The sequence below is a fragment of the Cheilinus undulatus genome, linkage group 20 (genome assembly GCF_018320785.1).
Source record: "Cheilinus undulatus linkage group 20, ASM1832078v1, whole genome shotgun sequence".
Lineage (NCBI taxonomy): Eukaryota > Metazoa > Chordata > Actinopteri > Labriformes > Labridae > Cheilinus > Cheilinus undulatus.
In genome coordinates, this window is record NC_054884.1 from 22,118,452 (window position 1) to 22,334,665 (window position 216,214).

General features: G+C 38.6%; 6 protein-coding genes and 1 long non-coding RNA gene across 9 annotated transcripts; all 7 read right to left on the minus strand.

The window, feature by feature from the left end:
* Positions 1 to 5,215: 5,215 nt before the first annotated feature.
* Positions 5,216 to 16,143, minus strand: LOC121528757 (hyaluronan-binding protein 2-like). The gene is made up of 13 exons (XM_041816335.1): positions 15,999 to 16,143; positions 15,865 to 15,877; positions 12,201 to 12,284; positions 11,994 to 12,104; positions 10,563 to 10,682; positions 9,922 to 10,038; positions 9,613 to 9,784; positions 7,482 to 7,573; positions 7,142 to 7,382; positions 6,916 to 7,058; positions 6,451 to 6,591; positions 5,588 to 5,733; positions 5,216 to 5,457 (listed from the first exon to the last, which is right to left on the minus strand). Exons 1-13 carry the CDS (start codon positions 16,062 to 16,064, stop codon positions 5,302 to 5,304), a joined length of 1,602 nt encoding a protein of 533 aa, XP_041672269.1. The 5' UTR covers positions 16,065 to 16,143; the 3' UTR covers positions 5,216 to 5,301.
* Positions 16,144 to 24,379: 8,236 nt separating this feature from the next.
* On the minus strand, positions 24,380 to 26,473 carry LOC121528759. Its single transcript, XR_005993497.1, has 3 exons — positions 26,305 to 26,473; positions 26,089 to 26,154; positions 24,380 to 24,551 (listed from the first exon to the last, which is right to left on the minus strand). It is a non-coding gene; the product is annotated as an uncharacterized LOC121528759 (long non-coding RNA).
* A 4,896-nt stretch (positions 26,474 to 31,369) lies between these two features.
* LOC121528752 (hyaluronan-binding protein 2-like) lies at positions 31,370 to 43,682 on the minus strand. The gene is made up of 13 exons (XM_041816328.1): positions 43,520 to 43,682; positions 43,394 to 43,406; positions 40,404 to 40,496; positions 40,197 to 40,307; positions 38,780 to 38,899; positions 38,129 to 38,245; positions 37,820 to 37,991; positions 34,469 to 34,560; positions 34,129 to 34,369; positions 33,903 to 34,045; positions 32,402 to 32,542; positions 31,742 to 31,899; positions 31,370 to 31,611 (listed from the first exon to the last, which is right to left on the minus strand). Exons 1-13 carry the CDS (start codon positions 43,583 to 43,585, stop codon positions 31,456 to 31,458), a joined length of 1,623 nt encoding a protein of 540 aa, XP_041672262.1. The 5' UTR covers positions 43,586 to 43,682; the 3' UTR covers positions 31,370 to 31,455.
* Positions 43,683 to 61,430: 17,748 nt separating this feature from the next.
* LOC121528753 (hyaluronan-binding protein 2-like) lies at positions 61,431 to 73,322 on the minus strand. Its single transcript, XM_041816330.1, has 13 exons — positions 73,178 to 73,322; positions 73,049 to 73,061; positions 71,162 to 71,248; positions 70,955 to 71,065; positions 70,479 to 70,598; positions 69,133 to 69,249; positions 66,173 to 66,344; positions 64,535 to 64,626; positions 64,158 to 64,407; positions 63,928 to 64,070; positions 63,412 to 63,552; positions 61,801 to 61,946; positions 61,431 to 61,677 (listed from the first exon to the last, which is right to left on the minus strand). The coding sequence occupies exons 1-13, from the start codon at positions 73,241 to 73,243 to the stop codon at positions 61,522 to 61,524; spliced, it is 1,614 nt and encodes a 537-aa protein (XP_041672264.1). The 5' UTR covers positions 73,244 to 73,322; the 3' UTR covers positions 61,431 to 61,521.
* A 6,863-nt stretch (positions 73,323 to 80,185) lies between these two features.
* Positions 80,186 to 94,651, minus strand: LOC121528618 (hyaluronan-binding protein 2-like). The gene is made up of 12 exons (XM_041816132.1): positions 94,567 to 94,651; positions 93,063 to 93,170; positions 92,719 to 92,829; positions 90,841 to 90,957; positions 90,611 to 90,727; positions 88,815 to 88,986; positions 88,095 to 88,186; positions 87,747 to 88,008; positions 86,543 to 86,685; positions 86,310 to 86,447; positions 80,426 to 80,571; positions 80,186 to 80,344 (listed from the first exon to the last, which is right to left on the minus strand). The coding sequence occupies exons 1-12, from the start codon at positions 94,649 to 94,651 to the stop codon at positions 80,186 to 80,188; spliced, it is 1,650 nt and encodes a 549-aa protein (XP_041672066.1).
* Positions 94,652 to 96,924: 2,273 nt separating this feature from the next.
* LOC121528077 (dynamin binding protein) lies at positions 96,925 to 170,920 on the minus strand. 3 transcript variants are annotated; one of them, XM_041815226.1, is made up of 17 exons: positions 170,591 to 170,920; positions 148,599 to 148,753; positions 145,353 to 145,475; positions 139,496 to 141,718; positions 106,572 to 106,786; positions 106,296 to 106,395; positions 104,731 to 104,878; positions 103,576 to 103,593; positions 101,771 to 101,970; positions 101,548 to 101,678; positions 101,352 to 101,456; positions 100,943 to 101,071; positions 100,523 to 100,855; positions 100,244 to 100,429; positions 99,975 to 100,173; positions 99,232 to 99,893; positions 96,925 to 97,989 (listed from the first exon to the last, which is right to left on the minus strand). In XM_041815226.1, exons 2-17 carry the CDS (start codon positions 148,741 to 148,743, stop codon positions 97,804 to 97,806), a joined length of 5,103 nt encoding a protein of 1,700 aa, XP_041671160.1. In that variant the 5' UTR covers positions 148,744 to 148,753; positions 170,591 to 170,920; the 3' UTR covers positions 96,925 to 97,803. The 3 variants fall into 3 exon arrangements, with proteins under 3 accessions (XP_041671160.1, XP_041671161.1, XP_041671162.1); XM_041815227.1 differs by lacking the exon at positions 103,576 to 103,593; XM_041815228.1 differs by lacking the exons at positions 139,496 to 141,718; positions 145,353 to 145,475; positions 148,599 to 148,753; positions 170,591 to 170,920 and adding an exon at positions 125,295 to 127,138.
* Positions 170,921 to 178,947: 8,027 nt separating this feature from the next.
* cpn1 (carboxypeptidase N, polypeptide 1) lies at positions 178,948 to 208,744 on the minus strand. Its single transcript, XM_041815657.1, has 9 exons — positions 208,154 to 208,744; positions 202,005 to 202,201; positions 197,612 to 197,767; positions 188,094 to 188,270; positions 187,860 to 187,971; positions 182,960 to 183,099; positions 181,834 to 181,933; positions 179,565 to 179,683; positions 178,948 to 179,394 (listed from the first exon to the last, which is right to left on the minus strand). Exons 1-9 carry the CDS (start codon positions 208,389 to 208,391, stop codon positions 179,284 to 179,286), a joined length of 1,350 nt encoding a protein of 449 aa, XP_041671591.1. The 5' UTR covers positions 208,392 to 208,744; the 3' UTR covers positions 178,948 to 179,283.
* Between the last annotated feature and the right edge of the window lie 7,470 nt (positions 208,745 to 216,214).

Sequence of the window (216,214 nt, forward strand, 5' to 3'; positions counted from 1 at the left end):
TAAAGCTCAATAATCAGCAGAAAAACAATTTTAGGGTCACAGAGATGTTGTACATTATGATTCTATTTGTTGAGCCATGTTCTGAGTCAAATATACAGTGCTTAACAAATTTATTAGACCACCCTAACCCTAACCAAAGTAAGGTTTATGCCACAGCTGCCCTAAATTAACAGCATTGGTAACTACCAAAATCTTTTTTTTTTTTTTTTTTTTTTGTAGAAGCTCTTTAGCCGAAATGCTATTTTTAATGCTAAAATATAATTATTATTGTTATCCACGAATTTTCAAATTTATTGATTTACAAAAAATTGAAAAAATAGTAAAGCACATTACTATTTCTTGATTAATATGTCAAATTATAGTTATTTACTTGCATTCCTGAACTGGAAAATGAGCTTTAGTGGTTGAATTTTATGCTTGATTCATTTCTGACTTCTCAGAGAAGCCCAGTGAGCCGGCTCAAGTTTGGGTGAATTCAGTTTGAAATCCCTCATTCCTGTTGAAAATGGTAAAATGTGGAGAGCTCACTGAAAATGAAAGAGTCCACATTAAAGCACTTATGATGCTGGATGGTCTCTGAGACAAATATGACAGGTGGTCTAATAAATTTGTTAAGCACTGTAGGTCTAAAATAATTTACTCTGAACAGTCCAGAAAGTCCACACCAGTATCAGATCAGTACTCTGTATTGGCCAATACTCAACACCTTGATATCAGAGCCGGTATCCAGAAGGAAAAAAATAATATCAGAACATCTCCACTGATGAATGACTCAATTTTCTCATCTTGTGTCTGATTCCTTGAATGAAGCCTGTGTCTTTCCATTGTTTTGTTTTTTTGAGGATTGCACATTTCACAGAATTTTCTCCTCAGGGGTTCTGGATCCATCCTCGCTGGGTGTGCTCAAATCAGCTGCACAGACAAAAAAAGCTCCGGTTCAATGGTCTCCGGTTCTGCAAGATTGAGGAGGATATAAGCCTTGGTCCTGTAGGCTTATCAAAGTGCACATGACGATAAAGATGTCGTACTCCCTCTCAAAAATGTGCAAATTCTTGCCGTCTAAAACAACCTGGATCTGGTCTGCGAAAACCCGTCCTCCATTTCAGCCAAGGCTATGTTTGCTCAAAAAGTTCAGGCAGGCTGGCTCTGTGTCGACTAATGGGACACATTATGTGGTGTGTATGGTGCTCTGGGGTAACGGCTGTGGCACGAAGTAAAATTCTGATATCTACACCTATGTGGCTTACCGTTACCTCACTTAAAAGAAGAACATTTGAAAGAAAACTACAGGTGCCTGCAATTAATATAAAGAAGTAATACTTACGTGTAAGGGGATATTTTCATGCTTAAATCATGCAAGTAAAATAAATCCCAAAGACATGATGAGTTAGCATTACTCTGCATTAGAGCTGGCCCTAACCTGCAAACATTTAAGTTTGGTGCATTAAAGTCAGTCTTGCCTTTGATCATTTAATGACAATTAGCTGCTTAGATGTAAGTTTTAGGCACATCATGTCATGGAATGATGAACAATAGCAATATTACCAGAGCACCTTCCTTTACTTTGGTCGACAGACCTGGATTAGAAAACCGTTTCTGCACAAATTTGGTGAAGCCGTGTTGTACTGGGACCAACCACAACTACCGTTTTGTGGAATATTAAGACAGGAACCCTTGTTTATCAAGTCCCCATGTTATGGAAAGAAGTCTGAAAGACTTGTTTGAGACCAGAACAGCAGCCACTTTGAAAATATGTCATTGAGGTCAGTCTACATACTGTATGAGACACACAGAAATGAGAATATGTGTACATAAAAAGAACATGTAATTCCATGTTGAGGAGTCAAGGGACACATAAAAACAAGTGCATTTACAACCCAAACTTACATGTATCGTATAGGGGTGTAATGGTACCAAAAAATTTTGGTTCTGAATGTACTTCAGTTTTGAAGTCATGGTTCGGTACATTTCCAGTAGTGTAATTGAAGCGAAATAAATACAATTTAACTTTCAATTTTTTATAAATTACATCGTATTAAAATTAGGGCTGTCAAAGTTGACGCGTTAAAATTGCGTTAACTCAAATTACTTTTAACGCCACTATTTTTTTTGTCGCACGATTAACGCATGCGCGTTCTGTGTGACCCTTGACCCACCCCGTAGTTTGCCACATCAGGAAGTGATGTCGTTGTGATGCGGTACAAGCGAGCAGAAATGGATAAAGGAGAGACTTTTGAATGACAGGTTCAGCTTTCATATCATGCCAGATAAGACCGAAGTTATTTTCTCTTACTGTTGACATGAACTGAGTTATCAGGAGTTTGTACTAGTAGAGTCTTAAACACCCCGTACCACTTGCTACCTGAGCACACCACTAAAGCACAGAGCCGCCCCCCTCACCGTGCTGGATTGTTTACGCTCAGACAACTGTAAGCAGTGATGGACTCGCTTTCTGGCATACCGGGCATTTCCTGGTGGGTTGACGCACTTTTGGGCCTGTATGATTTATTCATTTATTTATATCTGCTATGAACCGGCACTACAGCTGCGCTGACCCTTTATATTGACTGTTGACTGGTCCGATCACGTCTCATAAAGGTCCGTTTACTCCCGCTCCCATGCCGACTCAGCACCTGCTTGAAAGTGAAAGTATTCGGACAAAACGAAACTTACTGAAATGATCGACTGGAACAGTAAATAAACGCCAAATTAAAAAAAAAAAACAAAAAAACAAGAACAATCAAGATGCTGCAAAAGTGTCAAAGACTACAGTCCCTATAGGAGGGTCTGATGCTGGTGAATATAGGCCTACACCTGCATCATGATGATGAGGAGGAGACAGAGCAGCAGAGGCTGGTGTGTAACAGGGAAGTAGAGGTTACAGGTGAGCCTGAGAGTGAAGAAGCTCTGTAGAGTATCATAATATAAGGTAAAAGACATTATTAGACTGTGGGTCTCCTTTATTTATGAAGAAAAAAAATGCTTGAGTAATCTGTAGTGTAATTCTCTGACTGTATTTAGTCTTTTTGTATCATCCTGTTGAGTGATGATTGTGAGCCTTTATTTCCCCCATGTGAGACCAAAATTCTCTGCTTTAGTGTGAAGGATCCAGGAATGATCTTTAAGTGATTTGAACTTCACTGACCATGCTCTTTATGTCAGTGTGTGATGATTAGATCTGTTATTCTGTGTAAAGCTGCTGAGAACAGAGGAGTTAACTTCTACAAGTCTGTCGTATTATTCAGTAATGTTACATTAAGGTAACAGTTTCTTCATCTATTGTGGCTTGGTGGGCTTGAGTTTACCATGTTATGCTCTCAGAAGATTTTTAGAGCATTCAGTATCTTTGAGATTAGACTAGAAAATTTTCTGGACATTATCTGTTGTGTTTTTTGGGTTGTTGACATGAACAAAGATTTGCATAAAAAAAGTATTGTTGTCCACTCATGTTAATAAGGGTATTTAAATCTTGAGAAATAGTCCTGTAAGGGGCATTTAGAACAGACAAAAAAGTGCGATTAGTTTGCGATTAATCACGAGTCAACTATGGAATTTGTGAGATTAATCGCGATTAAAAATTTGAATCTATTGAAAGCCCTAGTTTTTACATCTGGGGACAAAGAGGAGCTGAGGAGGGTGCAGAGGGAGCTCAGGAAGAAAACCAGGGAAGGGAAGGCAAGGCCGAGACAGAGGAGTAGCTCCTTCTGAACAACATGAGGGGGTCTTGAAAGTTCTGAAGAATATCTCAGACCACAGCAAAGGCTCTTGGAGGGGCTCTGAAGCAGAGATAGGGAGTAGGCAAACAAACTAAATCTGTTCTTTAATAGATTTAATTCTGCCCCCCCCCCCCCCCCCCCAACTCCATAACAGCAGATCAGGTGAGGAGTCAGCGGAGGAAGATGAAGGCTGCAGTTCCTGACAGTATCAGCCCCAGACTGCGCTGACCAGCTCTACCTGGTTCGTCAGGTCATCTTCAGTCTGAGCCTGTGTCTGGAGAAGGTCCTGTCACTGTGAAAGACTTTCTGTGTCGGTCCCCTAGACTCCACACCCCAGAGCTCAACCATTTCAGACCTGTGGCCCTCACCTCTCACCTGATGAAGACTCTTGAGAAGATCATCGTCAGCAACATCCACCCCCTGGTGAGCTCCAGCCTGAAACCCCTGCAGTTCACCTACCAACCGGTCATCAGGTGAAATTTGCTCTAAAACTCATAAACGTGTGTACATAGATGTATGTATGTGTATATGCTGATGTGTATGTAGATATATAGATATATCTACAAGCAAGTACAAGAACACTTGTATATAAACTCCCACAGTCCCAAAGTTGCTGCAGTCACCTTCCCAGGTGTGTGTTTGTTTGTACTTTTTTTTTTTTTGCATCAAACTGTAAGGGAAAGTTGTTATTATTTTCAGATGTATAATGTTACCTGGATTTTTAGTCCCTCTTTCACATCAACGCCATACACACTGTGTGCATTCTTATTTATAATGTTGTCTTGTCCTTCCACAAGCAAAGGTGTACATGTTAATATGTAAGTATTCTGTTATTGATAACTAATATTGTTGTTATTATTATTGCAACTTTTTGGTTTTATTGTGATTAAGTATTGCACACACTTGTTTTTTCTTACTTTTGTTAAATATTGCTCATTACTATCACTCTCTTGTTGAGCTGCTGTAATAACCAAATTTACCCCAATGGGGGATCAATGAAAGTTTATCTTATCTTATTTAGGTTTATTATGAAGTAAAAAAGGAGATTAAAGAGGGTCAAGTAAGTTGAATAAAACAAGATTCATCATGTTAGTTGAAAGGATTGTCACAATGTGAGTGTTGAGATGGAAGACATTCAGAAAACCTTTATTGATAAGCTTGAATTTGAGGTATATTTAATTATATGTGAAAATACCAACAATAAATTCAAGTTGTTTCAGTTTAAAAGAGAGAGAACATCCAATGGACAGTTTGCAGTTTGTTGTGAATAATACAGTAAGTGTGTTTAGAAGGAGCTGGAACTGAGATTGGGCGCAGGTATTGGTTTTCTATTATCATCATTAGACAACATGCAAGCACCATTGTTTTAGTGAAGTAAAACATAATTTTCTAATGATGTTTGCAGATACAGTGCACAATTAGCAAGGCTTAGTGAGTAAGAAATGAAAGCCTAAAGGAGTTATGCGTGCTATGAGAGATCTAATAACTCAAAGCTGGGCTGGTAGTAAATGCTTGGTTTTATTGCTGATGAAATAAACAGATTTTTTTCAAGGCAATCAAAGCTGAAGTTGTTTCTTATTTCTGTTCAGTTCATCTTGCTTCTGATCCAGTCGACAAATTTGTAGACGTTGGTGTAGACACCAGGCTTGTTCTTCCGAGCACAGCCGTGGCCCCAGCTCACCGCACCGCTGATGTAGTGTGTGCCATCCTGCTTACATGTCAAAGGTCCACCCGAGTCACTCTGAAAAGTTTTTTAAAAGCAAGTCAGTATTTTGCCATTTTCAGCAACGACCCACAAAGGAAAGGAAAAATGCATCCTTTCCTCTTTCCAGTGTGACTGTAAATGAATTCCCTTTTATGAGCATACACACCTGGCAGGAGTCGACGCCGCCCTGCAGATACCCGGCACAGAACATACTGTCGTCCAGCAAATCTCCATAAACTTGTGTCTGGTTGCATTTACTCTCACTGATCAATAACACTTTAGCTTTCAACAGAGCCTTGCTGCCTCTTCTGTCTGAAAAGTCAAAGAGAACACGAGTTAGGGAAACATGGGCTTTTCTTCTTTTAACATGTCTGATCACATTGTTAACTAGCTCATACATTACAATTCATTCTGACTACATTTTATCCATCTACCAAAGCTAGCACAGAAACAGCTGTTGGTTGCCACTACATCATCTCTGTTGGTTAATAAACATGTTCAAATCAGTCTGAATAATGAATAAATAAAACAGGCAAATGATTGATCCCCAACAGATTTATAATTGGCATCTGATTTGGTGGAAATAAGACAAAATCTATCTGATAAAACCATCTGTTTTATCAGGCACATCCTCGCAGTCGTGAGCTCCATAGGGATGCCAAATTTAACCAACAAACCAAATTTAACACACTATCACAGGAAAATTGAGTGAAACAATGTATGCATGTGTGTCCTCTCCAGGCTTCTCTAAAGATGCTCTTTTAATGATCCGTCTGTCTATTTACTTGTGTCCTGCTCCATCCAAGGTCAAAATGAAACTTGCATTAAATTAATTTGAGTGGTCAAATTTCTTTTTCAAACTTTGGGTCCCAGTTTGTTGGTGGGTCCTAAGACTAGATCAGTTAGGAACCACTGGTTCAGACCACCCTGTTACACAACTTTATGGACATAAATTACTTAATTTATTCTACAAATCATAACCAGTTTTCATTACATTAAAGAGAACTCTAACATAAGAAAATTCATTACCTCCTTCTTTAATGTCTCCCCATCCAGACACCACACACTCTGTTTTGGCAGGGAAGACCTGGTCCGGTAGACATGCAGTCCTCACGAAGTCAGTTTCTTTAGCACACATGTTGCCCTCTGTTGTGTTGAGTTTGAGTAGAGCTGTGTGGAAACAAAGAAATACAGAAAATCACCTAGTAGTTCAGAAACAAAAACCAAGAGAACCATTCTCTACATACTGGCCCCAAACTCACAGAACTATATTCCATTTACTTAATCAGAAAAAAAGACACCCAATAAAAAAATAAATAAATAAAAAAAAAGGATTTGTTTTAGTCCCTTAATGTCAATATACACTGTTCACACAAAACACTAGCAGACACAAACCTCAGTTAGCAATCTTGTATTTAAGTCTATTTTATATTATTGACATTTCAGTCTCTTCTTTGTTAAAAGATGATCATGTATTCAATGAATGTGACAAACCTATGTCATTGTAAATAGCACGCCCACTAAACCAGTAGTCCTTATGAACAATGGTCTCTATCACTGGGATGAACTGCTCCGATGCCTCATGTTTGTGTATTTTCAGTCCTCCTAACATCACCTGGTAATCATACCAATCCGAACTGAAATAAAAACATACATACCAGTAAACAATAAAGCTCAGCTGGAACCTGCTTAAGACAGGGCATACAAATCTAGTACGTACATGCAGTGCGCAGCAGTGAGGACCCAGCAGGATGAGATCAGGGTCCCTCCACAATCATGTCTGAACTCAAATGGGGAGCCTTTGAATCTTTTCTGCAGAGAAACCTGCCAGGGATGATGACCACGGGAAGCCACACTGCCCTTAACAATAGAGCTGAGGAGATTTGGGCTTAATCTGCCACATTGGGAGAATGGGGAAGGGTCTGGCACTGGCTGGACTGGTGTCGGGGAAGGGGTAGGATCTGAGGAACAGCAGGAAAAACTGAGCACAGTGCATATGTGCTGGAAACAATGACATGTACTATGTGTGCATGACTGTGTGACAGTGTGTAAGGGCCCACCTGCAGAGCATTTCTTGACTTTACAATAGTCCCAGTCCAGTTCGCCATCTCTTTTGATATAACACCAAGGTCTGTTATCCCCATCTGGATTCCTGAAATTTAAAATAATTACAAACTTCCTGCTTACCAAGACAAAACTAGGTGTATCATTTTATAAAAATTAAGTTTATTTTAACAATTGAAGCAAAGAAAAGCCAGAATCTCAATGAACACTTTTTCAATTCAATTCAATTTAATGAAATTCAACAACTTAATTAATCCCTTGAGGAGCAGGTTGGGAGCAGATTGTACATAAAAAACAGCAACAAAGACAGCAACAATATGTGTAAGCTTAAATATATAATAAGACCTTAAAAATCAGTGCTGATATAACTTAGAGAGAAAAATCACCCAGAAGTACATGATCAGGAGCAGCCAGAATACAGTCAGCCTTACGAAGGATCTGCTGGTAACAAAAAAAAACTCGCTGATATAGAAACACACCCTGCCTCCAGTGGCCTTTTTGTAATGAGAGGAGAGCGGTCCATATGGATGGGACACCCACAGCCACTGATATAAAGTAGAGTAATAGCCTCCTCATTGGCTGGAGCATCGTCCCTTGCTGATTTTCTTCAAGTGAGAGTAAAGCTCATGGATGCGTTGCAAAAGTGTGTTATTCTTTTAGATGGCTTCAATAAAAAGACCCTGACAGGTTGTGTTGTTTTTGTGGGCAAACGAAACTAAGAATAAATAGCTTCCTGCAGCTTTAATGACCACAGAACAGGGTTTTTTTTTTGTGTGTGTGTGGGTGTGTGTGTTTGTAAAAGTGTTAGAAGTCAGGACTGGACATGACCCCTTACCTTTGACATCAAATTTCAAATCAGTTCATCCATGAATGACTGTGGACATGTGCAAAGTGTGAAGAAAATCCCTCAAAGCATTTTTGAGATATTGTGCTCACAAGCAAGGGATGTCAATGACTCACACGACCTTGCCCTTTCACCTAAACTCCAATCAGTGTACCCGTGAATGTTATCAGATATTTGTGCAAATACTGAAGAAAATCTTTTAAAGTGCTCTTGGGATATTGCATTCACAAGCACAGGCAAGAAAGTCTAGCTGCTGACTGTTAATCTCTGACAGCCACTCTCACAGACCGTTCATTTGAGACGCTGTATATCGAAGAATGAAAGTGATATAATTTGCCAGTACAATGTATTTCCAGTTCTAGTGTTTTTTGAATCAACTTTATTTCTAAACAAAGTCTGGCAGTAACAACCATGAAATGACCACAGACTAAGACACTTTTCATACATAGAATAGAGAAAAATAAGTTCAGAGGTCAAATCTGTGATCAAATTATGGACGGACAAACATCAGAAGTATTTACATGAACAGTGACTAGCTTTAGCTCCGTGAGCTTCAGCAAAAACTATCATAGCTACGTTGGCTACATAATTTACATTACTACATAATCCAAAGTAGCAAAGTTATCTTTAGCAAGATCAGCTTTAGGAAATATAGCTAAGGCTTATGTAGCTACATGGACAATATGGATACGTAGTTTACAAAGCTGCTTTGTGAGCTGAGCTTTAGCTACATGAGCTATTCTGGCTACCTACCTATTTTTGCTATTTAGCTCAGTTATCTATAGCTACGTTAGCATTAGCAATGTGAGCTTTATCAAGCATAGTTAAAGATAATATAGCTACATAGATAACATAGATACGTAGCTACTTTGTGTGCTTAGCTTTAGCTATGTTAGATTCCTTGCAACATTAGCTTACTACGTTAGCTATGCTTGCTGTGTTAGAATGTTTTCATGGAGGATGAGCTTTTTCCTGGAAGCAGACTGTTTACTTGGATTTGTTAAAAATATTGAAATGAGGTTTTTCAGGTCAGGTTTTTAGCTTTAAACTTCTGATATCCAAACCATTACCTAAAACCTAAGTTTAGTCTGATTTTGTTACTCAAGTTCTAGCTTGCATTTCTGTTCTGAGATAAAAGTGTCTTACATGAACGGTCTGTGAGAGTGGCTGTCAGAGATGAACGGCCTGCAACATTTGAAGAAAATCCCTCAAGATGTTTTTAAATGTCATGTTTAACAAGCAAGAACCAAATTCATAGTTAATAATATATTACTTGATTGTACCTGCAGTGATTGTTGTTTTCCTCTTCAGAAAAGCTTTCGAACATTGTGAAAGGATTCCTGCCATGTGACAGAATAAAGTAGGAGTTCCAGTCCAGACAGTCCAGGCCATCATCAGTGGTGCTGACATTACCCTTGTATGACTTCCCTGTCCCTTCATAACAGTCAGTTGGTGCTGGAAGAGAAGATTTTCAGTGAACAAAAAATCAGAATATATTTCTAAATACTAAAATGCAACATTTTCAAACTTAGAATCAACTCAAACTAAACTTTAGATTTAAGTGTTTCTGTAGCTTTAACTACTAGTTTTACCTGATTGGCAGAATCTTCCAGTATATCCAGAAGGACAAGCACAGCCGAAACGTCTCTTCTCTGCTATACAGGTGCCTCCGTTCTGACAGGGATTGGGTTCACAGGGCGACTCTGGCACTGATATGGACAAAAAACAACAAACAAACCCAAGTAATTCAAAGGTACGCTTCATCATTGCGGGGTTGTAGCAAAGGATTCTGGGACCCATGTAGAATGTGGGCCACCCAAAGATTGTTTTTTCTTCCGATTTTTTCCATTGCAGAATATTTGCAGACCATTAAGGCGGATTATTTTCAATGACACCCCATTAATATTGTATAGTTGTAGTTGTAATAGTTGTAATCATAATAAATCAAGTTATTTTACAGACATGATTGCAGTGCTTATAATAACTAAATCAAAGTGGTGGCATCCAAAGGGGCTAATGGGCTCATTAAAATTTGTTGGTATATTTTACTATTTTAATGTCTTAATTGTTTCAAATTCAATAGTTAAGTTTCAATTTCAGATTAAATTATCTAAATATTGAGCAAGTATGTGTCGCAAATCTATGAAACGCCTCTTGCATGAACAGAAAGCACACTATCATTTAGTTAAAAAAAAGATCATCTTATATAAAAGTTGGGGTTCAGTATACTTACATGAGCTGCAGTGAGGACCTTGGTATGGAGGATTGCACTTGCACTCATAAAAGGGAGGTTTCTTTAAGTTGATGACACAGTCCCCATGGCCACATGTTGCATTCTCACAAGTATTTCTCACTAAATATAAGAAACAAGTTTAAAGTCCTGGTTATTCAAACTAACTCAACTCAGGCCACCTTTGCACAACAATGTTTTCAATTGCAAAGGGCAACCTTTTTGTTGCCATTTTCAAATGCTCTGCAGCTGATATCAAAAGTTGGCTAAGTGCAGAACTTTTAAGACAACAAAATTTGCTGTTTTCAGTGATTTTTGTCTGTGCAAATGAGGGATTTGTGTCCTTAAACATTGTGCATATACAAACATGGACAAAACTGTTGGTACCCTGCTGTTAAAGAAAGAAAAACCTGCAGTGATCACTAAACTGACTTGAAACTGACAAAAGTAAAAGTAAATAAAAATGTAAATTAATAACAAATCAGACATTGCTTTTGAATTATGGTTCATCAGCATCATTTAAAAAAAACAAACTAATGACAGTGGCCTGGACAAAATTGATGGTAACCCTAAAATAAGGTACAATGAAATCTCAAGACTATTAAGGCATTCTGGAGCTAAGTGGGCTGCCCAGTGTCAGAAAGCTTGGTCTCAGTTGCAGGTCATGGATCTTCCAGCAGGATAATGACCCAAACACACAGCTAAAAACAGCCAAGAACGGCTAAGAACAAATCACTGGCTTATTCTGAAGTGGCTTTCTATGAGCCCTGATCTAAGGAAGGAGCTAAAACATACAGCCTGGAGAAGACAAGCGTAGGTTCTCAGTCATCCAGGTCATGGTTATCAAACGCTGATCAGGTGGAAGATGGACTGGTTCCATATTCTCTTCTTCAGATTCTCTTCTGAAGAAGCCTTTTGGAGAAGAGGCGAAACATCTTCTAGAATTGGGAACCGAAGCTGATTCGCAACATGAAATATAACTGATTTAAATCTGACTCTAAAACAGTCAGTGTCTCACCAGCCACAAACCTCACCACACGTCAATGCTGTGGACGGGTGCAGAGGTCTCACTGAGAGTTACAGAAATCGCTTTATTGCTGATTGGCTAAAAAGGTTGTGCAACAAATTGTTAAGTTAAGGGTACCATTGCTTTAGGCCAGTTTCATTAGTTGTTTTTTTTTTTTTATGATTCTGTTGAACCACAATTCAAAAGCATTGTCTATTTTCATTAGTTGATTATCAGTAAATTTGTATTTCTTATTACCTTTGTCAGTTTGAAGTAATTTCAGTCACCATTGTGGGTTTGTATTTCTTAAGCAGAAGGGTACCAACAATTTTGTCCATGTGTGTACATGAAGATATGACAAAATGAAGCGATGAAGAAGATGTGACAGTCCAGTTAGCAAATCATGAAGCTAAGTACAGAAATGGTACCTGTCTGGCATTTCTTTCCAACATAAGGTTCAGGACATGTGCATGTTAAACTCAAATCAGATTCAACTTGACAAGTGCCGCCATTCAAGCAAGGGTTTGGATCACAGACTTCTAAAAAAGAGAGGAGAGAGGGTTTCAGGAAACAAATTTAAAGATTACATATGAGGATAATATGCAGTCATCATTGTGTCTTTCAAGGACACTAACTGTCATCATCCAGGAGGCCTATTAACCAATCACCCAGATCGAACAAGAGGCTGGTAGGAGAGGGGATGGATCCAAAATTTATGTCTGTGGAGAACAGAAAAATATTCAAATACTGGACTTGAAAAGTAGAAGATACATATAGGCTTATTCAAAGTGAACAATTATGTAAATGAAGAAGTCATAACAGGGGGAGCAGTGTACAGGAAATAATGTCAGACTCAGTTTGAAAATTCAGTTAGGGATTGTGATAGAAAAGTTCACGCAAGAAATTTACCTTGTTAAGATGAAGTACAGACTGAGATAAGAAAGGCTTTATTTAAATTATAAAAAGCTAAAGTTTTTAGGAAAAAGCGTAACAAAGAAACTTCTGTCTCAAAAAACAAAACAAAACCAAAAAAGAACCTAATTACTAAAAAAAACCCTCAGGCAGGCTTTTTTTTTTTTTTTATAATGTCACATTAGTAAGACGTTTTAAAGTGAAACAATGTTATATATATGTTTGACAGACATATGAATTAGTAGAAAAAAATGATAGATGAATGGAAATCTCAATATCTGAAGATATTCAACAGCTCAAGCAATACTTTGCTAAAATATATTGATCCTAAAACTGGCAAGAACAAAATGTGAGGAGGAAATTATTTTTTTATCAAGAACTTGGGAAAAAAAACATTTGAAAAGTTAAGAATGTAATAATGTTGAAATAGAAATTCCACTTTTTCCCCTCCTCATCATTTCAACATTATTCTCATCATTTCAACTTTTTTAACAGTTGTGATGGAAAAATATTTCCCATCTTTCAATTTTTTTGGCTGTTCTTCTTGTTCTTTATTTCTTTTTTTACTTTAAAGATTTACTCAAAGTTTTAACTTGATTCTTAACATTCTGACTTTATTCTTCACATTTATTTGTTTTATTTAATGTTTATTTTTATAGGGACGAGTATGAGTAAGTAAACCGTTGCCACACACTACAGTATTTGTAGCTAGAGCTAATTTGCAATGCTGGACCCTATTTTTACTTTTACTTCTTAACATTTCCTCATCGTTCTTAACATTTCAGCTTCTCCTTGAGACGATTACCTAATTCTCAGCATTTAATATTTACTCTCAACATTTAAACTTTCATCTTGACATTTTGACTTTACTCTAAATAATTTGGCTATTTTTCCCCATAAATTTTTACTCAGTGTTTTAACTTTATTACCAATATTTAAACTTTATATGAAACATTTAAACAATTCTTAACATTTTGATTACATTCTCAACATTTTGATTTTACTCTCAATATTTTGGCTATTTTTCTCATAATTTTGACTGAGTGTTTTAACTTTATTTTCCATATTTATAGTTTATTCTAAACATTTGAAATATTCTCAACATTTAGATTTTATCCCCAACATTTTGATTTTTTTCTTAACATTTCACTCTTAAAATTTTAAGTTTTTTGTCATAGTTTTGACTGAATATTCTGCCTTTGTTCTTAAAAATTTGATGTTAGTCTCAACATTGTTACCTTTTCTTGACATTTGTACTTTTTTGACATTTTTACTGTTTTCAACAGTTTAACATTAACCTTTGACTTCATTCTCAACATTTTGCATTTTTCTCAGAATTCTGAGTTGTGTTTTGACACTATTATCTCTTTTCTTTACCCAGTTCCTCACATTCCTTCTTTTTCTTATAATTTTGACCCAACACGTCCACATTTGTTTCATTCTCAACATTTTTACTGTTTTTAACATTTGGGCTCAAATCTTTTTCTTTATTCTCAAAATTTTGCCTTTTTTCTCATATTTTGACTTAATGTTGACTTATTCTCAATATTTAACTGTTTCTCAATAATGTGATATTATTCTCATTTTTTTATCATTCTCTTATTTTTATTTTTTATTTTATTTATTTGTGACATGGGACAATGCACATTAATGGACATAAACATGTAAATGTGCCAGATTGTAGCCATAGGCTAATTTCCATCTGTCGTCCCCAGCAGGGTGATGGTATATACAAGAAAAAAAGTACATTAAAAATCTACACTGTACACCCGGATTTTGTTTCTAATTAAACGTTTTAGCAATCATAACTTATTCTTTTATGTTTTGTCAAAAAAGATTAATTGTTTGTACTATTCAGCTGAAAGATGCAATGCAATGATCATGTTAAGCTGAGATAACTTAGTATGTTTCGTGCTTTAAGGGGAGGGGCTATTTCAGAATTTTCAAGAAATCATGGGTGAGATCGGCAGGCAACGCTTCCATCATGATTTCCTGCCTAACCATGTCTGCTCTACCAGGGAGGGAGTAACAGGCTGGTCTGGATCAAGTAATGGTACTAATAGACTACTCACTATTGGGAAGTCTGCATTTTCTGAGTGCTCTTCTGGTTGTGTTGAGCAGTCATGAGCAGTTTGACAAGTTCCCGCACAGAAGGTGTGAGCAGCTCTCATCTCTTCTGAATCACAGCTACAGTCACATACTGATAGAGTGGTCTGTGACATTGACCCCCTCACTCATGGTGTCACACTTTCAGATACTTTCAGTGCTCACAACTTTAAAAGAAGTACAGCTTACTCAGATATAATAATTTCACTCTACTTGACACAATTAAGGTCTTTTACTTACTTTTCCCAAGGTAATCGGTTTCCTACATTCTTTTAAGTAAACTTAACTTGTTAGAATTTACAGTGTACATAAGAGTCAGACAACACCAAAACAAGACAACATAGATGATACAATAAAATACAAAGACCCAAATAAAACAATACTTAGGACAGACCAGAGATAAATTGACCATTCTAGTTAAAGTGCATAAGGCATACGATAAAGTGCTGTAGTGCTAAAGTGCAAGTGTGCTAATATATTGCTAATATATTTTTGTTCTTCATCTCCACCGTCTGCCTTTTTTTATAATTTAGACTCAACATGTTTTACTTTGTTGACCACATTTCTGTTTGATTCTGAACATTTTGACTTTATTCCCCACATTCATTTTTTAACTCTCAGCATTCTTTTTTTCAGATTTATTTTTGGGCCTTTAGTCCAGAGAGGAAAGACAGTGGATAGACTCAGAAACAGGGAAGAGACATGCAATAAAGGGCCACAGGCAGGATTCAAACCCAGGCCAGCCGCATACATGGGTAGGGCCTTAAACCACTCGACCATCTGCACGCACCTAATTCTCAAAGTTTTTAACTCTATTTTCTACATGTTGACTTCATTCTGAACATTTCAACTTTAATCTTAAAATTTAAAATTCCTTCTCAGCACTTGCATGATAATTTACAATGTTATGACCTTAATAATTCAACCTTGCTCACAGACTTTATGCTCAACATTTGCATAATGCTCAATGTACCTTTTTTCTTAACATTTAAATGTTTTTCCTCAAAATTTAGATTCATAAAGTTTTTCCTCTGCATTTCTACTCATTCTCAAAATTGTATTCAGAGTCCCTTCTTGACATTTTACATTTTTTAACAACACCTCTATTTATTCTAAACTTCTTGTTTTTGTCTTCGTTCTTGACATTATAGCAATAAAAAGGTCTTTTTGGTTCCTCTCTCATGCCTGACTCTAACACACTTCCACACTAAAATGAACCATTACTAATATGAAGAGGAAGCCTGTTGCCACAAAGATCAACCGAGTAAAACCAAATCTTACATTGGATTTCCTCCTGCAATGACAAAAACAAATCAGTGGAGAAAAGTCAGTCATCATCATAAATTTAATATTTTCACTTTAATAATTATTACTACCATTATACAGTATATTATCAAAAGTATTGAAAAACTTACATTTGTGTCATTGCCGTGAACACCGAGCAAACACAGACTGATGAGTAGGACCCCTGCAGTCAGCATGATTCTGTGTGGGACTGTCAGCACAGTGTGGCAGACTGAAGATTCAGTGATTGACTTTTATTCCCAAAATGACCTGAATATCCCATGCAGCTGTCAATCTTTATCCAGCTGTATCAGTTATGTTGGAGTTTGTGTATTTTAGGACACTGCCATCTTGTGTACATTGTGGTTTCATTTATTTAACCTTGTCTTATGACAGTGTTTTTCCCTTCTGCATAATTACAGTCCCTGGAAGCAGGCTGCCTTAGATCTCTCTTGACTATGCTCAAGTTTCCATAGGCTAGTCGCCACTTGTCTTATTTGTGAAGCAAGTCTTTAATGAAAAAAAGAGATGCCCTACCCCTACCACCACAAAAACAAACGAGAACAAAACAAATAAAAAAAACAGACTTTGAAATGCATTTGGCATTAAAGGAGTGTTATCCATAAAAATGACACTGATAGTCGCATTACAAAAAATACAGTGCACTTTTATTAATTTTAGAAATCAATCATGGTCAACATAATTTGCCTTTTTTAAAGCAAAAATATATAAAGAACTGGCTGAAAAGCACCATTTTGGTCTCATTAGACCAAAGGAGTTTCTTCCACTTGACTATGGAGTCTCCCACATGCCTTTTGGCAAACTAGTCCAGATTTAATGAGTTTTCTTCAACAGGGGGCTTCCTCTTTACCACTCTCCCATTAAGCTCTGACGAGTGAAGAACCTGGGCAACAGTTGTTGTTTGCAGAGTCCCTCCCATCTCAGCTGCTGAAGCTTTTAACTCCTTCAGAGCAGTCAGAGGTAGGGATGAATATCGAAAAATCAGTCATGACATGGTACAGTATAAATTGGATATCTACCGGACTGAATTACAACACAGATATTGATACTTAATTTTGCCACCCTGCCACCCAATGAAAGGCAAGAGATTATTTTATAGAATTTGTGTGATTTATGTGTTAAGGTAGCTGTTGGAAAGTGGTGAAACAATAGAACACAGTAGAAATGTTTCTCAACTTTTGACACTGTTTAAGAAGTCTTAAAATGGTGTACTCTATTGACAGTGAGCAGTTTAAATCCCAGCTGTTCTCTAAATGCCTTTCTGCATGGCGGTCCTATCTCTCATCTTATCTGTTTTTCCTCATAATTCTCTGAAGGCAGCAGACTCTACAGCAGATATCAGGTGTCCTCAACAACATACCTTGCTATCAGTCTGTTAAGTGCTGCCTTGGTGGCGCACTCTGCAGCTGGTGGTGATTTAAAATCCAGCCTTGGTTGTTTACATGGAGTGGCTCCTCCTTGGTCTGCCCTGCTAATGCGAGCTGTACCTGGGTTACCGGCTTTCTGGAAACTAGTGTAGCTGTGTGTGTTTAACTCGGTACTTTGTGAGGTTGGAATAACTGTCCTTGGTGGTGGACAAGTTTACTTCCCTGTTCTTTTTCGTCTTTATCCCGAGGAGGGAAATGTATTGCTGGTATTTCCAAGACAGAGGGCTCACGCTCGAGTGCTTAGCCATGATGTGTGTGCGCCAAACCGGATGTTTTCTAACCTTCACCAGCGAGTGTCGGCTGTAAAAGTAACGAGTAACATGTGATTTAAATTCTCAGTAATTGTGACGGTATTAATGATTTTAAAAAGAAACACTTTACGATAGTAGTTACCATAAAAACTAATAGAGTTACTGCTACTCCCAACACTGGTACCCAGGTGATCCCCATTTCACTTATAATGAGACGACTAGCATCACTTGAATGGACCTCTGTTGAATTAGGTCAGTCACTTTAAAGGGGGTGTATAAATGCAGTCACTTATTTTACCTCACTTTTTTTTTTTTTTTTTTGACATTACGACCATTTATGTTATGTGGAGACCTTTCATTGGTATGTCTCTTTTGGAAACATGCTAGAAAATGATGAATAATGCAACCTTTGTAGATTAATACCCATTAATATGCTCAGAATGGAAAATATTTCAATCCACTAACAAGAGCTTTCATAACAGTCAGATTTGTTTTTATGTAACTTGGTAAACCCACACAGACCAGAGGGTCAACTGAGGGAACTGAACTCATGACAGTGACAGCGCCTTTTCTTGGCTATGCAGTCTCCATTGTAAATAGAGACTGCATAGCGACATGGGTATTGCGCATGTGACTGACAGGCAGAAGAAGAAGTAGTTCCTACCAACTGGGAATGATTACAACAAGTTCGTGATAGTATTTTTACTTTCCACTGTGTTCCTGATAATTATAAACTATACATTTGTCCACAGTTATTAAAATATCAATATTTTCACATGAGAATCGATTTGAGAACATAAATCTCTGGTATTGGAAGGATCGATATTTCAGTATTCATCCACACATCACTACTCTCTATTGAAGTCAGTCATAAGAAACCTAACTTTGCACAGGTATATGATATGAAATGACATTATATAAGTATGAAGAGTGCATTTGTGTCAAAAATTAAAGATGTAAATATCTCTAAATAACAGAAAATGAATGGAAATAACATTATTATTGTGTTAAGAACACTTAAATGTGTACAGAAATCAACACTGTGAATGTTAAAAATATGTGTGTGAAAATACGAACACTTTCCGATTCTTATTTTAAATCAGAATTATTTTAAATGAACTCTGACTTCACCATCTCTTCCACAGGTTCAGCATGTAACTTCCTCTTCCTGGTTCTTCTCTCCAGCTTCACCTTGAATTCTGTCAATGCCCAGATCACAACCAAACATTTGGTCCCATCAGCAGACCACCTCTTCTCCATTTTCTGCTTGTCTTCACAACCGAGAATATGACACGCCCACTGATGATGTAATGGTTCACAACAAAGAACCACTATTTTTTGGTTCCAGTTGAGAACCAACTTTTCAGTTTTTTTTTCCAGTTTGAACACGCCGGCTGGTTCAAAATTAGGTTCAGGAACCAGAACCGGCATGGAGCCCTGCCGGTCTGAATGGCCTATTAGTGAACCACTTATGCCACACACGATCCTGTCACAGATTTAAAAAATGCATCATAATGTAAATGTATGTCCCCTCCTTTGGCTTGCTAATCAGCATTTGTCTCACCGATTTTAACACGGATTTCAACTTTGGATTAATATTTGTAATTAATGGAACCTAGTACAAGGTTTTGGAGTATTTTTCTGTTTTTTTTTCATCGCTGCAACTCTGACCAAGACTGAGGAGGATTACTGTAAAGCAGTAGCATCTGACTTTTCATCAAGATTTTCATTAACAGTAATCTATTTTTTGCACGTCCTCGTCTGGTCTTTCTCTTGGAATAAAGGTTGTTAACAAAAACACCTCACATTGCCTCTCATATACTTTTCCCCCTCAAAGCTAGCCATTGTGCCTTTCCATTGACGTTATTGATGCCCATTGTATCCCTTGTGGCAACATTTTCAGCGAGCCTGGAACTCATGTGACTTTTGGGGGCTTTAATGATTAAATCTACACCAGTAAACCTGACTCTGAATGCCTTTTTCTCTATTTTAATCCAATTACAATCATTTACAGGTGCATCTGAAAAATTAGAATATCATGTAAAAGTTCAATATTTTTTGTCACTCTTTTCTGAAAGCGAAAACCATATATTATATAGACTTGTTACACATAGAGTGAAATATTTCAAGCCTTTATTTCTTGACATGTTGATGATTATGGCTTACATAAATGAAAACCCAAAATTCGGTGTCTCAAAAAATTAGAATATTACATAAGATCAATAAAAAAGGATATTTTAAACCAAAATGTCAGGCTTCTGAAAAGTATGTTGATTTCTATGCCTTCAATACTTGGTTGGGCCTCCTTTTGCATGAATTACTGCATCAATGGGTGTGGCATTCTGTGCCTCTCCACTCTTCAAGGTCCCAGAGTCTGGAGGAAGAGTGGAGAGGCACAAAATCCACGTTGCTTGAAGTCCAGTGTGAAGTTTCCACAGTCAGTGATGATTTTTGAGACACTGAATTTTGGGTTTTCTTATCTGTAAGTCATAATAATCAACATTTCAAGAAATAAAGGCTTGAAATATTTCACTCTATGTATAACAAGTCTATATAATATATGGTTTTCACTTTCAGAAAAGAGTGACAAAAAATATTGAACTTTTACATGATATTCTAATTTTTTCAGATGTACCTGTATCACTGCTAGCTTGAATGCTGTCATATCGTTTATGCTTTGTGAAGGTCCGTCAGCCAATGGCAGGCTGTTCTGTAATTACATCATGCCATGTGAATAGAGCATAATGGAGAAGGAAATAGGTAGAGCCTGTGGTGCAGCCCCCTGTGTTATTACCTCCGCCAAGGAGGTTATGTGATCGGGTGGGTTTGTTTGTTTGTTTGTTTGTTTGTTTGTTCATTTGTTAGCAACACAACTCAAAAAGTCATGAATGTATTTTCATGACATTTACAGGAAATGTCAGAAATGGCATAAGGAAGAACTGATTAGATTTTGGGAGTGATCCGGATCACCGTCTGGATCCAGGAATTTTTTTAAAGGATTCTGTACTATTGGGAGATAAGGCTAATGGCAGAGGTCTGCGCTGTTACCACTTTGCACCAGGAGATGGCGGATGTAAGTAACTTCAATCCCAGCAGCATGTTTTTGGTGTGTTTCTATTCAAAGTTTTTCGAGTTTATGGAGTTTGAAAGACGCACGCCCGGTCGAGGAGACGAGTCGTAGCGTATGTTATGACTGTGAGTCATATAAATTGTATTGTTTGTTGTATTGTGTGGAGGAGCGCTTGTGTTTTCTTCCTCCTCTTCTCTCTCTTCTCTCCTCCACCTCACGCAACTGCAGGTGTGGCGTGTCCTGATTAGACGGCAATGGAGGCGCGCACCAGCCAAAAATTGGAAGAGTGCAGTGGCATCATGGGCTGCAATTGGCAGAAGGATGATGGCTGCACATTCAAAAGAAGACAGCGGGAGCAGAGATGCTGACCCTCCTTCCTGACATCCAACTTTCGCTACAGAGCAGCTCGTTCATTGAAATTGTAAAATGTTATTGTAATAACTTAGTGAACCCTTAAGTTTAAAAGTAAAAGCAGTCCCGGTAGGTAGGGGAGAATAGCCTTTGAAAACCGTTTTCTCCTGTTTTTCATTCAGGAAGTCAGTTTAGGTTTGTATATATTTTCTTTGTTTAAAGACTAGGTAAGGTGTTTGATATATAGAGTGTTTTTGTTTATTATGTTGCTATATCTCCCTGAGGTACTTGTTGAATCTAAAAAGAAAAATAAATAAATAAATTTTGTTTGATGGACTGCAAACTTGTTTCCTGTCTGTTTTGTGTTGAACCATCTTGGGAGTGAGGAAGGAGAGGTCAACTTTATGTTACACCTAGTATCCCCTAGGCTGGGCGTAACAGCATAACAGAGAGAAAGACAGTGAATTGTAACTACTACTACTTGAAATGTGTCAAAATACCAGTTTAATAAATACATTTTTTTGCAGAGGCAGAGATTTTATGCACATTATGCAAACATTCAAGTGTCATTTTTTAATAATGGTTTACACAAATCCTTCTTTTTGTTTTTATGTATGTTTTTCTTAATCAAAATTAGTGACATTAAATGATAATGCCCTTAAAGGGATATTTCAGGATTTTTGAAGTTGGGTCGTATGAGGTGCCTGGCTATAGTGGTAGCATTAGCCTCCAGTGATTTCCGTGTAATTTGATCCTGTTGTTATTATGAGCTCGGAGAGAGCAGGCGCATAGCAGCTGTAGATGGGAACATGTTGTCCACGTAAATTAACTAGTTTTATGAAAAAAAAGGGCCAAGAAAATATGTTGGCTCGCCTGTGCGCTGTGTCGAAAACGTACACAGCCCTTTATTTCTCCCAAAACCCCCTCTGTGTCAGGCACTAACTTACGATGCAGCTTTCGCCATTTTGTATCCTTCCGCCTCCGCTCACTGTTTACTTCACACATCCGCCAGTCAGCTGTGTGGGTCTACGGACTTCTTCAGGAATAATAACACCTCGTCAAGCTAAAACAAAGATAACGAGCGATTTCAGCATGAGTGATGATGATGTGCTGTTTACTGTGGATACGAGAGGATATTTGTATGAACCGGAATACATCGAAGAACTTACACAGATGGATACAGACCAGACTTATACAGCAGGCTGAAAGAGAGACCAGAGAACCTTCATTTGAAATTTTAGAGCAGGAGAGATCCCGAGTTACCTGGTGGTGTAGGTGTGGAAATCCATGCCAACCCACTCAGAGAGCTGCTGTTGTCATGAGTTGGACTTACCGTAATTTCCGGAATATAAAGCGCACCTGAATATAAGCCGCACCAGCTAAATTTAGGGAAAAAACCAAATGTGTACATATACAAGCCGCACTGGACTATAAGCCACAGGTGGAACAATGGCATGGTGGAAACACCTCGGCCGTCTGCTCTCTGTATGTTCAGCCAATCTTCAAGAACGTCTTCAAGTTCGGGCCATCTGCTTTTATTACCTCTGAAAGCTTTTTTCGTCTTTTTGCATTGAGCCAGTTCTTCACGCTGGCGTCTCCAACGTCTCACCATTGATTCACTGATGCCAAGGGTACGTGTGTGAGGATAATAAGTTCACAAGCACATAAGAAGGCACCCCCCTTTACGTATTATTTTTATTATTACTGTCAAAGAAGTATAATCCATTTTATGTGTTCTCGAGAGATTGCTTTGCATGTATTTTTTTTGTTATAAGTAGTTATTGTGCTCCAAAGAGGAAACCGCAGGCAGAAAGCACTATTGCGCAGATTATGTGTAGTTACCCACTTTTGCCACAAGATGGAGTATGCTATTGAGTGAGCCCTTCTGCCGTGCTCTGCTCAGTATCAACACACTGTTGCTCTGAGCTGTAGTAGGAAGCTGTGCAGAAGCTTGATCACAACAATGTGCTTTTCTGTTATATTTTCAGATAAGGAGACATAAATCTTATTAGAAACAGTTAGAAGAGATGGTTTGTCACAGGTAGAGTGGGAAAGTTGGCTGTATATTTCCACCGAGTATGTGTAAGTGAAGTAAAGCTAGCTTGCTACACTATGCTAGGAGCTAAGCTAATTTCTGGTGTTCTAGAGATCGAGTGACATGATATGTAACTGTTGTGTGTCTGAAATGCTTGTAAAGTGACTGCAAATATGTAGTGATGTTAGGAAGGTGTGACAATTCTGTTTTGTATGCTTATGTAACGTTTATTTGGTATTTTCTTTTATTTTTTTTGAGACATTTGAAACAGTATCAACACACTGTTGCTCTGAGCTGTAGTAGGAAGCTGTGCAGAAGCTTGATCACAACAATGTGCTTTTCTGTTATATTTTCAACTCATGAACCCTTCATTAAATTGCTTAAAGTCACACTGAGAGTTCTTCTTTAAGTGTGTAACACGTGCAGCAGCTCTATTTCCTTCTTTGACAGCCAGATCGACTGCCTGTAACTTAAAAGCTGCATCATATGCATGTCTTCGTTTGTTTTCCATAATGAGGGTTTATGCATGAAAACTTCCTTTACGCAAACTGTCTCGCTCTCATAATGTCTGTCTTGCTCTCATTCTGTTTCTCATACTGCATTTGGTTCCACTTTTGCTTTCGTTGTTCGCGCGAACTGCCTGTCTCACTCTTTTCTGGCCTCCAGCATTTCCTGCTGGAGCCCGCCTCTTAAAGGTGGGGGACGTGGACCGGCCATAGAGCCCATAGAGTTTAAAGGTGGGGGACCGTAACCTGTAAAATCCATAGATTTAGAAGGTCCCCTAGTGGCCGTTAGCTGTAACTAATCTATGTAAAAATCCATAGATTAGCCGCATCGTTGTATAGGCCGCGGGGTTCAAAGCATGGGAAAAAAGTAGCAGCTTATAGTCCGGAAATTACAGTAGTTGCAACACTTCTTCAGGACATAACTAAATCAGAGGATAATGGCTCAAAGATGCCTGCAGTGTGCATCACACTCCATCCAGAATTCCCTGCCTAATCGCCAATGTTTTGCAGACCTTCTTCAACTATCATGTACTTTCAACACAGATACATACAGGCATGGTAGTCTGCGCCATGAACCCCCTCTCTCATGGTGTGACACTTTAAAAGCACACCCTCCCCCAAAAACATTAACCATTAAAACAAAACATGCACAATTACAACCCCACAATGAAACATGAACATTTAAGAACATCAGAAGAGTGAATTCCCTTGCACAAAGTAATACCTAGAAGTCCCTGCTCCAGGTGACTGCTTCCTGAATCGCCACAATACTACTGTGAAAGGTAACGTAAAACAGACAATGTGAATTCGATATGTAGTGTGCACAAACCTTTAATTATTGACTTGGCTCTCCAAGACGGTGACCAGTCGGGTTTTCCCGGTGTTGATATTCGTATCGCGCTTGGTGCTTCGTGGTGGATGGCAAGAGAAGTCGACATGATGACGCAATGACATCATGATGTTCAAAGCACAAACAACCCAGGTGCTGAGTCAACCGATGTATGCTGGGTTGATGGATTTTGACTGCAAGAATGCAAGAATTTTACCTTGTTAGAATGAGGCACGGGCTGAGATTAGAAAGGTTTAGAAGGTAATTAAAAAAATAATATTTTTTCAGAAAAATAAAAAAGAAAAGCAGTCACTTCTGTCTCAATTTACAACAACAAAAACCCCAAAACTAAAAAGCAAAGGCAGACATTTGCTATAATGGCACATCAGAATTTTCAATGTTAAACCTTGTTTTATGTAAGTAAAGGTAGAATAAATGATATAAGAATAAACATCTTTATATCTGAATAAATTCAACAGTTGGAAAAAAAATGTTAAAACTAAGCTGTTCCTAAACTAAAGATAATTAAAAGCAGGATATAAAGACAAATAATAATACTTAATAATTTCAAATTGATTCTCAGCATTTCTACTTTTTTCTTTTAAATGGGAAAACATTTTCCTCTTCTCTTTTCTTGTCCCTCTTGTCCCTTATTCCTAATATTTTGACTTTTTTCTCAACATTTTCATTTTATTCTCATATTTTTATTAAAACTTTTGTTCTTGTTCTCGACTTTTACATTTTTGTCTTGCAATTTAGCCTTCTTTGTATTTCCTCATTATTCTCAACATTTCAGTTTTTCCTGAAAATTGTGACTTTATTTTCAAGATTTAAACATTTATGTCAATATTTTGACATTATCTTTGACATTTTCACTTTTATTCTGAACATTTCAACTTTATTCTTGAAATTTAAACTTTCTTCTCAGCATTTGCACTCGTCTCAATCACTCATTTTTCTCAAATACTTTCACTTTATTCTAGACAGAGCATTTTTTCTCAAAATTGTAACTTTTTCATTAAAAAATGGACTTACAGATCAAAACTTAATCATTTTGAAAATTTCAGCTAATTCTATGAATTCAAACTTTAACTTATTTCTTTAACATTAGTCTCAGACTTTATTATCAACATTCCAACTCTTTTCTTAAAAATTTACATTTAAACATTTTTCCTTAAAATTTTAAATGTACACATTTGTATGTAAATGTTATTAATGTTTTTCACAGAATTTCAGTCTTTTCTCCTAATTGTATTTAGAATTCCTTCTTGAAATTCCAACTTTTTTCAATTCTTGATTTTATTCGCGACATTTAGACATTATTCTCAACAAGTCAACTTTTTTCTTGAAATTCAAACTTTCACTCCCATTATTCCAACTTTATTCTTGACATTTTGACTTTACTCATAACATTTGTACTCTTTTACTCTGAACCTCTTCAACATTGAATCAAAATTTTGATATCATTCTTAAGTTTGAAGGCCATTTAATTCATAATTAAAATATCAACATTTTTCTTTACATTTCAACTTTATTCTCAAAATTGCACTTCAACTTTATTTTTGAAAATATCTTCATCTCAACATTTTGATTATTGTCTCAACATTATGACTTTGTTGACTCCACATTTTATCTTCATTCTTGACATTAAAGGGAAAAAAAATCCTCAGTCTGTTTTGTTCCTCTCTCATGCCTGATGCATTCATTCTAAAATGAATCATTTATACTAACATGAAGAGGAAGCCTGTCACCACAAAGATCAACTGTGTAAAATCAAATCTTACATATGAAATCCTCCTGAAATGACAAAAAAAAAAAAAAAGAAAAACAGTGGAGAAAAAGTCAGTAATAATCATAGACTTATATATATTATTAATGAATATTTTCACTTAATCAAATATTATTGCCAAGATGCTTATATGTTATCAAAAGTCTTGGAAAACTCACATTTGCTTCATTGTGGTGGACACAGAGCAAACACAGACCGATGAGTAGGACCCTTGCAACCAGCATGGCTCCGTGTAGGACTGTCAGCGCAGTGTGGCAGACTGAAGATCCAGTGATTGACTTTGATTCCCAAAATGACCGGAATATCCCATGCAGCTGTCAATCTTTATCCAGCCGCATCGATTATGTAGGAGTTTGTGTATTTTAGGACTTTGCTATCTTGTGTACATTGTGGTTTCATTTATTTAACCTCGTCTTTCATGCAGGCTGCCTTGGCACTCCTCTTTTTACAGTAACAGTAACCTGTTTTGTTCTCTGTATGGTATTGTAACATTGTCTGTGGTTATCTGTGGTGGTTACCACTTTGGGAACAGATTTGTCTCTGTTTGACTGAAATATGGCAACAACCCAATGACTTTTCTCAACTTCATGACTCCCCTTCTCCAGGGTTTGTTTACATTTGTCAACCCGTGGCTCATGCCGCGTAGGAGGTCTCGCGATAATTCACCATGAGAAGTTGAAAGGCTGGTGTCCGTGCCTGCCTTCAGAACTTTGGAACATGTCATGTGTAAACTGTCCGAACCAATTCCCCCCATTATTGCTGCAATTTCCCGCCTTCTAAACCACACAATGACTTTTTAAATTATTTTGCTGATCTCTTCACTCTGAAAAGAATGACCCATATGTGATATTTATGTCAAAATGCAAACAAAAACTCAAGGAGCACAAACAAAGGAGCAGGCATCGCAACTGCAAAACTAAGAAGCGAGAGCAGGTGTCTGATCACTACGAGAAAAAAAAGGAACTGTAAACTAAAAAATTTTCAAAGTTCATGGATAAATAATTGTTTGCAAAATCTGAATTGTACTCCTGATGTGATTTTTTTTTTCTTTGCTCACATCACAAGTTGTGGCTAACCACTGAGGTCAGCCCTACACATGGGTCTGTATGTGAGTGCCATACTCTACCTTTAGAGCCATACATACAGAGTTGCGCTATGGGAGGGGTTTACTTGTACAGAATGGTTAATGGTTTCCTCCACTGCAGTGATTACCTCAGATAAAGCTTTAGCAATGCGTCTGTTTTACTGGAACTAGACCACATTTCTGTATATAATAAAAAAACATAAAACAACCCTAAAAGCTTTTCATGTTGTGAGAGGTGTTTTCACTCTTCTGCCGACCTGTTTTGGCATGACTTTGTGATAGTTACAGGCTAACTCTTTAATGGATGCTTGTATACAATGGCTGTAGTGGAGTGAATAGCTTGGAATTAGCCACGGAGGCACTTTGGTCTGCACTGGACCAGTGTTGGGGATAACGCATTACAAAGTAATCCGTTAGAGTACTCGGATTACTTTTCAGGTGTAAAGAGTAACGTAACACATTAGTTTTACAATTCAAGTCACCCCTTTATTAGTTACATTTTCATAAAAGAAATCTATGATTGTGTGTATATGACTCACCTCCAGACTCCCATAAGGCAGAGCCATTGCATAGTATCAGCACATGATGATGGTGGGGGAACGTGGAATCCTACTGGATAAAAAAAATTAGCATGCAAACTTTCATGCAAGTTTTCTAAAACTTTTTTTTCTTTAGCTTTAGGTTCACAGAGGTGTCAACATTGACGCCATGGAGGTCCTTCACATCGAGGGGAGGAAGACCTCATCTTCTTCACTAGCTGCTTTTCTGAACTCAGTGCAGATGTTATGCAGGTCAGGTAAAGCTGTTGTGATAAAGGATGCTTGGATCATGGATTTTTTCCTTTTATGATGAATGTTTTTAAGATTGTCACTTTCATAAAGTGTGGTTGAATTTTACCAAATGGATAAAAAAATACGGATGCAAACTTTGATGAAATGACTGTTGTGTTGCAAAAAATGCCAAACTGATGTGAAACACAGCTCATTTCATCTTCTGCTTCCAATCCCACGTAAGTGGCAGCCTGTTACAGCAGCTCTGTCTTTTTCCTGTTTTATAACTTTTTTTTAACCTATTTTGCCTTTTTTTTCCTCCGTGTTTTTTTTTTTTTAATCATAATCTTGAACTCCTCCAAGATTTAAACATGGACATGCAACTTTTGGGCGTACTGGTGTGACAGGAGGACAAGGGGATGCAGATCCGGTGCAAAGTGCCGGGAGAGAAAAAGATGGTACAAACCATCTGTACCGTCTGTAATCATGGGGAACACAAGATCTGACCTTAATAAAATGGAGGAGCTGGCCTTGCTTATCAGGCTGCAGAGGGAGTAGAGATTATGCTGTTCGTACTTAACGAACTGACACAGAACGCACATGTTACTTTGGAAGGATTCCAACTAGTCTGTCTGAACTGGAACGTCAGGGAGAGTGGTAAGAGGAAAATAGGGGGAATAGCGGTGTTTGTTAACGAGAGATGTGGAGCTGCTGGCTGTGGGCATGAGGGAGTTTTCCTAAGTCATCGCGATGACTGTTTACATCCTTCCCTTCGGCTGATGCTGCTGCAGCCTGTGAACTCATCCACAGTGTAGTGTCTCAGCAACAAACTGTGCACCCCCAGGCTCATTCTCATCTCTGGAGACTTTAATCATGCTTCTCTATCTTCCACTCTCCCTACCTTCACCCAATATGTGGACTTTTACATCAGAGACAATAAAACTTTGGACTTACTGTATGCAAACACTGAAGTTGATACATTTAGCTCATAACCCCTCCCATGCTGGGCTGCTCAGATCACAACCTGGTTGGACTGCAGCCCATTTACATACCTGTGGTGAAAAAACAACCCCCCAACACCAGGTATGTAAAGAAGTGGTCAAAGATGGCAACTGAGGCGCTGCAGGACTGCTTCGCCAACACTGACTGGGATGTGCTGTGCAGCCCACATGGAGAGGACACTGACAGCCTGACCCACTGCATCACGGATTATTTTAATTTCTGTGTTGAGAACACCGTACCCACCAGGAAAGTTCCGTGTTTCTCCTACAACAAACCCTGAGTGATCCCTGAGCTGAAAGCCCTGCTGCTGGAGACGAGGAGGGTTTTTACATCTGGGGACAAAGAGGAGCTGAGGAGGGTGCAGAGGAAGCTCAGGAAGAAAATGAGGGAAGGCAAGGCTGAGATGGAGGAGTAGCTCCTTCTGAACAACATGAGGGGGTCTTGAATGGTCTGAAGAACATCTCAGACCACAGCAAAGGCTGTTGGAGGGGCCCTGAAGCAGAGACAGGGAGTGAGCAAACAAACTGAATCTGTTCTTAAAAGTGGGGGTATTATGCCTTTTTTCAAGGCTTTACACCATCTCTCTGATACAGACGTAGTAGCTTTACATGGTTTACAGCTCAAAAAAAACTCCTCATGTTTCTCACACTGGCGTCCTGAAAAGCCCTTATTTTAACCTCTGTCTGAAACACTTCGTTTTCGCTGCTGTCTCTTTAACTCCCCCCCGCTCCACGGACTTGCTTTCCTCCAATTGGCCGATTTTCCGGAGGCTGGCCGGTGACAGGACTCAATGTTTTGTGTCTGCCCCCTCCGATGTGGCTATATTGCTAGGCTAGTACTTGTAAACTTTTAATGAACCGGTCCAAATGAGTAAATTATGGCGAATTTTGACATGTGTTAGACCCAGAGTCTGACCCTGATAGTTTGGAGAGAGAGGGGGAAGAAAACCAGCAGCAGAGCAGGACGTATCTGTTTGGTAAGTGTTTAACTACTGTGTTACTAAATGCTAAATGCTAAAAGGCCTTGTGGGGGCGAGCATTTCCGCTTTGCCGGCAGCACGGATGAACCATGAACCAGTCAGGAGATCCTATTGTGATGACCTCATCAGTTTGCTCCATTGAAATCTCGTCTCGGGAGAACACTGGGAGAATCTCACAGAGATTTTCAACAAACCGTTTTCATCAGTCCATAACAGCGGATCAAGTGAGGAGTCAGCTGAGGAAGATGAAGGCTGCAGTTCCTGACGGTATCAGCCCCGACTCCTGAAGGACTGTGCTGAACCGCTCTGCCAGGTTCTTCAGGTCATCTTCAGTCTGAGCCTGAGTCTGGAGAAGGTCCTGTCACTGTGAAAGACTTCCTGTGTCAGTCCTGACACCATCAGGTGAAATTTGCTCTAAAACTCATAAACATGTGTGTACATAGATGTATGTGTATATGCTGATGTGCATGTAGATATGTATATATATATATCTACAAGCAAGTACAAGAACACTTGTATATAAACTCCCACAGTCCCAAAGTTGCTGCAGTCACCTTCCCAGGTTTGTGTTTGTGTTTTTTTTTTTTTTGGTTATTATTTTCAGATGTATAATGTTACCTGGATTTTTAGTCAGTCTTTCACATCAACACCATACACACTGTGTGCATTCTTATCATAATCTGGTCTTGTCCTTTCACAAGCGAAGGTGTACACGTTAATATGTAAATATTCGGTTGTTGTTAACTATTATTATTGCAATTTTTTGGTTTTATCGTAATTAAGTGTTGCTTGCACTTGTTTTTTCTTACTTTTGTTAAATATTGCTCATTACTATCACTCTCTTGTTGAGCTGCTGTAATAACTAAATTTCCCCCAATGGGGGATCAATAAAAGTTTATCTTATCTTATTTAGGTTTATGATGAAGTAAAAAAGGAGATCAAAGAGGGTCAAGTAAGTTGAATTAAAACAAGATTTATCATGTTAGTTGAAAGGATTGTCAATGTGAGTGTTGAGAAGGAAAATATTCAGAAAAATTTTATTGATAAGCTTGAATTTGAGGTATATTTAATTATATGCGAAAATACCAACAACAAATTCAAGTTTTTTCAGTTCAAAAGAGAGAGAACATCTAATGGAAAGTTTTCAGTTCGTTGTGAATAATACAGTAAGTGTGTTTGGAAGGAGCTGGAACTGAGATTGGGCGCAGGTATTGGTTTTCTATTATCATCATTAGACAACATGCAAGCACCATTGTTTTAGTGAAGTAAAACATAGTTTTCTAATGATGTTTGCAGATAGTGCACAATGAGCAAAGCTCAGTGAGTAAGAAATGAAGGCCCAAAGGAGTTATGAGGGCTATGAAAGAACTATTAACTCAAAACTGGGCTAGTAGTAAATGCTTGGTTTTATTGCTGATGAAATAAACAGATTTTTTTCAAGGCAATCAAAGCTGAAGTTGTTTCGTATTTCTGTTCAGTTCATCTTGCTTCTGATCCAGTCGACAAATTTGTAGACATTGGTGTAGATACCAGGCTTGTTCTTCCGAGCACAGCCGTGGCCCCAGCTCACCACACCACTGATGTAGTGTGTGCCATCGTGCTTACACATCAAAGGTCCACCCGAGTCACCCTGAAAAGTTTTTTAAAAGCAAGTCAGTATTTTGCCATTTTCAGCAACGACCCACAAAGGAAAGGAAAAATGCATCCTTTCCTCTTTCCAGTGTGACTGTGAATGAATTCCCTTTTATGAGCATACACACCTGGCAGGAGTCGATGCCACCCTGCAGATACCCGGCACAGAACATACTGTCGTCCAGCAAACCATCATAAACTTGTGTCTGGTTGCATTTACTCTCACTGATCAATAACACTTTAGCTTTCAACAGCTTGGGGCTAAGAACTGTTGGTTGCCAAAACCCTGTTGGTTAACAAACATGTTAAAATCAGTCAGAAGAAGGACAAAATAAAACATAGGCAAATTATTAATCACCAACAGATTTATAATTGGCATCCGATTATGTGGAAATTAGAAGGAATCTTTTTTTTTTTTTTTTTTTGAAGAGGAGTTGCTAGAATTACTGCAAGCCAGCAAGATGTAGCAGTTTGTCAGGAGGCTTAAAACCCATCTCAGCTCCACCTCTTTGTCTTTTCAGTACATTGATGTGAAGTTAGTTTAAGACAGAATTTCAGTATTGTGGCAGCCGCTGGTGGCCTTTAAAGCACAGCTTCAGCAGCAAGATGGCAATCCAAACTTTGGGTCCCAGTTTGTTGGTAGGTCCTAAGACTAGATCAGCTAGGAACCACTGGTTCAGACCACCCTGTTACACAATTTTATGGACATACAATGCTCAGTTTATTCTACAAATCATAACCAGTTTTCATTACATTAAAGAGAACTTTAACATAAGAAAATTCATTACCTCTCTCTTTAGTGTCTCCCCATCCAGACACCACACACTCTGTTTTGGCAGGGAAGACCTGGTCTGGTAGACATGCAGTCCTCACAAAGTCGGATTCTTTAGCACACATGTTGCCCTCTGTTGTGTTGAGTTTGAGTAGAGCTAAGAGGAAATAAAGAAATACAGAAAATCACCTAGTAGGTCGAAAACAAAGACCAAGAAAACCATTCTCTACAAACTGGCCCCAAACTCACAGAACTATATTCCTTTGCTTACACTCTAACAGATTGCTGTAAATTTATGGGGAAATTTCAACGGTAAGATCCTGTTATTTTTAAACACAGGACAACCCTGTAAAATAACGGTTTAGAACAGAATTTTACTGCTTCAAGGAAAGAAAACAGTAATTTCTTGTGTTTTTACATTGCTTTTTTGGGAACAAGAAGGTGAGAGCACATGCTTGGAAGAGTGAAGTTAGAAATCACATTGTTATCCAACTCCATCCAAACAATAAACAGGTTAATGCCTTACTGCTTTGCTAGTTAGAATAGGCAAAAACCATCACTTACTAAGTTTGAGGTCATTTGTAAAATTTGCATTAGCTAGAGTTTGACATACTATCGGGAGATAGGGCTAATGGTGGAGGTCTGTGCTCTCCGCGTGTTTTTTTAGTTTGACAATTTTGCTAGAAGGAAATGAATTCACAGCAAGTTGTAGTATTTTCCTACAATTCACAGTAAAAATCTGTAAATATACTGTGGCGATTCAGGAAGCAGTCGCCTGAGCAGGGACTTATGGGTATTACTTTGTGCAAGGGAATTCACTCTTCTGATGTTCTTTAATGTTCATGTTTCATTGCGGGGTTGTGATTGTGCATGTTTTGTTTGTTGGTTCATGTTTATTGGGGGGGTGTTCTTTTAAAGTGTCATGCCATGAGAGAGGGGCTTAATGGTGCAGACTACACTGCCTGTATGTGTTTGTGTTGAAAATACATAATGGCTGTTCATAGTCATTGCATGTGGGCTTGTCAAACTCATTCAGCTTGTCTAAGAGCCATTTCTTACAACCGTTTGCCACAATATCTCTTCAGAAAAAGTGTAAATAAACGGTAAAAAACTGCTAATCTTTTCAACAGTATTTTCCTGTTCAGGTTTAAAATAACAGCTTTTTGCTGTATTCATAAAAAAACAGTAACTAACTGTAAATTTCAGCTACAGCAACATACCGTTGATTTTACAGTAACTTCCTGGCAACCCTACTAACAGTTGTTTACCGTTTTTTAACGGGGGAATTTGTAAGAGTGTAATCGGAAAAAAGACACTGCAATAAAAAACAAAACAAAATAGGATTTGTTTTAGTCCCTTAACGTCAATATTCTATACCTTGTCTACACTGTTCACACAAAACACTAGCAGACACAAACCTCATTTAGCAATCTTGTATGTAAGTCTATTTTATATTATTGACTTTTCAGTATCTTCTTTGTTAAAAGATGACCATGTATTCAATGAATGTGACAAACCTATGTCATTGTAAAGAGCACGCCCAGTATTCCTGTAGTCCTCATGAACAATGGTCTCTATCACTGGGATGAACTGCTCCGATGCCTCATGTTCGTGTATGTTCATTCTTCCTAACATCACCTGGTAATCAACCTGATCTGAACTGAAATAAAAACATACATACCAGTAAACAGTCAAGTTCAGCTGGAACCTGCTTAAGACAGGGCATACAAATCTAGTACGTACATGCAGTGTGCAGCAGTGAGGACCCAGCAGGAAGAGATCAGGGTCCCTCCACAATTATGACTGAACCCAGATGAGGAGCCTTTGGCTCTTATCTGCAGAGAAACCTGCCAGGGATGATGACCACGGGAAGCCACACTGCCCTTAACAATGGAGCTGAGGAGATTAGGGCTTAATCTGCCACATTGGGAGAATGGGGAAGGGTCTGGCACTGGCTGGACTGGAGTCGGGGAAGGGGTAGGATCTGAGGAACAGCAGGAAAAACTGAGCACAGTGCATATGTGCTGGAAACAATGACATGTACTATGTGTGCATGACTGTGTGATAGTGCGTAAGGGCCCACCTGCAGAGCATTTCTTGACTTTACAATAGTCCCAGTCCAGTTCGCCATCTCTTTTGATATAACACCAAGGTCTGTTATCCCCATCTGGATTCCTGAAATTTAAAATAATAACAAACTTTCTGCTTACAAGACAAAAATATTGTGTATTATTTTATAAAAATTAAGTTTATTTTAACAATTGAAGCAAAGAAAAGCCAGAATCTCAATGAACACTTTTTCAACTGAATTCATTTGAACAACTTAATTAGTCCCTTGAGGGGCAGGTTGGGAGCAGATTGTACATAAAAACAGCGGCAAAGACAGCAACAATATATGTAAGCTTAAATACATAATAAGACCTTAAAAATGAATGCTGAAATAACTTGGGCTGACAAATTAGTAAATAAACTTAAAAAAAAAAAAATTACGAATAGTCTATTAAAAGGGACTTGAAGGGTAAAAGACTGTAAGAGATATAAAAAAAAAATAAAATCCTAAGAAGCATTTCATGATCTGATTGCACATGGAATAAATGATTTTAATTGGCAGTTAGTTTACAAACAGGTAAATCATAATGATGTCCTGATGGTAACAGAGAAAATTCACCCAGAAGTACATGATCAGGAGAAGCCAGAATACATTCAGCCTTACGAAGGATCTGCTGGTTACAAAAGGATCCCGTTGATATAGAAACACACCCCGCCTCTGGTGGACTTTTCGTAATGAGAGGAGAACAGTCCATACGAATGGGACACACAAAGCCACTGATATAAAGATCCTTGTCATGATCCGTGTCTCCCAGCCATGTCTCAGTGAAGGCCAACAGACAAGTCTCTTTAAAATCCCGTTTACACCTGGCGTATGCCTCCAGCTCATCCATTTTGATGCAGATGGACTAAACTTAGGACAGTGGGAAGCAGAGGGGAGCCTACATCTATCACGAAGGCCATTTTTTTCTTAGCCTTTGCTGAATGCCTCCTCTTCTCCCTCTCTTCCTTTGGGAACATTTTGAAGATAATCTGTTCTCTGAAGTGTGAAAACAGTTGTAGCAAAGTGATCTAGGGGTGTGTTTAAGATTGTCACTCACTGCAAGTAGACAAAGAGAGAGAAGTACCTCTCTGCGGTATGTGATCCTGTCGACAGCGACACCATAAAGATGACCCCAGGTAAATTGGCTTATAAGAGTCCAAATTGCGGCGAAAATCCCAAGATAAACTCACTTCATGATAGCAACAGTACTCAATATGAAATCTGATCATGAAGAACTAAGCAACGGACAAATTAAAAAGCACAAAGACAGACACACAAGTTGCCCCTGGGTTGTACAGGTACCTGAGTGCCTTTCCCAAAATAAGCCAAAAACAAAGAAGAAGAAGAAGCTCTAATCTGATTTCATTTGATTTTTGATCATGGGCCATTATTAAAGCTTGAGTATGTAACATTCAATGAGAACCATGTAGAATCAACTCTATTACCCCTCCCTTTCTCTTCTTCTCCGTGTTTGAGCTCTGTAGCTTTGCCCCTCTTCTCACATACCTCCTTGCAAATGTGCACGTCCACTTAATCAAATACTGACGGTGGCAAAGCTCTCGTGGAGTGATTTTGCTCCACTTTTCCACTGAAATCAATGGCCCAATTACAGGTTAGAAAACACTTCTACAATTCTACATAGAACCTAACACTGCTGGTTACTCTGCCATTGTATCGACTTCTCACTGAGCTGAGGTGCAAGCGCACCTACTACAGCAGCCAATAGGAATGCTCCCTCTGTCCTGAGCCGTGATTGGCTGCAAGTAATAGCCTCCTCATTGGCTGGAGCAATGTCCCTTGCTGGTTTTCCTCAAGTGAGAGTGCAGCACATGGATGCGTTGCAGAAGTGTGTTATTCTTTTACATGGCTTCAATAACAAGACCCTGACAGGTTGTGTTGTTTTTGTGGGCAAAGAAACTAAGAATAAATTGCTTCCTGCAGCTTTAATGACCACAGTACAGGGGGTTTTGTTTGTGTGTCGGGGTGTGTGTGTGTGTGTTTGTAAAAGTGTTAGAAGTCAGGACTGGACATGACCTCTTACCTTTGACATCAAATCTCAAATCAGTTCATCCATGAATGACTGTGGACATGTGCAAAGTGTGAAGAAAATCCCTCAAAGCATTTTTGAGATATTGTGCTCACAAGCAAGGGATGTCAATGACTCACATGACCTTGCCCTTTCGCCTTAACCCTCCAAAATCCAATCAGTGTACCCTTAAATGTTATCAGATATTTTTGCAAATACTGAAGAAAATCTCTTAAAGTGCTCTTGGGATATTGCATTCACAAGCACAGGCAAGAAAGTCTAGCTGCTGACTGTTAATCTCTGACAGCCACTCTCACAGACTGTTCATTTGAGACGCTGTATATCGAAGAATGAAAGTGATATAATTTGCCAGTACAATGTATTTCCAGTTCTAGTGTTTTTTAAGTCAACTTTACTTATAAACAAAGTCTGGCAGTAACGACCATGAAATGACCACAGACGAAGACACTTTTCATACATAGAATAGAGAAAAAAAAGTTCAGAGGTCAAATCCGGGATCAAATTGTGGACGGACAAACATCAGAAGTATTTACATGAACAGTGACTAGCTTTAGCTCCGTGAGCTTCAGCAAAAACTATCATAGCTACGCTGGCTACATAATTTACATTACTACATAATCCAAAGTAGCAAAGTTATCTTTAGCAAGATCAGCTTTAGGAAATGTAGCTAAAGCTTATGTAGCTACATGGACAATATGGATATGTAGTTTACAAAGCTGCTTTGTGAGCTGAGCTTTAGCTACATGAGCTATTTTGGCTACCTACCTATTTTTGCCATTTAGCTCAGTTATCTATAGCTACGTTAGCATTAGCAATGTGAGCTTTATCAAGCATAGTTAAAGCTAACTTGGCTACATAGATAACATAGATACGTAGCTACTTTGTGTGCTTAGCTTTAGCTATGTTAGATTCCTTGCAACATTAGCTTACTACGTTAGCCATGCTTGCTGTGTTAGAATGTTTTCATGGAGGATGAGCTTTTTCCTTGAAGCAGACTGTTTACTTGGATTTATTAAAAATATTGTAATGAGGTGTTTCAGGTCAGGTTTTTAGCTTTAAACTTCTGATATCCAAACCATTACCTAAAACCTAAGTTTAGTCTGATTTTGTTACTCAAGTTCTAGCTTGCATTTCTGTTCTGAGATAAAAGTGTCTTACATGAACGGTCTGTGAGAGTGGCTGTCAGAGATGAACGGCCTGCAACATTTGAAGAAAATCCCTCAAGATGTTTTTAAATGTCATGTTTAACAAGAAAGAATCAAATTCATAGTTAATAATATATTACTTTACTGTACCTGCAGTGATTATTGTTTTCCTCTTCAGAAAAGCTTTCGAACATTGTGAAAGGATTCCTGCCATGTGACAGAACAAAGTAGGAGTTCCAGTCCAGACAGTCCAGGCCATCATCAGTGGTGCTGACATTACCCTTGTATGACTTCCCTGTCCCTTCATAACAGTCAGTTGGTGCTGGAAGAGAAGATTTTCAGTGAACAAAAAATCAGAATATATTTTTAAATACTAAAATGCAACATTTTCAAACTTAGAATCAACTCAAACTAAACTTTAGATTTAAGTGTTTCTGTAGCTGTAACTACTGGTTTTACCTGTTTGGCAGAATCTTCCAGTATATCCAGAAGGACAAGCACAGCCAAAATGTCCCTTCTCTGCTATACAGGAGCCTCCGTTCTGACAGGGATTGGGTTCACAGGGCGACTCTGGCACTGATATGGACAACAAACAACATACAAAAAAAAACCCAAGTAATTCAAAGGTATGCTTCATCATTGCGGGGCCGTAGCAAAGGATGCTGGGGCCCATTTAGAATGGGGGCCACCCAAAGATTGTTTTTTTGTCTTCTTAATTTTTTTCACTGCAGAATATTTGCAGACCATTAAGGCGGATTGTTTTCAAAGACACCACATTAATATTGTATAGTTGTAGTTGTAATAGTTGTAATCATAATAAATCAAGTTATTTTACAGACATGATTGCAGTGCTTATAATAACTAAATCAAAGTGGTGGCATCCAAAGGGACTAATGGGCTCATTAAAATTCGTTGGTATATTTTACTATTTTAATGTCTTAATTGTTTCAAATTTAACAGTTAAGTTTCAATTTCAGATTAAATTATCTAAATATTGAGCAAGTATGTGTCGCAAATCTATGAAACGCCTCTTGCATGAACAGAAAGCACACTGTCATTTAGTTAAAAAAAAGATCATCTTATATAAAAGTTGGGGTTCAGTATACTTACATGAGCTGCAGTGAGGACCTTGGTATGGAGGATTGCACTTGCACTCATAAAAGGGAGGTTTCTTTAAGTTGATGACACAGTCCCCATGGCCACATGTTGCATTCTCACAAGTATTTCTCACTAAATATAAGAAACAAGTTTAAAGTCATGGTTATTCAAACTAACTCAACTCAGGCCACCTTTGCACAACAATGTTTTCAATTGCAAAGGGCAACCTTTTTGTTGCCATTTTCAAATGCTCTGCAGCTGATATCAAAAGTTGTCTAAGTGCAGAACTTTTAAGACAACAAAATTTGCTGTTTTCAGTGATTTTTGTCTGTGCAAATGAGTGATTTGTGTCCTTAAACATTGTGCATATACAAACATGGACAAAACTGTTGGTACCCTGCTGTTAAAGAAAGAAAAACCTGCAGTGATCACTAAACTGACTTGAAACTGACAAAAGTAAAAGTAAATAAAAATGTAAATTAACGACAAATCAGACATTGCTTTTGAATTATGGTTCATCAGCATCATTTAAGCCAAAAAAAAACAAAAACTAACTAATAACAGTGGCCTAGACAAAATTGAATAAGGTACAATGAAATCTCAAAACTATTAAGGCATTCTGGAGCTAAGTGGGCTGCCCAGTGTCAGAAAGCTTGGTCTCAGTTGCAGGTCATGGATCCTCCAGCAGGATAATGACCCAAACACACAACTAAAAACAGCCAAGAACAGCTAAGAACAAATCACTGGATTATTCTGAAGTGGCTTTCTATGAGCCCTGATCTAAGGAAGGAGCTAAAACATACAGCCTGGAGAAGACAAGCGTAGGTTCTCAGTCATCCAGGTCATGGTTATCAAACGCTGATCAGGTGGAAGATGGACTGGTTCCATATTCTCTTCTGAAGAAGCCTTTTGGAGAAGAGGCGAAACATCTTCTAGAATTGGGAACCGAAGCTGATTTGCAACATGAAACATAACTGTTTTAAATCTGACTCTAAAACAGTCAGTGCCTCACCAGCCACAAACCTCACCACACATCAATGCTGTGGACGGGTGCAGAGGTCTCACTGAGAGTTACAGAAATCGCTTTATTGCTGATTGGCTAAAAAGGTTGTGCAACAAATTGTTAAGTTAAGGGTACCATCGTTTTAGTCCAGGCCAGTTTCATTAGTTGTTTTTTTTTTTTTTATGATTCTGTTGAACAACAATTCAAAAGCATTGTCTATTTTCATTAGTTGATTGTCAGTAAATTTGTATTTCTTATTACCTTTGTCAGTTTGAAGTAATTTCAGTCACCATTGTGGGTTTGTATTTCTTCAACGAAAGGGTACCAACAATTTTGTCCATGTGTGTACATGAAGATATGACAAAATGAAACATAGAGATGTGACAGTCCAGTTAGCAATCATGAAGCTAAGTACAGAAATGGTACCTGTCTGGCATTTCTTTCCAACATAAGGTTCAGGACATGTGCATGTTAAACTCAAATCAGATTCAACTTGACAAGTGCCGCCATTCAAGCAAGGGTTTGGATCACAGACTTCTAAAAAAGAGAGGAGAGAGGGTTTCAGGAAACAAATTTAAAGGTTACATATGAGAATAATATGCAGTCATCATTGTGTCTTTCAAGGACACTAACTGTCATCATCCAGGAGGTCCATTAACCAATCACCCAGATCTAACCAGAGGCTGGTAAAAGAGGTGGTGTTGGATTTACTCTCTGTCTCTGAGTCTGTGGAGAACAGAAAAATATCCAAATACTGGGATTGAAAAGTAGAAGATACATATAGGCTTAATCAAAGTGATCAAATATGTAAATGAAGAAGTCATAACAGGGGGAGCAGTGTGACGAAAATAATGTCAGACTCAGTTTGAAAATTCAGTTAGGGACTGTGATAGAAAAGTTCACACAGAAATGTTACCTTGTTGAGAGAAGTACAGACTGAGATAAGGAAGGCTTTGAAGGTAATTAAATAATAATAAAAAAGCAATATTTTTTTAGGAAAATGCATAACAAAGAAACTTCTGTCTAAAAAAACAAAACAAAACAACAAAAAAGAACCTAAGGCAGGCTTTTGTTATAATGTCACATTAGTAAGAAGTTTTAAAGTGAAACAATGTTATATATATGTTTGACAGACATATAGGTTAGTAGGAAAAATGATAGAAGAATGGAAATCTCAATATCTGAAGAAATTCAACAGCTCAAGCAAAACTTTCCTAGAATATAATGATCCTAAAGCTCGGCAAGAAAAAGAATGAGAGGAGGAAATTATTTTTTATCAAGAACTTGAAAAAAAGAACATTTGAATAGTTAAGAATAATGCTGAAATACAAATTTCACTTTTTCCCCTCATTATTTCAACATTATTCTCATCATTTAAACTTTTTTTAACAGTTGTGATGGGACAATATTTTCCATCTCTTAATTTTTTGGCTGTTCTTCTTGTTCTTTATTTCATTTTTTACTTTCAAGATTTACTCAAAGTTTTTACTTGATTCTTAACATTCTGACTTTATTCTTCACATTTATTTATTTTATTTAATGTTTATTTGTATAGGGACGAGTATGAAATAAGTAAACAGTTGTCACACACTACAGTATTTGTAGCTAGAGCTAATTTGCAATGCTTGTCCCTATTTTTACTTTTTACTTCATAACATTTCCTCATCATTCTTAACATTTCAGCCTCCTTGAGATAATTGCCTAATTCTCAACATTTAATATTTACTCTCAACATTTAAACTTTCATCTTAACATTTTGACTTTACTCTAAATAATTTGGCTATTTTTCCTCAGAATTTTGACTCAGTATTTTAACTTTATTACCAATATCTAAACTTTATATTAAAAATGTAAACTATTCTTAACATTTCGATTTCATTCTCAGCATTTTGATTTTACTTTCAATATTTTGCCTATTGTTTCATAATTTTGACAGTTTTAATTTATTTTCCATATTTATAGTTTATTCTAAACATTTGAACTATTCTCAACATTTAGATTTTATCCTCAACATTTGGATTTTCTTCTCAACATTCCACTCTTAAAATTTTAAGTTTTTTTGTCATAGTTTTGACTGAATATTTTGCCTTTGTTCTTAAAAATTTGATGTTCGTCTCAACATTGTTACCTTTTCTCAACATTTTTACTTTTCTCAACATTTTTACTGTTTTCAACAGTTTAACTCAAACCTTTGACTTTATTCTCAACATTTTGCTTTTTTTTTCAGAATTCTGAGTTGTGTTTTTACATTATTATCTCTTTTGTTTACCCAGTTCCCCACATTCCTTCTTTTTTTAAATAATTTTGACCCAACACGTCCACTTCACATTTGTTTTATTCTTGACATTTTTACTGTTTTTAACATTTGGGCTCAAACTTTTTTCTTCATTATTAAAATGTTGCCTTTCTTCTCAAATTTTGTCTTAATTTTGACTTTATTCTCAATATTGAAAAGTTTTTCTCAATAATTTGACATTGTTCTCATTCTTGTTTCTCATTCTCTAATTTTTGTTCTTCATCACTACCTTCTGACTTTTTTTTCATAATTTCGCCTCAACATGTTTTACTTTGTTGACCACATTTCTGTTCGATTCTGAACATTTTGACTTTATTCCCCACATTTATTTTTATGTCTTAGCTTTTTTTTTTTTTTTTTTTTTTTTCAAATTTATTTTTGGGCCTTTTGGTGCCTTTATTAGTGGAAAGACAGTGGATAGACTTGGAAACAGGGAAGAGACATGCAATAAAGGGCCACAGGCACGATTCAAACCCAGGCCAGCCGCATACATGGGTAGCGCCTTAAACCACTCGACCATCTGCACGCACATATTTCATAATATTTTTGACTCTAATTTCTACATGTTGACTTTATTCTGAACATTTTAACTTTAATCTTAAAATTTTAAATTTCTTCTCAGCACTTGCACGATAATTTAAAATGTTATGACCTTAATAATTCAACCTTGCTCACAGACTTTATGCTCAACATTTGCTCTATAAAATTTACCTTTTTTCTTAATATTTAAATGTTTTTCTCAACATTTAGATTCATAAAGCTTTTCCTCTGTATTTCTACTCAATCTCTTGTCTTCAGAGTTCATTCTTGACATTTTAAATTTTTTAACATCTCTATTTTATTTTAAACTTCTTGTCTTTTTCAGCATGCCAACTTTTATTCTGGACATTTAAGCTTTTTCCCTAACATTTCCTCTTCATTCTCTGCATTTTGACTTTATTTTACACATTTCAGTTTTACTCTCAGCATTTTGATGTTATTCTTAACATTACTACTCTTTTTTGAAATCACTTTGTTTCCTGAACATTTCAACTTTTTTTTCAAAATAATTAGATTTCATTCTTTAACTTTGACTTCATTTTTGGTATTGTAATTCAACTTAGTCTTGAAACTTGTCTCAACATTTTGATTTTTGATTCAACATTTTGATTCTCTCACCAACATTTTGTCTTCGTTCTTGACATTATATTTAAAAAAGAAAAGGTGTTTTTGATTCCTCTCTCATGCATGACTCTTAGACACTTCCACACTAAAATAAAATAATTTATTCTAATCTGAAGAGGAAGCCTGTCGCCACAAAGATCAACTGAGTAAAATCAAATCTTACACGTGATTTCCTCCTGCAATGACAAAAACAAATCAGTGGAGAAAAGTCAGTTGTCATCATAAATTAAATATTTTCATTTTAATAATTATTAACAATATGTATTATCAAAAGTATTGAAAAACTTACATTTGCATCATTGCCGTGAACACCGAGCAAACACAGACTGATGAGTAGGACCCCTGCAGCCAGCATGATTCTGTGTGGGACTGTCAGCACAGTGTGGCAGACTGAAGATTCAGTGATTGACTTTTTTATTCCCAAAATGACCTGAGTATCCCACACAGCTGTCAATCTTTATCCAGCTGTATCAATTATGTGGGAGTTTGTGTATTTTAGGACACTGCTATCTTGTGTACATTGTGGTTTCATTTATTTAACCTTGTCTTATGACAGTGTTTTTCCCTTCTGCATAATTACAGTCCCTGGAAGCAGGCTGCCTTAGAACTCTCTTGACTATGCTCAAGTTTCCATAGGCTAGTCGCCACTTGTCTTATTTGTGAAGCAAGTCTTTAATGAGAAAAGGAGATGCCCTACCACTACCACCACAAAAACAAACGAGAACAAAACAAATTTGAAAAACAGACTTTGAAATGCATTTGGCATTAAAGGAGTGTTATCCATAAAAATGACACGCATAGTCGCATTACAAAAAAATACATTGCACTTTTATTGATTTTAGAAATCAATCATGGTCAACATAATTTGCCTTTTTTAAGACAAAAATATATAAAGAACTCTCTCCTGTCAAAGTGAAAAAAAGATTTCTACAAAATAATATCAAGAAAATGAAATTATCTGATGTAAAAATAGTCACTCCATAAATCTTAACCCCTTTCAAGTCTGTGTTTAGTTTATGCACCTTTAGCTGCAATCATAGCAGTCTGTGTGGAGAGGTCTCAGTCAAGCTTGCACATCTGGACATTGAAAGTTTATGCTATTCATCTCTGCAAAACAGCCTTTTACAAGTCCAGCCACATATTCTCTATTGGACTGAGGTCTGGGCTTAGACTCAGCCACTCCAGAACATTCACCTTTTTGTCTTTAAACCATTTGTGTAGCTGTCGCTGTGTCCTTCAGGTCATTTTCTTGCTCGAAAATAAATCTTCCCCCAAGCCGTAGTTCTCTTGCAGACTGAATAAGATTGGCTTCCAGGATTTTCCTTGCCACATTCATTTTACTCTCTAGCTTTACAAACCTTCCAGGGGAAGCTGCCAAGCAGCGTCACCACAGCATGATAGTGCCACCACCATGTGGGATGGTGTGTTTGTGATGTGCAGAGTTTGGTGACTGCCAACCATAGCGTCTTGTCTGATGGCTGAAAAGCACCATTTTGGTCTCATCAGACCAAAGGAGTTTCTTCCACTTGACTATGGAGTCTCCCACATGCCTGTTGGCGAACTCTAGTCCAGATTTAATGAGTTTTCTTCAACAGAGGGCTTTCTCTTTTCCCGTCTTCCATAAAGCTCTGACTAGTAAAGAACCTGGGCAACAGTTATTTTGCAGAGTCTCTCTCATCTCAGCTGCTGAAGCTTTTAACTCCTTCAGAGTAGTCAGAGGATGAGTATCAAAAAATCCTCACTGACATGGTACAATATATATTGGATATCTACCAGACCTAATTATAACACAGATATTGATACTTTATGTTGCCACCCTGCCACCCAATGAAAGGCAAGAGATTACTTTATGGAATTTGTGTGATTTATGTGTTAAGATACACCGGCTTCCTTTCCATATCCAATGTTCCACTGGCACCTTACAAAGATATTTCTACAAATCAATTATGATACCCAGACAGCTTTTATTCTCCCGCTGACTGTCAACATCGTTTAGGTACCGCACTGTATAAAAAGTATTGATTTAGCACCGGTATCAGAGAAATCAGAGAATGCGTGTGTCTAACTCGGTACTTCGTGAGATTGGAATAACTGTTCTTGGTGGTGGACAAGTTTACTTCCTAGTTCTTTTTTGTCATTTATCCCGAGGAGGGAAAGGTAATGCTTGTATTTCCAAGACAGAGGACTCACGCTCGAGTGCTTAGCCATGATGTGTGTGTGCATTTCAGGGCCTGTTCTTGTTTGTGCGTTTGTGCAGAGGCTGTTCTCCATCACAGGATGCTGATGTGCTTAGGTTCCTGTCACGTCGTCCGCCGAACCGGATGTTTTCTAACCTTCATCAACGAGTGTCAGCTGTAAAAGTAACGAGTAATGTGTGATTTAAATTCTCTGTAATTGTGACGGCGTTAATGATTTTAAAAAGAAACACGTTACACTACTAGTTACCATAAAAACTAACAACGCGTTAAGTAACGCGTTACTCCCAACACTGGTACCCAGGTGATCCCCTTTTCACTTATAATGAGACTACTAGCACCACTTGAATGGACCTCTGTTGAATTAGGTCAGTCACTTTAAAGCGGGTGAATAAATGTAGTCCCTTTTTTTACCTCACATGTTTTTATTTGACATTATGACCATTTACATTATGTGACGACCCTTCACTGGTATGTCTATTTTGGAAACGTGCTAGAAAGTTAATAATGCAACCTTTGTTACAATAACACCCATAAATATGGTCAGAATGGAAAATATTTCAGTCTACTAACAAGAGCTTTCATAACAGTCAGGTTTGTTGTTATGTAACTTGGTAAACCCACACAGACCAGAGGGTCAACTGAGGGAACTGAACTCATGACGGTGACAGCGCCTTTATTTATTTCATTTTCTTCTGGATAGACAACAGCAAAAACAGCATAAGAAATAAGTGTAAGACTGTCTCTTGAGATTCATTTTTTCTGTTCTTGTGGTCTTATTATACTAGAAAACGGTTTCTAACAAGATCTAATTTTGACTAAGGCTGTACAGTGAAAAAAGTCGACTTCATATTCCATTTAAATCAGGCTGAAAGGTGCAGCATGTCGAGTTTTCACTCTAGAGTGTCTATATGGCACTGGCCTGGCTCGCAATGTCCATTCCAATTCCTCCCAAAGGTTCTCTATGGGATTGAGATCAGGGCTCTGACCAGTCAAGTTCTTCCACACAGAACTCACCAAACCATGTCTTTATAGTCCTTGCTTTGTGCACCTGGGGCACAGTCATGTAAGAATAGAAAAGGGTCTTAACCAGAATGTCTTGGCATGCTTAAGCATTAAGATTTGCCTTCACTGGAGATAAGGGGTCCACCCAAACCCTGAAAAACAGCTCCACTATTATCCCTCTTCCTTCAAACTTCACAGTTGGCACAATGTAGTCAGGTCAGATGATATTCTTTTGGCATCCGCCAGACTCCCTCATCTGACTGCCAAACAGAGAAGCTTGATCACGCCACAGAACACGTTTCCACTGCTCCATAGTCCAGTGTCTGTGTGCTTAACACCAATCCATCCCACGCATGGCATTGGACTTTGTGATCCATGGTTTGCATGCAGCTGCTTGGACCCATTCCATGAATCCCCCAACACAGTTTTTCTGCTTGCATTAATGCACTAATGAAAGTTCTGAAACTCTACAGGTATGGAATCAGCAGAACTTTGGGGGACTTGTACAGCCACTGACTCCGCTCTGAGATTTTCTGTGGTCGTGGCTTTGTTGCTGTTGTTCCAAAATGCTTTCCATTTTCACTCACAGTTGACCACTTGAGTACCATGCATGAAGTGACTGAGCTCTTCAGAAGGACACATTTTGTATCACAAATGTTTGCAAATGGAGACTGCATAGCTAGGTGCTTAATTTTACACATCTGAGGCAACAGGTCTGATTGAAACACCTGAATTCAATAATTAACAGGTGTGGCCAAATACTTTTGTCCATATAGTTTATCTTAGATGAGTCCAATTACCTAAAATATTTCCGACAGATTAAAAACTAAACCCAACTTAACTGTACCATTACGACAGTCTCTCTGTCATGGTGATTCTATCCACCTTATTCCTAGTCCCCATGACTCTGCATGAAATATGGGCGCAACTTCCAGTCTCTTTTATCAAAATAGGACTTTGCATTGAATGCAAGATGTGAAACACAATTTTTAGAGCAATTTGGACATTAAAATGTGTAACTTTCCACTGCTTCACCTCAATCGGGACAATATTATTATTTCTCTGCCCTCTACTAAAGAGTACAAAGTGACGACATTACCTCAGATAACCTAGACAAGCATATTTAGCTAACTTTATTAGCTTCATATCAGCGTAGTAATAAACGATCACGTTTTGTTAAAGAGGGGGTATTATACTTTTCAGATTTTTAAAACATAAATATAAAGTCACAATGTTGGGTGTCCATACTCCACGTATGCAAATTTTCAAACGGCAAGATAAACATATGTGGCAGTAATCTTGTAATTAGCGTGTAAACTGATGAAAATGGTTCGTTGAAAATCTCTCCGAGATTCTCCCGAGACGAGATTACGATGGAGTAAACAGGGAGCAAACTGATGAGGTCAGCGCAATATTATCTCCTGACTGGTTCGTGGTTCGTCCGTGCTGCCGGCAAAGCGGAACAGACTGCCCCCACAAGGCCTTTTAGCCATTTTAACACAGTAATTAAACCAAACAGATACGCCCTGCTCTATCCTTCGCTGCTGCTGGTTTTCTTCCCCCTCTCTCTCCAAACTATCAGGGTCAGACTCCAGGTCTAACAAGTACGGCCGTATATCAAAATTTGCCATTATTTTACTTATTCGGAGCGGTTTATTCAGTTTTCAACTACTAGCATAACAACACTAGCCACATTAGAGGGGTCGGGCACAAAACATCGAGTCCTGCTGCCGGCCAACCTCCGGAAAATCGGCAAATTGGAGGAAAGCAGGTCCGTGGAGCGAGGGTGTTAAAGAGACAGCAGCGAAAACGAAGCGTTTCAGATGGAGGTTAAAATAAGGGTTGTTCAGGACGCCAGTGTGAGAAACATGAGGAGTTTTTTGAGCTGTAAACCATGTAAAGCTACTACGTGGGTATCAGAAAGATGGTGTAAAGCCTTGAAAAAAGGCATAATACCCCCACTTTAAATGAGTTTGGACACTACCTTCAGATAACATTTCTAGTTTGTGGGTTTCCGAAATCCTTATTCCACCAACTAATCCCTCTTAAAATGTGGGAATTATTTTAAATAAAATAATGCATGCCTGGAGTTGTCAGCTCTTCAGTTTGGTCAAGTTTTGAATTAATGATGAATTTATATTGAAAGTATTACATGCCAAATTAATTTAAACAGTGAACAGCATGTTTAAAACACTGTTCTTAAAGACATATATTTAACTTTGTCACATAATTAGTACCACAACTGAAGCAACAGGTACTGAGCATAACAGAAAATATTATTTAAACATTCAGCTCATTTAACTTTGTTGAGTTCAAAAAATGAAGCAGTATTTATTGCAGCAAATATTAATTTATTTCAGAACAACCACTGTTGACACTAAATCCCTTAAGTAATCCCTTGGAAGAAGTTTTTAGCTATTACTGCTACTGTATGGGAAGTTCCAACCACATTTATAGCAGCAGACCCCCCGGGAATAATATAGTATCCTCCTTATTTACTTACTTACAGCTTACGAAACAATGTGAACATGTGATTTCAAAAATACATCAGTATTAACAAATTTGCGATGAATTTCTATCAAACAACTGTCATTCATAGTTAGCATCTGTCGTTAGCTGCTGTATTAAATTACATGTAATTACGTACTTCCGCCTTAGCACTGGAAGTCTCGCCCATATTCAGATTTATAGTAGCGGCCCCAGGAATAAGGTGGATAGCCATTTTTACACAGAGATTCCACAATAAAGGCGAAAAGGAATGCCCATCTCTGTTCCACAATGAACAATTCACACACACGGACCAGCGTCCCATAATCAGATGGCAGCCTCTGCCCAAGCTGTTGCTTTCAATGAAACTCGAAACTCTGGATTTCTCGGTTCAAAACTTTGTATTTTCTAAATGAAATATGGGGAAAAAACCATGAACATTCATTTTGGATCTATTAGATCCAATAGACATTTTTTCCTCCATGTTTCTGAGTTGGAGGTCCGACTTTAAGCAGTGTCACTGTGCATGTATTTAGGTTGGAGGTCGGAAACTTCAGAGTACCGAGCTCAATTGAACACATCATGGAACTTTTGAGACGCTGCTGTGAGCAGAGATGTGTCTTCTCTCTCCTCTCCTGTATAGAGTGTGATCAGCTCTCTTACCCCGCAGTCTCTCCAGTTAATCCACATTATTCTTTGTTTTATCCCCTGTCGTTTTTTCTGATGAAATGCCGCTCCATTAAACCGCGCCTGTTTTTAAAATTTCCCGTTTATGGAGACAGCAGCGCACGCTCGCCGTTGCAGAATGCCATGACGTCCTTTCACACTCGTTGCAGAAAAGTCTATTACGGCTCTGATACTACCTCTCGATCAGCATCAGAGGTGGGGCGAGATTGACCCCCCCATTGCGGAACGGTCGCTTTCATACAGAATGGCGTTGCAGAACGAAGGCGTAACAGACACGGAAAAGAGAGGCAGTGTGAAAGAAGCTTATGTTTACCCTTGCCAAGGAGAGACTGGATTTTGCTTCATTCTCTGGCCCTCAAACGTGAAAAGTTGTGGCCCGACTAGACATTTCTGAGTTGTGTAGAGAAGCTCAGCTGTGCAGCTTACTTCTTAATTTAAATTACTGAGTCTTTTCAGCTTAAACTGCACTCTAGAAGGTGCAGTTACCAAACAGCAACCCACTGTTTTAACTTCATGGATGAATTTTGACTGGTGGGAGAAAAGCAGTTAAAAGTGTCCCTTTTATACCAATTTTGTCTCAGTCTTGTTTCTTCTATAGGTGACCAGGCTTGTAGCTTTCTCTTGTGTTGCTAGCCACTTGTCATTTATCACTCTGTTAAAAGTCTGTTGTGGCATTACATTGCATTAAGAACCTGTGTCAACTTTCCTTTCTGTGAGCTTATAGTCCATGTGTACTGAAAAGCTTCAGCGTTTTGTGAGATTGAGAGTTGATGCTGTTAACACACTTGTCAACATGGATGCCATTCAGTAAAAAGTGTCTTCTCTGCATGGTGCAGGCTCACCCACTGCTAGATCATGTACTGCTTCTCTAAGAGTCTTTTTCTGTTTCTTTAGACTTTGACTGGTACTTTCTGGAGTATGCTGGCTTAACTCTAACATCAGTGGCTTGAACGGCCAGTGTCTTGATACTCTCCTCTGTCATTTCATCAATATGACAGAGAAAAATGCCTTTGGGTAATGTTAATTCACTGCCTCTTAAGAGTGATTTTCTTAGTGAGCCACTTATGCCACACACTATCCTGTCACAGATTTAAAAAAAAAAAAAATGTTTGCGCTATACAACAGAAATCAATTCTTCTTTGCTGCTGGAAAACACTGCATGCATGAGCTACCATTTTTAAAACAGTGAAGAAGAACTAAAGAAATCACTGCAGCAGCAGAGAATGGTGGCTGTGTGGCATTTTTTCCTCTAAATGTGATTGTTAAAATGCCTTCCAGACCGCCACTGTACAAGACAAGAAGTGACATAGTTTATCAAAAGTTCAATAACTTTTGATCCATAAATCGTTTCCTCTCTCCAGCATTAGTTTTGGAAGCTGTTTTTAGTTTAAGTCTTCAGACAAAAATAAGCTAGTTTTTGTTTTGGTCACATTTTAATCTTGTTCTCCCTTTAATAGATTTAGTTTAGTTTTAGTCGATGAAAACTCTTACAAGATTTTAGTCCAGTCTTAGTTGATATAAAGTCCTTTCATGTTAGTCTTTCCTTTTAGTCACATCATATTTTCTCTTTTAGAAAATTAGCCAAATAAACAGATAAACACTCATTTTGTACAATGAATGGCTGACATGTAATTATTTGAAATAAAATGCTGAAAATACAAACAAACATTGGATAACGGATTTTTGGGATGAGGATCATTATTATTATTATTATTTTTCATAATGGTACTCTTATTAATTTGCCTTAATTATAAAACAGTTTCTTGATACTATTCGATATATTGATGGGAATATTGATGCATTTAGGATGGAAAAATGATACAATATGTCTTTAGCTGAACTCATGCTTTATGTCTATTTTAAATTGCTAAACACTTCTCCTTTAAAGGACCGCATATATTCAGATTTCTTGCCAAAAACTAATATCCCATTTTCACCATGTGACTTTGAACACATCACAATACGGTTTTAACTTAATTCTCCTTTAACTGTCATAAGTCTTAATGTCTTTAAACACATAATAATGTAAATGTCCCCTCTTTGGCTTGCTAATTAGCATTTGTTTCACCAATTTTAACACGAATTTCAACTTTGAATTAATATTTGTAATAAACTGTTTTTTGTTTTTGTTTTTTTTCATCGCTCTAACTCTGACCAAGACTGAGGAGGATTACTGTAAAGCAGAGCCAGAAGCTAATATTAGGAGTCTTTCTCACTAAGCAGCTGGCAGAGAGTTTCAATGATTCAAAGGTACGCTGGCTACATTTTAGTTCAATTTCTTGTAAAATGTCCACTAAAATACAGAGAAGAGCTACAGGTTTATCATCAGCTTCTTTCTCTGTCACGCTGCTTCACACACCCAGACACACTCGCGCCTCCTGCTCTCTCTCCTCTGTGTGTTTTAACAGTTGGCAGCTTAGACACACAGAGGAGAAATATCACTGAATCTGAACGTCCGTCACTCCAGCACATACATTTTAGTCTCCTCTCATCTTTGTGACAAAAAATAGTCATGTTGGAGTACTCAGACTGAACAGTGGAGTCCACAGATTGAAGCTTTCTCCTCTGTATGCAAATGAGATGTAAATCAGGTTCTCATTGTCCCCTCCCCTTTAGACCCCCGCCCCCACGAGAAACCGAGTGGTAAATCAGGAATAAATAAAAAAAAGAACGCCATAGAATAAATAATGTCATTTGAAAATGAAGTCTGTCATTGAAAATGAGACTTTTTTTAAAGTCATCATCCTGGCTCAATAAATTGGATCATATCTTTGAGTGTCCAAGTGAACAGAAAGGCTTAAATCTGTAATCTCTGTAAAGTCATTTTGTCTCTGTAACAAACTTTGAATTTCTCAATCCATCCTCAGCATGATAAAATACCTCACCTTAGTGTTTTGAGCTGATGGATACCCCACTGTTACATAATGACAGCTGTTCTTCCTGTTCTACTTACTCTACCAGTGTTGCCAACTCCCAAGTAAAGAAAGTAGCTATTGGCTGTCCTAAAAGTCACCGAGTGATGTCATCACCTACTTTGCATAATTGGCCATGTGCAAGCCATTGAAATGGACGTTGTTGGTATGAAAAATTACTTTGTTCTGTCAATTATTGTTTTTTCAATGGACGGGCAAAAGTGACTCAAATGAGACACTTTGATGGGGGTTACAGTTTTTATTATTATTATTTTAGTTTTCTAAAGTTTGGTTTGGTTTTTAACCTTATGGTCCACTTGGGAGCTTACAAATCACATGAACATTTTTACCCATGACATTTTAAACATGTTTTTGCTTTCTTAACCAAAAGTAGTCAATAGAAAAAACTATCAAGGTGGCTTTACAGCAGAATTCATTTGCAAACTGGATACGGTGGGGTCAGCATCTCCTGCTCTGACTGTAGGTGGGGGTGACTGCTGCACAAGGACTGGACTGAATGTGAGTGATCTGGGGAGGGGCCCACGGCAGCACCTGCTGCTCATTGTAAAGATTAACAACGATGCGTACTCAGAGTCTCCAAACGTCTCCTATAACTCAAGAAAAAGTCACCAGATCTGTTGCTGGTCACTTTTTGGAAAAACAATCCCTAGATGGGTCTGAATACTGGCTATAAACAGCGACAAAGTCGTTAAATTGGCAACACTCTACTCTACAGTGTTATGTTAGTCATGGGAATTTTTAGAGTGTATCTGTGTTGCCAAGTGGTGTTCGTCACTTTCAGGGGTTGGCTTTCTCAGCTTTCTTGGGTTGGCTTACCAAAATTTCATGGGTGGGCTTTATTTTGTTGGGAATTAGCCAGCTCAGCTAGACAGCTGAGGACAACTCATTACATCTACTGACAGGCATAAAAAGAGGTAATGCTGTGAGTATGTTATGTTGTTATTGAGATGTTAGACAATATATATTTTATAAAGTACTCTAAGGATGTATTTGTGTTATTTGTAGTCAGGCTTGGGGAGTAACGGATTACATGTAACGGCGCTACGTAATCAGGATACAAAAAAACGGTAACTGTAATCCGTTACAGTACAAAGAAAAAAACGTATTCAGATTACCGGTATATTTATACAAACGGGGGTTACTAGACAGGATTACATTTTTCAGATCAAATGTGCGACCAGCAGCAGACACAACAGTGCACACGCAATGCAACACGTTACGACACCAAAACAAATTACGACGACCTCCCACGCTGTGCACAGCACGCCAATGCACACGAATCCCAAGTGCCCACGTTACGCGGACGATCAGCAGCCTGGGACAGCACAACAAAACTAGCGCATGGCCACGGATGAGAAATCCGCTTTCGCCAGGTGGAAATTCCGCCACCCCTTCGAGTTTGCATCTGCATCAAAAAACAACGTCTCTGTGCAGTGCAAGTTATGCCCTGGCAAAGAAAATGCTATCCTCATCAAGAGATTCAACCTCCAACTTAAAGAAACATTTACAGGTACGGATAAACGATATGTATGTTTTGCATGTTTTCCATTCTTGATCAAACCCTACTGTGAATTATTACCATCCAATCTCTTCTTAACACTTCAAAATACCTTCTTGGGACGGTTTAGATGTGATAAACACACAAAAAAAGAAAATAAAACGAGGCAGTAGCTGAATCAGCTTTTTCTTATTTTAAGCCTCTCATCTTACATGAGCGAAAAGGAGTAGGAAGAAGTCAAAACTTATGTAATTCTACCCACTTAAATCTCATTGAAATCATAACACTGTCTTAAATTTACAAAAAAGAAAAAGAAAAATCCAATCATACCGATACCTTCTTTACAAATATATTTACCATACCCTGTACAGTTTTCCTCCAAATAATCAGCAAGCACCTATGTACCTCTGGAAAATCATTTCTTTATGCCCTTTTTAAAACAGAATTATGCTCAAAATTTGCTTTAGTTCTGCACTCAATCTGTTCTACAGTTTAACTCTACTAACAGTGATAGAGAAACTTTTCAATGTTGTACACACAATTCTAACTTTTAGATTTAGAAGTTATCTTAAACTATAACCCTCCTCTCTTTAATAAAACATTTTCTGAATGTTTTTCAGGAGCATATTAGCATATTATTCCTCACTTTGTACAGTAGGTGGTTGAGTTCACTCTGATTTTAATTTTAATTTTCATATATATATTTTTTTAAATTCAGCGCATGGATACCTGGGTTGTTAAAAGGCTGATACAGGTTCTTCTGGTCTGTGTTCAAGTATAACAGCATTTCCTGCTGTGTAAAAGGAGATTTTATGTTTCTCTAATGAATACTGAGTTGACGACATATCCTCCTTACACAATTGTCTTTATTTACATGTTTGGGATTGAAGTAATCAAAAAGTAACTACAAGTAATCAGGTACATTACTTTTATATGATAGTACTTAGAGTATGTTACTGATTACATTTTTAAACAGGTAACTTGTAATTGTACTGGATTACATTTTTAAATTAACCTTCCCAACCCTGTTTGTAGTTTTGTTTCATGTGTATGAGAAATGCAGTTCTTGTGTAATGTTGCAAAAACTGAAAGTTTGTATATCTTTTTTTGTAGTTTTAATCATAGAGTGGTCCAGTCTTGACGTAATTTTGTAGGCAAACCTAGAAGTTAGCGTCACATGGGTTCCCTCTGCATCAAGCGTAAAGGATTTTTCAATGGGTTTTTTGATTATTGCTGAAAATAAGATCTGAGTCCAATATAAGTTTATGAAACTTAAACGTGTTGTTCTTAAAGATAATCTTCATTAATTGATAATATAAGTATCATATCTGGTTCGTTAACTGAACTGATGAAAGTAAAAAGCTAACGTCACACTACATTGAACTACAACACGGTCAACTGAATTTAACATCATCACCCGTGGATACAAGTGGACAGCTGGCTCAGTTGCCGCGCTTTGGATGATGACATATAGTCTTCCCTACAAACGCTGTAGGCCTTGTTAGCTGTCTTTCAGCAACCGCCTTTATTAAGACATGAAAAGACAAACAATTCAAAGGTTTGGCACGTTTCAGATGTATTTTATGTTGAAGGATAAAATGTTAAACTCTTTGGAGCTTGTTTTCACCACAGACCTAATTTCAGGCATTTAACCAAAATCTCATTCAAAAATCCCATAGACTTTAGACAAGGGAAGCGGCGGTGCTAAAATGCTAGTTCATTTCCACGTTTTAGGACTCATTCCTGCACCACTCCATTGTGTTAATGTGGACTAAGTGTCAGTAAATGAGAGAAACCCCACTAGCAGTCCATCTTTATTTACATTGGTTTAACTTGGTGTTTAGCCAAGCGTTTCCACACACTGGATGAGAATACTACAGTATTGTTTTAAGTTGTTTTATTCCAGCTAGTTGAAATCATTGAATTCACATATAATTGATTTATTTGTGTGTGTCATGCAGAAAAAATCTCAGGGTTAAAGAGAGAATTAATAGAAAGAAAGTGCTTTGATTGTGTCCTTTCTTGCAACTGGTCAGGCATGAGGACCCACACTCTTAGAAGTAAGGGTTCCAAAAGGGTTCTTCTTGAAGGGCAGAAGTTCTACTCAGAACCATTAACTTCTAAAAAACCTTTTTCATCCCATACAATAGTTAAATGGATACATGTATCCATGCAAAGCGGAGGGTTTCCGCATTTGGTCTTGAACCCCAGTCTCCAAGACGGACAACTTCACTAACCAGCCAGCCAAAGCCAGCCCTTTGTTTGACCAGTTTCAGACCTGGTTTCAGAACCCGCCACAAACCAAAACTATGTTAATAGGTTAGTCTGCCTAATGTGAGATACACTGTGTATGGGATTGAGTTGAGGGGCATTTGTCTGCTGAAGATCTTTTTTGATATTGTTTGTTTTTGTGATAATGTCCAAGTCATGATGTACAACACTTAACCTAAGAATACAGTGCAAATATATGAAGCAACATGATGTGCTCTCTGTTTGGAAAATCATGTCTTGAACCCTCAATCTTCAAAATACACTCAAAAAAAATGATTTTTGACTGTCATAGGTATTAGATGAACAAGTTTACTTGGTTTTACTCAATTTAACGTATTTCCAACCTTTAGTTATTCTAAATAGATAAAACTAATGTGATTCTGTCTAAGTTTGAGTGCATTCAAGAGTCATTCCATGAAAATAGCTCAAATTGGACTTTGACATTTTCACATTTTTGACCAAAATGTATTATTTGTATGTATATCCCACAGCATTAAGGACATATTTAACTATCAGAAAAATATATTTTCCCATCTCAGGCATTAGTTTTCTATTATTATTGATCATTATTTCAAGATGTGGTCACTGTTTTTCTTCAACCCTGTTATGGACACTGCATAAGCCCTCTGAATATGATCATAGAATTTATTTCTAAAGAAAGCAATATTTTCATAGCAGTCAGGTGTCCCCCGCACCAATTCAATAATTTAAAATATAAAAATGACATATAAGCTTACATTTTTGCTGTCCTAAAGACTTAAATGTACCTATTTGTAAAAGCACTCTTGTGATTTTTCATCAAAAATTTAGTTTTACTTAAGAATTGTAATTAAAATCAAGGATCTTTTGATAGCTCTCAACATTTTAGACAGAAGTCAACAAACATTAAATTATTTTTTCGAACATTTTTTAAAAATAATGTATGAAAATGTAGGTGTGATGGGGCTGAGACTAGGATAACGGGGTTGAAGATGGCAACGGGGTTGAAGGGACAACTACAGCTTTACATATAACAAGTTGTTTTTTAACTCTGAAAATCACTGTATAGTACTTTCTGTTAGCATCATATGTCATTATGCAACCATAAAAAGGACAGCAGATATAAATTGCAGTTGAACTGAGTTTATTAACCTAAAGTAAATACAGCTACAACAGCCTCTTCACAACAACTAACAACAGTCAAACACTGTAAATTGAATTGCTCAAATGTAACATAATGTGTATTGTTTGTTTGTGTGGGAGTGTAGGGTGTGTGAGGGTAGGGTGTGTGGGTGTGGGGGTGTGCGTGTGTGTGTGTGTGTGTGTGTGTGCTGAGGCAAATTGAGCCATATTTGATCCACAGATTAACCCACAGCTTTTAAGTGATGCATGCAAAAGTCAGTATTCTCTGCGAGGTCATATTTGACCCGTAACACCACAAATGTCACTTTTTCTTTTTTTGAGACCTTCAGAATTTACTAAAATGGCAAAAGTTTCTTTTGTTGTGTTAAAATAGTTGTGTCTGAGGATTAGATGAAGCCTTGATCCAGTACAAAAAAGCAAATGGTACTTTTTACATACCTAAACTTGAAAACGGGTCAAATTTGACCCGAACACAATATAAGGGTTAAACGTAGAACATAGATCACATTCAGCATGCATGTGGTATAAAAATATTGATTGAAAATAATAACAATTAATTAAAAAAATTGGATAACTTAACAACCAAAGTATTAAAATCACAACCCCGTCACAATTTCACAACCCCTTTACAATCAAACACGTAACAAGCTTGAGTGTGACGGGGTTGTGATTTTTGCACAAAATGGCTGCTGCTCAATGAAGAGAATACCAGAGAGAGAGCACATGGCATGCGTGAGATCCAGAATTATCATATATTCTTGAAATAACAAAAACCTTTTTCATAAGTTAAAGTTTTCTATCTTTTTTTCACGTGACGGTGTTGAGTCATTGAGTTTGACGACCACAATATCATAAAATAAATGACCAAAATAAAGGAAAAGAAGGGAGCAACTTGCCTGTCTCTGCTGTCCTGTTGTCCAAAAGACTTCAGTGATGTCACTTCCTGATGTACATGCTATTGTGGATCATACCATTGTATTTATGGGGGTGGAATCATTTGTGTAAAGGGGTTGAGGGGTTACCCAGGGACAGAACTAAAAAATGTGATTTGAATGAATAATTATTAATTAATTTTGAAAAAAAAACATCACCAGCAAAAGAGCACAAATAGATGGTTAGGTTGAAATCAACATTCATTAACTTTTTTAATAGCTTTATCTGGTATTTTCAAAGTATACTTTCATTGAAGCCATCAGGGACATGACAAAATAGGTGGTGTCAACTGAAAAAAAACTATTATTTCTCATAAAAAGATGAAATTTAGTTCTTCGTTTTTACACAGTATTAAATAAGACATTTCAATGTATATGTAAAGATGTTTAAATATAAATTCTGGTGACCCAATAGATGAAATACATCTTAAGAGGTGAGAGGGACTCAAATTGTGCTATTTCCATGGAATGACTCTCAAATGAAACACATAAGACCAATGAGGTTTGTTTACATAGCGGTTTGGTCAGTAGGTGGCAGTATGCATCTGTAGTGTTGTATTGTGGTCTGCAGGTAAGACAAAGGAACAAAAACAGATGTTTCTTTGGAGGACTGTTGACTCCTTGTTTGGAATTTTTGTCTCTCCCAGCCAGCATTTACTTGATACTTAAACTTTTTAGCAATCATTACTTATTCTTCCGTGTTTTGTCAAAAAACGTTGACATTACTAAATCAGATTAGTTGTTTGTACTATTCAGCTGAAAGATGCAATGCAATGATCATGTTAAGCTGAGATAACTTCAGATGTTTAGTTCTTTAAGGGGAGGGGCTATTTCAAAATTTTCAAGAAACCATGGGTGAGACTGTCAGTGAATCTGTTGGCACCAGTAGGCAATGAACTGTACCTGATTACCACATGAAGAGAAACCAGTGTTGCACTCTACTGTGTCTTCATTCTTGCAGGGATGGATTATGTTCCAAAAGGACTGTTCACTCTTGGGATGGGTGACTAATGGTGGCAGTCTGTGCTGTCTCAGGGCTTTTTCAAGACTCATGTTGTGATTGGGAAAGGCTCCCAGACAAGTTGAGTGACTTTGACAAGCCCTGGCACAGGAAGTATAAACGAATATGATTTATTCTCAGACACAGTCACATACAGACAGGGTGCTCTGCAACATTGACCACTTCACTCATGGTGTCACACTTCAAAAAACACCTAACTAAAAACATAAACTAATAAACTAAACATGCATAATAACTCCCTGTGTTGGTTCTGGATGAAACCCTTGAAATATAAAAGGGTTCTGAGTGGAACTCCTGGGTCTAGATGAAACCCTTAAAGGGTGAAAGGGTTCTGGATTGAACCCTCAGTAAGGGTTATCAGTGAAACCACTACACCATTGTAGGTTCGCCTTAGAACCTTTCATAGAGGGTTCTGGGTGGAACCTTTTATGTTGGGTTCAAGGTAGAATCCTCTGGAAGGGTTCCAGGTAGTACCTTTATAGGGTTCTAACAGGAACCAAAAGAGGCTCTCCTATGAGGTCAAGCTGAAGAACCTTATATGGTTCTATTCAGCACTTTTATTTCCAAGAGTGCACCACTACCCCCTCAGAAAACTTGAGCCAAATGCTTTAAAATTTTAAATTGCTTAAGTTCATATGCAGTGGGTGGGACTGGGATTTGGGAAGGCTGACCAGGAATGTCTGACCAGCATCATACTTAAAAAAAAAAAAAGACACCTGATATTATGTGCATTCACGTGAAGTTCACTGAGAGGTGAGCGCTGCCAAAAGCCACATTACTCCTGTTTTAACCTGATGACAAACTACTGTTAGGAGATTGATAAAACTCAAACCAAAAGAAGTGGAGTCATAGTTGCTTTGTAGAGACAAAAAAATGCACTTCTTGCAAACCAGCATGTTGGAATGTTTTATAGGACAATATTACCATATACCTAACAGACCTTAAAACATCCCTCACATCTGTCCAGCTCCACATTATTATTAAAAAAAAAAGCCCTCTGTTTTTAAGTGGACCTAAATGCAACATTTGATAAGGTGGAACACACCATTTTTTTTAAATAGACCACCTAATTTTATTGGCATCTCTTACACTGTTTTTAATGGGTTTGAATCTTATCTTACAAAAAGAAAATTTTATTTGAATCTTGGGGATCAGTCATTTAAATTTTATGAAATGAACAGTGGTGTTCCCCAAGGTTCCATTTTAGGCCCTCCACTTTTTATTCTCTACATGCTAAATCTAGGGAATGTCATCAGTTGGCACAACATCAGTTTTCACAGCTATGCTGATGACACTACTTTATGTTGCTGTCTCCTGATGACACAGGGCCACTTAATGCTTTTTTAAATTTTATTTTAGATATTTGATCATGGATGGTGGACAATTTTTTTTAGATCACTTAGATCATAGATTTCTTTTTCTTTTTATGATGAATGCTTTTAAGATTTTCCTTTTCATAAAATGTGGTTCAATTTTACCAAATAGATGAAAATTCGGATGCAGACTTTGATGAAATGACTGTTGTGACTCTGGAGTTACATAAGATGCCACACTGATGTGAAACAGCTCGTTTATGTTTATACTGAAGTAAAAGGGAGCTCAAAGAGGGTCAAGTAAGTTGAATAAGACAAGACTCATCGTGTTAGTTAAAGGACTGTCAATGTGAGTGTTGAGAAGGAAGAAATTTAGAGAAACTTTATTGATTAGCTTGAATTAGAGGTAAATTTGATTATGTCTAAATACCAACAAAAAATTCAAGTTTCAGTTTTAAAGAGAGAGAAAGTCTAATGGAAGGTTTGCAGTTTTCATATGTAAAATACAATAATTGTGTTAAGAAAGAGTTGGAACAGAGATTGTCATATTGGTGCAGGTACTGATTTTTTATCATCATTAGATAACATGCAAGCATTGTTGTTTTAGTAAAGTAAAACAAATTTTTTCAATGATGTCTGCAGACATAGTGCATTTTGAGCGAGGCTCAGTGAGTAAGAAATGAACGGCTTAAGAAATTATGACTGCTATGAGAAAACTAATAACTCAAAGCTGGGCTGGGAGTAAATGCTTGGTTTTATTGCTGATGAAATAAACTCGTATTTTTCAAGGCAATCAAAGCTGAAGTTGTTTCTTATTTTTCAACTGTTCAGTTCATCTTTCTTCTGATCCAGTCGACAAATTTGTAGACGTTGGTGTAGATACCAGGCTTGTTCTTCCGAGCACAGCCGTGGCCCCAGCTCACCACGCCGCTGATGTAGTGTGTGCCGTCCTGCTTACACGTCAAAGGTCCACCCGAGTCACCCTGAAAAGTTTTTTTAAAAGCAAGTCAACAATGTTATATTTTCAGTGACGGCAAACTAAGGAATGCATCCTTTCCCTCTTCCAGTGTGATGGTAAATTAATTCCCTTTTATGAGCATACACACCTGGCAGGAGTCGACGCCACCCTGCAGACTCCCGGCACATAACATACCATCGTCCAGCAAACCATCATAAACTTGTGTCTGGTTGCATTTGCTCTCACTGATCAATAACACTTTAGCTTTCAACAGAGTGTTGCTGCCTCTTCTGTCTGAAAAGTCAAAGAGAACACGAGTTAGGGAAACATGGCTTTTCTTCTTATAACATGTCTGATCATGTTGTAAGCTAGCTCATATATTACAATTCATTTTGACAAAATTTTATTAATCTACCAAAGCTAGCACTGAACAGCTGTTGGTTGCCACTACATCATCTCTGTTGGTTAACAAACATGTTAAAATTAGTCTGAATAAGGACAAAATAAAACAGGCAAATGATTGATCCCCAACAGATTTATAACTGGCATCTGATTTTGTTGGGGGTTTCTTTGGTGGTGGGGGTGGGGGGGGGGGGGGGGGGTTAAGACCCATCTCAGCTCTCGCTCTTTGTCTTTGTACTAGATTGATCTAAAGTTAGTTTGAGACAGCGTTTTTGAATGTTGTAGCCGCCACTGGTGAGCACAGCTTCAAAAATTGTCAACATCACTGACTTTATCCACTGAAGCCTAGCGTAAGTCCATGCAGGACATGGAAGTTCTACGCCCAGCTGTGATCAGCTGAAGGCCATCTGATCCCAGTTATCGCCTCTGAGCTCCAACAGCCAATCACAGCTCTTCCTCTAGACAGTGGTCCATTTAAATATGACATTCTTCTCACCAATCCCTGCCTCAATGCTGGTAAACCACACTAATGCTGCTATTAAATCTTCACCTCCACCACCCCAGCCTCCTCCTTCACAACATCAGTCTTGTTACATTCTCATATTTTGATTCATGCTACTTTTGATTAATTATTTCCAAACTAATTTTACTGCAGTTCGTTGTCATAAATGTATTTATTCCTTTTGTGTTTCTAGCTATGCACTGCCTGGAAAGTAAGAGCATGCTGCTTGACTAACTCAGGAAGCATCTTTGAGCAGAGCCGTCTCCGCCAAGTAAAACTGTATATTCATTTTGTGATAAATGCTTAAATGTATGATGAGTATGTCCCTGACTGGAATATTTTATACCAGTGGTTCTAAACATCGATCTACAGTAAAGGTGCCTGATGGCACGATCCTGACAGAGGAGTCTGATATCAAGGAACAATGGTCTGGCTACTTTGAGGAGTTTTATTTGGCAGATCCACCAAGTCGTGAGCTCCAAATGGATGCCTTATTTAACCAACTAACAAATTTAACACACTATCACAGGAAAATTGAGTGAAACAATGTATGCATGTCCTCTCCAGGCTTCTCTAAAGATGCTCTTTTAAACATGCTTTTTCATCTGCCATCTCTTTGTTTAGTTGTGTTTTACTCCATCCTAGGTCAAAATTACATTTACATCAAATTAATTTGTCAAATTTGTTTTTGAACTTTGGGTCCCAGTTTGGTGGTGGGTCCTAATGCCAGATCCGTTGGCAACCACTGGATCAGACCACCCTCTTGCACAACTTGACGGACATACAATGCTCAATTTAATTCTACAAATTATGATCATTTTTCATACATTACTTTAACATAAGAAAATTCATTACCTCCTTCTTTAGTGTCTCCCCATCCAGAGATCACACACTCTGTTTTGGCAGGGAAGACCTGGTCTGGTAGACATGCAGTCTTCACGAAGTCAGTTTCTTTAGCACACATGTTGCCCTCTGTTGTGTTGAGTTTGACTAGAGCTGAGAGGAAATAAAGAAATATAGTAAATAACCTAGTAGTTTGATAACAAAAACTAAGAAAACCATTCTCTATAAACTGGCCCCAAACCTGTAGAACTATATTCCTTTTGCATAATCAGGAAAAAAGACAAACTGCGATAAACCCCAAAACAATAGGATTTTTTTTAGTCCCATAACTTCAGTATTCTATACCCTGTCTACACTGCTCATGTTATATTACATAAACTAACATTAGACAGAGGAAAGAAAAAAAACTAAACACTAGCTGACACAAACCTTACTTTGCAATCTTGTATGTAAGTCTATTTTATATCATCAACTTTTCAGTCTCTTCTTTGTTAAAAGATGATAATGTATTCAATGAAAGTGACAAACCTATGTCATTGTAAGAAGCAATCCTAATATCCCTGTAGTCCTCATGAACAATGGTCTCTATCACTGGGATGATCTGCTCCGATGCCTCATGTTTGTGTATGTTCAGTCCTCCTAACATCACCTGGTAATCAAACCGATCTGAACTGAAATAAAAACATACATACCAGTAAACAATAAAGTTCAGTAGGAACCTGCTTAGGCAAGGCATACAAATGAAATCTAGTACATACATGCAGTGTGCAGCAGTGAGGACCCAGCAGGATGAGATCAGGGTCCCTCCACAATAATGACTGAACTCAAATGGAAAGCCTTTGAATCTTTTCTGCAGAGAAACCTGCCAGGGATGATGACCACGAGAAGCCACACTGCCCTTAACAATACTGCTAAGGAGATTCGGGCTTAATCTGCCACATTGGGAGAACGGGGAAGGGTCTGGCACTGGCGGGACTGGAGTCATGGAAGGGTGTGGCACTGGATGGACTGGAGTAAGGGAATGGCAGGATCCAAGGAACAGCAGGAAAAACTGAGCACAGTGTGTACTGTATGTGCTGGAAATAATGACATGTATTATGTGTGCATGACTGTGTGATAGTGTGTAAGGGCCCACCTTCAGGGCATTTCTGGACTTTACAATAGTCCCAGTCCAGTCTGCCTTCCTTTTTGATATAACACCAAGGTCTGTGATCCCCATCTGGATTCCTGAAATTTAAAACAACAAAAAACTTCCTGCTTACCAGAACAAAAATAGATAAAGTTTATTTTAACAATTGACGCAAAGAAAAGGGAGAGTGACAGTAAACATAAGTGTGAAGAAAATCCCTCACTTCTGAGATATTGTGCTCACAGCCAAGTGATGTAAATGAGCCTCATGACCTTGACCTTTGACCCTTTGCCTCCAAAATCCAATCAGTGTACCCTTAAATGTTATCAGATATTTTTGCAAATACTGAAGAAAATCTCTTAAAGTGCTCTTGGGATATTGCATTCACAAGCACAGGCAAGAAAGTCTAGCTGCTGACTGTTAATCTCTGACAGCCACTCTCACAGACCGTTCATTTGAGATGCTGTATATCGAAGAATGAGAGTGCTGTAATTTCCCAGTACAATGTATTTCCAGTTCTTGGCTTTTCAAAGTCAACTTTATTTATAAACAAAGTCTGGCAGTAACAATCATGAAACCAAAGACTAAGAAACTTTTTCATAAATAAAATAGAGGAAAAAAAGGTCAGAGGTCTAATCCAGTGTAAGTCCCATATGTGTCTGGATGGCCAGGCCGGTGGTCTGTGCCTTCCTCCTACACTTTTCGATGAAGTCACAAACATTGTTGACTACGGCAACTCCATGTGGACAAATCACAGTGCAGCAGAGATGACTGATGGATAAATATATTAATAATTCATTTCAAGACAGATATTCTTGATTTTGTGACCTTTTTATTTTTTTAAAGTATTTATTACTTTTTATTGTAAATTGCATTTATTCATGAAGATACTTCTTTTGTAGATAAAAATATTATTTTAACTATTTAATAGTAGAAAGATATTTGTAATGAATAAGTTAATAAAAGACAAAAAACATTTATATATATATATATTTTTTTTTTTTTTTCTTTTCAAAAATAAATTATTTGTTTCTCTCCCACTTGTTAAACTAATGTTTCTGACATCAATCACATAGAGTCCTTCTGTTAAAAGGCAAGTCATGGCCATTTCAGACACAGTAAATGTCAAAGAATAAAACTGTTTTGTTCAAAATTATGTTTCTCACACCCTCAGCATCACCGCCAAACACACAGAGGGTTGAAAGCAGGTAATTTGGAGGTAAAGAGACTGCGAAGTATAAATAACATTAAGACACTAAAGTTAGCTTTTCACGCCTGCATCGTGGAAAGCTAAAGGGTTTGCTATCTCACGGTGTGAGTTTCCAGCCAATAAAAGTGCACTACGTCATCACAACCAACCACAATGTGCCACGTCATCAGCAGACACAGGCCCCCGGACAGAAAAAACTTCTGGTATCCAAACCATTACCTAAAATCTAAGTTTAATCTGATTTTATTTCTCAAGTTCTAGCTTTCATTTCTGTTCTGAGATGAAAGTGTCTTAGATGAACGGTTTGTGAGAGTGGCTGTCAGAGATGAATGGCCTGCAACATTTGAGGAAAATCCCTAAAGTTGTTGTTTAAATTTAAAGTTTAACATGCAAGAATCATATTCATAGTCCATTAATATTTTGCTTGACTTTACCTGCAGTGGTTGTTGTTTTCCTCTTCAGAAAAGTTTTTGAACATTGTGAAAGGATTCCTGTCATGTGCCAGAATAAAGTAGGAGTTCCAGTCCAGACAGTCCAAGCCATCATCAGTGGTGCTGACATTACCCTTGTATGACTCCCCTTCCCCTTCATAACAGTCAGTTGGTGCTGGAAGAGAAGATTTTCAGTGAACAAAAAATCTGAACATATTTTTACATACCAAGATGTAATATTTTCAAATTTAGAATCAACTCAAACTAAACTTTAGATTTATGTGCTTCTATAGCTTTAACTACACTCTTAGAAATAAGGGTTCCAAAAGGGTTCTTCTTGAAGGGCCGAAGTTCTACCCAGAACCATTGGCGTCTGAAAAACCTTTTTTTGAAAAAAGAGTTCTTCAACGGTCTTTGTAAGACTAAGGGTTCCTGTAAGAACCGTTTCAATACATAGAACCCTTTTTGGAAGAAGGAGTTCTTCGAGGGCTGTTGAAAACATGGGTATTAGAAGATTCTCACCCTCAAATTTTCAAATGTTTAGCCATGTTTCAAATAGTATTTTTAATGCAGATGTATCTGTAATACCCTTATCAATTCATTGTACTTGTTCTGCCACAGTCTTAAATGTCTTTTCCATCATTTCATGCCATACAATCCCAGCCAGCATGTCCATGTGGGCACCCATATGGGTTCCATGTGGGTTTGTCCATGGGTTCCATGTTGGCCCCTGGGCTTGCCCATGTTTACTACTAGTACACTGTAAAATCCAATTAGTTAACCTCAGTTAAAAAAATCATGCAAACTGATTGCCTTGAAAAAACTAAGTAACTTTAACTTTATGACCCTAGTAGAGTAGAAGAGAGATTTTTGTGTTGTACTTAAAAAGGCTTTCTAAGTAAAGAACAATTGCACTTCAGTTCAAATAACTAAAACTCCTTTGTGTAGAGTACTTAGGTAAGGAAGTTTTTAGTGCTCAAGGTTTAGTACAGACTACACTGTAAACCCGGATTTGGTTTCTACTTAAACTTTTTAGCAATCATTACTTATTCTTTTATGTTTTGTCAAAAAACATTGACATTACTAAATCAAATGTGACCGAAGCCAGATAAAGTTCCTGCAAGTCGGCATTCCAGTGGTTGAGAAAAATAGATACAAAGTCGTTTTCTTCAAAATGATCATTTTCCGTTTTTTCTCATCTTATGCAAGTCCGACATTTAAACTACTCATTCGATGAAAAAAGTAACACAAATGTGATATTTAAAAGCGTTAATTTTGTGTTTTAAAATGCCCTATTCTCGCAGTTGCTGCAAGGATATTGAGGGGAGAGGAAAGTGAAACTGCGGGATGATAATTGGCCGCTCAGTCTGCCATTGTCCCCGGTTTCGCCCATTGAGATAGACAATAACAAACACCGCATGGCTCAAACACCACCCCCCTCGGCATGTAACTACAGCTGTTTCTAGTTATCACCCTTAACAACAAGCCTCAAGATGCACCCTGCAGCGAAGAAAAGTAGAAGAGACGATGAAGAAGCAGCAAGAATTATCAACAGACTTCGGACAACTTCAAGATCACTCGACAGGGCAAGTTTGATGACAGCGGATTTCCTATGGGAATATTTTGATGAGCGTCACCAGTCTGATTCAGAAGCTTGGTTAGGGTGGACTTTATGTAAATGTGGCCCTATTGTTCACGCCCATCTCCCGGCCTGCCTGAAGGTAGGAGAAGTCCTGAAACTTTGAGCCTGTTTTTCTCAGAACAAACAGGAGCTAGAAGTTAACATTCAAATGAGCATATCTTTGTAAAATATGCTCAGAATAAGGTGTATGATACACCATTTGAAAGCTTGGAATCTACGCTTTCATAATGTGTAAAAAACTCAAAAATGACCTCGGACGACTTGCAGGACTTTTTACCAGCTTTGGTCAAAAATTAGTCGTTTGTACTATTCAGCTGAGAGATGCAATGCAATGATCATGTTAAGCTGAGATAACTTAGTATTTTTAGTGCTTTAAGGGGAGGGGCTATTTCAGAATTTTCAAGAAACCATGGGTGAGACTGTTAGTGCATCTGTTAGCACCAGCAGACAACGCTTCCATCATGACTTCTTTGTGTGGCGAAGTTAATGCTTTGCCTCTCCATGCCTCCAGCCCGCCAGCTGAGCTGATCCAGGTCACTGTCTGTATATAGTCATGTTTATAAAGGACTCTTCTCTATTGGGAGATAGGGCCAATGGTGGAAGTTAGTGTTCTCTGGGTACTTTTCTAGTTTAATATTGTGATGAGAAATGGCTCCAAGACAACTTGACTAACTTTGACAAACTCTCACACGAAGCATGAGCCACTATTATTTATTCTGAAACACAGATACTGTCACATACAAACAGGGTGGTCTGCAACATTGACCCCCTCACTCATGGTGTTACACTTCAAAAAACACTTCTCACTAAAAACATCAACTAACAGACTAAACATGCATAATTTTTATAATGTTCATTGCAAAGTTGTTGTTATGCATGTTTAGTCTATTAGTTGATGTTTTTGCCTGATCTATAGAATACAATGTGGTTCTTCATATAACCATTAGAAGACAAGAGAGTTATTGGTGAAAACCTTATAAAGTGGTCCCTGTGTGGGTTCTAGATGGAATCCTTGAAATATAAAAGAGTTCTTAGTGGAACTCCCTGTGTGGGAGCTAGATGAGACCCTTAGAGGGGGAAAGGGTTCTGGATGGACCCCTCAGTAAGGGTTATCAGTGAAACCACTACATCCTTGCAGGGTTCATTGCAGAACCTCTCATGGAAGATTCTGGGTGGAATCTTTCACAGATGGATCTGGGTACAACCCTCTGGAGGGGTTCCCAGGTGGAACCTTTATAAAGGGTTCTTCTATGAGGATGTGCTGAAGAACCTTTTTTGGTTCTATTCAGCACCTTTACTTCTAAGAGTGTATGACTTTTACCTGATTGGCAGAATCTTCCAGTATATCCAGAAGGACAAGCACAACCGAAATGTCCCTTCTCTACTAAACAGGTGCCTCCGTTCTGACAGGGATTGGGATCACAGGGGGACTCAGGCACTGATATGGACAAAAAAAAAAACAAGTAATTTAAAGGTACATTCATCATTGCAGGGCCATAGCAAAGGATTCTGGGGCCCATGTAGAATGTGGGCCACCCAAAGATTGTTTTTTTCTTATTATTTTTTTCACTGCAGAATGTTTGCAGACTATTAAGGCTGATTGTTTTCAAAGACACCCTATGGATAATAGTTATAACCATAATAAATCAAGTTATTTTACAGACATGATTGAAATGCATAAATTGAATGTAGTTTTTGTATAGAAAAACTAAGTTCAGGAACTTAGACCACGCCTCTATGCCTAATCCCATTTCCACTGCTCAACATATATAAGCACGCCTCACTCATTCATATGCCTCTGACTCTGCTTTCACATTCCTCCCACCCAAACCCCTTCATTTCTAATTCTCTCTCTTTTTACAAGAACCACTGGGGGGTTCTTACTGAGAGCGACCAGGAGATATCCCCCCACCCAAAGTCTCTACCCCTGTGGCTCCCAGACGTTGTACCAACAGCTGCGGACACCAGCAAGTCATCAGACCCCTCCATCCAGGCCTCAAGTTCTCAAACTCCCTTTGGCTACGCCATCACCAGCTCAAGCCAGCTGATCATCCTGCTAAGATCAACCTTTACCAACGCAAGTTCCAAATCTTCAGCGTTCCTCAGATTGGACCAGTTTAAGATGGCCCACATCATCTCTACATCCATCTGCTCGCTTTCTCATAAAATCAACCTTTCATCCCCTCATTACTTAAACTTCATCCTCTTCCCTTCGACCCTCAAACTTCATCCTCTTACTTTTGTCCCTCGACTTTCACCCTTTTCCCTTTGCCCTTCATCCACTTCCCACCGCCTCTCAACCCTCAACCTCATCCCTTCGCCTGTCGACTCTTAACCACATCCCTCCATTTCATCATTCCAGTATTAAACTATTCAAACTACTATCCAACTAGTATGGTCTTTATTCGTGAACTAAATCAAAGTGGTGGCATCCAAAGGAGCTAATGGGCTCATTAAAGTTATTTGTTATATTTTACTATTTTCATGCTTCAATTGTTTCAAATTTAATAGTTACATTTTAATTTCAGATTAAATTATCTAAATGTTGAGCAAGTATGGGTCATAAATCTATGAAACACAACTGCATGAACAGAAAGCACTTTATCATTTGGTAAAAAAAAAAAAAAAAGATAATCTTATATAAAAGTTGGGGTTCAGTATACTTACATGAGCTGCAGTGAGGACCTTGGTATGGAGGATTGCACTTGCACTCATAAAAGGGAGGATTCTTTAGGTCGATGACACAGTCCCCATGGCCACATGTTACATTCTTACAAATATTTGCCACTAAATACAACAAACAAGTTTAAAGTCATGGTTATTCAAACTAACTCAACTCAGGCTACCTTTGCACAACATTTTCAATTGCACAGGGCAACCTTTTTGTTGCCATTTACAGATGCTCTGCAGTTGATATCTAAACTGAGTTGTCTCAGCACAGAACTTTTTAAGTGATTTGTTTCTGTGCAAATGTGCGGCCTTAAACATTGTTCAACTTTGCCAGTTGTGGGTTTGTCTTTCTTTAATGGAAGGGTCCCAAAAAGTTTGTCCACGTGTGTACATGAACATATGACAAAATGAAACACAGAGATCTGACAGTCCAGTTAGCAATCAGGAAGCTAAGTATGGCTAAGAAATGGTACCTGACTGGCATCTCTTTCCAACATAAGGTTCAGGACATGTGCATGTTAAACTCAAATCAGATTCAACATGACAAGTGCCGCCATTCAAGCAAGGGTTTGGATCACAGACTTCTAAAAAAGAGAGGAGAGAGGGTTTCAGGAAACAAGTCTAAAGGTTACATATGAGGATAATATGCAGTCATCATTGTGTCTTTCAAGGACACTAACTGGCATCATCCACGAGGTCCACTAACCAATCACCCACATCGGTCTGGAGGTCATTAGTGGAGTTGGTGCTGGTTTCTGACTCTGTGACTGTGGAGAACAGAAAAATACTCAAATACTGGACTTGAAAAGTAGAAGATACATAAAGACTTATTCAAAGTGATCAAATATGTAAATGAAGAAGTCATAACAGGGGGAGCAGTGTACAGGAAATAATGTCACTCAGTTTGAAAATTCAGTTAGGGATTGTGATAGAAAAGTTCCCGCAAAAATGTTACCTTGTTAAGATGAAGTACAGAGTGAGATAAGAAAGGCTTTGAAGGTAATTAAATAATTAAAAAGCAATAGTTTTTAGGAAAAAGCATAACAAACCTCCTCTGTCTCAAAAAAATAAATAAATAAATAAAATAAATATCCTAATTACTAAAAAGAGCCAAAGGCAGGCTGTTATTATAATGGCACATCAGTTAGAATTTTTATCAGTTAGAATGTTTGACAGACATATAAAGTAGTAGAAAGAATGAGAGAAGAATGGAAATCTTAATATCTGAAGAAATTCAACAGCTCAAGCAATACTTTGGTAAAATATATTGATCCTAAAACCATGCATGAAAAAATGAGAGGAGGAATACGCTTTTTATCAAGAACTTGAAAAAAAGAAAAAGTTGAAATTTAAAGAATAATGTTGAAATATAAATTCCATTTTTTCCCCCTCATCATTTCAGCACTACTCTCATCATTTCAACTTTTTTTGACAGTTGTGATGGGAAAAATATTTTCCATCTCTCGATTTTTTAGCTGTTCTTGTTCTTTATTTTCTTTTTTACTCAAAATTTTTACCTTTTTCTTAACATTCTGACTTTATTCTTCACATTTATGTATTTTATTTAATGTTTATTTGTACAGGGACAAGTATGATGCATCTACACCGTTGCCACACACTACAGCATTTGTAGGTAGAGCTAATTTGCAATGCCGTCCCTATTTTTACTCATTCTCCTAATTTCCACTCAACATTTTGACTTTTTTCAACAGTTTAAATGTTTGTCTTGAAATGTAGCATGCTTAACATTTCCTTATTATTCTCAACATTTCAGCATTACTCTCAGCACTTAAACTTTCATCTGAACATTTTGACTTTACTCTCAATATTTGGTTATTTTTCTCATAATTTTGACTCAGTGTTTTAACTTTATTCATTCAAGCTTTGTTCTCAACATTTTGACTTTGCTCTCAACATTTTAATTTTTTTTCTGAATCTCATAGTTTAGACTAAATATTTTGACCTTTTTCTAAAAATTTGATGTTAGTCTCAACATTTTTATTTAATGCTCAACATTTTTACTTTCAGCATTTTAACTCAAACCTTTGACTTCATTCTCAACATTTTGCCTTTTTCTCAGAATTCTGAGTAATATTTGACATTATTCACAACATTTAAACTTTATCCTCAATATTTTTTTTACCTAATTCTCCACTTCCCTTCTTTTTTCTTATAATTTTGACTATTTTTTTTTCTCAATACTTAAACTTTTTCCTCAATAATTTGACATTATTCTCAATATTTTTTTTTTCTTCATCTCCACATTCTGACTTTTTTCATATATTTGGCTCAACATGTTTTACTTAATTGTCCACATTTCTGTTTTATTTTGACCATTTTGACTTTATTCCCCTCATTTCTGTTTTCTTTTTTTCTCTATTTTACTCTTTTTTCCACATTGTGTCTTCATTCTTGACATTCTGGCAAAAAAAAAAAAAGGCTCCAGTCTTTTTGGTTCCTCTCTCATGACTGATTCTAACACACTTCCACACTAAAATTAATCATTTATACAAATATGAAGAGTAAGCCTGTTGCCACAAAGATCAACTGTGTAAAATCATTCTTACTTTTGACAATCTCCTGGAATGACAAAAACAAAACAGTCAGTAATCATCATAAATTTAATATTTTCACTTTAATAATTATTAATACCAATATATATTTATATATATTATCAAAAGTATTATAAAACTTACATCTGCTTCATTGCCGTGGACACCAAGCAAACACAGACTGATGAGTAGGACCCCTGCAGCCAGCATGATTCTGTGTGGGACTGTCAGCACAGTGTGGCAGACTGAAGATCCAGTGATCTACTTTTATTCCCAAAATCATCGTAATATCCCACACAGCTGTCAATCTTTATCCAGTGGGAGTCTGTGTATTTTAGGACATTGCTATCTTGTGTACATGGTGGTTTCATTTATTTAACCTTGTCTTATGCCAGTTTTTGGCTGACTGCTGAGGTCAGTCCTACAGATGCCTCTGTCTGTGTCTAAGTGAGTAAGTAAGTAAGTAACTGACTAAGTAAGTGGTCCTACTTTATAAGCCATATAATACAGAGTTGTGTTTGCTTGCACTGAATGCTGTCAGTAATGGCTGCCTTCACTGTGTTAACTACAGCCATACATACAGAGTTGTGCTATAGACAGGGTTTAGGGGGACTGAAAGCTGTCTAATGGCTGCCTCCACTGCTGTAAATCCTCAGATATAGCTTTAGCATGGCCTCTGTTTAGCCAGAACTGGGCCACATTTATGTATGACAAAGAATAAAATAATCCCTACAGGCTTTTCATGTTGGGAAAGATGTTTTCACTCTTCTGTTGACCTGCTTTGGCATGACTGTGATGTTTGAGGGGGGAAAAGGGTAACTTGTTGTGTGAGCGCTTGTGGACAATGGCTGCTTGGAGGGATTAGCTCTGAGTTGGTCACAGCAGCTTCTTGTCAAAACCTGACATTTCTTTATTAAAACAAGCGAAGACAGCAACACTAAAAATTTCTGACAGAAAGGGTGTTTTCTTTCTTCTGTCAACCCGCTTCAGCATGAGTGAGTGATAGTAAAAGGGGGAAAGGGTTGCTTGTTGTGTAAATGCTTGTATACTCTGCTAACGGATCGGTTAGCTTAGCCTTAGCCAGACCAGCTCTTTTGTCAGAAATGCCCAGCATTTCTTCATTACAGTTAGTGCTGAGGTCAACACAGAAAGCTTTCTGCATCAGACAACTATGTTGTTGCTCTTCTGCCCCCCCGCTTTGGCATGACTGTGATAATTACGGGGACAGGCTTAGTTGTTATGAGATCCAAAGCCTGCTAGTGCAGTCATCAGCTGGGACTGAGATGCAGCATAGCTTTAGTCTGAACTGGACAATGTGTCTTTATTAAAACATGAGGAGACAGCAACACGCTTTCCATGATAGAAAAGATGTTCTCACTATACTCCCGGTCTGCTTTGGTATAGGTTTCCAATCATTCATCTGTCAGCTTGTCCAGTGTGTTCAGGGCCTGCTAGTGCGTTGGCGGTTAGCTCGGATGTCACTCTAGGAACGCCTGGACCACTTTCTTTCTTAAAACCAGAACAAAGAGCCACAACGAAAGCTTGTCTGGGCAGAGAAGATTTTTTTGCAAGTCTCCTGTAGTGATGCATCCCCTCCCTGCACAAAAACACGCACAAATCAGCTCAGAAAAAGTAGGATATTAACTCCTCACTGGGGTATTCCATCAAAGTCTCAACAAAGGCTGAGCTTTCCTAAATTAACCTGACTTGAACCAGCTACAACCTCCACTTAAAGCGGGGTACACACATAAAGATAATTGGGCTGTTTTTGTCCCGATTTTCCCCCTTCCCAACCGAGGACAGCAAATGCCCGATTATCTTATATCTAATAATAAAATTATCCTATAAGATTATCCTGTGGTCTGAGGTGTTTTAAGAGTGAGTTTGTCCCGATAATCAGCTCCGAAAACAGTCAGAGCCGACAATCGTAAGTATTAAAATTGTTCAATATTTACGACCAAAAATCTTCATTCGTGTGGGGAAAGCCGACGACTCCCGAGTCATGACTCTGGGGATTGTGACGTGGAATGGAATGTAGCCAAGAAGCGAGCTCTGCGTTCATCCTATGCAGCCCCTGGAAGCCTGCTCTGTCAGTTATCTGTCAACATAATACAAATGAACGGCTTTAACAAAAATAACCGTGCACAATGTCTCTTTCTTGATGGCTGCCAGATTTATTTAGCTAAGTTACATTTAGGCTTTAGTGTTACTAGGCTAATAACACCAGCCATTAGCTTCATTTGACAACAACTCACCTCTAGCTTGCCCAGTAGAATATAAAGTCCATGTTCACGCTGTCTCCAGGATTTTCTCCACAGTCTTTTCTTTTTTTAGTTTGGGATTTTTCCATTAAAAATAGTCCCAAGAACACCATCACCCCCTCTTCCTGTATGTCCTCTTCCATGTTGCATGTTGTGTTTTCCGGTTGTTGCTATGTTTCTTCTTCATTTTTGTTAGATCACGTGAGATTTCTGGCTTGGAGGATGAGATTCTAGATCGGTGGTGGGACAGAATCATAATGTGTGTGGTGTGCTGTGTTGAGATTATCGGAACACACCAACACAGTACGATCAAAACTGTTCAATGCCTGATTTTTTTATCTTCATGTGTGGGGTCTCTAACAGATAAAAAATCTCTTAAGATTTAGAAAATCCTTATGTGTGTACCCCGCTTCAGCCTCAGCTCGTTCAACAAACGCGACTCAGCTGCACTGGGCACAGCTAACTCCAGTCTGGCTTAAACAATCAACATGTGTGCTCATGCATGGCATGTTTATGAAGTCCAAATCAACCGATAGTTGAAAAGAGGATACTAAATGTGAAAAAATTTATATTTAAGAGTTTTAGGAGGAAAGTGAACAAGTTTTGACCAAAAAAAGGCAACATTTCCTACTGTTAACAAATCAAAGTGGATCTTATTGTCAAGAAATGTTGGTGGATTAAAGGCCTTTTACAATCCTATTGCAATCCAGCAGTCACCTGGAGCAGGGACTTCTGGGATTGCTTTGTATGATAGAACATTTTATTTCTTCTATTTCTATACTGGTTATGGCGCATTGTTAGTTGATAATTATGCATGTGTTGTTCATGTTAGTTCATGAGTACTTGGTGTATGTAAATTGAATGGTGGAAAAGTTCATTTAAAAAATGTAAACAACAAAAAAAGGGCGTTATCTAATTAGCTGCACATAAGGCACATCCCTCGCAGGATGCAAGGAAGAAAAAAAATTTATACTGTATTTCTGCTTGCTGGATCATCCTACTCTTCTGCTAAGATTACTTATAGAGATGAAAAAGTGAAGAGCGAATGAAGGTCAGTTCATTTTAAGCATGTGACATATTATTTATCTTACAAATATTTCTACAAAAGTCACAATCTCCATCTAGTTACTCATATGTCCGTTTTGATCACTTCAGTTCAACAGTCACTCATTGTAAAAATGAGCAGTCTTTTTACAATTAATTTTCACCTCATAGAGACAGATACAGACAGCTTAGTCTGCTGCAATGACCCCCTTACTCATGGTGTCACACTTTGTAAACACTTCCCACTTTAACATGAACTAATGAATAACACATGCATGCTTATCAACTATGCAACTCCTGTTGATGTATGAGAGAATCGTGACTGTTCTAAAAATACTTATGCCTCACATTAATGAATATGTGAAATTATATCTCATTATGGATTTAACAACACAGAGATTCTCTCTTTGCCAGATAAACACAGTGTCTATGATCTGCTGTTGGTAACAACAAGTTTCAACATTTTTCATGTCATTTTGATTTTAATCTCAAAATTGTGTTTCAACTTTATTCTTGAACTTTCTAATTTATTCTCCTCATTTAGACTTTAATTTCGATTTGTCCAAAATTATTTTCTCCTTCCAAAATGACCCTAATCCTCTTCTGTACAAAACAGCCCTTTTCAAGTCCAGCCATAAATTCTCTTTTGGACTGAGGTCTGGGCTTAGACTCAGCCACTCCAAGCCTTTCACCTTGTGTAGCTTTCGCTGTATCCTTCAGGTCATTTTCTTGCTGAAAAATAAATCTTCCCCCAAGCCGTAGTTCTTTTACAGACCGAATAAGATTGGCTTCCAGGATTTTCCTTGCCGCATTCATTTTACTCTCTAGCTTTACAAACCTTCCAGGGGAAGCTGCCAAGCAGTGTCACCACAGCATGATGCTGCCACCACCATGTGGGATGGTGTGTTTGTGATGTGCAGAGTTTGGTGACTGCCAACCATAGCGTCTTGTCTGATGGCTGAAAAGCACCATTTTGGTCTCATCAGACCAAAGGAGTTTCTTCCACTTGACCATGGAGTCTCCCACATGCTTTTTGGCAAACTCTAGTCCAGATTTAATGAGTTTTCTTCAACAGAGGGCTTTCTCTTTCCCCATCTTCCATAAAGCTCTGACTAGTGAAGAACCTGGGCAACAGATATTGATACTTTATGTTGCCACCCTGCCACCCAATGAAAGGCAAGAGATTACTTTATGGAATTTGTGGGATTTATGTGTTAAGATACACCGGCTTCCTTTCTATATCCAATGTTCCACTGGCACCTTACAAAAATATTTCTACAAATTATTTATGATACCCAGACAGCTTTTATTCTCCCGCTGACTGAAAGCAAAAGATACCCAACCCTAGTCTTAGGTGTCTTGGTAGCCTCTTCACTGTGTGTGCCATATTCCTTCCATTTCTCAATGATGGATGTAACTTAACCCTTTAAAGCCTAAATACAAAAATTATAGCCAGAAAAAAGGGGTTAAGTCTGGGAATGTTCATTCGCTTGGAAATGATCTAGTATCCATCCGGACTTATATTTTTCAATAACATTTCTCTGAGTCGCTTAGGGTGTTCTTTTGTCTTCATGGTGTAATGGTAGCCAGGAATGCTGATGAACCAGTGACTGAACCTTCCAGACACAGGTGTACCCAGATGATCCCCATTTCACTTAGAATGAGACTACTAGCACCACTTGAATGGACCTCTGTTGAATTAGGTCAGTCACTTTAAAACGGGTGAATAAATGTAGTCCCTTTTTTTACCTCACATATTTTTATTTGACACTAGGACCATTTATTATTTTGGGACCTTTCATTGGTATGTCTATTCTGGAAACATGCTAGAAAATAATGAATAATGCAACCTTTGTTAGAATAATACCCATAAATATGCTCAGAATGGAAAATATTTCAACCTATTGACAAGAGCTTTCATAACAGTCAGGTTTGATTTTATGTAACTTGGTAAACCCACACAGATCAGAGGGTCAACTGAGAGGATTGAACTCATGACCTCATGAAGTCCTTTTTTTCTTTTTTTTTTTGATAGACAACAGAAAAAAACAGCATAAGAAGTAAGTGTAAGACTGTCTCTTGAAATTCAATTTCTTTGTTCTCATGGTCTTTGGAAAATGGGCTCTATTAAAATCTAATTTTGTACTGACTAAGGCTGTACAATGAACAAAGTCTAAATTCGTATTTCATTTAAATCAGGCTGAAAGGTGCAGCGTGTTGAGTTTTCACATTGGAGTGTCTATATGGCACTGGCCTGGCTTACAATGTCCATTCCAGTTCCTCCCAAAGGTTCTCTATGGGGTTGAGACCATGTCTTTATAGTCCTTGCTTTGTGCATCTGGGGCACAGCCATGTTAGAATAGAAAAGGGCCCTCACCAAAATGTCTTGGCATGCTTAAGCATTAAGATTGACCTTCACTGAAGATAAGGGGTCAAACCCTGAAAAACAGCTCCACTATTGTCCCTCCTCCTTCAAACTTCACAGTTGGCACAATGCAGTCAGGTCAGATGATGTTCTCTTGGCATCCGCCAGACTCCCCCATCTGACTGCCAAACAGAGAAGCTTGATCACTCCACAGAACATGTTTCCACTGCTCCATAGTCCAGTGTCTGTGTGCTTTACACCAGTCCATCCCACGCATGGCATTGGACTTTGGGATCTACGGTTTGCATACAGCTGCTTGGACCCATTCCATGAATCCCCCAACACAGTTTTTCTGCTTGCATTAATGCACTAATGAAAGTTCTGAAACTCTGCAGGTATGGAATCGGCAGAACGTTGGGGACTTTTACAGCCATTGACCTCGCTCTGAGATTTTTTGTGGTCGTGACTTTGTTGCTGTTGTTCCAAAATGCTTCCACTTTCTGATAATATCACTTACAGTTGACCAGTTGCGTACCACACATGAAGTGACTGAGCTCTTCAGAAGGACACATTTTGTATCACAAATGTTTGCAAATGGATACTGCATAGCTAGGTGCTTAATTTTACACATCTGAGGCAACAGGTCTGATTGAAACACCTGAATTCAATAATTAACAGGTGTGGCCAAATACTTTTGTCCATATAGTATACCTCTCTTAGGTGAGTCCAATTACCAAAAATATTTCCAACTGATTAAAAACTAAGCCAAACTTAACTGTACTGATAACACTTTATCACTTAGGGAGAAAATCAGTTAAAAGTGGCCCTCCTGGTTAACACTGCAAGCGATCCCAGAATGCTTTATGGCAGCTCTCTCTGTAGGCAGAAGGTAGCAGAGTAGGAATGTGAATGCGATTTTAGACACATAGAAATAATTTCACAGGTAAATGCAGCGAATGAGCTATTTTTAACAGAAATAAGAGATACCAATATGGTTTTGATACAATCTGGATTTAATTTGAGTCATTGTAAAACATTCCCATCTGTTTTTCATCTTTAATTACAGTTGTAACAAGAATTATTACAAAAATAAAGAATGTAGTATTATAACAGAACAGTTGTCATTATATAACAGTAGGGTGTCCATGAGCTTAAAACACTAATGTGAGGTATTTCATCGTGCTTAAGATGGAGTGAGAAATTCAAAAGTTTTTAAGATTTATTTTTTGGGCATTTTTGTGCCTTTATTTGATAGAGGAGGACAGTGGCTAGAGTCAGAAAGAGGGACGAGAGCAGGGGAGAGACATAAAGGGTAAAGGGCCTCTGGCCGGATTCGAACCTGTGCTGTCTGCGTACATGGGGCGTGCCTTAAACCACTGCACCTGCACCCCGAAATTCAAAATTTTGTTACAGAAAATAAAGACATTTAAAGTCTGCATGCCTGTCGTTGCCTCTCACAGCATAGTATAGCTTCATACCTCTTTAAGTGAGTAAATGATGAGCGATCCAGTCAATAAACTGGGCCACATTGGCGTAGACACCAGGCTTGTACTTCTTGCCACAGCCGTCCCCCCAGCTCACCACACCCACTACATAGTGTGTCCCGTTACGCTCACACACTAGGGGACCACCAGAGTCACCCTGCAGGGGCAAACAGAAGGTCATATCAGGATGTTTCACTTTCATCAATAAGGTGTTAGTATAGTTACATGTCTCACAGACCTGGCAGGAGTCGACACCTCCTCTCATGTTTCCTGCACAGAACATGCTGTCATCCAGAGTGTTTCCATAAACGTGGGGGGCTTGACATTTCTCCTGGGAGATGAGGAGAACACGAGCATCCAGCAGCTGGTTGGTACCATACTTCTCTGAGATCACAGAAGAGGAACATCAAACAGATGGCACATAAGAAATACATTCAATTACCAAGTTTTGTCCAACTTCAGCAAGTGTGGTTTAAGATAAAACGGCTAACAGAAATACTAAGTGTAACAATCTTAAATTTTCTTGTCTTTCTGTTGGTTTATTTTCACACAATCCTTTATCTTTTTACTTTGCATTTTCACATATGGAAAACTTGAGAGGCAAGTGCGAATAAAATGTTCTGTTGATTCATTTTCTATCTCTAGGATAATTTCTTTTAATCTCCTGTTTGATGATTTAGTCACTTGTAAATTACTTAACTCTGTATTTCCAGTGTGGTTTATGGTTTTATTTTATGTAGCAGAAAGAAAACACCAGTTTTGTTAAAAATTCTTGGATATTTTCTAATGTAGTTATCCTATGTTAACACTGTACTTACTATCTACCATGTGGAAATTAACCAAGACAACAATTCAGTCACATCAGTAACTGCTCCTTCTCCATAGCTCCCCTGACACAAGGTGTCCCCCAAGGTTTGGTGCTTGGTCCCCTCCATTTCATTATACAGTGTCTATAAAATATATAATTGTTTATGTAATCACAGGGAATAGCCTATTAAAATAAGATTAAAGGGGGTTTGGGGGTCCTCCCCCAGAAAATTTTGGGCATTCAACACTGAATTCTCTGAAGTCTGGGATTATTTATGAAACAATTTTGGGAGAAAATTCAGTCAGAAATCCATCAAATCCATCTTGCAAAGCTCCTGTCTGAACCGTTTGGGCCCGGTTAGAAAGTGACAAATCTGCGTCAAGGGGCAGTACTTTCAGGCGCAGCGGAGTCGTGACATAAGCAAGTGGCAACAAGAGGCCAGTGCAATTATGGTGGAAGACAGAGTGGATGCTGCTGAAGCACCAGTTTTATTAGTACTTGATGACATTTCTTTGTTAAAGGAAACATATTTTACTCTTTTAAGACGTGTTTATATTGGTCTCAGAGGTCCCCAAAACATGCCTGTGAAGTTTGTTGCTGAAAACAACCCTAACCCTAACCCTGCAGTTCTGTATGGAGTTTAGACGGAACGTTTAATCAATCACCCTCAGAGTTTCTTTTCAGAGGATTTGCCCTTTCCCAATCGCTGTTTATGAGTGGTTTCCCAGATGGATGTGTGAAACACATCCATCTGGCATGCCAGGTTACTGTTTACTGCTTTAACGTCTAAAATTAAAGACTATAGCTAATCTTACATAAAACCAAACATGAAATAAATTACAGAAGAAGAGGGTTCTTTGGTCTGATGAGACCAAAATGCTGCTTTTGGCCATTAGACAAGACATAATGTACACTGCACATCACCACAAACACACCATCATCACCATGCTGTGGGGATGCTTCTCAGCAGCCGGTCCTAGAAGGCTTGTAAAAGTGAAGGGTGAAGTGTTTGAAGGACAGGCAAAAATAAGCCACTTGGCTTCAGCCTTTTCCTTTTTCGGTTGCTGTCTGATAAATTATTATGTATTAAATGATTTTATTTTGGTTTTTAAACCGAAATAAAGCATTCATTCATTCAATGCGGCAAAACATATGGAGGATAATTTCATTCAGTCTGCAAGAGAACTACGGCTTGGGAAAAGATTTGTTTTCCAGCGAGAAATGATCTGAAGCATACAGCAAAAGCTACACAGAAGTGTGTACTGTGTATTTTCTCCCCCTCAGTAATATAATCTGTCACCACAGTCTCCGTTTTCACTGTTATGCTGACGACATCCAGCTTTACACCTCCATCACCACGGACACAAATTAGTTTAATCCGCTGCCTAACTGCCATAAAAACTTGGATGAACAACGATTGTCTCTCACTCAGTTCCACTAAATTAGAAATCAAACATTGGCCCCAAATTCCATTCAAAAATTCAACTTCCACTGACACTTCCACCCTCTCTCCCTCCCCTCATACCTACAATCTCTGTATCTTTATTGACAGCTACCTCTCCTTTGATCAGCGTGCCATCCATCTAACTAGATTTGCTATCTTTCACTTAAAAAAACATAGCCTGTATCATCCATTACTCTCTTTCCTTGCAGCTGAAACCTTAATTCACACCTTCATTACATCCAGACTACATTACTGCGATAGAATCCTCTATGGCACGTCTACAAAAGTCCTTGATAACCTTCAGTACATTCAGAACTCTAGCACGCCTCCTCACCTACACCCACTCCCATGACCACATCACCCCTGTCCTTCAAACCTCTCTGGGCATCCGCCCCATCCCGCATCTCGTCCAAAAGCCGGCCTCCCACTCACAAAGCCCTAAACTAACAAGCCCCCTCCTAGCTCACCGACCTCCTACGCCGTGGCCTCCGTTACTCAAACATCAATCTCTTTTCTCTGCCAACCAAGCACTGAACCTGGGGGGACAGAGCCTCCTCCACAGCTGACCTTTCCTCTGGAACCTGAACACTTTTAAGACTGCACTGACTTATCCAGTCAGATCTCTATTCAAGGCCCACCATTTTAGATATCAGTGTATGATATTGATGTTGTCTGTGATTTTTTAAACCTATTCCTGGTATGTGTAAACAAACCTGACCAATAAAACTGATCCTGATCCTGATTCTTTCTGTCCCCTTCAAAAACAGAAACTGGAAGGCATCATTCAAGGATCTTCTCGAGTATATCCTATTGTTATATTTTTTATATATTTATTTCTGCCACCAGAGGCCAACCTCATAGCATTCATTTTTCACATTTTCTTATGTTTTCCAAAATACATGTGCCAGTGTTGTTTTATATAAATATAAAAAAGACAATTACTTACATCATGCAGAAACTGAATTGTCAAGGTTTGAAAAATAGAAAATACTTTACCCTGTTTTCCGATGTAAATTCGTGCTAGAGGTGAATTGGATGAATATCCATGAGCTGCCAAAGTTTAAAACATTTCCTCTTTTACTTTTTATCCCATAACCAGGCTGGTCTATAAGATTTCTGCTCATAACACTACTCATACAGGTCTGATATATTGCTTTAAAGCTCCTGTGAGGACATTTTTGCTGTTCCATTTGTCACCCCCTGTGGAGAAAACTGCAGCTTTTTTTCACTTTCCCAATTTTGTACTGCACATGTGCAGTATATGTTGTGTTTTCTTTTATTATGTATTTTATTTGGGGACTTTTAGGCTTTTATTTTACATAAGACAGTGGCTTGAATTAGAAACTGGTGATAATCAGCATGGGGAATGTCTCTCTTAGAACTAAAGTTCTGTTATTAGCCGGTATAACGTACTTCCAGTTTTTTTTTTTTGTTTTTTTTTTTTTAATTAAACTTTATTCATAAACAAACTCTAGCAGTTATATTCCTGAAATAACAACATAATAGAATAAAAAGCATTTCATGAATAAACAGGGATAAAGGTCAAATGTCTAACCTGGGATTAGGCAGTATTTACTATAGACTAGATATAGAAGTAGATACACAAACGATGGCTCACTAGTTTTGTTAGCTCTAGCTAAAGCTAACATAGCTACACTAGCTATGTAATTAACATCACTTCATAAGCCAATGTAGCTAAGTTAGCTTTAGCAACTGGAGCTTTAGCAAATGTAGCAGCAGCTAATGTTGCTAGGCTAATGTAAGATATAAGATATGTAGATAACATAGTTTAAATAGCTCATGTAGCATGTAGCTTTCGATACTCATCCCTAATATTACAATACATATCCTTGAGTTTCATGAGCTTTAGCTTTACCTACGTAAGCTAAGTATCCCTGTTGTCTATGTAGCTTATGCAGCTAGTGGAGTCATTGAGTTACATTTGCTAGGTTATAATATTTCAATGGAGGATAAGCTTTTTTTCTGTAGACTGTTTGCTCAGCCTTATTCAATTTTTTGTAATCAGGTTTTGCTGGTAAAGTTTTAACTTTTAACTACTTTACACTAACCTAACTGAAAGTTAGGTTAGTGTAAAATAAAAAACAACTCCTGCACATGAAGTGAATGAGGACAACCACTGGACCAGTGGTTCTCAAATGGTGTAGGTGTGCCCTGAGAATTTGTTTTAACCTATTTTTGCACCCTTCTTGACACTTTCAACACATTTTTGCCACTCTAAACACATTTTTGCCATCTTTGAAACTAGGGCTGTCGTGATATACCGGTATTGACGATAATCGTGATATTAAAAAATAAAATTTCAATATCGTGTTAAAAATGTGCATATGATAATATGCCACTTGAACACAGTTTGGAAACAGAAAAAGAAAAATATGCCAGGCATTGTCCAGTAGACATTGGATTATTCCAAAGTTGTTAGTTGTCATTCTTCAGTTGCACACAAATGCTGTGTCCCCTGCTATCCACAAATAGTCAGTTAATATTGTAGTTTTAGCAGATTTTGCACCTTGTGGATTATCTGTTTATCAGTTTATCTGGTTACCTTTTAACTAGCTATCGAGTGTAATTGCACATTTTATATGCAGTTGTACAGTTACTGTTTTCATATTGTCTCAGTACCTCCTTAGACAGGTATTTTGAGTGTAATTCATGTGCCAAAAGAGAGAACACAACATAAATAGAGTTACAGATAGATTTGATTGATTGTCCCATTATTATTAAAATTTTTATTGATATTGTGATAATATCGTTATTGTGAAATTTTTTGCCAATGATAATCGTGCAGTGAAAATCTGATATTGTGACAGTCCTATTTAAAAATTTTTTTGGAAAATTCTTATTTTTTGCCAGTTGTTACCATCACTTTTAACACCTTTTTGCCACTTTTTGGACATTTTGATGCAATATTGCCACCTTTGTAGCCATTTTTACATCATTTTTAACCATTTTTTCTACTTTTTTCCACTTTTAACCCATTTTTGCCCCCTTTTTTAAACTTTTCACTCACTTTTGTCACTGTCATTTTCCCAATTTTTTTTATTACTTTTAGCCTCTTTTTGACACTTTTTTTGTTTTGTTTTTTTGCCACTTTTAACCTATTTTTGCCACCTTTTTGCAAATTTATGCCCACTTTTGCTATTTTTTTGGCACTTTTTCCCCAAATTTGCAACATTTAAAAAAAAAAAAAAACTTTTCCCAATGTTTGGCCACTTTTTGCCCAGTTTTCCTCATCAATATATTTGTTGTCTCTTTTTCACAATTATTTATTCCATTCACTAAAGTTGGGTTAAACATATTGGTAATCACAGTTTCCCCATTATCCCTCCTCATGGGCGGCCTTGACTGTCATTATTGAAAGAGTCTATTTTGTATCCATATGAATATGATGTGCCTTGAGATTTTGGCTTAACTTTAGATGTGCTTTGGGCAAAAATAGTTTGAAAACCACTGCAGTGACCTGTTGCGAATTCTGAAAATAGAGCTCACCTTGATGTGTTTCAGCAGGAAAATCAATTCAAGAATGTGGATATTTGGAAATTGTCAAAAAGGTTGTTTCTTTATGTGTATGTCTGACACCTACCCCATGTCAGTATTTTTCAGCCTTTAAATAAACTTTGTAGAAATAGTCAGTTTCACCCCTGATGGTCCTGTTTTGTTTTTTAGGTCATAAGGATTCATCAGTGTTCATTTCAGTCCTTTTGATACCCACTTAAAAATCCTCACAGCAGCTTTAAGTTAAGTAGCAATTAAACATTTTCATTGAAAGGCTCCAGTAACTCTCACTGATTTAGATCATAACAATATATTATCCAGCCTATAGTTGTGAGTACAGAGTCAAACATTGCTTACGTGTTTCTGTCACACCCCAGCCCGAGATCACACACTCTGTCCCGCTGTCAAATCTCGTATTCGGCAGGCAGGCTGTCTTCACAAAGCGGGTTTCTTTAGCACAGTACGGTTTGTCTGTGACCCTCAGCTTCAACATGGCTGCACAGAAAATACACAAAACAAAGAACATAGAGTGTATCAGCACAAGTTTTTTACACAAGATTTATAGTTGACGCAGTTTACTTTCACCTTACCAACATCATTATGAAGTGCAAAGGGAGTCTCTTTGTATTCCTCGTGCACGATGGCTCTCTCCACAGGAATAACCTGATCGAATGCTTCATCCTTCTCTATGTCCACTCCTCCTAGCACCACCTGCATTTCCATTCCGCTTTTACTGCAATACATCAGATCTTCATCACCATTTATTAAATCAGCTCCTTAAAAAACAAATGGGAAGAAGCCTCAAAAATCCCTGTTAAGGTAGAGGCTACAAGAGATGGTAAAATCATCATATAAACCACAGATGTCAAACTCAAGGCCCGGGGGCCAAATCCGGCCCGTGGTGCAGTTTTACCGGGCCTGCAGGATCATACCATATTTTATTTAGAACTGTCCCGCAGGTCTGAGGTCTGCAGATTTTCTCCAGTATAGAAATGAGAATTTAACCTTGAAGATTTAAAATACCCTTTGTGAAGTCAGAAAAATTTGAAAACGTAAAGAGTAAAAGTAATGAGATAGAAAGTAAGGAATGGAGGAGATAAATTAATGTGTTTTCATTTAATATTTTCAATTTGCATCTCAAACTTCTGAATTAAACTTAGCATTTTGACTTTTTAATCTAATATTGTGAACTTTTAGATTCCACTTTAAAAATTTAAGTCATATTTTGAAATTTCAAGCTCATGATTTCAAATTTAATCTCATATTTTGCCCTTTTTAACACCTAACTTTGAATTTTAACCCCATATTTTGACTTTTTAAACTCACAATTTGGAATTTCATCGAAGATCTTGACCTTTTAAACTAACATTGTGATTTTTTTTTATCATATATTGTGACCTTTTTCAACTCCTAACTTTGATTTGTTATGCCATATTGCGACCTTTTAAACTCATGATTTTGTATTTTATCTCTCTCTTTTCACATTTTTTCATTTTTGATCTTGTGTTCTGACCTTTTTAATTAATATTTTGACTTTTTATCTCAGATTTTGAGCCTTTAAACTTATCATTTGGATTTTTTTTAATCTCAAAATCATGTATCATCAGTTTTTCTCACCTTAAATGTTTTACTCGTGAAAATAAGGTTTACAGTTTATGGTTAAATGTTGACCCTTTTAGGCCCTCAGGTTAGACCTAAATTCAGATTTTGGCCCCTGCTGTGGTTGAGTTTGACACCCCTGATATAAACAGTGCACACACATTAACAGCGCAGAAATGACATTGCAGAGCTTACATGCAGTGTGCAGCAGTGAGCACCCAGCAGGACTCTAACAGGATGCCTCCACAGATGTGTCTGAAGGGCCCCGAGGAGCCTCTGGTTCTGGTCTGCAGGGATGCCTGCCAAGGATGAGCTCCAGGGAGAGACTTCTTCCCTCCAAAGATCCTGGCAGAGCGTCCAGGCTGTGGCTTCCCGCACTGGGAGAACAGGAAAGGAGGGACGTCTGGCTTAGCTGGAGTTGGATCAGTTTCATGGATGGTCGGTACAGTGGGCGGAGCTAAAACAGAGAGACACATCAAAATTAAAAACACTGTGGAGACCTGAATGGTAAGATTTTTATCTGTTCATGTTTATGTTTCTTACCTGCAGTACATTTCCTAACATTGCAATAACTCCACCTAAGTTTGTCATCCTTTTTAACGAAGCACCAAGGCTGATCATCGCCGTCAGGGTTCCTTTAACAAAGATTTTAGAAACACTTAAAAACACACACACACACACACACACACACACAATATAATTCTATGTATACATTTAGTTTTCTTCCTCTCACAATCAGCAACAATCAGAATCTACTACTTCCCTTGTTTGACATTTCTAAAAGTTATAAGTATTAACAATAAGGAAAAATCTGACAACTTGAAGCTCCTGTGAGGAGCTTTTGGTTGGCTAATTTTTTAGTCATAGCAGGTATGTAGTGTTTCCTGACAGAAAACCTCTGCTTTAATCAAATATATCACTTTGCTGTCAAAAATGGAAAAAGATTGAAATTATTTCATCTGACACCTACCCCATGGCACAATTTCAGGCATCAGAAAAAACTTTAAAGAAGCAATCATTTTTTCCTGTCAGTGATTTTGTTTGCTGTTGTATCTCATTAAAGGAAATCAGTACTGTGTTTCGTAACTGACATCACCCTTGACATCATAATCAAAAGTAGCTGTTGGGTTAAAAAAAAAATCAGCAAACATACTTTTTTGTTAGAGAACATATACTGATTTTACCTCACAGGCACTGTTACATAATATAAACTCAATGTCCACAGTAATCGTCATACAATATTTACACTAAATGGCTCCTGACCTGCAGAAATTGTGCGGCCCAATTCCATCGAAGCCTGCGTACTCTCTAAAAGGATCTCCACCTTTCTGCTGGATAAAATAAGAATTCCAGTCTAGACACTCTTCTCCGTCCACCGTCATGCTCACCATGCCGCGGTAAGACTCTCCATCCTCCTGGTAACAGTCATTAGGTCCTAGGATAAAAACACTTTAGCCATTTTAAGGCTTCTTAGAAGATCAAATATTGTTTAAAGTTGATTTATGCTAAAGCTTCCCAGAGGTGATTTTGGCGACCATGGAGAGGGGTCTGGCTGCAGACTGCAGATCTCTGATGTCCCCTCTTGCAGACCACTACTGTGAGACGCCGCCTCTGGAAGTGATGTCATTTGTCTGTACAACATGTTTCTGGTTTCAGATTTTTATTTATTTATTTTTTTTATTAAACTTTATTCATAAACAAAGTCTTACAGTTCAATTCATGAAACAACCACATAGCTAACATTTACTAGATAGAACAGAAAAAAGATCAGAGGTCTAATCCATGATTTAATTCTGCATAGACCCATTTTAGTAGTTACAAAATCTGTGGCCCACTTAAGCTTTGTTAGCTTCAACTAAAAATAACGTAGCTCCGTAGATAAGAAGTTAGCATTACCATGTTAGCCAATGTAGCTTTGTTAGCTTCAGCTTTTGCAATGTGAGCTTTAGCAAATGTAGCCAAAGGTCACATAGAAATGTTAGTTACATTACCAGTGGCTAACATAGTTAAATCAAAAATAGTATTAGCAAACAAAGCTAACATAGCTTAGTTAAACTTAAAAAGTTTTAGCTTCACTGGCTACGCAGGCACATTATCTATCCAGCTGACATAGTTTTGTTAGCTACATAGCCATCGTAGATAATTTTTTAGGCATACAATGCTATGTAAGTTATGTAGAAAACTTAGATCCTTAAGCTAATATAGCTACATAGCCATCGTGGCTAGATGTTTAAGCAAATGAAGCTACGTTAGCTATGTAAGCTACAAAGATAACATAGATGTTATGCCAAGGTAGCTAAAAATTAACTTTACAAAGCTGTGTTAGTTATGCTAACTTATGCTTCATTTACTTTAGCTATGTTAGCTACTTAGTTCCACTACCTACATAGCTAACATAGCTTGGTTTGCCTTAGCTATGTTTGGTAAGGTTTTTGCCTTTGATAACGTAGCTATGGCAAAAGCTTCATTAGCTTTAGCCTAAGCTACATTAGCTGAATTGGAATGTTTTAATGGAAAATAGATTTTATTTACTCTTGTAAGCAGACGGTTCAATCTGCTATTGAAAATGTTTTGCCATTAGGTTTTGCAGATCAGGTTACTGACTTTTAACTTTTGGTATCTTTACACTCATCCAAACCTCTATATGGAAGTTTTCTACTATTTTATTTTGACCTCCTGGTGTGTGTTGCCATCTTGACAGCGGCGGTATCTTACTGTAGTAGCCTGCAAGAGGGGTCCCCTGAGAGCTGCAGTCTGCAGCTAGAGTGTCTTGAACCATGTGGACAGAGCTAATTTATCTTGATAGACCATTTTTTATCACTCATTGAGGATCTTGAAGAAAAAAATGTCAGAAAAAATTAAAGAAATGTAATCCCAGTTGTTAATTACTTGGTCCAACAGCTACCCCTGACAGTGGATTCAAACATTTACATTAACTATACAGAAATATGGTCATTCTCTATGCTTAGGATCTTGTTTACTTATTCATTCCTTAAAGACACATCAGTATTGATATTACACAGTTACAAAGCCAGCTAAATACTGTTAACTGTATTTACCAACTTCACAGAAATTTCCAGTGTGTCCTTCAGGGCAGGAACACTGGAAGGACGAACGTTTTTGACCTCTCTTGCATGTGCCACCATTCTGACAGGGATTGGGTCTGCAGGGAGAAGCTGTGAACACAGGTAGGCACGGGGTTCAGATCATTTTTGGGAAAAAGAAATGTGGGTATGACAAAAAAATATATGTCAATATGTATATTACAGTGTGTTTCATATGAACAGACCTTTCCTGCAGTGTGGTGGTTTGAATGGAGGCTTGCACTTGCACTCATAAAACGGAGCTGTAGATGTCACAACACAGCTTCCCTGGCCACAGTGCACATGTTTGCAGACATCTTTCACTAAAAAACATATATAGTTATACAAAATTAACATACATTCAAACTCTGCAGTGGGGGCAATAGTTTCTCTTGGTGTCCTAATATTTGAAAAATAGCTGGTAAAGTGCCCTCTCTGATGCCTCTATAGCAGTGGTTTTCAAAGTATGAGGCAGGCCTCCCCTGGGGGGCGCCACAGAGCTTCAGGGGAGGCGTGGAACCATACACCTAAAAAAAAGGTGATCTGCTTTGCTAACCTCTGCTGTGCATTGAGCTAAATAGATAGACTTATAGTTACTATGAGGACTATGCTATAGAGCAGTGTTCCTCAACCCTCAACCAAAGCGCAACATTGTTGAAAAATACCTTTGCAAGAGACACAATCTAAGAGGTGAAAAGTGGCAAAAACAGCTTGAAGTTGCAATAAAAATAGGTTAAAGGTGGCAAAATATTCAAAAAGCCACAAATAATGGTTGAAAATGGGGAGAAAAAGTGGAAAAATGGTCAGAGAGTATCAGAAATGAGTGAGAAGTGACCAAAAAAATGAGTGGAAAGTGACTAAGATGGGCAAAAAGCAGTCGAGAGTGGCAAAAATGGGCAAAAAAGAGGAAACAAGAGGTATGCAATGGTAAAAGGTAGTTTGAATGGAAAAAAGGGGCAAAAAAATGTGAAAAAGGGCTAAAATGGGAAAAAATGACAAAAAGAAGAGGCAAAACTTGGGGAAAAAAGGAAACAAGTGGTATTTAATGGCAAAAGGTAGCTTAAATGGACAAAAAGTTGCAAAAAAATGTAAAAAAAAAAAGGGGGGGGGCAAAAATGGGAAAAAGTGGCAAAAAGAAGTCACATAAATGAGCAAAAATTTGGGGGGGGGGGTATTTAATGATGAAAGGTAGCTCAAATGGGCAAAAAGGTGAAAAGGGGCAAATGGGTTAAAAGTGGGGAAAATGGGGGAAAAGAGGCAAAAAGAAGTTGTAAAATGGCCAGAAAAAATATGAAAAAGAGGTATTTAATGACATTATAACCGAATAAGAGGGAAAGGCAGATGTTTAAGGACATCTGCAAACCAAAATATCCAAAATATATTCATGTTGAAAATGTTTAAAGATTGGACATAAATGTTAGAAATGTTGTTGTTTATTTTTTTTCAATTTGAATCCTTTTTGTGGGTGGAGGTCCACCGAATGAATAACTTCTTCTTAGGGGAGGCTTACTCTCACACACTTTGAAAACCCTTGCTCTATAGGGAGATAAACTTGATAAAGAGCCCTCTAATAGAGAAAATGTGTTAAAGTGCGCTCCTAAACGCCCTTTAAGTAGGCAAAATTTGACAAAGAGCAATCTTAAGTGCCCCCTCTAGTGGACAAAATTTATCAAAGTGCCATCCTTAGTCTCGTCAAAGAGGACAAATTTGACAAATAGCCCCTCAGGTTCCATCTATGTGGATAAAATTTTACAACTAAATGTTCGCTGGTGCCCCACCACTTACAGGACGTGCCCTCTTTATCATTTTTGCCCCCTCCTCAAACATCTTGGGTCCACCAGTAGAGGTAGTTCATTGAATCATCTTTTTAAGAATTTAATTGAACTATTCAGAATTTTCCACTGAACACTATAGTACTGTATCTAATTTTTTCTTTGCCGAACATTCACATTTTATCTCAAACCCATTCGCCATTACGGGAGAGGATTTGAATGTAAATGCCTTCTGCGTATGTTCATCTTTACTTAAATTGTGAAACTAAGTGTTTGTTTTCATTTGCTGTAGATAACTGAGCACACACTCACCTGTCTGACACTTCTTTCCTGTGTAAGGCTCGGGGCACGCACATATGAAACCTCCGCCTACATAAGTGTCACAGCTGCCTCCGTTCAAACACGGGTTTGGATCACACTGATCTGAAAGGAGACAGAATCATCTGGTTTTAATCAAAACCTTACATATTGTTTTACCACAAAGAGTCAGGGAAATCAGTCAGGGGCAGTGTTCAATTGATCAACTTTATCAGTTTTGTCTTGATCAATACTTACTGATACAGAGGAGATGTCTTAGTTAAGTTCCAGTGTATAGAGACAATCAAATGTGCAGCCTTGCCTTTTGAGAGGGGGGAGGCACAACAAAGGTGATTTACCTGTCACATCCAGGAGTTCATACAACCAGTCATCTAAAGCTTCATCCAAACCAGACAAATCTGAGTCTACTGGAGGGATTTCAGTGGGAAAATCATAGTACTCATAATCTGTAAGGAATAAAAGAGGCTATAAGCAGTCGAATCATGAAGACTGGACACGCTTTCAAATGTAAAAGTTAACAAATGAAATGCCTTTACCACCAGTATCATCTGTTTCTGTGATCACCTGCAACAAAACCAAAACATATGAAACTTTAATTCACTCTGCACTCATTCCAATATATCAAAATAATAAACTTAAAATCCTTATTTTAGACCATTTGGTTTTATTTTAAATGCATACTTACAAAGAACTCCTGTCCAAATGCAGGGAGTGAACACAGTTGTAAAAGCAAAGCTAGTGAGCAGGAAAGTATTTTGGCCCCTGCCATGTTAGGACCACGCAGGGTTATGATGGTTTTAGCACTGCTCACACAGTCAGTCCTAAATATCCCCTCTATACCTCAGAGACCCCCAAACACTCCACCTACCTGTAAATCATTGGTGCACTGCATTGATTTAACAGCAGTTACATGTGATTCCTTGTCTTTTTTGCCCTCTGGCCTTTGTTTTTGCTGAGATAATCATGAGTAAATTAGCTAAAAAGGTCTTCGTAAACATTTATGAAATACACTGATAAGAACAAGAAAAAGATCCTTGTAAGGCTGGAGGAAATCGTGTCATTATTTGTGTAATTATTATAAATTTTGCCTGATTAATTACCTCATAAAAATGTAATTTTTTGCTTGTAGTTTTAAGGGACTGACTTGAGATTTCCCAGCATACAGAAGGGTGTTCCCTGTGCTGAAATAAGCTGTTGAACTTATATCACTAATCTGATACCTTGTTTTCCATGTTTCTTAGTGTTCTGAAGTATGCAGAATAAATAATAATAATAATAATGATAATTATAAATAGATAAAAAAAAAAAAAAATAGAATTTCTCAGTAAATATTCTTGTTAATTTCCATTATTCTGCATAGTTAGTCTGCATAACAGTGATAGTAATTCCCCTTCAATAAAAGGGCCATATTGTTACTTTTTATGTAATAACACATTTTTTTACATAGATTTCTGAGAAAGTACAAGAGTACTTCATTGATTCAATGTATTTTAACACCAATGTTAAATAGTGCATTTTGAAGACAGAAACATTTTTACTGCCTGGTTAAAAAGGACTCTGCATTGACTCACTGCTGCGTCAATGGAAAGTGAATGACTTGGAATATTGATGACTACTTTACTAGTACATGGCATTCTCCACCATCAGTGTGTGAATATTTTATGAGTGGGTAAATGTCACTCGCCGTGTAAAAAGTGCTTTGAGTAGTCAGACCACTAGAAAAGCAATGTACAAGTCTGTTCATCCTAAATGCTAGCAAAATTACAGGGTTGGCTCTGTCGACTGAAAGGTCGGTAGGTTTTAGCCTTTTGTTAGGAGGTGTAAAGAACCCCTCAGCTTCACCTTTTTTTCCGGAGCTGTCTAAAATTTCAAGATAGTCTGGCTGCAGATCGCAGATCTCAGAGGCCACCTCTGCCAGAACAGACATTTATGCTAAAACTTTCAAAATAACATTGGATTAAAACTCCTGTTAGGGTAAAAGTTAAGGTAAAGCTTGTGATACCAAAGGTTAAATGTAACTAACTAGCAAAACCTAATTTCAAAACATTTCATAAAGCTGAGCCTACAGTAAAAAAGCTTCTACTCCATAAAACACTAATGCAGCTAACAAAGCTAAGGCTAAGGCTAACAAAACTATGTTAGCTACATAGACTACGTAAGAACAAACGTTCTTAAAACTAAAGCTAATAAGGCTATGATAACTATGTAGGTAACGTGGCTACATAGCTAACATAGCTGAAGCTAAAGTTAACAAAGCTATGTTAGTTACTTGAGATTTTGTTATGTCTGTTAAAGTTAGACCAGTTTTAGAAGTAGTTATGTAAAAAGTGTCTCGCTTTAGCTTTGTTGGCTTTGGCTAAAGGGAGAGTAGCTACGCTGGCTTAGATACTACCATTAGTTACGTAGCTAAAAAAGTTATATTAGCTTCAGCTAAAGCTAATGAAGCTAAAGGAAAGCCACTATCCTGAAATTACTTCTAAAACAGGTCTGTATAATTTAATCCCTGATTAGACATCCAACCTTTTTCTGTTTTATTTAAGAAATGTTGCGTAGTCTGTGATGTTTGCAAAGTGGTTATTTCATAAATGTAACTGCCACACTTTATGAAAAAGTTAAATTTTTAAAAAACCTTCAAAAATATTGTAATGGCAAATTACATCACTTCTGTTCTGACATGTGGGCGTCTCACGATAGTGGTCTGCTAGAGGGGGCATGCTTTATCACATGCTAAAATTATTTTAGCTTGTAAAGATCTTACACAATTTTATCCATCCCACAGATAAACACAATCCAATATTCATGAAGTGGGCAGTCTGCCTTTGGTCTTCTCTCTTCACATGCCTGTCAGTGCTACCAAGATGCACACGAGTAATCTTTACCATTTTACATAAACGTGTTGATGCTTCAAAGGCTTGCAAAAAGTACCAGTGCTGTTCAGATGCACTTTTTTTTTAAGCTAATTTCATCACTATTAAATCTACTTGTAATGCAATATTTCTCATATTGCCAGTGTTTATACAGTTGTAATTAATTACCAAGCCATTTCTTTTCTAACCATGTTGACTGAATGTTGTAGCATTTCCAATATGGCAACCACCTGAGTTCATGCCCATGTTACCTATAAGTCTAGGACTTTTAATTTTTCTGAGTCTATATTGCTCTTCTTCTTATTTCAACTAATTGACGTGATGACTTTTTGGGCAATATTTGGATTCATGTGGCACTGTAAAAGTCAAGTGTCAATCTGTATCCTTCAAGCCACTGCTGCTTACGATCACTGGGTAACTTTACTGAATGCAAATATAAGTTTACTTTAGGGATGTATGATATTGGATTTTTGCCGTCTTCCTTTGCCGGATAGCAAAATGTCTCATTCAGCATTGAGTCTAACTTGCAACTATGCAAAATACACTTTTTCAGGCTTTTCTAACAAAAATATGTGCCCCTGGCCTGTCCACAATCCCCCAAAGAATCAGAACCCCCCCCCCGACCCCCTTTCTCCACCTTTCAGAAAATGTGTGCTGAAACAAGCCATTCTTAGATTTTCCCTTTATGATGTCACATGGAGAGTTAGCACCACCGGTTCGGTTGGCCCTCCCCACTTGGAAGAAAGCGCCGCCCTCTGCTCCTAATTCAATCAGGAGAGCCACATCCAATAAGCCTCATCGATTTCCTGAGAGGGGTGGGGTCATGGGCAGAGTAAGTAAGCTCATTAACATTTAAAGCCACAGACACAGAAACAGAAACAGCTCGTTCTGAGGAGGGCTGAAACAGAGGGTATTTAGACATGAAAAGTGTTTTTTCAGCAACAAACTTCACAGGCATGTTTTGGGGACCTCTATGACCAACATAAATTAAACTACTACGGGTAAAATATGTCCCTTTTAAGATCCCAGATTTTACCAGTTAATATTAATTTTAGAAGCCTCATGCCATGTAGGCTAGTATTAGCTGTATGCATTTGATATTATGCTACCATTTCACCCTATCGCCCATAGACGGTCCCTTTTGTCAAATAGAAAAAGGAGGGAAAAAAGAAAAATAATGCCAATAACAATGTCAGACCTATACAGGACGGTAAATGTGTCCAGTTCCTTTTTGATGTATATAACCATTATGGCGGTACGATAAACAATGCAAATAAAACATGACAAGTAGTAACACATGGACAAAGTAACAAACATCAGACCCGCAAAAATCTTGATTTTAGCTGTTTTTTATTCAAACAGTGATCACTTTACAGTGGGAGCAATAGCATTTTCTCAGTATAAACACTATATATAATGTACACAGGAAGTATGTGGAGAAATCAGAGTCATCAGGGCACAAGCTCTCTCTCCCAGTTCAATAACCTGCAGACAGGTTAAATGGGTCATCATCTGTTTGCACTGTGCAGACCCAGTTACAAAGGGGAGTGCTTGTAAACCATAGATCGTACACCATTCAACTTTGCTCTCACCTTTAAGTCAAAGAGCCGATTTTAGTTTCATACAACACTCCAAATTCTGGTCATGTCAAAACTGGAAACCAGTGGATTATCACCATAAGTGCCTCAAAACTTGATTGTAAATGTGAAAGCTTCTTTACTCTTCATGCATCATTCTAGTGGTGTGTTAAACCACATGCAGATATAAACACAGTGTTAAGGTCAGTCTGTCTGCACACCACATGATTTTTGTTTAGAAAGAACCCAAAACATTCACATTTCCATTGCAATCTCCCAATAACTGTTCTCTCAAAAGTACAATTCATTGTCTTCAGCCCCAGAAAATGTGGGCAAAATTCAGGTTCAATTCACAGGCTTTCCTCTGGAAACAAGAGGGGATAGGCTTGAGTTTCCAGTAAGTAAAAATAATATAAAAGTTTATAAATATAGGCATATAATGCTAACTTAAAGGAGCAGTGTCAGCAGCAAAAATCAGTCCTTCTCAGTATCAAACTCCATGACAACAGATCAAAAATAAGTCACAGCGTGCCCAGGTGCTTGTTTTTGTTTTTTGTTCTGACTGCTCGCAGAGTGAATCAATCTCCTTACGTCTGAAGTACAGTCTCAGGTGTCGTCTGCACAAAGGGACTTCTTCATGTATATTCAGACTTGCGGATGTAGTTTGAAGGCACATAGCCTCGTCGGCCGCCTGCCTCTCCCAGCCACCAGTCACTGTTGCCGTTCATGTCCTGGAACTCCAGAATCCGCAGCCTCTGATTGGCCGAGATGCTCAGTTCATTGGCACAGCGGGCATTGAAGGAGTAGAGGGCATAGTAAATCTAAAACACAGAAATTCATTGGTTAATAAAAAGTTATGACTTTCTCCAAAGCAATATTAATGACATTAGCCTTCTGATTGCAGTGGAAAAGCTATCAACATTTGGTAATCATGTTGGCAATCAAGTTGCAAGCTTATACATCATCATTACGCATTTTGAAGGTTTGTTTGTTAGGGATGAACATTTCCAACTTCTCAGCTTTTTGTCTTCAATTTTCTAGGCAAAATAAGTCCCAGTGTGAGCTTTGTTCAATCTCAAAAAATGTTAATTTCTTTTTTTTTTTTTTTTTTTTTTCAATTTGTCAAAGTGAACTAACTACATACATTCAGGAAACAAATTTCACACCACAATGGGAAGCAACTTCAAACAACAAGTAAAGTTGGTTTACAGAGTGAGGCCAAAGTTAGCAGTGTTAGCACCACCGGCATTTGATCCTCATTCCAGGTTAACATCCACAATCCTCTGCCAAATAACGTCACTTGGTGCCTTAGTTACATGCAAGTACAATCTGACAAAGTCTCTGGACAACTTTATCCCTATGTTCTAGATCAAAGAGTGCTTCATAACGGATTAAAGAGCATTGCTGCAACAAGACAGCAGTTATTAGGAACAAGTACACTGGCTACTACTGGCGGGCAACTGAGTTACAATTTATTAGACACATTTGATGGGGATTGTGGGCTTTAAATTGCCAAAAATTGTTCATAATTACGCTGACTCATAACTCTGGTGCTGAATACAAAGAGATATGACTTTTAGTCAGCTTATCCTGCGAATTTGTTGCAGTTTTAACTGCATTTTGCAACTGTAAGTATTTAGTTTAAAGCTTCCCTTTAAGTATAGCATCATCTAGTGGGATGTCATGCCTTTCACCCTTTTGCAACACTGTAATGCAATAGGAATCCACACACATGGTCCCCAATATCACAATGTTATGGATGCAATGTGAAAGTACAAAGACAGTGGAACTTCAATATGGCATTGTTGAGGAACCACAATCTGTAAGGAGCTTGTGTTTGCATTTCCACAACGATTCAAATTAAGTGATATGCATATATGCTCATGAGTAAAGCAGAATTGTGTTTTTCATCATAAAAGGTTTTACACATGCAAACATGACATTAGCAAAGTGTGAAAGAGGTACCACTATGACTAAAGCAGGCGCCATAATCAACACACAATGAATTCCTCAAGTAGCTTTATAAATATGTATCATTTTATGACATTAAGACAAAATCTCACCTGATGGCCATCTATTTCACTCTCCTGCTCTGCCTCCTGCTCGATGTACTCGTCTCTGGAGTAAGCCGACCTCTTCTTGCTGCTGTTTTCTCCGTTCTTCCACTGGTATGAACTGTCGGCTTTGTTTGAGTGTCCATACCTCTGTGAGCGACTGTGTCTCTGTGAAGAATATGAATCGCTCTCAGAAAGGTCTGACATCTCTTTGTGGCTGCTTGTACTCGTGTAACTCGTATCGTACGAGTCTCTGTGGTTGCCTGAATGCCGGTAAGAAGTCTCTGAGTCTCTGTGGCTGGAGGAGTTCCTGTGTGTTTGGTCGGAGATTTCTCTCCTGTTTGAGGGATTTCGGGGTGAGGAGTTTAAAGAATTGCTCTGGCTGACAGAGTCGGGGTTGGGTGTGTCTCTGAGGTGACTCCTACGAGATGAGGAAGAGTCCAGGGAAGGGTGTGGTGATGACTGACTCTGGGGCTGTGATGTGGAGAAGCTGACTGTGGCCATGTCCTGGTTGAAGGTCAGTGTGCTGTTGCTGTTTTGGCGAGAGAAAACGGGGGAAGAGCCTCCATAGCCAGACTCGTTTGATGACTGGCTCTCGATGGAAACATCTGATTGGCTCCTGCGTGGGTTGTAGGGTTTAAGGAAGGAGCTGTACACGAAACCCTTGGTAACTGCAATACAAGAAAATGATTTTATTGTTGCACCATTTTTCAAGAAGCTCAAATGTTAAAACACATAGAATTTTGGTTTACCTCCATTATCGATAAGCCAGCGGTTGTTGCTTCCCATAGGATCCTGCTGCTTTATAACACCAACAAGATCTCCCTCAAGGATGGAAACATCCAAATCCTGAGCTGCATTGAAATTTCTCTCTGCCTGGAAGAGTTTCTCAGGACCGTATCGGACCAGAAGTCCTGCTCGGTGCTCATCTGTCTGCAGGATGCAGTTAGGCTGCAAGAAAGGGTCATAATTAGAGCATGGTACAGCAGTAAAATTTCCACTTATAAGGTGGCTCACTTACAGGCCCTTGCAGTTGCTTTTTAGAGGTTTGTTTCTCCAGAGTTTTCTTCTCAAAAGGCTTTTTTGTGGAGGTGGTGGGAGGCAGATTCTCTGGGCAGAAGCTAAAACCTTGAAGAAGCTGCAGAACTCGTCCGTACTCTTCTTGGAACTGTGCAATCAGGTTTCCCTCCGTGCCTTTGCGAGAGAACTACAGAGACAGATGAAAAAGCTTAGTTCCTTGTGGATTAAGATTTTACTTTTAACACAAGGTGTTACAGCCATGATTAATGTTCTTTCTCACCTGTAGGAGGGGCTTCAGCTCCCCCAGCGTTGTCCTCATGAAGTCCTTCTGAGCCTGAGCGAAAGCCCGCACGCAGCCAGTGAACAGCTCCTCTGCTGCCATGTAAAACTTCGGCAGCTCATCCAGCAGTTGTGCATTGAGCGCCTCGTAGTTGTTGCGCGCCACCTGCAGCTCGTCCTGGACACGGCGGTCCTTGAGACGGTCAGCCCGCTCCTTGCAGTTGTCATAGTCGAGCAGCTTGTCAAAGCGCTTCTGGATGAGTTTGTGTGGTCCAGCAAACATGAGGAGCAGCTGGGTGAGCGGGTTGATGACTAAGGCCTCTGTGCGTTCCTTCTGCTCAGGGAGGGGAAAGGCTTTTTTAATTTTTCTCACAAGACTTTTCAACAATTTGGTGTGTTTAAACAGAGGAAAAAGACTTACAAATTCTGTGAACTGTTTGTCACTGATGCAGCGGTGAGCTCTCTGGAAGCGCTCAGGGTCAAGGATGCTGCGTTCGGTGTAGATGTCACAGAAACTGATGGCTGCCAGCACTTTCACTGAAGCCGACTCCTGAAGAGAAGCATTCTGATTAGAGATGGAAGAAATTCCTCCCAAAACTCAATAAGAACTTAGCTCAAAAAGTAAGGAAATTTGTGTCTGATAGATTATTCCTTTGTAATAATGCTTCTTGACAATAAATCTTATACCGTTGGATAGTCTGTTTATTTCCCTTTTAAATGGTGCCAGTAAGGAAAATGCATAAGATGTGTTGTTACAACAAAGAAATAATCTAGCAAACACAAATTTCCTTACTTCCTGTTTAGTTGTTATTCTGATAAAAGGTTCGTACCCTTATATGCTGCAGGTACAAGGAAATGTCTCGAATAAAACTTTTGATGAGCCTCTCCTGCAGCCTGAACTTCTTCTCTGCCTCGTCAAATGCTTCATCTTTGATCTGGGATAAAAGGCAGAACATAAAGAGCGATAAGACCCATCCTTAACACTGAGGCTGTTTCTAAAGACCTTAACTCAGAGCAGTGATGTACCTGAGGAGAAATCCCTGTGAGGTGTTTAAGGTGGCTGCTGACTCGGTTGGACTTTTTGATGATGGAGTGCATGCTCAGTTTGGAGATCTTGTCGATGAACGTGTCCTCATCTCCTTTCCTGTACTTTACCACTGTGGAAAGCAGAAGAAGAATCTGTTTAGGCTGATAAATTTAGGTAAAGGAGACTTATAAATACAAGTACTGAAGTTTTTTTTTTTTTTACCGAGGTCTTTCCTGCGTTTGTACTCATTGATGTTGACATTGATCTCCTTGACAGCCTGCAGAGCCTGAGTCAGCTGCAGCCGGTCGTGGTGGCTCTCTGGTGTGGCTCCGAGCAGCTCCATCAGCAGCAGCGGGTAACGCATGACTCGCTGAACGGGTTTTATTAAGAAAGAGCCCAGGTTGATGTAATTTGTTTTCCCCCTGAAACAATAATGGCAGATAGAGCTTCGTTAAAAAGATGCTCTCTGCTGCGACAACACATTCTTTCCCATTTTGACATCTCTGTATCATGTGGATTGTATAATCCAATGATATGTGAGCATCATCACATATATTTATATGCATATTCTGATGATGATCAATGCATTTGAGATACAAAAGAACAGGGGAGACAATTATAAAGGTAGCCTTCATTTTCTTAGTTCTTGATGCAATTTAAAGGACTAATTTTGCAACAGCAACATTTAAAACTATTTTTTTGTCATCTACAACTAAAATTTGTTTAAAACTTCATATTACCTGATTAAAAGGTATACAGAATCAGTCTTCGTTTTAGGCCATCTTATTTGATATTTTAACACTATAGTGTGTGACTTTTCCAAGAGCTGCCATAAAGCCCAGATCTGTAGAGGGCTGGGGTGATGGTTGTCCTTCTGGAACTTTGCCCCATCTCCACACAGGATCTCTAGAGCTCAATCAAAGTGACCATCGGGTTCCTGGTCACCTCTCCGACTAAGGCCTTTTTCTTGCCAGTTGCTCAGTTTGGCCAGTCCTAGTTGTGCCAAACTTCAGATCCCTGGATCCGTGCCTTGCAACAATCCTGTCTCTGAACTCTGCAGGCAGTTCCTTTGACCTCATGGTTTGGCTTTTGCTCAGATATGAATTGTCAGCTTTAAGGCCTTCTGTAGAGAGGTGTGTGCCTTTCCAAATCATACCAATTAATTTAAATAACCACAGCTGGACTCCAGTCAAGATGTATAAATATCCCAGCAAAGATCCTGAAAAATGGGAGGAGCCTGAGCTAAATTTCAAGTGGTTTTTGCAAAGGATCTGAATACTTATATCAATGTGATACTTCAGTTGTTTTATTTTCAATAAATTTGCAAACGGTTCTAAAGTTTGTGACTGCAGCATCAGGCTGCAAAATGAAATTTAAAAAAAAAGACAAGGGTATCTGAATGCACTATATTTTTACCTAGTCAGTAAAGGACAGTGCATTTATTCTAACATGTTTGTTGTTTGAGAGGTGGATATTTTGGCAACAATTTTAACCAGACCAGGAGGTTAGAAGCAGAAAATCAGTAGCTAGTAAAGAATAAACTTAGCAGACCTTCATCTTACAAGGCTCTTATAAAAATTAGAATGATATATCAAAGTAAGATCTTTTGTATGACATGGTTTAAAATGGTATTTATTCTCTTAAATGACTTGCTGTTGCAGTTTTCGTCCATTAGATGGCATTAAAAGTTTAATTTTGCTTTTCCACAGAAGAGAAAAAAGAGAGGGGTCATGTACATGTTGTCCTCACAACAACTGTACAGAGTTTACAAAAGCACATGCAAGCAGAAACTGCAAAAATATGAATGAGTCCATCTCAGCCCAGGGAAGGAAGTTGAAATGGCAGCACAGATATTTTTAGAGTCGGCCACACACACACTTATTTGATTTTTCCCAGTCACAATGGGTAATCACACACCAACACATACACAGGGGTAATTTCCAATAGGAGGGGTTAGTGAGCAAAAGACATGCAGTCAGGATGATTCTCATGCTGGAAATCATGACGACACTCTTAAGGAGACTTACCACTCTCTGTATATGGCCCTGTGGAGGTTCGGAGGAAGCAGAAAAATAACAAAGACAACTTTTAACAATGCTCATGCTCAGCTTTAAAATGTAGTATTTGAATTTATTTTGCTTCAGTTTAACACAAAGACACTTAAACTTTGTTATTAAACGGTAGAGAAAACTGTCCCGGCATGTTGTTATGGTTTTGTTTCAAGAATCCTCTTAAAGGCCCAGTCTGGCAGTAAAACTGTTCAGTTTAAGACAGAGGCAGAAAAAATGACCTTTTAAAGCTGAATAGGTTGCAACAGACGCACGCACGCCTTAGAAAAGAGTATTGTGTCCCTGACAAGGCTGGAGCATTTATGGTCCGAAACAAATGGGTAGAAAAACTGCATAAAAAAAGAAAAAAATTCAACTTATTTGCACTCTGTGGGCTTTAAAATTGTTTTTTAAAGCTCTTGTTGGAACCAGCATTCCTTTATTTTTTTTTTAGTTTTTAGTTTTTAGCCTTCCAGTAGTTTTTCTTCACATATGGATGGCAAACGATACTTTACAGGAGAAGTGCAATGTCAACTCAAGAGCCTGAGTCACTGATGGAGAAACTCAACAGGTAGAACCTGATAAGGGGCATTCTTTGGCTTCTCCACATTATTTAGCACTACAGCAGGTGCTCCTCTCAGTCATAACACACCCATGAATCACAGTCCAAAGTCTGCTGTAGAAACCCCGTCAGTAAAATAACTCCACATTGATATGGGCTACCAGGAAACAAGAATGTAGCTTTGAACTCCTTAATAACATCATGGCTTTACAAAAGACAGTGACAACAAATAAGCTTCTACAGACACATTTATATAGTAAATACTCAACCACAACAGAGAATTCAAATAATGCTAACCTAGTTGTAATTTGAAAGATTTCATTACCCCGCTGTAACAATAATTACTAAACTCTGGGAACAATAAACATTCAACAGCTTTTCACTGTTAATGTTCAACTTGCACTTGATATTTGAATTAGTAACCACTCTCACATTCTTCATGTTTCATGCTTTAAACACACGAGCGTGCACGGTTTCAGTCACTCGCGTGCAAAATAATTCTACAGTCAAACATCAAGGATAGAATCTAAAATTTCCCATGAATCCTCATTTCCTTCCTCTCAGTGACTCACCTCAGCCTCTCCAGACACTCCAGCACATGGCACTGGATGTTTTCGTCTTTCTCGTAGCTTTCCAGCAGAGAAATGGCATCGTCATGGTTTTGGCAGTAGATCTTGTACACCTCCTCCAGCTCGCCTTTAAAGTCCAGAAATACTTTCCCTAAGAGCACAGAGTACAGAAACATGTCATCAGTTCAAAAAAGAGAAGGAAAGGAAAAGTGTAATGTACAGTGGCAGACTCGGGATGTTTGAGGGTCAGGGGCAAAAACGATGAAAAGGCACCTACTGTGTACAGTTGGGCACCATCCTTCAAAAAGCTTTCATAGTGTAAGTTATATATCCTGGTTAAGATTTAATATCTCTTATTACCAACAATTTAACCACTGATTCAACAAAGATAGACTAGAGAGGATGTAAAAATGGACTTTATACCAAGGAGCTTACAGCATTTTCTCCACTCTCAGACATGTGGTTTCGTCCACTGAGAGGAGACCTTGCCCATTGGGAGACAACCCTGGAGGGCACTTTATCAATTATTGTCAACTGGAAGGGCAGGCAACCTAGAAACATTTTGTCATAAATGTTCCACTAAGGGGGCACTTAGCCAAATTTTCTCCACATTGATGGCACTAAAGTGGGCATGTTGTCAAATTTTGTCTAAGTAAAGGGCACTAAATTGAGTGCTTTGTCAATTTTTTTCTGGCTAAGAGGGTACTTGGTCAAATTTTGTCCAGTAAGAGGGCACTAAATCGAGTGCTTTGTCAATTTTTTTCTGGCTAAGAGGGTACTTGGTCAAATTTTGTCCAGTAAGAGGGCACTAAATTGAATGCTTTGTCATTTTTTTCCAACTAAGAGGGCACTTGGTCAAATTTTCTCCACATTGAGGGTACTAGAGAGGGCACTTGGTCCACATAGAGGGCACCAAAGGGGGCACTTTATTGTGTTTGCCTACTATGGGGGCATACAAGAGGGCAATTTTGCTGTGATTTCTGAAACTTTGGGTCACCAAGGGAGGCAATCGCTACCCCTGCCCTCCCTCTGCTGTAAACTGTTTAAATAGTACATCACATTAAGACACTCAAGTAAAATTTGTCTGCTCTTAATGGCACCTTTTTTTTACTTGATACAAGTAGTGCAAGCATAACTTTTTGCTTCTTATTCCTTAAATATGATGTTCACTTGGACTTTTTAAGTAAATGTGGCATAAAATAATTAGATGTTTTTGGCAAAAAAATGATACATTTATCTGTTTTGATGGGGGTTTTTTTAGAGTACAAAAGTCTAAAATTGTTAGAATAAAGAGCCAATGGTTTTTCATCATTTTACTGATTGAATGGAGGCCTGATTATAATGCTCTCATGATATATTGATGCAGTCAGATGAATCTCAGACCATCTATTAGACACCCTCAGGTTAACTTGATTCACTTTGGGCTTAAAAAGAACATGTTGCAAAGACAGGCATTAAACATAAAACAGAAGAAAGATTTGAGAGTTACAGCTAATAAACACTTAAATTTGTTTTTCTTGTATTGTGCAGGCCAGCTTCATAGAATTGTGGAAAAAAACCCATCTTACCGATAGAGTCTGTGTCATGCAGAGAGTCAGACAGTCGTTGTGACAAGTCGATCACAGAGTTGATGTTTCCAAAGAGGCCGTCAAAGTCAACGTTTTTCACCTTAAAGGAATGATAGTAGAAGGTGTTAAAAACCGTCAAACAGAGCTGTAAACTGATACATTACTAGCAATAGTAGTTTCTCTGAGCATCTCTATCCTGTTTTGTGCATGTGAAACATGTTACTATTAATTCAGACAGTCCAGATACTTGTCCTTGAGAATGTTAAGCATCTCTACCTGCTTCCTCTGCAGAGGCTCGATGATCTCCTCCACACACATCTGCAGATCTTTGATGTAGTCCTTCTCTGTCTGCAGCAGCTCCTCTATGACTTTGGACCTCTTCTCCAGCATCCTCTGCTCAGGGTCCTCTGTGCCCGTGCCAGTGATGGGGCTGGAGTCTGAGGTTGGGGTGGAGTCGAGGGTTTTAGGTTGGGAGGAGAGGAGGGTCATCTCTGGAATGACATAAGGGGAGACAAATTTAGCTCTGTGTTTTATTTCATATTACACCAGTTTTCAGATAGAGTAGATCGGTTTTGCTAGCTTTAAGATGAATGTTATATTATCTTTTCATAAATAAATCAGTATTTGCTCACATTTGCCATGATAACAGCGCAAAAACAATGCTTGTTGTTGCAAAAGGGAACACAAAGGAGTTATTTTCAGAGTAAAAAAATCTTCCCAACCCATGTTTCCATTCATGAATACAAACACAATCCTGCCCACCCACCCACCCAGCCCAGCCTTAACTCTTCCTCTTGTCAAAGTGGCGTTTGATCAATGTCTCTGCTATCACCCTAAGTGGGCTGATCCCTCCTGGGACGCCCCTGGGACTGTAGGGTGAGCCCAGTTTATGCATCGCTGCTTTTTATGAATGGAGTTAAGACTGGAGTGGACTCAGGCTCTTTGTGTACAGCACAATGGTCTGTGACAGAAACTACAGACAGAGCGGCCCTAAGGGAGCAGCAGACAGTGAGGAAGAGGCAGTCAGAGGGGCTCTGACGGGACAGAGATAACAGGGGTTGGTACAAGCGGAATTAAAATCTAACAGAACTGGTGTGAGAACGTGTAAAGGTTTTAGGGGTGAAAAAATCATCATTTTTACACAAACATATTTAGTGATAAACCTTTTGAGCTGCTATGCTTGTAGGATATCAGATGTGTGATGAGGTTTTATTTTAAACACATAAAAAAAAATAAAACAAAACCTGACAAGAATTTTTCATATCTAAATATACCCTTTTCACAGACCTCCATTGCCATAAAAATATAAAAAATGCACATTGTTAAAATTTCTGGGCGTGATGATAAATTCATTAAGGATATCAAAAACGGATACCTTGTTTTAGCTGAAGTCAAAAACAATAAATCCTGCTGCTGTAAATAAACTTTTTATCAACAAATCACAGCAGGAAAACAGCACCTAAAAATATCATTTTGTTCTTCATTTAAATACGAAAGTAAATGTAAATGTAGTTTATTTGTACCATTTTACAACATTTTTGACCATTTTAGAGAATAATGGAGAATGATTTTAATGATTCTGACTCCAAAAAGATGGGTTGGAGCAACATGTTTTGGGCCAGAAGGGCCCTGATTTCATAAACCACACATGAATAAAAGACATTTATTTACCCTGTTTTCACTAAAGTAGCTAAGTAACAAAATTTAAGTATCTAAAAAAATGCATTCACGTTTTAAAATAATCCAACTTTAAAAAATATCACAGCAGAGGCAACAGACACAAGATATATATCCAAGGTCACTAGATTTCAGTGTAATTCTGGAAAATACTTGACTGAAAGATACCGTTAAATTTTGGGTTTAGGTAAATAGGACTCAGTCCTCTTTAAATCTCTAAATCGAGACTTTTTAAAAGGTGTCAGTGCCTCAACGGTGCCTGAAATAGGGATTAGGGAGTAGTCAAATTCTGTACCCCCATGGTACAAACACATCTGATACCTACCAGATCAAATTACAGCACAGATAGATACTTTCTTTTAACCCCCATCACCCCAAACAAAATGCAAGAAATACATTGTGGAATTTGTGTGATTTATGTGTTAAGTTACACCCGTTTCCTTCTCTTATCACATGTTCAGCTCACGTCTTAAGATACTTCTGCAAACCATTTTTGAAACCTAGATAGCTTTCATCTTCCCATTGACTTTCAGCACACTTTTGTCCTCAAAAGTATTGATTCAGGCCCCAGTATCAAAAAAACCCCAAACTATCTTGTTTGGGTTGAGGTAAAGGAAGCACTGAAATCTGTCTTGTAATTCAGTACAGCAGGCAGAAGAGGTGTTGGTACCGGTACTATGTTGGTACCAGATTTCAATACTTATCCCTACTTATTGGTAGCCAAGTGGTTACATTTGCATACCCCATACTGGAGGCCCAAATTCAGCCTGTTGCCACTCTCCCAAGAGTCATACTATGTCTTTCCCCAGTGTCTGACTTTGTCCACAGTCCTATCTAAATAAAGACATTAAAGCCCCAAATAAATCTTAAAAAAGTGTCTCATTCTGTAACTTATAAAAGGAAATCTGCCATATCAATAAGCAAAGGCTATCATCAGGTAACACAGTCTATTAAGTTATTTGAATTTAAGCTGACCAGGCAAATAGCGGATCACTGTTGAGAATGTTGGGGTGGGGGCCCAGATGGCCTAGTGGCTAAGGCATGCCCCATGAATGCTGGCGACCCGGGTTCAAGTCAGGTCTGTGGCTTATTTCCCACTAGTCTCTTGCCCATCCTCTCAAACCTCTGTTCCTACTCTATCAACTCTCCTCCTCTATGACTGAAGGCATAAAAAGCCCAAAAATATCTATTAAAAAAATTGGGGTGGCCAATCCCTGGATCATACCTCACTAATAGTGGTTGAAGTGTGTTCAGGCAGTGAATGCACCATCAAATACAATCAATAGATAATATCAACTGGTTTCAGCTGAATTAACATTTTATTAAAAGAAGAAGAAGCATGATGCTAAAGGACAGTGCAAATATGTTCTTAGCTACATAAAGTGTCTACAACCATTGTTTCCCATCAATACTATGATTATTTCTAAAAATCTACACGTACCAGAGGGTTCTCTTATTGGTCAAAAGCCAAAAATGGTATTAGAAACAAAATACATATGAAACAAAGAGGAGAAGCACACGTAAAAGTAGGAAGGCCTGATGCAGTTATTCTGCAGGTGAAAGAGTGGTTCAGAGAAGCAGTTTGAAAAGAATTAACACTAAAAATTGTCAAACTGTGCTGTAGGTAGATATTGTGTTAATTTCAGTAATGAGATCTGTTACATCTTAGCAGCAGAAGACGCTGACTCTATTGCAACGTTGTGTTGACAGATGAGGGTGACGTCACCTTCACTTCTTGAACAGATGCTGTCGGAGGCTAATGAAGTTAACTGCTTACCTCCATGTTATCCCCTGCAAATACCTGCATGCTCCACTACACAAAACCAAAAGGCTACTGCATGACAGTTTGGATTTAGGTCACACAAAAGCAGATACATCCTTCAGAAACCTTAGCTAAGATCAGACTCATATGTGCACGAGTACTGCTAAATTTAGCTGCAAGGATCTTTATATACTAAGGGAATCACTTTAAAACTGTGACACGTTTTTAAGTTGATTTTTGGTCCTTGGGTCACCTGACTATTGTCTCCCTCTCTGACCTCCTTTCTCTCCCTAGGTCTCCCCCTCTCTTCACGTGACTTGGCTCAAGCTGGACTCAAAGGAGCTTTTCCCACTGTTTGCACTGTTGTCCCCCTGCAGCACCCGCCGCCGCTGCTCTGCCAACACTGGAGCATTTCCCTGCTGATGAGAAAGTAGTCCACTAATGGGTTTTAGAAGTCATACAGAACACAAAGGGGGACGCAAAACAAAAGACTCAGACTTAAATTGGAATCAAATCAGCTTATTCCCACGTTTGATCCTCAATACGCACTCTCACAACAACATCATACGCTCCACTTCACATGCCGTGCCGTCCGAACCAACCTGTTGGAAACTGCATGGCACAAATTTGACCCACTTCTGAGGAATTCTGCTTTGCTTTTGTTCTGTGAAATTTTCTAAAGAGTGTACAGGCAATTAGCATTCACAAACAGGCCCAAAACTGTCTGATTTAAAGCTAAACTCCAGTCTAATATCTAAACAGTATCAATCAACAGAGAGTGATATTCCCAACCTTGAGTATGATATTGCTCTTATACAACTGTTAAAAAGAACTCTGCAAGATCAGACAAATTTACCTCGTTGAATAGATATATCTCTGATATGAATATTGAACAAAAAACACTAGATAACTACTTTTTGAGAAAATTTTAAATAAACTGTTTTAATCAGATATATATATGCTTCAGTCACCTATCAGATCTTTACTTATACTTTTAGTGAAGAGAAAACAATTTAGAAATTAGTCTAAGTGTAAATCAAAGTAAATGTAGTCATAGTGGCAAAAGGATGGCAAGTGGAGCTGAATTTACTGTGTCTGTTGCAAGCCTTATTTACATTCAATAGCCTTTAAAAAACAGGAAATAAGGCATACTGCAAACACGAGCTGTGAGTTAATCAACACTGTTTATTTGTTTTCATTTTGAAATCTCATCATATAAAACAGTGTTAAGCTTGTAGAGACAGTATCAAAAAAGATGGACAGGTGTGATTCATGCCGTCCAGATATATAAATAGCAAGCATTTATCTTGTGAGTCTCCACATATATAAGGGAAACTCACAAGAAAAATCTATGCTGTTAACATATCTGCATGGCAAGATTCAAAAAAAGTTGGGGTATTATTTCCATATAGGCTCCATGTAATCTGGTTCTTTCTTCAAAATTAGAATTTAGCCAAAAATTGCCTCATTCTTTCAATTCTTTAAATCAGTGGATCTCAACTGGTGGGGCATCAGGACCTTCCAACACCTCTTGAATTAGCAATCGCCACCCTGATTTCAGAACATTTTTAACAAGTCATATTCATTGAACAGTGGATACTGAAGTTTGTATCTGATATGAAACAAATTGACTGAAGGAAAGACAGGAAAGCATGTCATTATACAAACAGGGTTTCATGTGGTGCATGGATGTATTCTGGTCAAGGGCTTCCATACATCATGAACTTTTTGCCACAGTTTTTTCCAGGAACACCTTTGCGACCCACTGAAAGCAGATCTGTGACCCACTTTTCGGTCCCAACCCACCAGTTGAGAACCCCCATTTTAAATGCTCTGTTTCTTATGCTTAACACCATGCCTAATGGCATGAGTCTCTGTATGAATACAAGAACAACAGGGCTAAAGGTCTGCCTAATTAACTCACAGTATGTCATGGGCACTGAAGGTGGACAGGCTCCATGTTTATTCACATGAAAAAAGCAAAAGTGTTCAGGTGATCACCAGTGATATGATGAGGATCAGACCAGGTGTGACTAGTGGTACTTAAAGCTACAGCCACCACAGATACTATGAATTTAGCAACACTGGCCGTCTGTTTGCCTCTATAACTACATTTACTTTGATTTACAATGAGAGTAAAGTCTTTATTATTTTCATTTCACTAACAGTGCAATCATGATCATGATATAAAGATTTGATAGGCAAATAAGGCGTGGAAATAGTACAGGCAGAGGACCGCTGAGCCCATTGATGTCAGGCTACCGAGTGGACTAAAACATGGCGGCCTCCTGTTGAGTTTATAATTTCAAATTTTCTCGAACTCCAGATATCTGGTAGTTTTTTTTGGTTCAATTTGCACATAAGACATACAAATCTCTACCCATTAAGATAACCATGTCTTATATCATGTAGGGTTCCTTTTAAGGCCACCATATATAGGAATATATAGTTTAATTTACATTTTTTCTAAATCATCAAAAATTGAGTTGAACAGGAGTCTATTTTGTGATTTGCTGGCTAGATTGATCAGGACCAACTCTTTGTGTGAATTCCAGTGATGTTACAATGAAAGCCTCTTGTCCAAACAGAATACTCTGTCAGAACTAACTGGTCTATAATTAGAAATGATTCTAGAATCTTATTCAGCATACAAGTGAAACTGAAAGGAACGCATCCAATAAACTCCTAGACATAATCACAGCTGCTCATGAATGCAGGTGTAACTTGGAACCAGATCCACCTGTGTTGCTTCATCAGCAGCAAAAGGAAACACCCACATAACAATCACTCAGGTACCGACTGACTAAAGCACACACCTGAGAGTGGGTGCTGACAATCAGAGAGGCTAATCACTCAGAACAAACAACCACCTGCTGCTAAAACCGCACTGTGGTCACAGGCCAGAGAACATGATGTGTCTGTTTCCTTATAAGGGAATCAAATTTTATAAGAGGTTTAATCAAGGATAATTACAACTGAGTTTTAAATTATGAAAAGGAGATCTTCCTACAAAGTAAATCAACAAAAATAAAATTTTTTACAAAGTATTACTAGAAGAAAAAGTCTTAAAAAAAACCCAAAAAGTCTAAAGCATGAGTCCAAGTTTGACTAACCAAAAATGTAAAAGCCAAAATAATACTGTTGCCTTGCCATATAAAATTTTCCCCTTATTTAAATCAAACAGTGTATACAGCAATTTTAATCCCAAACACATAATGTAGAGTTGATGTGACATGATTTTAACCTCTTATTGTTTTATACACTATTTATGGGGACAAGAGAAACAGCTCAGGACTCTACAGGGGGCTGAGAGTGTCTGTATGGAAACCTGTCAGCATGAGGCTTTATTAATGATCGTCATTCATCACTGACCTGGTTATATGTATGAGAAAGAGATTGAAGAATAAAACAAAACAAAGAGGCTGGCTATGTGCTCTGGCTGAAAATACAGGGTTATGTTTTTGATAGGCTAAGGCTGGCTATATGCTAAATGATTTCAAGCCTGTTTTTTTGGCCTTATTACACCACTCATAGCCTTATTTGAGGCTTGTCACGAGTCATGACTGACTATAAGTCCAAATAATCTTCAAGTGTGTGCTGTCAATACCGTAGTTTTACTGCTCCTGTTTGAGCCAGAGCATATGCTCACCCTCTCGACAGGATTGCCAGAAAAGTTGCAATAGCCATTGAGACTAAGCAGACTGGGAAGTATCACCAACCGGATGTGTGTGGTCTGGCTACCTGGCTGAATTGCCCAACTTTTGTGCATTCAAAGGACTATTTTAAAAACTGATTGAGCCCTACTTCTATGGTTATCCATGTTTTTTAATTGGTTAGGATTTAAAATTGTAGCCTAGTAAAGGGAAGGAGGTATACTCCTCTGATCCTGATTGGGAAACTGGAAAATAACTGGCCGACACTTCAGGCAGCTTATTTTGACCCATTGATGCTACGCAGATAGTTTGGAAATGGTTTCAGAACTGGCTTGTTTACCAGTGCTACACCTTATGAATCACATTAACTTAAGCTTTGACTTAAAAATACCCAGCAGACTGGTTATCTGGGACAGTGATCATAATAGGGAGTCGACTTGATGGCACAATAAAATGACGTAGGTAGGTAGACAACATCTTGCAACATCTAATCATACACCCTGGTAATAAAGCTGCAGTCTTGATGACTGTACAGGTCAATAAGATTTCAAAGGCCACAAAGGAGAGAAATCAGGTGGTAAAATCAAACAGCAGCTCAGGTAGAAACATGGATTTAAGCTGAAGTTTGACCAGACTATAATTTGAGTGTTGCTGCAGGAAATGCCTCTGTTATGATATTACCTTCCCTATGATTTATAGTATCTATCTATAGTTAAATGTGTATGCATTTAAGTATGTAAAGCCTTTTTTAACAAAAAAACACAGTGTTACAATATGCATATGCAAGAAAATAAAAGCATGGCCTATTATTGATTAAAAATAGATTTTTCCACTTTAAAAATCGTCTATTAGCACTACGCTGTCTCTGCCTCATTCAGACACAAAAAGAGAGAAAATGGGAGAGAAGTGAAGATGATGAGATTTCACCCACCTGCTGCTTGTAACTTTCTGCAAGCCACTTCAAAAACAAGCGCATCCCCCACCCACACACACCCACTGTTTTAAACACCACCACCCATTCTGCCATTGTCAATCTGAAGTCCAGCTCCTGAGCCCTGCGGAGGACCGAGCGTCTCGCTGCAAAAACTCCATTCCTCCAATTACCATGAGAATGTATGGGAACCCACCACCATTAAACATTCACACTGAAAGACACTCACATCAGGGAGGATGACCACTCTGGCTGAAGGGAAAACCTGGAGATGGACCCTCACTGTCAGTGTGCTTTCTGTCTAAAACTCATTCTAAAAACCAGTACACCAATCATACAAAAATGGCAGACTTTACACTTTTTTACCAACAGTAAAGATAAGAATACCAATGTTGATTTTGTCAACTAAAAGTGAAACTAAAAATGCTACTCGACAACCTTTTTTTCCATAAAACAAAACGAAGACTAGCTTAAAAATTATCTCTGCTGTCTAAAAAGGCAAACAAAAAGTAAGTTTAGCTTTCATCAAGGAGACTAAAACCAGATAAAAAATTTTTAGGTTTTTTTTGGACATTCATTTAAGCCAGGGGTGTCAAACTCAATCACAGCAGGGGTCAGATTCTGGATTTAGGTCTAACCTGAGAGCCTCCTAGGGTCAACACTAACCATAAACTGTTGACCTTGTTTTCACCAGTAATAAAATATGGAAAAAAAAACAGCACTGATGATAAATCATTTAGAAATTCAAAAAAGTAAAAATGATAAGTTTAAAAGCTCAGAATCTGAGATAAAAAGTCTAACTTATTAGTTGTAAAGGTCAGAACACGATAATAGATATAGAAAAATAATGTTTTTAAAGAGCAAATATATGAGTAGAAAGTTGAAATCATAAGTTTGAAAGTCAAAATATGACTTAAAAATTAAACTGTGAGTCTGATAGATCAATATATGGGATTAAAAAGCCAAAGTTAGGGGTTGAAAATGTCAAAATATTAGCTAAAATTCAAAACAATGACTTTAAAGTTAAAAATATGACTTAAATTTAAAATCATGAATCTAAAAGCTTAAAATATGAGTAACAAGTCAAAATTAAGAATTGAAATTGTAAAACTATGAGAAAAAATTGAAATCATGAGTTTAAAAGGACAAAATACTGGTTTAAAAAGCCAAAATAATTAGTTGCAAAGGTAAAAATATGACTTAAAATTTAAATTTAAAATTGTGAATCTAAAAGATAAAAATATGACATATAAAGTCCAACTTTTTAATTCTGACTTATCTAATGTGTTTTTGTGTATTTACTCATCTGCTGCTTACATGTTGATTACTAGCTGCTGTAACACCAAATCCATCCATCCATCCATCCATCCATCCAAAGTTTTCAATGCCAGTGACATGCTCTAATAGCCTTTATCTTAAACAATGTTTAATTTTACATATCTGTCATAAGGCCTTTTTTTTAACTTCATACCTAAAATGCACAGCTTCATTATCATCATAAATACTTCATATTATTCCTCACATAAGTGCAATTTCTGATTTGATTCAACTTTTGTAAAGCTTAAAAACAACCCTCTGCCTTCTCTATTTGCTTCACTGATGGATATAACCCCTTAAAGCCAGCTAAATGTAGGATTTGGCTGTGGGAATAGCTATCAGGAGTTGCTCTGGGTAAAATAAACCAGTTCCACTGAGGTCTAATCCGGTTTTGAGCTGAGTCTGCTTCATGTTTCACATACTACTGACACCTGACCGAGCTCCTCCTCTGACAGGCTGAAATCTATCAAAATAATGATTCAACATCACTTCAACCCTCCCGAATTTTGAAACACTAAGACATATTTTTATCTCCAAATCCACTCAGACAACTCAAGAATCTTTCTCTTCAGAGATATTTCTCTCTATGTTTGCATATTATCTGACTTTCTAAAAATCTATCTTCATCTCTTGTGTTCTTTTTGAAGCACTTTCCTTATAAATGAAGGTTTTTATTAACATTGTAGGTGTAAGTTTTGCTTCCTTTCTTCTTTGTCCCTGCTCTGCATGCAGCAAAAAAGTCACACGATGTCAAAAGTTTTCCCTGCTCACAGTAAGGTCGCACACAATCAGCGCTGTGTTTGTGTGCGTCTGTGTGTGCGTCCTTGTGTGTGTGATCTGCTCCAAAGTTCACAGCAGAACGCACAGTTGCCAAGGCAACACAAATAGCAGGGGGGCCTCCTCATATTAAAGCCAAGTTTTGGAGGGTGGAGAGCGGCTCACATGGACTCTGTGTGAGTGACTTCAGAATAAGTTCATACAAGCTCTGCAGCAGTGTGTCAACACCGGCAACAATATTTACCTGGCAACCTGCACGCCACAACTTGTGTTTGATACTTGAAATATTATGGATCTGGTAGAAGGCATTTAAATCATGTCAGCACAAGCTGAAAGGATACTAACAAGACTCAAATAGAGATCAAATATGCTGCTTTGCTGTCAAGTTAAAGCTCCTGTTAGAAACATTTTGTTGATTTTGGTGCCCCCCCTGGATTAACAGCACCTCTGATCAGTTTGTCCTGTGCATGTGTAGGGATCATTTTTTACTTAGAAATCTCATCCTGCTTCTGAAACAGTTAAATGATGACTTTATATGAATCTTTGTGGAGGAAATGTGTGAAAAAGCTGCGCCTTTGAACACTTGGTCTGACACTTACCCCACACCAGAGGTTTTGCACACAAAAAATAACTTAATTGGAATAAAAATGTTTTGCTGATGTTCTGGTCTGCTTCAGCAGCCCATAATGAGGCATCCCTATCAGTGTCAATCTGTTTCATCACTAGATAAAACTCATCACAGGAGCTTTAAGGACATTATTCACAGGTTTTCTCTAAACTTAAAGCTCTGAACTATCATAATATGTGTGCTGCAAAGTTGCAGATGAATGTATCAAAAGTTAAAAGACCACAAAGAACAAGTAAAAGAACAAAACAGAAACTGAATCTCATAGATCTTTATACAAATAACACCCAGATAAACAATGGAGAAGCGCACATCTTCTCATTCATTTCACATCTGCATTTAATTCTCACAGGCCTTGTCTACCCAGTTTGCAGTACATGTGGTATTCCAGTGTGTAAAAGGCACATTAATCCCATCTTTCATTATGTTGGCCATATAGAAATATTTTTATTTCCTTTCCATAACTATCTTGTCTCTTGCTGGTCTTTGGCTGGCCCTGATTGGTCGCTACCACCAAACAATAGAAGTAGTAATTGGAGCATGGTTATTGACCGGCTAACGGGAGGTTGTTGTGACAAAATCGAAGACAGATAGCAACACTGCTAAGTTTTACATCACAAAAAATGTAATAAATAGTCACATTGTCATGGATTTATCAATGAATGGATTATGGATTTATTCAAAGCTCTGAATAAACACCACACTTTGCACCTGGATTAAAAATGTTCTTGAAGGGATATAAACGCCAGGAGCCGTCCTTAGATTGGCTAAAAGATGAGCTTCCAATCACAATTTACTCAACAAATATTTGTCTTATGGTTGCTGAGATATTGTAAACAATGCACGCGTCACCACTTGGGACAACCAGCGTCCCAGCCGGTTAAACAGGCAAATACTTTGGTACATGTTGATACTGTTCTTGTTAGAAATTGGACACATATATCTTTAAAATAATCAAGAGTTTAGTGGTAGAATAAACTTTTAGCAGTTTCTTAACTGGTTGTACTACCTGATGGCGAGTGTAGCAGCCTGTGACTGAAAAGACATGTTTTTTTTCTTTACTTGAAAAAGATCTACAAACCATTTCACTTTGCTCTGAGTGTCAGCTGGAGTTAAATAAATAATAAATTGTGCTAAAGTCTGTTTTATCACTTCATTCTAAAGTAAAAGTCCCATGATTACAGTTGTGTCACCTTGACTTTTGAGAACTTATAAATTCCCAGACAAACGTTTTACTGACTTTATATAGATGACGAGTTATATAATATAACATTTGTTCATTTCGAAGATTTAAAACATAAAATCATGCTAAGGTATTCTAATTTGAATTTCTTTCAATTAGAATGCTGTTGTCAATCTGTTCATGTATGTACATAAATTTACTGAAAATGCATTCAAAGTTTCATAGAAGAATTTGGCAAGTCACATGAACTCTTTTTTTTTTTCAAAAGGAAATAATAGATCCAGATACAAAAATATGCATATCATGTCACTGACCTATATCCTAGTAGAAAAACCTAACAAGAGAATCAATTTTTATACTTTTCCAGTTTTATTTATTGTTGTATTTTATGTTTAATTCCAGTACATTGAGAGCAAAGTTAACTAGATGCATATTCCTTGCTGTATAAGCTTACTTGGCCAATAACGTTGATTTTGATCAAAGAAAAGACTGACTCACAACTTTCCTGCACAAGTCTGGGCATAAAAAGGCAAGTCCCTGATTGTCTTTAGTAAGCCTGGAAAAGCATTATTATAAATTCCAGTCTGCTCCATGAGCATCTGATAACTCCTCACAGGAGCTTTAAATCCTAAAATGTGTCATTTTAGGAGATTTTCTCCACCTAACAAGATTATATTTAGCCCTTTGTCTGGATTTGTACCACCAGCTGCTGCACCAGGTAAATAGCTCTTGAAATAGAGAAGAATGGAAGTTTATTGAGTGACATACCATCCTGTTTATCTCTTTTTGGGTCGAATGTCAAAAGGTCACATTCCTTCTCCTGGCTGAATCTCAGAGCAACCTTTATTCACTATTGTTGGGCATTCCTAGTAATTACATCCTTCTATTCAAATCAAACCAATCGCTACAGAATGGGCCATGTAATGAGACATGGAGCATCCAGACTGTGCCCCCCCCCACGTGTTTACTGTCCACTATGAAATACAACTCTTGTTTCCAGGTGGCTACAGGCTTCAGTCTAATTAACAGTAAAGAAGTTCTTACCATGCTGGGCAGCAAAGCTGTGATCAGAGTCCTCTTTTGAATTTCTAATTCTGTCTCATTTCTTTGACAGAAAGTGTCCAATTACTTCAAGAGACCATCAGTTTTGCATATGTGCAGAGAGACAGAGAGAGTTTTAGGAGACATTAAAGGAGGGCGCAGTCACCTAAAGGCTCTATTCTTCAGGTTAATGGAGACAGAGAGGACAATGGGTGCTCAGGATCCTACAGGTGCTTCGGTGAGACACTAGTGCAAACAGATAGTGAAAACAGAGAGCTGACTGTGTTGTTGATGGTTTTAAATCAGAAAAATAAGAACATTTGCTTGTAACATAACTACATATTCCCTGTTTTTTTTTTTAATCAAAGTTGAGCATTAGGGCATAAGAGCTTTTTGCATTTGCATATATGTGGTAAATGTGTTCTTTCTGCGTGTGAGACCAAAAAAATGACTAAGCTGGCAGCCTTATACTGTTGCTTAATTTAAGACAAGTAAAGACAAAGATCAGCCTGAGGGCTTTGTGAGTTTTCCCACAGAAAAATAAGAGAAAGGTGGGGGATTTTGTCAGGTGCAGTCTTCATATTCCTCATAGAGCAAGTACTGATACTGTAAATGCAACGTGTCAGTCCTGCACAAATACTGCAGTGACATTTGCAATAAGTGGATCTGTTCACACAGAGAATGTTTGACATTGAGGCCTCTGTTTACTTACAAGACACTGGTTTTAACATAGGGACATAACTATTGTGTGAACATGCTAAATAATTAGGTCCCCTTAGCTAGTGTCACTGTAACTTAGATCAACAGCAGTAACCAACGTGACTCTCAGTCAACATCAGAGATAACAGCTCCAGGAGGTCAGACCATAAAATATCTAGATGAGTTGAATTGTCAGAGTTTGTTTTTGGTACATTGATACTCAAATACTGACGGCTGTCACGATCAACCTACCTCACACCAGCGCCTTATCAATCTAGGAACATGTCCAACAGTTGAGCAACTCACCCATGCATCTATGCATTTACATACAGTCATGTGTAAGTTGTAGGCATTAAGGGCGCTAAGGGGAGAAGGCTCAAGCTCAGCACATGTCAACACATAGCCAAGGTCAGCAGCCAAGGTCAAGATCAATGGCATCTCTTTTGTCTGGGCCTTTTCGCCTCTGGTGATAAGCATAGAGACCCCCAGTGGTTTTCAGGCTTGTGCAAACCCTACTATCCCCCTAGACAGTACCCTGGGCCATTCTTGTGTCACATCCATCCCTTACTCCACCCTAAAGGTGTGGACTTTGTGATTTTTCAACACATTTCTTCCCATCCCGCTGTTAATATGCAAGGACATCCAGAGCACCGCCAGGGTTGTGTCAATCTTTTTTCCACCTGATGGTGCCCTCAGGCATGCTTGCTCGCCATTACATACCTTAATTCAGCTTCAGTTATTGGTCCTAACATGCCTTGAAGTTCTGCACAGAACCATAACTCTTAGGCTTAATAACACAAAAACAGATGAGTCATGAAAAAAGTAACAACCTGTACAGTTTGTACCAATTAAAAAAAAAAAAGCTACTTATACCTTTTTCTAACCAGGATATGATAGGTTTATGATCTGGATAATAGGAGGACATTCCTAATAACTTTTCAGGTTCCAAACAACAAAAAGTACAAGAAAACTGACCAATCAGCATGTAAAGATGTCTTTTTAGGGTCTTTTATTCTTGGCAATGGTAACATACAAACCCCAACAAAAGTACTTCAGGATTTATCTGTCATCAGTGTTTTGATGCTAAGTGCTGAAACCTGTTCATTGTGGTCTGTACATTCTTAATGCCCAGAATTAATGACCCTAAAAGGAAATTTTTGTGTGCTGACTGTTCAATTTTCTCATCATGTTAATACGTGCTGTAAAAAAGATATTTCATAAGCTCAAGTGTGATTCCTTGGCTTCTGCATCCGGTCTGAAGTGGACCCCAAGGAACTCCAGTTTTTTGCTTCATTTTTTGACATCAGAGGTCACTGCTTCATTCAAAGTGAATTTGTTGGACAGTACATCATCACTGCCAGTCAGTGCATATGGACATAATTGTGTTTGGCACCAACCTAATGAATGATAATCACATAATTCAGCTGTGGTCCCTCCCTTTTTTTTTTTCATGAGCAAAGCAGTTCTCTTAGTCAGTAAAGATTTTTCTTCACAATAGGCCTGAAAACAAAAACTAATATCAGTTTTAGATCATTGTTACACTGATCTATGTTCCTGCACCATCATTAACTGAAACACCTTTCTAAATGTTTGAATCTAATATACATTTGAAACTGTAACAGAACCTCACAGAGGAATGGGTTCATGATTATTTCCCTTCTGTTCTAGACAGACAGACAAGCTAACAATATCAGGAAGATAACAGGAAAATATAAAATTGCGTGATTTTTCTAGTATAAAACAAGGAACTTACTAACAAGGGACAACGCTTAATTTGTGGACCTGGAGTGTACTAATCTTTAAATAATAGGTCTGAATTGCACTTTCATTATAATGAGAGATGATTTGATCCTTTCTTTGATTGTGTATTTTAGTGAAAACTTAAAGCTATAAGGACATTTAGAAAACATGGCATAAAAGTGTAGGTATCACTGCTTTATCTCGACTTCAGTACAACTGAGAGGATTCATTTTTCCGCTGAGCAGCAGTGAGATAAGACGTCTTTAGATCAATGCTGTCAGAAGATTCAAAATCTCGTCCGAAGATTCCCTGTCTTATCTCCTAAACCCCTCCAGCCCACCTCACCTCAGTCCCCCAGCCCACCAATGGCAGCGAATGCTCAGGGATTACAAACAACAAGACGGCATACGCTGCCAGATCATAGAGGGATGACGACCCGTTACTCACACAGACACTTCAACACAGCATATTTGGAGAGTTTAGAGCCACTTTTATAAAGAAAATTCAGGAGCATTCTTACAAATTATTATTACTGAATGTTGGGGTGGATTAGTTATGACTAAAAAAATAATAACTATTATTGTGGTTGATATGGATATCGTGATTGTTAAGCATCATTTATTCTACAACAATCTAAACACTTACATTAAGAGCACTTTTAAAAACAAGAAATAAATCTAAGTAAATAAGTGAGAAAAATAAAAATAAATACTGACTACATTACTTTGTTTATTAAGGAATAATGATGTACTTCACACATTACAAAACAAGCGAAACATAGCATGCAGCTTGGTAATTGTTTAATCTTGATTATCTTGTTTCATGGTCTTGAGAAGCTAAATGTGTAATTGAAATTGAAGCTTGATTAATTACCCAGCACTCCTGAAAATAAGATTTTCATGCCTCTGTTGCTATATGTGCGCAGAGACTCAAACTAAATTCACTGTGGAAATTAAAAACTAAAATTAGAAGAGTAACTGCTGCATGCATGTCAGGTTAAATATTGATTAGCAGCTGTTATTTACTGGCCTCTGAAGAAGGTCTTATTTTTAATACTGGATTAAGGAGGGCAACAAAGGCCCTCAAACTGTGTTAAGGGCCATCTCAGAAAGCCTCGTCCATCACCTCAATGTCACTGAATCACAGCGTAAGCCCAATGAGCGCTGCAACAAGATTCCCTATAATGTTTTTAGCCATGCAATCAAATGCTTAAGTCAGGGCAAACCCCTGACAGAGCTGAAACAGTTTAACAAGATTAAAGGATGACAAGACAGCGCACAGCCAAGCGAGCATGTGTGTATGTGTTTTTTTTAAAAATGGCGTCATCTTTGAAATAAGCCCTGCAGAGTCTTGCGCCCATGCACTCATACACGTCCTGCAGTGAAGGAGTCAGGCTAGTGCCGGCCACCGCCTGGCACCAGACAGACCCCCGCCATCCACTCACCATGCTGACGCTAGGGATTAATACTCGGACTCCTGGAAGGGCAGCATGGTGGGGGCCAGTGTTTACTATGTGTGTTGAAGTGGCTGTGCGCGTATGACTGGTGTGCGTGAGTTTCTAGGTGACTGGGGGAGGGGTTGAGGGGCGCCACCTGCTTCTTTTCAGACACAATAAAGTCGGTCAGAGAAGTGCTCTCTCTTTCCTTGATTCCTCAGGAAACAGACCTTCTCACGGATGCTAAGTTGTCTGGTTCCTTATCATCCTAACACCTCATTTAAACTCCTATTTGGCAACCACTTCTATCTGAATCTTTCCAAGTATCAACAAGTGATAACTACATGATTATGGGGAGGGAACATAAACCTCACTTGTCACAGTTTAAAACTAAGGCTGCTATAAAAACACCCTCAAAACTTAAGTTTTGTTGGAAAACAACCTCCACAAATCTGAGGATTTTCTGAGAAATACAGAGCATTTCAATGTTTATGAAAATGTTTATTTCTCAGCCTCACTAGCAAGCTTTATCAGTTGGCTTTAACTTTAAATAACCAACTTTGCCCTAAATTTCATCAACAAATTATAGAATCCTTGGTCAAATAAAAATCTTTGCTTCTCGTGAGGTTAAAGCCTATATTTTCAAGAGGATCTGAGCACACCAAGCCTCATGCCTCCCAAGATCTTTGTTTTTCCCCTCCTCAGGTTGGGAACCATTGGCCTAGAATGTAGCATATCTTATGAAATATTTCATTCAAAGACATATTCACAGCCAAAAAACTGAGCTAAATTGTTCTGTCATGTAATGTAGAACCATATTTCAGTTGAATAGCAGGAATCATATTCATATTGTGGCAAAACTAGATCAACAAGTTCCTTTTAACCAAACAAACTCCCTGGACAGCCATGAATCTTGTGAAAACTACTGTTTGCTAAGCTAGTTAGCATCTTGATCACTAAGCTATCACACTGTCATCTGGTCTCACTGAAGCCAACCAAAAAAGTTAAGGGAAAAATCATGGAGGGAAGGAGTTCTGCAGACAAGTTGGATATCACAAAGATTCCCATTTTCCCAATGGACATCTAGCTGACTTGCCTCCACAACCACACATACATGGAAACATGAGTCAGTCTTATTGTTGATGGTCTTGTTTGCTTCTGTGTCATGAAGATGCATTAGTATTAATTTCTGTCTGTTTAATAATCAGCCAAGATCCCCTCACTGTAATTTTAAAATAGCATAATGATTTATTTTGACCCAAACTCCAGTAAAGCATTGCCATAAAAGTGGAATTGTTTTCAGTTATACAAAGCCCAGGTTTTAGGCTTTAGTAGCTAAGTTCTTTTCTCCATTATTTAGTTTGTGATTTGATCTAAAAGCTATAAGCATAGCTAATACAGCAATATAAAAATCAGCTGTCCTCAGACCTTAGAAACAAAGAGGGACTTTTGCATAAGGCTGTTATCTTTAGATTCATTTGATAGGGTTTGTATACACAACATACTAGAAGATATCACAAAATCAGAGCCACTTATATCTTCCTAAATCTGCTTCTTTTTTAAAATACGTGTCTGACTTAACTAAAAGACTGAAAGAGAAACTGTACAAACTAGTTCTGGGTTCACATAGCATCAGTGATGCAGAGTTCAGCAGCAAACCAGAAAACTGCAGACAGGGACAACAAAAACCAAGAGCCTCTAAAACCAGTTGTGCAAGTTCTTACACCTAACAAATACCTGACAGCTCACTTTCCTGTGTGATAGGTGATACTGACACAAACACAGGTTCCAGCACACACTGGGTAAGGAGGGGAGTTTGGCTAGTCAGCACTTTAAAGCCCCCAGCATTGATTAGAAGATCACCTCTGGAGGTCACCAGTGATAAGACATGAGACACCAAAGACTGTCTACCTCTCTGCTCTGCTTTATCACATAGGGTTGGAATGACAACAGCCCTTGCAAATTGTGGCTTTTGTTTTTCAGATCTGTTAAGCATTTTTTATTCAAGTCTTTCATCTTACTCTTGATGAATGACCTGCTGAGTGATGCAAATCTTCACAACATTGATTAAGAAATGATCACAAACTTTAAGCCCCTCACACTGTGCAAATACAGCATCTGGAGCACCCTCTCTCACATGACAATATCCTTGTGTTTACCTTGTTTTTGCTTCCTGGTCGTGGCAAACTGGGAGTTTCGTAGAGAGCTTGGGGCTGTCTTCCTGTAGAAGCTGTTCCGATCTAGCGAGCCCACGTAAACAGGCTTTTGACGCCGCTTTGAACCCATGCTACTGGCGCTTGACTCGTACCCTTTTTCCCGTTCATCACTGAGTTGGTATATCCCAGGATCCTCAAAAGAGTGGATTTCCCTCAGCGCCAACTTCTTATTCTGCTGTTCAACCCATTCCTCGCAGTGTGTCTTGCGATCTTTTTTAGGGAATTCTTCGTATCGCGAGTCAACGGAAATCGAGCGTAAATCTCGATATCTATCTCTACCCTTGTTGTGGGAACGATCGGCATCTCTCGTTTCATAGTGGTCCGAGTTCCGTCTCTCGTAGTGGTCCCTTGCTTTGTATTGGTCCCTCCTTCTGTGGTCTTCATCTCTCCTATCACTACCCGTATCCCTGTACCTGTTATAGTGGTCTCGCTCCTTGTAACCACTGTACTCATCCAGTTCAGAGTCGTACTGCGCCCGGCCTTTACTGGAGTAAGTGTCCTCACCCCTTCGACCATAGGCGTCCCTGTCTTTGTAGTTGTTTTCCCTACGGTTGTATCGATCTTCTGCACGCCTGCTGTAGTATTGGTCCTTATGTCTTTGTTCTTCATAGTACCGGTCATCTTCTCTGCGCTGGTAGTGCTCCTTTTCTCTATAACTCTCTTTTGAATCATAATAATCCTGATCATGGTCGTAGTAGTGGTCACTGTCCCTGTAGTCATCTCTCCGGGAGTAACGGTCTTTACGATCGTAGTAGTCTTCGTACTCGCTGTTGTAACTGTCCTGTTCTCTGAGATCATGTCTACGATGTTTCCTGTTGTCATAATATTGTTCCTCTCTGTCATCATAGCGCTCGTTGTATCTCCTGTCATAATGATCCCTGTTCCTGTATTTGTCCCTGTGATCATACTCCTCCAAATCTCTGGGATTCCTGTGATCATAACGTTCATTATGGTCATTTTCTCTCACCCAGTCATCTCTTCTCCTCTGGTCCTCGTTCAGTCTACCATATTCTTCTTGTGTCCTGAAATCATGGTGTTCCTTTTCTTTTGGCACTCTGTTGTAGTCCTGGGATGTGTAATCCTCAGGGCCTTGGTAAAAAATATTCTTTCCTTTCCATTCAGATATCCTCACATCAAGGTGACCATCCTCTGAACCAGGGTGGAAGTAAACATCCTGGCCTGCTTTCTGGTGGCACACGTTGCCAGGTCTAATTTGGGCTTGGGGGTCCCATTGTGCCGGCCATGGAGTTGGCATATGCACAGGAGGTGGCATCGGCCCGCCTGCAGGAACCATCACGCCACTATGAACTGGCACGTGAACTGGAACTGGGTTAACAGGGCTTGCAACCATGACTGGTCCCTGTGGCTGTCCTGGAGGGGCTACTCCATACCCGGGGTATCCCACCTGTTGCTGCTGAAGCTGCAGTTGGTGTAGCTGTTGTATCTGTTGCAGATGGGCCATTCTCTCCCTCTCTCTGGCCCAGCCGGCATCCCCCAGCTCCTCCACACTCTTCCCCCTCCTTACCGGGGCGCCGACTGGATAGTTCCAATCCACAGGACTAAACATGACAGGGTTGCCATAAACCACCGGGCTCTTCATGGCTGCTGAAGTTTAAATCAGCTTACCCGGAGCTGTTGAAGTTTCTCGTTCAACGTGGCGTATTTCCTCTTTCCAAAGTCCTGCATTCCATAACAAAGCACTGTGGGAGACTCCACCTGTCAGGCATATTGTCTGTAACTCTCCCACTTGTTTTCTCTGTCTCCTCTCCACTGCCTCAGCAGGACTGCCCGACCCAAGCACCTCCCAGCCCTGAGTGGAACCAAACCGTGCCCTCCCAAAGGCTATCTCAGCGAATCAGGGAGGGAGAGGGGGAAGCAGGGTGAGTGAAGGTGGAGCCTTCTTGGGTTAATTATTCAGTTGAGTCACATGAGTGGAGGATTAGCCCAACAGCCCCTCCTATTCTTTCAAATGGCTGGTGCTTGTGTTTGCAGGAAAACAGTCTGGCTGAAGATTTTCTCTGATGGAAGATGGAGACAAACTTTAGTCTGCTTTTGACGTGGGGGGGGGCAGGCTTTGGCACCAAATGTTTTCTTTCACTTCCATGAACAATTCACCATCCTTCCTAGTATCCTGTTTCTTTGTTTGGCTATTTCCTGTAGATTTAACTTTAATGTTCAAGAGCAGTGACAAATCCACCAAATATCTGCCCCTAACTCCAGTTTTATAACTTTCAACCCTGGTTCAAAGGCGGCAATGATTGCAGTTGAACTGAAACTGAGCAAGAAACTGACCTCAGTTCATCTGTTCAACTTTGCCCTGACACTGCAGGGAAGAGCGATCATTCCTACGCATGAATACATCCACATGACCAAAGTTTTCTTTTGGAGAAATCATTAATAGAAAGATTGTGAACTGAAAATATGCATAGAGAAAATTAAGTTATTAAATTGTGTCCAAGACCTGTGGAGTGGTTAGAGAGAGATTTTTAGAGCCAGATTAGGCAGGAGCAGCGGCTGATAAAGTAGCTGCTGCTGTGTACAATGAGCTATTGTTAAGGACTGTCCCCTCTCTCAGAAGAGACACGATCTTTCAGTGTGAGAAAAAAACTCCAGCCTATTCATAAAGTGGGAGTATAATATATCCCTCCCCTCCTTCAACTCTCCATGAAATAGGCAGGCATTGAAAGGACAGGTTTAAAGGGCTTACTTACAATCTCATACATGTGATAAACAATTCAAAATCAGTGTAAATGTTATTGTAGCTGCAACTTTTTTTAGTCCTGTTTGGCTCCTGGATTGAGGCAACTGGCTACTAAAACCAATATTACTCATCTCACAAACAAGAAAATATAAACTATTAATTCAATTAACCTGCTTTGTTTGCAAACATCAAATTATCACACACTATGAAAGGCCATAATAATAAGTAAAGCACAAGCAGACCTGAGAAAAGCCACATTGTTTACAACACCCTGTTACTCTATAGGTTCAGCTTGTACCCTTTAGAATAGAGAAAGGTTGTCAATGACAAAAAAGTAAAAAATCTTTTCGCTCCTGTACCCGTGTACATTTTGCCTGGACGTGCACAAACCATTCATTTCTTCACAGAAAAGACATTTTTGTTATATATTGCTAATTAACTGTAATCAACTTAATTGCACAAAGATTTCCATTTCTGTAAGCTAAGGTTCAACACAGAAATCTAACTTGAATGTTGTTCTCTTTTTACATAATGCTGTTTAATTATCAGTGTTGGACATCTCAGCTTTCAGTGACAGAACACAACCGAAACTGCTTTTGTGTACATGTGTCTACAGTAGGAATGTAAAATACAACATTCCTCTCAGCTGCTGTGTTAGCTTATGTTAATCAAGATGTCAGATGCTTGATCAACAAAGAAAACATCTTTAAAAAAAAATTGTTTGTGTGATTTCCTGGAATAAGGTCACGTATCAGTAGGTGTCTGCTGCCAAAGTTGCCCAGGTTGTGAGACAGACTGAGGGAAACCTGATGCTGAAACAGATCCTCCAAACAGTGTTAAAAAGAGCAGACTGTGGTGTCACTGAGGCTGACGGAGGTCTTAAATGTTGGGTTTAAACTCTCAAAAAGGGTGAAGGTCAAAGAGCTTAAAAATGAAAAGAAAAAACACAAAGCAATGCTGGAAACAGAGAGGCCCGTGGTAAAGTGTGAGAACAGAGACTTTGCCAGTCACATTTGAAATAATTCACAAAAGCTTGATTATGTTTGACAACACTTTATACCAACTATGATATAACACTGTAATGCATACTGTTGAGACAAATCTTTGACAAACAATTAATGCACTTCAGAACATATAGTGATTTCTAACTAGGAATGAAAATCACAAATAGCAGGGCAAACTAGAGTTATGACTGTTTAAACATTTCTGGCGAGACAAAATGGCAACTCTTGACTTTGTTGCCCCACCGAGGCCACGCCCTCTGACAAAAAGCCTTTTTTTTATTTTTTACAAAGCTAAATCCACTTCTTTAGTCCTTCCTGACACAAATTTGAAGTGGGTATCTTGGATATTTTTTAAACTGTAGCTTGCACCATAAACCTTGACATTTCCTGTCACCTCTAGGTGGCGCTTTGATCTGTAAAAAATCTAACCATATGAATGGGTGCAGGCCATGATCGTCAATATACCTGAGCAATATCAGTCCAATTGGACAATGCAGAGCTGAGTTATAAACTACTTCCTGTTTACCAGAGAAATATGCAAATTTGAGGGCTCGCCATGGCCACACCTTTTGACTAATGAGAAAACACCGAATAACTTTTCATCCTCCATGTCTCATGTACCTCTGTGCCGAAGTACAAGTCGATCGGATGACATCCCTTAGAGGAGTTAATCCAGTTATGACCCTTGAAAAGGCCAAAAACAGCCCCTTTTTTGCATATTTATTCAAAATGGCGGCTTTCCTGTTGGAGATAGAGTGTAGGCCCAAGAGGCTTTTTTGTAGATCTCCCCAAGCCGCATCTGCACACAAAATTTCATGAATCTATGACAAAGTCAAAGGAGGGGGCTTTAACTTTGATAACTGTTAGGGGTGCTATTTTTGCTATTGTGAATTTTCATATTGGAGACCCAAAAAAAGGTCCAAATTTTTGCGAGACCGGACGCACGTGCAGAGTTTCCTGCGAATTCATAAATGTTAAGGGCCTCAAAAGTCCATGCAATGACGGCAAATGATAACTAAAATAATCCTAGCAAATACAATTAGGTCCTCGCACCACTCGGCGCTAGAGCCCTAATATTGACACAATATGGTAAAACCACACTATACAATACCATGCCATACCAAGGGTGGGGAATCCCTAACAAACTATGAAAAACACAGGACAAAACACATCACAACATGTCAACACAAGAAAGGGCACAAGAGAACCTGGCATGGCACAACAATACGTTGCCATATGATAAAATGCCTTATAATGCGATAAGGAGCAGTACAATGCATTGTATTCCAATTCGACCCGAAATGACACAATAATACGATATGTTATGACAAAATACATAATGATACAATACAATATGATATGATATGCTACAATATGACGAAATACAATACAATACGATAGGATCTGATGCTAGGGGTCTGAATCTCTCCTTTTTAAGACGATTTGATTCAAATCTTGATTCACAGGTTATGATTCGATTCACTGAAGATTCATTAAAATACAGAATGATTCGGTCTGATCCAATCTGATTTGGTTTGGCCCAATTCGATCCAGTACAATCTGTTTATAGAATCAAAAAACTTCTTGCTTTAACAAAAATTAGAAAAAAAGGGGAAAAAATAAAATTTCATAATAATCTAAATTGATTTGATCTTATTTATAAAAGAGACTAAATCCTTGGCCTCCTGTGCTAAAATTCTGAAATCATGTTTGACAAAGTTTTCATCACATATATGCCCAGGTGTCTTACTTTGACAGTTAGTTGGGAGATAAATATTAAAATGAATTTTTATTGGTACATGTTCATACTTCTGTACTTGTAAATTCCTAAGCATTATTAATTCTGATAACAGTTAAAACTAAATATCAAATTTTCCCAAGGAGTACAAATTAAAAGGAATTTAAAATCATAAGGAGATTTGGATAGACAGAGCTCTGTGTGTCTGCTAGTACAGGAGAAGGGGTTGTATTCAAAACAGTAAAATAAAAACTGCTTTCTATACACTTTTCTTCCTTCATAATTTCTCTTACAGTGAGTATTCAGTCTACACGTATTATGTTATTAAATGAGACGGGATGACAACATGTTGCGGTATCATTATTTTTGCCCACCCCTAGTTTTAAGTTTCAGTTTCATTAATTTACAAGTCTAGAGCATTTCCAGCAAACACTATCAATGACAGTATCAAACTTAGAGAGTTGTGGCTGAATTCTATCTGTGGTAAATGATTCGATTAAAAGGATCAAGCTATTACACTTGAAGAGATTTGTCAGATGTAAAAAACTAATTTATCAAGACATTATCTTGATTATTCAATCTGCAGGTTTTCCTTCATTTTGTGCTAATCTCAGATAACTTGTTTCAGAAATAGCATAGTTTTTGGATTGATTCGTTTTATTCTTTTCACCAAGTCCTACAGCAATGCACAAAAACAGTGTGACATGCAAATCTCCATCCCCCCACGTCAAACTCAAACTCCCTCACTTAGCAAACCGGTCCCTCTAGTATGTGCCGAGTATTATTTGAACTTTACACTGAAAAAGTTGTCTAAGAACATTACTCTCACTCTATTTGCATGTCATGTGATGAATTCTTTCTGTTCTGAGTCTAACATTAACTCCTCTTTTAGCTTCTACAGGGTCTAAAAGACACCTCTGTACAGCACCGTTCATGCAAAGCCCCCATGTTGAAATAACTCCCAGCCTTACAACAATAAGCTCCCATTGTCTTTCAAATGTTACACTAGTGAACACACCCTGCTGAACCACAGAGAGAGCTCACTCCTGTGAGTGTGTGTGCATAGCGAAAGAATGACAAACACATTTTTGCAACAAAGATCCTGAGACTATTTACATATCTGTCTATGAGCTTATCATTAACAAGGAAGAAGACGGAAGACATAATTTCCTGTAAATAAGTGTGGCTGAAAGCTTTTATGTCTGACTTAAGACTTAATTATTTCCACATATCAAATATTCCGTAGTAGAAGCAGCTTTGGCTGGTTTGTCTTCCACATGCCTGATCTCAACTCATGAAATCTTGTCACAATCTTGGTCTATTTCCACATCAAACAGTGCAACAAATACCGAGAGAAAAACACAGATTGCATAACTGATTTCATGACTTTGAAAAGTGGGTGTGAGAACCTGTGCAGTGTCAGGACTGAATGGAAACTATGTGGTTGTCACGACCCTCAGAGGCACCTGTAGCCTTCCCTCAGGCAGATTTTTTTCATTGGCAGACGTAAAGATCAGATTTAGTCACTAACTTTAGCTGGTGATAGATATCAGGAAATGAGTCATTTAAATGCAACAAAATAGAAGCAACAAACACAGGATTATTAACTGTTTCTGCTATCATAACAAACAAGATTAAAGGAAATGCATCCAATTATAACTGCTGGAATCATCCAGTTGTAATGAGATTATATTAGCAAGATAAGTTTAAAGTAGGTGAACAATAGCCTCAACTGTGAAGTCTGATAATCTGCTTTTGATCCTTCAAAAAGTTGGTTTAATGAGAAAAAGCATGAACTGCTTGAGTTTAGTTTATTCATTCTTAGCCCCTTATTTACATTTCAAGTACATACTTTAATCAGTGTTGTAGTGGTACATGCAGAAGTGTACACTTAATCTATATATTCTTTACTGGGTAAACTTTATTAAAACTTGATGCGTATGTATTCTTTTAAAATCATGATTTGAAACATAAAGTACAATGGCGTATTAGGGTCACCTTAAGAGATACAAAATAAAGAGGATCCGTTAACTCTACAAAAGTCTATTTTTTGAGATTACAAAGTTGTATATTTACAAGAAACCAAACTCATTATGTGGGTGATAAAAGTTGTAAACTATAAAGAAAAACTCTGAAACTTTAAGTTTAAAAAGTCATAAATTTATGACATTATAAACTCAATATTTACAAGATACCAAACTGAATACAGTGGTTTGTTCACCAAAGTTTATGGAAATGTTTCCTCTAAATCCAGATGATAATGATAATGTGATGATTCTGGGCTAGAATCACATGCATTTTCCGATTGATCAGTCCTTGTAGACATATTATTTGATTCAATTCTTGAGTTCAGGAAAAAACCTTTATCTGGTCTCATTTTCTGAACTTCATAATCTCATAAATTCTTAATTTGGTCCACATAAATTTATATTTTTTAAAGTAAACACAAAGTCTCATAAATAAACTACTTTTTAAACCTGAAAAATTTGAGTTTTTTTCCTCAAAACTAGCAGATCCTCTTTATTCTTTATTTTTAGAGAGGCCTTTATCCACCATTGTAAAAATGAATAGTTTACTCATGGATCTCAGGAACAGGTGTGTTTATGTCAGGTTTTTTGAATGAAAACAGTTACAATTGATGTGGAGGAGAAAAAAAGACTGGGGAAACACAGCCATATAACCTGCTCTACACCACTGACCTTGACCATTGATGTATACCTCTTGTTTGATGCCCACCTATGATGACATAATCTATAGGTCCTTTGAAGTACAAGGTACCAGGCACCAAATATCCAGAATAAACTTAAATATATGTTAAAGGGTCTATATTTTTATGGTCTTTGTCAAATTGACATAACAAGGGGAAAAGGAAAACTAAAAATCACATTTATCACTCAGATTATCAACATCTCACTTATGAATGTAGAGTAGTAGTAGCAAATTCTGGATCTGTCAGAGCAGCCTGTCCGGCAAACCCATGCCACTTTCAAAGTCACTTAAATCTCCATTCTTCTCCAGCCTGATTCTCGGGTTGGACTTAAATAATGTAGTCCTAACTGATGTCAGGGAGGTAGGTGGAACTGTCCGTCTGTCTATCTAACATGTCTAAATGTATTTGGTTGCTACCATGATTTCATATTTGCATCACTGAGCAGTTAAACAGGTGAACCAATTAAAGTGGTGAATTTCTATTACGCTTTTAATTGATTTCTTTCTGCTTGTTTTTGCTCTCCTCCTGACCAGCTATGGCAAGAGTCTGATGCACCAGCTTGCTCCACTGATAGTGAACAGAGATAACGGCTACCTGGGGCAGCACCTAACTACTACGTCATATGTTTTGTTGTTCTGACTGGTCTGTAATTTGAGTAACAAAACATTTGTCCAATCACCCTTCACTGTAAAACGCAACATCAATTTTACCCAGAAACACTGAGTTTTTTGTAACCTATTCTAAATACTTACTATAAACAAGTTACTTGTACTTCTTGACCATAACAGCAAAAGGGCTCAAATTACTTTAGTTTACTTGGTTTAAACAAATTAAGTTAAAAAGGGGGTAAAATGGAGATGTGTTTACTTAAAAATCCAAAACAGCGATTTCAACTCTATTTTTCAGGGGTGATGGAACTCATTTTAGTTTTAAGTGAACAGTACTCAGACAATTTAAGTTTCTTTGTTATTACTCAAATTATTTGAGTTATGACAAATCTGCAGTTTTCCCAGAATGCTTTTGAGCACTAAACCTCTATTTTTAATCTCAAAGAGGTTTTCTTCTGGTTAAATAAAGGTTAAATAAAATAAATAAATGAAATGCACCATGAGTAAAGTTGCTGTCTCAATTACATAGGGGGGTGATGTTAATGTTATTAATGTCTATGAATGTTGGTTGGCACACGGACATTATTGAAATACCAACTAGTGGACAGTGGATCACTAACAGCCATTGTTGCGAATGGTTGCACAGTTAGTCCATCTCAGGTGAAATGATAACTTTAAAAAACTTCTACAGGGGTGCAGGTGGCTGGGTGGTTGGGGCGCGCCCCATGTGCACGGACGGCCCGGGTTCGGGTCCGGCCTGGGGCCCTTTGCCGCATGTCTCTCCCCCGCTCTCGTCCCTGCTTCCGACTCTGTCCACTGTCCTCCTCTATTGAATGGGGGCACAAAAATGCCCAAAATAAACTTAAAGAAAAAAAAATGTTTAAAAACTTTTACAGAGAGTACTACTATCTGACGTTCTAAGGTAATCAGTTGACTATGATATTTTGAGTGCTATGAACTTATTGGTGTTTACAGTGCACTAAAAAGTATTGCACACTCAAAGTAGATAATTTAGCCTAAGTCCTGCAAGCTTAAATTAACATTTAAATCTCAGGTTTGAGCACTTAAATAATCCTTTTTAAACTAGTAGTGAATACTTAAATGGTTCATGTAGAACAAGTACTGCACACTAAAAATAAACATGTTTTTTAACTCACAAAAGTCAAGTGTAGTTTACTTTTTAATTTTTGAGGCAAGAGTTTCCTTTGTTTTTTTTTAAGTAAGCTCAACTAATTTTGTTTTACAGTGCTCAAGTTTTCTGAGAGGTTCTTTCCTACCTAACATGTATGGACTGTTGCCCTGATAAATGTGAAATACATACATCCCATGCAATGGTTATATGAAACAGTCTATCTGGTGTGTCCCATCAAATCAAAATTTTAATAATTCTGATTACCAAGCTTTTAAAAGTAAACATCCTCTTCTTAAAAACACAGAAGCAAATGCAATTTGTCAAGTCATTCACATTTCTACAGCCATGTAGGTGGTTGTTCTTTAGCAAGGCACTAAACATCCCAAAAAACCTGCATGACTTAATGCAAGCAAGCAGGAATCATGTTCAATCTCTCATTAAAAGTAACATCTAAAATAAACAATACTGTCTTTCATTCAACAAAAGGTCTGACAATCTTTACTTCAAGCCTACCTGCCACACTGTTTGCATCCCGACTGAGTCCAAACAGCATAGAGAAGTGAGCCACGGGCCATGTCACAGCCCTCCACAACCACACTTTCGGCCTCACTCTAGAGTGGGCCATGCTTCTGTCTGCCTCCCCCAAAGCAAAATCCTCCAAAACCCACACCTAATATAATCCTTCTTACTCCTTTTGAAGAGGAGCTGATGGATGAGGAAAAGCATTAAAGGTGCAGAGTGAGAAAACTCTGGAAATTTGGATAGAGGGAAATGGAGAGGGACTTCAAGGGAGCAAGGAGGATGGAAAAAGAGACAGAGGCCTGTGTGCATTGCTTACCCTCTTGTGATATGTGGAATGCACTTCGTACCTACGTGAAAAGAGTTGGGCTGCCTGAGACGGCACTGTAAAGCAGACAGTAGAGATGCCAAAACAAATCTGAGATAATTAGATCTTTTCTCTGTTGAAGTACTTAATTTGTTAACAACTTATGATAGGACTTAATGAAGAAAATCTTAGTCTTTGTAAAACCACAGCTATAAATGGATAAATACCCTCAATTTCACGTAATTTCTCCTCTGTTTTGTGTGAAAATTAAATAATAAAAAAAGCTTTGTTTCTTAACTTCTTCAGATTGAAAAGGAAAAAGGGACACCACAATTAAGGCATGAAAAGTAATTTAATTAAACCCAAAGGTGCCTGACCTGTCCTGATCTTGGACAAAATATTTGTCTTTTTATCAACTTAAAATTGCAGCATTTCCTGCAGAATTCCCCCTACTTTTATTAACTCTCATTGTAATCGCACAAAACAAATTCCTCAATGCTTAAACAAACACATACACACAGTTATGATAACCATTCATTTAAATACACAATCCTTCTTCCGTTAATCACTGAGGCAGTAAATAGGGATGTTATGTTTGCATAGTGTGCCAAGGTATTTGAATAACTAGTGTTCCTGCATGTGTGTGTGTGTGTGTGTGTGTCCAAGAGGAAATCTGCTAAGCACCCATGGCTCCTTTTTAGATTCCTGCTATATTACATTTTGTCTCCTGTGACTCACCTGCAGGCATCAGAAGGAAACTATGACATCCAGTTGTGTTTTCTTTGGAACAGTGGTTTCAGTGCAAAATTGTTCAGTTCACTATGAAACCTTAAAATCAGTAAATCATCACATTGCAAAGATGCAACTTCACACATTACTTAAAAGTGAAAACTGATTGCAGATCCATCCCTAGATACCAGGCATTTTATTAACAGACTCACCATTGCAGCAAACTCCCAGGTTTCAGCTCTGAATCATGTATCCCACTGCACAACCTCTATAATTTTAGTCCAGTTTGGGGTGTACTAGTTTAGCTCAGCTGGTAAAGCAGGCCCCCATATACAGAGGCTACAATCCTCAGTGCACTGTTGGCAGGTTTGAATCATAATCCTGGTGCTGTTAAGTGGGTGTCTCTTTCTCCCTTATATTTCCCATTTGTCTTCCTGTCTTAGGGCAAAAGGCCCCAAAAAATCTTTAAAGATATAGTTTAGGGTTTATCCAATGTACCAGTTCTAGTGCACCTAGATGGCCTAGGGCTCAAGGGCCTAAAGCTAGTGTGTTAAAGCTAACTATGACCTTTCACAAACAACCGGAAGGCCACCCTATCAAAATAAAAAACCCTACAATCTTATTGGAGGACTTATCAGTGTGCTCTACTGGATGTTACAGTTCCACTTAAACCACCAGAAAAAAATAATTTATATAACTTTTGTGCTAGAAAGTGTGTCATTTTCTCATCCTACATTTAATGCTTCAGGTATTCCTAATATTTCATTTGAAGTGAAGTTTGATGTGACGTAAGGCTGGGCGATATATTGAGTATGCTTGATGTATTGCGGCTTTTGCCATGCACGATGTATAAAATGACTATATCGCGAACATCGAGTATAAATTATGTGGAAGTTTGGAGCTGTCAGCATACATTTCTTGCTGGAGTTTTGCTTTTCCCATTGCCCCTGAACGCATCTCTCACAGCAGAAAGCTCAAGCTATAGTTGTAGATAATGTCAAGTCATCTTTTATGGGGATCAGAAAAGGTGTTTTTTACCAGACAAAACATTGAACCCTATGCTGCACTGTTAACATTAGATGATATAGCCACTGAATGTGTTCAACAATTCAAATACCTGGGTATCTGGTTGGATCAGGATTTGTCTTTTAGATCACATATTTCTAGCTTGATAAAGAAAATTAGGCTTCAACTTGGTTTTCTTTATAGGAACAAATCCTGTCTGACATTGTCAAACAGAAAAAAGATTGTCCAGGCTACTGTTCTGCCACTTTTAGATTATGGCGACACTCTCTATGCACATGCAACTGCTTCTGTCTTGAAGCCTTTGGATGCTCTGTATCACAGTGCCCTTTAATTTATCAGTGGTGATAGATTTTGAACTCATCATTGTGTCTTGTATCATTCTGTTGGCTGGCCATCACTGAAGCAGCATAGTATTCTGTTTATTTACAGAGCACTCATTGCTAAACTCCCTCCTTACCTGACTTCACTACTGTCTATAAACATTTCAACCCATGCAACCAGATCCCAAACTGGATCACTTTAAAAACACCCAGGTTTAGAACTGAATGGGGTAAGACTGCTTTTAGTGTTGGTGCACCTACTATGTGGAACAATTTCCAGTTGACAGCTAAGCTGCCCTCTCTTGTTTCTTATGATGTTTTTAAAGTGTTAGTGTCTGAACTTCTCAAGGAAAATGACTGTTTTAAAATGTTTTAACAACAGAACTGGCAATGTTTTGTTGTTTTGTAAGTACAGATATGTCTTTTTATGAGCTTGTTTGTAATTGATATTGTTGTTACTGTGTTATTGCTTTCATCTGTTCTGATTCTGTGTAACTGCAGGGCACCCCTGGAAAAGAGACCTCGGTCTCAGTGGGTCCTCCCTGTTAAAATAAAGGATTTAAAAAAAAATAAAATAAAATAAAGTGAAAAATAGGCACGCACTCCAGCAATTAGCCTGTCCCTTGACCTTACAGTGAACTAGGAGAGACAGAAGTTGGGGATTAAATTTACTGTTTTCTGGCACAAATCTCTCTGTTATGATACTCCTTATGACCCTTCAGCCACCATGGCTGAGAGATTTGCGAAATTTGCCTCATACTGAACAAAAACACAGCATTTAACTGGTTGTTAATTTTGAACCAAAGCCGTGACATTACCTAACAACAGACTGTATTGAGATGAACTGCTCAATGATTTTACATTGTAGTAACATTAGGGGGTAGGGGTAAATCCTCTAGTGCTCAGCAACATCAAAGTGCGCTATATTTGCCCTGTTTTAATGTTTTAATGGTCTAAGTCCAAATTCAGTCACACATAGATCCGGGTGTTTTTCCATGTTCACAGCAACCTTATTTCCACAAATCTAGATCGTTTGGACATAAATTTTAGATTTCACTCTACAGGGAGTACATCAAAGTATAATCATTCAGCATGTCTGGAGTTAAAAACAATCAGTGTCAACCACTGGTATGAATTGTGCACAGACCCACAGATGCACATATGCATGGCTAGAGGAGAGAGACATGACCTTATACAGCACTTCTCAAACATAACAGTAAAATTCTTTAGTTCCCCCTAGTTGTAGACCTTAGGTGATTTCCATACCCAAGTCTGTCCTGGTTTCTACACCAGTTGATAAATAAGGGCCAAAATATCTAAAATACACTTCCCACCCCCAGCCTGTATTACCTTGAAGCTGCTGCTGCTCCAGAGCCAGCGTCTCCAGCGTATAGTTGCAGAACTCCAGGTTCTCCAAGGCCTGCATGCGTGCCGTCTCATCCTCCTCTTCCTCCAGCATGGTCCGGAGCTCCTCGGCTGTCTGTGCATACGCCTCCATGTCGTTCTCCACCTCTTGTAGCCGTAACAGCAGCTGGTATTTTTCCTCCTCTTCCCTCTGTCGCTGACTCTCCAACTCCATTGCTCTCTCCAGCTCTTTCTCAGCTTCCAGCTGGCACTGGATTTCATGTTCCTGTGCAGCTGCGAGGTCACCAAACTCAGTTTGTGTGTCGGTTACTTGGTCAAAGACATTTGCATCCACTTCGTCAGGGGTGTAGAAGATGTGGCTGTTGGTGGCTGGAGGAGCAGTGTTTTGTCTTGGGAATCGAGGAGGGGGACGTGGAGGAGGACGGGCAGGTTTATATGCAGGTTGGGATTGGGGACGAATAACTCGAGGGCGAGGAGGAGGAGGGCGAAGGGTTCTGTGTCTTTCTAGAGAGGAGTTAGCAGAGTTGGACTGCAAGAGGTGGGAAACTGGCGAATGTGAGGAACCTCGGATTATATCGTTTTCATCGCTGTAGTCCAAAATGGAAAAGTGGCGCAAGATCTGGGATTGCTGGTTCTGACCCTCAAGAGAAGGTTCCCTTTGAGCACCAGAAGTCACGATGGAATCACTGTGAGATGTTGTCAAGCTTTTCTCAAACTCAAAAAGCTGCTGTGATAACTTGGCTTCCAAGCCACCAGCTGAGGTTGCAAGTGCATCTAAGGTCATAGATGTTAGCGAGAAACCATTGGAGCCATTAGAGCTATGCATCGTTTGACTGGAACGATGAGGCATCTCAGAGCTACCTCTCATCAAATCTGCATCGCTTACACTCGCATGGCGAGTTAGCTTCTTCTGCATGTGGCTCTCAGCAAGGTTAAATAACACCTGCCCAAGACTGGAAGATCCATTATTGGTATTGGTACCATTTGTTGTTGGCCTTTCTTGGAATCTGCTATTTTTAGACCAACCAGGATGAGTTCTAGGAAGGGTCAGACTATGGGTTAGCTTGGGACGTGAGGGCTGATTGTTCCCATTAGTGTAACTACATCTATTTAAAGGTGGACTACTGTTCCTGTGGCTGCGTGCAGGAAGGCTAGGCCGAGCTGGGAGTCTTGGCCTTGCCGGGGGAGTAGATTTGGGTCTCTCTGGCCGACTCTGTACTGGAGCAGGTCTACGTGGTTGAGCCTCAGGCCTGGTGCTCCCATCTCTTTGTCCTCTGTTGGTGCTTTGAGCTTCACTGCTTTTTTTTTCACTTTGCCGCCTCTCCTCCTCTGTCCTCTCAAAGTAGTCAAGGTCCCACACTGTGTGATCCTCATAAGGCCTCCAGTCAGATTCGCTCTCTGATCCATTGGGACATAAAAGACCAGAGCTGTAGTCAGAAGTAGAGCTAGTGTCTTTGTCTTCTTCAGGTTCGATTACATTTGTTTCCTCTGTCTGTTGCTGCTCGTTATCCTCCATTTTGACGAATCGATGAGGAAAAATACCACGTCGCCCGTGCAGCTCCCCCTCCAGCCAACCATCATCCAAAGTGTTAATAAGGCGGATGCGATCTCCCGTATCAAAGTCCAACTCGCCCAGTTCCATCGCCCTGAACTCATACAGGGCCACTACATACACACCACCCTCCTCCTCCTCTTCTATCGCCTCTTTCTGCTCCTCCTCTTTCTGGAAAGTCTCTCCTTCCTCCTCCGTCCCCTCTCCTGCATCATAAGCATCCTCATAGCCAAACTGTTCAGAATCATTGTTCAAATACTGGTAGTCTATGGGCTCCTGAGGTGATCGGAGAGGGCTCAGGAGCTCCACAAAACCCTCTGGGAAGATACCCCGGCGGCCCTCCAGCTCCCCCTGGAACCAGCCTGGCTCAGGCAGACCAGTGATGATGATCAAGTCGCCCTCGCGGAAGTCCAGCTCCTCGTTGAGCTGAGCATGGAGGCTCATAAGAGCCCGGGCTTGACCAAGGGCATAAGGAGGGAGCTCTAAAGCCTGTGCCTGAGCCGACCGTTCAGATAGCTGCCTGGAACGACCCGACAGGTTCAGCTCCTTTACGCATGATGTGGGGAAGAGGCCACGAGCGCCCCAGGCATTACAACCACGCTGCCAGGTGTCTCCCAGGTCTATGGAGCCCCCTGCTTCTCCGACAACCACATCACCTACAAAGACAAAGAATAAGAAAATCACATCACATACTCAAATTAATAAAAGTAATTAATTAAAGAACTTCCCACTTTGTAAGGATTTTGGCAGCCCCGGTGGACAAAACTCTACATCATACTTCTCGCAGGTCTTGTGCACATGCATGTAGAATATCTTTTCAAAAACGTCTCAGATAAAGTAGTAAATAAATAAAAATATCATGCAGCTAATGGCCTTACTTGCTTTTGTAGGTCATATAAAAGCATCCATATTAATTTTTGCTTGTTTATTAAACAATTCTAGGTCTTAGATATTCTATTTTATTATATGATATTTGATTTGTTATTTAACCAAAAAAACAATTTTGCAGCATCCCAACTGGAGTCAACTCATGCACTGGATCTATTTCAAAAGTGCAGCCAGAAGTAAAATATCTCAAGATCACTGATGAACAACAAGTTCACATGGGATTTAAATATGAGATCACATGGTAACTATCCAGTTCAGTGTGACAGTTGCTGTGAACAACTGATTACCTTTCTGAGATTTATTTGCTGTTTACTTCAATATTATTCCATGATTACTTTGCTTCTACTATGTATAAGATCATTAGAAAATTAAAAGGTTTGTGTGATCTAGGCAGGATGTGTGGTATCATATAAAATCCTCTGGTCTTCCTCAAATATGAACTTCTCTCATCACAGATGAAATGTAATGTTGCTATTGTGATGCGACCGAATACTGTATTCCTGTTTGGGTCGATTGGCTCTTCGTGGATTGGCAGAAACTGGCAACAGGCTCATCTGAAAATAGGCTTGAGTGGGGCAGAGCGGAATGGCACTTCTGGCACAGACCAGAAATGGACCAGAGCGCATGCCGTGGAACAGCAAAGACTGACTAGAAAGTCCCGATTTGATCTACAGTGTACTACATGTGCAGATCACTAAGCAGACAGATTATGTGGAATTTGAGGGTAGGACAGACAAAACCTTTACTTACCTAACTTATGAAAGTAGCAAAAGCAGCTACAGGTTATCTGACTTGTTGCTCGATAAATCAATAATTATTATACCATAGTAATTTCTCAATAGTTCAACCAATTGCCTGTTTTGTTACAAGAAGAATTAGACTCTAACTGAAGAGTGCCTGACAGAAAGCCTGGGAATTGATTCTTATTTTAATGTGAACACCTTGCACTACTACCACTTTTGTCATTTACATAGAAATATTACACTGAATGTATCATGAAGAGATCTGAAGTTTGCTTCTTAGCATCTCTGGCAATAACCAGGTACTAGTAAAAGTATTAACCCTCTGAGCCTTAAGATATTTTTTACCCTTTTTGTCTCAAAAACTCAAAGATGTGATACGCAATAAACAATGAGATTTTTTTTTGACAAACTTGTTCTCCCACCTCTTGGCAACCAAAAATGGGAAAAATAATCATTCTGTGCCAAAAAGTCTTCAAAATATTCACATATTTACAAAAAAGTCTTTGCACCTTTTTGAACTGGCTCTATTATCTAACTTAACTTTTTAAAATGTAATTTCTTCTAACTGTACCAGAATTATCTCTGTTGATATTTTATCAAGAGCATCAGGGATTATGGGAGTGTTGACTGGTCGGCCAGAAGTCACGGGGGTCACATACCACAGACCTGCGGCTCCACCCCCCATTGTGTCTGCAACCAAAACTGAACCGCTGCCAATATTTACAATGGAAAAACAAACTGGAAATGAACATTTAAGCTCTCAAGTGGCCAGAATGGACTGTTTCCTGTGTTTACTAGGATCTGGGAGGACTTATTTATCTGTGACTCAGCAAAAATACTTCAAGATATTACTTTTAGGTTAATTTGGTTCTGGGTTTAAATAGAATAAAATAGAAGTACAATAAAGAAATCTATATGCACGAATGAAACAGTTCAAATGAAAGGCATGAAAACAACACTTCTACTACATTGACTGAAACTACTTTCTACAACTCTTCTACTAGTTCTAAGAAACAGTAAAAAGTTTTACCCGAGTAAAAGATCTTTGCCAACATCACTGTAGTATTCCTGAGTTTTGTGAATGAAAAATAAAAATACACACAAAAACACTTTAGAATCATGAAACTATTCAGGAATGTGGAAAAGAAAACAAGTCAAGTGGAGACCCTCTAAGTTTCATTTTGGCTTCTGGGGACCTCTAGTGGGGAGTTTTTAGAAAGTCAGTCTGGGTGATGTTTGTTCACCTGTGTTAAAACTGAGAATTCACTAAGGTTTAACGGTATAAAATATCTGAATTATTTCATGTGAAGAGGTTTATTTCTTTAGAGACAGATTTGCAGCTGAAATAAAATAGAAAATACCACTGAAGTTTCCAGAAGAAAATTCTATACATGTGCAGACATATTAACACAGAGTTTGTTTGGAAGAGGATTTTCAACCATTTCATGTACTAAAATAGTTTTGTAAAAAAGGAATAATTAATTATAACTTAATTTACATTATATTCTAGGAGTTTTGAAAGTTTTAGAAAGAAACATGAAGCCTTTATTCTAACAAAAATGTCTGTCAATGAGATTGAAAAAAAAAAGATAAAATTAGTTTGTTTTAATAAGTCTTTATCTTGTTTGATTTCATGAAATTTATGATATTTAAACCAGTTAAAGAACTGTCAATGATGATAAACAGCAGACTTCAGTAGAAAATGCTTATAAAAATACTGATGGGAGCAAGTCCACCTTTTGACCTTCGAAGGAAAGTTAAAGAAAAAGAAGGTTTAAAGAAGATTCTGTCTTGGGAAAAATATTGGCTATTCTTTACTCGTTATTTAGTGCAAATTTCTTTGTGCCAGTGTAATTTGCACAGTGTGATAGTTTTGAGCAACCGTTAAAATAACATTTAAAATCAGAGTCTAGATTGTAGTAAAAGATATCATATAGGCCAACACAAAAAAGGTAAACTTCAACACAGAAGACACAATTACCTGAGCAGAGCGACATCAACAAGCAGCGTTAAGCTAAATGAGGAAACATGAGCCGTTATTAGTGTTCATGAAAGCAATACTTAAAGGGCTTGATGTTTGCTACATCCAGGACCTTATACAAAACACTCACTTATAAAGGAGTCATAAAGACAAGGAGTTGTTTTTACCCCCGTAATACTTAAACGATTGGTTCTCAACTGGGGGGTCAGGAAACCGGAAAAAATCTCTGAAAGCCCTAAGTGGACATACATCCACATACAAAATGATTTTGTTTTATCCCGTTTTCTGGCAACATGTAAAATGTATTTTTTTAGACTAACAGAACTGACTTCCCATGATAACATGTTTATTTCTTGAGATCTCAACAAAATTAATGTTATCACAAGAACCAGAGTATTATAAAATGTATGCATGAAGGTCCTCTCAGAGCTTCTGTAATATTGTGCTTTTTAAACATGCTTGTTTCCTCCTGTGTCTTTGATCAGTCATTTGTTTTATTCCATCTAAGGCCCATCCAGGCATTTCTCATTAAATAAAAATGAGTAGTTGAAAATTTTTGAATATTTGGGTCATCATTTCTTATTATGGATGTTGTGGTGGGTCCTGAGGCTAGACCGGTTGAGAACCACGCATTATCAAGACTCATCTTAAGCATGGCTGAATACATTTCATCCATACCTCTCTTCAAGGGAAGGTTTCCAGACTCTGCTGAGCTGAAATCATTGATGCACACATACAGTCTATCTCCAGGTTTGGTGCTGGGAATGGTAACCTCTTCCACAAACGTGCTGGGAAACTGACCTACAAGAGACACAGAGAGAAAGTATTAGATAACTATCCTGAACATAAAAAACAATCTACCGCCTGTTGTTATCAGGATCAAGAAACCTCATCTGAATTTTACCATTTGCACATAATGTGCTGTATTTATAGGAGGAGGCAAAATGTGTGCATAATTTCATAACAAATGTTTTTTTTTTTAATTATTTAACAGTACGCTTCAATTTTTGATCTTCCTTTTTTAAAGTATTTTACCTTACCTGTAAAAGGGCGTATGAGACATTTTGCACAATTTTTGATCATTGTTTGTTTTCTCTTTGCAATTATTCTGACTTTGTTAAAGCTAAAAAAAATTTAATTACTTATTTTTGCTGCTATTTTCAGTAACAAACACCCTGGGTGGAACAATTATTTTACACCACCTGAGGGTTTAAAAAAAAGGCTTCAGAAAAAGTTAAATTACATTGTAAGTTCACATAAAAGCGGACTTTTAAAATCATTGTAAATTTGTTTTTCAGACTGATACCAAATTTCTCAGAGTCAATCTATCAATCAGTCAATCAATCTTTGTTTGTATAGTGCCAATTCACAACCAAAGTTATTGGCCTTTATTTGATAGGACAGCTGACCATAGGGAGAGAGAGTGGGGTAAGACATGCACCAGACAGTGCCAAGTTCAGGAATCAATCCCACAACCAGTGTGTTGAAGACTTTAGTCTCTGTATCTGAGCACCTGCTCTACAGGCTGAGCTAAACCAGCAAACCAGATTTGTCATTTAAATACTGTGTGTAAAGAAAAGTTAATCTTGTTCTGAATACAGATTGTCTTTGACATTTAATTAAAATTTTTTACCTTTGTGCTTCTTTAAAATTCATAAAGTAACATCTGTTATTTTAGGATAATTTAATAGTTGATTTAAAGGTTTCCTACATTAATTAGGTATCTACACACTAAATCAGATAAAACTAATATGTGCAAAATGAATAAAAGAACAATTACCAAGAGTTTAAAGAACAAATTTACTCTAAAGAACATTTGGTAAATAAGGTTCATTGTAATCAATTTTAAAAAGAGAAATCCTTAACTGTAAACAGTGTATGTATTTCTTTGAAATTCACTTTATTTTTGTCTTTTACGAAGTTTAATCTTTCCTTTATCCGGTAACATTTAAACTTATTAGAAATCCTGCACTGACTTCCTCTCAGCACTTCCCCTCTGAGGGAATCTCCTCCTCATCTTAAGCGATGTCTGACTTCTGGAAAAGTTAAGTGGATTTCTCTGAGTTTGACCTTTCAAGGGCAGGAGACCAAGACTTACAACTCAGGGATACAACGTTCTTAGAGTGGTTTTACTATTCCTCAGCTGGACATAAACGTAGCACCAAAAGTAAGGAAATTTGTCTCTGGTAGATTATTTTGTTGTTGTAACAATGCTCATTGGCAACAAATCTTGCCATGTTTAGTTCTTTTTAAACGATGCCACATTTGTAAAGAACACACAGTTTAGGACTGAGCAGCAGAGCTGAGTATGTGGGCTGCACCAATGAAAAATTTGCCAAATCTTCTCTGCCAGTGCAAATCAGCTTATTCTGCCACTGACTCTAGTTTGGTGTTTGGTGGGTCAGATGATTGAAGCCTGAAGAAACAAGACATACTGGCAGCTCAACAATTTACTCATTTAACTAACAGGAGCCTCAGTAGCGTGATGAAGAACCATACACAGCCAGAACAGCCTGGCACGTCCTCCTCATGCGGATCAACAGCCTGGTCACACACTGCTGTGCGATGGCATCCCATTCTTCAACCAGCATTCGTTTCAAGTCAGCCAACGTGGATGTGTTGGTCGCTCTGGCGCAAAAGCACGGCCAAGCTGAGCAAGTGTTCAATGGGGCTGAGGTCAGGACTGCTGGCAGGCCATTTCCTCCCAAAATCTGGAGGTAGTCTCTGATAAACCCCGCTCTGTGAGGTGAGCTCTGTCGCCTTGGAGGATAGAGTTCAGTACCAGATCGGAGAAATGGGATTGCCTCTGGTTGCAAAATCTCATCTCTATATCTCTCTGCATTGAGATTGCCTCCGATGATAACAATCCTTTTTTTCCAGTAAGGGAGATGGCTGCAGCAATGAGCATAGTGTTTTCCACATCTCCTTCACACTTTGACCGTACAATCCACCTGCCATAGGCTGAACATGGACTTATCACTGAACATTACGTTCCTCCACATGTTCAGGTTCCAGTGCACCTGTAGCTGACACCAGAGCAAACTGGCCTAATGGTGAAGTTACATGGGGCCCTATCCAGTTCAGTCAAAGGTGGCATGCCGATTCTTGGAGCAGACACCTACTGGCTCCGGTAGCATGGCACATATTCACACCTGCGTGTACCGGAAGCTCAAAGCAAGAGTCAATAGCAACAGCAAAATAATCTGTTTAGCATCGGAGGAGATCTGACAAATCTTTCATGGTGGCAACCCACACACTCAGCTCTGCTGCTCATCCCACAAACATACGTTCCTTACATATGTGGGAAAAAAGGGAAATAAACAGACTTTCCAGCGTTATAAGATATATTCCTAGGAAGCACTGTTACAACAAAGAAATAATCTACCAAACACAAATTTCCTTATTTTTTTGTGTTAAGTTTACAGTTGAACTTCAGTTGAAGCTAGCACTATTTATGTTTAAAAATCCCTTAAAATGGTACCACAGGGGCTGAAATACTGATTTCTGATTTCTAAACTTATCAGAAAACCTTTAATCTATTTTTTGCAACTCATACCTGTCTGAGATCAACTGCTACATTTTTAACCCCCTTCAAGTCAAAAATGCTTTACATGGGGGTATGTTTAGGTCAGTTCTGTTTTTTTTACATTTAAAGCTAAAATTTCAACCTTAAAAATATCAACAGTAATGCATTTTGGACTACACTGCTTATTAATATAAACTTAAAAAGATTAAAATACTCACACAAGTATTTGACCATCAAAAATAATACTAACTTGTGTTTCACACTTTCCTTGTTATAACCAATAACTCACTGTAAGACTGTCCAAGTAGTTTTCCATCCAAGCTGATGGTACTCTTTCTCAACAGGAATATTTCACTTTAAAGACTAATCAAAAAAACTAAAGACACCTGACATCTTACCTGTGACGCCATCCTTGTTACCAAGCAACCAGAACTCATCCACGACACTGAGCACCTCGATGACATCACCGGTGAAGAGCGGCAGCTCCTCAGATACACTGGGGAGGAACTCGAACACGGCACGCACCACAGATCCTGCTTCCATTACTCATAACCTGTGATAACGAAAGAAAAATCAGACACAAGAATTTAGGGATTATTAGAAAAATTAAAACAAAAAATGAAATTATAAAAAGCCAGGTAAAAAACATGGGTAAAGTAAAGATGCAGAAAACTTTCCTATGTAGGAATCTTGTTTGATTTCGTAAACAGGGCGCCATGGTACCATTCAAATCCCTCTCCATACAAATCAACGAAAGCTTGATTAAGAGCGTGAGCTTCCATGAAACAACACCAAATAAAAGGTGGAGTGAGAGCGTGGGAAACCTTCTGTAATGAGGAGAGAAAAAAAGCTGGAGAGAGAGCTGTAGTTAAGAGGGCTGAAGGACATTCCTCAACTCTCTGACATCCTTCTCCTGTTTCTCTGCTTTCTCATGAGGAAACGAGGGCTCGGGATGTACAGGAACCCGAGCTGTGTTTTGCACAGAGTAAAGGGCAAACATAATGTTTACAATCAAGTATTTGTACCAGTTGTGTACTTTATTTAACTTTTATATCTGCTGCTTTGATTTGCTGCTGCTAAAATAAGTCCTAGGGGACCCTAACCCTCTGCCTTTGTTTCCTTAATATCATCATCGACTATTAACTATCAAATATTTTTCTCAACTTTCTTCATCCAGGAAGTGGAATGCAGTCCTTTTTATACACAACATAGCAGTAGAAATGTAAGACTATAAATAGAAATATGACTAATATATTGAATTGAAATTACAAATAAATCAGTATGTACCATGCAGAGAGAACTCAAGAAATAAGCTACATATTGCACAGAAAGTTGAAGAAATGGATTTATCAAGTGCACATGCTGTGCTAGACTTGCCAGATCTTTTCTGCTTCATAATCATTTTCATTTTTAAATATGTAATCATGTCTAATCTACTGTTCATGTCCTATTTATGAGTTGCTGATACCCAGAAAGCACGAGTGGAAATCAGCAGACATGAGCAAAATGTTAGTAATAGTGTGACAATAGCCCCTACTTAATACTCAGAAACCATGTGAATTTATCACTTTCTGTCATGTAACATGTAATTTTGCTATTGGTTTAAATATGTGGTCAATCTCTGGCTATTTAAAATATCATCCCGATGATGAAACACACACAAAACAAACGCAAAAATGCACTTAATTAGTATTTCTGCAGCGTTTGTGTATAATTATGTTGAGACAGACTAACCACAGGTGGGGATGGATGCCCTGAAAGAGAGTGGAAATGAGAGAAGAGGGCTGTAGTGAGAATCAATCAATGGAGCCTCTGTTAATGGAGAAGCCGGGGGGGGGGGGGGACACTGACCCAGCTCAATGTCACCATATCTGGACAGAAACGTAGGTCAGGTTATCCCGGATGCAGAGGCAGAGGAACGGCGCTAACAGAAGAAACAAAAAAAAAAAGAGTATGGGAGTTTTTGTGTCTGTGAAGGTTAAGCGCTTGTGTTTTGCTAACAAAAGCAGCCGCTGCTCACTGGGGTTGTGAACTCAACACCATGCAGCCAGAAGGAAATCCTACGAGGATTACAAGGAATTAACTAATGCATGAAAATGTGAGACAAAAAAGATGCCAGGCTATCTGCTTCCATTTATTCAGAGAAACAGGAACCATGTTTTTGTTTTTTCTATGCTTAAAGATTCATAGTATTTGATTCACTTAATTCTAAAAGTTCACTGTGCTTATCATTGAGCTGATAATCCTGTTTTTTGGTCAGCATGGATAAAAAAGTGATTTTTAGGTTCTCTCAAGGATAGTTTTAGTACCTCCCATTTGCAGCTCCTTAGCTTTTTCTCTTTTTAAATGACTCTTAAACACCCCTTTATTTAAAAGTTCGTAATTCCAGTTCTAAAATCTGATTTATTGCATATGAGTTGCTTTTATTGTCCAATGAAGGGGCGTTATCCTCCTGCAGGATCTATGATTTAATGCGCTGATTTGTTACGATAAATGTGTTTTAAAGCAAATATGAGGATTGTTTGTGTCTGTTTTGGTGCCCCCTTGTGGACAAAGCTGTGCCTTCTCTTTTTGCTGATTCTGTCCTGCACATGTAGTAAAAAACAGTTTTCTAAAGTTTCAACTGTAGATGTGAGTGTGACTGGTAATCTGCATCAATATGACTGCCCTGTGATTGACTGGCCACCAGAAAAAAATCTCCTTTCAGGAGCTTTAATGTCTCACATGTATCTTTTTTTACCAGCTGCTTCCTTTTTAGTAACTTCCTTTTTAAAAGGAAACACAAAAATAAGTGGACACAAACAGCAGTCTGAGGGTTTTATACCAACTCTGGATAGAATTAAAACCAAGGGCTTCTAATTATTTCTCTTCATCTTGCAACATTTCCTCAGCTCAAATTAAAAACATAGCCAACTGTTTCTACTTAAACACATAAAACGTGTCCTGACATGAACACAGGTGAGCACATCACCCTGCCTTTGAACAGCTGATGACAGAGTCAGTCTATGGGAGAATGGCCTACCTGAAAACTCACAGCCTAAATAACAAGTGAAACCATTTATCTTATGCCTTTCACTTCCTTTTTCATCTTTTTTAAAATCAATTCTCTTGATTTACATCTGAAAACAACCAAGCTCACTTCCTGTAATGACCCAAATGTAAAACCTTTGTGTGGATTCTTCTTCGCACAGTAATCACTGGTTTACAGTTATCGTACTTAAATAATGTCAAACTATTGTGAGAATCAGCAGAAATAAATATTTATCTTGGTTTCACTTTTTCTACCTGACTTACCACATCTTATTTACACCAGCTGGCCTTACACAGCCAAACTTGCAAGCTACCCACCCAGAAAACCAAACCTCCTCCACCACGTGTTACGGAGTGTCAAGATCTACACCGAGTCTCTGCGCTGCTGCAGCTTTCCTGAGGTTAATCCTCAGAGCCAGACAAGCTCCTTAGTGTTATTTATGGCTCTGTCAGTGTGTCAGTGGCTCCTGGGTTCGCTGACTTTTACTCCCTGGCAACACAAAAGCTGCACAAATTAAACATTTTCAGACTTTAGTCCTATAAGGGTTTAGTTTTATACATCAATATTGATTTATTAGTAATAATAATTTAAAAGATTATCAATATAACTCAATATAAGGTGTTATATCAGCTTCCTAAATGAATAAATCAAAGTTTTCTGAGGAATAATTATAACATCATTGCTGTGTTTATTTGGTGAATAGCATATGTTGGAAAGTCGTTTTCACAAAGTGCTTGTTAAATTAAAAAACTAAATTAGCCCAAATATAAGAAGGGTACCCAGTTACAAGACAACCATGCTCACCCCCTTCAAGACCCTTTTCAATATGAAGCTTTTTAGGGGAAAATCTTGTCCATATAAAGAAAACAATTTCAGTTAAAAATGATAATTACACACAATCAATAATTACTCCAGTTACACAAGTCACAATTTACAATTCTGTTGCCCCATATTACATGCAATTACGGTAAAGAGCGAGTGTAGCTTGTCTGCTAGTTTATCAAGCTTAAATGATAGAAATGCATGCTGCATTTATAAGCATTATCTTGAAATAAGAATAACTGCACAACAGTTATCAGTTTAAATATCTGATATGTTTTCTGTTCTTTTTGTGAATAAAATATTGGTTTATGAGATTTGCAAATCACTGCATTCTGTTTTATTTACATTTTACACAGTGCCCCAACTTTTTTGGAATTGGGTTTATATAAGCATTCCTCTTGAAGCACTGTCCTCAATATCAAAAATGGACTTGATATTTTAATTTTTTTAAAACAATGTTGTGTTGTTTTGGATATGTCCATTCATATGTAACACATTGATGTACAAATGTGTCATTTAGCTGCACTGAGGCTTTTTGCATGAACTAACCCTTCTTAAAAAATGACACAACTTCTATTAGACAAGGACAGAAATAATCATTCTCTACTTATATCCAGCAAATACAGAGTAACTCTCCGATTATCTGTGTGAACATACTTCAACATTAGTCCATTATGAACAGAACAGTCCTAACCATCCTCTCATTGTAAAAGCATGTGTGTGACTCACAGCAGCACAAGCTGGCATTGATTTGCTTTGAGATGAAAAACAGAGGGGAAAAATGGGATCAGATTGGAAATATTAGGCGTGTCTGCAGGAAACCATCCATGCAGTGTAGAAGATTACAGCCTGATCTTAACTGGACCGTATCAATTCAGTAAATGTAGATCAGTGTACTCAATGGAAGAAACCTCCACATACTCTTCTTCAATGGAGCTCATGAATAAAAGAGGCACAACCCTGAAGAACACATTAAGTTTTAAGTACAAGGGGCATTTCACACACTGTTAGGTCTTCAAAACAACTCCTCAAACAGGTGTGTCTGTTTGATTTATGATTTATGAGGTACTGATAAGCAACATGACTCCCATAATGATAACTGAGAACGACTGACAACAGACAAACTGTTTTAAAGGATAAGAAAAAAGAAAGATAGCACTTTACATTGGTCTGTCTTAATATTGTCATCCATTTTAAATAGTAGACACATCACCAACCCTGCAGACACAGTTAGAGGACAGCAGGCCGGAGAGGGTGTTTTAGGTACAGAGGTTGACTGAGACCGAGAGACTGGGACCAGTGTGTTCTACTTGGCATGGTCATGGAGAAAGTAACAGGATTATGGCAGACAGCTAAATCAACAGCTGACACACGCGCAGACACACACACACATTGAATATACACACACTGAATACTCACACAGGTCACAGCTGACAGCAGGACAGAGCTCCAACTGTTGACCTGAGATGTGGCCCTAAAACAATCATCACTCTTTAGCATCTGGTCAAAAGATTTATGACATGGATAAGTAAACAAAAATCTATCCTTCTTATTTTCTGTTTTAAATATCGATTCATAAAAAGTACAGCCCTGCTCCTTGTCTCGATAACTTCTCTCACACGCCTTGGACTTACGTCGCATGCTACTTTAAGACCTGACCTGCACTTGCCCTCAACACCTTTAGACTCAGATTCTAGGTTTGAATCTGATGATGATGCTCATTACAGTCTGCTTTATTTCATATCCTGTTCTCCGCCACTTCACTGCTCCCTCTCAGTGCAAATAAAAGTCAGCAAATAGTCGAGATCACCTCTAGTTTGATACAGAGAGACAGCAGTATATAAAGGAGAGAAAAGTACTATCAGTTTATACAAGATGATCATTAAAGCATCACACTTCCTAAATTGTATCTGAAAATGTATTGTGAGAATACATTCACCGGCCACTTTATTAGGTACACCTTGCTGGTGCTGGATTGGAAATTTTGGTCCATATTAACATGATAGTTTCACACAGATTCGTCCGCTGCACATCTTTGATGCGGATCTCCTGTTCCACCACATCCCAAAGGTGCTCTATAGGATTACGATCTGGTGACTGTGAAGGCCATTGTTGAACAGCGAACTCATTGTTCTAGAAATCAGTTTGAGATGATTTGAGCTTTGTGGCATGGCGCATTATCCTGCTGGAAGTACCATCAGAAGATGGGTACACTGGGGTCATAAAGGGATCAACGTGGTCAGCAACAACCCTCAGGTCGGCTGTGGCGTTTAATGATGCTCAATTGGTACTAAATAGCCCAAAATGTGCCAAGAAAATATCTCCCACACCATCACACCACCGCCACCAGCCTGACCCATTGATACAAGCAGGCTTGTTCCGATTCTGATACCAGTATCGGAAATACATCTGATACTGCTTAAAATGCAGGAATTGGTAACGGTGACTACACGAGTTTATGCACTGATCTGATACCGTTTGGTTTAGCTTTATAGTTTGCTTCGTTTAGCCATGCTTAATGTTAGCGCTATAAATTGGAAATCAATTCTCCTCCGTTGCCAGAAAGCACGTCATGCAGGCTACTGTTTAGAGCAGCAAAGAAGAACCAAAGGACCTACCGCAGCAGCAACGAACGGTGTCTGTGTGATAGTTTTTCTCTGAATGTGATCGTTAGAACCCCTTCCAGACCGCCCCTGTCGTACACCACAAGAAGTGACACAGTTTATCAGAAGTTAACTAACTTCTGAACCATAAATTGTTGCCTCTTACTTGTTTTTACTCTTGAAGCTAGCCGTTGTGCCTTCCCATTGACGCTATTGATGCCTTTGAATCTTTTGTGGCAGCATTTTCAGCGAGCCTTGAACTCGTGTGACTTTTGGGGATTTTAATTATTAGATCCACACCAGTAAATGCGACATTGAATGTCTTTTATATCCATGTTATGGCCGCTGCCGTCTGGGAATCTTTACCTCCCTATTTGAGTGTGTGTGTGTGCTCGTGTGTGAGTGTTCTTGTTTGCCTGGCACTCTGCAGCTCTCAGTTTGCCCCTGCTGCATGGGCTTATTGCAGTGATTCCATCCACCTGTGTAGAAGAAGCCTGATTGGCCTGGAGGTCCTGCAGCCTAATCCACCAACCAGAAGAGAGTGCAGAGGATAAAAGGAGCCAGCCACCAGAAGACAGCAGCAAGCTGTAACCAGTCATGCTCATGTGCCTCTTGCCAGTTGACATAGTTGTTAACGTTTGTATTTCTGTAACCTTGTTGAGGCACAAGTGTTTTTGGTTTTTGTATCATTTAGCTTAGTTACCTCATACACACACTTAGTCTATCTGTTAGTTTGGGTGCTGTTTTGTGATTCTTTTGTTAATTAGGGTAGTTAGGTTTTTGGTTTCTTTTGTGTTGCTAAAGTTTAGTTTAATAACTCTAAGTTAGAGTCTCTTTTTGTTCTCTTTTTTCTATTTTGTACAGCACCTTTTTGTCCTTAGTTGCCTCACTTTGTTTATTATCAACCCAACTTTACTTTTGTTAATAAATAATTTTATTTAAACCTTGAACATCTGGGTTTTTTTTATGTTACTTCCCTTTCCCCTGGCGAGCTTAACCAAATTACAATCATTTATTACCGCTAGCTCGAATGCTAACGTGAATGCTAACCGCCATATTGTGTACTCTTTGTGTGGGTCTGTCAGCCGGTTGCAGGCAGTTCTATAATCACGTCATGTTGCCCAGATAAAGTATAATATAGAGAGAGATAGAGAGAGCCTGTGATGCAGCCACCTGTATTACTGTTATTTTAATATTTAGCAGAAAAACTCAATAATCAGCAGAAAAACAGCTTTAGGGTCACAGAGATGCAGTACATTATGATTCTATTTGCTGAGTCAAATATAGGTCTAAACTAATTTGTGACACCTTGGTATCGGAATCGTATCAGGAAGGAAAAAATGGTATCAGAACATCCCTAGATACAAGGCAGGATGGATCCATGGCTTCCAAATTCTGACACTACCGTCTGAATGTCAAACTGTAGCCTCAGTTTCCTGTTCTTAGCTGACAGAGGTAGCACCCATTCTGCAGAGATGGTGTTCTGCATACCTTGGTTGTAACCATAGACTGTAGAAAGAATTGGACAAACCCCGTGTGACGTCAGTCATCTGCTTACAATAGGCTGACTCAAACGGCTCTTGAAAACAATCCGTGGAGGCTTCCATATTGAAATCGCGGTCTCAACCGAACTTTGGATCAACCTAACGGCCCGCCTACTAAGCACGACTTCCTGTCAGCCTGCTAGCTAGCATTCTGGTTGACAGAAACGGAGCCTCTGCCTGCCGAGCTATCTGTCAATCAAATGAGACGCGCCAATCAGCTTTCATCCTAAATATAATCCAAACGATTATGGTACAAAAAATTCACACCCCCCCCCGTACGGTGGGAGCACAATAAGACACTCGCTAATGAGACACGTTTGGTGTTTTGAACAAGGCTGTAAACCAGCTTATTTTTAGAGTCAAAACCAGCTGTTTCCGGTGTTCCTGCAGCCAGCCTCAAGTGGACACTCGCGGTATAGCAATTTTTTTGCACTTCCGCATTGGCTTCATCTTTCAGGACCGGAGGTTGCCGCTTGGTTGTAACAAGTGGTTATTTGAGTTACTGTTGCCTTTCTATCACCTTGAGCATTCTCCTCTGAGCTCTGATAGCAAAGCTGCATTTCTGTCGATAGCTCACTGGACAGTTTCCCTTTTTGGTCCGTTCTCTGTAAACCCTAGAGATGGCTGTGCGTGAAAATCCCAGTAGATCAGAAACACTCAGACCAGCCCATCTGGCCCCTACATACATACCACGTTCAAGTCACTTAAATCAGCTTTCTTTGCCATCGTGATACTTGATTTGAACTTTAGCAAGTTGTCTTGATTACATCTGCAAGCCTAAATGCATTGAGTTGCTGCCATCTGATTGGCTGACTGGCTATTTGTGTTCACAAGCAATGAACAGATGTACCTAATAAAGTGGCCAGTGAGTGTGTCATGTGTCCATTATTTTAAATAAATAAGAGTCATAACAAAGCAAGCCAATTTAAAAAGTGCATGTTTCTTTACTTGTAAATTCTTCTCTTATGCTTTTCCAAGACTTAGGTTGATTCTTAAACACTGTAGACCACTCTTATGCATGATTGTCCTAGGTGTGTCTGAGTGTTTTCTACAGGGTGTCTACATCTCTTCTCAAACTGCAGGTATCATGCTGAAAGAGTTTGTTAATGTGAGTACTGAAAGGAGGAAGTCAGATCTGCTGACTGCCCATACCTTTTATTGAACACGGTCATCTGATGCCAACAATGAGAACGCTGCCTCATTATCTGTCTGCCTGCCAGGATGAGGCTCACACTGATTCACAGCCTATGTGCCATTCATCCTATTCACATACACCGAGGTGGCAGACTGGCACGTGCCTTTCACACACAAACACGCACACACGGGCTGGTAGAATCCTCTGGAGAGAGCTGGACGTCTTTTGATTCAGGCTGTTTACACAGAGCTCGTTCTGTAGTCCTCACATGCAGAGTGCTGAGTTGTCCAAAACATATTCACCTCAAAACAACATCACACAAACAGGTGACCCACTGGTGGAGGGTTCTAGGTATTAAAAACTGCGGGACATCTGCTGCTTTTTCTTTTCAATGTCTAGTCTTTCAGCACATGTGATGGGAGAGGAGGGGGAGGGGGGAGAGACAGGCGGACAGCTGTCAACAAAAGTCATGTGGTTTGAAACCATCTGTTTAGAGTGAGAGCCTCGCAGAGCAAGCATGACATAAACACTGACGCTTATACCAACATTTACTACAGAAGTTGATTTAATTCTCAAAATTGAAAAAAATGGACTGAGCTCTGATCAGCCAAGCAGCAGCTTCCATTGTTGAAAATGAAGCCAGCATCTACGTATAAAAGGCTGAGGTTCCTTGAGTGGCCACTAGAGAAAAGCCCCACAAGTCCCATAAACAATGCTTATAAATGCACATTTTCAAAGCGCAAAAAAGATGTTTACAGCTGGTGGGTTAGGAATATCTCAGTTCCAAACATACCAAAGTATGTGGAGTCTGCTAACACATAAGAAAAGGACACACTTTATAATTCAGAGGAAGGTATTGAGGATTTTTATGGTTGAATTTACCTCCTCTAAATTAATATAGAATAGATAATACTGTTTTTTAACAATGAAAATGTATTTTGGCCCCTAGACAAGATGAGGAAACATCAAAAAAGTAATAATAGACAAAAAAACATCAGTATCGATTTCACAGCTGGTACATCATTTAAACTACTAATATGTTTACACAAGATGCAAACAATCACCTATTTGTGTGCACTGAGTGCAAATGTAGGGAGTTTACTTGCTTAATCTTTTTATATTTAAATCACTCCACTTGTGGATTAAACTGAGTGTAAGCAAGTTCCCAAAAGATGCAGGAGGGGAGGGGCTTCCATATCCAGCATTTCAATTTGTCAGCAAAATTGGCTGAGCTTCACCTCACTGAGAGGATTGCTGCTTGTGACAGACCAACGTTTACAAAACTTACATGGCAATCCAACGTCCTCACCACTTTCACTCATGCCCCGTTTACACAACGTTTTCGAGTGAAAACGCAAAAGTTTTGTAGCATTTTGGCTGTCCGTGTACACTGCAACGCAGTTTTGGTGCCTGAAAACGAAGCTTTCTGGAAACGGGCTCCAGAGTGGAAGTTTTCCAAAACGCCCCATCTCCGTGTACACAGGAAAAAAAATTGGAAAAATTCAGCTCCTACAGCCTTTAACTTCTCGTGGATTTTCTCATAAAGCGCGGCGCTGCACATGAGGGGAGCTGGAGCCTTTTTTGATTTTAGAATGATATTTCTATTTTCCTATATGTCTGCTTCTCGGAAATGATTTAGACTTTATCTTTTTTCTTTAAGTTTTGCTGCACTAAAAGCAGGAAGTGCTGCTTTAGGAGAAAAGTTTGTCCCTGGAAAATCAAACAGTCTTCACAGTATTTCGTTATAACAAGACTGATCTTGCAATGCATTTTTGTGTTTATATGTGCCGTAAAATTTCGCTGCCGCGCTACGATGGTGATGAGGAGGAGGATTTAGTGATGAATTACTCTCATGGACACATGTATGATAAAAATGTTACATATTATCAAAAACACATGAAAAACACTGTCCTTGTTGTAGAGACAGTTTAATTGTGTAGTAAATCACCTTAGTAAGGCGTTTTTCTGTTTCCTGCGTTCTCGTGTAGATGGAGATTGTTTTCAAAACGTTGCCGTGTAAACGTGGAACTTTTGGGAAACGAAAATGGAAAACGAAGCAAAACGTTTTCGTGTAAACAAGGTCTCAAGCGAGCCCCTTTTATTCCTGTGCTGGTAGAACAGGCATGTTGTGTTGAATAGCTTGGCACCACAAGTTTCTCCTCCAGTTTACAGTGGAATGAGACACTGAGGAGCACTTCTATTTCACATTGCTATGGCAGTGATTTTGCTGTTTCTTAACCACTGTGTGCTGAAAGGGGCAATAAAGTATGCTATTAATGTAAGAAAACTTTGTGTACTTATGAACTTAATCACATCACAACTACATTGATCCTTGTTTTAATATGAGCTAAAAGCCACATCATTCCAAATCCTAGTTTTTATTAATTGCATATGTTCTCTCAGTAACTGTAACTGAAGAATATAAGATTCTTCTAAGAAAGTAAAGGGCATGATTAATGTATTTCTCTCTTGCTATTTGGTGTCAGTTCCCCCTCTTATAATGCTTTATCTCCAACTTTCTTCCCACTGCTTTCTTACATTATCCAGTCAGAGAGCAACCCTATGAACTTCTTCTTTGGTCTCTCAACTTCTGTTGCTCTCATTCATATTAAATGCACCATGTTGAGGAATCATGAAGTAGTGAAGCACAGAGTCAAATTGGAAGAGAAATCTCTTTTGAGGACCACAATTTTAAAAACAAAACTAGTGAAAATGATTTCACATGTATTGGTTGTTTGTCCCACCCCAGGTTTAGAGTGTTCTTCACATTGTGTTCTGATGTTGTTATTCTAACAATAAATAACAAATAAAAGGCGGGACAATAAAGAGAGAGCAGTCTGAGTCTTTAGTACATTTCATCCAGATGAGGCAGCACGACGTGGCCTCAGCCAGCTGGATGAGAAGAACACATCTGGCAAGCTGTCTCAAATGCCTTCAGACGCCAAACTCTGCTGAAATATTCCTGGTACGTTCAAACATTCAAACAGCAAACATACAGACATGTTAAAAAGCAAGCACACAGTAACATACACTAACATGAAAGCTCTCTTTCCTTTTATTTAAAACAGCCCAAACAGAAAGATGATTTATGTTTAAGGATGACATACCAGTTTGAGAATACTGTATACAAAGGCATCTCAAACTTTCAAGTGCTGTCCACCCTTGGACAGAGTTACGCTCTGATTGTAGAGAAGTCTATAAATATTGTAGACAATAACAAATGAATGGATTGATACAGATCTACTGCCAGCAGCTGGATAGCTTAGCTTAGCAGTAGAGATTCAGACAGACTGGCTAGCAGGTAGCAAATCAACACCTCTGAAACAAAAGGGATCGTTCATTCAACCTTTTATTTAATCTCGAAAAAATCATTGAGGGTGTTCTCTCATTTTCAATGATGTCGAGAGTACAACCAATAAAATGCATCAAAAAATTTCACGTCACACCTTTAGTGATTACACTACTACGTTGTGTAAATGTCTACCAATCATTTTGTGGTGTTCAGTTGGACAAAACCAGTCTAGCCTCTTCCCTCTAGGTCATCATTTCCATGTTAACAGACGGATTATGGGTCAAAACATAAAGCTAGGTTACCCATCAAGTCTTTTTTTTTTCCTCAAACCTAACCTCACAAAGCCAACTGACTGGCCAGATTCCATGTCCATCCCCAGGCAGATCCATCTTGTAAAGCTCCAGTCTGAAACATTCGTGCCTGAGTAGAACAAGGTGGTAGCTACTGGTGTGGTTTAGTTATACCGAGGACATACCGTAAAACACCAAATAATAGCCCAGGCGTTTATTAGTCTCAATCACTGGCCAGACCAGGTGTTTATTTGGGACCAGGCGGCTATTTGGAACAGGCGTTTAATTCCTTTCTCACAAAAATCTTGCTTAGCAAAAATTGGAAAAATATGGTAAATTTAATCAAATTATTTATTTACACCAGTATGAATATCACTTTTACATTTTTAAGACAAGATTACAGTACCATAGTTATACTTCTGTCTTCTTCTGTCAACTCAACACTCTCTAAACACTTTAAATACTGGTAAGGAACTAAACAAACACAAAGTTGACGATAGACAGTTTAAAGTTAATGTTGTACTTTTTATTTTTTGGCTGCACCGGGGCATAGCGCTGCTATGTCACTTGAGAAAACGAGCAAGGGACGGGGGTGCCCCAGCCAATGAGGAGGCTAGTACTCGCAGCCAATCAGGCTCAGGTCAGAGGGAGCATTCCTATTGGCCGCTCTAGCTTCCGTATCTCAGCTCAGTGAGAAGTTGATTCAATGGCGGAATTACGGCGGTGTTCGGTCCTGTGTAGAATTTGTTCATGATGAGATGAAGTGTTTTCTTGCCTGTGATTCGGCCATTGATTTCAGTGGAAAAGCAGAGCAAAATCACTCCACGAGCGCTTTGCCGCCGTGAGTATTAAATTCAGCGGACATTCTCACCCGCGAGGAGGCACCATAGACTGTAGAAGGGAGGCACTTAAAGACAGGGGCGGAGCTACGGCGCCCAAACAGGGAGAAGAACAGGAAGGGAGGGGGAGTAGTGAATTGATTCTCTACGGTTCTCATCTCATTTCAGTCACATATCTGAGCTGTAAATAAATTACATCCAGCATTTATTTGGAACAGGCGTTTATTTGTCAAAATGTACTGCCACACTCGGTGGTTAATTGGGACCTGGTGATTATTTGGTGTTTTACGGTAATCTTAGATGTGCTGTAGCTACAGCTGCAGTTTAATCAGAAATGGCCAACATTTCTTCATAAAAAAAAGAAGAGCAAAGAGCTGTACTGACAACTTTTCTTGGTGGAAAATGTTTTATTCTCTTCTCCAGACTGGCTTCACCCAGAGTTTAATTTACGAGCTGGCTCCACTGATGGTGAACAATAATGACAGCAACATGTCAAGCTCCAACTGTGTTGTCTATTCCCCCTGGGGCTGTGCATGCAAACTATGTCATATCTTTTGTTGCTCTGATTGTTCTGAAATCAGACAGAACAAGGCTGTGTCCTCCTAAACACAGACTACGGACTGTTTCCAAGATGGATGTCAAATATATCCCAAGAAATGGATATGTTAAGCAGTCTATCTGGAGTGTCAAGTAATCTTAACCCCCTTTCTCTTTTTTCTCTTGGAGGTCGCCGTTTTGCCCTTCCACTGGCACTAGCCATGCCTTCAAATTCTTTGCGGATGCATTTCTTTTTTTTTTTTAAAGATTTATTTTTGGGCCTTTTCATGCCTTTATTTGATAGAGAAAGGACAGTGGATAGACTCGGAAACAGGGAAGAGAGTGGGGAGAGACATCGGGCAAAGGGCCACAGGCTGGATTCGAACCCGGCCACCCACATACATGGGTAGCGCCTTAAACCACTCGACCATCTGCGCTCCCTTGGATGCATTTCTAAAAAGCCTGGAACTTGGGTGACTTTCTGGAATATTCAAAGATGACATTCACACCCGTAAATAAGATATTGACAGCTTTTTATTCCATTTTCCATCATTTCTGCCACTAGCAGCTATTGCTTTCCCACAGTGCTTATTGACAGGCTGTGACAACCAATGGCAGGCTGTTCTTACTTTGCTTTGTCAAACTGTGCACGTCTTAACAGTAAGATCATGCAGCAGACAGCCTGTATTGCTCCTTGTAGAGAGAAAGAGACACAGATTGCCTGTGATGTGTCCCTCTATGTCACTGTAAACAGGAACTGCTTTGAAAAATGGCACGAAGAGAATTAAAAAGAAAGAGCAAGGACTTTTTTGTAAATATGTAAATATTTTGAAGATTGTTTTTAATTCACCGTTTTGTCCCTAAGAGACGGGGAAAAAAAAGTCTTAGTCATTATTCTTTTGTCTTTATAGTCCCTTAACTTTTAGCATTCAAGCAACATTACTGCAGCACACATATATATTCTGGTTGTTTTGATAAAAAGGATGTTTAGAGCTTGGCTTTGTTCCACAGGATTATGTTTTACAAGCTTTTGTGGACAACAAGTCCAGGCAAGACAAAATGATTAAAAAATAGCTTGAAGGGTCAAACTAGGGAGTCTGTCGTGATAGCTATCAGGCAGATTAATCTCCACATATTCATGTTATTTGATGCATATATGACCTGATGTGGTGTCTTGACTGACAGTGTTGTTGACAAATGCGGCTCCATGCAGCATTTTCAACGGGAATACTAGAGTAGAAGGGGAAAAGTGACAGAAAAGTACCAAGAACTAACAACCCAGTCAACGGACTTTCCATATCTGTCTATCTGTTCTGCTGTGGACTGTGCCAACATGAAGGTCTTTAACATTTTATCTGTAATTTAACAGTGTGTTTTGGTCAGTGGAAAACGTGTAGCATATATAAAACAGTTCCACCTGGCAGATCCCTTCTGCATGTCAATCTATCTATTCATTATCTACACTACTTCTCCTGATCTGGCTGTTGGTCAACTAGAGCCAATCCAAGCTGTCACTGGGCTAGGGGCAGGGTACATGATGGATTCAATCACAGGGCTGGTATATAGAAACAGACAACCAGTACACTCACACCTACAAGCAATTTAGAGTCAGCACATAACTTACGAGCATGTCTTTGGTCTGTAAAAGAACCTGCACATGTATGGGGAGGACATGCAAATTGCTGTGAGGGTGTTTTGGTTTCACTTTTGTACGATGGAAGTGTTGTCCACATTGCTTTTATAAATGAAATCTGGTCCTATGCCTACAGATTCCACATTTTTATGAAGAACTGAAGATTAGCTTCTGGTAAAACAAAAGGCACATGGGGTGTGTCGCCCAAATAAAGCTTTATCCCTGCATTGCAGCAACTGCTTTATTTCTTGGCTAACAGGGGAATGAGTCAGGGCAAGACGAGCCCAACAGAGCAATCATCGTTCACACATGTAACCTCTTCAATGCCCTGTCTTGTTCACATTTCCCCCGGAGAAAATCTTAAGTTTGGAAAGAGAAGAGGCTTTTTATTAAAAGTCTGAGGATTCTACTTTTCTACTCTGTCAAGTTTTCTTAAAGAAGAGGCAACTATTGTAAGAGCTGTCTATGAATGCAGGGGAAAAACCTGGGTGGGCCCTTGGAAAAAGACTGAAAGCACTCACTTGCTCATCAATAGCTCTGGATCCAACATCACGTTCACATTTTCTTTTCGTCGCTTACTTTCCAGCATCTTTTTCACTTTGGCAACACAGATTTGTTTCTCTGTTCCTTTTCTGGAGCGTGCACGTGTTGAACATTACCGGCCTCACACTCATATACACAAAAAGGGCGGAACTGTTTCTTTTGCATAAACATTTCCACAGTAAGGAGGACAGCTCAGATGTCTGAGCTCAGGGGGAAGAGGCCGCGGTCGTCATGGCTACTGGGATCTGTTTGGACAGCAGGAGGGTTTTCCCTGCTAGGACCCCAGAGGTGCCTGAGGATATGCCTCAGCCTTAAAACATGGAGGGCCCTAATAGTTTGCATGTGAGCTGTTACATAACTGATCTGTGCTTTGGAATCTCACCGTGACGTGCCTGCAGAAACATGATCAATTCATGGAGGGGGAAATATGCGTACTTTTAATAAGTCCAACAAGTTCTCACATCTACTTTACAAACTTGTAGGAGATTTTAAGGTGAGTTGAGGACATGAACAAGAGATGGCACAACCAAGACAGTCTGGATGTCTATCCGTGAATCAACCTCTAAGACAATCTTACTGAGAAAGGTCTGGAAAACCAAGGCACAGGTCTGAGATATCTGCTGCTTAAGTATTCAGTAATTTTTTTACACCATTTTTAGTACAAAAAACCAAATATGTGACAAAACAAATTATTTTCAAAATACGATAAATATCTCAAGTAGGCCTACAAGTTAATAGAAAAACTTGCAATGCATATGTCATTCATCAATAATGAAATATTGATAAAAAGTGTGAAAAATAAACATGCTACAGAGGTTTTAATTGGCTATAAATCTTGTTTTTATTTATATCTGATGTTCTGCAGGATTTATGCAGTGCATGTTTGCAACGTGTCACTCCAAACCAATCCAAAAGACATCTTTTTTTTCATAAATATACTGCAATTAATACAAGAGTTGGTTTACATTCTTAACACTAACCTTTTTCACCTGTGTCGACATTTGTATCCATCAAATTAAAAACATTAATTATACATTATCTAATCCGCTAACCCTGGCCTCAGGGCTTGAGCCAATCCTAGCTGCCATTGGGGAAGCGGGATACACCCCCGTATCGGTCGCCAGTCAATTACAGGGCTGTGACAAACAATCAGTCATCCTCACACTCATACCTACGGGCAATTTAGAGTCATCAGTTAAACTAAACAAGTATGTCCTTAGTCTGTTTTGCTCTGGAGAGAACCCATGCGTGCTCAGGAGAACATGCTAAATCCACTCAGAAGGGCCCTGTCCAAAACAGGAATCTTCTTGCTGTATAGCACCAGAAACCATCAAGCCAACATGATGCCAAGTATTAATTATACAATACTAGCAATACAGTACTGTGTGGAACTTTTGGGCATGTTTGGGCCGAGAATTTACTCTAGGTAAGGTGTAGATGTGGCGAGTAAGCTGCATGAGAGGCACCATTGGGCGGGAAGGAAGATCGACACAACCCTGCTCATGCTCTGGATGTCCCTGCATTAAACCAGGGCACAACCCCTGGTCGTGCTGTGGATATCCCAAGGGCCCCAAAACTAGGGGTAGACAGATTATTGGCCTGACTGATTATTGATGCCAATATTTGGCATTTAGTTGCTTATTGGTATTTTTATTTTACCAATAATCTACCAAAGTAGGTTATTTCAATGAGTGCTTCTTTGGCTCCACTACAAGGTGTGTCTTCCCCTTTGGTTTTGTTTTCTCTCACTACAGTCTAATCTAATGTCGGGCCATCAACACTATCAGACTGACTTGATGTCACACAACTGCCAGCCATTCAGCACTGAGGCCTGGGTGGCAATGACACATGGAGTGAAAAGCATCACTTCCTGTTTCCTGCTGCTACTGTGTTGATCTGTACCTTCTCATGTTGACAGAGCTAGTGCTGAATTATTTATTTTCCTTCATTTTTTTAAATGCAGTTTCACTTTAGCCACAGTAAGTCCATTTTGTTTGTCATAATAAATGCATATCAGTTCCAAGTATTGTTTTTCCATCATATGCACTATGTATCAATATTGGTCCTGAATAAAAACAGTATCAATTGGCCCTTACCAAAATCCACTGGTGGTCTTTAGGTGTATTACCAGGGGTGAAAAGGCCCAAACAGAAGTGATGCTGTTGAGCTTGACCTTAGCTATCAAGCTACAGACATGTGTCCAGCTTGACTCTGGAAGCCCTCTCGCCTTTCCCAGCCCTAGATTGTTGCACACTGGGCCCTGTGACAAATCCTTAGCACCCTACATGGCTAAAACTTACGCACAGTACTGTATATTAAAAGAATAGAAAGTCTGTCGGTCTTTGTCTTCTCCTAAAAGTGCGTTTCATAGCACCCGGCCTGATGTTAAAAATTTTTTAGCATAAATCCCAATTTTCAAAAATGGTCATTAATACCTATAACTACCATGCCAGTCAAACTGACCCAATTAGAAAGAATGAATTTTCTTTCTGTTTTATGCTGTGTTCCTTGTACCTCAGACATTGGATGTCAAAGCTGGGAATATCAGGATCACGTATTCAACTACAAAGCAACTGAAATGCACTATGATTTTACATCAGCAGACAAACAGCCATCACTATGGAAATGCCTTCTGTCTGTTACTACACTATAATTAGAAGTCTAACCTTCAATAAAGCTACCATGGCTAAAAAAATAGATTCCTTATTGTGACGTGTCACTAGACATGCTCAAATGCATTAAATGAAGAAGAATCTGATGGTGGGGAAGTTTTGGAGCTGAGAGATCAGTCTTTTGGATGTGACAAATCCTCATCTGACAACGATCCAGTTCTCTTTCTGTGTTTAATCAGCTGCTGTGGTTAAATAATTATTAACAGGTCAACTCTACCTACTGGCACTTTTAGGTATATAGAGACCCCCAGCGGTTCTAGTCTTAATGAGGCTATTAAACTATTTGACTCTTTATCTTATTAGCACACACAAAGACAACCAAGCCCTAAGCCCATTAAATTTATATTAGTGCAAAGTCAGGCTTTCAGCCTTGAGTCAGCAACAAGCAAACTGTATGAAAGCCAAATGGTCTTTTGCTAGCCAGCTTGTCTATACCATTTAAAAGGAATCCCTCTTTAGCAGCAATCTTTGGGACTCTGGATTTGACACTGGTGTTCTGTAGGGATGTGTATGACCAGACGACTGAACAGGTCAACAGTTAAAAGTCACCAGCCTTGTTTTTACTGCATCCAAAATGTTCCCAGGTCTGGCTTCATTTCTGGATCAATCTGCTCCATTTAGCTTGGCGGAGGAAGTTGTCTAGATGGTCACAACTTTCTGCAAGGTATACTGCTAGCTAGCTTTGATGTGCTCTGCCAACAAAACACGTCATCACTGTGTCACAAACACAAAAATGATCAATGCAATCAGGTTTTATGAAAACAAACATATTTGCTGTAAAAAACTTCTTCATTTTGCCTGATTACATCTTCAATTTAAAGGCCATTCATATATGTGCATCACCTACTGTTAAACTACTCCTTCCTCTTTTCATATCCAGTTCAAATCCGTTGAATTCCACAGCAATTTTCTGCCTGTTCTGCCAAGAATACCAAAACCATGCAGCCAGAAAATAACTAAAGAATGTCATTTTTAATGCCTGAGAAATACCATCCCTCTGGGACATTACATAACAGGAATAAAAAATAGACCTTCCTGTTTTCCCCATATGAATCATCAAGTTATTTCTATTATCATTTATCACCATTTGACACAGCCTGACATGTTAGTGTATGTGACATATGTCACATGCAAACTGACACAAACATCTCGGGTTTCTTTGTGACCAGGTGCTGACACAGGACCCTGCTGAAAATGCAAATGCTGAATTATTCAGTGTGGTGTGTTTATATGCTTCCCAAATCCTAACAAGGCACTACAGACAAAGGCTGAACAACAGAGGAGTGAAAGAGATGTCCTTGATTAAGGCTGATAGTAATTAAAGAAGAAGAGGTCTCAGGTATGAGGAAAAAGAATAAAAAGTTTAAAAACACTGGCATGCGCAGTCCTGTAACACATGAAATGACACGTTACTCTGATTTCACAATAAGATTGATGGTTGGATCCCTGCAGGCAAAGAAAAATTAAACGATTCAATTAAGTTACAAAGCCAAGTTGTGCAGGCATGTCTGTGTTCCTCAGCTGTAGCAGATAAATCTTAGTCTATACTTTGCACCATATATCCTGCACACATTTAACAAAAACTCTGCAGCAGTTCCAAATCTGGGCTTGGTTCACAGGACAAGCTGGACATGATGCAGTCTCAGTCTCTCTGTGCCAACTCACTCCCCACCAAAACAATCAGCACTGCTTCCTGTCACAGCTTGAACAGATACAGATCCTCCCCCATGAAGTCATTTAGGTACAATATGGTTTGTTTCTCTGTATATAAAAGGAAAAATACCTTTTGTTTTAATGCCATAGCAGACTTTATTCAGTGCATTTTTTAAGAAAAAGTTAGTCCAAGTCTTGATATAAAATGATAGGTGCAATACTGAAAGACTTGGGCCATAAAGCACCTCTAACACACTGCATGGCAACTGAACAAGAGCGCACTCACAATGGACATACATACCATGCCAAAGCATGTTTTAAGAGATCGTGCATCTTGGGGGGGGAAAGAAAAAAAAAAAAGCCAAATGTGTGTCATAATAGGTAACCATGCTCAGGTCTGATTGTGCATGAAGCAATGTGTGTGCAGGCTAGTGGGAGACTGGGTAGAGGGGACAATCATGCTTCAGCATGGACTAGGGAAGCTCATTACTCATTTAGAATGTACTCATCTATCAAAAATATAAGACAGAATAAAGTGGAATGCAATATGACAGAACAAATGTCATTAGATTTCGTTAAACCAGGACAGAATGATAACATAATAAAGGAAAGAATTGAGTATAATCAGTCAAAAACAGCTAAAAACATGACCTCTATGATAGCGTTTCTGTGTAGAAATCACTTCTTGCCTCCCAAAGGGAGTTCTTTGCTGCTGCATGACGTCCTCTGCAAAGAAACTATATCGGTATTACAAAATAGCAAAGTATCCCTTTAGAAGAAATTATGAATTTAATAATGGAACTTGTACAGCTAATCTTTGTGTTATTTAAAGGAATAACAGTGATTAATGTAAAAAAAAAAAAAAACTGTCGGGGCACAGGTGGTCTAGTGGTTTAAGGCGTGCCCCATGTACACAGTTAGAATCTGGCCTGTGGCACTTTCCTGCATGTCTCTCCCCACTCTCTCGTCCCTGTTTCTCATTCTCTCCACTGTCCTCCACTGTCATTGAGGAATCAAAAATAAATCTTAAAAAAAAAAAACTGTCAACGTAAATGTAAATGTACTTAGAACTGCTGGGGAGCAGTGATATTTATTGTGATAAGGCCCAGTGGTGTTATTTTCCTTTATTGGCACTCATGGAATGCCTGTTGTCCAATCAGATGGCTTGGTCGGAACTAACTGTTGTATAGTAAAACATAACAGAATGCTAAATAAAATAACAGAATCCAACTAAAATGAAACCCAGAAGAGGAATCCTTTAATGCTAAGGTTGTTTGGAAAAAAAGCTAATAGAAGACTACTTGTAGCTAGACCCTAACAATTAAGTGTGCACGTGTGTTTGACTGGAATCTTCCCTCCCTTATTTAAAGTCAGTCTCTCTCTCCCCCTCTCTCTCTCTGGAACAACTGACATTAGCAGCCACAGGTGACAGACAGACAGCGGGGGGATTATTTGGTCTGTCGCACTTGTGTTCACTCATTCAGCTCACGTCATGAGTCAGTTAGCTTCATAGCTCTGTATTCACTGTGGGCTGCCTTATTACACTGAGAATATACCGTTCAAAGTACGCCACAAAGGGCTGTCAGCACTTAATATTTACAAAAGAAAGCTTGTTAAAGTAGCACTATAACAGTTGTGTGGGGCTAGTGTTGTGGTTGTGGATGAAAAGCGTGTACTTGTGTGTCATTACCAACTTATATGTGTCCCTACTTACCCTTCATGCTGTAACAGGCGTTCCTCTATTACAGCAGGGGCTAAAAAAGGTCATATTATTTATATTTGTGGTGCTTTCTTACCTGTTGAGAGTCCGAGTCCAGTGGAAAAACGTGGGAAAAGGGCCGTTAGATCCAGTCAGACTAGATATCCAACTTTCCTCAGCCTGGTGATGTGCTGGCGGAGTTGCTTTCCTCCTCGACACAACTTTTAGAGCAGCTCCAGCACCTCCCTCTGCCCCGAAGCTCTGCGCAGTCTCATTATCTTCCCGGAGAAACGTGTTTTAATTTTTCAGTAATGGCCAGGAAAGCATTGTTGACACGTCGGCCCCACGTCTCTGTCTCCGTAAAATCAGCTGTCATCGCATTAGACACGGCTGAGACCGAGTCGCTGTGCTCCTCTCCATGCCTACATACAACAACGCCACCCACTTTTTCCACAGAGGGACGTAGGTGGCCGGGCTGATGCCTGATTTAAAAGATAAAGAAACTTTGTTCAAAGAGTTGGCGAGCCTTTAACTGTACTCCAACAGCGTTTCCTATACTTTATAATTAATTTTTTTTTATTGAAATACTAATAAAAATTAGTTGACATTACATACATGCCCAATAAAGGTGTAATATCGGTTCTAATGCCACAAATTATTCTTCAAGGTGTATTTTTGTGCCATTTTTCAAACAGTAATGCACTATTTTAATTGTTTTTGGTATTCCTATGATCTGCCTTAATTTGCTTCATATGAATTTATAGCAGGGGTTTTTAAGGGGTTGAACTGAGCCCAGAGTCCTTCCCAGGAGAGTTTTTGGACTATCAGACTTTCTTTTGATGCTAATTCTTGCACTTTGGGTATTTTCATTCCAAATACTCATCCTAATTACTGTAATATTTCTATATATACCTAACATTAGATGTACACCTTTACTTTTAGCTAGCTGCTCCTTGGTGCTCTAGCACAGGGGTTCCCAAACTTTTCAGTAACAACGCCAGAGACCAGGGACCCCCACCATTCCTAGACGTGGTTAAAGCATGATGTTGCACAAAGCATAATGTACAAATTCACATTTTATGGAGTTTTTGTACACATTACTTACATTTAAGCACAAATCTCATTTCATAATTGTTTTTATTTTAAATTGTACTCATTTAAAGATGTTTTTTCAATAATGGATTGAATATACCCTTTTAATTCACTGTAATTTTCTCTGATGTTTCTGCTACCCCCAAGTTAGTGTCTCACAACCCTAAAGAGGTCCCGACCCCCACTTTGGGAGGCACTGCTCTGGATTCTTTTCCTCCTGTTATGATGAAATCATCTCACAGAGCAGAAAATAACTGATATATTAAATGAATACTAACTGAAAAACACCAAACACCTTTGTGAAATGCAAAAACATGCATGCATGCTTTGTGTGTGTGTGTGTTTCATTAAATATCCATTTGCACTGATATTTTTGTTTTGCAGTTGACTCTGAGGGACACCATACAGTTTTACCCTTGCTGCCTTAATTACTTTCTCTATTGTGCTTCAGCGCTTTTACTTGAGTGGCACTTTGAATGCAGCACTTTATTCCATATTGAGTATTTTAATGTAGGAATTAAAGCCAGCTTTAATCAAGAAAAGGGCCTTAGTACTTCTCTTCTACTGCTGATAGCATAAATCCTTGGTTAGCGAACATTCCCAATATAAATCAGGATAAGTGTCCCAGAGTCCATCTGTTTAATATGATCTAGACCGGTCAATCCAGCAATACAATATTGAAATAGCACCAAAAAAAAATAAAATAAAATGTTGCTATCTTTATACTGAAAAGATATTTTTGAACTCTTGAAGAACCAGAGTGGGCATACAAAATTTTTTTTTGACCTAACTATCTAATTTTGCATTTTTATTATCCACCATTACTAAACTTGGGCATCATTAAACTTAGCTGACTCATTTTCAGATCAGCTGCAATTCTATGCAGCAACTTAAGCCAATATTTCAATGATATATTTAATGTTCTTATGCTACCTCAGTCTTGTATGGTTTACAAACTCAGCATATTTCAACATCTTCAGTAATGATGCCATCTAATGTTCACACGTGACTAGAAACAGCTCATCCCCTCTGTGGTTCAGAATGACAAAACCAACACAAACATTTCCTTATGAACTCATTCCTGTGCATGTAAGCACATGTTTGAGTGTCCACTCCACCCGGGCAGACACTGTTCACTACATTTATAGGAAGTGTCACTGTCTATGTTTGAGCCTGAATAATCATTCTGTCAGGTTTATTTGGTGTCACTATAACTCATTTAGTATAATCTAACAAATGTACTTCTTTAATCTGCTGTTAAAGGTGAAGAAAGTCAAACTTTCTGACACCCAGCAGGAGTGTTTAACCTGTATTCTATTTGTAGCTGCAGCTCTTTCATTTGGGATCATTTAGACAAAGAAAACCTTTATTTAGAGAGAGAAAATCATGGTTGTTTCATAAGGGATTATACGTTGGGTAACTTTTCTCAGCCATTGCTACAGGGTGTTGTTGTGTGAAGCTCTGACTCCAGTGTTTTTGCTGTGTCTGCAGTAATGACAGCTTCCTCATATGTGATCTTGAATGTGCAGGACAATAGCAGGAAACAGAGTGTGAGTTGGATGCTTTTGCCTTTGAGTGTTGTCACGGAAAAGGAAAAAGACTCAGGACAGGTCACAGTAAAAAAACACTCCAAAAACAGACTCACTATTTCACTTACATACAGTGCCTAAGAAGACCATGATTGATTTTAAAAATCATTATGGTCAATATAATTCGGCTTTTTTTACAAAAAATTGCCAAAACAAAACATCATAAAAAATTTAGATGGTTTAATGAGTTAGCTAAGCAAAGCTAATTTGGCAGCTCATACATCTTTTTAATCAAGTATTCCTTAAAACATGCTACGCTCCTGGTAGGCTATCTCTTTACTTATTTCTTGGCATGTAATGTTGCTCCTGTTTTGGTCTTATTATGGTATTGGTGTTTCTCAAAACACTTATTCCATGCTACAGAATGACGAAAAAAGGGACATGATCCTCTTACAGGCAATCGAAATGAGATTCCTCAGGAGGGTGGCCTGGCTCAGCCTTAGAGATAAGGTCAGAAGCTTGGACATCCGGGAGGATCTCGAAGTAGAGTCGCTGCTCCTTCACGTAGAAAGGAGCCAGTTGAGGTGGTTCTGGTGTCTGATCAGGATGCTTCCTGGGCACCTTCCTGTGGAGGTCTTCCAGGCACATCCAACTGGGAGGAGACCCTGAGGCAGACCCAGAACTTGCTGGAGGGATTATATGTGCCATCTGGCCTGGGAGCACCTTGGAATCCCTCAGGAGAAACTGGAAAAAGTTGGTAGGGAGAAGGATCTCTGGGCTGACTCGCTTCGCCTCCTGCCACCATGACCTGACCCCGGATAAGCGGAGGAAAATGGATGGATGAATGGATGGAGGTAGTTTTTATCAGATTTCTATCATTCATAAAAAGTTAACTTCCTGTTGGAGAGTCTGGCAGCGACCCCTGGTGGACAGAGCGAATAAGACATACAGAGTGCCTGCTACTTCACTCAGTCTCATTGACAGCAGGGTGGTTAACAGGCAATTAGGGAGCCCTACCATGTGGACTTTGGTGTTTTGTGCGTAACTGAGCATATGTAAGTACAGTTTGGCTACCAGTTGTCTCTTATGGACATTTTATGTTTAGGAAAATCCTTCTTTGTTAGATTTGTCCTGTTTTAGGACTTTTGAGCTGCATGCTAGTTAGCGCATGTACAGCCATGACTACGCGTTTCTCTGCTAAGGTGATGTTTTAGTATGAATAGTGTAATTTCCCTGTCTGTTTCTTTGCCCTAATTTGATGTTCTATGAGGACTAACAGCAGCTTTGTTGTATAAGCTAGATTGTAATTATTTGTTATAATTTGTATGATCATTTGAACATTTAGTTGTGTCAGCCACATAGTGATAACAATACTTAACTACTGCTTCCCTCTAATGTTACTTCATTTCCATTTATTACAGACCACACACACATACACATTCACACACTAAATAAAGCAGGCATGTCCTCTTAAACCTGCCAATCCAAGACAGTACCCAAAAACATGGAAGAAGCAAAATAAACTATTTAAATATATCCTTACTCTGGGTTCTCTAACAGGAATCAATGTCCATATTGTCCGCCTCAACTGCTCTGCTATATTTCCTTCTGTTGGGCAGTGGAAGGAATCATCCGTATATTTACGGATATAAAAACATAATTCAAGTAGGTAAGTGGAAATGAGAATACTGTACATATACACAAATACTGTGGTGCTTTGTTGATTATGCATTGATAAACAGTTTTACATATCTAGGTACATACATTATTAAGGCAGATATTTACTTTACTTAAATGTGCATTTTTACATACCATTACAAAGCGCATACTCTATGCAAGAGCCCTCTTAAAAGATGAGGAATAATTATTTTTCTCAAGACAGAAAAATGTTCTGAGCCTTGAACAGGTGCCAGAACTCACCAAAATTTGCACAAAATTCCAAAGTACCAGAGATTTATTGTATAATAGTTACTTTCATATGTGTGCATTGCAGACTGACTTCACAATAGCCCTTGATTAGAGCCCCTCCATTGGATTTGAACTACATGCAAAACTTTCGTACGCACAAGAATCATATCCAGACCTAAAAACAATGTAGTGGAAAACATACAGAAGTGGTTTATGTACAGTTAAAAACCTCAAAATCTGTCATTTTCACTATTGTTTTTAAAATATTTATTTAACAAACTAATGTTCAACATATGGAAGCTCATTTCTGCCACTGAAAAAAAAGAATGTGGAATAAGCAATTAAAAAAATAATCTTAAATCAGAATTATGTAGCAACAAGTCAAAATCATGAGATAATAAAGTCATAATAATGAGATAAGAAGCATAAATTCTGACTTAAAAATTCATAATTATGAGATAAAAAGTCATAATTATGACTTATGATTTTTTTTTCAAGAATAGCCTTACTTTCACATTTTTTCTTTTTCTTTGGTGGAACTGGGCTTCCAAATTAATGTCATTTTCCAAAATAATAATGATTTTTTTTAAAAAAACCATAAAGTTATCAGTTTCTACAAAGATAACCTTTGGTGCTCTTTTTTATTCAGATTTGGGGTGCTTGTTTCCGGTAGAATCTCACCCTGAGTCCTGAGTCAGTCGCAGTAGATGTGTGACACTGTGGGCCCACTGGTGGGCTTCATTGACGCCACTTTAGGCGAACTAATTGCACACAAATACGAGTGCTTGCCGTCTCTCTGTCACACTCACTGCATTCACACACACAGTACAGCTGAGAAAACTCCAGATCAGTGGCCCTGCATGAACGTTGGCTTTGTCTCCTCTCACAGTGACCACTTTTCATTCAAGAGCAGTATGTGGGTCTGTTGTTGTCTCACAGTACTGGCTGCCAGTTGATCGTCACTATAATGCTCTGTATGCGGAGAACACATCGGCTGCTGTACAATCAGCTCATTGTGTCTGATCTGAGAAACATCAGCTGTGACAGAGCTCGAGCGGGCAGAGAAAGGAAATTATTGTGAGCATTTATCGTAGATTACTGCACTGCTGATGTCAGTTACTGTGTGATTTATGGTTACTGTGACAGTGGGTTTGATGTTGACTAATCTCAATTGCTTACTGTAATAATGTTTTATTTAAAGATACATTGTTTGAAATTCTGGTGCAGTATATTTACATTTGTTCATATTTGCATTTATCAGAAATTTTCCGCATCCCTCCACTGCAGCATTTACAGATTTATTAATCTGAATGATTACACATTTTTAACATTTTCAAGCAGTGTAAAACAGTTGTATTGACACTTGTGACGATGGAACAGATTTTTTTTTTATTTGTCCTTTGATAACATGCAGCCTACTTGCAAACTAGTTTCCTAAATTTTCCAAAGAACATCGAAATCTTGAGTATTTCTTTACACAAAATAATGTTAGAGATGCATGATGTTGGATTTTTGCTGATATCTGATATAGTGATACTGATACAGATACAAGAACTGAGCTGTTCCTCTTACTGATGGTCTGTTTTTTAAAACAATGTGTTATTCTACAGTAAATAAAATAAGTGTTCTTTTACTTTTTTTAAACTTTTCAGGTAAAATGCATTTTTTTAACAGTAACAGTAAAACCGAGCTTCATCTGACATTTTGAGAGATAAAAACAGCACCATAACCTGCTGGCATATAATGAGTGACATAGAGCACTAAACTAAATTGTGACCCTTTTAATTCAGTTTCACTATCAAAATAATTCTAACCATGCCAATAAGCAAGCCAATATGTATGACTGTAAATATCAGCTGTTTTTGTAATATCCCCAATATGTCTGAATAGGCAGGGTTCCCTTTTAAATGTTTAAGAGGATCGTTGTCCCTTTTCCTGTACAACAGTGACATCAACTGTTCAGTTTTTGTATTGCATGGATTGAGATTTGGAAAATTCTGTTAGTAAGCCATCCATTGTTTCCTTTAGACCAGGGATACTCAACACGTGGCTCTTTTGTGATGATTTGTGTCCCTTTTATGTCTTAATTTTAATATTATTCCCCAAGAAAATCAGTTTGAAAAAAAAACTGACCTCAGTTTGTTTCCATGCTGGTACAGCTGGCTTAAATTGTCAACCTCTCTCTCTCTCTCTCTCTCTCTCTCTATATATATATATATATATATTTCCTTTGCCCTTATTTGCCATTTTTGGCCCCCTCTTTCCTGTTTTTTTTTTGTTTTTTTGTTTTTTTTTTTTACCAATTCTGATCCATTTTACTGCTTTTTGCCACTTACATTCCGTTTTTCCCCTTTTCACCAGTTTTTGACCCCCCCCCCTTTTGAATTTTTTTGCCACTTTTCACCTATTTAAGCCCAGTTTTTGCCACTCTTTGCTGCTTTTTACCCACTTTGCATCCTTCTGCCCAATTTAGCCACTTATCACTCAGTTTCTGGCATGTTATACCAACTTTTTGCTGCTGTTTGACCAGTTTGCCACCTTTAACTTATTTCTTTTGCCACTGTAACTCAATTTGCCGCTTTTCACCTCTTAGATTGTGGCTCTTACAAAGATATTTTTCAACAATTTGGCTCTTTGGTTGAGCAGGGTTGAATAACACAGCCTTAGGCTGTTATTAGTTACTCATCACACTGATTAGAGTGAGACTAAGACCAATAATTGATCAAAAGCTTCAACAAAGGTAGCACATCTCAAAATCCAAGTTTTGTGGACAAAATGCAAATATTTCACTGCTTTATTTGGCTCACATCACAATAAACAAAACCGTAGTACTGGGATTATTCATTACAAGGCTCATTACATTAAAAGTAAAATGTCATTAATAGCTCTGGTACTATTTGTTGTTGTGTTGTAGAATCCTGTTATGATTTGTTATTAGCTCTGGCAGATTTATGGTTGAGGATGAACTTATTAGCCCTACAATGAAAATTTTATTTAGTATTGCCCAAGTGCTGTTTAACAGAGCAAGACGTTCTTAACACAGCTTTACAAATCCTAGTATTATTTAGGATGCTTACATTATTGTACTTTGCACACAGAAACAAAATTGTTGCACAAAATAACAAAAACTATCAGGGTTGAAATTATTACAATTGGGCTCTTTGCTGAGCCATAACATAATCCACTGTTCTGCAATGGTGTGCTTTAACTTTGTCATTTTAAAACCTGTTAAATCAGGTTAAAGCTGAGGGCCATCCATCCACAGTACAGAACAAGCCTGGCAGAAGGTAAGAAGATTTCAAAGACTCTGGAAAGAAAACTAGTGAGAGGTGTGTACCAACTGCCAAGACTCTAGTGAATGACTTAGCCAAGTCAGGAGTTATAGTCTCAAAGAAGACAAACACTAGAGACCTGCACAGAAATGGACTAAGAGCTTGTAGACTGAGGAAAAACTCCTCTTCTGCAAAAGAGACACAATTTTAATCCAGGCTGGAGTACACTAAGGATGACATGGAGAGAGATTCTGCATACTGGAAGCATGTCCTTCGGTCAGATGAGACTAAACCAGAACTCTTTGGCTACAGAGACGTTTCTTATGTTGGAAAAAGAAGGGAGAGGCGAGAATTCCTTTTGATTTAATCCTAAGCCAGTGATTTCTAACCTGGGGTCAAATCATGATGACGCACTTAATAAACAGCTTTATACAATGGTCTTCCGGTAAAAAAAACTTCCTCAGGGTTTTATCAATGAAACACTGAAATCGATGTTGATTTTTGGCAACAATAAGACGATATGACTTTTCGTTCAGGTCTTGGGGGGCTCAGCTTGTCTTTGAAACGAGTAGGGGGGGCTCCAAGGAAAAATGGTTGGGACCCACTGTTCCAAGCAATAGTGATCAAATATAATCAAACACAATACAAAGATGAAATATCACCAGCTGACACATCCTTTTATTTCACTTTCAGTTTCATCAAATTTTATAAACCAGGAACGTCCTTTACAAATACAGTATAGCTGTGTTCATACAAATCAATGCTGTTACATAAATACTAATAAATCAGACACACCGCTTATATTTATCAGCAACAAACAAACAAAACACAGATGGTTGAAATACACAATGATAGGACTAAAATGATAAAATAACAGACATTTTTACGGTCAATTATATCTCCAAAATTTGTCTGTGTATGTGTGTGGGCTGGTGCGTGTTTTATGTATATATCTTCTGTGTAGAAATTTTCACAATTTAGTCCATGTCTCATCTGGGGCCGAGTTTTAACCTGGACTTAGGAGAGGAGAGGTTCTTCTTGCCGTTGTGGGGCTTCACTTTCAGGTTTTGTTTTGGTGCCGATTTCAAGTAAAAGTGGAGCTGAGAGGAGAGAGAAGAATAATGAGGTGTGGGTGGTGAGGTGGGTTTTCAGTTTACAGGAATAGATAGACATGAAAACCTAAAGTATGCTTTTTCTAATGTAAAAGAGTCAGTGAGCTTTTATATTGTTGTTTTATGACGCCCAGTCCATAAACCCTCTAGTAACACACCTGTATGGCCTCAGCTGGTCCCACCGTGACGGTGCTGGTGGAGGCGACGTGGCCTGGAGCAGATGCCGTCACAGTGTAGGTGCCTGGTAAAAGAAGTCTGAAATAGTCGCCATCCACCCCTGGAAATTTACAATCACAGGAAAACATGATTTATCTAATCAAAACATTTCATACTTAATTCTTTAATCATTTCTATTAAAAGTATCCAAACACTTTTATTAAATTAAAGTCTGTGGATAAAGGCAAAAAGTAAAAGTAGGCAAAAATCTCCTTAGTGCTCCTGTAAGGAGTTTTTAGTTGGATATTAGACTAATATTTATACCGAGGCATCTTTATAAGCAACACAAGCAAAACAATCAACGACAGGACCGGTTTTGGTTTTAAAGTGGCAGGCAAAGTATTTTGCAGCATCTTGCCTAAACAGACTTTCTTTACAGTTTTTAAGGCAAAGATTCCCAGCCAACATCAACACAATCCAAAAGTTCCTCACAAGAGCTTTTAAAGTTAATATTCACTTAGTTATATTTAAATATTTACATATCTAATATTTAAGAAGGTAAGTTTGGTCCAATATCACCATTGTTATACAGCGGCAAATTAAAGCAAATGTCAGCTGACTCTAGGTGTGTACTTCTCTACAGTACTGTGCATAGGTTTTAGGTATAAAGGATGCTAAGGATTCACTGTGGGGTCCGACCTGCCATCACCAAGGGCTGGAGAAGATGTGTAGTGGCAACCAGCGTCAAGTGTCACCTGGTTTATATGTCGCTCAGCAAGTTCAAGCATCTCTTTTGTCTGGGCCTTTTTACCCCTGGTAATATGCCTGGATACTGCCAGCGGTTTTCAGGCCCTTAGGACACTCACAGCCCAGCCAGGGGCTCATGGCAACCCTACTACCTGGCTGGATGGTACCCTAGAACAGGGGTTCCCAGTCTTTTCAGCTCGTGACACCCCAAAAAAGAGCATCTGTGTACAAAGCATGATTAACAAAACTTGCATTTCAGGTACTTTTTGTTACTCTTACTTGCATTTAAGCACATATATCACTTAATAACTATGTTTTGTTTTTAATTTGAACTCATTTTAACAATGTTTTTTAAATTATAGAAATTTTATCTGATTTGAAATCATATATTTTATCTCTTTGTTTAGGGAAACCATCCCATGACCCCCCCCCCCCCCCTCCCCCGCTTCCCCCACTGTCTCACAACCCCCACCATGGGAACCACTGCCCTAGAACATACTTACTCACCACATTTACTCCACCCCAAAGGTGTAGACTTTGTTATTTTTCTAACAGATTATTTTCCCATACCCCTGGTATTATGCAAAGACATCCCGAGCACAACTGGAGTTGTGTCAATCCTCCTTCCAGCCTGCCTTATTTCAGCCTTAATTATGGCCCACATATGCCTAAAAGTTCTACACAGGAGGCCCAGATGGTCTTGCAGTTAGGCTAGGCCTAACTACACAGGCAGCCCAGGTTCAAGTATGGCCTGTGGCTTCTTTTCTGTATGTCTTTTCCCACTCTCCCACTCTATCTGCTCCTTCGCTTTTAAATGTGTATAAAAGCCCAAAAACATGCAATGTATATATGAAAAAGAAAATCTGTACTGTATATGGTCCCTTTTAATGAAATAAATGAATAAATAAAAATCTCCATTTAATATTGAATCAGGAATATGTTAACCTGATTTTATCACTTAAAACTCTACCTGTTTCATGAGCCAAATACAGGTTTGAAATGTCTTAAGTTTATAAGCAAATGAAAATTAATATTGTAAATATCAACTGAAGAAGTAAAGTGAATATTTTTTAATGCAAGTAATGTCAAAAGCTCTAACACTCAACTAACTACACCTGAATCGAAGATGAATAGTTACTGAGTAAATGTAAAATACTGGAAAGCTTTTATGCATGTTGCTTTTTTAAGTGAATTTACCTCACTGGCCACTAGAGGGCTGCTTTTTCCTGCCCAAGTGAGGGTTAACTTACCTTTTCTTCACTTTGAATGTGTAAATGTTCTTAAGTATGTTTTTCCTACACTGATTTGAGATGAACCTTTTTTATAGATATAATGACAAGACTACTCATTGAATTCAATTTTTCTGTTTTTAAATCGAGGTTTATGAAAGGTAAGTACATTAGAGTGTCTTTTATAACAATTAATTCCTCTCTTGCTCAGCTCTGCGGTTAGAAAATAAAGTAAAACAGACAAACACATCTGTTTTACAGTCAACAGAACCTCCAACCCCAAGCCCCATCTCACCACTGGTCACATCATGGTTGATTCCTGCCACTGAGATCTCAGCGTTACCGATGGGGTTGTTGTTTTCATCAAAGACCATGCCTTTTATCCCATGATGCACCTGAAAAAAATGATACATTAAGTTTAAATGTATTAAAAGGTATTAAATTAAAGCATTTTTTATATTTTAGATATTTTTAAAATAATTTTAAATTCTTTAAGAGATTAAAACATTGGTTGTGATATGTGCTGGTCACAGATGAGAATGTATTGTTACAATTGTCCTCATGTTTTCAGATTATAATGAAACCGATATTATCAGTGTATGTATTAATTTAATTCTTGTATGTAATGCATGTTATTTCCATGTTTTTGGTGTCTCAAGCTCTGCAGCATAGCAGTGTTTACATGCTGCATCACGTTATTGGCACTTCTTGCGTCGCTCATGAGTCTGCTGTAACATTTGAACACTTTTTGTCGTCATTTGCTCAACTCATGTCGACACTACTGCGTTGAAACAAAACACAATTTCTCAAAATCTTCACTTGCTTTGGCTGTGTTTAAACACTCCTCTTCTTCAGCTACTGGTGTTGGGAAAGAGGAGCTAAAAGTTATTAGCAGACACTCCTGATAAAAACAGCATTCCAAGATATTTCTAAACTGTATTTAACCTGTATTGCTGTATTAATTGTGTTGCAAAATATTTCTAACTTTCATTTCTAATAATTGGTTCACAGGTCTGCAGCATGTAAACCGTTAACAAATGCTGAGCAGTATTTACAGGCGCTTTCATTCAATCTGTTGGATGACTGCTGCTAGTAATGCTATTATTAGCGGGGAAACTGTATTTCTTGGCACTCAGAGAATTCAGGATAAAGGAGATGTTGTTCCTAATCCTAGAGAGCTTTTCATGCTTGGCAAAAAAGGTGAAAGTCAGTTTGCTTGTATTACACTGACTTTCTTGTAGCTAATTAAAGGTTTCATTATCCAAGGAGGATAAGCCAATAGCATAAAAGAAGCCAAGGATTGCACTCATGACTCTAGCTGGTCAGATTTCTTGATTGGTGTATTTCTGGGATTCTGGTTGGACTCAGTAGCCCTACAGTTTAACCAAAAAATGAGTGTTTTTTTTTTGTTTTTTTTTTACCTGCTCAAGGTATGAAACCAGCGCTTCCCGGTTTCCCAGCCATTCTCTGGGCAGCGCTGACGCTGGAGGGAACTTATCACAGCTCAGCTCCAAGGTGATCTCGAAACAGTTGCTGTATAGGTAGTTAAAGTCCTGCATGCCTGAAAAAACAGAAAAGGAAAAGACATGTCACTTCAGATTTAAGGGAAGATCTTTAAAACAGGAAATACACATTTTTAGCTCTAAGAGGCAGCTTTTCTAACACAGCTTTGCTGCTTTATCAGCCCCCTTTCTAAAATGCTTAAAGGGTATGATAATAGAGGATAAGATTCTTGGAATGATGCTTGGAAAAGCAGAAAAGCATCAAGCATCTGTAAAAGAGTGAAAGCAAGTCAGCTCATGAAATTAAGCAGGGCCCACATATCCCCCTCCCCATACCATAAATTTAAATGATCAACACTGTGTCCCAAGAACAACATAAATGTGTAATAAACTATCTTGCAGAGAAGTACAGCAGTTTTGGCAGATTAAAGATGAGGAAAGTGATAAAAATCCTCTCTATTAGGACACATCATTTTTCCATCATGTTGTATCTATAGCTTTATAGCTGACAAATACAAAAGGAAACTCAAAATGCTAATTTTCTGTGCTGGAAAGAGTTTTGTCTTTGACAGGAATGCAAAAAAGATCTCCTCTAAAATGTACCAAAGTTTGAGGCATGTAGGGCGCTAGGCAGCCACAGTCGTGCTCAACAGGAACTCTCTAGTCTGGTCCTTTTCATCCCTGGTAATACACCAAGAGACCGAAGGGTGGTGGACTAATGTTGTCGTACAGTGTAGGTTTTTGGGTTGTCCATCTGTAGGTTTGATCTTAAAAGTGTGACATTTCAAGGAACTCTGAGCAACAAATGTCCCTCTAAGTCAAGGGTAAACTGATCAGGTTTTGTTGAACAAAGGTGTGTATTATGTAATTGGACTCCCATACACCTCACTAGCTCTGTAATCCAACGTTTACTACAAAACATGCACATAACACCTTAAAATAATGAGAATTCTCTCAGTCTCACTACTAAAGAAACCACCCCAGCCCTTCTTCTTGACCCAACCACTGCTATGCTGTAGTTGTAGCTCTTATCTCCAGACAAATGTTTAAATCACTAGACTTTACTCTTTACTTTCAAACCTCAAAGAAAATGTCTCAGTTCAGCTGTTTTCATGTTCTTTAAATGATCTATTTGGACACAAACTTTGCAATAAACTATTTTTTAATTAAAAAAAACAGAATGCATGTAAATCCAAACAGGGAGGGAAAGTTCATAGGAGACCTCATAGACCATGACATAACACTTGGAGCAAAAGAAGCTGTTAAAGTAAACATAACGTGCTCATACCAATAGCAACTGAGGGCGTTTATTTCTTAAGCTTTCATGACTCAACCGAAAAGCTTAAAAGGATTCACATTCCCAAAAATATAATCCAGACCAGCCCTGACCAGGACTCCCAGAACAAAGAGGTGGGTGCTGTTATTGCTGGTGATATAGATTAACTGAGCTGAAACTGAAAACATGCCCAGACACTTTTTAAGAAGTTGGTGCAGTGTGGCTTCCAAGAAGTCAATGGCAACGCATTACAGTAAATATTCATCAGATCTTACAACAAAGACCTTTTTTTTTCTAACTCATAAACCAAGTGAAGCATGGTGGAGGCTGTGACTTGAAAGTGGCCAGTATTCATAGAACTTCTCATAGTCTATAGACAGCCAATACCAATAAATGACATTAATATTCCCCCAAACCAACATAACAGATCCACAAAGCACGTCTATGAAATTTATGGTGGACAAATAAAGGCTAAATTGTAATTGTTAACTTCTTTGACATATTTATTATTACTGGCAGTAGGTACAGAGCAAAAGCTTTTTAATGGCTACAAGACCAGACATACTGGAGGACATTAAAAGACAGTCAAACTGCGGTTGTACATTTTATAAAGGCAGTATCAGCTTTTTTTGTTTTAGCCTAGTAATCCCCTCTCTCCAAACAGATACAAAAATATAAAAAAAAAAGAGAATCTGAAGGGCAGGATTATCTAAAGACTGGCGACCTAAGTTTAAACAGGCACCTAAAACCCTCCTGCTATCTGATGTCAGTACAAGTTGATTTTAAAGCTCCAGTGAGGAGTTTTTGCTGGTTATGGAAGAAGCCAATAAAAAATTGGACATTTCTATGTCGTAATTTACAATGTCTGAAACTTCTGACGGATATTAAAATATTAAACAATATGCTGCGGAAAAGGTTTTTTTTTTTTTGCATTCTCTGTGGAGAAAATCTAAGAAGAGTGATGCACTTGACAATAAAGTAGGCAGGATATTTCTTTCTGGTGAAAAAAAAAAAAAAACTTTTACTCTGAAAAGCTAAAACTTTCACTGGGGTCCCTCAAAGTTTCTCACTGGAGCTTAAATCTCTACCAAAGGGTGTTCTCACATGCTGATGCCCTCTCTTAGTATCAGTTCTTTATGCATTCTAGTGACCGTGAATTCATCACTGAAATTTAGCTGAAACCAAGTCAGTCCATACAAGCATTCCTTCTACCATTTTACAATGGGTTAAAATATGCAGCCAAGGTCAAGCTCAACAGCATCTCTTTGCCCGGGGCCTTTTCACCCCAGGTAATACGTCTGGAGTCTGCAAGCTATTTTCAGGCCCTTGGGACATTCACAGCACAACCAAGAGCTCGTGGAAACCTTAGTACTCATCCGTACGCTACCCTGGGCCGTGATTACTCACCACAGCTACCTTACTCTGCCCCTAAAGTGTAGACTTTGCTACTTTTTCAACAGATTATTTCCCTATGCAAGAACATCCAGAGCATGACCGGGTTTATTTCAGTCCTAGTTCCTGCCTGGTGGTGCCCTAAGGCAGCTTACTCGCCACATCAACGCCTTACCTCAGCCTCAATTTTTTTGCCCAAACATGCCTAAAGGTTCTGCACAGTACTTTACATAGAGCAAGAATGGTTAAAGGGATACTTCAACATTTTGGCAAATTCGCCCATTGCCATAATCCCTATAGTCTTAGTAATAGGTTCGTTACCTTCAGTTGTCGGTGCAAACTATTTTTAGATTGCCGCTGCCGAGTTCGGACCTGCTGTGCCAACTCAATGTAAGCAGACGGTATTCCAGCTTTCTCTCATCAAACTCATCAAATACACAATCCAACAACTCCAAAACGCTCTCGTGGATAAGTTGTGACCTGTACATTCACCACGCTATGAAATAATCATGGAACATTACGAGACGGAGATGTTTTAAAGCTAAATGCAAAACCGGAACTACACTGCACTGTGTCACTCCGCCCAGTGGTTTACTCAAGAAATAGTTCCAAGTATTTGCTTCATGTGTCGTAATGTTACATAATTATACGTTATTATTTGGTGGTGGTGAATGTACAGGTCACAACTTGTCCACGAGGGCGTTTTGGAGTTGTTGGATTGTGTATTTGATGAGTTTGGTGAGGGAAAGCCGGAATACCGTCTGCTTAAATTGAGTTGGCACAGCAGGTCCGAACTCGGCAGCGGCCGATCTAAAAATAGCTTGCACCGACAACTGAAGGTAACGAACCTATTACTAAGACTATAGGGATTATGGCAATGGGCGAATTTGCCAAAATGTTGAAGTATCCCTTTAAGAATTCCCCTTCCAATACTTCAACAATTAGTGTCTTAATTTCCAAGGGGCTTCCAGTGTTGCTACTGGTTTCCAGTAAAACTAAGCCCCGCCCGTAGCTACAGCCTCGTTCTCCAAAATTAAGTCAGATGACAGCATATGACTTGTATTAAAAATAAATACATAGAGAACAAAACGTGCAGTTTTACATTTGACATATGTGGTTATTTTGCCAACCTGAGCAGCTTATTTAAAGGGTCAGTGGAAGTGCAGCTGTTGGTGTAGGTTACATCAGGTGAAGAGGTCAAAGTCAAGAGGAGAGTACAGCAGAGGCCTCAGAGTGAGTCACAGAGTTCATGACCACAGTGGGAACGAGTGCCTCGCAATCCTCACATGCTGAAGTCTGTGCCAGTGGCTGGTGGCCTTGACATGCTTTGAAACGCTTAGATATTTTCTTGCACAAACTTAGATGAGCTGACTGATACCAATGTCATGCACATTTGAAAAAGTGCCACAGAAAAGCCAACTTGATCTCTCAGAATAATGTGACATGACCAGGAATCAATTCTAAACCCAGGCTTAATTTTAAGGATAGTTGCATGTAGCACAGTCTTTTCTTTCTCAAATGGGATACATAATGGACAGATGGATGCATGATGGATGGAATTAGTGTGGTGTAAACCTAATGTGCTCTTTTTACTTCTGTTAATTATGTTGGGGTTTCAAAACATAAAATGTTTATTTGCTAAGATTATCATGCAGAACATATTTGCAAATTCAAGAAATATTGTTTGAAACAGATATTTTTTTCTGCTTGTATTCAGCTGACTTTTTAAAGGTGCACAAAATGATGCAAAAAGCATATTCAAGGTAACATCTGACAGAATTTTAAAGATTGAAAATGTTATGATCAACTCAGATAACATGGGGCAATGAGTAATTCCACAACATAGCTCAAAGCTAGCATCAAACCACTTTTATTCTTTGCAAATAATGGGTAATTTTTCAGATAAGAAATCCACTTTAACAAAGTTTGGTCATTTTTAGTGGGATGCATTTTCACACAGTAAGTTAACAAGAAATATATTAGCTTCTTTGAACCATGCATTAAGGTTTTTAAAAATGGTTTGTTTTGCCTTCAGTCCCAAAAATATCCCCAAGTCTCTTTTAGAAGCTTTAGTCAGTTACCAAAACAGGTTAAACACAAAACAGTAAGAAACGCACTCATATAATGCTAAGGAGCAAAGTGTTTGCTTACCTCTAGATAAAGAGTACCAGCTGGCACCGTTGGTGATCCCCTCATCAAAAAAGTCCCCACAGTTCCACCCCTTGTGCATCCAGCTGTGAGCAAACGAGTACGTCCTGGCCAACTGTCATCATGCACAAAACACATGTGCCCAGTCATCCAGATGTTTTAAACACCAAACACTCTAGAAAGTCATGAAAACAGATGTGTGTAGCATTGGAAAAGAGTTTAGAATCTGCTGCGCACCTTTCTGAAGACTTTGTCGTCTGGAGTGGCCGCATACGTCGTTCTCCCTCGAATTCGTGGATCTCTCGATTTGTCAAATGGGTAATTAGCTACCACAGCTCCCCCGTGGAGGTTAGCCGACAGGACAAAATTGTAGTTTTGTATCCATCTAATGACTGCTAAAGTCTCTGGTTCAACCTGTGGAAGACAGTCAATGTAAATCCTATTAGAGCTGTTAAAACACAGTTTTTACATTCTTGAAACACATTGTGAAAGCAAGATTTGTGTACTGGTTAACATGGGTTTCCCTTTGAGATTTGTGCTCATTATTACTTAACCACACTACTAACTCAGTGTGAAGATAATTTTTCATACTTCTGTCACAAAATGACTAGAGGAAAACCCCCCAAAAACACAAGCGCAGCACCAAAGAGCAGGCTACACTAATTTAATCTGCTTTCTTTCTGCTAAAAAGTACTTTGATGTGTGGCTAGCATTGCTTATACAAATTCTTACCTTTATATTGATACACTAGCATTTATGTAATAAGCAAACACTGGTTACATGTTGCTTACTGACACTAATGGTACACTCACTGCTAGAAGTTAACTGTTTTTTTAAATTAAAATCAAGCTAAATATGTGGAAACAAGCTACACTAACATTACCTGCATTTTGGTTAACATACTCTGACTGCTATGAAGCACTTTGAAGTGTGGTTAGCATTGTTGATAAAAACTTTTAAAAAATCATTACTTTTGTGATGAGCAAACACTGCGTACATGTTGCTAGCTTAAGCTAATGGCACACTCACTGCTAGCAGTTCACTGTTTTGTTTTGTTTTTATATGAAATTTAAGCTAGGCACGGAGAAACAAGCTACACTACCATTACCTGCATTTGGCTAACATGACTTGTCTGCTAAAGATTAAAGAGTGGCTAGCATTGTTGTTAAAAAAATGTTAATTCTGCCCATGTGTATCTAGCTTAACTCAAGGTACACTCACTGCTAGCAGTTCACTGCTTAAAAAATAAAACAAACTAAGCATGTAGGAACAAGCTACATTAGCATTACCAGCATTTTGGCTAACATGCTCTCACTGCTAAAAAGAATTTTGATGTTTATTTTTAAAAAATCCTAACTTTTAATTGAAAAATGATTTTTAGCAGACTTGTTTCTTGCTTACTGTGATGGTGTACTCACTGGTGTTTCTTTTTTGAAAATATGACACTCAAGCTAGAATGCAGGAACATGCTACACTAACATCAACTCCATTTTTAACATGCTTTGTCTGCTAAAAGTATTTTGAAGTGCAGCTAACATTGTTTCTGACAAAAAAAGTTAACTTTAAATCATAAAATTAGTTTTATGTAAAACTGCACTGCTCCATTGTTGTTAGCTTAAAATAATGACATACTTGGCACTAGCAGTTCACTGCTTTTTTGAAATAAAATCCAGCAAAGCATAAGCTAAGCTAGCTTTCACTGCATTTTATCAGTCCTCTCCCTGATTCATAGTGGTACACAAACCCTGTTTTATTCCATGTTGAAGGAGAGCTGACCTAAATAGTCAAATATTTGGTGATTCATTCAAAAGAGCCTCATTCCTCTCTCATCAAGACAGTCTGGCTGCAGACTGAACATCTCTGACAGTCACTCTCATAGACTGCTAAGCTATGTAGGTATAAGAAGCTACATAGCTAACGTAGCAGCTTTGTAAACCTAGCTTTAGCCATGTCAGCTGTGTCAGCTATATAGTTATGATAAATTCATTAAGCTAAGAGAATTATGTTTTGTGAATGCGCATGTCTACAGTAGTTGTAACGTGAGCATAATTCAGACTTAATGTGTCAGAAAAAGGATCAAGTACCAAAAAAATAAGCTGTTCAACACAGTTGAGAAGAAAAAGTGGTTAATTATGTGGTTTCTTATGTTGCAACTCAGAATATGGATTAATAAGCCGAAGATATTAGTTGACTACAAGCAAAATCTGATCTGATTCAACAATTCATTAAACAAATCATTTAAATGAAATGCTTAATTTTCTCCACCAGCGACCTTTGGCTAAATATACATTCAGCGCTACCTACATATTCACTGATTTTTCCACTTTAAAACAATAGTTGTTAGTTGTAGCAATATCACATATCATTGCTGTAAAGGCAGCCTTAACAGAGACAAAAATAAATTTATTTTGGGGGAAATTATAGTAACACACTGGTGGGTAGACTGGCTTAGGCCTACTTTGCAGACACCTACAGCTGTACTGGCAGCACTAGTAACAGAAGCATTGTTACATTTGGTATGTTAGCATATTTTCACATGAACTGGGCTGTATTGAAAACTGTCAGCTTTAATTTGTGTGAAATTATTTCATATAAAGTCCATAGAGTACTCCTGATGTTTTAGTGAAACTCTTGTCTGGTTACTGACATTGCTCTTCATCCCAGACATTCCCCAAACACAGAAGTAGATTTACCACATCTGGTTTTCCTTTCACCCAAAACTTCTGGCTTCTCTGCCTGGCCTCTTATCTGGATGCATTTTTTGTTTCTCTGCTTTACTGTATGCAGATTTTGTGTGGCTTTTTTTTCACTTTTGAGTGAGATGATGATGTTGAGAAGATGATGTTTTTAGTAACGTACTGCATCTCATTTTATCTAGACTCCTAATACACTTCCTTCAACAAATTCTTTGTAAACTTTCCTTCCTTCAGTACTCATAATTATAAAAACTACCGACATCCCCTTCCACTACTGGAGCCCTGAGTAGTCAGCCCCACTTTTCCCCCTACTCCAATGCCCATGCCTCACATGCAATACCACATAAATCTTAAATCTTTCAATACCAGCTCAGGCTGCTATTTATTGTCTCTGACAGTATTAACTATCCTCACATGCTCCTAACCATATATCACGCATGGAGCTGAGGGGTAATACCTCTCCTTGAATGAGGTATGTAGGACAATAAACACAGTCTGGTCCAGCTGGAAGATAATCCAAGCCAATCTCAGGCTACTGGCCTTGAAGGCAGCTTTGGAAGCTGGACTTCTGTTTTGAGGTGTTTATTGTCTGTAGATCTTTATATACACTCGTGCAAGCTTTGAAGTCAGAGCTGTCACTATGGTGTTGCCTTACATATGAGGGACGCACACACAACCTCACACATACACATGGATAATCATGTCTTAGTGTTACAAAACTCAAATACCAACCAGACTGTGACAGCTTCAAGACAAATACACAAAAATCTGGACATTCATGATCCTTCAGAAGTTAATTTATAGGCACTTCAAGGTTAGGTTGAACACTGTCAGAGGAAAACAAATATCAATGGTTCATGGTGTTTTTCAGGGGCTGTAGAATTGCGGTATGCAGGGCTTTGAAAAGCCCCTAGTGTTGCCGTGTAGGAGGTGGAAAGTTTTGAAATTGATTCCTGAGAGGAATCATGCATGAAAATTACAACTTTACTGGAACACTTTGCTGTGTGATTTATCATGGAACAGTTTCTATCTTCCTAAGAAAAGAAGTGTTCCCATTCCTCAACATGATGCTTCATGAACCGGCTCATTAAAATGTAGCATGGTTTGCACATGTGTAGCCTGTGAGAATGTAATCCTGAGCGGCATGAATGAAGTATCTGTAACAGTGGCACAGTTACTCTTTTGTGTTGGCCTTTCAGGAGGCAGTCATGTGGGTACACAGGCAGACTGTGACTGGGAAGACTGGTGTTTTAGGTTTCTCAACACTAGAGACCCAAAGGATGAATTAAGAAGAAAAAAAAAAAATAGATGGTGTTAACTTGCTTGAAAAAAGGTTTTATTGACATGTTAAACTTATTTTTCTTTTGACTTACCTATAATTTTGTAAACTTTGTAAAAAATCTACTGGAAACAGCTAAATGCTTGTTTTTAAGAAATGTATCACCTCTTTCTCTCAGGAGTGTCTCAATAATACTGTTTCATTACAGCTACATCCCCTTTAAAGAGACTGGCGCTAGTAGTCTTACAATTAGTGAAATGGGGATCGCCGAGTACAGTGAATGTGTCTGAAGTGATTGTAGTATAAAGATACCTGTGTCTGGAAGATCCAGTCACTGGTTGATCATCATTCCTGGCCACCATTACACCATGAATACAAAAGAACACTCTAAGCAACTAAGAGAAAAGGTTATTGAAAAGTAAAAGTTGGGATGGATACAAAATAAATTTCAAGATATTGAACATACCCTGGAGTTAAGTTAAATCCATCATTAAGAAATGGAAGGAATATGGCACGTGAGTAAATCTACCTAGATCAGGTGGTCCTTACAAACTGAGTGACCATTCAAGTAGACTAGCGAGAGGCAAACAATACACCTATGTCTACTCTGAAGGAATTACAAGCTTCCACAGCTGAGATGGGAGACTGCATATAAAAACTGTTGCCTGGGTTCTTCCCCAGTCAAAGCTTTAAGGGACAGTGGCAAAGAGAAAGCCACTGTTGAAGAAAACCAAAAGGCATGTGGGAGACTCCATAGTCAAGTGGAAGTTCTGTGATCTGATGAGACCAAAATAGTGCTTTTTGGCCAGACAAGACGCTATTATTGGACACATACACACCATCCCCACTGCGAAGCATGGTGGTGGCAGCATCATGCTGTGGGGATACTTCTTGACAGTGGGCCCTGGAAGGCATGTAAAAGTAGATGGTAAAATGACAGCAAAATATAGGAGAATCCTTAAGGACAATCTTATTCAGTATGCAAGAGATCTACAGCTTGGAAGAAGATTTATTTTCCAGTAAGACAATGACCCAAAGCATACAGCCAAACACAGAAATGCTTTAGAGACAACAAGGTTAATGTTCTGCAGTGGCCAAGTCAAAGCCCAGATCTTGATCCAATAGAGAATTTGAGGCTGGACTGTAAAAGGGCTGTTCTTGCCATGAGCAGTTTTGCAAAGAAGAATGGAGTAAAATTGCAGTGTCAAGATGTGCAAGCCTGATTGAGACCTATCCTCACAGACTCAGTGCTGTGATTACAGCCAAAGGTGCATCTCCATTCCAGTTCGTCCCAAAGGTACTCAGTGGGGTAAAGGTCAGGGCTCTGTGCGGGCCAGTTAAATTCTTCCACACTGAACCCATTAAACCATGTCTTTATTGTCCTTGCTTTGTGCACTTAGGCACAGTCACGTTTGAATATAAAAGGGCTTTCCCCAAAGTGTTACCACAAAGTTGGAAGCATAGCATTGTCCAGAATGTCTTTGTATGCTGAAACATTAAGATTGGCCTTCACTGGAGATAAGTGGCCTAGCCCATACCCTGAAAAACAGCCCCGTAATGTTGTCTCTCCTCTACCAAACTTCACAGCTGAAGCTCAAGCTTACAGTCTTTGCGCTTACATTAATGCCAGTGGAAGATTTTTATTCTTAAGTTGTGGAATCAGCAGAGTGCTGTTGACTTTTACAGCGACATAAAGCAGTCACTGACCCCACTGTGTGATTTTAAATGATCTTCCATTACATGACTGTGTGGCTGTTGTTCCTAAACACTTCCATTTTATATTAATATCATTTTAGTTACCTGGGGAATATCTAGCAAGGATAACTTTCATGGACCACCTTATTGCAAAGGTGGCATCCCACTATGCTTGAAGTCACTGAGCTCTTCAGAATGACTCATTTTATATAACCAGTGTTTGTAAATGGAGACCACATGGCTAGGTGCTTGATTTTATATATCTGGCACAACAGGTCTGATTGAAACACCTGGATCCAATAATTAACAGATGTGGCCAAATACTTTTGTCCATAAAATGTGGCTACATGATTAAGCAAAGTACCGTTACGCTTATATATGCTCAATCTGGTCATGAAAACAGGGACTCTTGCACATTGTATATTCAACCTTCTTTGGCCTCTCTTTAATGTTACCCTGTCTTTATAAATTACCAAACTGCAAGAAAATGTACAAAAAAACCTTGTGAATATTAAGCTTGAAAGCCGAAGCCTCTTTTGTGTCTGCTGAAGATAAAACAGCTGTAGTTGGGACTTCCTCAAGGACCTGACCTTTATACTTAAAATATTCTCTTCTGTCAGTTATCACCCATAGTTTAACAGCACATGCTTTCATCCTAACTTTTCCATATTTCAATTAAGTGATTTGAAATACTAAGTGCACAGTGAGATACAAAACAGACTGCAGCCATGTACTACTGAGCCACAGATGCAACAGATCAGAGTATTTTCTTATTAATAGACATAGTTTATCCTCACAGTGTAATGCAGGTGTGTGCTTCTTATAGTTTTATAAAGGACATGTAGTTACATGTACAGTATCTGACTATGCAGCGTTTAGTGTGTTTATGCCAAGTTTGAAATATTTAAAGGAGTAAAGAATGTATGAAATGGGTGTCAGTGGTCTCATATAGAAAGTAACACATCTAGCAGGACTCTACCACTCATTTATAGTCCACTAGATATTTTACAGTCATCTACAAAATTTTTGTGTATTGTATTTACATTAAAGCACTGAACTACACATTCACTATTTATCTATTCTAATCTGCTCTATTACAGGTGTATAATGTGCTTTAAAATGTTATTTTTTAATGTAGTTACTGATAAGATAAGAGTGAAACTCATCTATATTTTACAAAAAATAGTGAATAGTCTAATAAATAAATTCATAAGTATGAAGCAGAACATGGCTTCTCATTTCCACCCTATTTATTTGTATGAGAAAAGAGACCAGTATCCAGAAAATTTAGGTAGAACATTTTCCATTATTTACCGCAACTAACACAAGCAAGGGACAAGATCAACAAGTGATCAAATGTACAACTCTGTCCACAGATGGCGCAAAAATCAATGCAAAACCAAAGGTCTTCACAAGAACTTTACAAGTAAACTACAACTACCACATGGCAGCCACATATCAGCAAAATATACAATTGCTGGAAAGTGAAAGTACAGCGATCTTGAAGGGCTCAGGTGGTTTTGTGGTAGTGTGATTCTTACAAACCTTTATCAGCAAGAGATGTACATGATGCCCAGTGACTTTGACCTTGAAAATCTCACTGCTTTATGCTTGATTCAGTGTACATTTGTGAGAAGTTTAAAGAAAATCCTTCAAAAGCCCTTTTTACACGTGCAACTTTCAGGGTAACCTACCTGTAGATTTCCTTGGCTTGCTTGTTCCCTCTTGTCTCTCACAACAGAAGGTTTACCTGCAGTCTGCCTGTCAGTCAATTTAGGAAAAAATGTAGGAAGCTAGCAGGAAAATTTCATGTTGAAAATATTATGTTGTAAATTTTGGAAATTTTTAGGCATTTTGTGCAAGTGTGAAAAAGGCATTTTCTAGAGACATTGCATCACAGTCCTGCATAGGCCCAGTTTTAGAAACCTGCATCTGCCTGCACCCGAAGAGCTCAGAACTGAGACCCAAAGCATTACCTGCAATTTTTCCCATTTCATCCAGACCAATTAATTAAAGAGTGTCACCTGACCTAAACACAATGTTACATACAGCCACTCACTTTCATTTAGAGTGCTTTATTTTTCAGATTCTGTGCAGCTAGGCTACTGCATATCCCCTGATATTTATAGGCTTGTGCTTGGTTGTGCACACAGGTGCACCAGTTAAAAAGCCTACAATGGTGCCTCTTCTTTCTCTTACATTTGTAGATATGTATGAAATTATATATATATGCGTGCATGCATAAATACATCAATGAATACATGCTTCAGTTGAAGCAATTGCCCACTTATATATAGTATAACCTGGACTGGAAAAGAAATGAATAAAACTTAAAACTTGCAACAGAGCACCACATAGGCTCTTTGAGAGTGATTCTCTCTCCTACAGCACATTTGCCAAAGAACAAGTCCTCATACAAGATAATAAAAAGGTAACAGAGGGAAAATGTACCTGAAAATACCTCAAAGTTTCAAGGAACTAGCTCCTGACAGTATTCCCTTATCTAGATGTAAAAATAATGGTACTCATTAGTTTATAGCCTTCTTTTTTTTCACCTGGTACCTGTGCTCTTACATGCAAAATCATAAAACTATTTTTTTCTACCCGCAGCTGAACGTTTTTGCATGTCACCAAACCAGATGCAGGACTTTTCATCGCACTCAAGGGATAGAGCATAGGGCTTGATGACCTTGACCTTTCACCAACAACTGCCAAAAACGAACCACTATAACTTTGAGTCAGAGTGGACATTTGTCCAAAATTTGAAGACAATCCCTCAAATTATACCAGAGATAACATGCTCATAAGCAGGGGTGAACATAATGCTTAATGACCTTTGCCTCTGAAATATGACCTCCAAAATGTAATCAGTCCATCCTTTGGTCAGTGTGGACGTTTTTGCACAGTTTGAAGAAAATCTCCCACAGCATACTTGAGATATTTACTTTAACATGATGGACCAGAACACAAGGAATGAGCATGAGGCCCTTTACTTTGACATTTGACCACCATATTACATTTCATTCATTTGTCAGAGTAGGCATTTGAAGAAGTTTAAAGAAGTGTTTTCAAGATCACAAGAATTGCTCTATCTGACAGACAAAGGTAAGGATGTACTGTACGTACGGATGGACAGACCAGAAACTCCAAAACATAATTCCTCAGCTATATCCGGCATAAATACACCTCCATTTATTTTACACGTGATCCATTTTGTCAGTAGAACTTCTTATAATCTACTTTAAGTGTCAGATTTAGCTATAATGCTTTGTAAGTCATTATTGCTTGTACTTGTTCCTAATGCTTGTAATGGAACAGTTCTGCATCAGGGTAAATCCTTCAATACATGCAACAAAGAGGTGAAATCGACTGAATTTACAGGTTTGTATACTCTGTAGATTGACATGCAGTCTCATATGAAGCTAGCAGATAACATCTACCCTCTGAGACCACAGAGCAGGTCAGTTCAGACTCTCATGGTGGTGACAAAAAGACAAAAATGTTTAGCTGAAGCTTTAAATCTTTATAGACAGTGCCAAGAGTACCCTGCGTATGCTTTGGGAGATACTTCAGGTATTTTTTGTTGCACTTTTGTTCCACCCCAAAATCTGGAATGAGCACAGCTGCCCCTTTGCCCTCTTGTATCATAATGCAAAGACAAAAGAGAGTGGCGCCTGTTTGACCCAGAGAACAAAATATTTATGTGAGGAGGTATAGGGTGTTTGAGTACTGTAAGCAAACACACCCATCCAGAAAGGTCAGACTGCACAGGTACACAAATATATACAATATGAACAGAAAGCCTACTGAACCATTTAGTTTTCCTACTAGCTGTTTAATTTTATGGGCAGTTTCTTTATACTGAGGAGGGACCTGATCCAGTGCAAAAATCTCTGTGTAAATAATGTGCAAGCCAAGATAACTCAGCTATGGTCATTATTTAACTCCATTTTCAAATATTAAGCATACTCACACAAGCATGAGAAATGTACTCATCCATCTGATCCCACCTTCCTTCCATACAGGCACAAACATGAATACACACTGGCACCCACACGTTAATATAAGCGTGGCTGTACACAGACCTGTTGTTCCCAGTTGTCAGGCAGGGGCAGGTGGTGGTTTCTTCCGTTGGTCTTCTCGTAGTAGTACATGAGGGCGTTCAGGTCAGGAAAGTTCCGGTTCAAATCAATATCTCTGGAGTTTCCTCGACCCACCAGGTAGCCATTGAACTCTGGACCCTGTTGGAAAAGAATCAATCATTCAGTTTTGGCTTCTTGGGGGTTTTGTTACAGCTTTAAAAGCTTTGAATTCATATTGCTTGGAAGGAGAACTGGTGTTCCATTGATCGAGTGTAACAACAGTAAATTATTTTTAGCAGTTATTTTTCCAGACATAAACTTTACTTCACAATGACTTCTTTGTTTCTTCTGACTCCACACATATGCCAAATACCCAACTAAAAAAAACCTTTATTAGACATTTAAACTACAAAAACAAGGTAAAATTCCAAGGGACTGTGTCTTGGGTAAAATAGTAAGCACACATGATGTATACTGTAAGGATTTTACTGAGTCATTTGGGTGTAATATAAAGAAAGTTGGTAAGGATATCATCTTAGATCTCAAACAGTTTCATGTATTCGTAAAAATGTCCTGAGAGCTGTGATATAATGGTGTGACGAATCAAAATGACTTTGGTGATCCCTTTTTAAGCGTTGTACCATCAACAGGGGGAAATCAAAATGTATTTTATGCATTGTAAGTTATCAGGTTTATCTGAAATCGTTCACTTTATATATCTTACACCAAGTATGAAGTCACATCAAGTAAAGTGTGTTGAATTCAAAGTTTACAATTTACATTTGCAAGAAATGCTGCTCTTCAGACTGTACAATGGCAAAGCACACCAGACATTCAAGAAGTGGTGTACGAATACAAGTAATCAGTCTATTTCCTTTCATGGAGGGTCATGGCGATGAAGTGGAGGGCTTTCTGGGGCCCAGCCACATAGGTTGGGCTATGTAAGTTAGCAAAAACATGTTTCACCCTAAATTTGAGCTGCTTTAACCAAGTAATATATATTCAAAATTACTTCTAAAAAGAGGAAAAAATATATTTTTTAAATTTTACTGTGAAAGAACACCATTCTGTGTTAAGGAATCTTGTAATGGGGCGCAGGTGGCCTAGTGGTTTAAGGCACGCCCCACATACGCGGACAGCCCAAGTTCAAATCTGGCCTGAGGCCCTTTCTCTCCTCCGCTCTCGTCCCTATTTCCGACTCTATCCACTATCCTCCTCTATCAAATAAAGGCACACAAATGCCCCTTAAAAAAAAAATCTTAAAAAATAAAAAATAAATAAGAAGGAAGTCTTGTATTAGGAAAATGTTCTCTTAGGAAACAGCAGTATCATTTCCATGTCTAGTTTGATTTCATGTAGTGATGGGTTGTTCATGAATGAGTCGGTCCAAAGAGCCAGCTTTTTTATGTTAACAAAAAGGTCCGATCCTTTTGAGAGCTGTTTTACATCATTATTAGTACGACTATTATTATTTTATATATTTTGTGCATGTATGTGTGTTATGTGAGTGATTAGTTACTGGAATTTTTGTTCCCTCTTTTACATCAATACCATACTCACTGTGTGTGTTTTTATTTATAATCTGGTCTTGTCCATCCACAAGCGAAGGTGTACGCTATTTACAATAAGTAAATATTATATTATTATTGTTATTTTTAGTATTGCTAATTTTGTTGATATTGTACTCAGGTATTGTTTTGCTCACTTTATTTCCTACTTCGCTGTTGCTGAGCTGTTGTGATGACCAAATTTCCCCCGACGGGGGCTCAATAAAAGTTTATCTTATCTTATCTTATTAGTAGGGATGTTCTTTTCTCCACACTACCACAGGCAAACACGCATTGAGAACTCATACTTAATGTTGTAACTTTGATGTTTCATATCAGGTGTGTCATACAGCCAAACCAGTGAGTAGATATCATCAACCCTGCAAGGTGTTTTGGGGACAGTATATTTTTAAAATGATAATACGATGCTTTCATTGATTAAAAAAATTAAGCACAACCGGAGTGAAATACCAGCACAAATATCATTCATACGTCATGTCATTGCTAAATTTGGTCAAATGAAGCCAAAATGATAACAAATGAAGAGCTATTTGGGAGCTGAATAAGCCAGCTCTTCCTGGTGAGCTGAGCCAAATGATCCACATCACTAAAAAGAGCTTAAATTCCCATCACCAGTTTCCTGCATTCAGACCTGCAAATTCAACTTTTTCCGCCTGTCCTGCATTACGGCTGTGCAGCGCCTTGCTCTGACTAATGGCGAGTGACCTCACCACCTCATCAGAAACATGCCTGGAGCCCAGCGCAGTGCAGCCCTGAGCATCTGCAGACTCAAGATCACAGGAGAACTACAAGTTCATGCAGGAAGAGTATGTAAACACATTTTAGTTTGATTTGTCATTCATGTCAACATTGTTCCATGATTTTTTTTTTCTTCTGGCATGGGTGAGTATAACCTTGTAAAGCTGATGGATTCCCCCGTTTCCTTGTTTCTCTCTGGTGAATCCATCTTGCAAAGCTCCCATCTGAACAGTTTGGGCCCAGTTAGAAAGTGACAGGACCAATCAGCATCGAGGGGTAGTTGGGGCGTGGCAGTCATGACGTAAGCAAGCAGCGACAAGAGGCCCGTGCAATTATGGCGGAAGAGATTAGCGTGGATGCTGCTATAGCGTCATTTTTATCAGAACTTGACAAAATTTCTTCGTTAAAAGAAGAACAAAGAACAGCAGTGAATTGTTTTCTTTTCAAAAACGACAAAAGTCGTGTACTGACATGTCTACAGTTTGCGTTACGCAGTTCTCTATGGAGTTTACACCTCAGTAGTGGTGCACCTCAGTAGTAGTTATGTCACCTGTTTTGTTGTTCTGATTGGCCCATAAAGATGTGACAGACAGAACGTTCAACCAATTACCCTCTGAATTTTTTTTCAAAAGCTCTGCCCTTTCCCAAACAACATCTACGGAAGGTTTTCCACCTCCATCTGGCATGTCAGGTTAGGGTGAGTACATAAGGACTTTAAATTGTTTGTTTTCTGTAAATGATGCATGATCATGTAAAATTCTGTGGTTTTTCATCTCAAGTCAACTATTCTTTGCCAATGGCGCCATAGTAGCTCTGTGACCCACTGACTGACCGGTGGCCTGGTGCATGTGCTGCAGCACGGAATGTGATGTCAATATTTTGGTGATTTACTACCATGAGTCCGTCCAAAATTTTCTTTGTTTGACGCCATCCACATTGTTCATATGAATATTCACCACCTAAATTGGCCATGTGCTGTGTTACGTAGATAAACAACCCCAGCACCAAACAGGAAGTGGGTCGTGAAAATGAAAGACTCCTGCAATAGAACTTCTAGGTAACACAATATTTAATGTGTAATTATTTGATATTTACTTATATAGTAATGTTTTTATTTCCAGCTGGACATTTTGGCCGTTAATATTTTTATATGCCTGACATCTGCCTGTGAAACCTGCTCAAAGACTGATACATACTGACTAATGTAAACTCTACTTTGCATGTTTTTCCAGCCATTTGGATCGCTCTGCTCTACGTAGACTGGCAAATGCTGGCACTGAAAACAGACGTTACATGTATCCTGATTGGAGCGGAGGGGTGCATCTGGGACAAGTCCTCAAGTCTTGGTGAGCAAGGTAAACATGAAACCTTTTTTAACATCTAAATAAATATTAGCTATATCATTGTGAGCATGTTAGCATTCTGATGTTGGTTTAAGCTCAAAGCACAGAAGTGTCTAATTACAGGCTTTCAGAGCTGCTAGCTTCTTCTGCCCTGCCCAGAATAATCTTTTAAAGCTAAATCAGTATCCTAAATCCACACTTAGAATTCTTGGATGCTTGGAAATGATAAGCCCAGACTTTAATGCATCCCAACATCTGTTGATGCAAGAAATTATAGTGCTGTGTGCTTGTGTCGTCTGAGTGGCGAAGAGAGGCTCCGCCGCTTGGAAATGGCGTCCTCAGGATATATAATTAGTCTTGAAAAGATTGTGTGCATGTGTTTGTTTTTAAAGGGGGTTGCATGTATGTCTCTTGTTTCAGGTGCTATATAATTACTTTTGACCCCAAGGTAAAACAAGGGGCTCAGATAGATCTGATTATTACAGACATTAGAAAACAGCGGAAGAACCACAGATACAGCATACTGTTTATAAGCTATATAAGCTGTTATTCAAAGGAGTCAGACACGTTCCTTGTGATTTAAGTTAAAGGTTTCTGTAGTTTTTCTAAGGAACTTTCTGACACGGGTGAGAACAGGTCACTGAAAATGTGGATATTTTTGTTAAAACAAAGCAATTGCATGCAACCCTTGCCCTTGGTTTTCTATAGAAGCCTACATTTCACATGTATCCTCAGGATGCACTTTACCTGTCTGGCAGCCACCTCGTATCCATCGGGGTTCATGGAGGGCAGGATGTGGATTCGGGTGTCATGGATCAGCCTCATGATCCGCTGGTTTCCAGCCCGGTACTCCTCACACAGGAACTGGGAGAACTTAATGAGCAGCTCACGGCCCAGCACCTCGTTGCCATGCATGTTGCCCACGTACTTGAACTCTGGCTCCACTGGGGAGGAAGAGGAGAAGTGAAAGGGGGATATACAGGTCAAAAGGTTGCACAGAGCTGCAGAGCATGGACTTTAAAATGGCTGCCTTAACATGCACGCATGTGCATATCACCAAACAAAGGCAACATAAAATACATCTAACTCTAAAGGAAGACGTTCTTCCCTGGTATTTATCAAATACATTATCAAATTTGGCCTTAGTGAAGTATTAAGGTGAAACTAGGTTTTTAAACTAGATTTTAAATTTTAATTCTATCTTTAAATGTCCTTGTCTAGTTGGTCTACATTACTTTAAAACAACATGATACAATAGCAGAATAGTGCTAGTTTACATTTTTTCTCACTTATAGCCTAGATGTTTATATGAGTCATCTGTATACAGGCAGAAGTTTATGGTGTCAGTTAGCTTACTCCATCATTTTAGCATAGTGTTTTTGATTCATTGTGTACTTCCTCAAAATTCAGTCATAGCAGTATAATCAGAGGCATGTCTTTTTACTCTACAAAGCCCTTTTTATTATCTGAATCTGTTTCTTTACAAGAAGGTGCACAACAATGCTTAAACAGCAAGAGCTCTGAGCTTTTTATGCCAATAATGCCTTACATACTACATAAGTTCTGGGGTTCACCAGGCAGGCTCATAACACTCTTCTCCACAATCTTTATTAACATATTTAGACTATGTACAATACAGTTGACTCAGCTGGTATGGTGAAAGTTTGTAGAAACCAATGAGTCATTATCTTTTGTTTCTAATTGTTACAAAGAACCAAATTTGACCGTTAACCTTTGGTCAAGAGCTAAAATGACATTTAGCCTATAGTGGTGGGTTACTATTCCTGTAACTCTATCATTTATGAAGAGTGACAAAACAGAAGATATTGTCAGTAAACCTAACAGAGTGCTACCCCATTTTAGCATAGCTACCAAAAAAAACAGCACTCTGAAGTTACTGTGGACTAAAGATAAGATAAATATCAAAGCACATATCAATTTTTAATTCCACAAGCTCTTCCATCTTATTAATGTTTGATGTTTGACAAGACACCAACAAAAATCTCACAAAGCAGCAACTCTGAGATGTGGGTGTGCTATGCTAATAGCAGCTAATAGCAGCTCTTGCTACCAGCCTCCAAACCCCAAACTATCAAACGTTTTTGTTTTTGTTGTTTCGTGACATGGCTCTTTGAAAGTAAACCGTGTGGATGAGGAAAAGACCACATGAACGCCCCCCTCTAATGATATCCATGACAGGTTTTTCTGAAAGCTTTGAGTTTTGACTTGTTTGACACTTCAGAGCTGGGAGCTATGGCCAAAAAGCATTTATCATACAGAAATGTTGACCTTATGGAAAATTGTGCGTGCATTTATGCAACATGGCATGGAGCCAGTCAGTCTGTGGCTTAGCTGGGGTGTTAAAGCGGATTAATCAAAACAGACATCTTTAACGTGCTGTTTCTTGAGCAAGGGTGCTGTTTTCCATGGTAGTAAGTTATCTTATTTTACATAACTGAAATTTCATGATAAGGTAGCTCGAGGTTATGTCAAAGCGGTCTCTGGGAAGTGAGTCTGATTACAACTGAGTGAATTATTTGGATAAGGTCATCTTGCATTCCTACAGCTATCTGTCACTGATTGGGAGCGCCACCTATCTAAACAGTCTCCCTCTCTGTGTATAGGGTTTCCTCCTCCCTGGGGTCCTTTTATTAATCACTGCTGGAGTGTTGATAGAACCAAAGACCTCCAAACACTACAGCTGACAGAGCTACTGCTGAACATTTTGTCCTTTGTTAGATATCACATTAAAAGGATGGCACATAACATTATTTTATGTAGATTTTATACAATTCTGTTGTTCATTAGGGTCATTTAGGGGATTTTGGGGAGCTTTGTGGGTCGTGTGATCAAGCAGGTAATCTTAAAACTCCTTGAGAAGTTTTGGTATAGTTTGAAATCGAGAGGAAATTTATATCGATGCCATTTTATGGACTAAAAATGCAAATGAGACCATCAGCGATTAGACTGATGCTCTCTACGCTGTGATTTTTAATGCTTTAACCACTGTCGCATGGTAGGTGTCAGACAAAATAAGTCACAGCACGCTTCAGAAAAAGACTGCCTTCATTTTCCATTACAAAGATTGATGGTGAGTTTTACATTTGACTGTCAAGAGAACACAAAATTATATTTTTTTTACCAGAAAACACAACTTTAGAGGACAAAATGGTCACAAACTGAAAGTTCCTCACAGGAGCTTTAAAATTATGAACACCCTTCACTAATTGCTTCAGGCACCCAAATGGCAGCTTGGGCACTACAATTCACCTCGTTTTCTTTAAGCGAAGGCCAACTGGCGTCAGAAAAGAGTGCTGGCTCTAGCATGCAGCTTTAAAAAGCACACACACATACACAAACTCTGCAGCATGTGAACATCATGAACTTCCTAAAGGGAGCAGTGGGCTTAACCCAGACTAGACCTGAGGTCACTCCCCTCCGTGAAGTGCACAGTTCCTGTTTTTCACCCCCGTTCATCATGCAACAGAACAAGCGCACATCCTTCTATTCTCCTGAAGGAAGCCCCTACGTGTGCAAATGACGATAAAATGCAAGCTCAGCCACAGCCAGAAAAGCATTCCCTGCAGTTGTCAAGCTTTTTTTTCACCCTCAGAGCTGCCATGAAACATGACAGTATAGAACAATCTTTTCTGATCTTTTGGCATGTTCTTAATCCAAACTCTTTGACAAGGCTGTGGTTTCTTTTGATTTGCAACTGGTATGCAAAGTAAACACCTGGAAGCCGGATTAGGTGATTAGGAGTGGGCGGGAAAACAAGCAAAGCTTTTGCAAGAGTGGGTTCAGGGTTGAAGTCATGTTGACTTAAAGTGAACTCCTGTGTCATCTGTTTGGCTTTGAATAACACCGCACATATTGTCAGTGGAGGGGTGGCATAGAAAAAATGAAATGAATCACAGATGTTTTACAATTCTTTCACTTTTAGATTTCACTTTTGAGTTTTCCACAGATTGCCGTCACTGGTGTTTATCAAAGAAGCCAGCTTCAGACAGCTACTCTTTTTTCCCTCTCTCCCTATGAAGCCACACAGTAATTCAGCTTCTGAAAGCTACATGGAAAGCTGCGTTTTATCTCCTGTGGGAAAAAAAACTGGAGCCCCCACAGACTGCTGTAGCTCCTGCCAGCTCTAACTCTCCGGCAAGAAGTGCAAAACAAATGGCCTGTGCATGTGAAACTCATGCTTATTTTAAATCCATTTGCTGTGACACCTAAACATATTGGTCTTCAACCTTTGAAGTTTGGTTCTCCCAGAATGTGAGGGACATGTTAACTAGTTTGGTTATGGCAGGGGGTTCCTTGTTTCCTTTCATTAAATATCTTTCTCTAGTATTGGGTGCTGCATGGCCAGAATGTGACGGCAATTTCATTCTGTCAGTTTGAGCAGATGGATGTACACCAGTCAGTCTACTCTGCTCAAGGTTTCTGCATTTAAGAGAGAATTAATTAGACACTGGGCCCATCAGAATGTGAGGGTATTTGACGGAAATTGAGTTGGTATGCTTAAATAAGTCTGGTTTTGCTCAAGGTTTCTGTCTGGAAGACACAAGATTTTCCGTGGTCTAGACTTTTCGTAAGACATTGGGATTACTTGGCCAGAATGTGTAAGAAATTTAACTTGTCCAGTTTTGTCAGATGGCTGTATACCAACTAGTTTAGGTTTGCTCAAGGTTTCTGCCTCTAAGAAGGAAGGTTTTTCATGGTTTAGGCCTTTCATCAGATTTATTTTGGTTTTGTGATGTAGGTTGAGCAAGCCAGACTAGTAGCTCATCCAGTTACGGCAGCACACAAATAAAACTGGTTCACCTTAAAGTTTGTGCCTGTAAGAAGGAAGACTTTCGAAGGTTTAGACCTTTTATAGAAATATTTCGATGTCATGTAGGGCTGGAAAACTCCGGGCCAAATATGTAAGAGAATAAACTCATCCTGCTAAATGGCGATAAAACAAATGAGTCTAGTTTTGTCAAAGGTTACTGCCTCTAAGAAAGAAGATTTTTCCTTGCTCTAGACGTTTCATAAGACATATTTTGATATCATTTGAGGCTGTTGGTCGATCATGCCAGATTGGGAAGAAATTTAACCCATCCAGCAAATAAATAAATCTGTTTTTACTTAAGGTTTATGCCTGAGAGAAGGAAGATTATGCCTTTGTTTAGAAATTGATTGTGTATGTTTTACTATGATTTTGTTCTGTTGGTTGACCAGGACAGAACGTGTAGGAAATTTATCCCATCTAGTTTCGGCTGATGGCTGTGTACAAATAAATCTGTTTCTCCTCAAATTTCCTGCCTATAAGACGGAATAATTTCCTTGGTTCAAACCTTCCATAAGAAACATTTTGATATGGCTTTGGGCTGTAGGTTGACCAGGCAAGAGTGAGTAAGAAATTTAACTTATCCAATTACAGTAGATGTCTGAACATCAGTACGTTTAGTTCTGCTCAAGGTGTCCCAACAGTTTAAGGTTGTAAAAAAATGAGTTGTAATAACTTTAAAATCCAAAACAGCTATTTCAGCTCTATTTTCCTGAGTTGATTGAACACATTTTTAGTTTCAAGTAAATAGAATTCAATCATTTTAAGTATTTTTTGTAATTGTATTCAAATTATTGGATAATCATCCCTTAATCTGCATAGATTTCCCTAAAAACCTTTGGTCATTAGACACTTTTGCACCATGAGTGAAGTTACTGACTCAGTAAGAGAGGTCCAGCCAGTCTAACATCTAAATTCAGCAGAAATTTTGAGCAGTTTCCACTTGTTCAGTTTTACAGTGCAGTCTAGACCTTTCTTCTTCTTCAATTTTGTCCCGATAGCTGACAATGCCAGGATGTGAGGGAAACTTAATTCATCATTCTTTATGGCAGATGGCTTCCTAGTTTTGCTTCTCAGAGGGAGTTTATTTTTGTCTAGAACTTTAATAGGAGAGCTTCTGCTATGATTTGGTGCTACAAATTAACATGATCAGGATGTAATGGAAATTTTAATAGATCTAGATTTGACAGATGGCTATACACCAATGAGTGTGGTCCTGCTCAAGGCTTCTGTATGTTAGATGGAAGTTTTGACCTGGTATCAAATACCTTTTGCTAGGATTTTTTTTCCTGTAAGGACCAGGCTGAAATGTAGCAGAAATCTTATCTAGTACAAGAGGAGGTTCTTCCTTGGTCTAGATCAGCCACTCTCAACCAGGGTGCTGGGTTCCTCCTGGCATTGTCAGGGGTTCCTCCAGAATGCTTTAAATCAAGCAAGAATTACCTTTAATGGGCAGATTATCAAGTATGCCAGCAAGAATAATCAAAATGATCTCATATGCTGTTGTCTTTTTAATGGTCTACACCACTAGTCTGTAAAAACATAGGCATTGTAGTCGTACTAAGAGAATGTTTGAGATTTATTCATCCGTGGGCAGTCATAAGAATGTAGAATCTTAGTTTTTAATCAATATAGGCTTTTTTTGGTGACTGGAGATTATTCAAACTTTGAAACGCATAAAAAATGTTTTCATATAACTTTCACAAGGTATGTTTTGCTATGAGTTATTGCTTTAAGTTGGCATGACAAGAATGTCAATGAAATTTGAACTAATCTGGTCTAAGCAGGTTGCACACCAATGAATCTGGTTCTGCTGAAGGTTTCTGAGGGAATGTGAGGGAAATTTTAATCAGCAGATGGCTTTACATCAATAAGATGCTTTGCTCAAGGTTTTTGCCTGTTTGAAGGAAGTTTTCCTGGTCTAACCATTAATAAGATAAGTTATTCCATGATTTATTGCTATAAATTAAATTATTAAGACCATAAAATGATTCTAACACATGTTACACACTAATATCTTGTGTCCATCCTCAGTGATCTGTCAGACATTGAATCAGGTGTTACTCACATGCCTCATGGATCCCTGGGTTATCACTGAACTCCTGCACGTAGAGATGGCGCCCCTCCACGCTGCGCCCGATGCTGTAAATGCGCGTTATGTAGGGACACTCGCTCTGCACTGCAAACAGGGCTCTCACCATGTCCTCATAGTGATGATGCTGGAACTCCGAGCAGCACACCAGAAGTCCCATCAGCCCCAGCAGGAGAGCACGGAGCCAGGGAAGTAGAGTCCACCCCTGCTTCATGGTCCCTCAGTTTTGCAGAAAAGAGGAGAGGAGACTCTGCAAAACAACTTGAATATTTATCTCCTTACACTCTAAACATACTGCTCTTTCTCTTTCTTGCTCTCTTCTTTCTCCTGTGCCTCCTCCCACTAACACTCCTCACACTGAAGAGCAACTAAGGACAGCCCCCTGCTCCTTCTTTGTCTCACTCTCCTCCTCCAACAGCTGCTTCTCTCCCTCTCTCTCTCTTCCCCTTTGGGTCCTTGTCAAGTACATGCTACTTGCTTTATTGGCTCTTACAAAGCTCCTGCCTCGAGTAGTTTTGCCCCGCAGCCCCCCTTGGCTCCCGGCACACACAATCTGAATTTCATTCTGTCTCAGAGACACTCGTTTTCTGTCCCTTCCTTTGTCTCTAACTCTTGTTCTTTACTCCCTTCCTGGGAAAAGAGGGGTTGTTTCCACGGCGCTGCTCTCCCCAACCCCTGCAGCCCTCAATCATCCATTCATTAACTCCTAAGTCAACACACAACCCCTCTGTGTGTGTGAGTGCATGCACATGCATCTCAACTCCTCAGATGAATCAGTGGAAGAGCTCTTTCGCAACCTTTGGACTGATTTGGTTGCTCTGTTTTCTCAAAGCAGCATTCAAGCACACACACACTGGAAAAAGTATAAGAGTGCACACACATGCTCCTCTGGCTCTAAGAAGAAAGACCAAATGCTGCAATTAGACTTCTAAAAGACACAGGTTGATGCCAAGACACATGCACGCCCCCCTTCCTTCCACAAACACACTGAAGAGTGTGCAAGGGGTGCTGTCAATCAAGCCTGCAGGAGAAAAGAGGAGCTTTCTCCCTGGCAGGGTGTTGTGCAACTGCTTGTGGAAGTTTGCAGGAAAAAACGAGGGAAGGAAAGGCAAATGTGAAGCAAGAGGGAAAAGTAACAGATGGAAAATTGAGCAACAGAGGGCTCGGGAGGCAGGAGCAATGTCAGGAGAAAGTACAAAGATAGGAGGAAAACTAAAAGGATGCAGAGAGAGGAGAAGAGATGCAGAGGGAAAATGGGACAAAAATGAGAAGATCAGCTTAAGAAAACTGCGAGAAGTTTCTAAAATCTAAATCCTATATTCATGGCCACTCATAAATGGGATAAGGGGAGAGCTTTCTGGGGCTCAGCAAAATGGGGGGCTCATGGAGGTCAGAAAAATCATGGTCCACCAAAAAATTAATCTGATTACCACATTCTATATTTAACCTGAATTATAACCACTTCTATCAAAGCAGCAAACACTGAATTTTATTTATCTATGCTGTAATACAATATGGCATTTTCAAAATGTAAACCCCTTTTTCCTAAAACAGAATGACCTTTTTATTTGTAATGTTAACAGTGTGAATGGGCACACACTGAATCAAACCCTTTGGAAAGTAATGTTACACTTCATAGCTAAGCCATGATGTGCACAAATGTCAGGTAACCAGAGGATAAAGTAGAGGGACATTGAAACAACTTTAAGGTGAATATAATTTAGCAATTGCGGAAGAAATTTTTTAAAAATGGCAGACATGGGTTAAAAGTGGCAAGAAGTGGCAGAAATAAGTGGTGGAAAGTGGTGAAAGAGTGGCAAAAAAAGGGCCTAAACTGCCAAAAATTTGGCTTAAAGTGGCAAAAATGGGTGGTCAAAATGGTGAAAAGCAGTTAAAAAGTGGAAAATAAGTTACAAGTGGCAAAAATAGGTTAAAATGTACAAATAGAGGTTAAAAGGGACCAAAAAAGTTGAAAGCAGCAAATATGGGATAAGAGAAAAAAAGTGGCAAAAATGGGCATTACAAGGTGAAAATGGGCATTAAAAATGGTGAAAAGATAATTAGAATTGGTTTTAAAAAAAATGGTTAAAAGTGACAAAAATGGCTAACAGTGGCAAAAATTTGGCAAAAAGAGGAAAAAATGGGTGGTAAAAATTGTGAATAAGAGTTAGAAAGTGGAAAAAAATTGGTTACAACTGGCAAAAATGGGTTAAAAGTGGCAAAAATTGGTGGATGTAGGTGGCGAAAATAGGTAAATAGATGGATAGTTGGAGTGGCAGAAGTTGGCTTGAAGTGGCAAAAAATGGGTCATGAAAATGGGGAAAAGCAATTAAAAAGTGTCAAAATGGTTTAAAAAAGGCACAAATGGGCAGCTTACATAGTGAAAAGGGTTAGAAGGAGCAAAAACTGGCCAAAAATGGCTAAAATGGGTTTGATTTGGAAACAAATGTGACAACATGGCTGGAAACAGTGATGAAAAGGGGTCAAAAAGTGGCATGAATAAATGATTTAAACATGAAAACCAATAATAGCTTGACACAGGTTTCAGCTTCAAATGAAGTAACTGTTAGCCATTACCAGCACTATTGCTGCTGATCCAACACATGTGCATTGGTACTATCAATAAATCACAGCTGGGCAAGACCCATTAACTGGGTTTTCAGGGTCCCAGCCAATTCTGTGGGCAGGCCTGCTTATATTCTTCTTCTTACAACATGTCATCAATGTCTGCAATGGTTTAGATGGCTGGTTTAAGTGTTTCATTGTGGCATGTGCATTTTATTCTGTATCCACATATGTAGGCTTATTTATTGTTGCTTTTATGACACTTAAATGTGGATATTCTTATTTCACTCTGCATGTAAAAATCCAACTTTAAACACGAGTTGCACAGTAACAATATAACAGCACATTAGTTATGCTCTCATTGTGACTCATAAGCCTCAGCTCATCAGATTGAAAGGTTTTATATCACTGGCCCTGAGTCTGTGAAACAACTCAAGACAAGTTCAGACTGACATTTAGAGTCAAAACACCATCACAAGTCTGGCTCTCCACTAAAAAATTCACCTTGCGTGACTGTGTAATGTTATCCAAACACTTGGGGACTTGTGATAACATTTATTTTAATAAACCTGCAGAGTTGGAGGCTTGACATTCAATTATTCCAATCTAAGTTGCTTTTACATTTTTGCTCAACATGTAAAGTTGGGGCTGCAGTGTTTATAATCCAGCATAACAACAGGATTTGCTACTGAAACACATGCAAAAGCATCATTCATGTGCTGTCAAAGTACATGTGAAGTTGATTTGCACAGATTGTAGGAAGATGACACCCGGTGGATATAGATGGAACTGGACATAAGGTGTGCTGGTATGGTACCATACTGCTTTCTTTTATGGAGACCAATGCTCAGGATCAGCGGTGCATCAACAACATCTGTAAGAGACCAGATTTTCAAATATATTATGATAAACGATATTATGCTAAAAGATGTTACATCAAAGGTACTACAGATCCACAGGGGTCTGGCTGCAGACAGTACATTTCTGATGGCTTCTCTCACAGACTGAGCTTAGCAAAAACCACGTAGCTAAGTAAGCTATGAAGCTTTGATATCTGTATCTTCGTTCAGAAAGTATGCCATTTTTAGCCTTTAACAGTGAGAAAAGTCCCTAACAGCTATACTGCAGCAAGCCACAAGGCAGGGATTGAAATATTTGAGTTGCGTATAAATCAGTACTTCTACTTGAGTCATTTCTGTGGGAAAAAGCACCTTGCTACTTTCCATATACCATTTGCTACTGAGAAATAAAAGCTTTCTTTCCAGATGAACACACATATAGTGGAGGAAAAGACCACACGGTAAGAAGATGGATGAAGTGCGATAGGAAACTGTGCACCTGGTTTAATGCCCCAGAAAAAGAGAAGTAAACACAAAGATCGGTAAACAAACTCCTGGTGACAGAAACAACTTGGTTGGGGCGCAAGAAAGTCAACAGCTTTATGACGCAGGTTTAGTCAGTGTTTGCTCAGAGAAGGAACACAGCATCAAACCTGCACAAACTGCTGGTCATGATTTTTAAGTACCCTAATTTAGTAGAGAAATATAGTGCATTCAGAATTCAGACCCCCTTCACTTTATTTCATTTTTTTTATGTTACAGCCTGATGCTACAGTCTAAAAAATCATTTTTTTTCTCATTAATCTACACTCAGTACCCCATCATGACGAAGTGAAAACAGAATTTGAGAAATTTTTGCAAATTTATCAAAAATAAAAACCTGAAATATAACACTGACATAAGTATTCAGAGCCTTAAAAAAATAATTTAATTTGGCTCAGGTTCCTCCCATTTCTATACCTTGATTGGTGTCAATCTATAGTAAATTAAATTGATTGGACATGATTTGGAAAGGCCCACACCTCTCTATAAAAGGCTTCCCAGCTGACAATGCATATCAGAGCAAAAACACAGCCATGAGGTCAAAGAAACTGCCCGCAGGGATCAGAGACAGGATTGTTGCGCAGCACAGATCTGTGGATGGCTACACAAAATTTCCTCTGCACTGAAGGGTCCCAAGAGCACAGTGGTTTTCATAACTCACACATGGAAGAAGTTTGGCACAACCAGGACTCTTCCAAGAGCTAGTCGTCTGGCTAAACTGAGCAATCGGAGGAGAAGGGTCTTCAAGAGAGGTGACCAAGAACCTGATGGTCACTCTGACTGAGCTCCAGAGGTCCATCACTGCAGCCCCCCACCAGTCTGGGCTTATTATAGAGTGGCTTAACAGAAGCCTCTCAGTGCAAAACACATGAAAGCCCGCTTTGAGTTTGCATCATTCCAAATAAAAGCCAAATGGATCGCACGCCAAAACCCTGTTTGGTGTGCAAGAAAGTCAACAGCTTTATGACGCGGGTTTAGTCAGTGTTTGCTCAGAGAAGGAGCATGACATCAAACCTGCACGAACGGGCCGAGGAGAACTGCTGGTCATAATTTTTAACTACCCTAATTTACTGGATAGCACATAAACCCTAAAGCATTGACAGGAAGTGCAATGTGACGCCTTAAAAAGGAAAGGTTCAAATCCATGCTTGGAGCCTATACCTTTGTGGAGCTTAAGTGTCCTGTCTATCTCCTACTGGTGTGTGGACAGAGATCATTCAACTACTCTGAAATACTGGAAAGTTTATAAACCCATCAAGCATATAGAGATGGACAGCAAAGTTTTGTAGTGCTTATGAACTCTGCATCACAGCCCACAGGTCCACCATCTTCCTCTGATGCTTTCCTCCAACTGGTACATAGACCATGCTTTTGAGCTTTGATAATATGCATGACATCATTTCATTGTGGAAGTCAATGCTGGTGTCTATCAGGCAAAAGCATCAGGGTAAGAACTGAACTCTTTTGTCTACCTGCCACTGTGGATCCAAAAATCTACCAGTCACAAACATTTTTTACCAGCCACTCTATTTTAACACGCAGTATTAAGGCATACAAATCAAGGTGTATAATATTCAAGCTACAGGCTATTTAACAAGGGAGAGTTGGTCTGAAAATGATCCAAACCTAATTTTTTAACCAATCTATCCTGTATTCGACCATGTAGACATTTGCTGTGCTTCCTACATGTAAATTCATATGCTTTTTCTGCATTTTGAGTGTCAAACTCGCTAGAATCTGATATTCGTGTGCCATTTCAGCAGACTCACACCCAAATTCAGGCTCTGTTGAACAACTTTGAACAGGCAACAAGCACGACACTGTTGTAAACACACCTTTAGCAGTTACACCAGTTGAAGTGGAGAACCACTCTCAAATGAAACAGAGTCAAACCACCCCAGTACACAGCTGGCTGTAAACATGTGACAGCAGCTCTGACACAGGGAGGAGGAGGCAGTTTTTTTTTATTAGTGAGTGTGTAGGTCTGCTCAGCCTTACTTATAAAATCAGTATAAACAAGCAGAATAAAGGAGTTAAATTTATGCTGTTTACTGTAACAAAATCACTCTGTTAGGCTACTTTTATTTATCTGCCCCAGTGGCCGGTACATTGAGCAAATTCACCTGATACTGCTCAAAGCACCTGCATTTGGCTGGTTGTTGGTGCTAATCTCTCACCCTGGAGGTAGAAGATTCTAGCTTCCTCCTGGAACATTTACATTTACATTTTGAACCACTTTAAAAAAAAAACATAACCTTGTGTGTTGGTCAGTATTTAAGTCTTGAAGCTCATGGTTTCCTGGTCAAGGCCAACCCATGTGGCGCTAGATTGGCATGGCTTTCTCCTTCTTGTCCATGAACCATGGTTTTGAAGTTCCCTGGTGTGAAAGAAAGGATATTAAACCTAAAAAACAGCACAGGCATAACAGTGATGTAGTAGTTAGGACTGCTGCCTTATTGTGTGAAGGTGCAGGGTTGGAAACTTTCTTAAATTGGTTCTTTTACTATTGCTTGGGTAAAATTTGATCAAGGTAACTGTACTCTAACTTGTCTTCAATATTCTTGTACTCTGTTTACCCTTTGATTTGAATTTTGTCAGAAGGAGGGTTACAGTAGATGAAGAGGGAAAATAGTACAAGAGGATGTAAAAATATTAATGCATAACTGGGCTAATGCAAAAAAAATGACAAGGGCATGATTTACATGAGGCAAGGTGAAGTATTGTGAGGGAATTCAAAACATACTGCCATGCAAGAGTAAACCGATGACAAAGAGATTAGAGGTTAACTCCAAGGTCAAGGTCTGTCACTGAGCCAAAGTGGATTTAATGGAAGACCATTGAGGGAGACTCGACCATAAAGGCAAACCATAAAAAAGACACTGTACCTACTGTGAAACATGGAGGAGGCCCAGTTATGTTCTGGGGCTGCTTTGCTGCATCTGGCACAGGGTGTTTTGAATCAGTGCAGGCCGGGTACAATGAAATCTCAAGACTATCAAGGCAGTCAAAACACACAGGTGCATTATTTTTAATCTCATGAGACCTTGCATGTACATAGGAGGACATTACATCTGGCTTTCTTACAACATAGTAATAATTTCTGCAATTTCTGTCCTGAAAATCCATTTAATTTAAGTTTGAATAATTACTTAAAATGATGAGAGAATTTGCTGTTTAGATATTTAAGAGAATTTGTTCATGTTTTTTATATTTTGGAAAGTTTCACTGGATGTTTTGGGAACTTTTTTGTTAAATGTTCAGGCCTTTTCATGGATATTTGGGCTATTTTTGGGGAATTGGATTTTGAATTTTGGAGTGGGGATCTTAACAATTTCTAAGAATTTTCATGGACATTTCAGAGATTTTTTATTATTATTTTGGGAAATGTATTTGTATATTTTGTAAAATTGCTTAGGATTTTTGGGGGAATTTGCTCTGAAAATTTGGAGACTTTTCTCAAACGTTTTCAGGAATCTAAATCAGATTTTTCAGAGGATTTTTCCTGAAATGTTTTGTAATTACGTTTCATTGAACAGTTGGGGACTTTTCAACGAAATTTTGGGATACTTTTTTGGTAATGTTTAAAAATATTTTTAAGGATTTTCACAGAAATTTAAGGTAATTTCTTTGGCATTTTAGGGAATTTGTGTGGATTTTGAAAGGGAAAATTTCCAAGAAATTCAAATTCAAAGGCAAACATTACATTTACTTTTCAGGTCCTACTGATCCTAAATACTAAGTGGGACAACTAAAAATGCATTCTAAGTAAAAGCGTAGATTTCAGAAGGTCAAACTTGTCGTTAGACTTATGTCTAACGACAAGTTTGACCTTATGTCCACCATTATGACAAGTTAGACTTATGTCCACCAGGAGGCAGTACTGTACACTAATGATGACCAATGCCAGCCTGCCATAAACCTGATTTAAGTTCACGCGTAATTTACACACGGTTAATACCCTGGTTTGGCTTTAATATGAGATGTATACATATACATCAAATTATTTCCATCCCTGTTTACGCATTTTGTGACGTGCTTTTATCCAAAACAGAATATTTTTTAATACTAACGTGCTTTCTAAGCTAAAAAC

Bases quoted from the DNA above. Each gene is read 5' to 3' on its own strand.
- LOC121528757 (XM_041816335.1), bottom strand. From the start codon at position 16,064: ATGCTGACTGCAGGGGTCCTACTCATCAGTCTGTGTTTGCTCGGTGTT. The intron at 7,383-7,481 runs GTGGGCCCTTAC...GCTGTTCCTCAG, and splicing joins AGTCAAGAAATGCTCTGCAG to ATCCTACCCCTTCCCCGACA. The intron at 7,059-7,141 runs GTACGTACTAGA...TTTTTATTTCAG, and splicing joins CTCACTGCTGCGCACTGCAT to TTCGGATTGGTATGATTACC.
- LOC121528752 (XM_041816328.1), bottom strand. From the start codon at position 43,585: ATGCTGGCTGCAGGGGTCCTACTCATCAGTCTGTGTTTGCTCGGTGTT. The intron at 38,900-40,196 runs GTACCATTTCTG...TCTTATATTTAG, and splicing joins TGGAAAGAAATGCCAGACAG to TGAGAAATACTTGTGAGAAT. The intron at 34,561-37,819 runs GTACAGTAAAGT...TTTAAATTTCAG, and splicing joins GAAAACAATAATCACTGCAG to GAATCCAGATGGGGATAACA.
- LOC121528753 (XM_041816330.1), bottom strand. From the start codon at position 73,243: ATGCTGGCTGCAGGGGTCCTACTCATCAGTCTGTGTTTGCTTGGTGTC. The intron at 66,345-69,132 runs GTAAAAGTCATA...CTTCTCTTCCAG, and splicing joins TGGAAGATTCTGCCAATCAG to CACCAACTGACTGTTATGAA. The intron at 64,408-64,534 runs GTGGGCCCTTAC...CCCTTACTCCAG, and splicing joins AGTCCAGAAATGCCCTGAAG to TCCATCCAGTGCCACACCCT.
- LOC121528618 (XM_041816132.1), bottom strand. From the start codon at position 94,651: ATGTCTGTTCTGGCAGAGGTGGCCTCTGAGATCTGCGATCTGCAGCCA. The intron at 88,187-88,814 runs GTCAGGAGCCAT...TCTTTGTTAAAG, and splicing joins GGGCCGCACAATTTCTGCAG to GAACCCTGACGGCGATGATC. The intron at 86,686-87,746 runs GTAAGCTCTGCA...GATGTATTGCAG, and splicing joins CTCACTGCTGCACACTGCAT to TAAAAGCGGAATGGAAATGC.
- LOC121528077 (XM_041815226.1), bottom strand. From the start codon at position 148,743: ATGGAAGCAGGATCTGTGGTGCGTGCCGTGTTCGAGTTCCTCCCCAGT. The intron at 104,879-106,295 runs GTAAGATGGGTT...CTGTGCTCTTAG, and splicing joins GCATGACACAGACTCTATCG to GGAAAGTATTTCTGGACTTT. The intron at 101,457-101,547 runs GTACATCACTGC...CTTTTATCCCAG, and splicing joins TCACAGGGATTTCTCCTCAG to ATCAAAGATGAAGCATTTGA.
- cpn1 (XM_041815657.1), bottom strand. From the start codon at position 208,391: ATGAAGCAGGGGTGGACTCTACTTCCCTGGCTCCGTGCTCTCCTGCTG. The intron at 197,768-202,004 runs GTAAAGTGCATC...CTTTTCCAACAG, and splicing joins ACGAGGTGGCTGCCAGACAG to GGTCCAGAGTTCAATGGCTA. The intron at 187,972-188,093 runs GTGCGCAGCAGA...GCATGATGACAG, and splicing joins ACGACAAAGTCTTCAGAAAG to TTGGCCAGGACGTACTCGTT.